The sequence below is a fragment of the Mustela erminea genome, chromosome 13, assembly GCF_009829155.1.
Source record: "Mustela erminea isolate mMusErm1 chromosome 13, mMusErm1.Pri, whole genome shotgun sequence".
Taxonomy (NCBI): domain Eukaryota; kingdom Metazoa; phylum Chordata; class Mammalia; order Carnivora; family Mustelidae; genus Mustela; species Mustela erminea.
Genome location: NC_045626.1, coordinates 62668967 through 62872013, shown reverse-complemented (window position 1 = coordinate 62872013; position 203047 = coordinate 62668967). Strand labels below are relative to the sequence as shown.

Below are 203047 nucleotides of genomic sequence, written 5' to 3'. Positions count from 1 at the left end.
CGCGGATACTCGGGTCCGGTGTACGCGGGAAGATGGACCGAGTCTCTGGCCGCTGCGCTCAGGACAAGTGTGCGCGGACGGGGACTAGGCGTGGGCTGTCCTCAGCAAGTTTCCTGGGGAATAGGGTTTTCAGAAGAGGTGAATCAAGTTCCCGGACTGCCCTTGTCTAGAGGCTTGCATGTGTTGAGGGTAGCGGGCAGTGGGGGAAGTTCTACCTCAAACTCTGGGCAGTTTGAGGGACAAACAAAAGGGACATTCTTTTTCAGTCAGGCACAGATGTGCCAAAACAGTGAAAGGAGTGCGGGAAGTATGTGCGCAGATAAGTGTCTGCACGAGGCTCAGCCCTCGTTCTTGTAGGGAGCATCTTTCCTGGCTCGTGCAATTTGTATAGAGTGTGCTATATCAGAACATCAGGCCGGAGAGCCTGCAAAGATCACATCTAGCAGCAGATGACTAACGAGGGGCCACGGAGGGTCACCTGGATTGACTGTGGTCGCACAATAGTGGGAGCAGTTCCGGAACGAGAGCCCACACCTGCTTTGCCCAGCGGTCAGTTGTTTTCTGAGGCACCATTTGAAGATGTGTTTTGCATGCAGATGGCTCAGCTGCATAAAAGAGGTTTGTCAGGGAAAGGAAAGCCTTTGGCATTCTGTGTAAGCGTTCCCACAGTGTAATCGATACCCTGTATGCTTCCCTTTGCTCACTGGTAATTTTAAGAAATTAATAGTCCACCGTGAATAACACAGTGATTGTGCAGTTATTTGCACAGTAGCTTCACAATCTAGTATCATCCAAAAATATGTTAAAGAAGAAAGGCTGCTCACTTTTCAAATGAAATCACTTTTTCAGTATTAGCCAAGAACCTTTCGCAGAGTGCCCTTTCAACATCTGGGTAGCCTCACCATCTAACAATAGATCTGGCTTCTGCTGTGGGTAGTACCACCCAAATCTCTCCATTTTGGCAGTTATGCCTGTGACTCCCAAGTACACTTCACACCAAACATGTAAATCCTTTCGTATTAATTCTTATCACTCCATAAATTACCATCCCCCCCCAAAGAGGGGCCTTTTGAGGGGTCAAAACTAAAAATTTACATCCTAGAAGAAAGAATTTCAAGAAAATTGTGGTTAAGCAAAATGATAGGATTCTTAATAAGTCCAGACCTCGCTGTGTGTCTGTACTTGTAAAGGAAATGAACGTTTTGATTTGAGAAGGATTCTAGTATTGACCACTGGTCAGTGACCTGCATACATATATTTAAAAATTTATATATTCTATATACTTTTTGTATATGCATTGTGTACCTATTAGCTGGTCAAAAACTTGGATAATGCTGTGGCATAGCGGTGTGAGGAGGACAATTTGGTGATACTTACGCATTTTCTCTTCTGCCTAGGGTATCTACTCTGCAGTTGTTCTTGCAGACCATCCTACAAATAAAATTCCAAGGGAAATTAGCAACTCATGGTAAAAATAGATAGATAGATAGATAGACAGATAGATAGCCAGCCACATGACCACTCAGGGAAACAAGCCACCACAAGAAGCAACCAGGAAGACCAAGAAACAGATACAGACTCACAAAGGTTGAGAAAATGAGATTATTACAAACAACTTCTAGATTACTATATTTAAGAGAGTTAAGCAACAGCTTAAAAATACATGTAGGAAAATACATGCAGGAAACTTGAAACTTTAAAGAATAACCCTAACAGGTTTTTGAAAAAGAACCAAATGGAAATTGTAGAAATGCAAAATGTAATAGAGTACATACAGTAAAGCTTTGGCACAACATTGTAAGTGGGCTCGAAATGATCTAATCATGCCGTGAGGTAAATAAAATGAGAATAGAAGGAGGACAGGGGTGGGAACTATCAGTGAGGAACCAGTCAGGAGACAGACATCGCACTAGTTATTTGAACAAAGGGAATTTAATTTAAAAAAAATAGTTAACATGAAATTACGTTACTAACCAAATAGCTGGAAGGGTAAAACAAGAACCCAAGTTATCATGGAGGTATAAGTGCAGGAATTAGCTACCATTCATAGAGCTCATGGATAAATAGGACCTGAAAATATTCTAGCTTCGAGGAAGGCCTCTGGGGAGAGGGATTGATTGCCCAGCTAGGGCCATGGTCTCTAAGCCTAGAGGAGGGGGTCTACGTAGGACTTGTATGTACACTGCTACGGAGGGGCAGTGGAGCTGGCAGCCAGAGTTCTGAGAAGGAGGTGCTCTTCTGTGGGAAGAATCTGCTGAGCTGAGGTAGTGCTCACAGGAACAAATTCTGTAGTCACTCTCCCGTGTCCTTCGGGGCAGAGTCTAATGGAGAATCTGCCAGCACAGAAATACTTGTTTCCAGAGTCAGCCCTTGCACCACAAGGCAGTTTATATAAGGAGAAGGGAAGATAGAGCTGAAAGACAAAACTTAATAGCTGCTACAGAAAACCTGTTATATCCAAATTAAAATTCCCATGTGGCTTTCAGATAAGTGAAATTAAAAAGCCCATGGAGGATTTCTGTTTCCAGAAAGCATCAGAGAGCTAACAAGGGAATGAATAATGATGAAGCCAATATCCAAGAGAAAAAGGAAATGAGATGTTGGCCTGGCATTCAAGATGCTTTTTCCTGAGAGGCATCTGCCAAGTCCAGAGGAAGGGCTGAGAAGGTAGGACTCTGACATTATTTTTATCACACTCATGCCCTAGGTAGACAAAGTTTAAGTCTGGGAACCACCAAGGAGTTACCCTAATGTATTGTTTGGGTACCACAAATTGTTTGGGATACAATTCAAATCATTTCAGTTCTTGCCAGCAGCAAACATAAATTCTCTAGGGAGAGAGTTAACTTCATGATGGGCCTCACATCGTTTCTACCATTGTTCGTATGCAGTTGTTATGCTCAATCAAACATAGGCATCCAAAGAGAGAAGGTAAATGATTGCAAAACAAGATAAATAACAGAAAAAAAAACACCCCACGTCTATAGAGAATTGAGGTAATGCCGTTTTCCCAAAGACTTTTCAAGGGCTATGCTTAATATGGTTAAGAGAATTAAAGACAAGATTGAGAATTTTATAAGACCTGGGAATTATAAAGAAAGAACCAAGTGGAAATCCTATAACTGAAAAGTATAACAAGTAAAAAATTCGATGGATAGTGTTTGTTAGCAAGTTATATGTAGCTGAAAAGAGGAAACCAATAAAGCTAGAGCTAGGTCAGAGGAATATTTCCAAATTAAAGCACAGACAGAATAGGGTAGAAAACACAGAATATAGATAAATATAGAGGATACAGTACCAAGGCTAACATACATGTAACTGAAATCCTTGAAGTGGAGAGGATGAGGCAGAAGCAATGTCTGAAGAAATAATGGCTTAGAGTTTTTTTTGAAAATTGCTGCAATGGATCAAGCCTCAAGTTCCAGAAGCATTACAGACTTAAATCAGAATTCGTAAAAAGCAAACCACACTTAGGCATGTCAAACTAAAAATGGCTGAAAATTTAAAAAACAAAAAAACCTTAAAACCAGCCAGAGTGAATAGACTTTCTAAGGAGCAGTAATTAAGCTAAGAACTGACTTCTTAAACAGTAGAAACCAGAATACAGAAGAATCATACTTTCAAAGTGTGGGGGAAAAAAAAAAAAAAGCCTGCTAACCTAGTTTTATATTTGGGGGGAGGGGGAATCCCTTAGGAATGTAAGGGAAATTATATTTGCAGACAAATGAGGTCTAGGGAAATTCATTACCAGTAGACCCCAACCAAAAGCAGTACTAGATTGTCTTCAGGAAAAAAGAAATTATCTCAAATGGTGAATCAGAGATAGCGGAAAATTAAAATTCAAGAAAAATACGTTGGTAAATCTAAATGAAAGTTGACTATATAGCACAAAATAATAACACCTTCTGGGATAAAAAAAATATATCAGATTTAAAATGTATGAGAATCATAGTCTGTAACTCAGGAGTGGAGTGAAGGGATTCAAGGTATCTTCAGACCAAGATCCAAGCGTCATCTGAGAAAAGTATAGAGAGAAGTTAGGTTTGTAGTAGATTGAATGGTTGGTCCCATGTCTTAATTCTTTTTTTTTTTTTTTTAGATTTTTAAAAAAAATTATTTATTTGACAGACAGAGATTACAAGTAGTCAGAGAGGCAGGCAGAGAGAGAGAGAGGAGGAAGCAGGCTCCCCGCTGAGCAGAGAGCCCAATGCGGGGCTTGATCCCAGAACCCTGGGACCAGGGCCTGAGCTGAAGGCAGAGGCTTTAACCCACTGAGCCACCCAGGCACCCCTGTCTTAATTCTTTGCAGTAGGATTCATCCACATCCCTGCCGTGGATTTGTCATGAACTAAAGATGCCTCTTCACCCCTTGGTTTCAGACTTGGCTCTGTGACTTTCTTTGGCTGATTGGCCAGCAGAGGTTTAAACATCCTCCGTTGTTACACCTGCAGTCTTATAGTTCTGCTGCAACTAGGAGTATAATACGTCCACAGGAGTCCCAGCCTTTTCAGCTTGAAGATCAGAATGGTGCACGCAGACAAGAGCCAATCCCAATCTGAAGCCTAGATGCAGATTTAGCCCAAATCATCCAAACCCCAACCAACCCACAGACTTAGAGTGAGATGTAATCTAAAAAAAAAAAAAAAAAAGTAGGGGCGCCTGGGTGTGTCAGTCATTAAGCGTCTGCCTTCAGCTCAGGTCATGATCCCAGGGTGCTGAGATTGAGTATCAGTCTCCCTGCTCCACGGAGAGCCTGCTTCTCCCTCTCCTGCTCTGCCTGCTTGTGTTCCCTCTCTCGCTGTCAAATAAATAAAATCTTTTTTTAAATGAAGTCAATGTGGTTATAAGCATAAGTCACAGAGAGGTTGAGGTTGTTACATTATTGTGGCAATGTGGTAATTACATTATTGTGGTAATATTGATGGATACAGAAATTGGTACCTAGAAATGATGTACTTACATAACAAAACCCAGAAATATATGGCATTGCTTTGGTACCAGGTGATAGGGTAGGAACAAACAGCTTAACAAAGCTGAAAAATTGGAGTTCTGTATTATTAACTGACAAAATTGTTTCTGGTAAATGTTATGGGTTAAATTATGTTCCTCCAAAAGTCATGTTGAAGTCCTAAACTCCACTGTCTCAGAATGTGTCTGTATTTGAACACAGGGTCTTGAAAAGAGGTGATTAAGTTAGATGATGTTGTATGGGTGTCCTAATCCAATCTGACTGGTCCCTATGAAAAGAGATTAGAAAAAGACACAGAAATGGCCATCTGAGGACACAAGGAAATGAAGGCCATTTACAAGCCAAGGAGAGTGACCCGAGGAGAAACAACCCTGCTGACAGTGTTTTTGCTTTTTTTTTTTTCCTTAATGTCTGGCCTCCAGAACTTTGAGAAAATAAATTTCTGATGCCTAAGCCTCCCAGTCTTTGGTACTTTGTTATGACAACCTCAGTAAACTTATAAGTAATTTATGGGAAAGAAAGTGTACCAGTTGGGTAGAACGAATAAGGCAAATGTTGAAAACATGGGCTGGTTGCTTCTGTCTTCACTTGATAGGGGTCTACCACACACACAAAAATGCACTCAGAAAATGACCAATTTGTGGGGCACTTGGGTGGCTCAGTCAGTTAAGGGTCTACCTTCGGCTCAGGTCATGGTGTCAGGATCGTGGGATTGAGCCCCACGTCGGGCTCCCTGCTTGGCCAGGAAGCCTCCTTCCCCCATCCTACTGCCCCCTCCCCGCACTGGGGCACACTTGTATACTCACTCTCTCTCTCAAATAAAAAAAAATTTTTTTAAGAAAATTACCAATTTGCAAGTTGAATTTAGAAGCAATGGCAAGAGTGCAAAGGTTGCAGCATTGGAAGATGAGACTGTTCCTAAACCAAATGTGAGACCATTACCCACACAACCTTAGGAAGAAGTCTGTATCTAAAACTTGGCCAGTAAAGATTAACAAGGCAGGAAACAACAAATGTTGGCAAGGATGTGGAGAAAGGGGAACGCTCTTACACTGTTGGTGGGGATGCAAGCTGGTGCAGCCACTTTGGAAAACAGTGTGGAGATTCCTCAAAAAATTAAAAATAGATCTGCCGTATGACCTGGCAATTACACTATTCGGTATTTACCCCAAAGATACAGATGTAGTGAAAAGAAGGGCCATATGTACTCCAATGTTCATAGCAGCAGAGTCCACAATAACCAAACTGTGGAAAGAGCCAAGATGCCCTTCAACAGACGAATGGATAAAGAAGATGTGGGGCATATATGCAATGGATTATTACTCAGCCATCAGAAAGGATGAATACCCAACTTTTTGTATCAACATGGATGGGACTGGAAGAGATTATGCTGAGTGAAATAAGTCAAGCAGAGAAAGCCAATTATCATATGGTTTCACTTACTTGTGGAACATAAGGAATAAAATGGAGGAAAGTAGGAGAAGGAAAGGAAAAGTGAATTGGGGGCAAATTGGAAGTGGAGACAACCATGAGAGACTGTGGACTCTGAGAAACCGACTGAGGGTTTTATTATTTTAAGAGTTTATTTATTTATTTATTTGACAGAAAGAGCACAAGCAGGGAGAGAGGTAGAGGGAGAGGAAGAAGTAGAGCAGGAGAAGCCCCATATGGGGCTCAATCCGGGACTCTGGGATCATGACCTGAGCCAAAGGCAGTGGCTTAACCAACTGAGCCACCCAAGTGCCCCAAAACTGACGGTTTTAGAGGGGAGGGGGTAGGGGAATGGGTGAGCCTAGTGGTGGGTATTAAGGAGGGCATATATTGCATGGGACATTGGGTGCTGTACATAAACAATGAATCTTGGAACACTGCATGAAAAACTAATGGTATATTTTATGGTGACTAACATAACACAACAAAAAATAAAATACAACTTGGCCAGTAAGACATGGACTCAGGGTAAATACCCATTGAAGATGTAGGTGTGACCCACTTTGTTAGGGTGGTACTAGGTAGATCCTTTCAGCTGGATAAGGGTGCTCCTATAAAGGTTAAGAGTATGTTTCTGTAGAAGCCTAATGTGCTCAAAATAAATTCAGAGGCATGTCTTGAAAATAACGTTGGTGTGGTTTTTGGCACATGGAGTTGATTCATGACTTTGGCCCATGGAATCAAATACTTGGAAAGTCCATTGCTAAGCGGTGAATGTTTGTTTCTTCCCCCCGACCCCACAACCAAATTCATATGTTGGAACCTTAATCCCAAGATGATGGTATTCAGAGGTAGTTCTTTGGGGATGATTAGGTCATGAGGGTGGAACATTCATGAATAGTAAGATCAGTGCTCTTATAAAAGAGGCCTGAGAAATCTCCCTTCCCCTTTCTACCTTGTGAGGATGCATGAGAAGCTGGCAGCCTATAACCTGAAAGGGAGCCATCACCAGAACCCAACCATTTTGGATTTCCAGTCTCCAGAATGGTGGGAATAAATTTCTGTTGTTTGTAAGCCACCCAGTCTGTGGTATTCTGTTAGAACAGCCCGAAGGACTAAGACATACACAAAGATTTTGTGAGTGATATTGGTAAAGACATCATCACAATAGACTAAAAGACAGTGACTCTGTTTGAGATAAAAAGACTTCTGGGCACTGAACTTTCTGCAGGTTGAGCATGTTGAGAAACCTATCAATCACCATAAAGGTATCTTCTTTGATGTATTCTTCAGAAGTGGCCAAGGAGATTGATGGAAAAGCAATGATCTCCCAGAGAGTGGAGCCAAGAACAGTGGACAATGGTGAACTGGGGAACATTCACAAGGACAATTTCCTCCCCACAGGCTAGGGATGCCTGGCAACTTGTGCCCAGAACTTTATAATTACTAAGGGCCGGTAATTTCGGTGTGCCTCTCATTTCTCCACTTTACCACTCCCATTCTTTGCCACTGGGAGTATTTATTGTAATTTTCCTGTCCCTTTCCACCACTGTATGTGAGGTGGGGTTGGGACAGGGAGAGGGGGCAAGTAATTTGTATGTTTAGTGTGTACATCTATATCCCAGCTGATACAGATCTTGAAATCTCAGACTTCAAGCCCGATGCTGTGATTAATGGGGGTTTTGAGGCCTCGGGATGGGATGAGAACATTTTTCATGCAGAATTATAACGAGTATTCATGAACAAAATTGTGGGTTGAGATAGTTTGGATTATAATTCAAGTAATACTTACTTTCTACTATTCTACTATTTCCACTATTGAGATGAAGCGTATTTTCCTATGGTACTTTTAGGCTTAACCATATGACTTGTTTGGGCCAATGTAATGTAGATGGAAATGACATGGCATGAGTTCTACATCCCATCCTTTCAAGATGTCAGTTACTCTTCTGAGAGTTTCCTGTCCAGGCATGAGCAAAACATGCCCCAGGTGGTGAATGTGTCTCCTGTCTGAGCCCCCCAAAGAGGTGCATGGACAAAAGACAAAACACAGAGTCTGCTCAAGGAATCTAATAGGAGACCTTCCTCACATACAAGTGGGACCCTAGATGACTCAGCAGCAACCCAGCTCCACTTGGAGGGGACATCAAAGAAAGTTGCTTGGGTGGTTTAACAGAGCAAGGTGGGGAGGCAGACCTCTCTCTAAGATGTAACCATAAGCCAGGCCTTGTACACACTGGCAGGCCAGATTGGTATCTTTTTGTTTGTCCCTAAAACCCCAAGCCATGAATTTAGTCTGTGGTGCTCCTAGCCTGGTAGTGCCACCTAGGGGCCTAGATGAAGCAATTCTAGTGACCTTCAGAAAAAGGTACATTCATCTTACACCTCAAAAGTGTCTGACCAATACTATTCCAAGGAAATTAGTAGTGCACAATCAACTATGATTATAGAAGGAAATAAGATACAGTGGGGTAGAACAAGAAGAAATAAAGACAGCAGAAATAGTCCCACAAATAATTCATGTATTGGAGCGATTGTTCAGATGGGAAAAAAAATTACAGTATCTCAAGTATTAAAAAAGAAAGACTGCATGGTGATCTAGTAATTCTACTTCTGGGTGTATGCCCAGCAAAAATACATAAATATATTCATCAGAAGACATGTGTTAAAACCAAAACATTCCCCACCCCCCACCGCCTGCCTCTCTGCCTACTTGTGATCTCTGTCAAATAAATAAAATAAAATCTTAAAAAAAAAAACCAAACAGAACATTCACTGCAGTACTATTTACAACACCCCCCAAATTGAAACCACCCAAATGCTCACTAATAGCAGAATGGATATGAATAAATTGTAGTGTGATCACACAATGGAATGTTATAAAACAATGAGAGTAGATGATCTAAAACACACACAATGTTATGGCAGAAGCTCGCAGACATAATGTTGAGTAAAAGAAATCAGACACAAAAGAGGACATATTTATGATGTCATTCATTTAAGGAACAAAAATAGTCGAAACTAATTTATGTATAAAAAGTAACTTGGTACTGGGACGCCTGGGTGGCTCAGTTGGTTGAGCGGCTGCCTTCAGCTCAGGTCATGATCCCAGTGTCCTGGGATCGAGTCCTACATTGGGTTCCTTGCTTGGCGGAGAGCGGGCTTCTCCCTCTGCCTCTGCCTGCCACTCTGCCTACTTGTGATCTATCTCTCTCTGTCAAATAAATAAATAAATAGATCTTAACAACAACAAAAAAACTTGGGGGGCGCCTGGGTGGCTCAGTGGGTTGAGCCTCTGCCTTTGGCTCAGGTCATGATCTCAGGGTCCTGGGATCAAGTCCCGCATCCGGCTCTCTGCTCAGCAGGGAGCCTGCTTCCCTCTCTCTCTCTCTGCATGCCTCTCCGTCTACTTGTGATTTCTCTCTGTCAAATAAATAAATAAAATCTTAAAAAAAAAAAAAAACTTGGTACTTCTGGGATTTTGTTGTTGTTGTTTGTAGTTCAGGTGGATTTTGTGACTGGAGAGAGACGGCAGGGTACATCAGGCATGATGTTACTGTTCTGCTTCTTATTCTGAGTGTTGATTATATGAGTGTTTTCCTTTTGTGAAAATTCAATGAGTATTCAATTGTATTTTGTTTGGCTGCATAAAAAATTTCCCCAACTTTGCACTTTAAAACAATAAATATTTATTACCGCATACAATTTTTATAGCAAAATCTGTACAAAAATCTTGAATTTTTTGTAAGAATCTGAGTGAGATTGCCTCAGGATCTCTCATGAAGTTGTAGTCAAGCTGTCAGCAGGAGCTGCAACTGATGTGGAAAACAAAGAAAAAAATTAAACTTCCTTATATCTTACAGCCCATTGACAAGTACTTGGGACAGGCAGGGACTAAACTGCCTTTCTCCAGGAACTCAACTGCCTCAATGTTAATGCTTTGCTAAAGGCAATAAACAACCTTAGGCTTGACATTAGCCTGACCTCCAGGATTCTGTAAGTCTACTTTAACATACGAAAATTCCTTTGGAAATTTCCTTTATCTTTACCCACCTCCCCATCTCCTGACCAAATACATGTTGGCAGTCATCCTCTAAGCATCTGGCCCACTGATATACATCTGAAGGGTCTCATGACTAAAGTTTAACTAGACCTTAAATGACCTCATCCTAACAAGATCTAGCCCCTCAAGGTCTTGGAAACCTTGCTTCCAAATTCCTCAGAGACTTATCCCTAACCCCCACCCAACTTGGAATTATATAATCAGCCACTCATCACAATCCCAGGGCAGCTCTTTCTGCCCATGGGTGGGTCCTGTCCCTGTGCTTTAATTAAACCACACTTTTTGCACCAAAGATGCCTCAAGAATTCTTTCTTGACCGTTTGCTCCTGGACCCCAACATTTTCACATCACAATGATTGGAAGGATCATCAGGAGCCCAAGGTTAATTCACGTGGGTGTTAGCAGGCCTCAGTTCCTCACTGGCTGTTGGCTGGAAGCCTCAGTTTCTCCACATGGGCCCCTCCATAGAGTTTCGGAGTGTCCCCGTGACTTGGTAGCTCTTTTGCCCCAGAGTGAATGATGAGAGGGAGAAGGTGAAGGAGAGGAGGAGGGGGAAGGGAGGGAGGAGAAAAACCCTGAAGTTTTTTTTTCTTAAATTCAATTCGCCAACTTACAGTACATCATTAGTTTAGATGTAGTGTTCAACAGTTTATCAGTTGCATATAATACCCAGTGCTCATCACATCATGTGCCTTTCTTAATGCCCATCACCCGATTACCCCATTCCCCTGCCCACCTCCCCTCCAGCAAACCTCAGTTTGTTTCCTATAGTTAAGAGTGTCTCATGGTTTTTCTCCCTCTCTGATGACTTCTCATTCTGTTCCCTCCCTTCCCCTATGGTCCTCTGCCCTGTTTCTTACATTCCACACATGAGTGAAACCGTATGATAATTATCTTAATCTGATTGACTTATTTTGCTCGGCACAATACTCTCTAGTTCCATCCATGTCAGTGTAAATATTTATCCTTTCTGATAGCTGAGTAATATTCCATCATTATATATATATAGATTTCCACAATAGCCAAACAGTGGAAAGAGCCAAGATGTCCAACAACAGATGAAGGGGTACAGAGGATGTGATATATATATATATACACACATATATATATGTATATATATGCACACACGTATATGCATACATATATATGTATGATGTATATATACACATATGTGCATATATGTACATATGTGTGTGCATACATATATACACATGTATGATATGTGTATATATGCACACACGTATATGCATACATATATGTATGATGTATATACACACATGTGTATATGTACATGTGTGTGCATACATATATACACATGTATGTATGTGTATATGTATGTATATATGCACACACGTATACGCATACATATATATGTATGCTGCATACACACATACACATATGTGCATATATGTACACATGTGTGTGCATACATATATACACATGTATGTATGTGTATATATGTGTGTATGCACACACGTATATGCATACATATATGTATTATGCATATACACACATGTGTATATATGTACATGTGTGTGCATACATATATACACATGTATGTATGTGTGTGTATATGTATATATGCACACGCATATATGCATACATATATATGTATGATGTATATACACATACACACATATGTGTATATATGTACATATGTGTGTGCATACATATATATACATGTATGTATGTGTGTATATATATGTATGTGTATATATATATATATATATATATATATATATATATATATATATCACATCCTCTGTACCCCTTCATCTGTTGTTGGACATCTTGGCTCTTTCCACTGTTTGGCTATTGTGGAAATCACTGCTATGAAGATTGTGGCTAACAGACTGGGTGGCTCAGTCAGTTAAGCCTCTGACTCTTGGTTTCAGGTCAGGTAATGATCACAGGGTTGAGAGATTGAGCCCCACATTGTGCTCAATGAGGAGTCTGCTTGGGATTCTCTCTCTCTCTCTCCCCACCCCTGTGCTTATACACACTCTTCTCTCTCTCTTTCTCTCTCAAGTAACTAAATAAATCTTTAAAAATAATAATAAATTTAGCATAGCGTTTGGAGGTCCATCCATGTTATAGCATATTTCAAAGTTTCATTCCTTTCATTGAATGATATTCTATTGTACCCAATTTAGAGAGAAAGAAAGAAAAGTATCTCTGTAGGCGACATGATCTTGTATGTAGAAAACCCTAAAGATTGGACAAAAACTATTATAACTAATAAATAAATTCATCAAAATAGCAGCATACAAAATCAGTAAACAACTTAATTACATTTCTACCCACTAACACTGAAAAATCTGAAAAAGAACTAAAAAGACCATTTCAGGGATGCCTGGGTGGCTCAGTTGGTTAAGCATCTGATACCTTCTGTTCATGTCATGATCCCAGGTCCTGGGATGGAGTCCCACAGTGGGCTCCTTGCTCTGTGGGGAGCCTGCTTCTCCCTCTGCCTGCCACTCTCCCAGCTTTTGCTGACTCTCTCTCTCTCTGTCTCTAACAAATACATAAATCAAACATTTTTAAAAAAAGAAAGAAAAGAAAAGAAAATAGTTCCAGAGGCAACTGCATGGCTCAGTTGGTCTGTCTCTTGATTTTCAGTTGGGTCATGATCTCAGGGTTGTGGGATCAGGCCCTGCATCAGGCTCCGTGCTTAGTGGTGAGTCTGCTTGAGATTCTCTCCCTCCCTCTCCCTTTGTCCCTCACCCCCATTCTCTCTCTCAAATTAATAAATATTTTTTAAAAAGAGAGAAAATAATTCCACTTACAATAATATCAACAAGAAAAAAAAAAACACTGAAGAATAACAAAGGAGGTAATAGACTGGTGCATTGAATACTATAAGAACATTGCTAAAGGAAATTAAAGAACACATAAATAATTAGGAAAAAAACCCATGTTCATAGATGAAAAATCTTAATATTGTTATGATGTCAATGCTAGTTAAAGTGTTTTTACAGATTCAGCACATTTTGTGTTTTTCAGCATACAAATTTTTCACCTCCTTAATTAGATTTATTCCTAAATATTAATTTGGGGGATGCTATTAGAAATGGTATCTTTTTGGATTGTTTATTCCTGGTGTACTATAAACACAACAGGTTTTTCAGAGTTGGTTTCATGCCCTGCAGCTTTACTAAATTTATTTGCTTTAGTAGCTTTCTTGTGGATTACTTGGTATTTTCTATATATAGGATTATGTCATGTGCAAATATAGTGGTACCATTTCCTTTCAGTTTGGATGTTTTCATTTATTTTTCTTGTTTAATAGCACTGGCTAGAGCGTCCCTAACAGTGGTGGAAGCAGACATCCTGAACTTGTTTCTGATTTAGGGGGGAAATCTTTCCGTTTCCATTGAGTATTACATTAATTATGGGTTTTTAATGAATACCCTGTATCATATTGAGTAATTTTCCCTCTATTCTTAGTTTTCTAAGTTTTTTTTTTTTATCCTAAAAGAGTGTTGGATTTTGTCAAATACATTTCTCTCTGCATCATCTAGGGCTTTTCCCCTTTTTCTATTAAAGTATATATTATATTGATAGATTTTATCTTGACCCACTCTTGCATTCCTTGAATAAATTCCACTTGATCATGCTGCTGGACTTGATTTGGTAATATTTTGTTGAGGGTTCTTGCGTCTATATGAGCAATGAATATTGGTCTGTAATTTTCTTTTCTTGTGATATATTTATTTGGGTATGGTATCAAGGGAAGGCTAGCCTCAAAGACTGAGTTAGGAAGTGGTACTGCTTCTTCCATTTTGGGGGAAATTTTAAAATTAATTAATTAATTTTTAAAAAGATTTTATTTATTTATTTGACAGAGAGCAAGAGCACACAGGTATGGGGAGTGGCAGAGGGAGAGGGAGAAGGAGAAACAGGCTTCTCACTGAGCAGGGAGCTGACAGGGGGCTTGATCCCAGGATCCTGAGACCACGATGCAAGCCAAAGGCAGACCCCCAACTGACTGAGCTACTTGGGCACCCCAATTTTTTGGGAAAATTTTAAAGAAGATTTTTTTTTAAAGATTTTATTTATTTATTTGACACAGAGAGAGGTCACAAGTAGGCAGACAGGCAGGCAGAGAGAGAGAGAGGGAAGCAGGCTCCCTGCTGAGCAGAGAGCCCGATGTGGGACCCTGAGATCATGACCTGAGCCGAAGGCAGCGGCTAAACCCACTGAGCCACCCAGGCGCCCCTAAAGAAGATTTTTTTAAAAGATTTTATTTATATGACACAGAGAGACACAGTGAGAGAAAGAACACAAGCAGGGGGAGGGGAGAGGGAGAAGCAGGATTCCCACTGAGTAGGGAGCCCAGTGTGGGGTCTCAATCCTAGGACCCTAGGATCATGACCTGAGCTGAAGGCAGCTGCTTAACGACTGAGCCTCCCAAGTGCCCCTTAAGATTTTTGTTAATTCTTTGTAAAATGTTTGGTAGAATTCACTAGAAGGCCATCTGGTCCAGTACTTTTCTTTGTTAGGAGGTTTTAAATTACTGTTATTTTTTCTTTTTCAGTTTGAATTTGAATTAGTTAACATAAAATGTAAGTTATTTTCAGGTGTACAATTTAGTGATTCAACACTTACATACAAAACCTGGTGCTCATCACGAGTGCACTCCTTAATTAATCCCTATCACCTATTTAATCCATCTGCCGCTCTGGTAACCATGAGTTTGTTCTCTAGCGTGAAGAGTGTGTTTCTCGGTTTGCCCTTCTCTTTTTTCCCCTATGATGTTGGAGAGGATGCAGAGAAAGGGAAATTCTCTTATACTGTTGGTGGGAATGCAAACTGGTGCAGCCATTCTGGAAAACGGTATGGAGGTTTCTCAAAAAATTAAAAATAGAACTATCTTACAATCCAGCAATTGCAGTATTAAGTATTTACCCAAAGGATACAAAAATACTGACTTGAAGGGATACATGTACCTCAATATTTATAGCAGGATTATCAACAATAGCAAATTATGGAAAGAGCCCAAATGTCCTCAACTAATGAATGGATAAATATGTGGTATATATAAAACTTTTAATTTTATTATAATATATATAAAAGATATATATTTTATGTATTTACTTAGCCATAAAAAAAGAAAGAAACCTTGCCTTTGCAAAGATGTGGCTGGAGCTAGAGAGTATAATGCTAAGCAAAATAAATCAGAGAAAGAAAAATACCACATGATTTCACTCATATGTGAAATTTAAGAAACAAAACAAATGAACATGGGGAGGAAGAGGCAAACCATAAAACAGACTCTTTTTAAAAAGATTTTATTTGTTTATTTGACAGAGAGATCGATCACAGAGAGAGACAGGCAGAGAGAGAGGGGGAAGCAGGCTCCCTGATGAGCAGAGAGCCCAATGCGGGGCTCAATCCCAGGACCCTGAGACCACAACCTGAGCTAAAGGTAGAGGCTCAACACACTGAGCTACCCAGGAGCCCCTGTAAAACAGACTCTTAATTATAGAGAACAAACTGAGGGTTGCTGGAGGGGAGGTGGATGTGGGGATGGGTTAAACAGGTGATGGGTATTAAGGAGAGCACTTTTCATGAGCATTGAGTATATACGTGATGAGTCACTAAATTCTATACCTGAAACTAATTTTACACTATATGTTAACTAATCGAATAGAAATAGAATTTAAATAGAATTTAAATAAAAACTTGAAACTCAGGATGTCTGGGTGGCTCGGTCAGCTGAGCATCTGCCTTTGGCTCAGGTCATGATCCCAGGGTCCTGAGATTGAGTTCAGCATCCAGCTCCTTGCTCAGCAGGGAGCTTGCTTTTCCCTCTGCCTGCTCTGTCTGCGTCTCCCACTGCTTGTGGTATCTCTCTCTCTCTCTCTGACAAATAAATACATAAAAATCTTTACAAAAACCCTTGAAATTTAAAAAAATAAGAAAGAAAAAAGAAAATCTGGAAGCATTGCAATTCCAAACTTTAAGTTATATTACAGAGTTGTAGTGATCAAGTCAGTATGGTACCAGCAAAAAAAGTAGACACACAGATCTATGGAACAGAATAGAAAAAGCCAGCAATGAACCCAAAACTATATCAAGTAGTCTTCGATAAAGAAGAAGAGAATATTCAATGAAAAAAAGACAGCCTCTACAACCAATAGTGTCGGGAAAACTGGACAGCAACAAGCAAAAGAATGAAACTGGGCCACTTTCTCACATCATACAGAAAATAAATTCAAAATGGATTAAACATTTAATTGTGAGACAGGAAACCATTAAAATCCTAGAGAAGAACACAGGCAGTAACCTCTTTGACATCAGCCATAGCAACTTCTTGCTAGATATGTCTCCTGAGGCAAGGGAAACAAAAGCAAATCTAAAGTATTGGAACTTCATCAAAATTAAAAGCTTCTGCACAGTGAAGGAAACAATCAACAAAACTAAAAGGCAACCTACAGAATGGGAGAAGAAAGTTGTAAATGACATACCTGATAAGGACTAGTATCCAAAATATATAAAAAACTTATAAAACTCAACAACTAAAAATCAAATAATTCAATTCAAAAACGGGCAGATGACACGAATAGACATTTTCCCAAAGAAGATGTACAGATGGCCAGCAGACACATGAAAAGATGCTCAACATCGTTCACCACCAGGGAAATACAAGTTAAAACTAGAATGAGATATCACTTCACACCTGTCAGAATGGCTAAAATTAACAAGAGGGGAAACAACAAATGTTGGTGAGAATGCAGAAAAAGGGGAACCCTCTTGCACTGTTGGTGGGAATTCAAACTGGTGTAGTTATTCTGGAAAACAGTATAGAGGTTCCTCAGGGAGTTAAAAATAGATCTGCTGTATGATTCCAGAAATTGTACTGCTAGGTATTTACCCGAAGAATACAAAAATACTAATTTGAAGGGATATATTCACCATGTTGTATATAGCAGCATTAGCTACAATAGCCATATAATGGAAACAGCCCAAGTGTCCATGAACTGATGAATGGATAAGGAAGATACAGTATACATACACAATGGAATATTACCTGCCATAAAAAAAGAATAAAATCTTGTCATTTGCAATGACATGGATGGAGCTAGAGAGTATCACGGTAAACAAAATTAATCAGAGAAAGACAAAAACCATATGATTTCACTCATTGTGGAATTTGGGAGGTTTTAGTATTACTTAAATCTTTACTTATTATAGGTCTATTGAGATTTTCCATTTCTTCTTGAGTCAGGTTATCTAACAGATATATAATCAGATTATATAATCAGATATATAAACAGCTTATATAATCTGTTGGCATACAATTGTTTATAGTTACATACTTATAATTTTTTAAGTCTCTGTAAGGTTGGTAGTAATGTCCCAGTTTAATGACTGGATCTTACCTTCACCCTAAAGTTTTGTCAGTTTTGTTGAACTTTTCGAATAACCACCTTTTGGTTTCATTAGTTTTCTCTATTGTTTTCCTATTCTCTATTTAAAATTCATTCTAATCTTTATTATTTCATTTCTTCTATTAGCTTTGGATTCATCCTTTTTTTTTTAAAGATTTATTTATTAATTTGACAGAGAGAAATCACAAGTAGACGGAGAGGCAGCCAGAGAGAGAGAGAGAGGGAAGCAGGCTCTCCGCTGAGCAGAGAGCCCGATGTGGGACTCGATCCCAGGACTCTGAGATCATGACCTGAGCCGAAGGCAGCAGCTTAACCCACTGAGCCACCCAGGCGCCCGCTTTGGATTCATCTTATGCTGCTTTTACTAATACCTTGAGAAGTTAGGTTATTGATTTGAGATCTTTCTTCCTTTTTGGAGTAGATATTTACAACTACAAATTTCCTTTGAGGACTGCTTTTGTGGCATTTCATATGTTTTGGTATGTTGTTTTTTCTTTTTCAGTTGACTCTAAAAATTTTTTAATTCCCTCATGATTTGTTGTTTAAGAATGTATTGTTTAATTTCCACATATATGTGAACATTTTCTCTTTTTGTCATTGGTTTGTAACTGCATCTTCTTGTAAGTGAAAATACTTAGTATGATATCTCTTTTAAGAGATCTATTGAGATATGTTTTATGATATAATTTATGGTCTATCCTAGAGAATTTCCCATGTGCTCTTGAGAAGAATGTCTGTTAGGTTTAGTTGGTTTCTTGTGTTGTTCAACTGTTTTATTTCCTTATTACAATCTGTCTGGTAGTTCTATGTATTATTGTAAAGTTAGCTATTGAAGTCCCCAACCATGACTGTAGAACTATGTCCCCCTTCAATACTGTCAATTTTGTTTCATGTATTTGAAACAATTTTGTTTCACCCAATTTCATGAGGGTTTGTTATTAGGTTTGTAAATGGTATATCTTCTTTCTATAAACCTTTTATTAACATATAATATCTTTATTATAATTTTTTTAAAAGATTTTATTTATTTATTTGACAGACAGAGATCACAAGTAGGCAGAGAAGCAGGCAGAGAAGCAGGCAGAAAGAGAGGAGGAAGCAGGATCCCTGCTGAGCAGAGAGCCCGATACAGGGCTTGATCCCAGGACCCTGGGATCATGATCTGAGCCGAAGGCAGAGGCTTTAACCCACTGAGCCACCCAGGCACCCCTATTATAATATTTTTAATTTAAAATCTATTTGTCCGATATTAGTATAATCATTGTATTATTTGCATGTAATTTCCTTTTCTGTCCTTTCACTTTCAACCTATTTGAGTTTTTGGATTGAAAGTGAACACTTATAGGAAGCATATAGTTATCATGTGTTTTAATCCATTCTTAATGACTGTCATGTGACTAGTGGGTTTAATTTAGTTACATAAAGTAGTAATAATAAGGAAGGAATTCTACTATTGTGCTATTGCTTTCTTATATTCCTCATAGACTTTTTGTATACCTCATTCTCTCCATTACTGTCTTTTTGTGTTTAGTTAATAATTTCTGTAGTAAAGTTTTTGGTTAGCCCAGTGATGAGTATTGAGGAGGGCACATATTGCATGGAGCACTGGGTGTTATATGCAAACTATGAATCTTGGAATACTACATTAAAAACTAATGATGTACTGTATAGTGACTAACATAACATAATAATAAAAAAGTTTTTATTCCCTTATTTCCTTTTGTGTATGTTGTATATTTTTTGTAATAACCATGAGGATTAAATTTAATATCCTAAAGTTAAAACAATCTAATTTGAATTTATACTAACTTAAACTCAGTGTCATACAAAAACTCTCTTCCTATACAGCTAATTCTCCCTTTTTTCAGTTTCTGATGTCACAAATAACATATTTATATTTTTGGTGCTCAATGCCATAGATTAGTAATTTTTATGCACTTGTCCTTTAAATAATGTGGAAAATGAAGAAATGGAATTACAAGGTAAAATTGAACTAACACATAGAGTTTTGATTTTCTGTATAGCATCCTTTCATTTCAATTTGAAGGATTCCCTTTAGCATTTCTTGTGGAACAGCTCTAGCGGTAAAACAGTCTGTCTGTTTTTGTTTATCTGAGAATGTCTTAATTTCTCCCTTATTTTTGGAGGATAGTTTGGCTGGATATAGAAATCAGAGTGGATTTTTTTTTCCCCTTTTAAACACTTTGAATATATCAGCCCAGTGCATTCTGGCCTCCAAGATTTCTCATGAGAAATCAGTTGATAATCTTATTGAGGATCCCTTTTTGTGAGGAGCTGCTTTTCTGTTGCTGCTTTCAAGATTGTCTTTGGCTTTTCATAGTTTGACTATAATGTGTATTGGTGTGGGTTTCTTGTTGGTTTGTTTATCCTCGTTGGAATTTGTTGAGTTTCTTGGATTTATAGATTTGTATCTTACATCAAATTTGGGGAATTTTCAGCCATTACTTCCTCACATGTTCTTTCTACTCACTATTTTCTACTTATGCGATTCCCACAAGATGTATTCGTGTTGGACTGTTTAATAGTGTCCTACAGGTCATTTAGGTTCTGTTCACTTTTCTCCATTTCTTTTTCTTTTTGTTCCTCAGACTTTATAATGTCAATGGTATTAACTTAAAATTTTCCAGTTCTTTCTTCTGCTTGCCCCAATATGCTTTTAAAGCATTCTAGTGAATTTTTATTTCACTTATTGTACTTTTCAGTTCAAGAATTTCTTTTTGGTTTCTTTAAAAAAATAAATTCTAGGGATGCTGGGGTGGTGCAGTTAGATAAGCATCTGCCTTCAGCTCAGGTCATGATCTCAGGGTCCTGAGATCGAGTCCTGCATCGGGCTCCCTGCTCAGCGTGGGAGGCTGCTTCTCCCTCTCCTCCCTGCTTATCCTCTCTCTTGCTATCTCTGTCTCTGTCTCTTTCTCTCAAATAAATAAAAAAACTTAAAAAAAATTAAATTCTACCTCTTTATTGATATTCTTATTTTGTTCATATATCATTTTCTTGTCTTTTCCCATGCTTTCCTTTAACTCTTTAAGCATCTTTAAGAAAGTTGCTTTTTAATGTTTTATCTAGTAAGTCTGATGTCTGGGGTTCCTCAAGGACAGTTCATTGCAATTTATTTTGTTCCTTTAAATGGGACAAATGTTTGTTTGCTTTTGTATGTTTGTGATATTTTTTGTTGTTCAAAACTGGACATTTAAATTTCATAATGTCGTAACTCTGGAATCAGATTGTTTCCCTTCCCTAGAATCTGCTTTTTTTTTTTCAGTTGTTCAAGGGTGTCTTTGCTTGAGATCAACTTGAGATGAAAACCTGAGATTTTCTCTTGTCTTTTCCGAGACTTTGTTTCCTTGGGCATGCATAGAGGTTTTCTAAATTCCCCTGTACACATGTTAGATTTTGAATGTCATCATCCTTAAATGTCTGACTCTCAAAGGGGGAAAAGTTTTGTAAAAAGAAAAACAGAAAAAATACCCTAAGGGATGTTCCTTTAAATCCGCTGGAAGGAATTTCAACTGGTGCAAGTTAAAGCAATGGTGGTCAGCCTCTGGGGCTGCATCTCAGTGGTCAAAATCAGTCAAAAATCAGAGAAACAAACTGAGGGATTTGGAAAGAAGGGTAGAAGGAGGATGGGTTAGTCTGGTGGTGGGTATTAAGGAAGGCACATATTGCATGGAGCATTGGGTGTGATGCATAAACAATGAATCTTGGAACACTGAAAAAATAAAATAAAATAATTAGAATACCAAATACCAGTATTTGAGGACAAAGTCCTTATTGCTCACAGTGGCAATAACAATCACTAATATTTGGGGACAAGGTCCTTCTTGCCCACGGTGGTTCCAGAACACCACACCAGGAACCAAGATTATGGCTTTCCATAGGCTTGGTGGAAAGAAGATGCGTATCCATTACTGTGCTGAAATGGAAATTAATAAAAATGAACTGCAATTTACCAGCCAAGCTTTCCCTTGGTAGTGGCAATCATTCAAATAAACTTGAATTGAGTATAATTATCAGACAGTTTCTGCCAGTACAATTTTTATCTAGGTGGAAAGATAGGTTCCTGATTCTTCTTACTCTTTATCTTCCTTTACTTCACTCCAATGTTTTAATGTTAATGACATATGTTTTATATTTCTTGTCATATTTCATGCTTTTGTGTTATTGCTAAGAACCCTCAGTTACTCAGATTTCCTCATATGTTTTCTCTTAGAAAATTTATAGTTTTAGCTCTTACATTTAGGTCTTTACTCCATTTTGAGATTAAAAAAAATATATGTTGTATGAACTGAAGTTCATTATTTAAACAAATGGATGTCAAATTTTTCCAGCAACATTTGTTGAAAATATTATTTTTCTTTACTGAGTTATTTTGATGACTTTGTTGAAAATAATTTTTTAAAGATTTTATTTATTTATTTATTTGAGTGGGGGAGAGAGAGAGAGTGCGATTGATAGAGAGAGAGAGAACAAGCAGGCAGTGGGGTGGGCAGACAGGAGAAGCAGACTCACTGTTGAGCACGGAGCCCAATGCAAGTCTTGATCCCAGGACCCTGGGATCATGACCTGAGTTGAAGGCAGATACTTAACCAACTGAGCCAGCCAGGTGTCCCGGGGGAACCCTCTTACACTGTTGGTGGGAATGCAACCTGGTGTAGCCACTCTGGAAAACAGTGTGGAGCTTCCACAAAAAAGTTGAAAATGGAGCTACCCTATGACCCAGCAATTGCACTACTAGGGATTTACTCCAAAGACACTAATGCAATTATCTGAAGGGGCACCTGCACCGTAATATTTCTAGCAGCAATGTCCACAGTAGAAAAACTATGGAAAGAGCCCATATGTCCATTGACAGATGAATGGATAAAGAAGATGTGGTATAGATATACAATGGACTACTACTCAGGCATCAAGAAAAATGAAATCTGGTCCATTTGCAATGATGTGGATGGAACTAAAGGGTATAGGCTAAGTGAAATAAGTCAATCAAAGAAATAGAATTATCATATGTGGAATTTAAGAAACAAAACAGGATCATAGGGAAGGGAGGGAAAAATAAAACAAGATGAATTCAGAGAGGGAGACAAACCATATAAACTCTTAATCATAGGAAATAAAACTGAGGGTTGCTGGAGGGAGGTGGGTGATGGAATGGGGTATCTGGGTGATGGGTATTAAGGAGGACACATAATGTGTCATGAGCACTGTGTAATATCACTGGCGAATCACTGAACTCTATCTCTGAAACTAGTAATACACTACAAGTTAATTAATTGAATTTAAATAAAAATGTCACAGAATGGATAATGTAAAAAATGGATCAAAGTTTTAAATATTAGAGCCAAGGCTATAAAATTCTTAGTAAAAACACAGGGATAAATTTATATAACCTCAGATTTATCAACAGTTTCTTAGGTACGAGATGAGAAGAATAAGCAACAAATGGAACAATAAATTGGACTTCACCAAAACTGAGGACTTCTATGCTTCAAGACACTATCAAGAAAGTAAATGTACAACCTGCAGAATGGGAGGAAATGTTTGTAAATCATATATCCAAGAAGGAACTTGTATTAGAATGTATAAAATACTCTTAAAACTCATTAATAAAGACATAATCCAATTTAAAAATTGGCAAAGGATCTGAAAAGACATTCTCTAAATAAGATATTTAAATGACTGATAAGTACATTAGAAGATGCTCACCATATTTAGTCACTTGGGAAATGCAAGTGGAGATACTTTTTCACACTCAGATGGCTATAATAAAAAAGTTAGATAACAAGAATCATTGGTGAGAATGAGGATAAATCAGAACCCTCATATATTGCTGATAACAAATGTAAAATGTGGGGCACCTGGGTGGCTCAGTAAGTTAAAGCCTCAGCTCAGGTCATGATCTCAGGGTCCTGGGATTGAGCCCTGCATCTGGCTCTCTGCTGAGCAGGGAACATAGTTCCCCCTCCACCTCTGCCTGCCTTTCTGCCTACTTGTGATCTCTGTCTGTCAAATAATTAAATAAAATCTTAAACAAAACAAAATAAAACAAAAAAAAACACAAATGTACAATGATGCACCCATTTGGAAGGTAGTCTAGAAGTTCCTCAAACAATTAATTATAGAGTCACCATATGACCTAGCAATTCTACTCCTATGTATATATTCACGAGAAATGAAAACATGTCCATACAAAAATGTGAACACAAATGTTGATGGCAGCATTATGCATAATCATCAAAAAGGTGAAATCAACCCACATGTCCATTAACAGATGAATAGATAAGCCAAATGTGGTATTCCAAACAATTGAATATTATCTGACCATAAGAAGGAATGAAGTACTAATACACGTTACAACATGGTTGAACCTTCAAAACATTATGCTAAGTGAAATAAAGCAGTCACAAAATACTACATATTCTATGATTCCATTTATATGAAATATCCAGAATAGGCAAATTATAGAGACAGAAAGTAGATTGATAATTGCTTAGGAATGACAGGAATGGATCATAATAAAGGCTGTGGAGTTTGTTTTTGAGGTGATCAGAATGTTCTAATAGTGACTGTGGTGATGGTTGCACATATGTGTAACTCTGAAAAACCACTGAATTGTACACTTTAAATAGGTGAACTGCATGTTATGTGAATTATATTTCAATAACTTTTTCAAAGGGCATCATGAGGCATTCTTGTGTTGATGAAAATATTTTATATCTTTAAAAATAAAACAAAACCAAAAACCTAGGAATGGGTCCTATGGTGTGTATTTTTAACTTTATAAGGCACTGTCAAACTTGATCAAAGTGGCTATTTTGTCTTCCTGCTAGCAATGTATAAAAGTTCCAGTTGTTGCACATTCTTATCAATATTCAGTAGTATATATGGTGTGTGTTATATGCAACTGATGAATCATTGAACACTGCATCAAAAAGTAATGGTGTACTATTATGTTGGTTAATTGAATTTAAATTTTAAAAAAGAAAAAAATAGGATATGGACAAAGGGGAAACTATCTGTATATTAGAGCAGAAAGTTAATAAAGAGAGCTACCTAAATGTGTGGTGAAGTTGATTTCAAAAAATGGAAATTCCAGGAGATAAATAGAAGGAGCTGATCTAAAAAAAATTTAAGTCATTCAAATAGATATGTCTTGTTATATCATTGTGCTTTTATCATTTATCATTTGTATTTTCTGAATGACTAATGATGTTGAACATCTTTTCATGTACTTTAAAAAAATTTTTATTTATTTATTTGACAGACAGAGATCACAAGCAGGCAGAGAGAGAGGAGAAAGCAAGCTCCCCAGTGAGCAGAGAGCCTGATGTGGGGCTCGATCCCAGGACCCTGAGATCATGACCTGAGCCGAAGGCAGAGGCTTAACTCTCATGTACTTATTTTAGTTGCCATCCATGTATCTTTGGTGAAGTGTCCTAAGTTCAAAATAATTAGTTACAAAAGTAATTAAATTTTGATGAAATTTAAGATACAAAAGAACAATAATTAAATTTCACAAAAATTTTAAACTTAAAACCAAAATACCAATAACATTTAAAGGTGAAAAACCATCTAGAGAAACTATTTGCCATGTATATGAAAGGACAGGGATAAGGGCTCTGATATGGGAAGAGGTGATGGGTTTTTGTTCTTTCTCTTGAGTGTACCTATGTGTATATACTTCTCACTGCACCAACCTAATTTGTAAAGGGTTCTGACTCCTTACATGTGATCTGAAGGCTAAAGCTGGGAGATGCCCAAGATGATCAGGTCAGAACTCTGAGAAGCAAGGAGTCCCAGCCCTGGAAGACACAGGCCTCCAGTGTTCTGCTAGCAAGAGGTCAGTGGGCAGAGGTAGTGGGAAGGTGTGGGCATCAGTGGGCAGAGTAGGGAGGTCAGCAGGCATTAGGGTAGGGGTGAGGAGAAAAGGACAGTGGCAGAGGGGTCACCAGCAGAAGCACAAAGAATAAGAGAGGGTCAAGTTTTTGCCATTGTTTCTCCAAACACTTTTTTCTGTCACCTCCTTTTCTCTTCTCCTTTGCCCTTTGAGGATTTCAATTGCTTGTATTTTGCATTACTTGGCAGTGTCCCATGGTGTATGACACTATTTTTTTTTCTTTCCTATTATGAATTTTTTTTTCTGTTTTGGACCATTTTTATTGCTATGGCTTTACACTCACAGATCTTTTCTTCTGCAACGTTTCATCTTTAGAAGTTTGTGATTTTCTTATGGTCTTCTATGTTTGCACTCATTTTTTTTTAACACAATGCAGAGTGTTATAATAACCATTTTACTCCCAACAGCTACGCAGAAATAAAGCTTGCTTCGCTGAAAAAAAAAAAAAAAAGAAAAGAAAAAAGAAAAAAAAATAACCATTTTACTGTCCTTTGCTAATTTTAATATCTGTATAAATTCAGGGTCAGTTTTGATAGATCAGTCAAGATTGACTTTTCTCATTTTGGATCATGTCCCTGCTTCGTGTGCCTGGTAGTCTTTGTTTGGATGCTAGACATTGTAAACTTCACTTTGTTGGATGTTGCATACTTTAGTATTGTTATAAAGCCTGTTTTTTCTTTTTTTAAGATTTTATTTATTTGACAGAGAGAGAGAGAGAGAGAGATATCACAAGCAGACAGAGAGGCAGGCAGTAAGAGGGAGAGGCAGGCTCCCTGCTGAGCAGAGAGCCCAATTTGGGGCTTGATCCCAGGATCCTGAGATCATGACCTGAGCTGAAGGCAGAGGCTTAACCCACTGAGCCACCTAGGCACCCCAAAGTCCATTTTTAAATTTTTTAAAAAGATTTATTTATTTGTCAGAGAGAGAAAACCCAAGTGGGGTTGGGGGCAGCAGGCAGAGCAGGCAGAGCAAGGATCCTCCCCACTGAGCAAGGAGCCTGATGCAGGACTTGATCCTAGGACCCTGGGATGGTGACCTGAGCCAAAGGCAGCAACTTAACTGACTGAGCCACCCAGGTGTCCCTGTTTTAAAGCCTCTTGAAATTTGCTTTGCAATGTAATTAATTAGTTGGAAACCGTTTGATCCTTTTGGGTCTTGCTTTTATTTTTGTTAGATGAATCTGGAGTAGTAATTATTCTTCAATATTTAGGCAATACTTCCTGAGTACTCTAAGCCCGTGAGTTACAAGGTTTTCTAATCTGGTTGGTAGGAATAGGTACTGTTCTTAACCCTAAGTGATACCTAGGCAATTTTCACTCTAATCCTTTCAGGTGGTTGGTTCTCTGCCTACCCTTGGCAGTCTCATTTCCACACCCTGATCAGTGCTCAGTTAAATATGCACTGATAGGGCAGGGCTCCCTCTACTGAGAGTAGGGTTCTCTATGGAGCTTTTCCTTTCTGGTATTGTCCTGTGAGTTCTAGCTGCCTTGGTCTCCCTGGGTTCTTAGCTTTATTCCTTTAATTCAAGTAGTTGTAGGACTCTACCTCAGCTTCTCCTCCCTTTGCTGCAGCCTGGAAACCCTCTGGGTAAGTTGAGACAGTCATGGGGGTTATCTTGTTTGCTTTTTCCCATCTCCCTGGATTATTGTCCTTTGTTTTCTGATATTCAGTGTCTTGAGATCATTGTTTCATGTATGTTGACTGGCTTTTTTGGTTGGTTCAGGTAGGAGGGTCAATTTGGTCCCTGTTAGTCCATCTTGGCTGGAAGTAGAAGTCCCTAACATCTTTCTGCTTATTTTCCTCTCTTCTCCAAATAATAGTGTCAGGTTGCTCAGTTGTTGGTCATCTGACTCTTAATCTTGGCTCAGGTCCTGATCTACGGGTTTTGAGTTCAGGCCTTATGTTGGTTTCTGAGCTGGGCGTGAAGCCAACTTAAAAAACAAACAAACAAAACCCCCACAAATAAAGTTAAAAAATACTGATTGTTAGTTTTCTTCAAGGAGGCATTTGTTAAGCTCCAGGACTTTGCCTGTGTGATTCTGGTTAGTCTTTACAACCATACAGGTTTTCTTAACCTCATCTCCATTTGACAGCTGAAAAGGCGGCCCAGATTTTTGCTGACTTGGACTCTGGACAAGTCTGTCAGTCCCAAGGCCGTGTGATCCTGTGGCTCCACAAAGTTCTCCATGCCTTGCTACAGAATTGCCAGGGAAGCTGCCTGACCTGCATAGCATCCCTGGCTCCTCATTCCTTAAAGAAAAGCTCATACTTGCAGCCTGGCTTTTGAGGTGTTCATACCCACATGCCCTCTGTGCTCTGGCTTTGTCAGGCATGCATGTATGCCTGTGTCTCATCCAGCTACTTGATATGAATGAGAAGGCAGTAAGAAGGTAGGAAAGCATCCAGAGACGGGATATCAGTGGCCAGAGTCACCCATGTCTTCTACTAATTCCAAATCCATGCCTCTTCCACGAGACTCAGGATCCCACACAGCTGGCAGGAAGGCAACCGTGAGATGCTTAACACAGAAGTAAAGGTGCTCCATTCTCACCATGCTTGAAGATTCTGTGATTCTAGCTATTTCCTCTCCTGAACGTCAGCTTCTGGACAACTTTCTAGGAAAATCATAGCTTTCAGATAATTCTTCAGAAAACTCAAGTCTGTATTTACTGATTTCCTTCCATGAAATTGGAAAGCCAGCTATAGCCCTTGGTGCCTAGCACAGCCAGAAGGACCTTGATGACTGGCTTGGAAGGAGACTCATGTGAGGTGGCCTGCTAGCTGCAGTAGCCGCAGATGCTTCATAGTCAAGAAAGTGACCTCTGTGCTGGGAAATGAATTTCTGCATGGAGAAGCTGGGGCCATTAGATGACATCAAAGATTCCTTCCGGTTCCGATGTTTCATAACTACCCATTTCTGGAGAGGGATCAATAGCAGGGGAAGAAGGTGGAAGTTAGAAGGAAAAGGCAGGGGAAACCAGGATGATTTGGTATCCAATGCGTGTTCATTTATTTTACACTTACAAAAGAAATCGCCCACCCCTTCTGCCCATTCCCAAAAAACAGTCTCTTTTTACAAACATTTAAAAATTAAAACCAAATGAAGATAGACAAGTTAATTTCAGTACAATTATTTTTCAATGTAGCTGTCATAATTAGAGTTTAAATTTCCTACAAGTGACCAATGTCCAAGTGACTTATAGGGAAATCCTGATTATTGGCCAAAAGGAAAATTCCGTATTACAAGTTAGCAAATTCTAGTACAAAAATAGTCCGTGTTGGAATAGCCTTTCCTTTTACATAGGTCTCGGGTCAGTCTACTGACTGCATAATACACTAACATTTCAGGGTTCTCTCTTTCACAAATGGCTCATTCGTCATAGCTGAAGCAGCACGATGCCTGCAGTGGCAGGGACTAGTGTCCACCTTGGGACCGTGCTGGAAACGGCAGGCCTGGGAGTGCCTCACTGACCCCAGGGCAGCAGGGCAGGGCCCCAGCCCCAGCTCCGCACAGGGGTCCTGGAGGGAGGGATGAGTGGCGGGCAGAGCTGCCCCCTTCTGAGGGAGCAACAGGCCCAGGATATAGGGGAAGTCCGCCCAGGTAGCTGGGCCAGCGCTGGCACAGGACAGCCCACCTCCTGCCAGTGTCTCCTCGTCCTTCTGTAGTCTGACGAGGTGAGAGGGGGCCCTGTGCATTATCAGCAGCGTGAGGGTGGCCTTGCCCTTGCTGCAGCCAGGGAAGGTGTGGGCAGGCTACTTGTCCCTCAGGATGTCGAGCTGCTCCTGACACTCGGTAAAGAGGCGCTGAAAGCGGAGATTCTGCCCGATGACTGGCAGCAGCTCCTTCAGCAGCTCCCTCTTCCGCAGACCCTGTGGACATGAAGAATGACAATTGAGTGCAAGTGTCAGTGAGGAGACCTGGATGGTGCTAGGTTTCCCTGGCCTGGCAGAGACCCTGTGTCTGCCCATTTGGCCCCCAGACACTCCCTGGAGAAAACAGAGATGGATGAGAACAATTTCTCTACATGTTGGGAAGCTCCAGGCAAGCTAAAAGTCTGAGCTGGAGCATACAAGTGGCAGGGAGCAGGGGAGAGACAGAGTGCAAGGTTACAGCAAAGAATACCAGGGTAGGTTCTGCTCCTCTGTGTCCCCTAAGTCTGCTCGCACAGTCACTGCTGGCCTTCAACTGCACTGATTAGTGGCTATAGTAACTTAGCCTCCAGAGCAGGATGGGAGTAGGATATTAGGGTAAAAGGGCATGTGGATGGCCATCCAGGAGGAGTTGTTCCCTAATGTGAATGCTCTCTGGGGGCCTGAGGTCAAGTCTAGGGGTGAAGAGGCACCTGGGAGGCAGTGGCTGGCCTCTTATAATCCTGGGGCCTCTGCCCTTGGGCCTTGCCCAGGGCTCTTTCATGCCTGGGTGTACTGGTACCATGGTCTGCCTGGGCTCTTTTGCTATAGGCACTGCAAGGAGGGGTCTCCAATGCACAGAACCCTGAGGAGCACAGCCACTGCAAAGAAAAAAACACCAAACGATAACTCTGACCACTGGAAGAGAAGGAAGGTATAGGATGTTAAAATAAGAATGGCAGAAAGACAAGGAATTATAGAAAAGAACCGAGTGTAGATATTAAGCTTGAGAAACACAATGGTTGAAGGGATGGGATCTGCAGAAGAATGGACACTGCTAAAGACCAAGTCAGAGTGGAGTCAGATGGAGGACCAGACCATGCTTGAGAAGGGAGGTACACAGAGAGGAAAATGCAAGAGGAGAAGCCATACAGGGAAAGTTAAGGCAGATAGAGAAGGACGGAAGGGCCCAATACCTATATAATGGGTCCCACAGGAGAGAGAGAAAGAAGAAAGAAGGAAATATTTAAGGAAATAATACAGGTAGATTTCACGCAATTAAAGAAAGTCAAATGGCCTTAGGTTGAAAGCCTCCCTGAGTGCTGATCATGTAAGATATGGAAACAAAATAAAGGCCATATATGAAAAGCCCACAGCTAACATCATACTCAGTGAAAAACTGAGAGCATTTCCTCTAAGATCAGGAATAAGACAGGGGTGCCCACTCTCACTGCTTTTTTTTTTAACACAGTACTGGTAGTCCTAGCCACAGCAGTCAGATAAGAAAAAGAAATAGGAATCTAAATTGGTAAGGAGTAAGTAACATTCACTATTTGCAGATGACATGATACTACTATACCATACTATATAGAAAACCCTAAAGGACTCCAAAAAACTACTAGATAAATGAATAAATGAATTCAGCCAAATAACAGGATACAAAGTTAGTATACAGAAATCTGTTGCATTTCTTCACACTAATAATGAAATAGCAGAAGAGAAATTAAGAAAACAATCCCATTTATAATTGCACCAAGTGTAATAAAATACCTAGGAATAAATCTAACCAAGGAGTTGGAACTGTACTCCAAAAACTATAAAACACTGATGAAAGAAATTAAAGATGACACAAATAAGTGGAAAGATATTCCATGGTCATGGGTTAGAACAGCCAATATTGTGAAAGTATCTGTATCACCCAAGCAATCTACAGACTTAATGCAATCTACTTACCAAAATACCAACAACATTTTTCATAGAACTAGGAAAAAAGGGGCGCCTGGGTGGCTCAGTGGATTAAAGCCTCTGCCTTTGGCTCAGGTCATGATCTCAGGGTCCTGGGAGTGAGCCCCATATTGGGCTCTCTGCTCAGCGGGGTGCCTGCCCCCCCCCCCCCCCGGCCGGGCCTGCCTCTCTGCCTATTTGTGATCTCTGCCTGTAAATAAATAAATAAATAAATCTTAAAAAGAAAAATAAAAGAACTAGGGAAAAAAAAGTAAGATATGGAAAAACAGATATCTAGACATGTAGAATGAAATATATAGAATTTGAGAGTATCAAAGATAGAAAAATTCTGAAAGTTTCTAAAAAAACAGGATCATATCACCTACAAAAAAAGAGAGACCAAGGTACACAATGAAGTAATATTTTTAATATATTAGAAAAAAACCCTCACAACCTAAACTTTTTTACCCAGTTATCCAAACAATAGAGTATAATAAAAAATATTAAAAAAATATTCTTAGGCTTTTAAGACCTCAAAAGGCTTGCTACAATAAAGATCTACCATGAAAATGTTTTAGAGGAAATACTCAAAGTAAGAAGAGATAAATCTAGATAATGCTACAAGAGATATGAAAAGAAATGTGGATAACTCAGGCTAAAGTTTATGTTGGCCTTGAGAAAACCAAGAAAACAAAGAATGTGGATGGTTTGAGCTTGGTGATTTAAAAAAAAAAATCTGTGAGACTGGATAACATAAAAAGTCAGCCATCTGATTTTAGTAAGGAATATATAAACATGGATGAAGAAGGGTTAAAAATTAAAGACAGAAAGATATGTTAGTAAAGAATGAAAAGAGAGCTAGTATTTTTAAATTACCAAAGTAGATTCTGTTACAAAAACATCACTGGGGAAAGAGCCAATCAAAAGAAAGAGACAAAACTACCCTCAGGGAGATTTTAATACACATTCAACTAGTGATGGGTCATGGAAAGGCAAAAATCTGCAGATTAGGTAATCCGAACTGACCAGTTAGTAAACATAACTAAATGGGTATGTATAAAATGAAAACAAACAGTCTTTGGCACATGTGGACATATAAAAAATTGCTCTAAAAGCAAACCTCCACAAAATAGCAGGTATCATGTACACAGCAGACTGGCATAGCCAAATATAGCCTATTATCTATTTTTGTAAATAGTTTTATCAAAATGTAGCCACCCCTGCCTATTTGTTGGTCTATCACGCTACAACAGCAGAGTGGAGTAGAGTAGTTGCAGCATAGACTGTATGGCTTTGCAAAGCCTGAAATATTAACTCTCTTCCCTGAAAGAAAAAGTTTACCAACCCCTGATATAAATCATCTTCTCTAACCAAAATACAATTGAGTAGAACTCATGACTGATTAATCGATTAAGTTAATTAACTTAGTTAACTGATATTTAAAAATGATTTACAAGTAAATGGTAATAAAAACACTAACTGTTGCAAAACTGTTGTAGAAATGCCACAGAAATGGGGCTTTATAAGGATTCTTACAAACATAAAACATCTTCTATTAGAGAACATGAAAGAATGACAACCAATTACCTGAGTCTGACCTAAGGTGGGAAAGAAGGGAGGAAGGGAGGGAGGCAAAGAGGGAGGGAGGGAAGGAAAGAAGAAGATATCAGAAAAAATATATTAAAAATGAGCCTCATAACTGGCTGAGTAGTGAATCCAGTCTGCCAAGACTGGGAAAGGTGGCCATTTTTTCAAATGCCCAATATTCAACAAAAGACCATGGGGCATACAAAAAAACAGAGAAACATGGAAATGATTGGATATGGTATTGGCCCATTCAAAATCACAAAATAAACATCCAGAAAACTGACCCTAAAGAAACATAGGCCTAGAACTTATGTGACAAAGACATTAAAACAATTGCCTTAAATATTCTCAAAGAGAACATGAACAGATGGACATATCAGGAAAATGGTATGTGAACAGAATGAGAGTATCAACAAAGAAGTAGAAATTATAAAAAAAGATCCAAACCAAAATTCTAGAACTTAAAAACATAGTAACTAAATAGAAAAATTCAGTCCAGTGGTTCAACAGTAGACATGAACAGACAAAGAATCAATGAACTTGAAAATGAAGAAAAATGAAAATAGTCTAAGGGACTTATAGGACACCATCAAGCAGACCAATATATGCATTATGCAAGTCCCAAAAGAATAGAAAGAGAAAGGGGAAAAGAGCTTATTTGGAGAAATAATGGCTGAAAAGTTCCCAGGGTTGAGGAAAAACATGAATTTACAAATCCAAGCTCAACAAATACTCTATGTAGGAAAACCCAAAGGAACCCATACCATGATAGATTTTACTTGAACTATGGAACATCAAAGATAAAGAGACAATCTAGAAAGCAGAAACTTGGCTCATTGTGTAAAACGCATACTCAATAAGCATATTTCTCAGCAGGAACACTGAAGGCCAGAGGGCAGTGGAATGACATATTTAAGGTGCTAAAAGAAAAACTAACATCTGAGAATACCACAGTCAGTGAAACTACTCTTGAAAAATAAGGGAAAAACAAACACATTTCCAGATAAATGAAAACTGATGGAATTCATTACTATTAGATCTACCCTACAAGAAATGCTAAACGGAGTCCAAGTTGAAATGAAAGGATACTAGACAATAAAACAGAAAGTTCTCTGGTAAAAGTAAAAGTAAGGACAAATAAAATAATCCATATTTTGTAATTTTATTTGGTAATTCCATTTTTTTATTCTATAAGATTTAAAAGACAAAAGCATAAGAAACTATAAGTCTATGTTAAAGGCTATAGAATATATAAAGATATAATTTGTGATTTCAATAACAAAGTGGGTCGAGTGGAACTGTAAGGGAGTGGGCAATTTTTCTGTATACAATTGAAATTAAACTGTTATTAGTTTAAAATAGATTGTTATAACTTCAGAATGTTTTTGTTATCCCTATAGTTACTAAAAAGAAAATATCTATAGAACATACATAAAAGGAAAAGAAGAGAATCAAAACATGTCTCTAAAAAAATCAACTAAAATGCAAAGTAAAATAGTAAAGGAGGAAATGAGGAACAAAAACTATAAAACATACAGAAAATAAATAACAAAATGGCAATATTAAGTATCTGTCAGTAATTATTTTTTGTCAGTAATTATTATTATTATTATTATTATTTAGAGAGAGAGAGAGGAAAGGCAAAAGGAAAAGGAGAGAAAGAGAATTTTAAGCAGGCTACATGCTTGGTGTGGAGCCTGACATGGGACTCAGTCTCCCAACTCAGATCATGATCTGAGCCAAAATCAAGAGTTGGATGCTTAACCGACTGAGCCACCAGGTACCCCTGGCAATAATTAATTCAAATGTAAATGTATTAAACTCCCCAATTTAAAAAAAAAAAAAAAGAAAGAAAACAACGGGTTAAAAACCAGAATCAAACTATATGCTACCTACAAGGAACTCACTTCAGAGCTGAGAACACATACAGGTTGACTATAAAGGATAAAAAAGAGAGTCCATGGAAATAGTAACCAAAACATAGAAGAGTTGGCTATACTTGTATCATATGAAATAGATGTTATTTCAAAAACTGTTAAAAGAGACAAAGAAGGACATTGTATAATGATAAAAGGGTCAATTCACCAAAGATGATGTAACAATTATAAACATATGCACCAAACATCAGAGCTCCTAAATATATGATGAAAACATTGAGTTGAAAGGAAAAATAATTCTACAATAATTGTAGTAGACTTCAATATCCCATTTTTGATAATGGATAGAACAACCAGAAAGAAGATCAATAAGGAACCAGAAGTCCTGAAAAACAATATAGACCAATTGTACATTATGTACATATATAGGACATTCCACTCAACAACAGCAGAATCCACTTTTCTCAAGTGCACATTAAACACTCTCTAGGAGAGACCACATGTTAGGTCACAAAACAAATCTCAATAGGTTTAAAAAGACTGACATCATAAAACTATCTTTTCCAATCACAATGGGATGAAACCGGAAATCAAAAGCTAAAGGAAAACTGGACAATCCACACGTATGTGGAAATGAAACAACACACTGCCTTTTTTTTTTTTTTTAAGATTTTATTTATTTATTTCACAGAGAGAGAGATTACAAGCAGGCCCCCTGCTGAGTAGAAAGACCTGATGCAGGACTCCGTCCTAGGACCTGAGATCATGACCTGAGCCGAAGGCAGAGGCTTAACCCACTGAGCCACCCAGGCACCCCTAAGTAACACATTGTTAAGCAATGATTCAAGAAGAAATCTCAAGGGAAATTAGAGAATATCCTGAGACAAATGAAAATGAAAACAACATACGAAGAAATATAGGATCCAGTAAATGCACTTGTTAGAAATTTATAGCTGTAAGAATCTACAAAGAAAGACCTCAAATAAATACCATAGCTTTCCATCCTTTGAAACTAGAAAATAAAAGCAAGCTAAACCCAAATCAAACAGATGCTAGAAAATCATTATTTCAGAGAAAATAAAATGGAGAATAGAAAGATCGAGAAAATAAATGAAACCAAAATGTACTACTAGAAAGGATCATCCAAACTGATAAACTCGTAACTAGCTGGACTAAGAAAAACAGAGCGAAGACTGGAATGACAATCAGAAATGACACAGGGACATTACAACTGATGTCACAAAAGTAAAAATTATAAATAATGGGGTTACTATAAGTAATTGTTCACCAACAAATTAGACAACTTAGATAAAATGGACACAATCCTAGAGACATATAGCCTACTAAGACCGAATCATGAAGAAATACGGATCTCTAACTAGTAAGGAGACTGCATCAGTAATCACCAACTTCCTAAAAAAAAGAGCCCATGACTTACCAAATGGCTTCACTGGTGTATTTCACCAATTATTTAAAGAAGAATTAATAACAATCTTCAATTGATGCAAAAAAACTTTTTTGATCAAGTTCAACACTCTTCATTACAAAAACACCCAGCAAACTAGTAATAGAAGTCAACTACCTCAATATGATACAGACCATATATGAAAACATCACACTCAATGTTTAAAAAACTGAAAGCTTTTGCTCTAAGATCAGGAGAAAGGTGAGGATGCCAGCTTTCACACTTCTACTCACCTTAGTACTGGAAGTTCTAGCCAGAGCAAAGAGGCAAGAAAAAAATAAAAGGCATCAATATTGGAAAGGAAGAAGTAAATTTTTTTGTTTGTAGACATCATTTTATATGTAGAAAACCCTAAAGACTCTACAAAAAACTTGGTAGAACAAGTGAATTTAGCAAATTTGCAGAATAGGAAATCAGGTCACCAAAATCAGCTACATTTTTATATACCAACAACAAACATTCTGAAAAGAAAACAGTTCCGTTTACAATAGCTCCTGAAGAATAAAATACTTAGGAATAAAAAACTTAACCAAGGAGGTGAAAGACTAGTACACTGAAAACTACAAAATGTTCCTGAAAGAAATTAAAGAAGACACAACTAAATGGAAAGACAGCCCCTGTTCATGGATTAGAAGACTTAATATTGCTAAGATGTCAATATCATCAAAAACAATCTATAGATTTAATGTACTCCCTATCAAAACCCTAATGGTGTTTTTCTACAGAAATAGAATAATTCATCCTAAAATTCAAATGGAATCTCAAGGGATCCTGAAGAGCCACAAGAATCTTGAAAAAGAAGATGAAAGGTGGAGGCCTGTTTCTGACTTCAAAACTTATTTCTGCTCTTCCCATAAGTGGCCTGAGATGACCTCTGAAAATGGTTCACTATTCACTTGACCCAGAAAGCCCTACAAAATCATGCAAATCAAGAGGTTCAAAGCTTTGTGTTCACTTTATGAATGCACCAAAAGTTTGCATATCTGAGAAGCCACCACGTATCTGAAGGATGTCATTATATAGAAGCAATGTGTGCCATTCTGTTGCTATAATTGTGGAGTTGGTAGGCGTGCTCAGGTCAAACACTGGGGGTGGGCACAGTGTCAGTGACCCGAAAAGGGTGCTGAATTTTTACTGCACATGCTTAAAATTGCATAACAATGACTTAAGGGTTTAGATGTAGATTCTCTGGTTATTGAGGATATCCAGCTGAACAAACCCCCCGAGATGTGGTGAGAACTTACAGAAGGCATGTTTGGATTAACCTGTACATGAGCTCTCCCTGCCACAGAGATGACCCTTTACTGAAAAAGAGCAGATGGTTTCTAAACTGGAAGAGGCGGTTGCAAAGAAGAAAAAGATATCCCCAAGAAAATGAGGAGACAAAAACTTAACAGTCTGGTTGGGGTACCAGGTGGTGGGTATTATAGAGGGCATGGATTGCATGGAGCATTGGGTGTGGTGAAAAAATAATGAATACTGTTATGCTGAAAATAAGTAAAAAATAAACAAAACAAAACAAAACAAAACAAAACAAAACAAAACTTAATGGTCTGAGAATAAATTCTGCATAAAATAAATGTAAGTAGAAAAACACCCAAAACAAAAAACAACCAAAACCAACCCCCCCAAACTTACTTCAAAACTATTATACCTTTTAGTTTTGAACTATGTGACTATATTACCATCCAAAATTAAATTTATTTATTTATTTAAAAATATTTTATTTATTTATTTGACAGAGAGAGACATAGTGAGAAAGGGAACATAAGCAGGGGGAGTGGGAGAGGGAGAATCAGGGAGGTGGGGTTTAATCCCAGGACCCCAGGATCATGACCTGAGCTGAAGGAAAGATGCTTAATGACTGAGCCACCCAGGCGCCCACAAAATAAAATTTAAAATAAAATAAAACTCAAACATTTAATTAAAAAATCAAAGGGGATGAAGTAAACTGTTAGAAACAAAGCAGAATACTCTGTCTGCCTGTGGCAACAGAGGAAAGCTACATGAGGATCCGCCCTCTGACCTGAAGGTTGGTGTCAAAACCAACTGCCACAGAGTACCATCTCCCAAAATGGGCTCTCAGTATGTCTCTCTACTGTTTAAAGCAGCAGCCGGAGACATTGCTCATCACCACATTTTTGGCCATTGTCACAGGTCCTACCGTGAAGACTGGCAGAGGGAGGCTTCCAAAACCAGGATCTGGCTGGGAAGACAATGGCCAGCAAAGAGCTCTGGCGCCTGAAGGATAACTGTTTAGTGACCCAGCCCTTGGTTTTCAGTCTCCCTCCTGTGCAGACTGAGCCATGATCTTTGAGGGTCTCCTGAAGCAAACTGGTAATTCATATCACAAAGAGTAATTTCCCAATATATGAAGAATTCCTATGAACCAATAAAAAAATATAACAATGAAGTATTTCAATAGATAGTTAAAAAAACAAAAGGAAGTGTAAGTGGCTCTTAAATATACTAAATGATGCTTCCTAATACGCCTCTTGGGAGGGCTGTTGAGTCAGCATTGCTGGTTGGTTGTTTTTTGTTTTTTAAAAGCATTGCTGGTTTTTTTTTTTTTTTTAAATTTATTTATTTGACAGACAGAGATCACAAGTAGGCAGAGAGGCAGGCAGAGAGAGAGAGAAGAGGAAGCAGGCTCCCCGCTGAGCAGAGAGCCTGAGTCGGGGCTTGATCCCAGGACCCTGAGATCATGACCTGAGCTGAAGGCAGAGGCTTTAACCCACTGAGCCACCCAGGCACCCCTAAAGCACTGCTGGTTTTAAGTCCATCTTCCATCTACTGATCCTTTTTCCCAGCAACTCTGAGGATCAGTTACATTGGAATGATCCATTCTTACTGTTAAAGTGTTTATGGAGAAACTCAACAAGAGAGCAGAGTGCTCATACTCCACAAACTTGCCCTTAATATCTAGATAAAGAGATAGTAAAAAAGTTTTTGTAAAAAAGGAATAAATTCAGCATAGTGCTGAAGTCAGGAGGAAATGTGGCAGACATCAAGAGTTGGCTGTGTCCATACCTGCTCTAAAACCTCTCCTACATATGCTTTACTGGTCACTTCCCCAGACTCCCTTGCAATGAGGGTGTTCAAGTGACTTGCTGGTTGCCTGTGAGGCACAGACTAGCTTTTGGGAGAGCTTTTCTTTTTCTTTTTCCTTTTTTTAAAAGATTTTATTTATTTGTTTATTTTAGATTTTATTTATTTATTTATTTGACAGAGATCACAAGTAGGCAGAGAGGCAGGGAGAGAGAGATGGGGGAGCAGGCTCCCCGCTGAGCAGAGAGCCCAATGCAGGGCTCTATCGCAGGATTCTGAGACCATGACCTGAGCCAAAGGCAGAGGCTTAACCCACTGAGCCACCCAAGTGCCCTAGCTTTTCTTTTTCTTTTTCTTTTTTTTTTTAAGATTTTATGTATGTATTTGACAGAGAGAGATCACAAGTAAGCAGAGAGGCAGGCAGAGAGAGAGGAAGGGAAGCAGGCTCCCTGCCAAGCAGAGAGTCCGATGCGGGACTCGATCCCAGGACCCTGAGATCATGACCTGAGCCAAAGGCAGCGGCTTAACCCACTGAGCCACCCAGGCGCCCATCTAGCTTTTCTTTTTCTGGTAAGAATTGTAGATGCTGTTGGTACTGGTTTCCCCCCCCTCCGGCTGACTTATTTGGAGGACAGAAAACAACAACAATATTTCAGTCACTTTTGGGAGTACCACTTACCTGCAGCTGAGAGCATTTGTCATAGATACCAGGGACCATGAGCAGACTAGCTGTGTTAGGCAGTTTACAGAAGATGAAAAGCAGATGGGACAGAAAGGGAGTGTCAGGCTCTTCTGGGCAAAGCTCCAATAAGGTGTCCTGCTCAGAGCTGGTAAGAATAAGTGGCAGGAAGGAGAGGGAGAAAAGAGCACATGGCTAATAAATGGTGGCCTGTCTGTGCCTCCTTCCATCTGCACCTTATTGGCCTAGTACCCCTGCCTTCAGTCTGAGACAGAAAGCTGTTATGTAGAGCTCCAGCTCACATCTTGGGCTAATGCTCCCAGAGTGGCAGCTAAATCACAGAATGAGGCTCTACAACCTGGCCAGGGAAGAGGTTGGTCAGGCACATGCTGACCTATCTCCCACTCAAGAAGACATACTGTCAGGGTACCCCAGAGCTGACGTGTGGTAGGGAATTACTGGTAATTTGGAACCACCCTTCCTATTGAGGTACACAAATACCTACACAAGTATCTTGAGGTACACGGAGGTACACAAATAGAAATGGACCTCAGGGAGCTAATGTGCTAATGACCTAGGGTTGAGCTGGGATGTGGGGAAGGTAGAAATTCAGAGAGGGATGCCTTTGCCTTGGGAATGTTTATTGATGAGAAAGAGGCTGAGCGAGCTTCTGTCAGACTTGAGGGCCTAGGGAGACAAAAGCAGGGGACAAAATGAAAAGTGGGGATTCCTGTTAAGTCATTCCTCTTTGTGCTGACACCCCAAAGGGATGTAACCCAGAATAAAGGTAAACCAGAAGTAAATCCGCCCCTGCACAAATGAGTGTCTGGCTTTGAATCATGAGACAGCCCGGAAAACCTCAATCCCAGAACTGGGCTGAGGGGAGTCTGCAGTGCTGCTGGTGCCTCAAGAACTGGCAACAGCAAATAAAAGCACTCTGTAAAAGAAGATAACATCACCTGAGGCCTCAAACCATTTCTACAAATAATTTTTCAAACATGTCCAGCAGATAGAAATGATCAGGCACGTAAGGAAACAAGATAATATAAATGAGACCTGGCAGAGACATTTATAGGCAATTGAAACAGATCCAAGAGGGCTCCCAATAGTAGAACTATCAGACACAACTTTAAAACAACTAAGGTTACTATGCTCAAGCAGATAAAAGACTAAATTGAAAATATGGGGGGAGAACTGCAACCATAAAAAATGATACAGCAGATTTTAAAAAGAGAGGGCATTACATCTCTCTGAAGATGTGGAAAATGGAAGGGAAGATATCACTGAGGAAGAGAACCAAGGCAGATCCACAGAATGAATGAAAGAAACAGACTTTCAGGTTTGTGGAACTTCAAAACAAGAGATGGAGCCAAAAGAACTTACACAGCAATGGAAATCAGATTTGCAGCAGAGATTTTAGCAACAACAGTGGATGTTAAAAGTCTGTGGTTCCACACCTTCAAAGATGTAAGGAAGGGGAACTGGACTTTGAAGTTAGGATTCTAGTAACCAACCAAATTAAGATCTACTGCTACAAAATAAAAATCAAATAAAACACACAGGCCATTCACACACCAAGGCCTGTAGAGCCTGTGAGGTCTGACCCTCCAGCCTTTCTGACTGCAACCCATTTCACCCTCCCACTGCCATTCTGCTTGGCTATTCCTTCCACACGGCAGGCCCTTCCACCTTGGGCCTTTAGACTTGCTGTTCCCGCTGCCTGTATGTTCTTCCCCCAAACATTTGTGGGGCTTTGCCCTTCACCTTTTCTGGTCTCTGCTCAGTTAAGACTTCCTTGATTACTCACTATAAAATAGCATCCTGCCAGTATGCCCCTGGCCACTTGATGTTTGTTCTCAGCACCTACCCCCACCCAACACAATACATGTACTTGCTCAGCTGTTTAGAATCTGCCTCTCTGCACAAGAATGGAGACCTAGGAAGGTGGGGGCTGTTAGCTTTGTTCACTGCTCACTGTCCCGTGCCGAGCCAGAGCAGGTGCTCCATCAGTATTTGCTCAGTGACTGCATGAAGCAGGGGAGCTAACTTATATCCACAACCCCCAATCCCTCACCAACCTGGTCTTTTCAAGGCACTAGCAGGCACACGTGCAAGCCAAAAAATTTGGAGGTGACTATATGCATGTTCATTATTCTCTGTCTCTTAATCTATTCTACCCATCCACCCACTAAGTCTTGTTGGGTCTGCCTCTAAAATACAACTTCAATCTGTCTCCTTTCCCCTCTCCATGGCCCTCACACTGATCCAAGTCACCTTTGTCTATTGCCTGGACCGCTACAAAAACAAGTTCTGACTGCTCTCCTATGTCAGTTCGCATTACCACCCCTGCTAATCGATCTCTTGCCACCAGCTCCTCCAAAAGCTCCAGCTCCTCACAAGATCTCAGTGATCTTCTTTCCTGCTCCTCTGTCTTACCTCATCTCCTACCACCCTGTCCTTTGCCTACTATGCTGCAGCCACAGTGGCCTCCATGTTTGCATTCATTATCACCTCTACCAGGAGACTCCCAGGTCCTGGTAGAGCTGGTGCATTTTCATCCCTGGGTTTCATCCTAAAAGACCCCTCCCTCTCATGTCTTCCCTGGCCATGCATTCCCAGGCCCCCTTGTCTGATTGCTCTGCTTATTTCTGGGCATAGTATAATCCACAGTCTAAAACTATCTTGTTGACTGAATTGCTTCCTTGCTTTTGTCTGCCTTCCTATTAGACTGGGAGCTCCACGAAGGCAGGGAAGGATCTTTCATCTTCTCTACCGAACAAACCCATAACCCCAGCAGGCAACTCTCCTCAGGCTGAGCACTCTCTAGGCCCCTGATGCTGAGGGCCCAGCTGCTGCCTGGCAGTGCAGTGCTGGCATTTCACCCTCCCACTGATCCTGGGGCCTGTGGCAGTGTGCTCAAGAAGACTAATGGGGAAGAATTCCAAAGCACTTTGGCTTATTTTTCATCTCCACTTTCACTTTTCAAGACAGAATTCTTGTGGCAAGAACGAAAGCAGCACCTACCACTACCGTTGACTCCCACTGGCTTCCAGTGGAGTAGTGAACCGGACCCAGTAAGTCCTTGCATATTTCTCGGAGCCGGTATTCAAACCCTAATTACGGAAAAAAACAAAACAAAACAAAACAAAACAACAAAACAGAAATAGGAACACATTACAAAAAGAAACAAAAAAATCAAGAATATGCTAAGTTGTTGTGTATAGCAAACCAGATTGAACAAATGTTTATTTTATTGCCTGCTTAGAGCAAAATGCCTCTTGCATGTCTCTCAGTTTGGGGCACTGAGATTCATAATGACAGACTCTCACTCAGGAACCCACTCCCTTGACAGCATAAAGAGCAGCCCCTCTGTGTGCTGGGCCCATGGGAAAAATAAATGTGGCCAGCTCTGGGAAAAACTCCCCAAGGTGATGGGAAAATGCAGGAATTGTGGAAGGAGGGGAGTGGGCTAGTTAGATTTGCTTCAGAGAAGACATGTTGGTAGTGAGAGGAGATCAGCAGGGTCAGGAGGCAGCCTGCAGGAGATGGCAAGGGTATGAATTTAGGCTGAGGAGGTGGTGACAGAGTGGAGAAGACAGGAGAAGCAGTCACGGGCCTGTCAACTCATGGGTTATGGCACAGGTATGTGGAGTGCCAGAAGTGCTGGTGGCAGGGCCTGTCAGCACTGGCGGCAGCTGAAGCCACAGGGAATGATGAAATCACCCCAAGATGAGGGTAGAGAGTAAGAGGGTGATGCTGGAATCTGAGGAATTTTAGAAGTGAGAGGGGTCTTCCTTTACACTTTGAGTCCTTTTATGGTCAAGGAAGCAAGAGATAGAGTGGAGGTGACTTGTGTATGGACGGAGGAACAGACGTGTGGAAGATGGACAAAGAGAAGCAAGTGGTAGAAGTGATCCCACAACTGGTGCAGGCCCTCGAGGAGGCAGCAACTTCGTACAGGGCATCAGGATGAGTCCTGATCAGTCCCCAGGATGAAGAAAATTAGAGAGCCCAGGGGAGCAGTCTCCCCAGTGGAATGGGGTATGAAGCCCAGATGGGACAGGAGCATCCCAGCAAAGGTATGGGTTTGGGAAGACTGAGTATTCAGAAGAGTCAGTGACCACACAGGCTGGGCAAACACACAGACTGGGCAGGAAGAGAAAAATTAAACTCATGTACGGAGTCTGCTGGGGAGGGGCAAGGGACTTCGAGTTGGTTGGCCATGGCTGTTGTCATCAGAGGTGTATATACACATGTCATCAGAGGCAATGTGGCATGTCTGAGTTCTGGGAATAACATTTTTAGGGGTTTGGCATGTTTTTCTCTTTTTCTGTACTCTAAATTTTAAACAAAATAGGGAGGGTGTCGTCAAAAGCAAAGCAGGAAGGCCAGGAAAGGCTGTGGGGAAGGCTGCTTGCTCTGTGACCAGGCCTGGAGCTGTGCGGTAACACAGGGAGCTTTGGGAGGGCTGGTTCCCAAGCCACAACCCTGGAGGCCAAGCTCAGGGAAGAGGAAGACTGGTAAGAAAAACACCACACATGCCTAGCAAACAGATGAAAGGCTATTTATTGGAGGTCGCCCTGAAAGCAGGATGGCCACCTCTTTCAACAAACCTAGCTTTCTGTTGGCCAAAATGGGCAAGAGGAGGTGGTGGGGAAGATACTGGGGAAGGGAAGTGCTGGCAGGGAAAGCTGGGCTGGAAGGCCATGGGAAGGCACTGGATGGGCTGGCCCTTCCAGGCCAGGAGGGGCTTGGGGGAAGAGAAATACAGGCTCACTGGATGCTGCCAGAAGATGCCCTTCCCTGGTGTGACCGGCTGACCACTGAGGATGCAGGGTGTGAGGGAGGGCAGGAGTATGAGCATCTCATCTGCTCCTTTGGAGAATGTCTATCTGAGCATCCTGTGCCCCCACCCCCTCCTACCTTCAAACCTTCTGGCCCTCAGGGCCTACCTGATTCAGAGCCTCAGAGCCTCTAATGCTGGATGCCTGCTGAGCTGCCTTGATTATAGCTCAGGCTAAGAGATGGGGCGAGGGCTGTCTTTGCCTTGATTCACAGGCTTTCAGGAGGGTCATGTTGGAACAGAAATTGAGTCAGTCCCAGGAAGATGGAAGGGCCGCAAGAAACCTCACCTTCATTCACAAGGTACCGAGCGTAGAGGAGGAGCCAATGGCGGTACTCATGGCTGGACTGCAGGGTGAGTGCCGCCGCAACCTGATTCTCCAGATAGGCCAGGGTGGTCTCCTGCTGCACTACATGAGGCACGGAGAAGAGCCGGGCTGCCTGTCTTCCTGAACTGCAGAGACCGGCAGAGCAAGCATCATGAGGCAGTGGGTACTGCATGGGTCAGGAGGCTGCTACCTCGAGCCCCTGGGCCCCAGTGAGGAGCCAGTAAAGGGGCAGGTGTCCGACACCATGCTGGCTAACCTGTCCCCATGTCCCGCGACAGGCCTCCTGGTCACTCTAGCACCCCAGGTGTATCCCACCTATATCTAGGCCTGAGGTGACAGGTCAGCAGCTCATTTCTCCCCACCCCAAATACTGCCCATCACGGTGTCCATGACTCAGAGCACCTCAGACCGCCATCTATGCCCTGAAGTGACAGGGCTTGTGATCTAGCACCCTGAGATATTACCCAACGTGGGCCCACAACCCTTGGCACCTTGAGCCGACTTGTGCTAAGCAGCAGTTAGGCAGAGGGCTGGGCAGTCAGAGAGCAGGCCTGGGTGGGACTGTGCTTGCATGACCCAGCCACCTCCCCCACACCTGAGTCACCTACGTGGAGGCACGGCCCTGGACTATGGCTAAAGGTCCGGAGCATAGCATGGCATCCTGGGGAGGCAGGCTGCTCCTGAAGTCCGCACACTGGGCCAGGGAGTCCTGCTTGTCAGAAACCAGGTTCCTGGGGAGGCAACAGCAGGAGCAGAGGTCAGAAAAACCAGGAGGTCCACCAGAAAGGCTGGGGGTGAGGCCACCAAGGAGCAGGTACCACATGACTCTCTGCCAGAGTGTCAGCAGAGGCCAAGTAGCACTGCATTCTCCCCACAGGGCCCTCAGGGACAGGTTTCATGAGGCAAAATCAATGACGGTGAAGGTCATCAACAGGGTTCTTGCTGGGACCACCTTAGTACCATAGTCTCAGAACTTGAGGACAGGAACCTGTGTATGAAGTGTACACAGGATGCCCACTTGCTGGGGGCCCATACGGCCTGGTCCTTGGAAGCGTCCAGGAATGCCAGGTGCTAGCCTTCCCGAGCCTCTCTAGCATCCCAAGCAGATAGTTTTCACCTTCTTGGGACCTTTCACATCTTTGTTGAAAACATTCCAGCCACACTTTAAAAACAGTTGGGTGAATTTGTAAAATACCAGGCCAACGTTTCCCTTCTTAAATAAGTTTCCACTTATTTAAGTTTAACTTATAAGTTTCCAGTCTGTTTCCACTATTATAGTAATCACATAAAATACACAAGTTTGCAATTTGGGAGAGCTGGGAATGGGGAGGCTTTTTTTTAAAGATTAAATTTTACTTTTTTTAAATTTTAATTTTGTTTTTAAAGAATTTATTTAATTGAGAGAGAACTCAAGCAGGCAGAGTGGCAGGCAGAGGAGAAGGAGAAGCAGGCTCTCCACTGAGCAGGGAGTCCAATGTGGGACTCAATTCCAGGACCTTGGGATGATGACCTGAGCCGAAGGCAGCCACTTAACTGACTAAGCCACCTGGGCACCCCTTAAGATTTTATTTTTAAGTAATCTCTAGACCCAACATAGTGCTAGAACTTAAAACTGTAAGATCAAGAGTTGCTTACTTTAATGACTGAACCAGCCAGGGGCAGCAGCTCCCCATCCCCCCACCTTTCTTTTTTAAACTCAAGAAAGAAATCTCAGTGGGAGGATAAACTTGTGCCTGGCAACTCTTAACAGAAGAGGGCTGGAAGGCAGCTGGTTTGGGTATGATGGACCAAAGGTGCAGGTAGAAGAAAAGAATTTCTGATTGGCTGGTACACAATGTACACACTTCACAAATCTGGATTAAAATCTTGGAGGAATAAAGATTTTGCAAATACAGAAAAGGCCTCCAAACTCCAAAATGGGCCGAGGAAAGACAGACCATGACACACGGTGAGTGACTATGCAACCTCATTAATTTACAAAGTCATCCAGAAGTACTACTTAGCTCCTGCTAAGCTACAAGAAGTGAGGAATGATGGTGAAGTTGTTATGAAGCCGACTCACTTATGCTGACAATGGCTAAGGAGGTGAGGCTGGAAATGTGTATTGACAACCTTAAGAATTTTCAAATGCCTGTTCCAAACAAAGTGACCTCAGGAAACAATGTAGAAGGAAAGCATCCCTGCCCACAGGGACAGTGGGGCCTGTACTGGCAAGTTTGAACTCTCTCTCTTCTCTAGCAGACAGAGTCCAGCAGGGCTGCCACCATGGCACCCACTCCAGGGCTTGACTGTCAGAAGCCGAGTCAGGCAGGCCTGACTGTTTTTGTTCCAGCTCAGATGGACACTCTCCCAGAAGGGTAGGGCCAGGAGCTGGCTTACTTACCATGTAGAAAGTGATGGATTAAAGCAGTATGCCTTCCCATCAGACAGATTCATCACTGGGATTCCATGCTGTGTCAGCAAGATCTGTGACACTGTCATGTCACTTCCTGGGGAGACAGCACAAGAATGGGTTCTTGGGTGTGTTCTGATCAGCAGGTGCCTGCATACACACCTAAGGAGAAATGCAAAGCACAGCTCCCACAGTCCTAGCAACAGGTGTCTTAACACTTACACATAACTAGTCAGTCACTGCTCTACTCTGCACATGCTGGTCTCGCTGCTATCCATACGCTATTCGTCACCTCTCAGGGACCCATTAAAACATGTCCCTGGAGAGAATGCACTGTCCTACAACGTACTGACATCCCCTACAATACGAAATGCCTCAGGCTGGGCCCAGAGCTTGGCTCTCCATCTAGGCTGAACAGGGTGCTTCCATGTCAGGAACCCAAGCTGCCAAGCCCTCCCCCAACTCCAACGTACAAGGGGAGGTCCACTGCTGAGGTTACCTGCCAAGATGGAGTGTAGAGATTCTTCTTTCACCACAACCACCTGTCTGTGAACATCCCTAGGAGGAAGAAAGGGAACAGCTTACTCTGCAGCAGGGGTAAAAGCATCACAACGTGCCCCAATGATCAGACCCCACTCCATGGTCCCTGGTACATACCCAGCCCTTGCTTCGAGGAGAGGGGCTCTGTACTAGAAGTGGCTTCTACTTCCCATGTGTCACTACACTACCTCTGCACAAGTCTATAGCAGAGGGCCTAGGAAACAGCTGTGGGGCCCGCCACCAACACTATGCCAACTCTGGGAGAAGCGTGGCCATGCTCTGGCAGCCGAGATCCCCTTTCTGGACCCTGGCACATGCAATTAGGCATTGTGATTTGTCGTGAGGTTTCAGGATGCTCTAACGATGGCAGCAGGGCCAGGCAGCTTGCGCCACTTCCATTGCACACTCTTCCTCCCCCAGTGCGGGGTGGCTATCACAAGCAATGTGTGACTGACTGCTCAGGGCTCCTCAGGCATTAAGATGCCCAGGCCAGCAGGGCCCCAAGACATGTCTGCCGAGTAGCCGCCTTTGCTGCCTTCCTTACCCTGCAGTGAGAGGGGACCTGCACAGCCCCCTCCCATCCTGCTTAGAGCCCACCCCATCTTGGGCCTGCCTCTCACCAGACAGATAACGTGGCTGCAGCAGTGAGTGCCATGACGTAGGAGCCCGTGCAGTGCAAAGTGGATATTGGGGATGGCAGGAGGATGGGAGGGAGGAGGCGGCGACCACAGGCGGAGAACACGGACAGCATCCTCTTTTCACAGGCGACACATACCACGTCACTGAAAAGGCAGAGAGGGGACAGGTGTCATGATCATCAGGAGCTGTGGCAGAGGCAGCAGCCCTGAAATGCAGAGCCTTCCCTCGGTCTGTGCGACCTTGTCCAAGGACTGGGGCAGCAGGGCTGATGCAGCCTAGTCTCAATGAAACCTCTGATTAAGAAGAATGTGTTCTCTTTCCTTCAGGGGCTGCTTGAGCTTTACTGAACTCACACTAATGCTAATCCAAGGGGAGCCCACAGCAAGGCCCAGGACACAGGCCCATTTGCCCATTGTGAGTGCCTGGGATCAGGAAGCTCAGTTTGCTTATCTTGGCAAAGAATGAAAAAGAGGTACAGAATTATGGTTCCTTTTAAGTGCAACACCATGCACTCACTCAGGGTCCATGGGAACCTGACCTAAGATCGAAGTTCAAGTACTCACAGACATTCTGAAAGCATTGTACGGGCAGCCTTATGATAACTGACTAAGGGCTTAGTTAAAGTTACTGTATCTAAGCCAATTATCTTTGTAAAATCCTTTTAAGAGTCAAAGACACGGTACTGACTAGAGGCCCTACACCTCAACAGGCACCTGAGGAAAATGCTGGTCCTCTTTCCAGATCAAGCACATGTGAAACAGCGCTAGGGCATCATGGCCTGAAAGTCCATGGGAAGACATTAGGAGACTAACCACTGAGTTAAGGTTCCCCTCAAAGTGCAGAATATGGAGAGGGCTGGGCTACGGACTCACAGGACAATCAGAAATCCATCGTGACTTCTCTAGATGAAAATCTGGGGTCCAGAGGAAGAATCATCCCATGTTAGAGAGAGCCAGGCAGAGCTCAGCCTGGAACCTGAGACTTTAGGAATATGGCCAGATAAGGGAATCAGAACATCTGGGTAGAAATCCTGCCTTGGTTGACCCTCAAAGACAGTTTCCCCACCTATAACATGGTGATAATGATACTGACTGTATTAGGTTTTGTGGGGGATGAGAAGACATGCTTAGCCTAGGGCAAGGCATGGCACAGGCCATTGTGGAAGCTAGCATGTAGGGCAATGCCTCCTGCCTCAGACAGTAACAGGGCCACACAGCATAGCACATGGTGCTTGTCTGACATTAAAAGCTGGTTTGGGTAAAGACCCTCGCCCTTACCAGCTGCCGGCAGCAGTGAGGATCCGGCTGGTGAGTACTGTCTCCCACTCCTTCCCTTCCCGGTTACACTTCAAACGACTTAGCTTCACACCCCCCACGGCAGTCACTTCATTCTCTACTTCAATGTACATGGAGGGATCGGAGCTCACCTGGGTGGAGGAAAGCAAACACAATGTCTTTTCAGGTGATGGTGGGCCCACTGAGACTTGGGTCATGTGACAGGTGAGATGATCAGAGAGCCCAAAGTAGGAGAAAGACAGAGAGGCAGACAGAACTGGCTGGTAAGTAGGAGGGTGGCAGTGTGTGCAGTAACAGGGTGGGACAAGAAGGCTAGATATTTGGATGTGTGGCCCCCTAGGGCAGGGCGAGGGCTGGGAGCTTGCTTGGTCTCATCTCTCATGCCCAAGGAGCTCATGGACTAGATACGCCTATATGGAAAACCCAGGCAGAATGGCTGAATAGTTTGTATTCATGTGGGCACAAAAGTGGGTGACTGGGAAAGACCCGTTTATAGACTCCTGGAAACCAAGAATAGCCCCATGCAGCACTCAGTGGTAAAGGCCCTGGATGGGGGTTGCGGGGGCGGTGGCTAGGGTTTGGAAGGGGGTTTGTGTGCCCTATCTCCATGCACAACAGCAACAGGAACAAACCACGTGGGTCCTTATCCTTAGGCCCAGAAGACCTGTAGTGGGAAGGGCTGACATCAGCTCTCAGGTGTCCCAGGAAGACCAGCATGCATGGGACAGTTGTGCCCAGTGGAAAGTGACCTCCATGTGGGGTCCTAGAAGGTGTTCTGAGGACATGCACCTGAGCTGAGGAATAACAGGCATGAACCTAAGGCATGTCCAAGGTCAGGTGCTAGAAGGAATGAATGGAAGTCTTCTGGGCATAAAGGATTCTTTGTTTTAGAGGTGTGTTTTGAATAAGCACACAGTCATAAGCTTCTACTTCAAGAACTCAAATAGCCCCGATGATGACAGGGACAGGGCCAGCAAGGGAGGATGACGGGGAGGTAGGCCATTACCATGCAGTCCAACCGTACCAAGCCCAAGGCTGCCCAGGGTGGAGTGTGGAGCTCAAGGAGGCTTCCAGAAGAATACCTGAGACAAGTTTTGAAGGAGCTGGCCATCCAGAAGATGGCAGCAGGACTATAAGAGCAAAGCATAGAGGAGAGAAATTCGAGGTGGGGGCAGCAAGGAAGCCCCTGGGGAAGAGGCTAGTTGATCTGGCTCTGATTAACTATAACTTCCCCCAGAAAGTGATGGAGAACCATTGAAAAGCAGCCCTAAGTCAGTGATAATTCAGGTTTTACAGAGGGGGATGGTGGACAGAGTGTGCAGAGGTAGGAAGCCTGCTCACCTGGAGGGTGAATGCTCTCTGGGGGCCTGGCATGGGTAGTTTCAGTGCAGGTGCTGGTACAGACAAACACACGGCGTCCTTCTCTGCATTCAGGGCAGCTGGGGACTGCAAGAGGAGAAATGTCTCTGAGCCCCGCCCCAGCACCGTAGGGCAAAGTCAGGTAAAGGTGAGTCACCCAATGGTGAAGCCAGGCAAGTTCCCCAGGCGTTTCCTCCTACTCTGTGAGGATGAAAGTGCAGATGAATGCTATAAAGACCCCAACTTTCCAGATGAGTAGCTGACCCCAGGGAACTGGTCAAGGACTCTGAGTGGGCTGAGGGCAGATGTGGGGGCCTGCAAGTTTCTGCCGATTGTTCCCACACTGATGAGGCACACAGTGGCATGCACCACCTCTCCTATCCCACTCGGGCACGTGCAGATTCCAGCACTGAGCTCCCAAGGTGGGCTGGGGGAGGCTGCATGGGCCCACTGGCCTCACCTGGACAGACAGAGACACAGGCATGAGCCGAGAGTCCTTCCGAGGCCGCCCTTTTTTCTTCTTTTCCACTGTTTCCACCTCAAGCTCCAGTTTTCGCTTGGACAGCGAGGATGGCTTGGCCACAGGGACCTTTTCGTCGCTGTCACTGCTGCTCTCCAGGAGGTCCCGCGGCCTCAGCTCCTTCACAAGGTTTTGCTCTTTCAACCTGCACAAACACAGACATCCATGGCCTACTCCATATGACTACTAAGTTTATAATAATTAATAAAATCCATACTCATCACCAAAAATTAATAAATAAAAATAGTAAAAAAGGACTTCTTGTTTCTGCCCCAACATGTGAAGAGCTTGGAAGTCATTACTCTCATTCTTTTTATTTTTTTTTTTTAAAGATTTATTTATTTATTTATTTGACAGAAAGAGATCACAAGCAGGCAGACAGGCAGGCAGAGAGACAGGAGGAAGCAGATTCCCTGCTGAGCAGAGAGCCCGATGCAGGGCTCGATCCCAGGACCCTGGGATCATGACCTGAGCCGAAGGCAGAGGCTTTAATCCATTGAGCCACCCAGGTGCCACAATTACTCTCATTCTTAATGAGGAAAGCTGAAAAAGTGAATATCAACAACTTTTCTTGGATTCATCAGAGAAGTAAGATCACAAGGCAAACTACCACCCTGGAAACTGGAGATGCCAGGTGAAGACAGAAAGTCGGAACGCACCTGGAGCTAAGCCCCTGGAGCCCTAACTGGAAGGAAGACTTAAAGTAACTGGTACACTGCTGGAGGCTGAGTGTGGGCTGGCTTGTAAATCAAAACTCTTGGGGGTCTGGTGGCAGGAGGGTCCCCACACTTATGTTGGTTTTACCTCCAGGAGCTCTAACAGGCTTTCACGGGTGAAGATCAGGGATGAAAAAAATCCCCTCTGTGCTTTGGGCTAGTGGAGGGGAAAAAGAACCATTGAAACATAGTCAGAGTTCCCTTCTCCTTAACAAAAGTCTGCCTTCAAGTGAAACTACTTTACTAGACCCCATGTGACTTAGTGGCAGGAAAATTAACCAACTATAGCCTAGCCCCCCCCATCCACACCCCCACCCTACATAGACTACAGAATTCTTCTGAAGGTCATAGCTCAGGGTCACCAGTCCAAAAACAACTGAAAAAGATTTTTCACAGGATAACAGAATGCCTCTCCTCCCCGAAACCTTACCACCAGTTCAACATGGCTCTTGTATAACAGGAGTAGAATAACTAGTTTGAAGTTAGCATAGGGTGGTTCATGAGTTTGAAGGAAAGAAGCTGGTTTCATAACTAAAAGTGCAAGGAGAAGCTTCAAGTGCTAATGCAGAAGGGGCAGGAAGTTGTCGAGAAGATCTAGCTAAGATAATTAGTGAAGGCGGCTACACTAAACAGCAGATTTTCAATATACATGAAACAGCCTTGTTTTAAAAAGTAGAAGCTATCTAGGATTTTCACAGTTGGAGAGAAGTCATGCCTGGCTTCAAAGAACAGGCTAACTCTCTTGTTAGGGGCCAATGCAGCTAGTAACTTTAAGTGGAAGCCAATGCTCATTTACCACCCCCAAATCCTAGGGTCTTAAGAATTATGCTGAATCTACTCTGCCTTACCCTATATGAGTGGAACAACAAAGCCTAGATGAGAGCATATCTGCTTATAGCGTGGTTTACTAAATATTTTAAGTATTTCAAGCTCACTGTTGAGACCTACTGCTTTGAAAAAGATTCCTTTAAAAATATTACTCTTCAGGGGCACCTGGGTGGCTCAGTCAGTTAAGCAGCTGCCTTCAGCTCAGGTCCTGTTCCCAGGGGCCTGCGATTGAGCCCCACATCAGGCTCCCTGCTCAGCAGAGAGCCTGCTTCTCCCTCTGCCTCTGCCTGCTGCTCTGCCTACTTGTGATCTCTATCTCTGTGTCAAATAAGTAAAAACCTTTAAAAAAAATTACTGTTCATTGCCAATACCCCCAGTTACCCAAGAGCTCTGATACAGATATATGAAATTAATGTTGCTTTCATGCCTGCTAACATAACATCTGTTATGCAGGCCATGGATCAAGAGTAGTTTTGACTTTCAATTCTTTTTATTAAAGAAATACATTTTGTAAGGCTATAGCTGCCAATGAGAGTGATTCCTGTGACGGATCTGTACAAAGTAAATGGAAAACTTTCTGAAAAGGATTCATCATCTAGATGTCAATAGGAACATTCAAGATTCACAGGGTCAAAATAGCAACATGAACAGGAGTTTGGAAGAAGTAGATTCCAATTCTCATGGATGACTTTCAGCAGTTCAAGACTTCAGTGGAGGAAGCAACTGCAGATGTGGTAGAAACAGCAAGAGACCTAGAATTAGAAGTGAAGCCTAAAGATGTGCCTGAATTCCTGCAATCTCATGAGAAAACCTGAATGGATGAGAAGTTGCTTCTCATGGAGGAGCAGAGAAAGTTTCTTTAAATGGAATCTACTCCCAGAGAAGATGCTGTAAAGCTTGTTGAAAAGACAATAAAGGATTTAGAATACTACATAACTTAGCTGATAAAACAGTGGCATGTTTTGAGAGGACTGACTTCAATTTTGAAAGAAGTGTTGTGTATAAATGTTGGCAAACGGCATTGCTACAGAGAAATTGTTCATAAAAGGAAGAGTCAACCGATGTAGCAAACTTCATTGTCTTAAAATTGCCACAGCCGCCACAGCCACCCCAACCTCCAGCAACCACCACCCAGAACAGTTAGGAACCATTAGCATTGAGGCAAGACCCTCCATTTGCAAAAATTATGACTTGCTGAAAGCTCAGATGATGGTTAGCATTTTGTAACAATGAAGTATTTTTTCCATTAGGGTATATATATTGTTTTTCTTAGATACAATGCTGTTATTGGACACTTAACAGGCCACAGTAGTTGTCAACAACTTTTACATGTACTGGGAAACGAAAAAATTCATTTGACTTGCTTTATTGCAATATTAAATTTATTGTGGTGGTCTGGAACCAAACTTGCAACTCTCCAGCATATGCCTACATGCCATGCTAACTCTAACTAAAAGAAAATTGGAGTAGCTATATTACTTTCAGACAAAGTGGACACCATAGTAAGGAAAAGTATTAAGAATAAAGAGGAACATTACATAATGATAAAAGGATCAATTTTCCAAGAAGACATAGCAATCCTTAATGTACATGCCTAACAAAAAAGCATCAAAACACATGTGGCAAAGCCTGATAGAACCACAAGGAGAACTCCACAACTCCACAACCATAAGTGGAGATTTCAATTTACCTCTATTAGCAACCGACATATCCAGCTGACCGAAAATCAGTTAACAAATTACTCAAACGAACAGTACTATCATTCATTTGAATTTGGTTGATATTTATAAGATACTTCATATAAGAATAGCAGAATACACATTCTTCTCAAGATCACACAGAATATTCACTAAGACCACATTCTGGGCCATAAAACATACTCTAACAAATTTAAAAGGATAAAAAGCATACAAAGTATGCTTTAAGCCCACAATATTGAATCCTGAATATTTGATAGACAACAATAACAAAAATATACCTGAAAAACTCCCAAACAGAGACTGAAGCACACACTTCTAAACAACATATGGTCAAAGAAAAAGTCACAAGAGACTTACAAAAATATTTAATTAAATTAAAACAAAAATGTAATTTATAAAAATTTGTGGGATGCAGTAGAAACAGTGCTTAGAAGGAAATTTATAGCAGAGAATATATTTTATTTTACTCCTATGATTTTTAAAAAGATTTATTTATTGGGGCACCTGGGTGGCTCAGTTGGTTAAGTGCCTGTGTTCGGCTCAGGTCATGATCCTGGAGTCCCATGACTGAGTCCTGCATTGGGCTCCTGAGCAGATAGTCTGCTTCTCCCTCTCATCTTCTCCCCTCTCGTGCCTCTCCCCATTCAAATAAGTAAATAAAATCTAAAAAGAGATTAATTTGTTTATTTTTTGGGGGGAGGGGCAGAGGGTGAGAGTCTTAAGCAGACTCTGCACTGAAAGTGGAGTCCAAACACAGGGCTTGATCTCAGGATCCTGAGATTCATTACCTGAGTCAAAACCAAGAGTCAGACACTTAACAGACTGCCTCCCAGACACCCCTTTGTTTTTGTTTTTGTTTTTTTAAAAGATTTTACTTATTTGAGAGAGACAGAGCACAAGTAGGCAGAGCAGCAGGCAGAGAAAGAGGGAGAAACAGGCTCCCTGCTGGGGGAGGGCTCTAATGCAGGGCTCGATCCCAAGGCCCTAGGTCATGACCCAAGCCAAAGGCAGGCTCCCAACCAACTGAGCCACCCATGCGCCCCCTCCCTTTGCTTTTTCTTAAATATTTATTTATTTGAGAGAGAGAACAAGAGTGAGGGTGGGGGGAAAGGTAGAGGAATCTTCAAGCAGACTCCCTGATGAGCATGGACCCTGATGTGGGGCTCAATCTCCTGTCCCGGGATCATGATGTGAGCCAAAATCAAGAGTCTGCAGCTTACCCAACTGAGCCACCCAGGTGCCCCAAGAGTGCATATTTTAGAAAAGAAGAAAGACCTGAAATAAAAATCTTAAACTTTACCTTCAGGAACTAGAAAAAGATGAGAAAGCAGATGCAAATAAATAATAAATAGCAATACAATAATATAATAATAAGGCAGTAATAAGTAAAATAATACAAAGCAAGGAGAAGACAATAAATCATAAAAATTAGAGCAGAAATCCATGAAATTTAAAACAGGAAAACAACAGAGAAAAATCAATGAAATAAAAAGCTCGTTCTTTGAAAAGAGCAATAAAATTAATGAACTTGTAGCCAGGCTAATTAAGAAAAGAGAGGACACAAATCACTAATGTCAGAAATGCAAAAGGGGCCTTTACTACTGCTCCCATAGACAATAATAAAAGGAACACAGAGGAATATTATGAATAATTCTAAACCCAAAGATCGGGTAACTTTGAGGAAATGGGCCAGTTCCTGAAAAAAACAAAAAACAATCAACTTAAACTCACACAAGGAAAAATAACTAATCTGAATAGTTGTATTAAAGAAAATGAATCAATTAATAACCTTCTAAGAAAAAAAGTACCAGGCCCAGAGAGTTTTACTGGTCAGTTCTACCAAATATTTAAGGAAGAAATTATAACAATTCTCTACAATATGTTCTACAAAAGAGAAGCAGAGGAAGATAAATTCTAACACCCATGATGCAAGCATTACCCAAATAAAAACCAGATACTGATATTACAAGGAAGAACAACTATAGGCCAGTATCTCTCATGAAGATAGATGTAAAAATCTTCAACAAAATACTGGCAAACTAGATCCAACAATGTATAAGAATTATATACAACAATCAAATGGTATTTACACCAGATACACATACTATTCAACATTCAAAATGATTAATGTAATCCATCACATCTAATAAAGCTAAAGAAGAAAAATATTATTGTCTTATAAACAGATGCAGAAAGGGCATTTGACAAAACCTAACATCCATTCATGATAAAAAACAACAACAAACCCAACCCTCTTAGCAGTAAAAAAACTCTTAACAAACCAAGATTAGAGGAGAATTCCCTCGATTTGATAAAGGATATTCATAAAAACACCTATAGCTAACATCATTTTTAATTGTGAGACACTAAATGAGAAGGCAAGGATGTCCCCTCTCACTGCTTCTATTTAATATAATATGGTACTAGAAATCCTAGCTGATGCAGTAAGATAAGAGAAAGAAATCAAAGGCATTAAGATTAGGAAGGAGAAATAAAATTATCTTTATTTGCAGATGACATAATTCTCTTTGTAGAAAATCTCAAAGAATCAAAGACAACAAAAAATGGAACTAATAAGCAATTATGGCAAGGCTATAGGATATAAAGTTAAGATACAAAAGTCAACTTCTTTTCTACATATCAGTAAGGAACAAGTGGTACTTGAAATTCTAAACACAATACTTTTTACATTAGCATAAAAAATGAAATAATTAGATATAAATCTAACAAAATATGTCTAAATTCCATATGAAGAAAACTACAAGACTCTGATGAAAGAAATCAAAGATCTACATAAATGGAGATATACTACATTTATGGATAAGAATACTCAATATGTATTTTTTAAAAAGTTTTTTTTTTTCTTCAAGATTTTATTTATTTATTTATTTGAGAGAGTGAGTGTGCACACAAGGAGGAGAAGAAGCAGAGGCAGAGGAAGAAGCAGGCTCTGTGCTAAACAGGGAGCCTGAAGTGAGGGTCAATCCCGAGACCCTGAGAATCACGACCTGAATTGAAGGTAGACTCTTAACCAACTGAGCCCCAGATGCCCCAGAAGACTCAATATTGTTAAGAAGTCAATTTTTCATAACTTGATCTAGAGATTAAATGGAATCCCAATAAAAGTCCCAGGAAATTATACTATATATACTGACAAACTGATTCTAAAGTTTATATGGAAAGATAAAAGACCTAGAAATAGATCCATGCAAATATACTCAAGTGATCTGATTAAGGCAAAGGCACAGAAAGGACACTCTTTTCAACAAATGATGCTGAAACAACCGGACAACCTCATGCAAAAATGAGATCTAGACTCATTCCTTACATCTCCCACAAAAATTAACTCAAAATGGATCATAGATCTAAGTGTAAAATGTAAAACTATAAAAGGAGAACTTAGAAGAAAACATGGTAGGAAGTCTAGATGAGTCTGAGTTTTGGCAAATTTATTTATTTTTTACATTACAGTGCTTACCATGGTAAGTGTAGTTACCACCTGTCAGCATACAAAGTTATTACAACATTATTGACTATGTTGGCAATGAGTGTTTGACACAATACTGAAAACATGATTCATCACAGAAAAAATCTGGTTCAGTAGGACTTCATTAACATTAGAAATTTCTGTTAAAAGAAATTTAACTGTTAAATTTCTTTAACAGTTAAGAAAAATATTATTTTTTCTTAAGACACTGTTAAAAGAATGAAAAGACAAGCCAAAGACTGGAAGACAGTATTTGCAAATGACATTATCTGAGTAAGAATTTGTAACCAAAATATACAAAGAATTTGTAGAACTTGACAGTAAGAAAACAAGCAATCTAATCTAAAAAATAAAAAGATCTAAACAGGCACCCCACCAAAGAAGATCCAGATGGCCAATATGCATATGAAAAAATGGTCAACATCAGAAGTGAAAATCAGGGAACTGAAAATAAAAACAATAATAAGGGATCACTCAACACATACTAGAATGGCTAAAATCTAAAAAAAAAATGTATAACAAATGTGGACAAGGACGTAGAGCAAAGGAACTCATTCATTGTTGGTGGAAGTGCAGTCATTGTGAATGACAGGCAGTTACTTACAAAGCTAAACCTAGTCTCATCACACAACCTAGCGACTACACACCTAGGTATTTGCCAAACTGAGCTGAAAACATTTATTCACACAAAAACCTACACATGAATGTTCACAGCAGCCTTCTATAATACTTATACATAACTGCTCCAAAACGGAAGCAATCAAGGTGTCCTTCAATGGGGGAATGGATAAACTGGTAGTACATACAAACTGTGGTACATCCATACAATGGAGTATTATTCGGTAATCAAAAGAAATGAGCTATCAAACCATGAAAATGCACATAAAAACATTACAATGTTAAGTGAAACACACCCATTAGAAAGGGTATATACAGTATGATTCCAATTTTACAACATTCTAGAAAAGGCAAAACTATGGAGGCAGTAAAAAGTTCAGTGATTGTCAGGTGTTCAGGGAAGAAGGGAAGGATTAATAGTAAAGTACAAGGGATATTTAGGGAGGTGAAGTTACTGTGCATGATGCTATAATGCTGGATACAAGACATACATTCGTCAGAACAGATACAACTGTACAACACAAAGAGAAAACTCTAAATGATGGACAGTACTTTATAAATATTTTTTAAAAACATTTTAAAGTGTAGGACTAAATACCTACTGGAGTATGATAATGGAATGTGATTATGTAGGAGAACATCCTTGCTTAGGAAATGACTCACAGCAGGAAGGACAGAAGTGTTTTGTTTCTGTCATGTGTGCTGTAGAGTAAAAGAAAAATAAAAACGGGCAAAAGTGATAAAAACTGCTGAATCCAGGTGAAGGATACAAAGAAAGATGTTTGATGTTGCTGAAGGTATGGAAGTTTTCAAAACAGAAGCCTATCAAAAACTCCACTTAGAAGTCCTAGGTACTGCTGACATAGAAACACGGTATCTCATGCATTTTATTGCACTTCTCCACTGGAATCTGTGTATGTGTACATGTATGTGTGTGTATGTTATGTGTATAATGTGTTTATTTTTGGTAATAGCTTTACTGAGATGTAACCCACACACAATTCATGAATTTAAAGTATACAATCCAATAGTTCTTGCTGTCTTCACAAAGTTGTGCAACAATCACAATAGCAATTTCAGAATATTTTCATCATCTGAAAAAGAAATCCTATACCTCTAGGTTATAACCCCTTCCCTCCCCCAACAAATTCTCCCATTCACCACAGCTTGGGAAGCCACTAATCTACTTTCTATTCCCATAGATGTCCCCATTCTGGACATTTTCTATAAATGGAATCACAGAATAGGAAATATCCAGAATTGGCTTCTTTTACTTAGCATGTTTTCAAGGTTCATTTGTGCTGTAGACTATATTGTATTTTACTTCTTTTTTTATGATTGAATAATATTTCATTGTATGCACAACCACACCTTGCTTATCCATACTTCAGGTAACAGACATTTGGTTGGTTTCAAGCTTTTGGCTATTGAAAAAATGCTGATATGAACATTCATGTATAAGTTATTTGTGTAGGCATGTTTTCATTTTTCTTGGGTGTTTTTACCTAGGACTGAAATTCCTGTGTCAAATGTTAGGTCTACATCTAACTTTTAAAGGAACTGCCGAACTATTTTCCAAAGTGCCTGTAACATTTTATGTAACCATCAGCTGCGTATGAAAGTCTCAATTTCCTCACATTGACGCCAACACTTATTATCTTTTGATTTCCTAGCAGTACAAAGTAGAATCTTGTGGTTTTACTTGTATTTCCCCAATAGCTAATAAGGTTGAATATCATTTCATCTGCTTATTATTTGTATATCATATATATTAAGATTTTATTTATTTGACAAAGAGACAGAGACAGCAAGAGGGGGAAAAAAGGCAGGGGGAGGGAAAGAAGGAGGAGGACAGGCTTCTGGCTGAGCAGGGAGCCAGTGCAGAGCTCGATCCCAGGACCCTGGGATTGTGACCTGAACTGAAGGCAGATGCTTAATGACTGAGCTACCCAGGTGCCCCTATATCATATTTTTTTTAAATTTTTATTTATTTATTTATTTTTTTAAAAGATTTTATTTATTCATTTGACACAGAGAGATCACAAGTAGGCAGAGAGGCAGGCAGAGAGAGAGAGAGGAGGAAGCAGGCTCCCCGCGGAGCAGAGAACCTGATGCGGGACTCGATCCCAGGACCCTGAGATCATGACCTGAGCCAAAGGCAGCGGCTTAACCCACTGAGCCACCCAGGCGCCCCCCTATATCATATTTTTAAAGAAGATTTTTATTTATTTATTTTAGAGAAAGAGAGATTGTGAGCGGCAAGACGGACAGAAGGAAAACGAGAATCCCAAGCAGACTCCCCACTGAGCGTGGAACCTGATGTGGGGTTTAATCCCAGAAACCTGAGATCATGACATGAACTGAAATCAAGAGTCAATGCTCAACTGACTGAGCCACCCAGGCACCCCTCATATACTGTATCTTAAAAATGCCGGGGCGCCTGTGTGGCTCAGTGGGTTAAAGCCTCTCTGCCTTTGGCTCGGGTGATGATCCCAGGGTCCTGGGATCAAGCCCCACACCTGCCTCTCTGCTCAGCGGGGAGCCTGCTCCACCCACACCATTGCCTCTCAGCCTACTTGTGATCTCTGTCTGTCAAATAAATAAATAAACTAAAAAAAAAGATGCCTATTCAAATCCTTGGCCTGCTTAAAAATTGCGTCATTAGTCTACTACTGAGTTGTAAGAATACTTGTATTCTAGACACAAGTCCTTTATTATAGGATTAGTAAATATTTTCTCCAGTTCTACAGTTTTTTCCCCCACCATCATGATGGTCTCCTTTTTTTTTTTTTTTAAAGATTTTATTTATTTATTTGACAGAGAGAGATCACAAGTAAGCAGAGAGAGAGAGAGGAGGAAGCAGGGAAGCAGGCTCCCCGCGGAGCGGAGAGCCAGATGCGGGGCTCGATTCCAGGACCATGGGATCATGATCTGACCCAAAGGCAGAGGCTTTAACCCACTGAGCCACCCAGGTGCCCTGTGATGGTCCCCTTTAAAGCACAAAAGTTTTAGGGGCGTCTGGGTGGCTCAGTGGATTGAGCCTCTGCCTTTCGCTTGGGTCATGATCTTGGGGTCTTGGGACTGAGCCCCGTGTCGGGCTCTCTGCTCAGTGGGGAGCCTGCTTCCCTTTCTCTCTCTGCCTGCTGCTCTGCCTACTTGTGATCTGTCAAATAAATAAATAAAATCTTAAAAAAAAAAAAAGGCACGAAAGTTTTAAATTTTAATGAAACCCACTTTATCTATTTCTTCTTTGATTACTTGTGATTTTGTTGTCACAGATTATCGAAAAATGCATTTAAAATTAAGTTCTTTGATTAATTTTGAGATAATTTTGTATGCAAAGTGAAGTAAGGATCCGACTTTATATTTTTGCATATGTGGATATCCTGCTGTCCCAGTTAACAACTGTTGTTAAGACTCTTCTTTCTTTAACCATTGAATGGTCTTGGCACCCTTGTTGAAAATAAACTGATCGTAGACTTCAGCTTATTTCCGGGATTTCAGTTCTACTCTTTTGATCTACATGTCTATCCTTGTGTTAGTACCACACTGTCTTATTATTGTTCTGTACTAAAGTTTGAACTCAGGAAGTGTGAGTTCTCCAACTTTGCTCTTTTTCTCCAAGACTATTTTGGCTGTTCGGGGGCCCCTGTGTTTCTACATGACCTTTGGGATCAGCTTGTCGATTTCTAAAAGGAAGACAGAATTTTGCAAAGGACTGCACTGAATCTGTAAATCAATTTGGGAGCTACTACCATCTTAACAATATTAAGATAACCAAAGGAATGTCCTTCCATTTATTCAGGTCTTTAGTTTCTTTCAACAATGTGTTGTACTTTCCAAAGTATAATTTTTATGCTATATTTCTATTGCTAAATTTATTCCTAAACAATTTTATTCTTTTATGTGCCATTATAAATAGAACTATTATCTTAAGTTCTTTTTTGGATTGTTCTTTACAAGCGTATAGAAATACAACTGATTTTTGTATACAGATCTTGTATCTTGCAATCTTGAAGTCATTTAGTCTAGAAACTCTAGTACAGTATTGAAAAGAAATGGCAAGAGCTGACATCCTTGTCTTGCTCCTGTTCATTTTCCTTAGGGGGAAAACATCCAGTCTTTCACCATTAAGTATGATCTTAGTTGTGTGGGTTTTTCAAAGATGTCCTTTGATCATGTTGAGGGAGTTTCATTCTCTTCCTAGTTTGTTATTTGTTTAGGTCATGAATGGGTGCTAGATTCAATCAATGGGGTGTCTGTTTTTATTCTATTGATATCGTATATTACATCAGCTGATTTTCATATGTTGAACCAACCTTGTATTTCTGGGATAAATCCCACTTAGTTATTGTGTATGATTAAAGAAAAAAAAATTGTATTTTTGAGGATGTCTTCTGCTGTTCTTCCTACCGGTAGCCCTAGGTTATAGAAAGGTAGACAGGCGCACTAGGGTCTACAAATCCTGAACTCTTTCCAATATGTACCCACAGTTCCCACAGAACTGGGAAACCCAGAAATTCCTAGTTCTCCTCCATGAAACCAGAAAGCCTGCTCCCCATTCTTCTGATGCCCTACAGCAGAGCAAAGCATCCACCTTTGGATGTAACTTGATGGTTTAGACACCCTAAGTTAGTGTTTCCCAAAATCCTTTCAAAAATCCTTTCTAGAATTTGTAGACTTTTGTGTAATTATGGTTTTAGAAAATACAGTAAGAATGTCATAGCAATATCAAACTCATATAAGCTTCTAAATTATCTGATCACTTTCTAAACTCAACACCAGTGCATGAACCTCACTTTGCTTAGCACTGCCCTAGCTCAGGCTGTATCACTCTATGGCTGAGACTTCTTTGAGAGCCCTCAGGAGTTTCTCCACCTTTTACCTCTACCTGACATCCCATTCAGGGCTCTAAGGCTAGGGACCCACTGAAAACTGCACTTCCCAGCCTGTGTGGGCCTGTACCAGAGATCACCCAGTACCCCTAGGAGAACCAAGCTATGGATCTATAGCAGCTGTCTCTTAGATCCAGGTATCTGCTGAGGAAGAGCACAGCTGGTCAGAGATGCCACAATTACAAATGGGCTCCATCCTAGTTCTGCCTGCACAGGCCAACTTGGAACCCTAATCTGTGCCTTTCACTGACACACAGCCCTAAGGCAGGGTGGAGTGGAGGACCCACCCACAGGTTCAACTAGGATGGCCACCCTGCACCTGGGAGGCTAGCATTAGGCTTCCAGACTCATCTAACACTCTTGGCAAAGAAGTACCAGTCAGGTTGCAGAGACAAAATTGCCAAACCACTAGGAGGTATAATGAAGGAGTAACAGCAGGAGACCAGGATCAGGATATGGTTTTACAGGCACTGCCTTCCTCTTCAACCCTCAAGATGGATCTCCTATGAGTTAGGGGTTCCTCAGAGAGCTGTTCTGCCTAGTAAGGAGATGGGCTGAGAAAGACTGTGTGTCTTGCTTAAGATCACCCCACCATAGAGTGGGGAGGTAGGACAACCTCAGAGTGTATGGCTCTGAGTGCTGCTCTTAACTATGCATGACACTGTGACCCCAAAGGAAGACCTCTACTGATGGGTGATTTAAAGGATTACAAGAAACAGCCATATCAAGAAAGCTGCATTTTGGGGCGCCTGTGTGGCTCACGACCTGAGCCGAAGGCAGACGCTTACCTGACTGAACTATCCAGGTACCCCCTCATATCACTTCTCCTCCTTCTTCTTCTTCTTCTTTTTTTTTTTTTCAAGATTTTATTTATTTGACAGGGAGAGACACAGCCAGAGTGAACACAGGCAGGGGGAGTGGAAGAAGAAGAAGCAGGCTTCCTGCCGAGCAGGGACCCAATGCAGGGTTCCATCTCAGGACCCTGGGATCATGACCTGAGGCAAAGGCAGACGCTTAATGACCGATATTATGACTTTTTGAGTACAGCCAGGCTAGTGGTATCTCATTGTGGTTTCCAGTTTGCATTTCCCTAATGACTATTGACAGTAACAGTCTTTTATGTGTTTATTGGTCATTTGTATATTTTTGGAGAAATTTCTATTCAAATCCTTTGTTCATTTTCAAATTGGGTTATTAGTCCTTTTATTGTTGAATTGTAAGTTCTTTATACATTTTGGATCCTAAGTCTTTTAGTTGATTTTAGTTGTTTAGTTCTTTAGTTGCTTGTGCTTTAGGTATTATATCTAAGAAACAGTTTTTTAATCCAGGGTCATATAGATCTACATCTGTTTTCTTAAAACAGTTTTAAAGTTTTAGCTCTTACATTTAGTTCTTTGGCAGATTTTGAGTTAACTTTTTACATGAGATGGCAGATTAGAGTTTCCTCACATTTTATCTTTCATGTCTTCATTTAAGTATATTTATTTTATAGTCTTTATCTGGCAATTCTCTATGATCAAATTTATAAAAAGGTCTAAACCCACTCATTATGTTTCCTGACATTTGTGTGTAATGCACGGTCCCTGCATGTTTTTTGTTACTTCGGATTTTGAGTGTCCCTTTTTGGCAGTGCTTCTCAGTGGGAATGTTGGACTTCTTGGGGTCAGAGAAACATCACTGGGATGGGGCGGGGGTGGGGGGCAGTTTGCGTCAGTTTTGCCAAGTGCCTCTGGGTGTTAATTAGGCCTAAATCTCCTTTTGTGTTCATTTCTTTTCTTGGTTTCCAGATGACGTAGGTAGCATTAAACATCCCCAATCCACAGGAGGGCAGGTCTGTGGCTATATAGTCTGTTTTCCTAACCCGGAGGACTGACTGAGATATTTCAACTTTTTGGCCATCCTGCCCTTCAGGTTTTTTCTATCCTCTCCCTCACTGGTGGTGTACTTTCTCAAGCAGCTTGACTTAATGGTAGTGTCTTAGTTCCAACCCCCTACATGGCTCAGGCCCAAGGCCCTGTCTTGAATCTGTGTGGCCATTAAAACTCAAGGTTACCATGTCAGTAACCCCCAGCCCAACACCCACAGTGTGGTCCTGCCCACTGTTCTGGCTGTCTTATCATCCTTAGATTTCGGCTCCTGGGGCCTTCCCTTACTTTCTCACAAACTGGTTACATGTTTTAGGCATATGTGTTGCAGTTCATCCATCGTTTCAAAGTACTGAGCACCAGGAAGGTTCTCAGATCATCCATACTGCTGGACAGAGGAACTGCTACATAAAGAGATCCCATAGAATATCTTTATATGTAAATAGGCATGATCACAATAGAGAAGAATACAGGTCCCGCGCCAAAGTCATAGACGCAGCTGATGATTTGAAGGGAGAGTCCTCCCATGCTCATTTCCAGAGGCTGTTCTCCAAGAACAAATACTGATCAGACAAGCGATTTTGAGATCATGAGTCCAGTCCTAGGGACAGTGTCCCACAGCTTTAGCTCTAAGACATTACCTACTGCCAACGTCAGATCTTATCACAAATGCTCCCTTCATTAAGTACCTACCTGTTGTGTGGCTACTATGAGTCTATGACCAATGTCCCTGAATTTGGCTGATAGCGGCAAAGGGCTGCTGAGCCCCTATCACCTCAAGGTAGAGTGCAACCCCAAGTCTTTAAGTCCTTTGCCCCTCTGTAGGAAGCTAGCCCAGTCCACCTCTAACCCCCTCAGCCCCAACCGCACTGAGCTCTGTCTCGTGGTGGGTTCATGGTCATGGGGGTGGAGATACGCTCCCTAGGAATCAGAAAAGTTCTGTGCCAACAAACACACCTGCTCTGGTCACCTCAAGAGGACTCCTGTAATTCTAATAAATAGACATCCTAGATGGTTTGGTTGCTGTGTGCTAAGGGAGGTGCAGAGAATGGGCGAGTAGCATAGAGCCTGAAAACGCGCAGAAGCTCATTTCATAAAAACCTCTTATCACTTTTATCTCAAGCTCCCAAATGCCTGGTGTCTAAGCAGGCTATTACTTCCATGGTACAACAGTATCAGAGCCAATCTCCTGCTCCACTTTAGGCAAACTTTGGGCTCTATTCAAATGACAACCTTATCATCAGCATAGTCTCTGCACCGACCAGCCCTGGTGTCATTGTCTTCATTGTCCTTTATGCCTGTTCTGTGCCCCCATGGCTCCCTGCAACCATTTTCCCACTAAAAGAAGATGCTCCTTTCTCTTCCTTCCCAGGTCTCTTGAGGCCCCACACAGCCACCACCTACCTTTCCACGGCTGTTGGAGTCACACTGGTCAAGGAAGGAGCACCTGGCGTGGCTTTGGACCGCTCCGTGAATCGGGAGTCAAATGCTTTCATGGGTTCAATCTTGGACGGGGTTGTTAACATGGAGGGTGATGATACAGCAGGAGTAGAGGTAGCATTCACACTGGGGGTCGAGGGGTAAAAAGGGGAACATGTCAAGCACAATCCATCAAATATCTGGGAGTCCTAGATTTGTGTTACTTGGAGCCAACTAACAGGGGCATGAATATCAAAGTTACATAGACCCAACTTCAAGATGTAATCTAATACTACTGACTATTTCTTCAATAGTTTCATGTGTTAAAATCTGGAAGTCTATCTGAGAAGGTTATGAGCAAATGTACTCGTATTTCCCCACTGCATGTTGACAGCTTCTGGGGGTAGTATGAGGCCTAGAAAGTGGCTCTTATAACCTTTTTTTCTCACCATACAGCCTTATCTCCACAACCTGAATATAGCACCTCCACCCCAAACCAAATCCAAACCCACCAGCTTTTCCTGCTTCAACAAATGGTCTGAGAGAAGTCCCCACCAGCATCCTAAAGCCACTGTCTATACCTGCCCTTCAACCTCAGCCAAAGACTGTGGCCTGGGTGGCCCCTCTCATCTTACCTTGGCAATTATGCATTCTTCATACACTCGTCCAAGTGCACACCCCATAGCCCTTGTGTTCTCCACAGGAGGGGCCCAGGCTTGAGCCTGCAGGTTTTCCCCCATGCCCAAGCAGGTCACATAAGCTGAGTCCCAAAGCCATTGGGCCTCCTATTGACCACATCCACCTGCCTGGATCCCGCACCAGGCATCTGGCTGGTATCTGGGAGCCCCCCTCCTTACCCAAGACCTGTAGGGCCAACTGTTAAAAATGTCTTACAGATCTGGAGCTGTCCTTCCCCAGATACCCTTTCTGAGATGACGGGTATGGCAATGCTCCTGACTGTGCAATGACCTAAGCCACTTCCAGTGTAGAACTGCTGAGAGGTGGGGCTGACTCTGAGGCAGGTGATCTGTCCCTGGCCAGGTCCCACCCTCAGGAACACATCTTGGGACTCCATCTTGTCCAAGGAGGTAAAGTCCTTATGGCCCTGTGCATCAGAGACTCACCTGAACAAGGTCTCCCTCCCAAGCAGGCCCTTATAAACAAACAAACAAAAAAAATCAAGCATCTCTTTCTTTTTTTATTGAAGGAGCCATGAAGTGTCAGTGAAACTGTGTCCAAATCTGAACTTTCCCCAGAGACAGAAGCAAACCTTGGCATGCCCACTCACCTGTCCTTACTGACAGTATCACCAGCCGGCCTGGCGCCAGTTGTAGCCACAGGCTCTGTGGAGGGCTTCGAGGCGCCAAAGGAGTTGGGGGTACTGGAATCCAGTGGCAGTAGCTGTGGATTGCTATGAGAGGAGAGCATGGTGCCCGCCAGGGAGCCTGAGAGTGGGATGCTGTTAAAGAATGCCGTGGAGAAGTCCCTGTTGTCAAGAACAAAAATCAGCCTGGGAAATCAGACACCACATCAAGTATTTTCTGTGTTTGAAGTAATTTTTTTCTGGGTCCATAGATGAAGTATTTTTGTGGAAGAAAATGTGCAAAATTACAGAAAAGTAAAAAGAAAACTAGACTTACGTCATACACTATGTGTAACTGAAGCTAACATGAACTGGTACTTTATGTACCACTAATAAAGAAAAAATTACTACCAAATGTAATTGTTAGATGCCACTGATTATAAAATGTACCCTGATTTCAGAGATAGTAAAATGTGCAAATATGTGTCTCAGAACTCAGGAAATGCAGCATACAGAGCAAAACTCCCTTTCATTATGGGCTGTATGGATATACCATAATTTACCTAACCAGCCTCTAATGAAGAATGCCAGGGCTTTCTCCCAGCTTTTCCTGTAACAGACACTGCTGTAACAGGAGGCAAGGCACTGCAGTGCTAAGGCTAAGGGCCCTGGGCCGATCCAGCCAGGTCTCATTCCTTTGCCATACAGAAGCTCTGGGATCTTAGGCACTTTAACCACTTTGTGCTTCAGGTTCCTATCTGCAAAACGGGAAGTGACAGGGCCCTCCCCATGACTTCAGGACCGTGGTCAGTGTAGCACATACTTAGAACACATAGTAGCTGCTCAAAGTTGCTCCCTATCATAATCATCCTTGCACTAGTTGTTTCACATATTACATAGGATAAATTCCTAGAAGTGGAATTGCAGCAGCAGATGGAATGTTCACTAATGAGTTCTGATTAATAGTTCTAAAGTGCCTTCCGTGGAGGTTTAAATTCCAGCTGCGCATGAGAGTGCTTATTTCCCCAAACCCTCACCAACAGTCTTGCCAAATTTTTTGATACTTGACAATCTGGTAAAAAACAGTAACTTACTATAATTTTAATTTGCAATTATTTTGACGTGAGATTGGAATTTTTAAATATAGAAGCATCTGATTTCCTTTTTTGGTGATCTGTTTATATCCTTTGTATATTGTTCTATCTGGTACTGGTCTTTATTATTGATTATAAGACCTATTTATAGAACTAAAATATTCCTTATATGAAGAATTAGTATTTTCCCTAGGATTTTTTAAAAGATTTTATTTGTAAATAATCTCTACAACCATTGTGGAGCTTGGCTCACAATCCCTAGATTAAGAGCTGTGTGGTCTTTTGACTTAGCCAGCCAGGTGTTCCCAAGATGCTGTGTTTTGACTTTTTATGGTGCAATTTTCCTTGCCCCCAAAATGTTATTTTTGTGTGATCTAAATTTTATGTCATTTAAAAAAATGTCTTTTTTTTTTTTTTTTTTTTAAATCTCTGAGATCCTAAAAATATTCTCTTAGGGAATCTTCTAAAAATTTTAAACAACAAAAAAGCTAAATATTAAAAAAAAAAATCTATGAGCTGTTCAGAAAGTATCTAATTTTAAGTTGTGAGGTAGGGAGGTTGTTTCTAGAGGGTAGGTAGTCCTCTCATTTATTAGATTACCTGATGCTTCATCACTGATGCAAAATGCTACCTTTAAAATTCCCGTAAAGGGCGCCTGGGTGGCTCAGTGGGTTAAGCCGCTGCCTTCGGCTCAGGTCATGATCTCAGGGTCCTTGGATCGAGTCCCGCATCGGGCTCTCTGCTCAGCAGGGAGCCTGCTTCCTCCTCTCTCTCTGCCTGCCTCTCTGCCTACTTGTGTTCTCTGTCAAATAAATAAATAAAATCTTTAAAAAAAAAAAATAAATAAAATTCCCGTAAATATTTGGGCTGACTTGTGGGTTTTCCATTGTATTTCACTGCTCTAGTCATGTGTTAGTATCTATTTTATTATAGTTCATATGTTTTAATTTCTGGTGGAGCTAGTCTTCACCATATTTTTCCATTAATTTAGAATCAGCCTAATTCTGAAAACTGCTGTTAGTTATTTGTATGGGCTTATGTTGAGAGAGATCATCTTATGATGTTGAGTCATCCTACAGAATAAATGGTATGCATTTTCAGTTATTTCTTTGAATTTTCTTTTAGTTCTCTCAGTATTCAATTTTTTTCTTCATAAAGAGCTACATTTCTTGCTACATTCTAGGTACTGCATTTGTGAAAGTGATTTCTCCCTTTATATCTTCTAAAGGTATAGATCTTCTTCATCGGTTGCATCCAGTCATTTTTGGTCCTATTGTACTATCTATGACCGTTTTCCCAGTTGCCTCTTTTGTGCATCAGACCGTCTTTAAATAATGACACATTTTGCCACCTTCTTTCAATTTATTTTCTCCTGATGACAGTATGACCTAGGACCTCCAGAACAATGTTAAAGTATAGTCAACAAGAAAGGACACTTATTTGTTTAGTTTCTGAATTTACTTTAAAATAAGGTAGTTTTTAATCAAATTAAGGAAATATCCATCTATTCATACTTAACTAAATTTTAAATCAGAGCATTAGTAAAAATGTCTCCTATGCATTCGTGGAGATGATCACGTATTTCCTTTGATCTTTTGACATATAGAATCAAATTAAGTTTCCCAAAATTTGAACTGCCTTGCTTCCCTGAAATATAAACCTTACCACGTCATAGTGTATTAGCAATGTAATACACTGTAAGTTTCTGTTACTATTTTCTTTAGCATTTTTGAACTGACATTCAGAAATGAGATTGATCAGGCATTTATTATGTTCTATCTCTGTCATGTTTTTGATGTAAATATTATGTTCATTTAAAAAAGGTTTTGGAAGTTTTCCTTTTTCTGTGCACTGGAGTATTTTAAGAATATTACAATGATCTGTCCCTCTAATCATTAGAATGATTAGAATGAAAACTTTATTAGAATTTCCCTGTGATACCTTCTTAGCCTGGTGGCTTTTGGTAGGTCAGCTCTGTGACAGCATCCTTTATTTCTTCTATAATAGTTTAGCTGTATAGATTTTATTGTTTTTATAATTTTATTTCCTCAAAATCATCTATTCTCAAACTTATTTGCATAGAATTCAGTAAAGAAGTCTTTCAAACTTTTGATTCATTCTTTACCTGTGATTATTTCCATTTAAAATACTTTTCTGGCTTGATTAGCTAAGCTAATCATTATCTATTCTGTTGCTACTTGTTTTAATATGGGAATCAAGAGGGCAACAAAGCCTTCAAAACCAAAAGAATCAAGTTCTGGTGTCAGAAATATACACCCTGTAGCACAGATAGAAAGCCACCTACCACCTTTGTCTCCTCATCAAGTGAGGCCTGAAAGGATCCATAGAAGAAAAGTGCCACCATCACCACCACCTCCAGGACCCTCACTCCCACAAACCCTTCAGTGTTCAAAGCATAGTCACATACCTGTCTGATTTTGTTCTAATAAAAAAGTAAGCATATGGCATTACCCACTAGTAGGTTAACAATGGAAAAAAAGGCTTGATCAAAGGAAAACTACTCTCTGGGAGGAGTCAGGAGACCTGGTACTGGCTCTATCTGGTCAGGTCTCTGTCCTCCAGGGCGTCAGAACCTGCACACCCTTAACATGAGGAAGTCATATCAGCATACCATATGACTGAAGGTCTTTTCAGACTTCAAAGAAGATCTAGGACACCTCACAGACGAACAACTGCAAAGTGCAGAGGACTAGTATATATGTGATGTCCTGAGCAGACTGGTTGAATAGAAAACCAGAATGAATCACCTTAACAGTGGGGGTTTATTTCTTTCATGCAGGACCTTATTATCCTTTCAATCAATATACATTGTTTTGGGGAGAATGACCAATATAAAAGCAAGCCTGACTACAGATGTTGAGACAACAGCAAATGGTGACTGGGTCCACTTCCCCCTTCTTTGCCCCCTCCAGGGAAATGTGCCTTAGAGCCCTATTCTCTGTCCAGCAATTCCACTTCTGGGAAGTATCCTGAGGTGACAGTCACAGGTGTGCTCAAAGATTCATTTATAATCACAAAACACTGGACATAAACTGTTAAGTCCACAGTTAAGGGGCTGGTCAAGTAAATCATGGTGCATTCACAGCCTGGGAACCTGGACAATCAGCAAGCCAATGCTTCAGAGGACTATTTATTAAAAAGGATGCAAGGTCAAGATACAGGAACAAGTGGGGAAAAGAAGACCAGAGGTACAGATGCCAAAATGTTAACAGTGATTATTATCTCAGAAACTGGATATGGGTAATGTTTATGTCCTTCTTTGGGTTTGTTTACTATTCAACAGAGTGTATACAGAAGGCTATAAAAGGGAAAAATGAAACAGAAGAAAATCAGTCCGACTTCTCTCCCTGGTGTCTTCAATGCCCCACCAACGAGGCAGAGCTGCCCATATGGACACACTGGCCCTTCAAAGGCGCCTTTGCCCTCTGACTTATCACGGGCTCCTCCCTGCCCACCTTCTGATGAGTCAAATGTGCCTAAGGGCTCTGGAGGAAGCACAGGGCTTTGAGGCTGGTGGTAAGCTGGGCTCAACTCCCCCATTTCCAGACTGGACCAAGAGCCCGTGAAGACCCTGATTATGAAAGTGTTTAACTGCTGAAAGGAGAGAGGAAGACCTCCCCAGATAAGGCCACAGAAAGCTCGGTGAGTGAACAAGTACCCGGTGTCCAGCTGTGCTATGCAGAGAGGCGTGATTCTTCTGCGGCCATCTGCTGTCCGAGTCTCAACTTGTTTCTTCAAAAGATTCTGGCAAAGGAGAGTGACATATGAATAGAAAAGTTTCTGCTAAGTATCTCCACGTATCAAAAAATAAGACTTCCAAGGAAATGAATTTTAACTTCTCTTTCTATGGCCTTTCTGGTTCAACTAAACTAAGCTGCTGAATCAAAACCAAGCATTTTTGTCAGGTGTGTGTTCAACTTCCTGCACAGTAAATCAGCAAGGACAGAAAAGCTCCCAGTTGAACTGGCTGCAGCACTTTGCTCTTCGTCACCAGCACTGCAGGCTGGCCAGGCTTTCTGGGCAGTGAGCAGGCCCCTTCAGCCCAGCAGCCATGGGGCTCACTGAAGGGATGAAGGAAACCTGCATCTGTAAGCCACTCTTGTCTCTAAGCTGTGATTTGCAGATCTTCTCTCATCAGAGTCATTTCTTCCACTGAAGGCTCATAAAATCAAAGGTTCCCAGTCACACATTGTGTCTCAACTACCTAGGGAGGTTTGTTACCCTGCACAAGCTCATGAAGATGGTTTAAGCTCCCCAAGGGATCCCGACATTTCCTGCTCTGTTCCTGCCCCATGTTCACCCCCACTCCACAGTGAGACATGGGCTTCCAGAGAAAGAAGGAGGGAAACCATAGACATCTCCTCAGGACAGAACCTGAAACCTACCGTTCTCATGATTGAGAATTTCCTAGAAAGCTAAAAGTGAGGTTTTGTCAGTTCCAGCAAGAGATGACCTCCTTTAGAGCTCCTTGGGACAAAGAAGCTTTTGACAAAGTGCCTTAGGCTTCATTACTACCTCATGTAGCTGATGGCAATAGGGCTAAGTAGCCCCAAGCTGGCTAACCCCTAGGTCCTGTTCTAGGCACAGCATACACTTGCCTCCCCACCACCTGCATCTGTGCTCTGTTCAATGGACTGCAAGCGCCCCTTCCCCTGTCCCCGGGTCTGGACCCACGGACCCACGTCATCAGTGCTATGGGGCTGAGACCCCACCTTCCTAATGTCTTCCAGACTTTCCCCGTTGACGACACCAGCAACTGAGGCAGCTGAGCTCGTCTCTCTGGCCGAGGCACTCTTCTGGTCCAGCTGCTGTTGCTGCTGCCTGCGTTGGTATTTGAGCATCTCTGGGTTCTCAATGACGGCTGTGGAGAGCTGGGCCTCAGTCATGATGGCCAAGCTCTTGCCATACGTGGACTGGTGAATACGGCTCTAGGGGAGGCAGAGAGAAGTGCAATAGACTAGTTGTGGGCAGCAAAGTGGTGGCTAGTGCGCACCAGTCGGTGAGCGGCATGTTAGGTCTCCTGATTCTCAGACTGGAAAGGGTCCTGGGCAGTGGTCAAATACCATTTTAGGTATGTCTTTTTTTTGTATCTTTTAGTTCTACCCCCAAAGGGTTTACATCATAGTGGGAGGTCCACATAGTAGCTTATGAGGGAGCCTCTACCAGTAATTAAACTTTGAAGGGGAGAGCCACCCACCTGCTTTGGGCTTTTATAAGGCTTCTTTCAGACAAACGAATACATTTCACTAAGTGTCATCAAAGATCCATATATAGAAATGTCTGTTTTCTAAATCTACGGTCCATTAAGCAGGGCCTGTCCCAAAGTCCCTAAAGAGCACATTGGCCTCCCTGTCCTGGGCAAAGCACAGAGGGAAGAAGGCCTATGGGCATGAGTTACGGTTCTGTTCTCAAATCTTAGGATCATGTGTGGTCTCTGCAAAGAGCCAAACTATTTTCTAAGGCTTAGTTACCTCATTGATAAAATGAGCCCTTCCTTGAAGGTTTTTGTATAATTCATACAAAATAATACATGCAAAATGCATGGCCCAGAGTCTGGAATGCAGTAAGTGCTAAGAAATGACTAATATTACTGTTATAGTTGATACTCCTTGGCAACTAGGTCTCTATAAGACAACAGGGAAAGTGACATGAGCAGGCACCCTTGGGTGTCACTCCTGCTATCTCCCAGGGTGAAAACTTTTCAGTGTGGAGCTAATTATAAGCTCAAGAAAAAATGCCAACTTATTCTTAGTTCTAGAACTGATTTCTGACATGAATAAGTCTCATGTTTAATCTATTCTGTAAAGAAGATAAGCATTATGAACTATAAAAGACAAATACCCAACAATATTTTAAGAAACAATGTGTCTGTGTATATCCTAAGAGGAGGGTCCAACTGAAGGGGCCTCTCAGAGCTATTTCCGTGGCCCGAGAGCAAGTGCAGCACTCAGGCCACTAGCTGAAGGTATAATGTTCTCTTACCTTCTCCTCCTCACTCAAGGGGTCTCCAAGCTCATCCTGGGAGAAATCTAAGAATGCCACAGAGCCGTCCATGGAGCACACCAAGATGCCCAGCCCGTTCAGAGTCCTGAAAGAGATGGCCATTAGCAGCCTGGAGAGCAAGTGCCTATGGGGCTTACCGACACCCCCAAGGGTGGACCGGGAGGATGACACGCAGGACTTTATGCAGATGCCAGAAACCCTTCATTACCTTCTGTGACATTCCCTGGTAGGGTGAGGACAGGAGAGACAATCATGCCCTAGCAGGTTCTAGTATCTTTTAGTTCTTTTTTTGTATCTTTTAGTTCTAATTCTAAGCATATGTGCAAAGTATACTTCTTCTTCTTTTGTAAGAATTTCATTTTTATTTGTTTTTGAAATCACTTAAAAAAAAACATTAAGTATATATCTAGATGAGGTCGTTGAAAAGCAAAAAAATGTCTCCACATTTGTGCTAATCTGGTTCATGCAATGACAAAGTGAAGCAAAACCAGAATCATAGCAATCTCTGTTTTCCAAATACCAGTTTGCCTAAGAAGTATTTTCTACAGGCAAATGCCAACAAAGCAAGGAACACAGCAGCAGACATTCTCCCAATGGCAGGGGCAGGTTGCCCTTTTCTGAATCATATGCAAACAGCACCCCAGGGGTCTGGTCCGGCTCCCACACCTTGGAGGGTTGAGGGGTGGGGAGAGTCCCTGGCTACCTGACCCTAATCACATCCAGAAGCCTCATGTTCCAACATGTGGCTTCTCTTTTCCTAGCCTGTGCATTTTAAAAAGAATCCATCTTACCAGGAAATATCCATGATGGATTTGTCAAATAGTTCATGGATGACAACCAAAGGCCGTTTCAGACATGTGAGCTAGAAAAAAAGGAGGAGGAGAGGTTAATGAAATGAATGAACACTGCTTTCTGTCCACTCAGCTCATCAATAGTCCTAGAAGCCTTGGTCTGAGTTTTTGTTGACATACAGGGCATACTGGACTCTATTCAAACAGCGACCAGCAAGATCCCAAGCCATGGAACCCAAAACTTGCCAAAACAGACATTTCAGTATGGCCCCTGTCTGAAGGGCTCACTGTGGTCTGCCAGGGGAGATGGATTTATACATAGACAACTAAGAATGGAGAAGGTGGTTCTAAAAGGCCATGACCTGTGCAGAGGTCTACAAGCAGGGGTAGATGTCAAGGCCTGGGCTGAAAATGAGGCAGCAAAAGTAGCACCCAGGAGAGGAAAAGAGCCTCGGAGAGAAGCCAGGACATCTCGGCCCAAGGAGTTTGGTATGTATTAATGCAAAGCTCACTGTAACTGGCTACATACATCACATGGGCTCATTCTAAAAACTGTGTGCGGATAGTCCACCAACACCAAAACAGTTTAAGTTGCCTTGAATCCAGACCCACAGTTAACCACTATAACACTTGAGTTATTTTCTCCTGGTCTATCTTGTGCAAATATTTTATTCTTTGGCAGATGACTGTGCTTGCTTTTCATTTAATACATAATTAGTATGTCATCAAACACCGTAAAAACCTCTCTTTGATGACTGCACAACATTCACCACATGCATACTTGTATCTAGTTACTCAAAGGCTGGGCTGTGTGTCATCTCCACATCCCTACAGCTCACATGCTAATGTCTGACCACCCTGCTGACAGGTCTAGGGGCCACAGAGTGGTGGGCTTCTTCTGCATGGCTCCCATGCACCTTCCGCATGGCTCCCATCAGGTGCTGCTTTTGTGGGGGAAGAGCTGCTACAGCTACCCTAGTCCTGAGGAGAGGAAATCTGAGCTACCTGGAATCCACAAGAAGAATCTTGCCCCTTCCCTAATTCCATTTTCAGAAAAAAAATAGCCCTGTCTCTTCTCTCAAAAATGTGCCTACAGACCACTCAGAAATCTGGAACCCATGTGAATACCTGACCTTAGCATTCCAAGAAAATGGGATCAGGAATGTTTTGGTCAAAGCAGGCCAGCAGGACCCCAGGAAGAACATGCCTGGAAGTGCCTATAATAGCACTAAGGTTCAGGTTCTGAAATGTCATGTGAATAAGAACGTCGATAAGAATGTCATGTGAGAAAAGAACCACAGGGTACACAGAAATCCATTTCTGTGTGACAAACAACTGTAATAAAGGCAGCCTGAGGACAACCTTCAGCTCCACAACTATAAGTCCATTCTGCTTATGGGGAAATCAGTTAGGAACAAACTACTGATTGCTAAATCCAACAACAAACACAAATCTCAACAATATTAAATCAAGTGAAAGCAACACAACTGCACAACTCGTTGATGTGCAGACATCACTGGAGTGGTTGCCTTGGCCAAAGGGGGTTGGGAAGTGGGGTCTTGACTGGGGGCAAGTGGGGGCAGGGATGAGGGGTTACAGGTTCGTGGTTAGACTGTATATATGTATGTCATACGTGTATGACAACACAATGAGGTGTATACTTTAGGTGAATACTTTTGCTGTAGGTTATTTTTTAAATTTTAGTTATTTATTTATTTGGCTTTAAGTTTTATATATAGACAGAAAGGTTTTCCAAAAGGAAGCAAACACAACATACCAACTGAGCGTATCCCAGAGTCTGGACACGGAGTTGCTCAGACTGGGGCTCTGGGTAGCCTTTTCTACCTGGGCCCAAGCCTAGTCTTTAGTCCTCCCTTCTTCTTGGGGTAACCAGGGGGCCTGATCCCAGGTGTAGGGTGGAAGCACATACTGAGCACCACTAAAAGTGGCTCTTCCAGGCCTTGGGGCTCCACCTCCTTCAACAGGCCCTTCTCATTCTCCCTGTAAGAGCCACAAAAAGCTCTTAGGCGAGGGTTGGGGGGTTGGGGGGGAGGGAGTCGGGGCTCACCCAGACGGAGAGAGAACGGTCCTTGCTGCCAACAGCACAGCAGCAATACGGGCAGCTGGGCTTTGCAGAACTCCCGTTCTTCTGCTTCTTTTTGAAGATTTTTGGGTTGAATTTCTAAAGCCAAATAACAAATGTTAAAATAATTAAGCATCAAGCATACACCCCATGCCAGGTTCAGAAATATACCACAATACCATCCTGTCTGCGGGAAACCCACAATGACATTCTCCCAGCCCCAGGCACTCAGCATGCTTTACTTCATCTTCATCACTACCCAGAAGGCATTTTGCTGAGGTTGAAATGGAGTTTTAGGGAGGCCAGGAAATGTGGGCCAAGTTACCCAATAAGTAAGTGGTGGGACAAGGATTTGAAGCTGGCTCCACCAAATCTCCATTTCTGGGCCTGTAGCCAGGTTGATGGCATGGGAGCTACTGAAATTGGCTCTGTGAATTCCTCCTGGCCTGAGAAAGGCCAGTTCCAGGACCTGGCTTTAGGTACAAAGTCTTGACAGAGGTCGGTGGGATTGTCAGATATCTACCCCATTAATCCTTTCCCTTCACTGTAGGTGATGCTTACAGTCAAAACTATCTAGCAGATACTGATTAACCCTGAATAATCTTACTTGGCCAGGGATGACAGCTAAGTCATGCTAAAGTCTGTACCGGGGGCTATCCTCAGTGTAACCTCGGTGCTGCTTTTGGCAAGCACACTAAGAGCTCCTGCCACATTCCTGGACTGAAAGGGATAGGAACTCTAGATTCAGAACTGGAGACCCCAAGCCAGGACAACTGAGGAGAAGGGTGGCTCCCTGGAGCCTGGTATCAGCTGGCCTGGCCCATAGGGGATCTAATTCCAGAGGGCAGGCATAAAGACCAGACAACATAGAACCTGGAGGTGTGTACCATGGTCTTGAGTCTTACCCTGAGTTGCCTGAGAGGCATCAATACCATGATCTCACAGAGCCACTCTTACAGTGCCTATGAGGACCACCTGACAGTCATGCGGAAGCATAGTACTATGCTGAAGCAGTGATTTTCAAACATTTTCATAACAAGGACCTGGGCTCAAACAAAGTCCTACATGGGTTCCAATACAAAAAAAATTAAAGCAGCAATATTTTATTAGTATAAAACATATTCTAAGTCACAACATATAATATTTATTATTATTAAAAATTTATTTATTTGAGAGAGAAAAAAAAGAGAGTGAGCCAGTGTGTAGGGGGAAGGGGCAGGGGGAGAGGGAGAGAATCTCCAGCAGACTTCCCATTGATTGCAGAGCCTAATGAGGTGCTGGATCCCACAACCCATGAGATCATGACTTGAACTGAAATCACAAGTCAGATGCTTAACTGACTGAACCACCCAGGCACCACTATAATATTTATTATTAATTTAAACAATTGGAAAGATTAGCCCATTTTAAGTAACACAAAACTGAGATCAGGGTCCTGGCTGATTCTTCACCTTTTCTTTTCTTTTTTTTTAAAAGATTTTATTTATTTATTTGACAGAGAGATACAGCGAGAGAGGGAACACAAGCAGGGGGAGTGGGAGAGGAAGAAGCAGGCTTCCTGCTGAGCAGGGAGCCCGATGTGGGGCTCGATCCCAGGACCCTGGGGTCATGACCTGAGCCAAAGGCAGACACTTAACGACAGAGCCACAGGTGCCCCTGATCCTTCACTTTTTTTTTTTTTTAAATATTTTTATTCTTATTTATTTGACAGACAGAGATCATAAGTAGGCAGACAGGCAGGCAGAGAGATGGGACGGGGAGAAGCAGGCTCCCTCCTGAGCAGAGAGCCTGATTCCGGGCTCGATCCCAAGACCCTGGGATCATGGCCTGAGCCGAAGGCAGAGGCTTAAACCCATTGAGCCATTCAGGCGCCCCTGATCCTTCACTTTTGTCAACCCTAGTCCACCAACCTATTTACTTTGTTTTGGTTGCCCAGTGCTGAGAAAACCCTCACTAAAAGTAGCCCGTATCTTCCGATACCCTTCATCCTCCATATCAAGATTGGGCAGGGCAGCCCCAGACTCAGGTGATCCACAGCATGGCCTCACAGCCACGCCTGGCCATGGCTGGGGTATAGGCACACATGCTTAGCAGGCACATGCTACTGGAGCACTTGTCAGGACCACCATGCTTGAGTACACAGGACCTGACCCAAATATGGAAAAAGGCTAGTGTGGAGCTACAATGTTCCCAATCAAAGATTTTGGTGAAACTCATTAAAATATGTGAGTATGTATTCTGTTTTGTAAAATGTGTTTAAAAATTATGAAACATAAGTAATCAAAATGAAACAAAAATGTGGCATGTGCTGACTCTCAAAGCCCACCACCTAAGCCCCACATGTGACCCAGTCTCGGAGCAAGACAGAACCCAGGTGGAGGCTAAGTACACTCACCACAACAGTCACAGCTTTCCGGTGCCCGACAAAGTCCATGTTGGTCTTCCAGCCCTCTCGTTCAATGATCTGGGCAGTGGGGCCAGAATTGTTCATGGCGTGGGCAGACACCAGGTAGTGCCCATCAGGTGACCAGCTGAGCCGCAACACATGGGTTGTCCCTCCACACTGAAAGAAACATGTGCACTTGGAAGGAGCTCAAGACCAACTGTGTGACCAAAACTCTGTCCTCAAGAATAGAGTTGAATTCTGATTTATAAATGTATGATGGCAGAGCATGTACACCAGCTTTTGGCTATGCTAACAGCTCTAACGCTCCAGTCCCTCCAGGTGTTTGACAAAAAAGGCTGTTAGGTGAGACTGGGAGCTGCAGCACCCTATACTCCCCTATGGGAGCTGAGCACAACATAGTGGCATCTAGACGATCAGTAGCCATCTCTTCTGTCAATTCTGTTTGGGCCAAATCTGTCTGGCCACTGACCTCTTTCTTCTGCCTAGCATGTTAACCTTACCACATGAGATCTGCTGAGCATTCACTTCAGTGGAGAAAGAGCTCTGTGGACCTTCAGGACCCTGTCTCTGTGATGCATTCAGTGACCATGAGCCGCTACATGCTTTCTCCAGCCTGCCTCAGCTGAAGACTGGTGGTGCTACTAACTAGCAAATGAGAAGAGCTTTGTAAAGCCCATATAAACCATTAAATCCATAGCAGAAAGATACTGTTCCCATGATCTGGACTAGGCCTGAAGCAAGGCATCCCTCCACATTATTATTCCTGCAAAGTGAGATGAAATGGGCCAGAAAACAGCCCTCTAAAGCTCAAGGTCAGTCCAGGGCAGCCTGATTGACTTAGGAATTATGATTTTGGCCTCACAACCCTAGAGGAGGGTGGGATGATGCATGGCCTTGAGTGCAGTAACACAGCTGCCTCAAGCCCATGCAGGCCCACCTGAGGCTAAGGAGTCCCACCAGCTCCCAACTGGGATTCCAAACATTCCTGTCTATCTCCATAGCTGCCCCAGGAACCCTGCTAGTGGGATACTGCTGTCTGGTTGCCGGATCCCTGAGGAGGAGCTCCAGAAGGCATTAGGCCCACATCCTCTGTACATGGAGGGCACGTACTCCTAAGGAGGGTAGGACTAAGCAGGGTGAATACCAGTGCTCATGTGGTACTGTTGGTTTGGGGAAAACTGCATTCATGATTTCCACTTTCCTTCTGTAGCCAGCCTTGACTTATGGGCAAATGTCTAGACCTCCTGCAAAACTTTGCTCATAGCCCTTCCTCTGATGCAATCAGTACTCCTTGGCTGTTTCCGTGCATTCTGGACAACTCCATCAACATACTCACAATGAATGTGAAAGTCTATCTTTCCCACCAGGTTCTAAGCTTCAAGGGAGAGACTCTATCTCAGTCCACTTTCATTTCCTTTATCCAGTACTACCCTTCTTACAGCAGGCACTTAAGAAATATCTAACAAATAAGGGAGACCCTGAACTCTGATTCCACATGAAACAAGAACTCAAATAAAAGGTAGGAAAATACTACCCAAGTCACTGCAGTCTGACATCCAGACATTCTGCATGAGGCACTGCTTCACTACCCGAGAGAGAAGTGGGCTGGCCTGCAGAGTACAAGTCAGTGAGTAAAGCCACAGCACAGTCAGGAAGAAATAAAAGAGAAGGCCTCCTCTACCTGTGTTGCACAATGCTATGGAGGCATCACTAAAGTTCTCTTCAGCTTTTTCTCACTTCAAAGTTGGACATTTCATACTGTCTGAGAAGTGAAAGATTTTCATCATCTGACTCTTTGGGCCAAGTGCCCACCCCAGAGAACTTTGTTGGTTCAATCACAATGTATGGACCCCAGCCAGCTTCTCGTCTGTGCATGGAGGCCAGGGAGGCTGCTAGACCAAACTCCCCAAGATGTCTTCTTACCTCATCAAAAGGCTTGGTGATGCTGGTCTCCAACTGCCAGTCCAGCGTTCTCCACACCTTTAGGCTACGGTCATCAGCTTGAGAGGCAATGTATTTACCAACAGGGTCCCAAGTCAACCCCTTTACCAAGCCAGAATGGCCTCTCAGCGTAGCTAGAATTTCTGTGGAGGTAAAGAGGAGATTGGGAAAGCATTAGCTAAGGGAAAATGATGAGTCTATATAGAAACATGAGCTGCAATCCATGGGCTACGGAATGGCTAGCCAAGAGAAGGGATCTCAGGAGTCCACCTTGGCCAGCTCCCATCCCTGGGCACAAGCAAAGAGCCCCCTAATCTGATCCCTATCAAGCCAAAAGCAACCTGAAAGAAGGACTACACCCAGGAGCAGGCATTATGATTTCCCTTTAGCCACAGTTAATACTGAGCCTGCATAAGCCCCCTAAAGGGCAGGCAAGCAGGGATCCAGGTTTGGCCAGAGTCAAATTCTGCCCCTTTGACTTGTCTGTGGTTGGCAGCTCTACCAGTGGTTTCTCCATCTGGAGGCCATGCCCACCTGTGCTTTAACATCAATATTTGTGATTTGAACCTTCCTGGCAGCTAAAAGCAGGCCTAACAGCTCAGGGGATGGAGTACTGTGGTGAAAGTTCTTTGTAAGTCATTACAAAGGACAAAGGGGTATGAGATAGCATGTCCTAGAGATCTGTAATCTAAATGCCACCCCAACTCTCAATCTGGCCCTCTGTGACCACAATGAAAATGCCCCTCCCCCATCCCGCCCACATCTTGGTGGCTTATAGAGAAAATGACTTGGGTCAAGTTCATGGAGGATGCTTTTTAGCCCACAAACAAAACATATTCTAGATACCAAAGAGGAATAAAAGTATCTTACTACTTATCAACTACAGTGATATGCTAGGTTATGCCATCTGTTTTGACTTTACACACATTAATAAGAAATACCAATCTTTTGCAAAACTGGATTTGTCAGCCTATCTCTGTTTAAGAGCTTCAGAGAGGAGATGGCAACTGAGTGGAGGCCAGAGCCCAGTGGGGTGGAGAGGGTAGGGAGGCATGCCCTCAAGAGCATGTGTGTAGTGGGGAATGCCAGGTACCGAGCACATGCAACGCCACCCTATCACCCTCGTGATCTGTGGCACATCCACGCTAGCCCTCAGTTACTATTTTTCTTTAACATAAACCTCTTTTAAAACCTTAAACAAATGTCACTGATGAAGAGAAAAAGAACTGAGTTGCTGACGAGATGCATCAATCCCCATTCACTGCGACATACTTGTCACTGCCAGCCTTAGGAGACAGAGAGCCCACCCTGCTCCAGATGATCAGCCCATTTATGCTGCCACCCAGTCAGAGGTCCAGACCTGGGAACTTCACAGCATTCCAGATGACGACAGTGTTATCCACGCTGCATGAGGCCAGCCACGCGTCATGGGGAGACCATGCTACATCCATCACATCTGGAAGACAGAGGGCTGGCGGTGAGCCTCTTATGTGGTGTGCAGACTCAGTGAGGGGGGCACTCGGCAACACCTGTCTGCCAGGTTGGCCGGCAGCCCCTAGCCTCTCATGTTTGAGGAAACTTGACTTGCAATCATCATAACTAAACTCCTTCTTAAAAACCAGTCTGTAAAACTTCCCCACTAAGGTTTATGAACTGGTCATGACATTTGAGGCATCTGAGTGACCTCCCTCACCCCTCACAAAGGAGATAACTGAGGACATGGCTGACAACTTGAGGCCACGTATAAGAATTCTGGCTCTGACACCTGCTGGGACTGTGGCCTCAGGCTCGCTAAGCTTGCTTCTCTGATCCCAACTGGGCCTTTCTGAGAGCCCTTTGAGCTCTACAGGCACCGCACCTGGCATAATGGCTAGCACAGAGCCAGAGTACAATAGCTGCCCAATAAGTGGGAGGCCATCTTCAGGCCCTTCTCCTCACAAACTGGATCTCATCTCCAAGACCCCACCAGAATATCCCTTCCCTAGAGAACCCCTAAACACAATCACTCATGTTAATTCTTTGTGACTGTTTTCCTATCCATAAAATGCAGATTTAAAAAACAAAAAAAAAAAACCACAACCCTATGCTCAGAGGGTTATTATGAGGATTAAATGTGGGAAATTGCTGTAGCACGGTGCCAGGCACACACCAAGGCATCGATAAAGGTCAGCTGTGACGGTGACGATGACCGGGCCCATCTCGCCGTGCAGGTATGATTTTTCTAACCTCTGTGCCTGGTGCAGTGCTAGGTGTACAGAAGAATGGCTGGTGAGGTGAAGAAACAGAAACACAGCAGCAAGTTAATAGCTATCTAGTCCTCTCCTCATAGGATTTTTAAAAAGGTGTAAGCAAAATACTCAAAACTTCTATTTTTTTTTTCTATTTTTTACAGTCTTCAGGGACAGCTTTACGAATTTTTTCCACAAGGTACTGCAATTTGTATTTCACACTGCATATGCATTAGTGTACTGCATTTAGTATCCTCACAGCCTATGTGATCCTAAGGGCTCCTCTTGTTTAGTTCTACATTCCATGTCTTTGAGAGTATTCACTATCATAAACAGACCTGATTCAACTACTGACTATCAACTAATGAACTATTAACTGAGTCCCAGGTTTCATGCTAATGAGCACATGGGTGTACGCCATTCTCCACACTCTGGTTTATTTCTTGTGCCTGCCAGCCCAAAGTGGACTCTAGGCAGAATGCCTGAAGACTTTCCTAAGTCTGGACTCTCTTAACCCTGTAGACGGCTTTTCAGAAACCTCTATGACTTTACACTTTTATAAGCAGAAATGTCCATTTCAAAATCCTCTTATTATCTTGAGGATTACGATTTTCCCTTCTAACTTATTAAGCAAATTTTTAATAAAAGTATAAAGTTAAAAAACTTTACTAATAAAAGTGAAGATTTTTTCTATCTGTCTAGAGTTGTCTTCTTGGGCTACTTTGCGCCCATCTTCTGTCTGTTGGGAGGCCTTTTATGCAGCAGGTCTAACAAACACCAATGCAATGCCTACAAAAATGAAGAATAAAAACCTCCTCTAAGAGCTTAGAGGCCAAGAGGGCAGACATGTAAACATCAGAATTTCACCGTGGTACCTAAGTCCTAGAGCCGAGAAGTGGTCAGCTGGGAGGGAATTCCGGAAGGGAGATGTGATTTGCCTAGCAATTTCCATGGACTATTGATAATACAGGCATTAGCTGCAAATTCTAACAGTTTATCTTCCTATACTGTAAGAGATTGATATAGTAAAGTCTGATTCTCCTTTGTGATGTCTTTTATTGCCTATTAACCTTAAAAAACATTCCCTCTGGTAGCGGTCTGATGACTATTCAGTTCTGTTTTCTTCTGCTTTAACTATTTAGAATGTTTCTCTCTTTAACATATGGAATTTATTTCAGTACATGCTGTATTTAGGGAGGCTCTACTTTACTCTTTCCTCATCTACAAACCATATAATGGTTATTCTATCACAAGTGGGGAACAATTCTTTCTTCCCATAACTGATAATTGGTGCCTCCTTCACAATAATACACCAAGGTCCTAGGTACATGTAGTCTACTTCAATGTTGTTAGTTTTGCCCCCAAACTCATGACATTTTAATCATTGCAGCTTTGAATGATTTCTTCTGTAACCTTCCTTACTCTTCCAAGTGCCCTTTGGAGTCACTGGTGAGTTACATAATAAAGCCACTTATGGACAAATTTTCCACTAATTTTCTCCCTTAACCCCAGTTTTGGAGCTTCTGTCTTCAGACCATACCATTCCCACTCTTTCTCTTTGCACATCTACATACATCTGAGACTCTCCTGCATTTGAAGTGTTTTCTGGTCACTGTCATTCCGGATACTCTCATCATCATTCTTGGTGATTCTAGGAGGATGATCTGTTTAATACCCAAAGCTCCTGGATCCTTAAACTCTGCTTCCTCCTTCAGTAACCTTGGCTTCTGCTACCTCAGGCATTCATTCCCAGTCATGCCCAGAGATTCTCCCAAACAACACACTGTAATTCCTCCTTGGTTTGAATGCCAACCCTCCCATACTCCTACCATCAACTGGTGCTTCTGGCTCCCTCTCAACTCCAACAGAGTTTCCAGGTGCTATGGGCCTTCTGCTATCTCCCTATTTGGCTTAGAGTCTACCATACCCTCCACTCTTCTGTGTTTTCACAGGTGCCCAAAACCCAGCCTGGTTCAGTCTAGCTCTGTCCTCCCTTGGGTCTTTCTTGAGGACCCTCTATGAGGCTTCCACTGAATTGCACCAGCCTGAACAGCACTAGCCAAGGCCATGGGTGGTCTCCATGTCATCAAGTCCAATGGTCAGTATCCTCAGTTCTCACCTGACCTCAAGACAACATTGGATGCACTGCTGGATTGCTTCTCCTTCAAACGCTCTCTCTATCTTAATTGGCCTCCTCTCCACCTCAGCCACTTTTCACTGACTGGTTCCTTATCACCTCCAAATCACCCCATCACCCCAGCCTCCACCCTTGGCCTCCAGTCCCACATATACTTGTCCCCTATACTCAACTCTCACATATCAAAATGCCTATGCAGCAGGGCTAATTACATCCCTGCTAGGCAATGCAAACTGAACATGCCCCAAAGCCAATTCTTAAACATTTCCCTCAGCAAATATTCTGTCCCACCTACACACCTGCCATCAGGTAATGGCAACTGCATTCCTGACACCCTCCAGACCACAGTCTGGTAAACTGTCCTGATTTCCTTTGCTTATCTCACACCCCATATCCCATCCACCAGGAACTCTCCATCTGACCATCGCTCCTCCTGACCTCCACTGCTAATGACCCAGGTCCACTGAGATTATGCCAGCAGCCTCCTCAGTGATCTCTCCAGTGCTGCCTGTAGTCCATGCAGCTGCCACAGGCCTCCTCACTCCTCTATTCAAAATCCTACTGAGTTTTCCCATTTCACTCAGAGAAGAGCCCCTCACAGTGGCCATGTCCTAGCTATTCCTTTAGCCTGGAAGGCTCTTTGGATGTGTACTCAGTGGTCCCCTCACCTCCACCTGGTCTCCTGCTGGATGTCACCTTCTCAGTGAGGCCTCCTGGAAAACCCATCTCATTTTGCTTCTCGGCACTTATCTTCTAGTTGCTGATGTGACTAGTTGTCTGTCTCTCTTATAAGAATGTAAACTTCCTGAGGGTAGAACAGCACCCAGAACACGGCAGATGCTTAATAAATATTTGTTAAATAAATTTGGGAAAAAAATACTGTCTTTTTTTTTTTTTTTGATCTTTCCACTTATGTTTGTTTATTTATTTTTAAGATTTTATTTATTTATCAGAGAGAGAGAGGGAGAGAGCGAGCACAGGCAGACAGAATGGCAGGCAAAGGCAGAGGCAGAGGGAGAAGCAGGCTCCCTGCCAAGCAAGGAGCCCGATGTGGGACTCGATCCCAGGACGTTGGGATCATGACCTGAGCCGAAGGCAGCTGCTCAACCAACTGAGCCACCCAGGCGTCCCGATGATCTTTCCACTTATGAAGTGGCCATTTTAGCTCTCTCAAAAAAGGTTTGTGTTGTAAGATTTACAGATCTCACACATTTCTTGGTAAAAGTATTCCTGAATATTTACAATTTTTCTTCCTGTTGTTTAAGAGTTCTCTTTGTATCACTGGATATTCTAATCGGCTATTACTAGCGAAAGGTAAATAATTTAAAGTTTTCTTACATGAGACCAACTCAATGACTCATTATTAGCTCAAGGTAATTTCAATGCTTTTTAAGCTCTAAGAGCTGCGTGCTACAATATTTGTCATTGGTTTGAAAAAGACATTTCATGTTAAGGAAATAGCTTCCTATGGCTATTTAAAACATATTTTTATTACAAATTTATGCTAAATTATCTAATATCCCTTTCAGAAAACCTCCTTAGATGACTGTTTTTGTTTTTGTTTCTTAAAGTAGGCTCCATGTTCAACTTGGGGCTTGAACTCAGGACCCTGAGACTGAGTCATATGCTCTACCAACTGAGCCAACCAGGCGCTCCAAGAGTCTTTTCTCATTTAACCTCCCAGTATGTTGTTATAGTGATACACAAAATTCTTCCATTATAAATCATATTTCGTCAAAATGAATTAGTGTTTTCAAAAGTTATCAAATTCACAAGCATTATGTTTCTAATTTTTCTTTTTTTCATATTCGTCTAAGCTTTTGTTTTACTATATTTTTTTTTTTTTAGGTTTTTGGAACCCAGGGTGACAGCTTCCTTTGAATAAATATTTCCAGGGGTGCCTGAGTGGCTTGGTTGTTAGGGGTCTGCCTTCAACTCAGGTCGTGATCTCAGGGTCCTGGGATCGAGTCCTGCATCAGGCTTCCTGTATCAGGGAGCCTGTATTTCCCTCTGCTTCCCACTTCTCCTACTTGTGCTTTCTCTCTCTCCCCCCAACAAATAAATAAAATCTTAAGAAGAATGAAGTACCTAAAAAAATTCTTAAAAAAAAAAAAAAAAAGAATAAATATTTCTACAACCCAGAATAATTTTTCTTAAAAACTTGAAAAAAAAAAAAAAAACCCCGCATCAACAAATCAAAAAATAAATTAGGATCAGGAAGCATTTATGAGGACTCCAATTTTTTCAGTGGTTACTACTTTAAGTTTTCCTAAATTTGTATTTTCTAGAAAATTTTACTTCCCTAGCCCCATTACCTCTAATTTCTTCTAGGTTTTTTTCTTCCTAACCTCACTCCCCAATTAAATATGCCAACGTATATGTTTTTCACACACTGCTTTCAAAGACCCAGTGATTTCTATTTATTTATTTATTTTTGCATTTTCACTGATTTTTCTTCTTTAAGAGTTCTGCCCATAACTGCTATCAGGACCACTGAACAAGAAATGGATGTCCCTGCTGAAAGTGGGCAACCCTACTTCCTGATAAAGGAGAACCCTGGGATGGTGGGTATGGAGAGAAGTTGAAGTTATGGTTCAGCCCAAGTCTCAGGGTAGGGAACCCAACAAAGGCCTCACTGAGGCCCCATCCCACACTTGAACACCTGCATGGACACTTTCTCCAAGTTCCAGAGGAGTCCACTTAGACTCTGCTTTGAGTAACTGTGAGTAAGCAAGGTTAAGTTACACATTTTTATGGTAATCAACAAGCATACAATACTACTCTGCCAGCTTTCAAAAATGTGGACTTAATCTATGGTCACTAAGAGGTGGGTCTGTTCACCTTTAAAGTGTGTGTAGAGTATTTGCAGAGCATATACTGTCAGTGGATTACAGTTGATGCCTTCCAAACCACTCACTCTTGCCCCATCTTCTCCCAGAGCTCCAGGCTCAATTCCAAATCTTGTGACATTCTTCCCTGCCCCCACTCCCCAGACTCAGCACATCTCACACTGAATTGGTGTCCATCCTCATAAGCCCACTATCCATACAGTGTGAGAGAGGACAACACCGGCTATGCAGGCACCAGCTAGGAATCTCCTTCATCCCTCCCCTGCTTTGTCCTAAGAATTTCCCAAGTCAGTCTCCCCCTCCATCCCAATTATCCCAGGCCTGGTTCAGGCCCTTACAGTTTTCATCTGAACCACTGAAACAAGCTCCTTTTCTACACACCTATCAGAATGATCTCCCTCTCACACCTCAAATCTTTTAAAGGCTCCCTATCTCTTCCACAATAAAGGCCACCTTCATTAACAGGGAACACAAACCTTCTATAACCTGGCCCCTGACACTTAGCCAGCTCCACTCTGTACTGCTCCTTACTTTGTATGTAAAGATCTAGCTGTGGTGAAATGCTGCTGACCCACCATGTGCACCAGGCCTTTCTGGCTTCTGCTCTCCCTGTCTGGGAAATGCTTCAGGCCATTCTTGGGCTAGACCACAGGCTTTCCAAGGTATAGTCACTCTAGCATCCTGGCATCTGAATGTACAGCACATGGCTTTTAACTACTCTTGAATGACATTCCTCTTCTTCAGTTCAAATTTGTAAAATGTGTCCCTTTCCATTTCAAGTCCATTAAACACTTTTCAAATATACTCAAGGTCAGGTAAAAAACTTTTCATCGGGCCCCTTTTCATGTGTGCTGGTTTCTGTGGAATAAATAAAGTGTGCTTACAGACTTAGTGATCCATTGATGAAGGTAGTGATTCAGTTCACCAGGATAAACGGCAGAACGTGGGGAGTTCTACATTGAAGATATAAACATATACCCAATGAGGGCAGGAGTGGGGACACTGAATGCAGCTGGAGGCAGGCAGTGGGGACAGTGACTGCACAGACCTTGAGGGACAGGCAGGGTGTGACCGATGGTGATGGGGAGGGATGGCCCAGATGCAAGGCTGCTATAAGGACCGAAACAGTCCACCAGGCCATGGAGGTGCTGCTGCTGACTGCAGACAGCTGCCAGGGCTGCCCATCCCAAAAGGCAGCCCCACTCACCGCCTGAGTGACTCCGGAGGATAGAGACACATCGCCACTGCTCCACATTGGCAAGCTTACCACTGGAGCCGAACACGGTGCTGGGGCCGATGTACCTGTGTGAAAGAGGAGTCAGAAAGGCACTCCAAGCATACTCGAGGCACGGCACAGAGATGTCACTGCAGCATGGCTTATCATGGCAGACAGAACAAAGCAAACCAGACAATGGCTAGAAAGCATCAAATTGTTGAACAAAAGGGACTGATTAGGTAAGTTATTTTCCATGCACTTAATGAAATACTACATAGCCATCACAAATCTTGTGGTAAGAGACTATCCACTGTATGGGGAAATGTTCACCAAATATAATTAAATGAAAGAAGCAGGCCACAGGACATCCTATACAATATGAAGATATCACTATGTAAAGAAAAAAAATACATGTAATATCGATATCATCTATGCATGGAAAATGGATCAGAAAGACACACATGAAAAATACCAAAATATTAATCATGGCTTTTTTGGATGGTGATTTTCACATACTTTTTCAGATTCCCAAATTATCTACTAAATTCATTATTTACATTGACTAAAGCAGCAAAGCCAACAGTCTTTAAAGCTCTCTTGCAAAGCAGTCAAAGCCCGGGTACTAACTGCTTGCCATGCAAGCAGTCAGGTAGGTTCCCATGGAGGTGGTGCTGATACCACTGATGCACAGAGCCTCTGTTAACACACTCTGCTCCCACAGAACTCTTTACCAACTCACAGAAGGAGCTCACTAAGTGGGCCAAAGGAGATAGCACGCCTCTGCTCTTATGGCCACGGCCAAAGGGCCACTCTGGCTAAGCAGTGGGGTAGGGTCTGGTTCCCTAGTCTGACTAGCTCCCAGAGTCACCTGGGGAGCTGGTTATGGAACAGAGTCCCAGGACGCACCCCGAGACACTCTGCCTAGGTTTAAAGAAAAAGTTTTCTATGTGATGGTTAGTTCATTATGGGTACAGAGCAGGCACTTTCAAAGGGGGCTCCTTAGAGTCCCAGGGTGGGGCTGATAGAGAATGAGGTGAGTGGCAAAATGGGCAGGCTCCAGCTACCACCCCTCCATTCCATCAGAGCACTTTGACTTTAACCTATTCTGTATGTTGGGAAATTTCATTTGAAGAGCAAAACAAAGTTACCAATGTCAGCAATGGAAAGGATTAAATATTCCTTTTCAGGTGGAAATGCTGCAGGCCTGGGAGGGGGCGACTGAATAGGTCTCCAGGCAGGTGGGTGGCTTCTCAAAGCCCTAGTCAGGCCCCAGCGGCTCCAGGCCTATGTGTGCTTCCTGCTACTCAGGAAGTTTGGAGCTCTAGGGACTTCAGTGCCAGAATGGGGAAAGGTGACTGTGATTAAGACCAGCAAAGAAGCTTCTAAAAATAAAATGTGAAGAAAGGAAAATGATGCTTACGTAGCCCGCTTCCACACCATAATCAGTTTGTCATCTCCCCCAGAAGCTAAATACATCCCACTGTTTGACCACCGCACACAGTTCACACATGCTGGGAAGAAAAAAAAATAGGGTGATGAAAATCCAATAGTCATGCCCAATTTGCTTTATGCAGAGTCTGGCAAGATGCAAAGGGTTTATAAAACCTATTCTCTCTCAACTATTCAAGGCATCCACTGTGGGTGAGTCCCAGAAGAACAATCCAGATTAAATACTATCCTACTTGTACTGTAATAACAAATGATCAGAACAGAGTTTGGCGAGGGGAAGCCTACATAACCTGAGAAGTGTTAGTGCTGGATGAAACAATCAACAGGAGGTGGATTTCCACGAAAACTTGAAACTAAATCTCTATTTCAAAAGGGCTATCTCATGATGAGATGTGTTCCTGAGCAGGGAGAATTCCTGAAATGAGGGCATGTACTAAAAAGGCTGAGATGCCCTTCACAAAACTTTCAGGGGAGCAGCTTGTTAGAGCATAAAACTCTGACTTCATCCCATCTGTGGCCTTTTTAAATTTGGATTTTCCAAACTTGTCAGCACTGCAGGTTGACTGGTTCTGCACTTATAAATTAAGACCAGGAGAAATGCCTCCTAGGCCCCTGATGGGTGAGAGCGTCTGGGAGCACTCACAGCTCGGCCTTTGGGAACCCTGCAATACAAGGAACACTATCCAAGTTGTAGCCCACACATGGCCTGCGAATGACTTATGCTCCAAGTCAGAGGGCACTGAGGCACGATGGGAGAGCAAGAACACAAAGAGCTAAGGAAGGGGACATAGCTGTTAATGGAGCATCTCAGGGAAGGCAGCTAGGTTGGAAATCAGAGCCAGATACAGTCACCCTGATGCTCAGAAGCAGGAAACTACGGCACTAAATATAGGAAAGGAAACCACAACACTGTCCAACCATCAAAAGGATCCTGGCAGAGGGTCTCAGAGTGACATTGTGGCAATCTGAGACATTTGGTGAGTTGTCTTTAAGATACCCTTCCCCAGAACCCTACTGCTTCCAAGTCGCTGGCCCCAAAGCCCCATGGAATCAGGCAGTAACGACTCATGAGCAGGAAATCACCAGAGGTACCTGCAGACTGTCCAAAGATGGTTCTGTGGGCGGGCCGAGTCTTCTGCCGAATAACTCACCCAGGTGTGCAGCCAACATCTGTGCCTTCAGACAGCAGGCCGAGGGGAGTTACCGCCGCACGGGGCCTTATCTTTCTAATTACAAACACATGTGCTAACCTTGGGCACTCTGCCAACACGCAAAGCCTGCAAAGGGCCACTCTGTAATACCTAAGTGATTGTCCATCTGGCAAAGCATCTTGGGAATATTTTCATCCTTCTCGTCATCCTCCTGGAGGACTGGAGACATATTCCAGATCACAACCTTCCCAGAATCCTGTCCTGGAATGAAGGAGCAGAAAAAATTCAATGTGCAAGAAGTAGAAATTTGATATTAACTCTGAGACACAGTCTTCACTTAGCTTTCATAAATCATAACGGACAAGATTGGAGGAGACTAAATTTGCATCATTAATTTAAGTTACAGAAAAGAAATGAAGAAAGATTAAGTGCTGAAGGGGGTCAAAAAGCATATGGATTTAGTAGTAGCGGGAAGCCAACCTGACTTTGAAAAGAACTCTGGACTAGAAATTAGGAGGGGACTGAGCTCTACTCTGTCCTCTACAACAGATCCCTCAGGAGCCCCTAGAAGGTCCTCATCCCTGCCCACGAACCAGACTTCTCATCTGTAAGCTGAAGAGCTGGAAAAACTGATGTCCCAGGACCCTTTCAGGTTTGTGCATGGGAACCCTAGCAACCAAGGGCAACAGCACATTCCTGCCAGTACTCTGACCCCTTTTCAGGTGCTGCCTGGAGTCAAGGGCCGCTCCTAGAGCTGACTGGATGCTTTGAGACCCACGTCTGAATGAAATGTGCCCTGTATACAGGAAAAAGCCTCATTATCTTCTTATCTGCCCTTTGCTGTCACCTATAGATGGGAGAGCAACCAAAAGAGGGCATTTATGGATCCTGGATCATAAGGTGATATAAAACCCAGCTAAAAAATTTATCTATGGGGGTGCCTGGGTGGTTCAGTGGGTTAAAGCCTCTGCCTTTGGCTCAGTTCATGATCCCAGGGTCCTGGGATTGAGCCCCGCATCGGGCTCTCTGCTCGGCAGGGAGCCTGCTTCCTTTCCTCTCTCTCTGCCTGCCTTTCTGCCTACTTGTGATCTCTGTTTGTCAAATAAATACAACAGAAATCTTTAAAAAAAATTAAAAAAAAATCTATGCATTTTGGCAATGATCTTTTCTTTTCTTTTGCAATGATTTTTCTTTCTAAGCTTTTCACCTACTGATAACTGATGAAAGTCTGGCCCCTCATTTAACTACTACAGAGGAAGAAACACCAGTAAATGCCTACAAATGGACATGTCAGAATTGTCATAAGGCATACCCGAAACTGCCTATTGGCCAGTATATAAAAATATTTCCTAAACAGCTCTTCTTGATACTACATACTGAGAAGGGTAGGAAGGTATGTCTCTTCCTATGGATGAGGAAAAAAACCCTGTCCCCCAGCTTAATGCAGTAGTCATAGATGACATCAGTGGGTACCTTCCAGGTACAGTCCGTAATGTGCTGGAAGGAGATCAAGAGTCCCCTGCATACCCTTGCAGCAGGAAGCTCATAGACAACCCACCCTGTAGCACCTGGCCCAAGGGCCTAGAACTCACAGAAGCACTCTTCAGGTGCTGTCTAGGAAGGCCTTGGCCAGAGGAAGACACTGCTCTACAGTGAAGCTGTCAGGGGCTAAGATCTGTGGGAATGCCACCTTGTTCCACCATATATACATCTTGGTGTCCTGGCCTGAAAAATGACTGTCTTTCCAAGCAGCACTGTTACTGTGACACTGTAACACCGATGAAGCATGCTAATAATACTGTGGGCTGTATTTTCAAATGGCGCAGGCGTTTTTACTTGCCCACAGCATACTTCTTCTCTAACTTAGCTGAATTCCTCTGAGCCCAGAAAAGGCCTCATAACTACATGACTAACTCAGTAGTTTTAGTTTAACCACTTCTTTCCCTTTTTCAGATGAGAAAGTACTGCCAGAACAAAGATGAGGACCCAACCTTGGCCTCAGGGGCTGGGGATCTATCCATGGGACCACCTGCCACTTGCCACCTTCAATAAACTGGGATTTGGGGATTCAAAATGATTTGAATATTAACCCAATAAACAGGAATTAGAAAGATACACCCACTACTGAAATATTTATATGGAGCAAGCACACTAGAGCAAAAAATAAGGGTTTTGAGATAACAGATTATAATTGTACATTTTAAATGGAGTCCTATCTATATCAAAAAAAAGAAAGTATTCTATCTTCAGCTCAGTGGGCAACCAGGAGAAGCAGAGCAAGATGTCAGGACCGTGCGTGCTCCTTCTGTTACTCTGTGAACGTACCTTGTCCTCCAGTTGCGAACTTGGTCCCGTCAGGGTGAATATCAACTGAAAAAATTGGCTTTCCTGGGAACAAAGGGAAAAAAAACACACACAACATCTATCTTGGCTTGTATTCACTGGACAACAGCAGCAAAGTCAAAATTTTTGAAACAGTGGTTATTTGAGTAATATCTCTAATCGCTGCTCCTAGGAAAAAATAATAGGCTGCCGATAAATTCCTTCTAAGAGTGGAATGATCTAACAGTTTTAGTTAAAGTAGAAACTGCTGGAAGACTCTCCAAGTGACATTAAATAGCTGAGTCTCAAAGGGGAACAAAGCGTTCTGTCATTAGAACTGAGTCCAAAGATTGCTTGAGCATTTGCACAGAGGTCCAATAGACAGTAGCTGGCCACATTCTGGGGACACACATTTGTTAAAGCTATGATCTGTTTATGACAGCAGCTCTGACTTACAGAGCTACATCTTCAGCTACCTCTCCATCCCATGGACCTGCACTTGGCTGGCAGCCTAGACACAAGAACCCTGGCATTTCTGCCTTGCTGACAGCTGGGTAGGACCAGTAGCTGACCAAGACCACAGTTATCACTTCCCTCATCCTTGTGCTTCCAAAAGCCCTCCTATATATTTGTGTTGCATCGAAGTCTGTGGAGAGTCAGCTTTCTTGGCCTCTCCTATGGCTGAACTTCCTTCATAGGATGTGCTCTGTTCAACTGGATGCTCAGTCCCTCCAGGGGGAAGAACTGTAGCTACTATCTCCTGGAGTCCCCACAGGGTGCAGACCCACACCAAGGGCCCATGAAGTGGTGTGGCTAGCTTGGTGGACCAGACTGATAAGGCGTCATGACAGCTTGAAACCCAGCAGACTGAAGTGTTGCTGAGGCCTGGTCCCTGTGGCATTTGCCGGGCTAACCAGTCTGCTTCCATGCTAAGAGTGGCATGTCAATTGTTGTCAAGTTTATCACCATATCCTCAGCTTCTAGCAAAGGCCTGATAAGTGGTGGCTCAGTAACATTTATTCAGTGACAAATCAGATGCATGACAATAGACTGAACGTCAGCAATCACTAATACAGACAAGGTGCTGTTGCCAAGGAATCTCTTGGTTGAGGATGCTGTCTCCATTACCTAAGGAGTTGGCATGGACACCAGAAGGAGGGCTACCAGCTCTAGAATCACATGATGGCAAGTGGAGACAGGGCAGGGTGGGGCAGGAGCAGGCGAAGGCGCCTAACAGCTGAATGTCTTGCCAGGGTTACTGTCCAAATACGGAAAATCAAATACTGGTACCCAAAAAGGCAATGGCCAGTGTGGGCCCCAAGGAATAGACAGCTCACTTTATCTTCTTCCACAGAGCCAAACCCCTAACAGGCAAACCGAGCCTGGGCTTCCACAGACAAGGAGAAGTGTGCTCTCCTTCCTGTCATTACACAGTAGGGTGAAACAGCTGTGTAAGGACACTAGCAAGCAGGTGTCCCAAATGCAAGGGCCCTATTTTGTCTCAAAAAACAAGCAGAAACCCAAGCAAAGTTGGAAATTGCATCACATACTATTTCATCTCTATTACTTACTGAAATTCAAAACAACAAAGGCTACTATAGCAGGACCCTGCCATGCTGGCAGCTCTAGCCAGGTTCCCCAGACCCTCAGTCACCTCCAGGTCCACACCTAAGAGCCAGAGCTCTACAGTGACAGATCAAGTTTAGCCAAGCTGCTACTGATTGCCTTCCTGGAGCACAAACATACGGGAAATTCAGCCCTGGTCTGCCCTGAGCATTCACTCCGAGGATTCCCAAGACAAGCCCCAACACAGCTTGGCACTCTATATAGCCTGGAAGGAGCCAGAACCAGCAGTGGAGCACACTTACAAGGACCCGAGGAGAGAGAGCTATTGCTATTCTTCCACAGTCCAGATGGGCAGACCCTAATTAGCCCCATCTTCGCCTTCAAGATAAGAATACAGAAAACTATGTACAGTAGGTAAAAAGAAGGTAGGGACTGAGAATATGGGTAAGAAAGACTGGAAGTGTTAACACTGGTGTTCCTGTGCCTATGCACTCAGACTTACACTGGCACACCATGCCCTTGCTGGGTCAGGTGGTTGTCTCGTGTGTTAAGCCAGAGAGCCTGACACACTGCTGCTGAGAATGTGCCATACTTTCCCAGAGGCTGAGGACCTAGGAGGGAAGCAGTAGTAAGAAAGTGGGTTTCTTGACCATCTGGGGCACAACAAGTGCCTGACAAGGAAGCCTCAAGAAAAAAGAAAGGACAATTAGGGCTATGAGCTGTGCAGACCATGGCGTCTAGTGCTGAGAATGAGTTGGGACAGTCCCCATAGCTGCCAGCCAGCTACTCCTTCCGGGAGAGGCAGAGCCACAGGGGGGTAAGCCCTGTGGAGCTCTCCTTCCCAGTCCATGACACACTCTACTAAGTGTCTGATGTGGCCCCTCAAGCCATGCAGGCAGCACAGTCCCGGGTATTCTCTAAATCTCACACCACCCGGTGAAATGGATGGTTCTGACATCCTGATTTGACAGAGGGGGAAACCGAGGCACAAAACTTAGGGAAGTTGCCCAAGGTCATGGAGCTTGAGGGGGCACACTGGATGCTCAGCTTTAAGTATATAATGTGCTGCCCCTTCAGATGAAGCTGGGAAGGGACATGCCTGGACATGCTGGGAGGCCTTTGATGACACTGCCTGGAGGGAAAAGATTCAAAGCCCACAGGTGAAAGGTGAAGTAGGGAGTCAGAGGAAGAGTGAGAGCTGTGCACACATGTGCAACTTGTCCTGATGACCTGGACATGGCCTTGGACTTGCTATACTGAGCTTCGATCACCCCGGACACCTCAGTCCCAAGGCCTGGGGAGACTGCTGCCTGGCTAGGCTCTGGTGAAACACATCTCTCAGGACTCCTGCCTTTGCAAGCTTCCTTTTCCTTGAATTTGGATTGACTCTGTGATCTGTTTTAACTAAGAGAATGTGACTGAAGTGATGATGCTGCTCCACTTCTGAGATTAAGCCTAAAGAAGGTCCAGCAGTTCAACTTTTGCCCTCTGGAGGAAGCCAGAGCCCTATGGCATTTGTCTGGCTCCAGTGATCAGGTGGTTGCCATGTAAGAAGTCCATGTACCCTGAGGCCACTGTGCTGAGACCCCCCCCCCTCCCCGCCAAGCTGGCCAAAGAATCCAGGGTCAAAGGGTCAAAGAATCCAGACAACAGTGAGAATGAGAGCCCTGAAACAGGACCCAGGGTGAACTGTTCTGGCCCAAAACTATTCCAGCCATCCCAGCAGATACAGTGCAAAACGAAGATGAGCTGTCCCTGCTGAGCCTGGCCAGGTTTCACAATCACAAACAAATAATAAAATAGCTATTGTTTTAAGCCAGCAAGGTTAGGGGTAGTTTGTTATGCTAATTAATTCAGTTTCCTGCCTAGGGTAACTGGAGCTACATATTTGTCATTTTCACCAAAAAGGTTCTAGCTGACTCAGCTAGAGTCTTGAGAAGGCCATCCATCAGTGGGGAGCAGGCACCTGGCCACAGGAGGGCTTTTCAGTTCCGTAAGTCTGTGAGACACTGTATTATATGCCCCTCAAGAAGCACATCGAAATGACTTATATGGAAGTCAGAAACAAACCTGACTCCACAAGAGCACACAGAGCAGAGCCTAGGTAAGCAGAGAAGCATTGCTGCGCAGGAAGCCGTCACAGCCCAAGTCTTCCCCACCACACCCACTCATAGCATCGATGGGATCTTTTCTCATCCATCCACCTTTGTGGTTGTCTATGAGCCTGCTATGGGACTAAGCAGAGGAAAGGTAAAGCCAATAAAGGTTCAGCCCTGCCCTCAGGAAGCTCCCAGGGATGGGTGTCTGCACAGGTGGAAAGCTACCTAACTCACCCTGGGCTTTCTACAAAAATCACAACTGAAGTGAGTCCCAAAGTCTGAGGAAGAGTCAGCCAGAAGAGTAGGGAAGGGAATTTCAGGCAGAGGGGACATGGCATAGAATATAGAATAATTCTGAACAAGCTGCTGCAGAATGTGGGGAGAGGAGGCTTGGAGGATGGGTAGGGCCTAGCAAGACACTGCTGAGGAACACAGACCTTCCTCTACAAGGGAATGCTAAGGTCAGATTCACATTTCAGCACCACATAGCTGCGTGGAGCATGGGCTTTTGGTAAGACCAGAGGGGGCCTCAAGGCTCCAGAAGAAGGCAGAAACAAGGGCAGGGAACAGTCCTGGGTGTGAACAATGAACATGCCTCAGTAGAATTCTTAGCCATGCCACTCAACAACTATGCAGCCTTGAGTAAGTTACTGAATGCCTCCAAATACCAGTTTTCCAATCTGAATGGTGTGGAAGACACAGTCACCCTTACAAGTACCTTCTCAGAGAGATTAAGATGCTGTGCCACATTGCTTCGAAGATGCACATATTTCACATGTGAACATTTCTAAGATCACAATGTGCTTTGGTGAAAGGTGTGACTGGGATAATGTTTCCTTCTGTAGAGATGCGCCACAGAGTTGATGAAATATGGCTACTCAAAGCCACCAGCATGGTATTGACTCCCTACTTCTTTCCAGCACTAGACTCTTCAGTCTAAGGAATATAGCGGTTCACATACCCACAGTAGGAACAGACCTCTTTTTTCTAAAGGGCTCTTTGAGGCAGAGTAGAGGAAAAGGATCTATGGCCTGATTAGTTAGAGAACTTTTCCTGTGGCACAATGTTAAAGATGAATTCCTAAATGCTTCCTGCATTCCACCTTTCTTTGTACAAAAACAAAGACAAGGGTGCCTGGGTGGCTCCAGTCACGATCTCAGGGTCCTGGGATCGAGGCCTGCATCAGGATTCCTGCTCAGTGTGGAGCCTGCTTCTCCTCCCTCTGACCCTTCCTCTGCTTCTGTTGTTTCTCTGTCAAATAAATAAATAAAATCTTAATTTTTGTTTTTTAAAAACAGAGACAAAAGAAAAATTAATCCACTCCCTGGGCCCTAGAGCCACCAGGCAATTTCACATCCTCGAATGAAGTGGCATGTTTTCCCTGCACACCTACCAAAGCCCATTCTCCTTGGGGACCTGCTTTTAGGTGACCCCTCTTGGACACCTTCTTGCACCCCTCCTCAGACCACACAGAGCACCCTCCTGTCACTCTCTCCCCGGAACTGTGATAGCTGGCCATATTTCCTGCCTGGGGGTTGCTGATCTGACAACTGCAGCATGAATGCTCTCTCTGGCAGGAATAAAAATTAAGGTACAGAAGCTGAATTTTGACAGGGCGTGGTCAGACAGCATCCTCCTCCTTGGTATCTGGGTAAAAGACTCCTGGAGGAGGCCCAAATGTGGAACTTAGTCTGAACAGAGAAGACTGGCCAAAGAGAAGCAGGGAGGGCCCAAACAAGAATGGCTAGCACTCTCAGTGGCCTTCAGATCTTTGGTTTGTGCTCCTGTCTTTGAGTCTTTATGCTCTTGAAAGCTCACTGGGCAGATCCAACTGAACATCTGTGAGTACATACTGCTGGAATGGAAGCTCAGGGGAACCTGAGCCCTTTGCCCACTATACATTGTTCCTGGAAGGGCTTATCCTATACAGCCCATTAACACTCACTTTTAACAAATGTTGGTGAACTTGTAACAAAATATGAAACATGGGAAAATGTTTGAAACATTTATTAAGTGAAAAAAATTACAAAAGAATATTAAAATATAAGGTGGGTGCAAAGGACATGATCTTCTATGCAGAAAACCTTAAAGAGTCCAGAGGATAAATTTAGTAAAATTGAATGACACAAAATCAGCAAACATTAGTTGCATTTCTGTACATCAAGTGAAAAATCTAAAAAAGAAACCAAGAAAACAATTCCATTTAAAATAGAATAAAAAAATACTTAGAAATAATAAATGTAACCAAGAAGGCTAAAGACACTGAAGACTAGAAAACAGTGCTGAAAGAAATTAAAGACACAAATAAAAGGAAAAAGTCTTGTCTTCATAAACTGGAAAACTTAATACTGTTAAGATGTCAACAATATCCAAAGCTCTACAGATTTAATGCAATCCCTATCAAAACTACAGTGATTGGATGCTTGGCTGGCTCAGTCAGTACCAAGCGCGCAAATCTTGATCTCAGGGTTCTGAGTTCCAGCACTGTGTTGGGGGTAGAGTTCACTTGAAACAAAACAAAACAAAACAAAAACCAGCAATGGCATTTTCTGCAGAAATAGAAAACCCATCCTATAATTTCTTATGGAATCTCATGGGACACTGAATAGCTCAAAGAATCTTGAAAAGTAACAAAGTTGAAGTCTTACACTTCCTGATCTCAAAATTAACTACAAAACTACAGTAATCAAAACAGTGTGTACTGGCGTAAGACAGACATATAGACCAGCATAGCAGAATAGAGAGCACAGAAACATTTCTCCAAAGAAGATATACAAATGGCCAATAAGCCTGTAAAAAGATGCTCAACATCATTAGCTACCACAAAAATGCAAATCAAAACCAGAATGAGATTATGACCTTACATCTGTTAGGTTGGCTACCATTAGAGAGAGAGAGAGAGAGACAGAGAGAGAGAGAGAGAGAAACAAGTGCTGGTGAGGATGTGGAGAAAATGGAATCTTGTGCACCACTGGTGGGAGGGTAAAATGTCACAGCTGCTATCAAAAACAGTATGGGCATTCCTTAAAAAAAATGAAAAACAGAATTTCCCGTGGTCCAGCAATTCCACTTCCAGGCATATATCCAAAAGAACTGAAAGCAAGGTCTTGAAGAGATATTGTACACCCATGTTATAGCAGCATTAGTCACAACAGCCAAGAGTAGACACAATATAAGTGTCCACTGACGGATGCATGGATAAGCAAACTGTGGTATATATATAATATATACAACAGAATATCATTCAGCCTTGAAAAGGAAAGAGATTCTGATGCATTCTACAACACGGATGAACCCTGAAAATGTTGTAATTAACATAAGCTAGTCACAAATAATACATGGTGCCACTTAAATGAGGTCTGTAGAGCAAATTTATGAAGACAGAAAGTAGAGTGGTGGTTGCCAGGAGCTGGGGGTAGGGAGAATGAAGAGTTGTTGCTTAAGGTGTATATAGTTTAGTTTCACAAAATGACTAAGTTCTGAAGACTGGTTCCACAATAGTGACTTCTCAGTATGCGGATACACTCATAACACTACTGATTTATACACTTGAGAGACGGTTAAAATGGTAAATTTTGTGTATTTGTATATTTTAACATAACTTAAAAAACTTAAAAGAATGCTAACTAAAACCAAACCTAACCAATCTATCTATATATATCTATATAACTCTACTCACCTACCAACCTACCTACCTACCTATCTATAAGGTACAGAGGCGTGGAAGGGTTATAAAAGGATTAATTAGAACTGCTCAGTGTCTTGACTATGGTGGTGGATACATGAACCTATACAAGTGAAAAATTGTATAGAACTAAACACCAGGGGGGCGCCTGTGTGGCTTAGTCAGTTAAGCCACTGACTCTTGATTTTGGCTTAGGTCCCGATCTTAGGATCCTCCAATCAAGCCCTGTGTCAGGCTCCGTGCTCAGCATGAGACCACTGCTCCTTCTCCTGCTCTCCCAAATAAATAAAATCTAAAACCAACCAACCAAACAAAAAACCCAGAAACCCAAACAAACCCTAAACACGAACCCAAACACAAATGAGTATAAATACAAGTGGAGAAGTCTGAGTAAGACAGATGGATTGTTTCAATATCAATGTCAATGTAATATTATGTTGCTGTTTTATAAAATGTTACCAGTGGGAGAAACTGAGAAAAGAGTACAAAGAACCTCTTAGTATTGTTTCATTCCACTATGTGTAATCTACAACTATCTCAATAATAAATAACTACACACATATACATGGTCTAACTATGTCTCTGTATAGTAATATATAATAAAAGCAAATATCAAAACATCAGTGGCTGTCTATAAAACTGACTCCTTATGCAGGTGGTAACATGCAAATCTGCAACTAGCCATCTCTCTGGAGAGATTTGCACCTAAGCACTCTAACCAGCTCACTTCTCTACCCAGCCATGTGTAGACATTTCACCTTCAATTTCTTTACAATGTAACTCCTGATCTTCTGGCCTAAACCTGCTCCACCCATCATCTCCCCATCAGCAAAGATCACACCGGGGACAGGGGAAGCCAAGAGGCCCAACATAAAAGCCCCACTCCCCATGACTTTTCTGGCCTCATTTTCTGCCTCCTCCCCCAAACACTGGCCCCATGCCCTGCCTTCCCTCTGTTCCTAGACTGCACAGGAGTGTTTCTATCCTGTGCCTTGCACTGGTTCCTTCCCAGATACACATTCTTTTCTCACCTCCTTTTAGTCTTTGCTCAAATGTCCCCCTCTCACTGAGGCCTGCCCTAACAACCCTACCTGAAAGTACTACTTCCTCAACTTGGCACAACCAATCCTAATTCTCATCTACTTTTTTCTTAGCAATTTCTTACACACTGTATAATTTCCTTTATTGCATGTCTGTCTACCCCAACCACCAGAATGTAAACTCCAGGAGCTCAGGAATTTTTGCCTGTTTTAGTCACAGTCACCGTGGTACCTAGAGCTGTGGCTTGGCAAACAGTAGGCACTCAATAAATACTTATTATTAATGGCTGGAGAAAGACTGCAGCAGAGACCTAAAATTCAAAACACCTTCATTGTCACTAGGATCCCAATCTTTGAAAGGCAGGCTCCTCATCTCCTGAAGTGAGGACTCAGATATTTCCAAACACCTGCAAGTGGGAGGCATGGCCCTGGCCTGTCACAAAGCCATCTGCTGCTGGTATCTCTACCAATTTCAACCACAAAGACTTCTCCCGTCTCCTTAAGCAAGCCCTACCAGGATGACATCTCATAGATATAAGGTGGCTGAAAGATTCAAAACACAGCACAGGAAGGAAGCTGTAGCAATCATGCAATTATTTTGTTTTGTTTTGTTCTCTCTCTGTGTGTGTGTGTGTGTGTGTGTGTGTGTGTGTGCATGTGTGTGCTGCCACAAACTAAAGTAAAAGAAAGTCACAGGTATATCATTTATGAATCTTAATCACTTCTCTTGCAGCATTTGCCAATATGTAACCTAGAAAGTTTTGGTAACAGTCACTATTTCTTCATACTTTTTTTAAAAAAAAGATTTTATTTATTTATTTGTCAGAGGGAAAGAGAGGGAGAGAGAGAGCACAAGCAGGCAGAGTGTCAGACAGAGGCAGAGAGAGAAGCAGGCTCCCCGTTGAGCAAAGAGCCCAACGTGGGACTTGATCCCAGGACCCTGGGATCATGACCTGAGCTGAGGCAGCAGCTTAAATGACTGAGCCACCCTGGCGTCTCTTCCCCTTTACTTTTAGAGAACAGAGATATTCTTTACAAGTTATCTGCAAAATGGATTTCTCCAAACATCATCATCTCTTCTATACAGCTCCACTCGAAAATTAAGAGCAATTAAAAACATTTCTTTGCGGGCAGGGAATGTTAGTTAGCTATTTAACAATTAAGAAAATAACACTACAGTTAATAACACTGTATCCCATACTTGAAAGTTACTAAGAGAGTAAATTTTAAAAGCTTTCCTCTCAAGAAAAAAAAAACCTGTAACTATGTACAGTGACAGATGTTAATTAGACTTACTATGGTGATTATTTTGTGATACATACAAATATGCAATCATTATGCTATACACCTGAAACATTAATGCTATATATTATACCTCAATTTAAAAAAGGGGGGGTGGTGGAGAAAATAACCTACAGTCTTATTTAAGTAGAAAATACAAAGCAACATTACCCATTTGTTATATGTGCAATGCGAAGTCTGGAGGGAGGCTATACAATAAAACCACTGAATGTGCTACAGTATTAGGGATTTGGCTAAGGTCTTAAAGAACGTAGATACTTTTACATTGTAATATGTACACTAAACAAAATGTGTGTGTGTTTTTAAAAGCACCACGTTATCCATTTATTTTTTTCCAAATGGTCTCAAAGACTATATAAGGAAAGTTTTAGCATTTTCTAATTTTCCCTAAATTGAACAGGTATTCCTATAATATGAGAAATAATTTTAAGTTCCTAATCACAAAATGCTTCATTATGCATATCCACTCATACACCATTAGACAGATGTATCCTAGTATAATTATATATGGCAATGGTCTCTGTCCAAAATGTAGGTGTTTGTCCTATTCCTTAAAAATAGCTCTAGAATGGAGTTCTAGTATTTTCAAAAGGGAGAAGGTGAAGAAGCCATTTATCAAATGGGACCCTGGGGGAAGCCCTGTGTGGTGGCCTCATTTAGGCAACTTCGTCTAATTGAATCCTGGCTCTTCTGCTCCGTCTACTCTATTCTCTTACTGATCTCAGTGGACAACAACCCTGCCCTTCACCCCCATGGGAGCCACCTCATCTTACACCCCACATTCTACCCTGGTGACTCTACCTTCACAGTATGTCTGTAACTCACACTTCCTAGAGAGGTGCGAACGTTTGTATTTTGAGTTGGGAATGAATAAGATGTGTATCTGTTTGCTGAAATTCATTAAATTGTATACAAACTGTGCATTTTGCTATGTAAATTATACTTAAATATGTCTATAATTTACATATTGTATATAATTATAATATACAATTACTGTATAAAATAACATATGTTAAGTTATATCTAAAAAAATAATATGTGTACCCTCACATAGAGTCCAGTCATTTCTCATCAGCACTATTACCTCCATCACTACCCTGGTCCAAACCACAGTCATCTCTTACCTGGATCACTGTGACTGCCTTTTAATGGGTCTCCCTTGCCCCCAAACCCATCCTAGTCCCAGGGCAGAAGTCAGGAAGATCTTTAGCAGTCACATCAGAACACTGTTACTCCTCTGCTCACGTGGCACTAGGAACAGAAGTCCTGCAGCCAAAAGGTCCTCCCAGTCCATCCACAGCTCTCTCCAGCCTCACCTCTTAGTGCTCTTGTCCATCTGCTGCTCCAGCCTCACTCCAATCACAAGATATTGGTACTATTCCTCAAACCCGCCAGGCAAGTTCTGGCTGTTCTCTCTGCCTGTAATGCTCCTCCCTCAGACAGCTGCCTTTCTCACCTCCACCACGCCTGTCATGGATGCTGTGGTACCAGGCCAGGTCCCCTCCCTCCAGGAATGAAGCTCCTGCCCCCAACTGTGGGAGTGTTGGCAGCCTGTGTAAACTTCCAGCTGAGGTCTTCTCCACAGAGGACCTACCCTTAGTGGAAGAACTACTTTGACTAAGATCAGGTCCCCTCCCCAGGACAGCCTGCACCCAATGATTGTAGATGTGCATTAGAAAGCCCTGGTTCTTCACCCCAATTCCGGACAATTCATAAGGACTAGCTGCAGAGCCCCTGACAGGGTGGGCAGCAGCTTCTGTTGCACTGTACTACAGCTCAACTTCTTCCCGTCCAGCCCTGTTTCCAGCACTCCCCGATAATTCTTCCTTCCTCCATCTCCCTGTCCGCTTGGACAGGACACCCCCAGCAGACAGCTCTCCCAGTCTTACTGGCTAGAATGCATCACATGCTGCTCCTCAAAAGATCCTGCTATGCTACTTCATTCACTGCTACATTTCTAGCATTCAGCCCCTGGCACACAATTTGTACTCATTATTTGTTGATTGGATGAATCACTGAGTGCCTCTGTGCAAGACCCTCTATCTGACGGACGATGCAGCAGACCTGGAGTCCGTTCCTATGATGGTCTATTCCTGGCCCTCAAATGAGACTCACTGCCTCTTCTATCTGTCCCTCATTACGGTGGCTCTGACCAGGGCAACGTCCCTGTGACTTGGTCTGTCCTAGGTGGGTTAATATAAAAAACAACAAGTTTTGACCTAAATGGGTTTTCCTTTTGCCAGAGGTGTTCTAAAACACCTGCTGTTTGTTTCATCTACTCCCTTTCCTAAAATGCTCCCAACCCTCCCCAGGCCTTTGCTTCGGACACTTCCACAGTGGCAGCACCTTCTCTACTACCACAATCCACTTCCCATCAAGGCTCAGCCCCAGGGTACACCCACAAACCAGACTTTTGTCCCTACGGCTATACTGGCTCACTTGTGTAGCCCTGGTTTCCACCTGCCCTGTATTCTAGAATGTGGTCTATAGGTCCTCTCCCACCTACACACAAAGGAGTAGCCTTATTTACCTATGATCAGCACAGACCTTCTCTCCAAAAGGGTTCAAAGTTTTGTCCATAAATAGGTGAAAGACCCACATGTGTATTATCTAAGGCAAAATCCCACCCGTTTTCTTCTGAATCTTCAGATGCATTCTGGTTATTTACTTATTTATTTATTTATTTTTTAGACAATCAACCTACTGTCTTCAGGCCTCACTCAGTGAGAGACAGCCTGGAGAGAGCTCAGATTCCCTGAGCCTTCACAGGTAGCAGATGCAGCAGCAGGCATTACTGGCTTCATTTAACAAATCAGGAAATGAGATTAAACAAACAAACAAACAAAAAACAAAAAAAACCCCCTTCTGTAACACATATTTGGTGAGCAGCAGAGGACGGAAATTCAAGAATAAGACTATCTGACTCCCAAATAAACAGCACTAATTCTCGTCCTCAAGAAGTTTATAATCTAGTTGTAACCATGAGACAAATAAATGAAAAAAGGCAAATAACGATAAAGATGTTCTTACATACAGCAGGGTTTCTCAACCTCAACACCACTGGCCTTTTGGGCCAGATGATTCTTTACTGTGAGGGAATGTCCTGTGTGCTCCAGTGTTCAGAAGCAGTCCTGCCCTCTACCTACTAGCTGCCAGTAGTGTCCCCCTTCAGTTGTGAAAACAAAATGTGTTTCCAGACACTGGCCTGTTAGAGAACCCTTGATGTAGACACATTGCAAGGCTTATCTTAATGACCAAAGCAATCATAAAATATCACTATTAGGATCCTCCTAGCCTGTTCTCAGAGACAGGTCTGCAGTGCCCCTTTAGCAGCTGTGCAGGGCCTTTCCACACCGGCTGCTGACTTCATTATTCTACCACCCTGCCTGCATTTCCCCTTCAAGCATACTTATTTATTTTCATCGGTGTATGTCTCAGACGATGTCTTGAAATCCTTTCTGGAAGGACACAGGGTAGGGGGAAATATAATCCAATTACAGGGCAGGAGGAAAAACACAAATCATAAAGCAAATACGATTAACTGACAAATTACCCCAGTACTGAAAATTTGCCAAATGCCTTTATACAACAATGCCATCAAAGTGTGAGCCAGAGGCCAAGGGAGGACAAGAATTCTTTCAGTTCTGTCTCTTTTGGTTAGAATGGGTTTCCCTGAAGAGCTGAGCATGAACATTGCCGAGGAGTGAAGACTTCCAGAAACTCTCAGGAGCAAAGGCCCAGGGATGGGAAGAACCACGAGTCTCAATGAAGTTTTCTAAACATATAAATTACATTTTTCTACAACCCAAAACCTAATCATCCACTTTCCGACCAATATGTGGCTATAACCTAACTTAGAAAAGAACCTCCAAGCCTAAAATAAAATCAAATATATAAGAAATACTGTATCCAAGAACACAGAGTAAAATAGGTGTAGGTGTTAACAGTGGCTGGCACATACTTCCATATACATGATAAATATTATCATGTATCTCTTATTGTATATATTCAGATAGCTTTCTTATATTTGGGTACAGGGTGAAAACACAGGAACAAATCTTTATATTTCCTCAACTTTACCTAGAAGTGGAATCACAAGCCTAAGAATTTACAGCTAATACATGATAGCATCTTGAATCCAGTTTGATTCCATGTTCAAGGCTCATTTCACTGTTATACAACAACTTCAAAATTTGCTAACTTACGGGATCACCTTAGAGCAGTGATTCTCAACTGGGGCTGATTCTGGCCACCGGGGCTCTGCTACATTTGGTTCACTGGTATATTTCCAGCACTCAGCCCCCGGCACACAATCTGTACTCATTATTTGTTGAATGGAAGAATTCACTGAGTGCCCCTCTATGCAGGACCCTTTGATGGATGATGCAGCAGATCTGGAGTCCATTACTATGATGGTCTATTTGATTGTCACAGCTGGGTGTGTGTGTGGGGGTGGTGGTAATGGCATCCCAATGGGTTAAGGCCAAAGATGCTAACATCCTACAACACACAGTATGGTCCCCACAACAATTAGGTGGTTCAAAATGTCAAGAGTGCTAAGGTTGAGAAACCCTACCTTAGAGGAAAGGTCTTACCACTATTATTAGCCAGGAAAATGGAGACCGAAAGTATGCTTACATCCCAACAGATATTTCTTCCTTTGCCTTTAACCTGCTTTATTCTAGCTGTCCTCTCCACCATGGCTGAATGGACACTGCTACCACAGGGAAAATACTAGGCTCTCTGCTCCTTCCCTCTTTGGACTCCCAGACACCAGAAAAAGTATGTTCAAGCCACATAACAAGTCAGGAGATATGAATGCAGAGTCAGGAAGCCAGGAAGTGCAATGATGCACTCTCCACAGCACCATGGTCTTCTGGGTTTGTTAGTCCAAAGTAAGCATGATTTTACTGGCCACCACCCACAACTCTGGTTTCTGGCTAAGCAGCTCCTGCTCCCAGCAGCTCCTACTATTTACCAGTCTTTAAAAGACCACTCAGTAGTGATCTAGATTATTATCATGTCCTTCAGGACAGTGGTAATTAACCCCGACAGTCCTTCTGAACACTTGAAAAGACAGAGACTGATTTCAGGAGATTTTAAAAGAAAGGAAACTCAACTCCTATCCTGCCAGAGTTTCAATTCCTTTTATTACTACCTTTTAGATTTCTAGAGCACTTTATAGCCTGGGGAGCATTTCTGTGTCTACCTATGCAACCAAAGATCACAACTGTACTGTGAAGAAACCAGAGCAAATTATTATCCTATTCCATTCTAGGACCATGGAGAGAGAGACTGCAGCAAGAGGCCAGGGCCCGGTGCTCTGTCCACTCTGCCAGGTTGGAATGTTTGGCTGCTGGCCTGGTTGCAGACTCTCGTTCATTTGTACCTAGATAATCGCTTAAGCATCTTGACACACATAATGCTTACACAGTATAAAACTTGTGTCCTACAAAGGAGTTTATCATAAAGTTAGAAATTATATGGCAAAAAACAGAAGAAAGACTAAAGAAGGGTAGATTATACACAAAAATTGATCTATGGGGTGATCTCGGGGTCCTGGGATCACGCCCCTTCTTGGGCTCTGTGCTCAGCAGGGAGTCTGCTGGAGGATCCTCTCTCCCTCTGGCTGCCCGCCTACCCCAGCTTGGCCTCTCTCACTCCTGCTCTAAAATAAATAAGTAAATCTTTAAAAAAATGATCCAGGGATGCCTGGGTGGCTCAGTGGGTTAAGCCTCTGCCTTCAGCTCAGGTCATGATCTCAGGGTCCTGGGATGGAGCCCTGCATCCGGCTCTCTGCTCAGCAGGGAACCTGCTTCCTCCTCTATCTCTGCCTGCCTCTCTACCAACTTATGATCTCTCTGTCAAATAAACAAATAAATAAAATCTTTTTAAAACAAATAAATAATACAGACAAAGCATTTTAAAACAAAAATTCCTTTAGATCGTCACTTACACAGCAAAATTTTTCCCTTCCTGACTCATGAGCACCATAATTTATAATCACTGAACATCTGCTCAATTCTCCAGGGAAAGATCTACAAACTACACATCAGGGAATGCTCTTGGAGATCAGCACTTGGAAAAACCCAACTAAAGTTCATCACTTTTGCTTTCATGCACAGTAAGTCTAGTTTTGTCTTTGTAAATTATGCAAACCTCAGCTTACCTGTTGCAACCAGTATTTACCATATACCCTTTGTGTGAAGGTACTGTTGAATGTGGTAGGGAATACAGAGGGGACTGTGGCAGTCCCCTGCCCTGAGAGATCACATGGAAAGTACACACACAGGGACTGGGCACATCTAGTGGAATAAAACAGGAAGAATGTCAACAACAACGAATAAGGTAACCTCATCTGGACCCTGAAAAATGAGAGAGATGTCATATAAGAAGACAGAAGGAGAAAATACTTCTGACTGAAAGAACACAGATGTTCAGTTCAGTTGTGGTAGTGTACAGCATCACGGGCTTAAGTTCAAAACTAAAAAGCTCCACATGTATAAAAAAGGGGCCTTACTTGCTCTCAAAGAAAACACTAGCTCCCTCTAGTCGCCTTGCAAAGCAGATATGAGGAACAAGACAGAATCAGGGTGACCCTTTTCCTGTCAGCACAGACAGGCTGGAATCAGGGATACAGGCCCTAGGCTGGAGGAGTGCTCCTTGGGCTTCAGTGCTGTCAGCAAGAGGATGGGGGTCTCTCCCCCCTCAACTCTCCCGGGAACAAAGACCAACTCCTGCAGCACTTGTGCCAACAGAGTACAATTATGACAAACTGCTCTACCAGTTTTGGGGGCTTATCTGCACTCAACCAGAGGACTAGGAGAGTCTGTCCCCCAGGGTGCGCTTTGGGACCACCGCCACGGGGTTAAGGAAGGCCCTATCCCAGATCACCGCTTGCCCTACAGGCTCCAACCCAAGCCACCCTGATGTCTCAGCTCAGCATAAACGTGGTTCGTTCAGCTAGGGGACCTTGGGGACCAAGCCATAGTCCCCCAAATGGGGGCACTGTCACCAGATTCAGGTCTCTGGCAGGAGCAGTAACAGTCCCACCAGCTGGGCAGAAACATGCAGATTGCAGGTGTTCACCCCGCCAGTGAAAAGCCACAGAGGGGACTGGGCCCCAGTTTCACACTCCGGACCATCTGAGCACATCCTGGCTGCTGTAGACGAGTGGCAGGAGCTGGCTGGCGACCAGGGCCGCTCCCCAGAGGCAGGCGCGGCTCCTCCACGGACCACGGGTGGGCGACCGAGGGCTCAGTGCAAGCGCCAGGAGTGAGGGCGGATTCGCTGAGGACAAGCGGAGCACGTGCCCATGCTCGCCGGCTTCCTCGGGCGGAGGACAAAGTCCGCGCCCGCCGACCCTGCAGTTTGGGCACCGGGCACCGGGCGCGTCGGGGGCGAGAAGGGCAGGGCCTGCGCGCGGCTCAGACCCCGCTCCAGACCCCGCCTCGACCCCCGACTCGGCCTTTCGCTAACCCGGCGCGCACTCACCATTGTGGTTGACCCAGGTCGGCTTCAGGAGCTTCATTGTTCGGCCGCCGCCGCCGCCGCCGCCGCCGGGCTGAGGCGAGAGCCGCGTCCCTCAGCGCGCCCGGGCCATGGAGCCACCGCCGCTGCTTCCTCCCGCGCCGCCCTCCGGCCGCTGCCCGCCCCGCGCCCTCAGCGCCGCCGCGCCATTGCCGGCCCGCGCCCCCCTCCGCCGCCACAGCCGCCCCCCGCGCTCGGCCGCCGCCGCCGCCGCCACAGCCGCATCCCCTGCGCCGCTCCTCCTCCGGCGGCTCCCGGGCAACGCCGGAAGTCACGGCGCGCACCTGCCAAATCGCCCCGGCGGGAAACCGCTCCCCACGCGGACGGGGCCGGCCGGGCTTCTTCGCGGGCAGGGGCAGGGCAGTGTGACCCCACTTGGAGCCCGCCTGGGGCGCGGTCGCCGACGAGGAGCTCGACTAGGAGGGCGGCTGGCGAGCTGGGCCTCGAGTTGCAGCCCGGGCCGGCGAAGCCAGGAAGGGTCGGGATGGCGTGAACGGCCCTCTCACCAGCTCTACCTCGCTGGTGCCGAGTCCGACTAATTAGCTAGCTTCCGTCATTCATCAAAACGCGTGTGTTGGGCATCTCGCGAGCGCCAGGCCACGTGCCGGAGCCGGGATGCTGTGGCCGGCAGTGGCCGGGGCCCCGCAGTTCGGACGAATGCCGGGAGGTAGCTAGCCCTGAGGGCTGGGACGGGGGACTGATCGAGGGGGAGACCGAGACGAGTGCGTTTAGGAAGATCGGGACCATTTACAGAGACGTAGGCACTTGTACCCGGAAAGACGCCCTCTCGGTCACTCTGGCTGCACTGCGGGGTCTTAGCCCTCGCAGGGACACAAGCCGACGACCTAGAGCAACCGCTAATGCAGTTGTACTCTCAGCAGGGAAGAGCTCGCAGCCACCCGCAGACACGGAAGGGAGGACGCAGAGGTACGTGCAAGGAGCTCGGGGCGTGCCCGCGCGGCGCCGGGGCGTACGGGGCGGGGCCACGTCAGGGGCGGTCCAGGTTCAGCCCAGCCCTCAGTAGCCGGAACGCGGGAACGCGGAGCGACGGGAAGGCCGGAACTTTGAGAGGGGCACTGCGGGCCGGACCGCCAAGGGGCGCGCGCCCGGAAGCAGCGGGTTGACTGCCAGAGGGGCGATGGCACTCGCGGTGCTAGGGGTTTCTGCTCGCGCTCTGCGCTCACGGAGTTGGTGAGTGCGGACCACAGCAGGGTAGTGGGGTCCCTCGCCTTTGCTCTCTCGCCGACCGCCGTTGACCACTTTATCTCAGGGAGGAGCTAGCTGATCGCGCCTCTTCCTGTAGATGAAAATCCAAGGACCCTGGCGAGCAGGGACTCTGCCCAAGTGCTCTCTGGTGTGAACGGGGGATTTTGGCAAGTCTCCCACGTTGACTTGTCACATCCAGCAGTTACCAGGGCCCCAGGTTTTAAGGGTAGCATATTTTTTTGCTCTTTTCCTGTTTAGTGAGGAGAGTCAGATATTTATATATCCTTTTGTCTTTTTCAGGCTCCTGGGAACTTGGCAGACACAGATTAGAGATACCCACCAGCGAGCTTCTTTATTATCCTTCTGGGAACTAATTCCCATGAGGTAAACTACCCTGGGCCCGACCCTTTGGGGGTGTCTGCAGGAGACTGATGTACATATGAGCAGAACAAGACTACAGGACATTTGGTTTGCAAAATTATTTGCCTGGAAAATATCTTGGTTAAATTTACTATTTTTTAAAGATTTTGTTTATTTGACAGAGAGAGAGACACAGCGAGAGAGGGAACACAAGCAGGGGGAGTGAGAGAGGGAGAGGGGCTTCCTCTGACCAGGGAGCCTAATGCTGGGCTCAATCCCAGGACCCTGGGATCATGACCTGAGCTGAAGGCAGATGCTTAACGACTGAGCCACCTAGGTGCCTCTCTTGGCTAAATATAGGTAGATGCTTTTCTGTTTTTCAGCATTCTGTATGTGGAATACTGCTGCCTGTAATCAGAAAACAAAAATTAAATATAAAAATGGATTAAATAAAAATTAGTTTTAAAGGGATTGTTGTACGTTTTAAAAGACACAGCACAGATATCTGATTTCCCAGAGAGGTCTAGGGAGGCATGAGGATTAGCTTTTCCACCTAGGAGTCTGGATGCTTTCTAGGGACTTGATTCACAAGGCTCAGTCTTGATGCTAGAGGATTTACTTATTTTCTTTCTTAAGATTTTATCTGAGAGAGCGAGTGAGCCCAAACCGGGGGAGGGGCTGAGGAAGAGGGAGAAGCAGACACCCTACTGAGCAGGGAGGGTCCCCTGGCTGGCTGTGAGGCTGGAGCCCAGAACCTGGGGGGATCATGACCTGAGTGGAAGGCAGATGGTTAACCTACTGAACCACCCAGGGGACCCAGAGGATTTACTTATTTTTAATAGTATATTATCCCCATAGGAGATCTGTTCCTGAGTGTACATTGGACTTTTGTGAATGCTTTTAGGATGGGAAATTTGTTAAGAAATCCCAAAAAGTTGAGAGACCTAGCAGTCACTTTTATTACTCAAATGACTTTTACAAATCACAAATTCAGGGGTCCTGGGTGGCTCAGTTGGTCAAGGATCTGTCTTCAGCTCAGGTCAAGGTCCCAGGGTCCTGGGATTGAGCCCTGCATTGCATTGGGCTCCTTGCTGAGAGGAGAGTCTGCTTGTCCTTCTCACTCCCCCTTGCTCATGCTGTCTCTCTCACTCTCTATCTCAAAATCTTTTTTTAAAAAATCACAAATCCATTTAAAATGTGAGTAATGATTTTCTAATTCATCAGTTTGGTGTTTTTAGTTTCCACTGCAATCCCAAGGCACACCTGAACCCAAAATGAAAGATGAGTACTTACTTTTAATTTATACCCTGGTGGCCCATGAAGTTTTTCTAGCCCTTCCTGGGTTGCCAGTGCCCACGCAGTACTGACAAGGATCCTGGGTTGGAGGCCGACCCCTTTCACACTCAGTTCATGAGGTTAGACCCACGTATAGTTCCTTCCCCAGTGGAGAGCACAGTACAAGTTCTGGGCACCTCACCCAGCACCATGTCTCTCAGCAGGTTTGCAAGGCTGAAGAGGAAAATGTCTAATGTTTGCTTTATCCATTAGAGCAGAACCTCTGCGAAAGAAGAAAAAGGTAGATCCTAAAAAAGACCAAGCAGTAAAGGATCGTCTGAAAAAGAGGATCAGACGACTGGAGAAAGCTAGCCAGGAGCTAATTCCCATTGAAGATTTTATTACACCTGTGAGGCTCTTGGATAAAGCAAGGTAAGAGTTCTCTAGGGTCGAGGTTCTCAGGACAGATTTCCATCATCTTCAGGTAGTTGTATTTGCATTTCACACCCGTGAGGTGAGTGGGCATGGGCTGACTAGGTCCCAGTCTGAGTCCTCTTCTCCTTGACTGTGTTTTGTGGGAGGTGGCGAAAGCATTCCTGGGTGGTGCTTCTGAATGGCTGACATGGGAAGGAAATCAGAATAACTGTTTGATAACCCAGTTCATGTTGTTGCTTTTTTGCAAGCTGAGTTTTAGCTGTGACTGATAACTTGAGCCTTGGGTCTGCAGCCCTTGCCTCATCTTGATGGTAGAAACCCCTTAGCCTCTAGCTTTATGGTACAAATATTCACAGTTGTAATGTGATGTGTACAGGTCTGGCAGAGTTGCTGCCTTGTAAAAAGCGTGTACCATTTATAAAGTAACAGTTTGCCATACAGGTGGGACAGAGCAAGTGCTTTTTTGATGTTCTGTGGCTGATCTGGGCTCTGATCTCCTTGGGACTTGGGTGTCCATTTCATGACACCACCTAACATTTCCATACTCACCAAACGTAGTCTCAGCCTGGGGTAAGGGAAGGGCTTCCAGTCTTCTTAGAGCCTCACTGTTTCTTGTATCCATGTAAAGCAGATGGCACTGGCTTCCAGCATCAGTTGCATCCGCTACCACATGACCATTCCGTTATTTATCCCTAACTTCCATGTTTTCCCCCAAGTCCCATCTCTGTCTGGCAGTGGAGACGTTTTGGTCATAGGCAGTCACCCAGCCTACCTCGCCAGTGAGATCGGTGCTTCCCAGCTTTACACCTTTGGATTTGTGTGTTCCCAGACAGCGGCCTCCTGTGGAGCTTCCCTTTGAGGAGAGTGAGAGGAGAGCTCTGCTTCTGAAGAAGTGGTCTCTGTACAAGCATCAAGAGCACGAGAAGGAGAGGGATGCCATCAGGACCATGCTCAAGTCCCAGCAGGAAGCTCTGCAGGAGCTGCAACTCATGTCCCCAGAGCTACATGCAGAGGCCACCAAGCGGGACCTCAGTCTGTTCCCCTTTGAAAGAGAAGGACCAGATTACACACCACCAGTCTCCAACTACCAGCCCCCTGAAGGCAGGTACCATGATATCACCAAGGTATACACACAGGTGGAGTTTAAGAGGTAGAGCTGCAGGCACCTGCCCGCAGAACACTCTGCCCTTTAGAGCCAGGAGGATGAGGGCTCAAGCTTGCTTGTCACAGAACCAGGGATGCTGTGAATAAATATGTTTAATCAAGTGTCTGTCTTATGCGTGAGTCAAAATTAATTGACCTGAAGACTGATAGAGGTGAGAGATGGTGCCCTTGTCTGGTACTGGGAGAGAATGACCAAGACATTTACCGCTGCTCCCCAGTAAAAATGAAGATTCCAGTTGTGTGGGGCAGACACCACCAGCAAGAGGCAGCTATGTACCTCAAGAGCAGAGGAGAAGGATGTGTAGACTGTGTGCTGTGCGTTGTCTGTGTACCTGTGCAGACAGGAGAGGCTGGGCCTTCCCACTGGGGAAATGGAACATGGGACCTTCCCCACATCCCTGGCAGGGCCATCTTTGGGTTTTAAGCTGGGGAGGGAAGTGGAAGAGAGTGGAGCAAGTCTGGCACCCACTACTTAAAGTTGCTATGCTCCCTAGGAGGGGACTCTCGATTCAAGTGTTAGTCTGAGAGAGTCAATGTGTGCCAGGGCTGCAAGAGCACAGTACCACAGACCAGGGGCTTAAATCACAAAAATTTGTTTCTCATAGCTCTTGAGGCCAGAATTCCCAAGATGAAGGTGTTGGCAGGACTGGTTTTTCCTGAAGCTGTTCTCCTTTGCTTGCAGAGAGCCACCTTCTCCCTGGGTCCTCGTAGGGTCCTCCCTCTCTGCCTGTCTCTTGTAATAAGGATACTAGTCAGATTGGATTACGGCCCAGTATTATGACCTCCTTTTAAATTAATTACCTCCTTAAGTACTCTATCTCTAAATAGTCCCATTCAGAGGTACTAGTGGTTAGAGCTTCAACACAGGAATTTGGTGGCAGGGGGTGGGGAACAACACAATTCAGCCAGAAATAGTGAAGGTCCAGTGAGCAAATAGAGCCATTTCTCCCAGTGACTTGCATTGCTACCTCACAAAGTGTTTGGGTTTTTCACCGCCTTAGTGCAGATAAACCAAGAAAACATTTCATTTGAGGAAGAATTCAAATTATTTTCTTCTGGTATGGGGTTCATTTTTGGTTTAAAAACTTACTAAACATTTTTACTGGATAAAAACACTGCCTAAGGATTCTAAGTTTGTTCGTTCTATCTTTGAGACAAACACTGAATATGGCCACTTTTCACAACCTCACTGCTCCCTTAAGGTCCATACCACTGCCACATTTTGTCTATTCCACTGCTGCAGCAGCCAACTGATGCCTCCATGTGGCCACTTCCCCCCCTGCCCTCCCCTAGCCCCCTGTAAGCTGCTCTGCACAACCACCAGAGGGCTCTGTAAAGCACAAGCCAGGGCAGGCATCTGGCTACTCACCACCCATGATCACAACTTACAGACCCCCATCCACCTTCCCCCCCATCAGCACATGGCACCCAGTGTTCCTTGTGGACTGTGGGCTGCTTCCCCCTGTAAGGCTCAGGCCTCTTCATCCTGGTCTCGACTTAGATGCTGAGGCCTTCCCCACCTCCCTGTTGGTTTTGTTTTTAGTTTTATTTATTTACCAGATAGAGCACAAACAGCAGGAGTGGCAAGCAGGCAGAAGCAGGCTCCCTGCTGAGCAAGGAGCCTAATGTAGGACTCAATCCCAGGACCCTGGAATCAGGACCTGAGCTGAAGGCAGATGCTTAACTGAGTGAGACACCCAGGCGCCCCTGCAGGTGCTTTGTTGTAGTGCTTTTCAAACAATAGGTTTCATCCATTAGGTTATATAATCAATTCATGGGGTCAGGGTCAGCAATTATAACTTTTTATTTTGAAGTAGTTACAGATTTACAGGAGGCTGGAAATAAAGATGCAAGGAGAGGCTGTGTGTGGTTCTCCCAGCCTCCCCAAGAGTTAACATCTTACATGCCACATACAGTGTGTAAGAAAGAGACTGACCTAGGCAGAGTCCAGAATGCATTCAGGTTTCCCACTGTGTCTGCACTCACCTGTGTGTATGTCTAGCATTGCACAATTCCATCACACATGCAGCTCTGTAGGAGTCAAGGTTCCATTACCACAGGATCCCCTTATATACCCTAGCCACATCCACACCCTCCTTCCGTCACTAACCCTTGGCACCATTAGCCATTCTCTATCCCTATTATTACATCATCTCACCAATGTTACATAAATGCAACTATGTCATATGCACCCATTTAAGATTTTTTAGCTCGGTATAATTTACTTGAGCTTCACCCAAGTTGCTGCACATACAGCAGTTTCTTTTCAGTGGCACAGAACTGCAAATGTCAGTGTATCACACCTTGTACAGGTAAGGATTGTTTTGTGAGGCTTATTTCAATCATATATGCAGTATATAAAGTATGTACCAGATCACAGAACTTGTTACGGGTTTCATGCAAAAAATTTGAGGGCTGCTCTATCTTCTCCCTGCCCATTTTCTTCACAGCACTTAAGATTATTTTAGACTTATTTTAATTATGCTTAAATGTTTATCTCAGGCCCCTAAACTCAACTGGAGCTCTTTGAAGGCAACTTGCCCATTTCAAGAGTGCAATCCCAAAGCCAAAGGCCCCACCGGGCAGTGTAGTAGGTGCTCAGATGTTGGGAGTTAAAAAGTTAAAACAGGAGCAGACGTAGGAACATTCTGTGCAGCAATGATTATCTATCAGTAAGACTCTGACAGAGAGCGCATTCAGTGACGGGCAGCCTCCAGCCCTAAACAAGCACATAGAGAATGTGGATCCCTTGTGGTGAGCCCTCAGGACTGCTGTGCTGGCTGCCACTGCAGCAACCCCCGCCCCCGCCTGCCCGCCCTGGGAACCCCAAGAGATCATACACAGATTGCAAAATTCCAATGTCCCTTCTTCTGTTTCAGAGTGAAGAGAATGCCTGTAGCTCCCCAGCTTCCCACTCTCCTCCTTGGCTGGAAATGCTCCAGAAAGTAGCCACAGACACAAGACAGATACCCTGGCTGACTCAGATATCAAAACACCCACGCTGAGACAGGCTCTTCTTTATACTCACCCCTCTGCTCCTGGGCTCCTATGAGCACACCCCCCACCCACTCACAGGTACATGCAGTCACAGAGCAAGGCAGCAGCGGGGGTGGGCAAGGTCGGGGGCCTGTGTGCAAACGCCCCTACCACTCAACGGGTACACACACACGCGCGCGCACACACACACACACACACAGAGGGAGAGGCTACTGGGGACCTATGTGTAAACCCCCCCCCACAACACACATACCCTGGTACACAGAGTCACAGGGAAGGATCACTGGGGACTTGTGTGCACACATCCCTTCCGCTCACAGGTACATACATAGGGAGAGGTTATTGGGGCCCTATGTGCAGATCCCCCCAAACTTACAGGTATGTGCAGTCACAGGGACTCTTGGAGTAATACAGGATGACAAGGCAAAATCTAATTTTTAATTTGTGCCTTTCCGAAGTGATGGGATTATTTTGCCCCCAAAAATGAGTTAAAAGATGTCTGACCTACTCACTGCCTGTAGCCAGGCTGGGGCCCAGTCGTCGGGGGGGTGGGGTGGGGGGACTAAAGTGGCAGCTTGGCCAGGCAGAAGCAGAGAGGCTGCGGAGCACACAGCCAACCTCGCCCTTGGCACCATGCCACGGGACCTGCTCTGCAGCCACAAGATGCTAAATCATTTCGTTAGTGATAAAAAGACCTCTTCAAAAACTCAAGTTCTTGTTGGCTCATATGCATATATTTTAAAAACACCTACAGGGGTGTAAGTATATAAAATTCCCATACTCTCTGAGCACAATAATATCAGATGCTAAATTTAACAATCTCAACTATTAAATTGCGGATTTAATTTTCAGTCTGTCTGAAATCACATGTGTAAAATGGCATTTGAGATAATCTACATTTTCTAAAACCAACCAAAGGAAATTTTAAAGGAAGGAGACTAAAATTCCACACACCCTGGGCTTGGGTTTCTTGAGCCAAGAGTCTATGATCCCGTTTAATGCGAGACTGTGTATTCTGTAGCTGTGTTCGTTTCTTAAAAACCAAGAGGCCTATCTCCTACGAAGAGCAATGCCGCAGATGAACTTAGTGAGTGGGCTAATAACTCCGTGTAAGCACCAGGGGCTGGCAATGCACACTGTCACCAAGCCAAGACCAGGAAAGGTATTCCCCACAGCACGACCATTTAGTTACCTCATGTGTCCACTTGGGTCAGGTCTACTGCTCAAGAGTTTACCTGAGAATGCTGTTGTCCGGGAGTGGAGCATGAATTGGCCTGAACTGGCTGCTTACTGGGATCTGCGGTGGTGTTTGGCATCCTGGGAGCTGTGCAGTGGGCAAGATTGTTTGCCAGAGCAAGGCAGCAGCGGGGGTGGGCAAGGAGGGCTGGAGACCCCAGGCTCTGTGTTCTAAGCCAAGTGGAAAATTCAGAGACTCACTAGACTGAGCTGGTCACTGTCCTTAGGGTCCTGCGACAGCCCCACTTGAAACAGATGAGAGGAAGCCGTTCCGGAGTATTCATCACTGGTCTTTCTCCTCCTGTGGTAGAGGGAGGTGCCAGTCTGCAGGAGGGCTCTGCCTCAAGGCCCACACCAGGGTGTGCTTCCGTGTAGCCTGGACTCTTGCACGTTCGCTCTCACAGAGGGACCGCTGTGCAAAGGAGACCCCTGGTCACTTCCAGCTCACGCCGCCCCTGTAACTCCCTTCTCCTCAGGCCCCTTCCGAAAAAGCTGGAAAAATGAAGTGTGAGGCACATACCACTCCAGAACTTGGCTGCTTCTACCTAATAAACCTTGGCGATGATTCCATACTAAAACACAAAGATCTAGATCATTCCTTCTCCTAAGCTACTGTGAAAACTATTGTACAGATCACCATCATTTGAGTAAAGTTTAAAATGTCTTGTTCTGGGCCTCAGGACTTGATGCCTTCAGTTCGACCTAATCAGATTTACCTGCTGAGACCAGCATCAGGCCAAGCTGAGAGGAGCACAAGAGTCTGAAAAAGTGGCCTCAGTGGGGAGGATGAGGTAAGAGACACATGCCCAGGGAGCTCTGGACAGGGGAGGGAATCCAGACAAAAGACAATAGGTACCACTCAACCAGTGGGCTTTTCTCTGCTACTCTCTTCCCAAAATAAACACGGGGCAGTACCTTATAACCATGAAAAGTGCACTTGGTAGGTGCCAAGCACTATGTTGGCCTTTTTACAGATATAATTTCACCTTCTCTATCTCATTGTCTGTCTTTGCTCAAGCTCTACTGTCTTAAACAGAATGTTTTTGTTCTTAACTTATAAAACAATCAGAAATGCAAAGGATATGAAAAACTCCCAGACTTCCATCCTGTGGTGAAACTAACAGCTTCCCCAACACAATTTTAGACTCAAATTTTAGTGCTAATAGTGTTTCCCTAAAGATGGAATAATCTACTGCCTAGTGTACTTCCATGGTTTATCACTAGGTATACTACGGGTACCTTTCCCTGCCCAGATAGATTGCTATCTATTTTTTTTAATGGCTAAGTTGTACCCCACTGTGTGGAGGAAGTTACTTGATTACATGTCTGCTAGCAGCATTTAGGATGCTTTCAGTGTTGGTACTATCATAGTGATGCAGCAGGTATTTTGAACTTTTTAAAAAAAGATTTTATTTATTTGACAGAGAGAGCACACAAGTAGGGGGAGCATCAAGCAGAGGGAGAGGGAGAAGCAGACTTCCTCCTGAGCAGAGAGCCCTACGTGGGGCTTGATCCCACGACCCTGGGATCATGACTTGAGCTAATGGCAGACACTTAACTGACTGAGCTGCCCAGGCACCCCAGGAATTTTGAAGTTTTAAATGCACTGTTACCCAGTTACTTCCCAAGGATGGACTTTCAGAAGTAAAATGAGGAGGTCAAAAGGTATCCTTTTGACAGATAAGATAATCAGAATAAGTCAACACTCCATCAACACTGCACAAGGGCCCCTGACTCTCCAAACCCTTATCAACACTTCTAACATTTCACTGGGCAGAAATCACTTGTCATTTGACCTTGTATACCAGGTCATTTAATTTTCTTTTTGAATGAATTCCTTCTTTGTGCCCTTTGTCCATTTTTAAAAAAAACGTAATTATTTGAGAGAGAGAGGGGGAGAGAGAAAGCAGGAGCTGGGGGAGAGGCAGAGGGAAAATCAGGGAGCCTGCTCAGCAGGGAGCCGGACACAGAGCTCCATCTCAGGACCCTAGGATCATGACCTGAGCTGAAGGCAGATGCTTAACCGATTGAGCCACCCAGGCACCCCCTCTCCCCACTTTTCTATCCTGAAATCATTCCCATTTTTGTGATAAGAAAAGCTCTTACTGAACTCTCCCTTAAAAAGTTATTAATTTCTTGCCATACAGACAAGCTATCTTTCCCAATTTTTTGATTTCCACTTATATTAGACGGTCATCATTTTCTTTTATACAGAAGCATCTGTTTGTCTGTTTCAATAATCATATACATTTAAGCATGCTGAAGCAGCTGCCAGCCCTGCTGAATCTTCTTCCCCCTTCACCATGAGCACTGCACCCTCAAGCTTCTCTTCATGTCCCCATCCAAAATAGTTCCAAGGCACCACTACCTATTCTAGAATGGAATGAAAGTGCCAGAAGGGAAGGGGCTCTGTTCTCATCACTCCTCTATCTTTAAGAGCTCCCAACATGATAAATATTCGCTGAATGAATAGAAAACCAGAACCACCTCCTCACTGGTCTCTTTGGCCCACCATAATACACTCTCCCACCCTGGCAGTCAGACTGATAATATCTATATCTGTCTATATATATATATATATATATATATATATATATATATGTATTTTTTTTTTTTTTTAAGAAAGGGAAGGGGAGGGAGGGGGGACAGGGGAGACAGAGAGAAAGAGAAAGAGAGAGAGAAACCCAAGCACGCTCCCTGACCAGCGTGGAGCCTGATTCCACAATCCAGAGATCACGACCTGAGCGTAAATCAAGAGTCTGTCACCCAACCAACATAGCCACTCAGGAACTCCCTGCCCCCACTCCCCTTTTTAAGTAGGCTCCATGCCTAACCTGATGTTCAGTGCTCCTGACCCGGAGATCAATACCTGAGCTGATGTCAACAGTCAGACGCTTAACCAAGTGAGCTACAGGGCCTTCAGACTGATCTTTTCAAGATATAAATCAGATCATGCTTCCCATGATCTGTAAACCCATCTTTACGCCCCACCAGGTCCCTGGTACTTCCCTAGCCTCATCCTCTACCCCTCTATAGCCCACCGTCCTTAAGCTCCAAGCACCTGATCCTTCTTTGTGCTCCTCAGATGCGCCCCGCCCTGGGCTGGGTGAAGGCTGTTAAGGCTGGTTCCCGGTCTTTCAGGCCTCAGCAATATCAACTCCTCTGCAGGCCTGCTGAGGACACTAACGCTATTAGGGGATCCCTCCTCTCTCTCCAAACCCCTCTACATTCTCTTCCTTTCTTTGTTCTTCAGTGTCTGAAACCCCCGTTGATATACTAATATTTGTTATTTCTCAAAAGGAAGGAAGCACAACCAAAGGGGGACCCAGACTGTACTCCTCTCCAGCGCCCCGGGCCTGGAATGTGGGGAGGGTGTGGTCCGTGCACTCGGACGCCGGGGCAATGCACACCCACGGCCCAGCGCCACCCCCAGCTCCCCAGTGCACCTGGGCCTCCGCGCTCCGGCTCTCCTCCCACTCCCGGCAGCTGGCCAGGTCGCGCCGCCACTGCTCGCAGGCCGGCCGTTCGCCGTGGACGTAGTAGTGGTGCAGGAAGTGTCTGGCGCTGCGGCAGAGCTTCCACTCCGCGCGGTAGACTTCGCAGGGGCGCGGCGGCTGCAGTGAGAAGCACGCCTGAGCCAGAAGCCGCTGCACTACCCGCCTAGGGACCTCCATCCCACCCCTTACTTGGGAGAAGCCTCGGGTAATCCGGTCGTTCGGCCCAAGGAGGTCCCTGCACGTCTAGGACGCCCCTAGCACTCACCCGCCAGCCTCCACCGTCCGCCATGTCCGGGCAACTGCGGAACCCCGCCTCTGAGCTCGCTAGCCAATGAAGATTGAAGACAAGCCGTACCGTGTGATAGACGGATAGGAACCAATGAACTCTGCGCTGTGACGCTGGACTCCTCCCCCGCCTCCTTGACACGCGCCAATAAACAAGACTTCCGGACTGAGCCGCCAATAACAGCCGGGGGGCGGTGACGAGCGGAGGAGGTGCTCAGGATGGCCAAGGGGCGGAGCGGGCGGGGGTTGCCGCGGGGTAGAAAGCTCTGCGGCGCGTGGGGCTCAAGAGCTGACAGTGGCCCTTCCTCAGGTGCCTGGCGGGCCTCCCGGGATGCACAGCCACCTTGTTAGCTATTTCTGAAACTACGGGGTCCACGCCGATTTTCAGCAATTTTATTAAATCTCAAAAGATAGGGTTCGTTTTCATAAGCACATACTGAGCATTGGCTCCCTGTGGCAAAGCTGTCAAGTCTTTGGATGCAGGGGACTCAGTGAGGGTGGCCTGCTGTGACTGTTGGGAGTTGGGGTTCTAGGGCGCCGGATGATCTCCCGAGGAAACGCAGGCTGGTAGTGGAGGTGAGCGAAGGGTGTTCTGAGCACAGTGGTGAGCTGGTCAAAGGCGTGGAGGCTGTGTGTGACACAGAGTAGAGGGGAGAACCTTGCTAAGTGTGGGGCGCCTTGCATGTCTGATTAGGAGTGAAGGCTTTACTCTGAGGCGTGGGAAGACATGGAGCCTTTATAAAAAGGAGGTGACAAGAGACAATAAAAGCAAAGAGGCTCGTGATCTGCGGAGGAGCCCTGCAGTACCTACACAGGGGTTCTCCAACTTCCACAGATTTAATCCTCCGCGGGGGACAACGAAGTTGCTGGGCCCACCCCAGTATCCAGAGTGGGTCAAGACTGCCTGAGGGTGGACCAGAAAGCTGCAATTTAACCAGGGGTCCTGCCAAGCTGGCTCACAGACCAAGCTTGAAGACAGAGAAGGCTGCAGGCCAGGGTGCAGCAGTAATGACCAGGATTTTTGCTCTGGGTGACCTCTCCCCTCTGTTACCAGAAGTTCACCAACAGGATCCACCCCTGGCCCAGGCAGGAAAGTGTGGCTCAAGCAAAGGACCAGGAGTGTTTTCATTGCTTACACAGAAGATGTTGCTTAGGGAAGACAAAAACCCAAGGCCAATCAGCGTCTTACCGTAAAATTCATTATGCATCAAATGACACATTAGCCAATGTGATCCTGCAAATGGCTGCCTACCCACCAGGGGCGCTTCCACCTCGGCTAGTGAAACACAGACCCATTAAGGGGAGGATCAGGGAAGTTACAGCAGTGCTTCATGCCTGTTGAAACCTTGTCCATGTCAGTGGTGACCCTTTGAGCCATAGCCCAGCCCTCATCTTCATGACAATCACCTACGCTCTTGATCTGATGACATGTGGGTGGACCCTGGGCCACCATCCTGAAGGGAACATCCTCTCTTGAGTGTTGTGGGAGTTCTATCCAGAGACAGACCCCTCTACCTTCAAGCAGGAGTCCTCCTACAAAAGGAGACCCTGTTCGGGCTGATGATCCCCAACGCAGGGGTCAGAGAGCCTCATCTCTCCATACATTCTCCAGAAGACTCCCAGAGGAGCTCTTTTCTAATGACAGGATGGAACAAGGGACACCTGCAAGCAAGTCTTCCTCCACCTCCTGGTTGGTGGCCCAACCAACCCATGTTGCTACCTAATTAAACATTTAGAGGCAATCCAGGTTTAATCATTGCCTGTTTTTATTTGAAATTCTTGATGTAAAACTCTTTTCAAGGAACAAAAGAGATTAAATTAGATTAACATGTCAAAAGAGCTCACATTATAGAAAGTGATCCGAGACCAAATTAATGCTAATAAAAAAGGTAGGCCAGCAGAACCTTGGATAATTTAATACATTAAAACCGGGAGTGGGGGGTAGGGAAGGAGAAAGAGGACTGTATCTTTAGCACTTATTTATCCTAATATTCATATTTGTGCTACATCATGAAGCTGTTTTACCTTAGAACAGATTCATTAAGGAGCTAATTATTTCCATATGAAATCAAATTAGAAGATGAAATGTATTCAGATCAGGAATCCGCCTTCTGAAGAATGGTTCTTTGAGGGTGGGGAGAATATCAAGATGTAAAATAAAAATAGAAACACCCTTCCTCATACAATTGCAGCCAGAGTAATGGGATAACCACTATTTATAGAGCTTGTATCTATTTAAGCCACTTTTTTTCTAGGCCAAAGGCAATGCTCTAAGCTACCGACCTGGAAAAACAAGGAATAAGTGAAAAAAAGAGAAACAACACCTCAAGTTAGAGCAGTTCAATCCCCTCCATTGACTTGCATCAGGAATTAGGGAACTCTGCTTTGGCGAAGGCAGTGGGAGCAACCCCTCAAGGGCTGAAAGCAAGAAGGAGCAAGGAGGAGACTGCCTGCCAGACCTCAGAGTGAGGTTTCTTCTTCCCCAAATCATCCACCGAGTCTGACTGTTCCACTTCCAGGTCACACGCAGTAATTCTTAGGTAACTCTAAACAAAACCTAAAGTGACAGAGCATCTTCTGCAACAGTCTCATCCCCATCAGAGCCAGTAACTAAAAGCCATTATGTTGCAATTGATTATTTTATTTTCCAGTCAGCCAAGAGTCCCAACTTATGGCTTTCTTCCCTTTTTACGCAAGGACTGTCCTTCTCCAGAGAAAGCGACGAATCTGCCTCCAGCTTCATCCTGAGTGTGAAGATAAAATACTATTTTCAGAAACTCCTTGGAGGCTTAGAATAAACACTTGATTTTGTTGACTCATGTGCCAGCCACCCGTGTCCCATACTTCCCTGTTATTCATAATACTTTGAATAATGGCTTTGAAATAGAAATCATAATCTACTCAATTAAAAAACGAAACCAGAGAATTATAACTATGCCTCGACCACATCCTTTATTCTCAGGTTGCATGTACATCCTTCTGCAGAAGCACCGCTATTTTCAAGATGTAAAAAATGCAAAACACACCCCCAAAAGAAAAATCATCGATAACTCCACCACTCAAAAATATTTCCGGCCACTTTACTATATATGCTTATGTAAATTATTCCCATACTTTCCCAGTCTCAAGTCGATGAATTTCTTTTCTAGTACGCTCTAAAGGCTACAGAGAATTCCATCATCCGGGAGAGGAAGGCTTTCATCATTGGATATTACTTCCAGGTTGGGGTATTTTAAATTGCTGTGGTGAGTGCTGCTGCCCCTCGGAACAATTTGTTACTTAAACTGTAACCCCCGGAGGATTTTACTAGTTGCCAAGCACATTTAGATATGGCCTTAAGAAAAACATATACTGGAAACGGGTCTTTGAGGAGAAGGACGATATGCCACCGTGAAGCTGGGCAGCTGGGGATGCCCCGCTCGCTCAGGGCGGAAGGCCACCCCTTCACAGAAGCTGGGTAGCCGGGAATGCCCGGCCCACCCAGGGCCGAACGCCGCCTACTTCAGGAAAGCTGAGCACCCGGGAACGCCCGTCAGCTCAAGGTGGAACGAAAACCACCTGCTTCCTTTTTCCGTTATCGCTCCTTTCTCCTCCCAGAAGCGCCCGCTGTTAGATGAGTCCTTTGAATGTGCTTGGTTAACTATAAACTTTATCCTCCTCCTTGCTTGCCTGCAAGACTTGACAAACGTGCGACCTCCATCGATCCTTCTGTTGGCTATTGTTTTCTATCCAATAAAAAGTGAGACAGTGGAGTTGCTCCTGGCAGCAGTCCTTTTCGACTGTTGTCCCCTGCTCCCAATCTCTTGCAGCTGACTTGTTTGTGCCTAATTCTTCTCCTGTTGCCGACTGGAAGCGGCAGTGAGCAGCTTCATGTGTTTGCACACAACTCTGATTTTTTTCTTCGAAGTGTTATTCTACCATAAAAGGCCTGCACAATTAAATTTTTTGTTTCTTTTTTTGGGGGGGGGTGTTGCACGTATTTTTAAGGCTCTCAATAATACGGTCACTAACAGGCCCTCAGAAACATTCTATTAAGCTATTTTCCCACCAACAGCAACAGGGCCTGGTTTTTTGCAACTGAGAACAGCAGGTACCTTTAAGGAGCTTATACTGTTAGTCAGTGAGAGGCATTCTCCATGGAAGGAGAGGATTTTGTACTCCCTGATACACAGCCCTGCACCTGCCCTGTCCCTCCCCCACACAGGAGTGCATCGCTGGCAGGGCCTGCACACGGTTTTATGTGGTGGTGACCATGTACATCTGAGTCATAGCTGTGCCATTCATTCTTCCTTTCCTGCAGAGCCTTCTGTTTGTCCCGCTGTCCCTGTGTCTGATTTCTCTCTTCTGCATACATTTCATCACAGCAGGCATCCTACTGGTTGTGTCTGTTTGAAGGTGTATCTCTGTGGGGACAAAAGGCTGCTCTGCCTGACTGGCCATCCTCTTGGTGCTGCAAACAGCTTCAGGGCTCCCTGTTTCCTGGATCTAGGTCTTTCTTATTTCTACTTTATGCCCTCATTTTAGTAGGGTACATCCTCCAAACACTTCCTGAAAAAGGGTGCTTCAGGAATATCTTTTTGTGAGATCCTACATGGCTGAAGATCGCTTTTTCTCCTCTCAATTTACCTGACAGGTTGACTGGTATTACCATGCTAGGGCTGCCGTAACAGAATACCACAGACTGGGCGGCTGAGACAAGAGACATTTAGTTTTTCATAGTTCTGGAGAATGGAAGCCTAAGATCAAGGTGCTGACAGGGCTGGTTTCTTCTGAGGCCTTGCTCTTTGGCTTGCAGATGGCTGCCTTCTTGTGATGTTCTTGCATGGTCTTTCCGCTGCACATTCAACTTTCTTTTTATAGGAAGAGTCAGACTGGGTTAGGGGCCACTCTACTGGCCTCATTTTAACTTAATTGCCTCTGTAAAGGCCTTATCTCCAAATACAGATCACATACTGAGGTGCTAGGGGTCAGAGCTTCAACAAAGGATTTGGGGGAACACAATCCAGCCTGTAAGAGCTGGGTACAGAATGTTTTGGAAAAGTTTCCTCTCAGAATTTTGGAGAAGCTACTCCATTATCTCCTAGCTTCCTGTATCCTGCGCTAAAATGATGCTGTTCTTAATCAGTGGTATAACCTCTTTTCTCCTTCTGGAAGCTTTAGATCTTTGCCTTGATAGGGGGCTATTTTCATTCATGGGCTGGACACTCAGAAGGTCCTCCTGGCTGCAAACTAATGCCCTTGCATTGGGGAAAATTATTTTCCTGACCCTTTGGTTTCTCTAATCTCTTTTCAGAACTCTTCAGAAAGTAAAAACCTTCTCGGGGCGCCTGGGTGGCTCATTGGGTTAAAACCTCTGCCTTCAGCTCAGGTCGTGATCCCAGGGTCCTGGGATCGAGCCCCGCATCGGGCTCTCTGCTCAGCGGGGAGCCTGCTTCCTCCTCTCTCTCTCTCTCTGCCTGCCTCTCTGCCTACGTGTGATCTCTGTCAGTCGAATAAATAAATAAAAAACCTTTAAAATTAAAAAAAAATGTTGTTCTTAAAAAAAAAGAAAGTAAAAACTTTCTGACTGCAGTCTCCACACTGGGGAAGTTGGCTAGGACATTCCTCGGGGGTTGCCAGACTGTCCAGAGAAAACTCCTCCAACTGCAATGAGCAACCCTGGTAGCCAGCGTGGGAGGCAAGCAAGGGAAGGACACCGAGGGCAACAACAATTCAGGATGCAAACTGTCACTCATTCTTTTAATTCTGTCCTGCTATCCACTGTGTTGATGGCCCCTATCTAGGGACCTACCATAATGCCTTTTCCGGAAGATAAGCCTCCAGCCTTCTCCTGGGGTCAGGCAGGTACAGCCCCACGGTGGGGAGGAGTGCTGCGGTTCTAAGTTCTTTGTGACACACATTCCGTCTTTAGCCCCCCATTTCCAGAGGTACTTTTCAGGCTCTACTATCTAAACCAATCGGCCTTTTGGCTTTCTCCACAGGCAGCTCAGGATGCAGCTTCCATGGCTTGTGGTCTGTTATCTCTTTGTCTTTTTGTTCTGGGGCTTTCAAAGTTTTGTAGCAGTTGTCTCCTCTTCTCATCAATGTCTTTATTACCTTATTACCTTGTGCCACAGCTTTAGTGGGGGTTCAGGATGGGGTAGATCTAAGCGTGTGCCTTCAATCCCATCATCAGCCGTCCATTCCTTCTGGACTGGACTTCTGGATTAAACAGCTCCAGCTATGCCTGCCAGCCTTGGTCTCCCTTCCCCTCATCTCCCACAGTCAGGTCACAAGTCAGCCTGCAGGAAGCCCCTGCTGAGGCCTCTAGGCCTGAGGTAGCAAGCCCCAGCCTGTGGCTGGCAAAGGCCTGGAAAGGCACTCAAGGAGGAATCAGAGGCTGAGGTCTCATTGAGGACCACACTTGTTCCCCTGAGCCTGGACGTTCCCCAATCACCCCCCAGGTAGAGGGGAAGAGTTCAGTGGTCAAGAGGCTGGTGAAGGCCCAGCAGGCAGGGGCTACCCAGTGACTGGTCCTGTTTAGCCGCCCATCCTGAATAGGCTCACAGAACATATGCCCTCTAGCCTACCCTAGATGCCCAAGAGACTGAGCCTTTGAGAAGAGGAACCAGGAGAGTGGTGGATCTAAAGTGTTGGTGTTCTAGAAATACATAGCACAACGGCCATGGCTGCTGGGTGGTGTGGGGCATCTGCAGTAGGGTGTTGTTGGGTTTTCTGAGCTGGTTTCCAACACTCGGAAGAAGTGCCCACAAGTTGGGAACGTACCCTTTGCCAACACCTGCCCCAATCTGCAGCCTTCCCTTCCTGTAACAGGGAATTTCTGGGCCAGGGGAGGCCATGTCTGGAGGGTGGTGGCACAGAAGCGGCCATGTAGTGGTCAGGAGCTTGTCTCTGTGGCCTGGGAGCCCTCACCTCCACATACCATCATGCTCAAATCTGTAAAAATGTGGACAGTCACAGCAGCCACCTCAAGGGATGGTGCTGGGGATTAAACAGTTAAGTACAAAGCACCAGCATGGGGCTTGACACTTGGGTCAGAACTCTGTGAGCTGGTATGATGCTGATCACCACTACCAGGTGTCACCAGAGCTATGGCCTGTGCACACCCCTAACACAGCCTTAACAGGACAATCAGGGTACCAGGGAGAGGGGAGCCCCAGGCATGGGGCTGGGGGGGGGGGCGGCGGATATGAGAGGCCTCATTCAGAATGGGAAGAACTCTCCAGTCATCGCTAACAAACCAAACTTCTTATTACCAGTGAAATAAACTCACCTCTTCAACCTTTTTGACCAGTGGACGTGAATTTCTGATGAAAGTGATCTTACCCAGTTTAAATTCATAATTGGGAATTCCTCTGTGAAGGAAAGGAAGGAAAAAAAATGGAAAAATGTTAGTTGTGGGAGAAAAGAATTGAAGTTCGTTCCTGACCATCGAGAGAAAATCAAGCAGAAAGAGGCAAGTGTTATCCCGGCGACTCACTCTGGGCTATAGCACTGTACCCATTCTGGGCTTGGCCAGCCCTCTGGTGCTTCCCAGCCTTCTTTCTGAAGTAACCAGAAGGCAACTGGGGCAGAGGCCTGTGGACCTGTTGCATGCATGGCCTGCTGTGGAGGCTTGGTGGGCCCTTACCATCTCTGTTCTCTAGTCTCACAGACCCTGCAAGGGCTATATTCCCATTAAACTCTTTATGCTCTCTTAAGAGACTGGGTAAAGGGGCGCCTGGGTGGCTCAGTGGGTTAGGCCGCTGCCTTCGGCTTGGGTCATGATCTCAGGGTCCTGGGATCGAGTCCCGCATCGGGCTCTCTGCTCAGCAGGGAGCCTGCTTCCCTCTCTCTCTCTCTGCCTGCCTCTCCGACTACTTGTGATTTCTCTCTGTCAAATAAATAAATAAAATCTTAAAAAAAAAAAAAAAAAGAGACTGGGTAAAAACCCATACTTCCAGGGGAGCCTCACTGGCTCAGTGAGTCGGGCATCTGCCTTCAGCTCAGGTCACGATCCCAAAGTCCTGGGATCGAGCCCCATGTTGTGCTTTCTGTTCAGCGGGGAGCCTGCTTCTCCCTCTCCACCCAGCTTGTGTTCTCTCTCTCTCAAAATAAACAAATAAAATCTTAAAAAAACAAAACAACACACCAAAAAACCCACACACCCAGCATTCTCCTTCTGCTCTAATACACGAGGTAGACAGGTGACATATGTCATCCCTACCACCTCCATGACAACCGCCAGAGCAGGAAACCTGCTCTGAGAGTCCCTGAGCCAAATGACAAAAAACACATTAAGGCAGCTCTGGCCTCCTGTTCGAGGGAAGTTGACATAATGGGACTTGATCAATTATTGGAAGTCACAAAACAGGAAAATAGAGAGATGGCTAAACAGGAACCAGAAAGACCTGAAACAGCAGGGCAAGCTGATCAGGAACCACTTGGAGGTGGGCGGAGGCTTGGTGGATGAGGCAGGGCACCGATCTCCTCCCCACTGAAACCCCTTGGGGAAACATGGGTTCAGGTGGTCCTCCGGCCCACTGAGGAGAGCAGGCAGGGGCCAGTCGTCCACACCACCAGCCTCCTTGGTCCAGGCTTTGTCTCCGGAGGTTGAGTTAGGCAGCCCCAGCCCAGGAACCTGGCACAGAGTCTCCCTAGAGGATGACAAAAAACCCACCTTTTGATGTCTCCAGGCTTGACTGGGGAGGGGCTGGGTTCTACACCTTTCTTCTTCCCATCCAGTCTATTCCCGGAGCCAGAGAAGGCCTAGATGAGGGAGCAGGAGAGTGCGAAAGAGCTGGTGAGCACACACACAACCTGTGGCCAGAGACTGCTGCCAGGATGTATGGGGGAGGTGTTGCCCAGAACCCTTAGGGACTGAAGCCCTCACTCCCCAGCTGCTGGAGTACGGTAGGCCAAGAACTTTCCACCAGCCGCTCAGGGGACTGCTGTGAGATGAAAGGAGCCTACTGCTCAAACACAGCCACCCTACACGGGCAGCCAGTAGCTTCAACCTGTGGACAGGTTGAAGGTTCTGGCCCTAGCCTCTGCAGGACCACCCAGTTCGGTGCCCTAAGGGTGGGCTAAGGCCTCTGTTGCAGCTGCCACACACAGCTCAGCTCCGCTTTCCAGGCCTGACTCCTCTGCCACCTCCCAATACCCTGGTGCCAGAGCCCTGGTTATCTCCACCTGCTTCCCAGGGAGGCTGGCTGGCCACAGTGCTGGGAGATCAGCTACAACTTCCCTTCAAAGAGTCATGTTCTCAGAGATAAAGCAGAATGTGGTCCCCTCTGGTGAATATAAGAGAAGGGTGTCCTATTTTAACTTTTTGGTAGGTTAGAAATCTTCAAAAAGAAGAAAAATTGGGGCCTGCCTTATAGAATTGTTTGGAGGATTCCAGGACAAAGTGGATGTGAAGGACCATGTCACCGAGAAAGCACCAGATACGTGCGTGCACAAAAACCGCATCCCTGCAGAGGAACCCAGAAGGCACGGCGGAAGCACAGAAAGTGAAACTGTGGCCTGGTACTCACACGGAAGCCCAGCTCTCCGGCATAGCCGCTGTGGTCAGCTTCGCCTTCCTGACAGGGACAGAAAGACGGGTGATGAGCCTCTCACTGCTACTGCTATCCCTGCACCCCCAACAGCTGGGACATGCTGTCTTCTGGGAGCAGGGCACATGGCCGTGTCAGCATCAGCAGAGGCCAATCACGACGTGTCTGTGGCCACAACACGCGCGGGATGCCCTCCCACAGAAGCCCCATCACTGAAGTGGGCAAACAGTGCCAGGGCTGCGGGGGGACGCCGGACAAATGACTTACAGTAGACTCCTCATGCTGGACTTGTCTTTCTGGCTCCTTATAGCCCAGTGGGGCATCGAAGTCCACCTGTGGTCCCAAAGGGAAGAGTACAATTTTGAGATATGGGGGCACTGAGGCTTCCTTAGCATTTGTGTTTTCACTTGAGACAACCATAGGTTCACATGTGGTAGCAATGCGACAGAAAGCTGCCCCTGTATACTTTGCCCAGATTTCCCCAATGGTAACATTTTATAAAATCACAGAGGATCGCTGCCTGGATGGCAATAGTGGCACTGTCCTGCCCTCCCATTCAGATTTCCCACTTAAGTTCTCACAGTTTTATCACAAGTATAGGTCAGTGTCTCCATTGCCACAGTTGAGACACTGGATCGTTCCGACCTCAAAGGGACCCCTCAAGTTGTCCCATTATAACCACACCTGCCTCTCTCCTGGCCTGCTCCTGATGCCTGGCAACCACCACCATGTCTTCCATTTCTAAAGTCCTGCTCATTTCAAGAACGTAGCTAACAAATGGAACCAGAGAGAATATAACCTTTTGAGATTGTCCCCTCCTGCTCGGCAGCGTTCCCTGGAGACCCATTAGGCTACTGTGGGTACCAGTAGCTGCTTCCTACACAGAAGCTGAATAAGCTTCCTTGGCTTTCCAAAATATCCACGCTATGGCATGTCTGCAGTGCCACCTTGGGGTGTGGCCACCTCAGAACTAGCTACAGCTTTGCCACCTCACTTGGCTGCAGGTAGGTCGCCAGGTGTGCAGCCTCCTCTCAGTGTTCTGGTATCACCTTCTTCTGCCTCTGTCACACACACAGTCCCAGGGGCTGCATGACACCCTGGTGGGGCACTGATTGCCCATCTTCCCCTGGCCCAAGCATACTGCAGGCAGCAGAGGTACTCACGTTCATGTCACACTCAATGATAGACACGGCCTTGTCAGGCTTCGTCTCCATCACCCGCAGCTCATAGATCTGTGGGCAAAACACAAAAATCAGGTGCGTGGTTTCGTGGGCTGTTCCCACTCACATTACTGCGGCTCCCTGCCTAGCTCCTGTGGACATGCTGTTCACCTCCATGACACCCTCCCCCAGCTGCCACCTCTTGCTGTGATGAGGGGGCTGGCTGCCTGCTTGGATGCCTTCCCATCACTCAAAAGAGGCTGTTCCCTATAAGTGGTTCAAATCAGGCAGGGTAGTTATGCATCAAATTGCAAAAGATACAACCTTTATCCCAGAAAGTTCACGTCTAGGAATTTGTTCTGAGTAAATAATTAGCTAAACATATCAAGAGAAAATTCTGAGACAGCTCTCTCCATTATGACTAATGATAGTGCATGCTCAAAATACCTACCGATAAATCAGTTAAATGAGTGTTATTTGTTCATATATAAAGAAATTAAGTCAGCAGTGGAATACTATGCAGCCAACAGGAAAAGAAGTTTAAAGACCAGTCACACTGCTGTGTGTCTGAGTCGATCTCAAGTATGTAACAAACATAAAAAAGCCCTGAAGGGCAAGAGTTTCAAGTGGCAGAATCTGCTTTTTCCTGCATTGTTTTTGGTTTTTTAGCTAGGGTATGCCTTGCTTTTCTAAAGAACAGTCTGGAGAGTCCCAGCATTAAAAAAAACCCTAAACATTAATGAAGTGAGAGGGCTTTGTGTCCCCAGCCTGTTTTCTAAAATTTCCTCATGAGGCCCCTGGGTGGTTCAGCCAGTTAAGCATCTGCCTTTGGCTCAGGTCATGATCCTAGGGTCCAGTGATTGAGTCCCAGGTCCGGCTCCTTGCTCGGAGGGGAGACTGCTTCTCCCTCTGCCCCTCCCCTACTGCTTGTGCGTGCTTGATCTCTCTCTGAATAAATAAAACCTTTTTAAAAAATAAAGTGTCCTCATTATTTATTGAAGATAAGCAGCAAGGCATACGTGCCACTGTGTGGATATAACCCAGTTTCTCCACTCAATACCCGGGCTAGGTCCACCGGTTTGGCCATCCCGTCTACACCACCACCAATACTGCCAAGATATCCATCAACGCTGGGACCACAAGTTCTCATTTTGTTACAGTCGTGCTCTCAAACTGAAGGTCACAGCTGATTAGTGGGCCATAAAGCCAACTGTGTCATAACCAGAGCTGGGAAAGAAAAATCTTGCAAGGAGCACAATAGAAACACTAGACTACGTTGCACACAGTAAAGAGAAGTTCTTGTGACTTTTTTTTAGTTTTTTGTGTGGTCATGCTGCCTCTAAAACAGTCATTTTATTATTTATTTATTTATTTATTTTTAAAGATTTTATTTATTTATTTGACAGAGAGAGATCATATGTAGGCAGAGAGGCAGGCAGAGAGAGGAGGAAGCAGGCTCCCCGCCAAGCAGAGAGCCCAATGTGGGGGCTCGATCTCAGGACACTCTAGGATCATAACCTGAGCTGAAGGCAGAGGCTTTAACCCACTGAACCACCCAGGTGCCCTAAAACAGTCACTTGAAACTGTTTTTAAACCTTCAACATGTACAGAGAGCTTCTAATTATTTTTATTGATTGAATATTCTCTTGGAGTGCAAATAGAGAACACTTTCATTCGTCTTTTCCAGTATTTGGGATGTCCTTGTTTCAGGTTCACATGTTAAATATTATTTCTGCTTTATGTGGGATGTTTACCAAATTTACTTCATATTTGCTAGTTTATTTGTTTGCCATTCCTTTTGGCACACTGGTCTTTCCTTCTAGGATACTGCTTACTCCTGAAGCTCATGCTTTTCAAGTTCTACAGGTAAATAAACTCTCTTGGATTTTGTTAATCTGGAATTATTTTGATATTGCTTTCATTCTTTAAAGATGAAGATGACTGGTGACAGTTCCTTTCCATCCTCCTTTGGAGATACAGTTGATCCTTGAACAATGGGTTTGAACTGCACTGGTCCACTTAACCCGGGGAGTTTTCACAGTCCAGTGCCTTAAACCTGTTTTCTCTCACTTGTGACACTTAGTAACATTTTCTTTTCTCTGGCTTACTCTACTACAACAGCCTAGTTTATGACACACAACCCTACACTACGTGTGTTAATTTGCTGTTCCTGTTTATGGTAAGGCTCCCGGTCTACAGTAGGCTATTAGTAGTGAAGTTTTGGGGAGTGTGAAGTTATACACATATTTTTCACTGTGCGGGGCTGGGTGGCCTAACCCCATATTCTGCAAGGGCCAACTGTTTTCTGTTATTTTAGGCTATAATAGCTACCATTCTTTTTAAGTACCTTCTCTCTGCCTACCTCTCCATATCCTATTCGGTGTCTGCAACTCACCCTATGGGATATACACTATACTCCCTGTAAATGTGGGGTGAAGGCCAGCTCTAAAGCAATTTCCCTTACTGCCTCTTCACAACAGCGACACTCCTCCGTCCTCTCCTGCTGGCATTTTCACTGAGTACGTGTGACTTCTCAGGATCCCCAGTACCCTAGTTTCCCCTGCGCTCATGGCTTTGACTCTCTGTGTAGAATTCTAAGGCCTTCATGAATTCTCTATCAGCTGTTATTTAACTCTTTGACTGTTTTTTCAAATGTGCCTAGTTATTTTTGGTAGTCTTTTGCTGATTGCTAAATTTTATGATTCCATTTACCAAAATTTCTTTGAACATTTTATACGTAATTACTTGATGTTTGCATCTGAACATGCCAATACTGGGTCGCCTGAGTGGCTCAGTTGGTTAAGCGTCTGCCTTTGGCTCAGGTCATGATCTCAGGGTCCTGGGATCGAGCCCCGTATCTGGCTCTCTGCTCAGTGGGTTCTCCCTTTCCCTCTGCCCTTTCACCCCTTCCCAGTTCATGATCTCCCTCAGATAAATAAAATCTTCCCAAAAAACTACAAAACCCACAAAAGACAACAAAAAACGAAAATGCCAATACTGATTTCGCTAAGGGTCTATGTCTGCTTTTCTTGTCTCTGCTTGGGAATCTGGTGGTTTTATTATGAACTCCTGTTTGCTTGCTCCATCTACAGTAATCCTGAGGGTTTAACTAGTATCTGGGTTCCTTCTCCTGGGATGAGGACAACATCCATCTCTGGATCTGTTTAAGCCCCTTTAAAGGCCTTACTTTAATGTGAAAGCCTCCAGTTCTGATAGCTCACTGACGCACTGGCATGGCCATCTGCACACAGGACAACACTGAGAGAGATTCTTAAAAACCTCCTATGTTCTAAGCAAGACCAAGAAGACAGTCACAATCTAGACTTTATCTTAAAGTAAATTGGGTTTTATCAGAAAGGCCCTTCCCTACTTCCAAAAGTAGAGGTCCAAACAAGCATTTCATTTCTATGCCACTCACCTTCCCTCTTCCTGCAAAAATTTCAGTATTCTCCTTTATCATCAATTCGGATTATATTTAGCATTACTACCTTCATATTAAGAATGTTTACATTAAAGCGGCCCATAATTAATTATGAAAGCTTCAAGTATTCAGTTAAGGTAGAAAGCACCTAAATTGTTCCCCACTAGCTAAAGGGAACAAGATTATTTTTTAGTTTACGAGAAAACATCAAAGTGTGATTCAAAACCCACAAAACTGAAAAATAAGGATTTTCAGCAACGGATGTCTCAAACAGAAGGAAACTGAGAACACTCTGGATCCCTACATTGACATGGAGGGAGCAAGCAGCTGACCACGGGCACCTGTTCTCGGTTGTGAGAGCCTGAGTCCCTGACGGGACGGGAGAGTGTGTGAAGGGGCAGGGAGCTGGCCCTGGGCAAAGCCTAGCAGGGGCTGTGCTCTCTCTCGAGCACCAGGAGGTCTGCTCTGGCAGCAACTCCACGAGGGTCACCATCCACTGTCACAGCGGGTGAGGGTGTCCACACGGCTGTGCTCCATGCCTGTGGCAAGATGAGGAAGGGGCAGGCTTGCCAACTATGACAGCTCTCCTCCACCTGTTGCCACAGATAATGGGGAAGTGGATAGCGTCTTGAATTTTGTGTCACTTATACAGGATACAAATGAGAAACGGGAGGACGAGAGACAGCATTTTACTTTATGGCGACATTGTCTAGATCTAGAGAGCTAGGAAGCACTGAATCACAGACGAACATATATGGTATTCAGACCCAAAAGATTCATGTCCCAGGGGAGCTTCCAAGGGAAAACCAGAGCTGAAGAAAACAAGAGGAAGAGGACATGTGGTCCCACGAGAAGGAGAGGTGACCTCAGGCGACACTGTCCGTAGGCAGAGCCAGGCTCTGCTTTTCCCGTGCCCCACAGGACCTGGGGCACGTTGTAGGGCCAGCTCCTCAAATCACAAGGACGAGGACCCAGGCTGCTTTGTTTCTGTGTCCTCAGACCAGCAAAGGGATTAGCTCAGATTATGGGTGCAGTGAAGAGCTTCCTAACAGAGACACAATCAACACTGTTGGCATCATGGGACGCAGACATATAACTAATAACGTGAAGCTCAGGCACCTGAAAACGCAATACATCAATTCTCAATCAAATCAATCAAACAGAGCTGATGAATGAATTACTACAGGACTCTAAACATGAACTCATGGGGACTTAAACAAACAAAGAGCAGGCAACCATCATGATAAAAGCCAGGCATACTCTGCTTAAAAAGAACCCCCATTCAAACTCCAGAATGGACACTATTGGTCCTCACCGGCTGTGACCTCTGCTGACTGGGACGCCAGGCCCTGCTGGCCCCATGGTGGAGACACTCACCTTCTCATTGTAGTTGATGGCAATCACGTCCCCCGTGGTCAGACAGGCAAAGTTTCTCAAGGCGTTCTCTAATCTGCAGACACACACTGTCAAGGTAACATGGCAACACGGGTACCTCAAATCTGAAACAAGTTCCGTGAGAGGTTTAGATAATCACCGTCATTAATTTCTACCACACCGACAGTGGGATATGACTCAGTAATAATTATGGAAGGGTAAGCTCCTAGCACGGATGAATCTCGCAAATGCCACTGAGGGAAAGAACCTGCCACAAAGTGTTCCCTCGAGAAAGGCAGCTCTCTGAGGGCCAGGAGGCAGTGGGAAGTTCCCAGGGCTGGAGGTCGGGTGAGGATGGGCAGGCAAGGGCACAGAGGACCTCTTGGAAAGACGGAAACGTTCCAGATATACAAGTGTTCCCATTCGTCAACCCATCAAACTGTGCATTTTATTGTATGTAAACTATACCTGAACAAGTTGATCTTAAAAGAAAAAAAGAGTGTATGATAAACAGGCCCCCTCAAAAATCAAAAATGTTCTCTGACACTTTTGTTGTTTCTATCTTTTGGGTGGTAACCCAACCTTAGGGGTATGTTTAAAGAGGAAAACTAAAAAAATAATAAAAATTAGGAAGGAAAAAGTAACCTATAAACTTTTTTTCTAATAATAATTAATAATAATGTCTTAGAAACTGAATAATCCAAATGCCCAGGCGAGGGAGTAATGCCTATTCACACGGAATATTTTTACCACGTCATCCTCATCAATTCGGAGGATTATTTTAAACAGAATGGTCACACATACACTGTGGTTCCAGAACCCAGCATTGGGACATGGGACAGCATGTGAGGCTCTCAGAGTCTCACAGAGGGTACAAGATTCAGCCTGACTAGAATCCCTACTCTTCCTCTCACCCTGTTTCTTACTCAGACAGCCTTCCAAGATGAGAACAGCTTTGTGTAAAGGGTATTCTGTGCATACTGTCTTTGTCCCCTTGCATAAAATGCCACGCTGTTGGGGTGCCCTGCCCTAACTCCCCCGGTGAGGCGAGAGGCACTGAGCTGTCACAGCCAGCCCTCCGGGCCTCTAGGGGCAGAACTGGCCTCTGCCTCACAGCTCTGTGTGCCCTCGGCCTCTGGGCTGAGTCTGGCTTTTACTATGAGTGTCTTTATCCTGTCAGCCAGCCTAGGGAGCACCACACTGCCTCTCAGCTGACAAAGGGGACACTCTTTCCCTACGGGCTAAAAAAGTCAACCATGAGGCTCTAGAAAGAGCCTCTGAAAACCATGTGGTAAGTCTGTATCGAAACACACATGAAAACCAGAGAAAAACCATAAGGGGCTGCAGTCACGGAGGCAGACACTTCCGGGCCCTGCTAGGCAGGTGAGTACATCCAAGGTGGAACTCTGAGGGACCCGGGCAAGCAGATCTTGCCACAGGATGTCATCCTGCCTGTAAGTCCGGAAGCATTCAACAGTGAGTGCCAGTGAGCACAGCTCCCCAGACCCCCACCATGTCCAGGTCCCTGTCATAGGGGACTTGACAGGCTTGTCACAGACACGGTCAGCAGAAGACAACACAGTGCACCCACATCCAGGACATGGCCAGCAGCAGGCTCGCTCCTGGGTTTGGGCTGGTGATGGGGATGTGCAACCGGGGGGAGACGGTGGAAAGAGACTTTTTTTAAAAAACTGTCTACCTATCTGTATTGTTAAATTGTGTTTTTTTTTTCAAGCCTTTTAAAAACAGGCAACGGAGTGACCGCTCTGTAACATGATGTGAATAAGCCAAGGCGGGGCCTCTAAGCCAGAGGTCTAGACCATAGAGGACTCACAGCATGCTCCTTGCCCACACCGGTTACTCCTTTCATTAGCAACACACATGTCTGGCTTACATTCAGAGACTATACCAAAAACCACTAAAACCTATAATCTTTTCTTTCTTCTTGCTGACAGAAAATGTACTCTGTCAATGTTCCCCACTGGTTTGGAGTGCAAAGTGCTAACCCAGGGTAAAAGGTAAGGCCGAGAAGTGCTCATGGCTGAGGTGGGGCACCGGGGGCCCACTGGGGTAGGGCCTGGAGGGAGAACAGCCAGCCTCCTTCCACCACAGCACAATGAGCTTTGTGCCAGGTACCCTAGTCCACCTGGAGGAAAGGGCTCCATTTTGCCCTCAAAGAAGTGTCTGGAAGAGGCCCGCCCGTAGAGCTCCTGGCACAACTGTCCAGGGCAAGGCCAGGGTGGACATGCTGGCCAAATACCCTTCTTCTCAAACCACAACTTCAATCACAAACGAATTTGTGGTCCTCAAAGCCGGCACATGGTCATCAAAAAGCTCGCTGTTAAAGACTGCCGACACAACCCTCCTTTGTCCAGAAGAACAAAAGGATACACTGCTTTGGGGTTGGTGATGTCCAGGAAGTCAGGGCTCTGAGGCTGGAATTTGGAGTACGTGGCCACTTGAAGGTTGACACTCTCCACCTGAACCAAGCCCCCTTCTTCCAACAGCAAATTCTGCATCATCTGAAGGAAGAAGAAAGCTATATGAGGCTCTTGGAAATGGCCAGCATCAGCGCCATCTAACCACATGTACAGCAGGCCCAAGTCCGACATTCAGACGGCCTCGTTCTTGGGTTGCTGGAAGAGGAGTCTGAGATGAGGACTTGAGGACAGGTAATTTAACCGTAATTTGACATTAGGAAAGAGGACAAAGCAAGCCAGGACACAAGTCAAGGACATGAAAGGAAGGTCTTGGGGTGCTACCAGGAGGCTGCCGCTGGCAGTATGGGTGTCTCTGCCAGCCTCTGAAAAAAGATGGTCCACTGGAAGGGACAGCTACCAGTGTTAGGTCTCTTACAAGCAAAGTGTTTCCCCATGGAAGCTCACCGCCCCTACTCCTTGAGCTATCCCAGACCCAGCTTATAAGGCCTTGCGGTAAACAGCTGCAATGGAGGCAGGACAGTGATGACACCCAGTGGGCTCACCTCACATGGAATGGCCCCCTAGCTAGGGCACAAGGTAGTGACCAGTCCTTAGAGACATCTGCTACAGGGGGTCATATAAAACTGACAAGTCAACCCCACACCTCTATGTAATTGTCCTGTGTGGTGGATTCTGGCTGAGAAACAAGGTAGAGAGAGAAGAACATAGGCCTGTGAGTACCTGATGGGCAGGAAATCAAGACACCACAACCAGGCTGACACTTGGGGGGTCAATGAGGGTAGGCCAGAAATGAGAAACCCTGCATGTCTTGGAATACTTTTTTTGCTTTTCTTATCTTAGAGGGTTTTTTTTCCCCAAGATTTATTTGAGAGAGAGAGAGAACGCGTTTGCACATATGAGTTTGAGCAGGGGTAAGGGCAAGGGGAAAGGGAGAGAGAATCTCAAGCAGGCTGTGTGTGAGCACAGAGCCTGACGTGGGGCTCAATCCTACAACCCTGAGATCATGACCTGAGCTGAAACCAAGAGTTGACCTCCTAACCGACTAAGTCACCCAGGCGCCCCTTAGAGTTTCTTACAGAGAACTTCAAACATATAAAAGCAGAAAATGGGGAGGGTGTCTCGCTTGCTCAGTCAGTAGGGCATGAGACTCTCTGATCCACGGGTTGTAAGTTCGAGCCCCAAAGTGGGTTGTAGATTAAAAATAAATAAATAAAAGAAAATGCAGAACTGCATGAGCCAGCATCTACACACCCACCCCTGGCTTCAACAGTGATCAGGTCAGTTGACCTTGGTTCCTCAGTCACTGCCCCACTTCCCAGCCCCATCCCACACTGGGCTGCCCTGGAGCTGGTCCTGGGCATCATACCCCCTCAAGAACACTTAACACAGATGGCACTGTCAAACAGCACTGCTGACCACAGAGGCTCCACAGAGGTAGTTAGAGGAGAAGACTCTAAAGGTCCAAGGACAAGATGTACATAAGAGGAAGGAAGGCCAGGGCCAAGGTGGGCAGAGGTCATGAGCAAAGCTGGAGAATGAGTAGGGCCCCGCAGACGAGCCTGCTGAGGTTTCCACAAACTCTCGTTGGAAGGGTGCTCACCAGGCTGGAGAGGCAACAGACCTGGTAACTGGGACATTTGGTGACCCTGGAGAGGGACGTTTTCCTGGGAAGTGCTATAAGGACTGGCAGTCATTCTGTTGCAGCCCAAGCTCACAGGGAAATCTGCCACTGAAGACAGAGGTTAACCAAAGGCTGGAGGAAGGACACAGCCATTGGCAGCTTAAGGAGGAAAGGCAGGAGCCTGGGTGCCCTGCTGGTGGTTGAATCAGCAGGCTCAGACAGGACTTTTGCAGGGGGGAAGTAGTTGATGGAAGACCCCGACAGCAGGGAGGAGGCTTGCTCCAGGGCTGGCCTGCTCCTTGTGTGCACAAGCCGCTGGAAGGCACTGGTCACCATGGGGCACAGGCAGTATGACAGGCACCTTGCGGTAGGCATCCATCCACACGTTCCCTGTGTCCTGGGCAGGATCTTGGTCTAGGCTAATAGATGAGGCCTCAGGTGCTAGAAGAAAGTCTGTTCCAGGCTGACTTGCCCTCAAGAAACCTGGGAGCTCCAGGTGGGATGGAGGCCACCAAGCAGCTAACAGAAGGCCCCTGTTCACATACCCACTGAAGGTGGAAAGATCCTCAGGCTAGCTCTGATCCCAGCAGTAGCTGGGAAACCCCAGGCCAACCACCCATGCTGGCCAAGAGCTGGAAGACCAGCCCAGATAGAAGCAGGTCCACGTTATCTAAAGAAGCCTCCCAGGGGATACAAAATTCCTCAACAAAAGTGATCCGACCAGTTTTCTGATCCAAAACGGTCTGAGAACCTGGACAAGGGGCCACCCAAACGCTGTATCTGTATGGTTTTCCCTGGGTTACTGTCTCCTCTTTTACCTCTTCATAAGAGTCACAAAGGGGCTCTGAGGATGGAGAATGACCTGGGGAAGTTGTCAGTGCCCAACACTTCAGCCACCTACAGCACTCTATCTGATGAGTAGGACAAGGTCTCATGCCCATGAGGAGCACCTGTAAACCCACAGGACAATAAGGCAAGGTTTTGAGTGGCAAGTGCTGGGAGAGCAAGTGAACAGGGAAGCAAGTTGAGTCTGGGCTTTAAGGCATGAGTAAGAGCTCCTTGGGGGACTGAGGCTAGGAAAACAACATAGGAGAGGTAAGGCAGCAAGTGAGATGGGAGCGTAGGGTTCCTGGTAGGGAGGGGGCTGGCCAGGCCTGGCACTCAGGAAGAACCCAGGCTCAAGAGAAAGTCTAAAGGCAAAAAAGAGAGGCTTTGTTTCTATGGCAAGGAACTGATGTGCTCTGGAAGGACTCAGTTACAGACAGCATGGAAGCACACGAGCGTGTACATACCCACACGTGACAGAACTGGGGAGAAATTAGTAGAAGTGGGAGCAGATGTATTAAAACGTAGAACTCGGTACTCAGACCACTTCAAAAACACTCCTGCTCTATTATTTTTACAAAAGCCTTACACAGGAAATGGCAGGTAAAGAGCATGGCTAAGGTTTCTGGGCTATCGGCAGATCAACTGTCAAAGAAAAGACCACCCCTCAGCACACAAAGCCTTGCTCTGCATCCCATCCTTGTAGTCCTGACACACACTGAGGGCTGCCCTCCTATGGGGCCCCAATCCTGAGACAGGCCATAGATTCTCAGAGACCAGCACGGCCCACTCACCCAATGCGGGAGGTAGCAGATGCCCTCGTCCGCCACGAACTCCAGCACACCGCAGTGCGTCATGCGGTCGGAGTTCTTGTTGGTCAGTTTGAACAGCATGGGGTAGGTAATGTTGAGTCGGCCTGAAAAGGAGAGAGAGGCTGAGGCACAGCTTCTATGAGGGAGAAGTTCTACTCCCCAAAGGTGCTCCTCTGAAAATCAGCCTCCCTGGGTGCCCCTCATGGCTCCACAGGGCCTAGTTGCCCAGAGCAGGCAGACCCACAAGGCGCTCAGGCCCCTGGGTGCCTGCCCACACTCCTCCCATGCACGTCACCTGGCCCAGAGCGCAGGAAGGTTTGGTCACCTGGGGACACAGTACTGGCTTACGCTTGAGGTTTTCAGAAATCCCAACTTTAAAAAGTAATATGGTAACTCATGTGTTCGTAAATAATTTAATTGCCGATTAATTAATTGTTAATAATTGTCCAACATGTTGGACAAAAACCCCACCTGCAGAGGTTTCTACTTAGAAAGGTGGGTAGGAAAGAAACACGTGCACCGAGATGCTGCAGTGCAGTGGGAAGGGTGGCATGGGGGAGTCAGCACTCCTGCAGTCAGGTCTCCAGGTGAGTCCTGCACAGACCAGCTGGGGAGGGAAGGCCAGAGAGGAAGCAGCCTGAACAAAGGCATGGAAGAAGGGGAGCCCATGCAGTTTGTGAATGGCTGGCCATCAGGTGAGACCGGGGTGAGTGTGGTCAGGAGGAGAGGGAGGTTGGGCCAGGCACTAGGCTGGGTGGGAGCATTCGTCAAAGTGTGCTCTCAGCAAGGTCATGACATAGTATGTGCCCTTGCTCTAGTGGTCCGGAGACCAGGCTGCACGGACAGCCAGAGGCAGGCAAACCCAAGAGGGCAGGAGGGGGAGGCAGTGTGAAGCAGGACACCCAAAAGAGTCAGGGATCTGGGGATGGGTCTGGCACAGACTGATGCAGTGACAAGTAACAAGTGTTTGCTACGTTCCAGGCTCTCGCTTACTCTTTCCAGACCAGTGAGGTATGAATGACCGTTACTCCTTTTATCTATGGGGAACTAACATGCCCAGTCAGCAAGAAGCCCAGGAGCGACAGCACTGGAATTCAACCCAGGCTGCCGGCCCAGGTCTGAGGCTTAACCACCGAAGCTCACTTTAGCCTGTCAGCTTAAGCAGATGTGGCCACAAAAACTCCATTCAGTGGCAGGAGGTATGGCAGACTCCACCTGGGATCTCCCTGAAAATTATGGTGATGCAGATCAAGTAAGAAGCTTGGGCAGGAAGCCAGAGATGGGGGAGAAGAGCCTCCAGAAGCGGCAGCAGTGGGCATGGGTATTCTTGCATCACCAAGGGTGACTTGGAGGCTGGAGTACAGTGGCCAAGAGCCCAGAGGCCAGGGCTTCTGTTCCCAGTGCACCTGTCAGCTGCGGAGTTGTGAAGCAGAACAGTGGTCAGTCAGGGTTGTGAAGCAGATCAGGCTCCAGCGAAGGAGCCAAGATTCTTGTGGTTGGAAGAAACCCCTGTGCTCCTCAGGTTTTTACACCACATTTTCTGATTTAGAGAAGTGCGTTGGGGCTCCTGAGCCCTCTGCCCATCTCACCTCCTCCAAACTGAGCAGTGACCCTTTTATAAATGAAGACTCTCTGTAAGATTTCGTTTGTACAAAATTTCTTCCATGACTTAAGAGATCCCAACGCTGATCTAAGCCCCCTGTCCCAATCCGAGTCTCTTCTCAGACACCTGTACCAAGGGTCACACCTGGCACTCAGTGCCTGGCTCAGCTCAAATGGAAAGGCAGGCTCTCTGGGGGACCTTGTTTCCATTTCTGTGATGGGGCTATGAACCCCATGGGTCTGTTAACCCCTTGGCTGTGCAGAGGCCAGAATTACAGGCCTCCGCCGGGTGTGGCCACTGCCGCTGCCAGCACTGATTTAGCTCTGCCGGCTAAAGGCGACCTCCAGCCTTGACTGGTGTCACATGGGCTTGGGCTATTTACACACCTCCCACTGGGCACCCTCTTGGGAGGAGGAACTCTTGCCATACAGAAGCTTTGACAGGTGGCTGCTGTGTGTCCCTGTTTAAAGATGAGAATACTGAAGTTCAGAGGCCAAGTCACTAGTCTATAGGCCAGGTGCAAAGCCCAAGCTGGAATGCACCAGACCCACACCCCTTCTCAATGGTGCTGCCCCCCCAACCACTATACCAGACACTGAGTGTGGACCTGCCCTCTGGTGGCCTCCACCGTCTCCTGCCTCAGATAAGAGAAATTCACACCAAAAACACCACTGAATCTCAAAAGGAACTGACTGCGCCCATGGCTGGGGGGCTTGAGGTCTCCATGGGTTGTTCTCACAAGATGAAGGGTTGAGGAAAGAGGAAGTATAGCCGCTCTCACACCCATGGGACTTTCTCACTCCTGCTATGAGAGAAAGGACCGGATGAGAGTGGCAGCAGACAAAAGTTCAGTTTTTTATGTGCTTTTCAATGCAAAGGAGCAGACAGGGCTAGGAATTCGGGCCTGGAGCTGGGGGAGAGATGAGAAGTCTGCTGCACAGCACCCTCCTGGGAGCCCACTGCCTCCTTTAGGAAAAAACCTAGTGAACCCAGCCAGCAGCATCAGGATGATGCCTCAGCAGGGTGGGAAAAAAGCACTGGTGCTCAAACTTTCCTTTAGTCCTGATGGGATCCGAATAAGGTGTATATGTGTGTTGTGGGGGGAGTGGAGTATTTCACAAGAGTAGAACCCCCTTCACAGGGGAGGGACCTAGAATTGAGTACTTGCTGGCCCTTGCACAGCTGGCCACCGCCTTGCCAGGGCATCTGCAGGCCCAGCTCTCTGGTCCAGCGTGCGCCCTCCACGGACAATTCCCAACCAGAAATGACGAAGGTCGCCTATGTCCGGACATACTGAAGAGCATGTGCCAAGTTTCTGATGTACACACTTAAACAACCTCGATTCCCCAGCCATGGAGAAAATACTTACTGAGTTGATCGAGAGCTGAGGGCGGCATAATTACTGTGGAAAGAATATTTTAAAAACATTAAGAAAATAAAATTAAAAAGGCAGAACAAAAGCCAAAATTTAGTTTCTCTCATATCTTTAAAACATACTATATGATACTTGTGAGGTAGCCAGCATTTCATCATGGTCTTTCATGAAGAATTTTACTCGCTGTAATTCATGGTGGGGAACCCAATAGCTATTAGCCATAAATCTAATCATAATTAGGACTCTCCCTCCCACCCTAGGCCCCCTTAGCAAGTCTAGGGCAAGTAAGAGTATCGCTGTAACTAGCTTCTGGTTACACATGCAAAACAAGGGCTACTGAAGACTATAAGCACTGCAGGTTGAGGGCAGGAAAGGTTACTATTCAAAATAAAAACGAGCACATACTCTTCCCTCCTTTCTCCACATCTGACCTGTCATTAGGCCCTGCAAGCATGGACACGGAGAAGCAGCGGTACTGTGTGGAGAAGCGGTTCTGGAAGACCCGGGGAATCGGGTGGTCAAACATGTTGAAGGAGAACTACAAGGAAGGAAAGAGACGTTGCAGTTAGAACAGAACAAAGGTACATTTCTTCATGTCAAAAGCCCAAACAAGTCAGGGCAGTTAATACCGCCGAATGTTCTAGAAGAACAAGATGCACCAAAATCCTGATGGAGCACAGAAGTCTGCTGGAAGCACTTACTTCCCCGGAAGATGGGAATCTCAGATCTGTTTCTACACATTCAGCCCTGCCCAATCTCATCCCTCCCGTCTCGATTCCACTGCTTTTATAAGGTTCAATCTTATTAAAATATACAATTGGCCACGTCAGGCCTGTCATTAACCTTTCTCAGTCTCTCGCCCCTCACCCAAGGATCCAGGCCAGCCCTCACATGTACCTCAGGGACTCGTTACTATGGTCCACAATCTCCTACACCTGCCACACCTGGTTCCTCCAACTGGAACACTTTCCCTCCTCAACAATTAAAAAAAAAAATCTATTTTTTAAAATTTGAGTGCCCACTATCTGCTAGGCTCTAATCTAATCACTAGCAGAACATCAGTCTAGGCTGTTTGCTCATTGACAAAACAGGTACAACATCCACCCTGTAGGAGCTGGCATTTAAGACAAAGGAAACAAGAGAAAATGCCTGCTGTGTCTGGTGCTGATCAATGCTCTGAGGGCAAGACGGGGTAAGGGACAGAGAGCTCCTGGGAATGCTATTTTTTTTTTTTTAAGATTTTATTTATTTCTTTGAGAGAGTGAGGGAGAGAGCAGAGCACTAGCTGGAGGGAGGAAAGAGGGAGGGAGGAGCAGACTGCCCATGGAGCAGGGAGCCCAACATGGGACTCAGACCTGAAGGTGGATGCTTAACCGAATGAGCCACCCAGGTGCTTGGGAATGCTATTTTTTTAAAAAAATATTTTATTTATTTATTTGAGAGAGATAGAGAGAGCAAGCATGAGAGGGGAGGAGATCAGAGGGAGAAGCAGACTCCCCATGGAGCTTGGAGCCCGATGTGGGACTCGATCCCGGGACCTTGGGATCATGACCTGAGCCAAAGGCAGTGGCTCAACGGACTGAGCCACCCAGGCGCCCCTGGGAATGCTATTTTAAGTGGGTGGTCAGGAAGGGACTCTGCAGAGACTTGAATGCCAGGAGGGAGCCAGGCAAAAACAAACAAAAACAAAAACAAAAACAGGAAACAGCATTCCAGACAAGAGGAAGAACAGGCATGAGGTGTTTGCACTCCTTCCCCTGGCTTCCATGACCATCCTTTCCTTGCTCCAGGAACCTTCCCTGCTTTGCCCAGGGTTTGGTCTGGTGCCCCTTCAAGGTGCTCTCATGTTGTAACACTGTGGTACACCGTCATGTTAATAAGTAAACTCAAGGCATAGCGCCACCAAAAAGGTACTATCCCAGGTCTTAACATGTGGATTAAGGTGAGGTTTAGAAAACGTGTTATACAGCAATCTGGAGTCTTCTCAAAGTATTGCCATTACCATGATGTCCCTCCTCCCAACCCCCACTAATGTAAAATTACACAACAGGGTACATATCCAAAACAACTGAAAGCAGGCTCTTGAAAAGATATTTATCTCATGTTCAAATATTCATAGCAACACTATTACTAGTAGCTAAGAGGTGGAAACAATCCAAGTGCCCATCAACAGATGAAAGGCTAAAAAAATGTGGTCTAGGGGCACCTGGACCCTGCCTTTGGCTCAGGTCATGATCTCAGGGTCCTGGGATCGAGTCCTGCATCGGGATCTCTGCTCAGTGGGGAGCCTGCTTCCTCCTCTCTGCCTACTTGTGATCTCTCTCTGTCAAATAAATAAATTCTTAAAAAAAAAAAAAGTGGTCTACCCACACACAATGGAATATTATTCAGCCTTTAAAAGGGAGGAAAATCTTATCACATATTACAACATGGATGAAACTTGAGGACATTATGCTCAGTGAAAAAAACCAGTCACAAAAAGACAAATACTATTTGATTTCATTTATATGAGATCCCTAGAGTTGTCAAATTTATAGAGACAAAAAGTAAAATGTTGGTTGCCAGGGAACAGGTGAGGGGAAAATGTGGGAATTGTTGTTTAATGGGTACAGAGTTTCGGTTTTACAGGATTAAAAAATTCTGGACATCCAATATACACAACAATGTGAATATACTTAACATTACAGAATCTATGCTTAAAAATAGTTGATGGTAAACTTACGTGTTTTTTACAAGTTTTAAAAAACATCTCATAATGAACAACTATTTCCCTTTTTTAAAAAAATATTTTATTTATTTATTTGAGAGAGATCACAAGTAGTTAGAGAAGCAGGCAGAGAGAGAGGGGGAAGCAGGCCCCCTGCTGAGCAGGGATTCCCGATGTGGGGCTTCATCCCAGGACCCTGAGATCATGACCTGAGCTGAAGGCAGAGGCTTTAACCCACTAAGCCGAGGCACCCCTGAACAACTATTTCTTGACTGGATTCCAAATACATATTAAATAGAGGGAAAGCCATCTACTGATAAGGTCTATTACTAGCAATTCCAAAATTAGCAAGATGAATCTGTGATCTTCCTGAAATACAAACACGGTATTCCTGCTTAGAATTTCAAATGGCTCTTCAATCCCTGGGAGCTTTAGCATAGTAGTTTTCAAGGGTTTATCTCTTCTTTTAAGCACAACTCTGTTCCACAGTCTTGGCCAGAAGTGTAACAAATGTGAAGGCAGACCAGACCAGTGGGGGATTCCCGTAGCCTTTCACTACACCACCCCATCTAAGCCATTTTTTCTCTTTGCTTTCATTCCTTCTTAAATTAGAAAAGCCCCACAAAGTATTTAACACCCCTAACAACTTGCCTTCAATCCACCCATGAACCTGACCTTCTGCCCCTCCCTGCTGCTCCCAACCTCAAGTCCTACTTTCCTTTAGGACTTTCCTTTATAATCCCAATACCTAGCATATGGCCTAGACCTCTCAGGTATTCAACGTGTTTAAGTGGATGAACTTGAGAATGGAAGCATGATTCAACAATGACATACTTCGGATAAAACCTAATAACCATTACTTCTTTTCGCTAAAATAAACAAGTGACATTGAGGCAATGCCATACGATGGCAACAAGACTAATCTTGCGGCCAGACACACTTGGCTTCAAATTTCCACTCCCACTTCCCTGATCTAAACTACTTTTTTAAACCTTGGGTGTTTTCACGGTTAAAATGATGATAATCATCCTTACCTCCAAAGGCACTGTAGGGATTAAATGGGATGAGGAGTAATAAGGGACTGTGGGTGTTAAAAACTGTAAAAGAAAGAGCGCCAGCAAAAACTAGCTACTACAGTTATCTTTACTGAATCGCTTAAATAGCCAAAGGCGTCATTATAACCGAGGCATGACCCAGAAGTACCGCGCTGGAGGAGAACTGGGGCAAGGGCTGAGTGTTCCCGCCCATGGAAATGGCCCCCAAGCATTCTCCCTGGGGGGTCCCCCGACTCGGCTCCTCACCCCCAGCAACTTTTCCATTAATTTGGTGTTATGGAAACCTGTTACATGCCTAGCACTTGTGAGACCCATGGGTGGACCCAAACGTAGAAAATTCCTTTTCATCCTAAAAGAGTTTAAGCCCAACTGAGAGGAAATTCGAACTGTGCCCGGGACCAACGAAGATGAGCCAAGGCCGTTCGTGGTCAAGGGTCCGGCTCTTGCCCGGCCGGGGTGACTCGGCATCTCCGCGGCCGTCCTGTCAGCCCTGCGGGACTCTGCCTCGGCCCCTGGCTCCAGTCCAGCCCCAGCTCCCAGCCCCCGCCAGGCCGCGCTCACCATGATGGACACCCCTGCCTCGAAGATGCCGCTTCGCCCAGAGAACGTTATGATGAGAGCCCGCCGACCCTCTCTGCTCGCAGCAGCCACTGCCGCCGCTTCCGCTCGGACGCCCTGGGAGGCCCACCGGAAGTGCCGGACCTGAGACCCGGGGGGAGATGAGGAGGACAGGGGTCGGCTGCAAATGAAAAGATGCCGGGCAAAGGCTCTAGGGTCTAAAACTTCTCTGGAGTATATACTAAAATACAAATTCCTATTTTTTGTCGCTCTAAGGTAATTTTTATCATTATTTTAAATTACATTTTAATAGTACTCCCCTCTAGACGAATTTAGTGAGGTCCGCTCGCCTTCTTCGACTACACTACCCAGAATGCACGTAGACTTCCCGGCTTTTGCTGCAGCCATCGAGGATGCTGGCGGAAGTAAGCTACACATCAGTTTTCAAACTACGCCGAGAGCTTTTTGAAGTCGTAAACTGAGGACTCCGTTCGATGTATAAGTGAATTTATTTTATGGCGAGGTTTCTTTTTCCTGGAGTTCCCAGTGGGAGACAATAAGCTTCTCTTCCCAAACTAAAGATGTCCACCACTGGTCAGATTTGTGGGTAAATGGGAGTCAGGATTGAAGTGGGCAACCGTGCTTGCGTCCTGCCTGTGGATGACGCTCCTTTAGGAGCCGGCCTGACTTTTCCAGCCTGAATGGCGGAGTGCTAGTGCCCGCCTCCAATATGACCCAATGACAAAGAGGGAAAGGCAGGGAACTAAGTAGCGATTGGTTGGATCCTGGGCCAATCGGACGAGTCCTGATTTGGCGGGAGTCTTGACCACCCCGGCAACTCTCAGGAGTTTCTGCACTAACTCTTGGTGTCCGGCCGCCGTGGCCATGTTCGTGTCCGATTTCCGCAAGGAGTTCTACGAGGTGGTCCAGAGCCAGGTGACCCCTTTTCTTGAACTTCGTGGCCTTGTCGGGGGGAAGGGATGAGAGGGAGCGGTCGCGGGAGGGCACCAGGGGCCAATGTTCGGGTCTCTGCGTTCAACTGCGCTCTTCTACCGACAGAGGGTCCTTCTCTTCGTGGCTTCGGACGTGGACGCTTTGTGCGCTTGCAAGATCCTCCAGGTAAGCCTTGCGTACTTTGGAAGGGAAGGGCCAGGGCGAAAGGTGAGGATGCAGGCGGGGTCCCAGGAGGAGTTTGGTGCCGGGTGGGCTGGAAGTCGGGGCTGGAGGTGAGGAGCAGAGTAGGGAACCTCTCTTCACCCCTGCCCCCTTGATGAGAGCTCAGGCTTCCAGAGGGGCTGGAGCAAAGGAAACCTAGGGAGGGGCACTCCTCGCTGGCAGGAATATTGCGTGGGTTAGGGAAGGATTCTGCAAAAAGCAGGAATACTAGTTAGTATTTTGCAATAACGTGGGACAAAAAAATGGTTGCATTGGAGAGACCCTTAGACCCCGCGTGTCTTCGCGAATGTGGGGTTTCAGACCGAGGACTCTGTGATAACTGAGGGCACCGTGGTTTCATACACAATACCAGAAATTCAGATTCCTTCGTCTATTAGGGAAGATCATTGGTTCTGTTTTGAATATGATCCAATGTTTACATGACCTTTGCTCAGGCCCTTGGGTGAGGCACTGCTTCTCAGAAGAGCTAGAAATAAGATCAACTTTCCCCCCCAATGTTTTCCTTTCTTAATTTTCAAAAATTAGGCAAAGTTGATAGAGTGATACAGTGAACAGTCATATCCCCATAACCTAGTTTTCCCCATTAACATTTTACCATTCTTACTTTATCACATGTCATTCATTTCTCAATCCATCTTTTTTTTTTAAGTGGTTTTCAAAGTTAATTGTAGATGTCCTAAATTTGATAGGTTTGAAATTAATATCTCTCAGGCCCTGTTCCAGTGCGATCACGTGCAGTACACCCTGGTTCCAGTTTCTGGGTGGCAAGAACTTGAAACTGCATTTCTTGAGCATAAAGAACAGGTATGGAAGAAGTATTTTGGAATAATTAGTCTTATTTTACTCATTTGCAATTTCGTACTACATAGCATTCTTTCTATGTCCACAATAGATTGTATGTATATTTAACTATCAGCTATATTAGACAACACGGAAGGAAAAAATGAGCTATACAGGGTGACTTACCCTCAAGTTGTAGAGACAAAATTGACAACCAAAAAAAAAAAAAGATAGTAACGGCAGACACCCTCTGCCTTTGAATTTGTGTTGCAGACATTTTCATTGTAAGCTGCTTAGAGTTTAGCAGTTAGTTTTTGATATGGCCTAGTTAAAATTATGTTCCACTACACCACTAGTTTACATTCTCTCTCCAAGAAGTATCCCAGCTTCCAAATATTAATCCAGGAATATGTCTTCTCACTTTGCAATTTAAACAGTAGAGGCCAGGACTCCTGGTACCTCTGCATGGGGCTATACTGAAAGATGGAACATTTTAGATCCCACAGGGTAGAGCTGTGGTAGGGAAGAGGATCTTTGGGGTCTGTGGCCGCATTTTGGACTGTCTAGCAGAGATAAATCCTTGCCTGGAGCTCCTGTCATCACGGAAGGAGCATACTGGTGCCAACTTGCTGTTTATAAGGAAGGGATTCTCTATAGTGATAGGACGTAATAAGACTTAATTTAATATTATGTGCCCATTGAGTATGGGCTGCCCAAGACTTGCTACAAATTTAGACCTGTGTGACGTTGTTAGTACAGAGAGGCAGCACAGTCCGTTAGGGTGGCTGAGATCTGCAGAGGCTCTGTTATGCCTTTAAAGTCTTGGTCTGTTGCTCGTCAACTTCTTGGTCCTGTGCATCAAACTGGGTCATGCTGAGCCTCCACGTGCTGCTCTGCGAAGCAGAGACAGTCACAGGGCTAGCCATGGGGCCTGTTTCATGGTGTCATCATGGAAATGAAATAGCATGTGGAGTATGTTAAAGCACTAACACAGACCAGCGCTTGCCATTTTTAGTCCAGGACCAGCGCTTGCCATTTTTGGTCCAGGTCCAGGCCTTGACCAGTGCCAGGGGCTTGATGTGTCTCAGAAGAAGGACTTAGGGGCCTAGTAGGCTGAAGTGAAGAACCTCCTCAAGGCACTTACTTCACAACGTCCTCTCCTCTCTCCCCTTTCCAGTTCCATTATTTTATCCTCATAAACTGTGGCGCTAACATAGACCTGTTGGATATCCTCCAGCCTGACGAAGATGCCATATTTTTTGTGTGTGACACCCACAGACCAGTCAACGTCGTGAATGTGTACAATGATGCCCAGGTAACTCGACCTTTGGGGCACATGTCTTCCCTGAGTTCTCCTGTCCGTCTTTCTGTACCTCTTATATTATGGACAACATCGCATCTGGTGATCTAAGCAAGGCACGTATCCACCTCTGCTATAGGAGTTGGAACAGCCTGAGGGGCAAGAACCTGGTTTTGCTTTTCTCTGGTGAGAAACATGGCGCCTAAGCCTTGGAGGCGCTCAGAATGCATTTTGGAATTCACTTCACCTTTGAAGTGTAGGGATCAGAAGTTTGCACTGAGCCTGCCCTCCGAGCTCAGGCCCAGCTGACCTCACTGAATAAAAGTATCTAGAGGCATTAGCCCTACAAGTGGGGCTAGCACTTTCTCTGTCCAGCCAAAGGGTGGTGTGAGGACCAGAAGACGATAACGTAAGAGGCCACTATTAGCCTAAAATGGCCATGCTGTGCTTCCTCTTTGAGCCCCAGCAACAAGCATGGAGCCTGGCACAGGGTGGCCACCTAACCATTCTCTGAGTTGACCCTCCCCAATCCCCAGCCTTGTTATCAAACGGTTGGCCCTGAAGTTCTCTCTCGAAGCAAAATCAGCTTGGCCCTGCTTCTAGAGGGAGCAGTTGTATGCACCGAAGTGTCACACATCTTCAGGTTTTCCATCAGAGTCCAAGTTGGAGGATATTCATTTTGTTTGCTTAGTGTGTGGCGTAAGAGGGAGCTTTTTTCTCAGACTTCAATGACTGGGGATAGTTTTAAATCTTTGGAATTTTCTCTTATTGTGTGGTACAACTCCAGTGCCTTGGGGAGTGGAAATGAAAACAGGAAAATGCTTGAGAAGTCGGAAATTCTTCTCTCAAACAGGGGACTCTTTGTGCAGAAAACTGAACGAGTCAGCTCATTGGGAAATAAGATTCTCCAGGAGAAAAACATGTGATGGAGAATTTTCTGTCAATGAGAGAGGAGAGCCTTGATTGCTTTTTGTTTTAACCTTAGATCAAACTACTCATTAAACAAGATGATGACCTTGAAGTTCCTGCCTATGATGATATCTTTAGGGATGAAGAAGAGGATGAAGAACATTCAGGAAGTGAAAGTGACAATGGGTCAGAGCCTTCTGAGAAGCGCACACGGTTGGAAGAGGTGAGTTTGGAACTTCCCATAGTTTTGAGGAACTTGTTATTCCCATAGGTCAGAGGTCAGACTGGAGCCTGTGGGGCCCAAAGTTATCTGGGACTCAGCAGGCATGGGTCTTGACCCTGAGCTCTGCCATCCCCTGTCTATGTGGCCTCAGGCAGGTTACTGAACTTCTCTGACCTTTGACATCCTTGTCCTTACAGTAGAATTTCATCAGTGAGATGAAACTTAGAATGGCTCAGCTCTTCACTTAGAGAACATACTTTTTTTTTTTTTAAAGATTTATTTATTTATTTGACAGAGAGAGATTACAAGTAGGCAGAGAGGCAGGCAGAGAGAGAGAGGAGGAAGCAGGCTCCCTGCTGAGCAAAGAGCCCGATGCGGGACTCGATCCCAGGACCCTGAGATCATGACCTGAGCCGAAGGCAGCGGCTTAACCCACTGAGCCACCCAGGCGCCCAGAGAACATACTTTTTAAAAAAGTGATACAGAGGGGTGGCTTGGTGGCTCAGCCAGTTAAGCGCTCTACTCTTGGTTTTGGCTCAGGTCATGACCTCAGGGTCTTGAGGTCAAGACCCATGTCGGGCTCCACATGCAATGCAGAGTCTGCTCAAGATTCTCTCTCCCTCTCCTTCCACTCTGCTCCTCCCCTTGCTTTCTCTCTCAATAAAAAATAAAATCTACCAAAAAAGTGATAAAGAAAAACAATAAATAGCATAAACATCAACTCCCTCATTTTCTCAAGACTTGCTCTCTGCAGTCACCATGAAGAACAGCATGGGTCTGTAGCTCTCAGCTAGGTTCAGTCCCCAGTGGTCACTCCAGGGTAAGCCTCTTGCATGCAAAGATAAGAGTAGTTTGAGCCTCATGACTTTTGGGTCCGGGGTGCTTACCTGATCTGGGGCCTGGCCAACAGAAGTCGCCTACCCAATATGGTGGCTTCTGCTACCTGGGAAATTAAAGATGGCAGGTGATTATTCCTTTAACAGGAATGTTTTCCTTTAACAGCCATGTTTTATTTTATTTTTTTTAAAGATATTATTTTTTTATTTTTTCTTAAAGATTTTATTTATTTATTTGACAGAGAGAGATCACAGTAGACAGAAAGGCAGGCAGGCAGAGAGAGAGAGAGGGAAGCAGGCTCCCTGCTGAGCAGAGAGCCCGATGCGGGACTTGATCCCAGGACCCTGAGATCATGACCTGAGCACCTGACCACCCAGGTGCCCCAAAGATATTATTTATTTATTTGACAGAGAGAGAGAGAGAGAGATCACAAGTAGGCAGAGCAGCAGGCAGAGTGGGGGCGGGGGAGGGAGGCAGGCTCCCTGCTGAGCCTAGAGCCTGATGTGGGGCTCGATGCCAGGACATTGAGATCATGACCTGAGCCGAAGGCAGAGGCTTTAACCCACTGAGCCACCCAGGTGCCTTGGGCCATGTTTTATTCTAGTTTTCAAGTGTTATGGAAGAAGCTGAGGCCTTTTGGCTCCCAATCCTTGGTGTGCATGCTGAAACTTGCGTCTGAAATGTTTTGGGCTCTTCCCTTCATCCTTGGCCTGACACTTCCTAATAAGGTGCTTGAGCAGAGCTCTTTTGAGCCATTTTGGGGACATTCAGGACATTCTGTCCATCTAGGGGGCATGTTCTGCAAAGGTAGGAATGTTTTCTCCTTGCCTTCCCCGCCTTTGACCAGTCCCTTCTGTAGAGTTTTGGGTGGTCTGATCAGGGACCTCAGGCACATTCTGATTCTCTTTCCTCTTGATCAACTCTTTTTCTGTTTCACTCTCTGGCCAACTTATGGTCTTCATCTTCTAGGCTTTGATTTCTAAGAGCTCTTCTTTTGTGATCTGATGCTCCTTTATTTATAGCATTCTTTTCTCTGTTAATGAGTTGCTTTCCATCGGGCCCCACTTATCAGTATCTGGTGGGATTGTTCCCTGGGAACATTCACGTTCTGCAGATTAAAATCTTGGAATTCTACATCCTGACTAACAAGTATATCAACACCTAATATGTGCCAGATATCGGTTAGGCTCTAGGGTCCCTGGGGAGAACAAATTCCTGTCTTCACAAAGCTTCCTTTGTAGTGGGGGAGACATATGGAATGTATAAATGAACATAGTTCAAGGATGGTTTCCAGGGGAGAGCTGTGTTGCTTGAGGAAAACTAAAATAAGATAAGGGGCTGGACAGGGAATGGGCAGCTTTCATGAAGGTGGACATGGACACTTGACCTGAATGAGGAAGGAAGGAGCCAGGGAAATCCCTAGGATCTTCCAGCATTAGTGTAGCATGTCCACAGATACAAGGGCTCTGTGGGGGGGATAGGCAAGCAGAACTGACCAGTGGCTTTGGCGTTAAAGAGAGTGTCGATGGTTCCTAATGTCAGAACCCATCAGAACTTCCATTAACTTTCTTAGGGCATCTATTTGGAATCTGAGTTTGTGAATGCTTTCTATGATACTCATAATTATATACATAATTTTCCACTGGCTTTTTTATTTCTTTTAGAAGTTTTATAATTTTAGTGTTTTTTTAATTCTTTATTTAAATTCAATTTAGTGAACATATACTGTATTATTAGTTTCAGGGGTAGAATTTAGTGATTCATCATTTGCATATAACACCCAGTGTTCATTGCTTCAAGTGCCCTCCTTAATGCCCATCACCCAGTTACCCAGCCCCCACCCACCTCCCCTCCAGCAAACCTCAGTTTATTTCCTAGATATCCATGTCTCTTATGGTTTGTTTTCCACTCTACTTTCATCTTATTTTATTTTTTCTTTCTTTCTCCTATGTTCATCTGTTTTATTTCTTAAATTCCACATATGAATGAACTTGTATGGCATTTGTCTTTCACTCATTTCGCTTAGCATTATGCCCTCTAGTTCCATCCATGTCATTGCAAAATGGCAAGATTTCATTTTTGAATAATAATTCCATTGTGTATTTTATATATATATATATATATATCACATCATCTTTATCCATTTATCTGTTGATGGACATCTGGGCTCTTTGCACATTATGGCTGCTGTAGACATTGCTGCTGTAAGCATTGGGGTGCACATGCACCTTTGAATCACTGTGTCTGTATCCTTTGAATAAATACCCAGTAGAGCAGTTCCTGGGTCGTAGGGTGGCTCTATTTTTAACTTTTGAGGAACCTCCATACTGTTTTCCAAAGTTTTTGTTTTGATATTTTTCTAATGTGTACAACAGTTAAAAAGATAGTACAATGAATACCCATATACCTTTCATCTGGATTCAGCAATTTTTCACATTTTCCTTTTTTTCCAGTTTGCCGCCTTTCTACATATGCTTTTTCCCCCCCCAGTTCATTTGAGAATGAGTTGTGGACACCATGATGTTCCCTGACAAATACTTCCATATTCATCTCCTAAGAACATTCTCTTCTATAAACACAGTACCATCATCATACATAAGAAATTAGTAATGTCATCTATTCAACCCATATTCCAATTTCTTTAATTGCCCCCAAAGTAGATTTTTTTTTTTAAAGATTTTATTTATTGATTGATTTGACAGATCACAAGTAGGCAGAGAGACAGGCAGAGAGAGAGGAGGAAGCAGGCTCCCCACCTAGCAGAGAGCCCGATGTGGGGCTCGATCCCAGGACCCTGGGATCATGACCTGAGCTGAAGGCAGAGGCTTAACCCACTGAGCCACCCAGGCGCCCCTCCAAAAGTAGATTTTATAGCTGTTTTTGTGTCTGAATCATCCAGCCAGAGTTGACACAGTTGTAACTAACTATTCTCTTTAATCATCTTTTAACCTAAACTGGGATCCCATCTCTTTTTTTTTGTTTTATTTTGAATGACATTGGAAACCAGTCCAATTTTCTATATTTATCACTTGTTCATGGAGTATTTTTCTTGCTGCTCTAAATTTGTATTTGCTCTCTTTCAAGTTTAGGCCTACGTACCTGATTTTAATAAAAATTAACACTTTTTTTAAAGGATTTTTTAAATTTATTTGAGAGAGAGAGAGAGCAAAGGGAGAGTGAGAGGGGGAAGCAGTCTCCTCACAGAGAAGAGAGCCCAGTGTGGGGCTCCATCCCAGGACCCTGAGATCATGACCTGAGCCTAAGGCAGATGCTTAACCAACTGAGCCACCCAGGCACCCAAACACTTTTGAGAATACTTCAAATGTAATTAAATCCTCATGATTTGTAAATACACTTATATCCAAGATATATTCTCAGAAGTATTTTTATTTATAAAGGTGCATACTCAAAGAGATTTAGAGAAAACAGGCTATAAATGTAGAAATCTTAGATTTCTTTGCTTCCCTTACTTTCCTCTATTTATAATGTAAGTTTCTAAAAAAAAACAGCCTCTGTGTACATTTAGATCCACATGGGCTGTCCCAGTGGGATAAATTTTGCTTCAGCGACAGAGCATGATTATAAAACTCAAGTGGATAAGGGAAGCCTATTGTATTTATCTAGTTTCTACTCAGCATGTTCTTTCTTCCATCCTGACATCCCAGGGTTTTTTCTTTTCTCATTTTCTTCTGTTTATAGAAACGCCCTTAACCATATATTTTTTTCTTTTTTTTTTTAGAGGCAATCTGCTGGCAGTAAATTCTCTTAGTTTTCCTTTTTCTGAGACTTTCTTAATTTTTTTCTCTTCGTTCCTGAAAGATATTTTCACTCTGTGTGGGATTCGGGGTTAGCAGTTCTTTTCTGTCAGCACTTGAAAGTTATGCTCCTTCTTCCAGCCTCCGTGGTTTCTGGTGAGAAATCTGCTGCCATTCAAACTGTTTTATCCTATAGGTAAAATGTCACTTTCCTTTTGTTGTTTGTGAGATTTAAAAAAAAAAAAATTGGGGGCTCTAATGGTCAGAAGTTTAATTACAATGGGTCTTGGTGTGGATTTCTTTGGGTTTAACCTATCGGGACTCAGTCAGCTTCTTAAATCTGTAGGTTTATGTCTCTTGCCAAATTTTGAGCCATATTTCTTCATTTTTCAGCCATTATTTCTTCAAGTGGGTTTTCAGCCAATCCTTTTTCTCCTCTCCTTCCAGGACACCAATGACATGAAGGATAGGTCTTTTGTTGTAGGTTCCCATGTTAGTGAGGTTCTGTTGGTTTGTTCTTCCAGTCTGTTTTCCTCTCTTGATCAGACGGGATAATTTTTATCATTGTACCCGCTGGTTCTTTCCTCTGTTTCTCCATTCTGCTCTTGAGCCCAACCACTGAGTTTCTATTTCAGTTATTATACTTTGCAGTTATAAATTTCTCTTTGATTCTTCTCTATTTTTCTACTTATTCGTAAAAGCTTCCTGGGTTGTTTTTTTTTTTTTTTTCATGCGTTTCAACTATGTTTCTAATTGCCCATTAAAGAAGTTTTGTGGTGGCTGCTTTAAAATCTTTGTCAGATACTTCTAACATCTTTGTCATTTTGGTGTTGGCATTTATGGGTTTCTTTTTTCGTGTGCTCAGTTTGAGATATTCCTGGTTCCTAGTGTGATGAGTGCTTTTCACATGAAACCTGGATGTTTTTATATTACATTTTGAGATTCTGGGTCTTATTTAAGCGTTCCATTTTATCTGCTTTCTCTGACAGCACACTGGCAAAGCAGGGGGCGGGCAGCATGATCCCTTTATAGCCAGGTGGAGGTAGAATTTCAAGGTTTCCCACTTAACCTCTATTAGCCATGAGAGGAGTTGCTCTTTGTTACCACTGGGTAAGGAAGGTCCAGGCTCACTATTTGGCCTCCTCTGATACCACTGCAGTGAGCATGTTGGGAGGTGTTGCAAGTGAAAGGTGGAGGTGTTACAGGTGGGAGATGTTTATCAGGGTGGCAGTCTAGGCTCCCACTTGATCTTTGCTGGCTGGATAAGGGTGGGGCCACAGTGTTTTTGGTGTGGTGGCTTGAGTGGGCTGGTTATTATCTCAAAGCCTTCTGTCTTTAGAGGCTGCTCCTCTGATTCCTTGGCTTTTGTTGGGACTTTTTCCTCTGTGCCTGTTGGTGTTTCCAGATTGCCGGCTTCTTCAGCTTCAAGTCTAGGATATATAAGCCCATACGAAAACCTGGGGAACTCATCTGTACCTCACTCCTCAGGTCCTAGGACCCCCAGCTTATTGGCCTTCCTCTCCACCTTTCAGAGTCTTTTGTTTGCTTTCTATGTATATTGACAGGGTTTTCAGATATATTTACATTTCAGATATATAGGGAAAATTAGATGGAAAATTTCCATCTTTCTGGAAGCAGGAGCCTTGGGACCATAGATTTATAAACCTGCCACGCTACCTCATGCCTTTGCTGTAGGAACTGAAGGGGTCACGTCTATCAAATTAGAAGAGTGGCTGGCACGTGGAAGGATATAGGAAACATTAGTGCTTATTAATCTGGTGGGGAAGCCAGTATGAACTGGCGATGTACTTATCCTGGATCACACAGTGGTGGGGAGAATTGAAGGCTGGAATGGACCGACGGAGCGCATGGCCAGTGTAGCAGGACCAGGCACTGGAGAAGCATCTGCTCCTGTCCACAATCTGGTATCCTCAGTGCCAGTGGGCCAGAGGAGTCCTGGCTATTCCCCATCTCAGTTTCTCTCTCCTCCAGGACCAGCCTGAACTCAGGACATGGGAATGAATGACCCATGTTTTCCCTCTGGGGGATGGGGGCCCATGCCTGGTGGCTTGTGCCTCATCAGAACCTTCTTGGGCTACAGGGATAAATTCCTGGCTTCTTTGTTCAGCCCTTTGTTCTCTTTGTCCCCGCATCAGGAGATAGTGGCACGAACCATGAAGAGGAGGCAGCGAAGAGAGTGGGAGGCCCAGAGGTGAGTATACATTTGAAGCAGTATGCTGTGCCACGGAACCCGTAATCTCTGTGGAATACTTGTGTTTTCCATGGGGCCTGGATACATTTTTTTTTTCCCACTTGAGAGCAGTTCATTTAATTTAGAAATTCTGGGTCGGTGGCTCCAGGAGTGAGCATGTGGCCCCTGCATTGGAGAAGAGCTCTGGGTCTCCTCCATATCACCCTGTAGTCTCACGAGTGGCAGGACTGGGCCCAGAGGTCTCTCAGATACATGCTGTTAGGGGCAACAGCCCCTTGTCTTTTATTTTTGTAGTTTTCCAGATGTACTTTTATTTGTTAAGTTCTTTCTAAACAAGATAGATGCTAATTGTGTAAAGGTTTCCATAGAATAAAAGGGTGTGCAAAGGAAACAGAATTATTTCTAATTCCTCTCCATATTATCAATTTTAAAAAGTGAAGGGCTCTAGGGACACAGGGGCAGCTCAGTCAGTTCAGCAGCCATCTCTTGGTTTCAGCTCAGGTCATGATCTCGCAGTCATGGATCAAGCGCCATATTGGGCTCTGCACTCGGTGTGGAGTCTGCTTCAGATTCTCTCTGCCTCTCCCTCCTGCTCACTCTTTTTCAAATGAATAAATAAAATCTTGAAAAAAAAAAAAAGTGAAATGCTCTAAAAAAAAAACAAAACAAAACAAAACCTGGAAAGGTGTGTATAGCTCGAGGTGACTGTGTAGGCGTGCTGTTGAGCTGAGAATTCTTTGCTAGACCCAATCCTTGATTTGTAAACAAGTATTGTTCTCAGCCACCCCCTCGTGGAAGGACATTGAAAAACCATTGTGGAAAAACCATAAGGAAAGAAGAATGAATAGAATCCTATTCACTGATCGGAAGAGTTTCTGACTTTGGGTCAATCTTCCATACTTGTGCATATTTTATATGATCATAATATGCACACCATTTTGCATTTTTTCACTTAATATAACCAGTTTCGATAGTTCCAAGCAGCTTTTATAACATGGACTGTACTTAACTTGGCCAGTCCCCTTCTTTTTTGAACCGGAGGTTACTTCCAGTATTTTGCCACAACAAGTAGGGAGACGATGAACAGCCTTGGGCACACGGTGCTGTTTGCTTGTTCCTTTGAACTGTTGTGTGAGGGTAATTTCTTAGAAGTGGGATTCTGGGACTAGTCTATGCCATTTTACATTTTTTGTTGCCACAAGCCTTTTCTGTCAACGTCACTCCCTTCCCTGTCCTGTACATGTATACCCTGTGAAAGGGTCCGTAAGTGGCTGACTTAATCAGTGTTTCTCCGAATACTGTCAAGTTTCAGCATTTTCCAAGTGTTGGTCTTCCTTGCACTGCTTCCTGCTGAGGGCCTGCATTTTATGTCGTTACAGAAGAGATATCCTCTTTGACTACGAACAGTATGAATATCATGGGACGTCGGTATGTATGGATGGGTGTACTTCAGCATAGAGTTCTGATTCTAGGGCTCAGTGTCCTAAAACATGAGGATGAATGAGCATAGGCTTTAAAGCCACAAAAGCCTGGTTTGAACCTGGGGCAGCCCCTCTGAGGCTTAAGCTTCTTCTCCATAAAAGGAAGAGTACTGCCTTCATTTCTGAGGCAGTTCTTAGGTTGGTCCTGCACACTAATAGGTGCCCCTAGGACAGCTGCTTTTATTTGTGTTCATCATCAAAAATACAGAACAAGTCTGTTTCAGTCTCTAAGAAGAGAAACCTTGAGAATTTCAGAGGCCTCAAGAATTTCAGAGAATTGCATATTATGGTGTATGTTACGGAACAGAATTTCACGTGGAAAACATACTGTGTTGACTCTGGAAGTGTAGAGCAGAGCCCAGGGCTTTAAGGAGCCCTCGAAAATAAGTTTCCAGTAAAATATCTTGTGTTCAGTTTTAGCATATGGCCCTGAGACCTTGAACTCTGAACACCATATTTCTAGTATCCCTTTTCCTGTCAAGGACCCATTGTCCTTTGAAGGATCATCTTTTGTCCTTTTGGCTCTGCCCAAAGACATGGAAAATTCTAAGCAGTGAGTGAGGTGGGTTGGGAGGCAGAGGGCTGGCTCCTTTCACATGTGTGAACCATTCCCTTGGAAATTCTGGTGGGCAGCCCAGTGTCACAGCTAATGGGACTTCAAAGTCTTCTGGTTGGACACTGATGCCTCTTGTTGTCTCCCAACAAAACCCAGACTCTGCTCACAGGGAGCAGATGCTTCTGTCTGCAGACAGCCCTGTTAGAAAGAGCTCCCCACAGAGGTCCTGAGGCACCCTCCCTCTTTAACGTCCAAGTAACGGTAACAAAGGCCCTGCCTCACCCAGCCTTCCTGGTAGTGTGTGTGTGTGTGTTTAAGGCCGCCAGCTTTCCGGGAAGAGCATGTGGACATGGGCCCCAACCCATGGGGGCTTCAGTGCCTCCCTGGGTATCACCAAGGCACCAGTGAGATGTGTAGAGGCCCAGCACGAAGCTGTACCCAGATCTTTTCCTTTGCATGACAAAGTGTGCACCGCAGGAATGGTGAATTAACAGAGGACCCCCCGTAATAAGTCACTTGAGTTACTGTCTTCTTCCCTCAGTTTGACCAAGAATCCACCCACGCTTCCTTCCCTAGCTGGGAAGACCTTCAATCTTCAGGGGCTTGGCTGGGACCCTAGATAGCTCAGGTCTGGCCCAGGTGTGCAGCCCAGCCCCAATGTGTACCCTTCTTTTGAGCACAGCTGCCTTAGATCTCAGCCTTCTTTTTTTCTTGCAGTCAGCCATGGTGATGTTCGACTTGGCGTGGATGATGTCCAAAGACTTGAACGATATGCTGTGGTAGGTAGGCCCCACCAAGATCAGTGCTGTGTGGGGCTTCCTTCTCTCCAAGCAGCTGTCCTCCCACAGTGAGAACAGGGTCTGGAGGAAGACATCTCTGTGGGATTTCCCACCAGGAATATCAGACACAGCCCCTTTCCGGGAATTTTCATAGACCTGCTTTTCTTCCTGAGACTCTTGCCTGCCTATAAAATTCTGGGGGAAATGGAGGGGACACTGTTGGATGCAGAGAGTCGAGGGTGGGGCCTGACTACAGCTCTGCCTTTCCCAACCTATCATTCAGCTTTGATGCCTGGTCAATTTGTAACAGAAGGAGCATGGAATTTGAACAAAACACGCCTTGCTAGACATGTTTGCATCCCTAATGTGCAGTGGAATCCAGCACAGGAATACCGATTAGCCCACCTCTGAGTTTGCGACGCAGGCCATAAGCATGAGTGCTCAACACAACTTAGGCTGGTTTAGAAACTAAACCCAGAGTCTGAGCAAAGAAAGTCTGGATCTGGTCTGCTCCACCCCCCTCAGCCCTCTGCTCGGGTCCTGGTTTTCTCCTCCATGAGATGAAGGGGGGAGGCCCTTCCTGGCCCTGAGCCCATAGTGGGGACTATAATGGTCTTTGCTGAATCAGGGTTTTAGGACAGCCAAGGGCTGGGGCAGGACCAAGGCACTGGCCACACTGAAGCCCAGAGTTGCTGTGTCAGCACCCTGAGCTGGTGACCAGCTGTAATCCACAGACACATTGCTCAGTTCTCTTTGCCTCAGGTCCTCGTCCATGGTGTGGCCTGACAATCCCATACCTTGGCACAGGGGCCAGCTTGTAAATCAAGAGATCCTGCAGCAAGGTCAGGTGGGAGCCCTCCACCTTGCCTTGTAGCCACAGTGTGTGACTGCCATGTCAATACTGTGGAGCCTTTGTTGAGCACCTGCTGTATACTCAGAAGTACCCTTGACAGCCCACTCAGGACAAGCATCCCAGCGGAGCACTGATGTCAGAATGTGGCCCTGTGAAATGCCTTCAGAAAACTCCAGAAACAGCACAAGGACAATGAAATGCATGTGTGGAACGGTTGGAAGGAGGAAGGGTAGATCAGGGAAGACATAGCAGGGTGGCCTTTTTTTGAAGAAGACCTTCTGAAGAGATGCTTGCTGTACTGAGATAGGGTGCTCAAATACCCTCCCCCCAGGTGAACCTTCCAGGGCGTCCTCTGCCTTACCTATACCCAGCATCTCTGGCTATTCTCGGCTCTCACCCCAGAGGAGGGTGTTGAAGGATGCAGCCTGGAGACTGACCGAGGGTACACACCTGAGGTCCTTGTCCCTCTTGCCAGGGGCTGGGCACAACCCTGGGGAGGTCAGGCCAACTGGGTCTCCGTGATCATCTCATCCACAAAAGATGAGCTAAGAGACAGGACTTTGGAAGGCTCCTAAGAGGCCTAAATGCTATTGCTCCATGTCCCACCGTTTTAAGACAGGGAGACATGGGCGTGTTGAGGGTCTGCTATCCTACAGGGTATATTGCATAGGGGGCGGGTGGCACAAGGGGCTAGGAGGGGGAACGATGCTCCAGGATCCACTAGCACCTGAATGCGGTGTCTGCTGTAGTCCCACTCCAGCAGGATGAGAGTAGAGAGTGGTGGGGTCAGCCAGGACACAGAGACAGTGTCAGGCCTGCCATCCTTGCCCTGGGAGATCTTTCTCCTGGGTCCCCAAAGTTCCCACGGCAGTTACACTGGGCCAGGAGCTCTGAGTTGGCCCCATAACCTTTCTACCCTGCAGCGGAGATACTGCCTGTCTGATGGTGGACCCGGGCCAGGCCATGTTGGCAGGACGCTTCTGTGAGCTTTGTTGCCCTCTTCTCTTCCAGGTGGGCCATCGTTGGACTAACAGACCAGTGGGTACAAGACAAGATCACCCAGTAAGGATGTGCTCCCTCAGACTGTCTGAGGTTGGCCTGTGCTGTGGCCTTGGGCCTGGCCTGGTTGCAGCCCCATGTGGCAGTGGGAAGTTGGGTGGCAGAGCCCTATGGAGGAGGGAGTGGGCCTTGGGCCTGGATCCTCCTCACTGAAGAAGGGCTTAGGACTAGGACCTGTGGTGGAGTGGTGTGTGACCTGGTGTGGATGCTCTGTCCACCCTTGGGGAGCCCAGCAGATGGAGCCAGAGGTGAGGGAGGGAGCTCAGTCTCCCTGCTCTCCACATGTCCTTGTAGTGGGGAGCTGGGAGGAGGAGGTGAGGGCCCCAAGAATCCTGCCAGGAAGGGTGGATGTGATCTCAAAGACATGGAGAAGGCTGGCAAGGACTGCCAGGAGGACTGGCATGGAGCCGAGTCCTCTTTTGCCTCTCGGTGGGCAAGCTTTGGTGCTCCCCATCCCTCCTGATGGAGAGCTAAAGGGCTACCCCAGAATGTAGACACCAGGGAGGCATGGGGTACTGGCACCCACTCTCATCCCCATTCTGGTGGCCATCAAATGGGAGCTCCAAGGGAATCAACAGAGTCCCATACCCTAACCTTGTCCAAGGGCACCCTTGCCTATCAGGTGGCACAGCTTTTGTGCATACTGGACCCCTTATGCATTTTGCAGAGATCCCTGTGCCCCCTTTTCCTGCCTCCCACCCCACTCTGCCCACCAGAGTCCTGCAGTATAGCCCAGGGACCAGGAGGGTTCTGAGTCTCATAAGCCTGGACACCTTGCTGGGCCTTGCTCCCTCTTTTTTGTGTTCAGGATGGCATGGGGCATGTGCACTTCCAGGTACTGTCCCTTACCTGTGGCAGCCCCTCTGGTGAGGCTCTGCTGTCAGTGTCCTGCTCAGTGGCCACCAGCAGAGGGACCTGGACTGGGGTCTGCCCTCCCCTGCTGTGCTCAGGAGCACTTCCTGTGTGGGATCCACACCCTCTGCTGGGATTACTGACACTATGTGTCCGTCCACTTGACTGTGGTTGGTGGATGGGATTGTGGCCTCTCACCGTGCCCACCCTCAGGAGGTCTCAAAAAAGAAAGGGCCGGACAGCCGCCACCCAGAGGAGAGTGGAAGGGGGACAGGGGCCCAGCCAGAGCACACCTCCTCTCCCAGCCTCCTCACAGCCACGGCCGCCAGGCCCTGGTGCTGGAGCCACACTTGGCTTCTCCGCAGTGGTGGCGGAGCTCCATCAGTGCTGGCTGGAACAGCCCGTGTGGTGGGCCAGCGCCTGAGCCTGGGGCGGGGGGGTGCTTCCCGAGGGAAGAAGGAAGAAGGGAAGCCGCGTGGCCTGGCCGTGTGTGAGAGGAAGGCGCCCACCCAGGCGGCTGGCGGGGCTTTCTTTCCAGGATGAAGTACGTGACCGACGTCGGCGTCCTGCAGCGCCACGTGTCCCGGCACAACCACCGGAATGAGGACGAGGAGAACGCCCTTTCTGTGGACTGTACACGGATCTCCTTCGAGTATGAGTATCCTTGCAGCTCAGGCTCGTTCAGCTCCACACCGCTGGTTGTGTCACATCTGTGGGCCCAGCCTGTGGGTGGTGTGGTTGGGGCTGCGGAGTGGCAAGTGTGGATTGTGCTGCCAGGAGAGAGGGGCCCTAGTGTGCTCTCCAGGCCAGGCAGAGCACCAGGGACAGGGGAGAGGACACTGTCCTCGTGCTTCTGGGTAACTTTGGCTCTGAAATGCCAGCCAGTACTGTGTTTGGCAGCATCATCTATTTCTTTAGGGTTTATTGTTGGCCTGGTGTGTGTGGACAGGTGCCTTGCAGGGCCCACCTGTGCAGCATGGGTGGTTTAGCAATGAGCACAGACTCTTGCCAAGCCATACTCCATGGGATGGAGGATAACCTGGACCAGGGCTGTGGCCATGCAAAGACCCTGAGGTGAGCCTGAGGAAGGGGCTGGAAAGATGGGTGGGGTCTGAAGGTCAGAGGGCCTAGGGCAGTGGGAGTTTGAGGGGCTTGGGGAGTTCAGTTCTTTGTGCTTCAGAGGTCCCTGGGCTGCTGGTTGTGGAGAGACAGACTGTGGCAGCCACAGGTACAAGGTGTGGCTGGGAGCCTAGCTGCTTCGGTGGTGGGTGATGATGGCAGGAATGATGCTGCCCTGTGCCTACTGCAATGGATGGGGACCAATAAACATGGGTCTAGACAGGTCAAGTAGGAGGTGGTCAGAACATGTCTAGGAAGAGGGGCCAGATGTGAGGCAGCAGAGATCCCAGGAAGGGGAGCCCTCCAGGACCTGACATATGACGTCTGGGGATCAGGGCCCAGCCATCAGGAGGGGCAGCACAGGGGACAGAGCCCACCACATGCCCACAGAGGCCAGGCCTCTAGGGACATGTGCGTTGGCATACGTCAGAGCGTCAACATGACTGGCATCCTGCTGAGGCCCTTGGAGGAGGGTACGAGAGGTGTGCGGGCAGATAGGATCGTCCTTACACACACTCTCACAGCCCCACCAGCAGTAAAGAGCATGTGTAAGAAGAAGGGTGAGAATGGGGGTCCCAGCAGAGAGACAGGTGTGGGGGAGGCCCGAGCTAGGTGTAGCACAGGGAGCAGATGGGATGACAGCCTGGATGCCCTGTGTGGCCACAAGGACTCTCTCTGTCACCACAGGACACAGACTGTCAGAAGCCCCATGCCTCAGTTTCCCTGTCAGTTCAAGGGTGATAATGGTGTGTGCCCACCCCCTTACACACCCTCTGTATGGGTCAGGCTAAGCCAAGAAGTTCAAAGAGCGCCAAGTTGCCCATGTAGCAACAGGCTGTGCGGACAGGCTCTCCCAGGATGGGTGGGGCCATGTGCAGCCAAAGCCACAGCCTCCTTGACTGCCCCAGCCTCCGCCTGGCGCTCTACCAGCACTGGTCCCTTCATGACAGCCTGTGTAACACGTGCTACACCGCAGCCAGGTTCAAGCTCTGGTCTGTGCACGGGCAGAAGCGGCTCCAGGAGTTCCTCGCTGACGTGGGGTGAGTGACCAGCTTGGCCCAGAGGCCCCCTTCCCTCAGCCCTCAAGGGAAAGTTCTCTCCCTTTCATTGTGACCAACATCCAGAGCCTGCCTGTTTCTACCGGAAGCACCTCACCTGGATATCATCCGAATATCATCCCTTGTTTGCACGTTCTGGGACTCCTCACAGGGTGCTTTCTGTCCTCTGATGTCTAATGATCTCCCGTCTGAAGCCAAGTCACTTATATGACCAATGTTCATCATCTTTCCAGCCTCCCCTTGAAACAGGTGAAGCAGAAGTTCCAATCCATGGACATCTCCTTGAAGGAGAATTTGCGGGAGATGATCGAAGAGTCTGCAAATAAATTTGGGTAAACACATGTTTTTCTGTATTAACTTTCCTTCAGGCTTCAACTGTAACCACATTCCTAAGATAATGCAAAAGCACGATGGCACAATATGAGTGTGACCTGTTTAGCCTTTCCCAGAGTTTTGAGTTCTCTTTGGGTTAAAAGTAGGTCCAGAGCTAGAGAAGTCCAGGTCCTTAAATCCTGGGGCCAAGGTACAGAGCTCTAGTTTGACCTGGTCTAGCCCTCACTGAACACAGGAAATAGCCCTGGGAAGGGCCCACTGGGGCCAAGTTCAGGCAAGCTCTGCCTAGAGAGTTCTGTGGCTACTCCTAGCAACCTTGGATGTAGGAGGGGGCCACACACATCCGGGCTCTGCCCCCCAACCAGTGAAATAGCTTTGGACAAGGCACTCAGCGCCCTGGGTTACAGGACTGGGACATCAGGTCTTCTGACCCCCTGCATTCCAGGACCAGAATGGTCTTGCCATGAGCATTAGCAGAGGCCAGGGAGGGTCAGTAGTACATCTGCTGGCCTGGCCTGGCAGTGAGAGCTCACCCACAACTCAGTACTCCCGCACGCACACAGGGATGACAGCCGTGTTGCTTTCTCCCACTGCAGGATGAAGGACATGCGCGTGCAGACTTTCAGCATTCACTTTGGCTTCAAGCATAAGTTCCTGGCCAGTGATGTGGTCTTTGCCACCATGTCGCTGATGGAGAGCCCCGAGAAGGACAGCTCGGGGACAGATAACTTCATCCAGGCTCTGGACAGTCTCTCCAGGTAGTGGGTGTGACTGTGGGGCACTGTCCCCCCTCCACTCTCCCTACAGGCCACCTCTGGCCCTCAACCTAACACTCTTCAGGGAGGCAGGTCACAGGGACCCCAGGGTGTGGTGGTGACTATGTTCTGCAGAAACTGAATCACAGTCTACCAGAACTAGGAGTGCATGTGATACATTTCCCATCTACAATATGTGTCATTTCCTCTTGAATCCTTTTAATCTCCTTCCTTTTGATTTAAAAAAAAATTTTGTTTTCACCTTCTTTTCCCTCTTCAGACATTATTTGTGGTATTTATTCAATCTTGTGATTTTTTTTTTAAAGATTTTATTTATTTATTTGACAGACAGAGATCACAAGTAGGCAGAGAAGCAGGCAGAGGGAGAGAAGGGGGAGGAAGCAGGCTCCCTGCTGAGCAGAGAGCCGGATGCGGGTCTCCATCCCAGGACCCTGAGATCATGACCTGAGCCAAAGGCAGAGGCTTAACCCACTGAGCCACCCAGGCACCCCCAATCTTGTGATTTTTATGATTTTCATTCATCAGTTATTTTCCTTTTATTTCTGATTTTCTCTTATCTCATTTCCTGAGATGTCTTATTTTATTTTTTTTTAACATCTCTTAGCTTGCTTTGAAAAATACAATATTGACCTTTTGGGAGCATATCTTTCTAGAGCACTTTCATTGTCGATAGGGATGCTGTTCTGCTCCTTTTTTCTGATAGTAACTTTGAGAGGATTTGACCTCGGTCCTTGTCTGTTGCTCGTTTTATTGTGTGAATTTCACTTCCTTGACTTTTTCAGAAGAGGCATGATTCAGACAGCTTTTCTAACATGAGAGAACTGCCACTTCTGTTGCTTTTGTGCAGTGTTAAAAAAATGTAAGGGTCTGCTTTCTGAGGTTTCCTGGCCCTGTTATCTAACATACTTTTTAAAAGCAGCTTTACTGAGCTATAATTCATGCACTATATAATTCGCCCATTTAAAGTGTTCAGTTCAATGGCTTTTAGTATGTTTACAGAGTTGTGAAATACCACCACTACCTAACTTTAGAACATTTTCATTGTCTCAGAAAAAAACCCTGTTCCCCTTAGCCGTCTCCTCCTAAATCCTCCATCTCTCCCAGCCCCAGGCAACCACATATCAACTTTCTGTCTTAACAGATTTCCTATTTTGGATATTTCATATAAATGGAATATAAATGGACAATACATGGTCCTTTATAATCATAAATTTGAGGCTCCTTTCCCTCAGACTAATGTTCTCAAGGTTCATCCATGTTATAATATGAAGGAATTTCTTTCCTTTTTACTGCAAATAAGACTCTTATCCGGATATACCATATTTCATTCATCATTTGATCAGTTGACAGACATCTGATAATTTCTACCTTTTGACTGTTAAGAATACTGCTGCCAGAAATACACATAGATACATTGTGTGGACATTTATTTTCACTGCTCTTGGGCATATGCTTAATTGCTGGGTCATATCATGAGTCTGTTTAAGCTTTTGAATAATAGCGAGACTGTTTTCCAAAGTAACTGCATCATTTTACATTCCCTTCAACGGTGTATGAGAGTTTGAATTTCTCCAGATCCTTGACAACACTTGTTATTGTCATTTTTTTTTCACTGATAGCCATCCTGGTGTGAAGTGGTATGAAGTGCTGTAAAGTGAGATCTTGTGGTTTTCATCTGTGTTTCCCTCATGGCTAATGATGTTAAGTAGCTTTTCAGGTACTTATTGGCCATTTGTAGGACTCATTTGGAGAATTGTCTTTTCAAGCCCTTTGTCCGTTTTTAAATTGAGTTGTCTTTTTATTACTGAGTTATAAGAATTGCTTCACATATTCTAAATACAAATCCCTTTTTGAACCTATGATTTGCAAATAGTTCCTCCCATCCTGTGGGTTATCTTTTCAACTTTGTTGATGCTGTTCTTCGAAGCCCACGCTTTTAATCTTAATCATGTTCAAGTTATGTTTATTCTTTTGTTTCTTACGATTTTGAGGTCATATCTAAGAAACCATTTAAGAGTTTTATAATTTGGGCCTTTACATTAGATATGATTCAGTTGAGGTATATTTTTGTGACGGGTGCAAGGAACGGATTCAACTTAATTCTTTCGCATGTGGCCATCCAAATTGTTCTAACACCATTTGTTGAAAAGACTTCTTTCCGCCATGGAATCATTTTGGCACCATGTTGAAAATTGTAAGTGTGGGAATTTATTTCCAGACTCTCAATTCTGTGCCATCAATCAGTATATCTACCCTTGTGGTAATACCACACTGTTTTGATTACTATCACTTTATAGTAAGTTTTGATTAATCTGTGTTCCTTGAATTTCCATATGCATTTTAGGATCAGCTTGTTAATTTCTGCAAAGAAGTCAGATTGCATTGAAACTATAGATAAATTTGAGGAGTACTGCTATATTAACAATATTAAGTCTTCTAGTCCATGAACATGGAATATTTTCCCATTAACTCAGATCCTTGTTAATTTCTCTCAACGATGTTTTGTAGTTTTCAGAGAATGAATTCTTCTTGTACTTCTGTGTTAAATTTATTCTTAAATATTTTATTCTTTTTGATGCTATTGTAAACGAACTTGCTGTCTTAATTTTTGCCTGGTCATTTCTATTACATAGAAATACAGTTGATCTTTGCAGATTGATCTCGTACCCTGCAACGTTATTGAATTTGTGTAATAGCTCTAATGGTGTTTTAGTGTATTCCTTAGGATTTCATATATACAAGATTTTGTTATCTGCACAAAATCTGCACAAAATGGTTTACTTCCTCCTTTCCAATCTAGCTCCTCGAACTTCCATTTCTATCCCTGTGCATTTTTATCTATACCTCCTTTTTCTCTTTTTATATTGTCTCTGTCTTACTCAATTTTGATTCCATTCTCAGCACTTTCTCCTCATGTGGAAAGCAGCTCTGACTCCGGAGCTAGCTCACTCTGGCCCCCCTAGTCTCTACCATAGCCCATTGAACTTCACCACAGCTCCTTGCACTCACCTGTTCTTGGACAGGGCAAAACTCTTGCTTTGGCCTGCTATTCCCCAGTTGCCTGGAATTTTCATTATTCTTAGGTCCTGCCACTTCCCTGCTCCCTCCCACACTGACTCCAGCAATACAACAGTCTTGTGGCCAGTTAATGGTCTATTCCCCCTGCTTATATTTATTTTGAGATCTGTAGTGTTCCTTTATCCTCTTGTTTTGTTGTGAGAGTCCTAGATTTTTAGTTTACAGAGTGGTTGCTCTACCTATGTTTATCTAGAAATTTGAGGAAATGCCATAACCGTAGTATAAACTGTTACTGTCCTCATCCCAGAGTTGATGGAGCATTTTTAGACATTGTCTACTGACTTCTTGCTATGAGAGGACATTTATTCCTCTTTTGCGCTCCTTTCCCCTCCTGTGGGTACAGTTATGCCACTATTTGTAGCTCCTTTGTAACTGTAACACGCCTACATCTTGTTCTATCACCATTGTCTCTTGTCTCCCTACTTTGTAAGAAGAGGATATTAGCATTCTTACTTTTCTCTTTCCCCATAACTTTCGCTTTGTAAAATTTATACTTTTACATTTTCAGGGTTAATAACACTTAATCTTGGGTTACAGAATAGAATGCAAGTTATCTCACCCTTGGCTATAGGTAGATTCTAGACGATGAAAATCAACAGTATTACTTCATTGTGCTAATAAAATATAACAGAGTCCCTCATGCAGTGATTATAGTACTTTCTGGTACTGCTCTTTGTTTTTCCTGGAGATTTTAATTGCTTTCTTTTCTATATCCCGTTTCCCCCAGCTCTCCTTCCAGGAGATATTCCCTGAATCCTTTTTGTCCAGGAAGGCCTGGGGTTCTGTCTTCTGATATCAGCCTGGACCTGCAGCTCTCTAGGCCTGCTGTTTGCTGCCACTACTGTTGGCCCTTGACCGTGCTGTGGGTTAGAGCCAGTGTTTCTTAGGATCCTTATCTTTGGTTTTTTCACTCTTTCATTTGAGAACACAATTCTCAAGTAACTTTTTAAAGACAGCACATGTGCAGTAAGCGTTCTAGTTCTTGCATATCTGACAATATCTTCATTCTTCCCTCCTCTGGTACCTGGTGTAGCTTATTTACAATTCAATGCTGAAGGTAATTTCCAGGTGAATGTGAATTCCATTGCTCCCTTCCTTCTAGCAGGAAGTATTGCTAATTGAAATCTGAACCATCTTGGTTCTTGTTTCTTTGTAAATGCATTCCCATCCCACCAAAAGAAGCTTGAGGGATTTTTTTCTTTTCTTTTCAGTGTTCTGTGATTTCATCATGACGTGCCTAAGATGGATCTTGCTTCATGGATTGTACTGGGTTCTCAGGCGAGCCCTTTCCATCCAAAGTCCTGGATCTTTCAGCTTAGGAATGTTTTTGTACTATTTCTTTACTACTCCTCCCACACATACATACATCACATACATTTAATTCGTTCTTTCCTGGCTTCCTGGAACAATGCTCTGCCTCTCACTTGTGCCTTATGTTTTCCATGTCTGTCTTGTTATCAATGTGAAGGAAGCTTCTTGACTGTATTCTCTAGTCTTTGAGTGAATTTTTAATTTTTTTTGCAGTCATTTTACTTTCCACAAATACTTCCAGTTTCTGATTGCTCCTTTTTCATGGCATCCTGTTAGTGATTTTTGAATTTATTTGTTGCCCAGTCTCTTTGAAGATATTAATTAGAGTTCGTTTTAAGTTTTCTTTTGTTTTCCAAATTATGTGTTTCATCTAGAGTCATTTATTTAGGGCACAGACATTTCTGAAATATCTGTTGGTCCTCACTTTCAAGAGGGTGGGTGTAGAAGCCTGGTGAGGCCCCTGGTCTTTGGCATAGCCTGCTGGCTACAAGGCATTGCTTCATCTTGGTGGGTAGGGTGTCATTATGACACTTTGGGGCTCTTAACTTCTGGATACACTTCTCCACAGAGAGTTCATTTTAATGTATTTAGAGAAGAACCCTCCTTTCTGGGAAAGATAAAAATCCACCCATCAGGTGGTGGGGCACTGGTCCTCCATTTAGCCCTTACCCTAGCCCCACCTCTGTCAAAGTCTTCCGGGCTTTCCAGAACCTCCTGAACAGTGTCTTCCCTCTGTTGGCTTTCAGTTTCCTGTCTTCTGATGCCAAGAACCCCTTCCCACCTTTTATATTGGTCACTGTGGGTTTATACATGTTTTAATCCTTCTTTCCTTCCTTCCTTCCTTCCTTTTTCTTTCTTTCTAGAGAGAGAACATGAGTGGGGCTGGGGGGGGTGGTTGGGCAGAGGGAGAAGCAGAGAAAATCTTCAGCAGGCTTCATGCCCAGCATGGAGCCCAGTGTGGGGCTCAGTCTCACAACCAAAACCAAGAGTCAGATACTAAGCCATCCAGGCACCCCTAATCCTTCCTTTCATATGCTAGGGAAGGCAGGAGGAAAAGAGTGAAATTCATCCCCACCCACACTCTTAGGAACCAAGTGTTCTGTTTGTGACTCTGTGCCTAAGTTGTGTGTCTGCCCTGTTATAGGAGTAACCTGGACAAGCTCTACCATGGCCTGGAACTTGCCAAGAAGCAGCTGCAAGCCACGCAGCAGACCATTGCCAGCTGCCTTTGCACCAATCTTGTCATCTCCCAGGGGCCTTTCCTCTACTGCTCCCTCATGGAGGTCAGGCTTCCCAAGGACAGATGGGTCCCAGCACATGCCTACCAACAGCCCACTCTGACTGTCTCTGTGTCCTCCCCGTGCAGGGCACTCCGAACATTGCGCTGTTTTCCAAACCGGCATCCCTGACCCTGCTCAGCAGACACCTGCTCAAGTCCTTCGTGTTTTCGGTGAGGAGCTGGGTGGATGGATGCCAGAAGGTAGAGACTCAGAGCTCTTGACCTCCCTGTCCCCGGGACAAGTACAAAGGGACCTCGCGGAGGGTGTGGGGCTAGGGCTATGTTCAGCTCTGCCAGATCAAGGAAAGATGAAGTTGGCAGTAGCACAGACTCACTTCCCAGCAAAAGTTTGTTTTCTGGCCTGGCTTTCCCTTTCCCATGTGCGGTTCCATCTTCTGTATGGCCTAACATCCTTCCTTTCTTGGCCAGGGACACCCCTCTCCCCCGGCCCAGCTAACATCAGAGCCTCACTCCGCTTCCTGGGTGAGGGTTTATGCTGGGGGCTACTTTAAACAAAATGTTTAATAGGAGGTTGACATCTCCTATGGCTGAACTGACCTCTAAAACAATTAGCTGATGATTATGTGAAGACAATCAAATGATGACAAAAGATGGACTAGGGACAAAACACGAGCTCGAGAGTCCTCTAGGCTCTGTTCAAATCTCAGCCTCCTCCTTTACCAGTTGGGTGACACGAGGTCAGTTATTTGATCTCTGAGCCTCAGTTTCCTCATCTGGAAAATGGACGAATTTTCCCACAGGACGCATCACTTATCAAACTTTTTTTTTAAGGTGTTATTTATTTCTTTATTTGAGAGAGAGAGCATGAGCGGCAGGGAGGAGCTGAGGTAGAAGCAGACTGCATGCTGAGCAGGGAGCCAGACACAGGGCTGATTCCAGGACTCCGGGATCATGACCTGAGCTAAAGGCAGATGCTTAACCCCACCCTGCCACCCCTCAGACATTTCTTGAGCAACCCCCACCACCCAGGCTCTGATGTCATAGGATGACCAACTATCCTGGTTCATGCCCTGGGATGCCTCTTCAGTCCTGCACAGACCAGGATAACGGGTCACCTTTGTTGTAGCATGTGAGTGCAGTGGGTATAGCAGTGAAGGAAACACTTGAGTCTCCGTGTCAAGGGAGTATACATGCCAGCAGAGGGGACAAATGAGGAAAGATTTTGTGCAGTGTCAGATGGTGGCACACACCATAGACAAGCTGAAGCAGGATGAGAGGGAGGTTGGTTGGGGAAGGCCTCTGGGAGGAGGTGACAACTGGGTCAGGACCTAAAGGAGATGAGGGAGGGAACCGCCAAGGGGTGTTGTCACAGAAGAATGCAGGGAACAGGGTGTCAAAGCCTGGAGGTGGCTGCATGGGAACTTGAGACTCTCTGATGAGAGAAAGCCCCTGGAGGCTTTTGGGGAGCGTGTGGCTGACCCTGTTAGGGCTCCTAGGTGCTGAGTGGAGTGATCGCTCTGTGAGGCCGTGATTAAGGGTGCACTTTGCCTCCACAGACAAAGAACCGGCGTTGCAAGCTGCTGCCCTTGGTGATGGCTGCACCCCTAAGTGTGGAGCAGGGCACTGTGACTGTGGTGGGCATCCCCCCAGAGACCGACGGCTCTGACAGAAAGAAGTGAGCTGGGTTTTGCATCTCTTGGGCATTGGGAGCCCCAGGGGTGTCACTGGCCTGTGGGCTCTGTGGAGTTTGGGGATCTTTGCCCTCAATGCCAAAGTGAGGACAGCCTCTTCCATCATGTGGCAGGACTTGGGGGTTTAGCTATGTGGGCTGCAGAGTTAGCCATTGAACTTCTACCTTACCCCTTGACTGGACTTTGGAATGCTTCTAGTTTGTTCAAGGCCTCCCTCCTAGGCAGCGGTGTCTGGCTCCCGGAGGAGGACCAACGTCAGACCACCCCCAGGAGAGGCTACACACCTACAGTGAGGTGTGATTAGGTGTCCCAGCTCTGTGTGGATGTGGGTAGGAACCCCAACCCTCTCTGGTCCTCAACCCTTTTCTCTGAGGAGCAGCTTATACTGAAAATCTGAGAGGTTTTCAGTAATTAGGCTAGAAATTAGGCTACACGGGCAAAGTTCCTCGAGAACAGCTCTGTGCAACGCCTTCAAAACCCTCATGAATGATCATTCACCAAGAGTGTTGTTTGGGCCTCACACTAACCCTTGAGGAGAGCTGGGCAGTGTCTCCCATCCCTAGCCCCACCACCTGGGTGAGTCAGATTCATTGCTCAGTGAATCCCAAATCCAGGCATTTGCTGAACACATTTTTAAAAAAATTTTTTATTTTTTAAAGATTCTATTTATTTATTTGAGACACAGAGTGAGTGAGTGTGAGAGAGAGAGAGACAGTACAAACTGGAGGAGGCATATAGGGAGTGGGAGAAGCAGGCTCCCCGCTGAGCAGGGAGCCTGATGTGGGACTCAATCCCAGGACCCTGGGGTCATGACCTGAGCCGAAGGCAGACACTCAACTGACAGAGGCACCCAGGCATCCCTGCCAAACACATTTAAAAGTTCAGTTATAAGAGCTGGAATACGAGAAACTGTTTAGTGGTGTGTGGGGGATGTGCACCCCCAGACGACCTGCCTGCCAGAGTTTGCTACCCCGCTGGAAGCTGAGTCACTTGTGCCCCCCGATGGTTTGGGTGGCGGGTAGAGGGTCCAGCTCCAGCCCCAGCAGAAGCTAACACAACAGCTTAGTCACTCAGACCGTGGGGTTGTGGCTGCTTGTCCTCCCTCAGCCTTTTCTTTATTTAGCATCTAGGAAACATTTTGGATTTCCGTCAGTGGTGTAGTTCTGTTTTGTTTTCTCGCCAAGCATCAGCCCTCTGTGCACATTTTTACAAAAGTGATTTCTAACCATAGGAAGCCTGTTAAGTGGATGACAGTTTACATGTCATCGCCTATTGGACGTTCAGGCTATTTCCGACTTTTTGTTATAGACAACATACCGGTGGGTTTGTGAATGCGTAGGCTCATCTTCTTGCGCTTTTGAGAAGCTTTTCTCACTGTCTTCTCAATGTTTCCCCTACATCTGCTGGCCTAGGTTCTTTGCATCCTTCTGTAGCAAGGTCAGGTTTTCTCCTGCCCCCCTCTTATCCACACCTGGTTTTGACCTACAGGCTGGACCCTGGGGGTTCCCTGGTTTTCCCTGCGGCTCCCTTCATGCTCTGTGGCCTTGTGACTTATCCCAGGGGCTAATGTCACCATCCTTGGGGGTCTTTGTGTCCCTGGCAGAGTCAGTACCCCAGGCCTGGTGCTCCCCAGCACATCCCAAGAGGTGACCTTGGTAAGATACTGACAGCTGGCAGCAAGACACCCCCATCCAGCTCCCTGGAGCGGTGGCTTGGGCAGCCAAGGACCACTCAGTGTCCTGTGCCTCTCAGTTTTCCCAGTTAGCTCTTCCTGGCCTCTGCTGTGGAAGACACTGATCTTGGATCCGGATCAGCCCTAGCCCTGCTCTTGTGAGCTTTGACCTCCTTCTGTGTCTGCAAAGGCCATTTAGTAGCAAGTTGGGAGAGACAATGGACTTTTTTAAGATAAGTACTTGCATGTTGCTGGGCTGCTTTCCAAAGCCATGCCGTGGGTCTTGGATTCATAGTCACACCAGGCGGAGCTGGCCAGGGGCTCTTGGGCTGGGTTCTCAAGGCAGCCAGCAAGCCCTTCCCCCACGGGCCACCATGGCCACCTGCGTCCTCTATCTAGCCATCGATTTGTTGCTCTACGTGGCTGTGCCAGTCAGTGGTTAGCTCTGCCTGCTGTGCCCAGTCCCATGTAAGGGCTACTGTGGGGACTGTGGGGGCTGGGAGCCCATGCCCCTCCTCTGCCCATCCTCCCTGACCACAGCCAGCGCAAGAGTCCTTTCCCCATGATGCTCTTCCTCCATGGCCAGCCCTTACTGCCTGCACAGGCCTGAGCACCCCCTGGGTGGGTGTGTGCTCCTGGCCGGCTCCCTGCCCCACACCTTTGCACTCAGCAGCCCAACAGGCAGAACTGGTGGCCAGGGAGGAGTCTGGGCCAACTTCTGTTGTCTGTCCCAGCAATTTAGGAAGGTTCCTCACAGTGGGAGGGCCCCCAACATCCCTCTTATGTGTCTACAGCTTTTTTGGGCGGGCGTTTGAGAAGGCAGCAGAGAGCACCAACTCCCGGACGCTACACAACCATTTCGACCTCTCAGGTAAGAGTCTGGGGAACTGGGGCCCTTACAAGGTCAGTGCTGGCCTTGAATCAGGGAAGCTGGCATTGACAGAAATACCATGTCAGCACCACTCTCGCTTTCCTGGAGGCAGCCCTGGGCCTGGCTGCTTCAGGCGGCTCAGGGAGCTCTGGGATGCGCAGGGCCCTGTGCCTCCTCTCTGGGCCCTGATAGGCAGCCAGGGGGAACAGGTAGAGCCGTGGCCTGGTTTTGACCTTATAGTCTAGCCCTTGAGAACACTTCCTGGAGGAGTCTGGAGGACTGTCACTAGAGCCCTCTGGGCCAGCCTCACGCGTCAGGGTCACCATTCCCTCCAAGGATGTGCTGGTCGCCACTGCAGGCCAGCAGCTCCTGTCTGTGTGGTCGTGAAGGGTCCAGCATCAGGCTGCCATGTGGTCCTGTGTGACCATCTGGGCACTGGCCCTGACCTAATGTTGCATGAGTCCAGGGAATGGAAGAGCCCAGTCCAGGTGGTGGCTGTGCAGGCTGGCCAGTGCTCCCCACGACACCCCACAGCTTCTCCATAGCCCATTGTGGAACATGGGTTATACGGGGCCACATATGCTTTTTCTTCTAGCTGATAGATATTTTTTAAAAGATTTTGTTTATTTCACAGAGAGAGACACAGAGGAGAGGGAACACAAGCAGAGGGAGTGGGAGAGGGAGAGGCAGGCTTCCTGCCCAGCAGAGAGCCCAATGCAGGGCTCTATCCTAGGACCCTGGGATCATGACAGGAGCCCAAGGCAGACACTTAACGACTTAGCTACCGAGGTGCCCCAGCTGATAGATTTTTAAGACCCATCACCACTTTGTATCGGTGTGCTTGGGCTGCCCTAACAACATACCAATAGATTAGGGGGTTTAAACAATAGAAATCTCTTTCTCACCATCTGGAGGCTTGAAGTCCGAGATCAAGGTGTATACAGTGGCTGATTCTTCTGAGGCCTGAGGCCTCTCCTTAGCTTATAGATGGCCATCTTCTGGCTGTGTTTTCCCATGGTTGTCCCTCTGTGTCTGTGTCCTAATCTCTTCTTATAAGAACCCCAGTCAGGGGCGCCTGGGTGGCTCAGTGGGTTAAGCCTCTGCCTTCAGCTCAGGTCATGATCTCAGGGTTCTGGGATTGAGTCCCACATCGGGCTCTCTGCTCGGCAGGGAGCCTGCTTCCTCCTCTCTCTCTCTCTGCCTGCCTCTCTACCTATTTGTGATCTCTGTCTGTCAAATAAAAAAAAAAAAAAAAAAAATCTTATTTAAAAAAAAAAAAAGAACCCCAGTCAGATTGGATTAGGGCACATCCCTATGATTTTGTTTAAAGATCTTCAAAAGCCTCATCTCCAAATCCAGCATGTACTGCCTGAGGTGCTGGGGGTTAGGCCTTCTACACATGAATTTCAGGAGAATATACCTCGGCCCATAATCCCCACCTGTCAGAAAGGACAGTTTCTTACGTCACATCGACCGATCTGTTACAGTGAGCCCCTGGCGTCAGAGACCCCATGTTCATCCCAGCTGCCTCGGCACCTAGAGCTGCTCCTTCATGCCAGGTCCACTCAGGCTGCAGCTTTGTGTTGGGTGGGTTCACCCCTGCGGCAACACCTCCATTCCTACTTCATGCCCGAGATGTGGGAGAAGCTGGTGCTGGCTGACCTGGAGGATGTCCCAGCTTTTCACAGGGAGAATTTGTGGGCTGGCAGTCGCTTGGTTTCCCGTGGGGGAGGAGAGCTGGGGAAGAGGGGACTGCATAGCAGAGGGCAGGCAAGCACCCTCCTGGGAGGGCTGGGCCTAGGTTTGTTGGAGCCATGGCCTGTGACACAAGTGGCTCATAGGACCAGGCTGGCCTGGTTTTGCGCTATTCGAGAGGGCCCCCAGAAATGGGGGCAGTTCGTGTCGTGTTTCCCTTCTACAGAAGAGGATACTGAAGCAGAGAGACTGACCAGAGCAAAGCTGCAGGCTAGCCTCCTGCCGGACCTCAGGGCCTCCTGCAGCGCACAATGGGGCAGGGAATTGTGTCCAGCAGGGCGGGAAGGCCTGTCTCTGCCTGGACCTGTTCTAAACCATCACATCCCTGTGTCTCCATTGACTGTCACTGCTGGTCCGCTAGCACCCTGGAGGGCCCTCCCCACAGACTATAACCCCAGCCAGCCTCACCAACTGGGCAACCAGCCATTTCTGAGGACTAAATACAGAGGACAGAGAAATACAACCTCTGAGCTCAGAATATTCCAGGCCACTAAGGGACTGAGTACATTTTGGAATGCACCAGAGGGTGGTTCCCATCTTCGATAACCGGAAAGAGGGAGTTAATATACCCTGCCTTGTTTTTCCTACAGCACCTCACTCTCAGCCCTACTCCTCCCCCTCACGAGCTGTTTTTCTTTCATTACTTCAGTAATTGAACTGAAAGCTGAAGATCGGAGCAAGTTTCTGGATGCGCTTGTTTCCCTCCTGTCCTGAGGGTGAGATGTGGGGGAGGGGTGGGATGCTGGAGGGTTCTGGTGGAGGGGAGTCCTGCTGCACAGCTGGCCTTGTTAAAGTGTAAAGAGAGCCCCCCACTCCCTCCTTTTTCCTTCCTCAAGCCAAGGCTTCTTCTTGTGTTTCAGACCCAAGCAGGGTTTCTGAGGAGATAATGGGGGCAACACCTTTTTCCCAAGGATGTCTGTCCCTGGGCTGGTGGCAGTGTCACAGTGGGATATTACTAAGGGAGCTAATTTCATTAAGCTCCTTGGACCCCTTCAGCAAGAGCTGGCATTTACCCTCTCCTGACTGCACCATGGTCTGGGCATCAGTGAGGGACATGAAGGCCTCCTGGCACTGCTGGGGGAGAAGGTGACCCTTAGGGGTGGGGAGTCTCCTGGAACTTGACGCCCTTGGCAGCCTTAGATCAGGCCCTGGGCTAGGGCCCACAGAGGCTTCTACCCAGGCTCTTGCGTGCTCGACTTGGGTGAAAACAAAGCTGTTGGCAGCCACACGGCTGATAACTAGGAAATGTTGTCTCTGTGGGCCTTGCATGAGCGTGAGGCTGTCACTAGGCAGTCCATGACGATGCTCCCCAGCCAGGGCTCTTCCCAGTGCCACACATGCCAGCTCTTTCTTGAAGAACTTCTTAGCAAATGGGCCAGGCAACTGCTCCGTCCCTAGGGCCCACTTCTCAGCCCAGGGCCCCCCACACTGCGGATGCCCACACCCAGCCCTGCCTCTCCCTGAAGCCCCGGGCTGGACTCCCCGCTGAGGCAGACGGGCCTGTCAAGGCCCTGATGTAGAGGGTCCCCTCCCGCTCCCCCACCATCCCCTGTGAGCTGGAAGCTGTGGGGGGCAGATACCCTTCTCCTGCTGGGGCATCATTTGGCTCTGCTGAGGATGGTAGAGGGGACCTCAGGGACCCACAGTCCCTCTTTCAGGGTCTGCAAGGGTGTATAGGGCTTCGGGTGGGGCTTTGGGCTCAGACCCATTGGGTCTTTAGCAAGGTGTGCTGGGTACCTAAATGAGCTCTGGCTGCTTCCTCAACTGAAAGGGGGCCAACACCCCATGGACAATGAGAACCAAGCCTTAGGATGGGGGCAGGGAGTAAGTTTATGACCCACATCAAAGGTTACTGGCAGGGGCTCTCAGGGAGGCGGCTGGTGCCTGTGGCTTCGCCCTTCCCTGTAGGCTGCTTAGTGATGACACTAGCACTGCTGTGTCTCCTGTCACTAAGACTGGGTGCAGCATGGGCCAGCCGGGCAGGGGGAGAAGGCTTGTGAGGGCCCCCTGGGGCTGAAGCAGGGTCTGCAAGGATGATAGGGTGGTGAAGGGCCATAAGGCCCTGAGGGTTCTCAAGCACGTGACAGCCTGGACCCAGCTGAAGGGGTGACATGAGGCCAGTGGGCACCTCTGTGGCTCTAGGGTGGCTCTCCTCCCAGGGTCACCATCTTTCTCCCCTGTGAGTGGTGGAGGCTACCCAGAAGCAAGCCCATCAGGACAGAGGGAAGGCCTGGGCCATTTGTTTAATTCATAGGGCCATCAGAATTGTTGAAAATATACTTATTTTTTCTTTTTTTCTTCTCTAGAGTTTGATCTCTGCAGACACGACTTCCTCCTTATTTATATTAACTGGATTTTATTTAGACTCTAAGTTATGGACATAGTTTTAGATGCAGGGACAGCTGGTTTTTAATGGAATAAAGTGTTCATTTTAGTTTTGGTACCTCAGTCTGGGCTGTGGTCATAGGGCCAACACTTGTTTTTGTCCTGAGGTTTCTGTGGGTACAGAGGAGCCTTTTCCTGTGCCTGGGAGACCTCGAGGCCCAGCAGTAAATCAGCATGGGGGATGGCCTCCAGGCTCCCTGGAAAGCAGCAAATGAAGGCCGGGCAGCTCAACACCGAAGCTCCACACGGTTCCTACACCAGCCACTGCCCAGCCATGCCAGCCAGAGCCTGGCTCTGCCCTCCCACCACCTTTTTCTGTCCTCCTGGCCCTGGCAGCAGCTCAGGCCCACCCTCCTAACTGTGCCTGCTTCCCAGGCCCTACTTCACGGCCATCATCTCACCCTTCCGCATCTCCTGTCCCAGTACCCCACCCCCATCATCCCCACAGGTACATGCCCCCCCCAGCCCAGGCTAATAGGACAGTTGGGCAGATAACAAGTGCAAGGTCCCCACCCTTCCTGGCTGAGGGGCTCCGGACAGAGATAACTTCACCACATCCTGATCATAGAAAGTTCAAACTGGACAGAACCACGGCAACTTCCAGAGTCTTCAGAATAGCAAGAGTTCTCAGGGGAGCTGTGCCATCAGCTGGATCCACTCTCTGACACGTCCCCAGAGCCCCTGCGAGAGTGGAGGGGGTCTGGAGACAAAGAGGATGCCATTCCTGCCCTTTGGGGAGGAGGGAGCTGTTCACATAAGTGGCAGAGGCCATCTGGCTACATTGCCTGGGAGAAGGATGCTGGCGAAGCAGGCAGGCTGGAGCGACATGGCCACCTGGGTGTGGCACCTGGGGCCTTAGGCAGGAGGAGGCAGAATGGTTTGGGTAGGCTTTAAGCTGGTAAAAATCCCAGAAATAGTGGCCTGGAACTGAGGTGACAGATTGGTGGAGACAGGTCACAGGGTGGCCCTTGGGAAGGGGTAGTGGGCACAGAGGGATTGGCTGCACTGGAGACCAGCTCCTCTTGCCTGACCTCTTGCAAATGTAATGTGCTCCTGGCCTTCCTGACATGAGTCAGGCAGCATCAGCTGAACTCCCCGGGCCCTTAAGCTGCCCACCTTGAGCATTTGCATCATTGGGACTGTACAGCTTCCCTTCGGAATCCTGCTGATTCCTGGGGCCTGAAGGAATTGGAGACCTCTGGGCTTGTGTGGGATGCAGCCTTGGGTCTGTGCTCCTGTCCAAACACTAGCCTGGCTGGCCCCAGGGTCTTTGTTCCAGCAGCCCCACCAAGGCCCCAGGATCACACTTTTGCACTTGAGGACTGTTTGTGGGCCTTGTTGCACAGGCACAAGGGGGGCTGCCATGGGGGGCAGCTGAGGGCCTCTGGACAGTGAGACCCATCCTGCTGCAGCTCATCCCACTGCAAGGAGCTCAGGCTACCAGATAGTTCGGCCTCCCTTGAAGTCCAGCTCCCTGGCTCTGCAGCAACTTCTGGGATTCAGGGCAGCATTTGGGCTCTTCCCCTTCCTCACAGTGGGGAACCTGGCCAGCCCTGGGTGACTCCTTGCCACTGGATTTGGCCCAAGCATTTCTGGACAGAGCCCCCAAGGCCAGGTTTGGGGGCAGATGCCAAGCCCTGCTGGCTGGGCTTGGAGCTCCTCCCTACAGGCCCAGGCCAGCACCGGCTCCCTGGGGTCGCCACTCACAGGAGAAAGGTTACGCAGGGCACTTCCAGCAGGGGCTGGCACAGAAGAGGTGCTAATGGTCAGCACAAGTCTGGGCTGGCTGCCAGGCCAGCAGAATGAGCACAGGCCCCGCACAGAGCTGTGCTGAGACTGGCAGAAGAGCCAGGACCAAGGGGCTGGAACCCTGCCCGGGCACTCTAAGCAACCTGCACAAGTGCCTCCTTCCCATAGCAACGTGCTTGCAGTCTTGCCGCTAGCTCCGGTGGAGCCCAACACACATCCTGGATTCGCCCCTGTTCCTGCTGCACTGTTGGCCGGAAGGGCCCAGTCAGTGCTTTACAGCTGTCTGGCCATTTGGTGCGATCCACAGATTGGCAAGCCCTGAGAGGGCAGTGGGAAAACACCCAACCTGTGGGGCATGGAGCCAGCCTCTTAAAACCAGCAGCCTGGCAGCCCACCCTCGACTCTTCCTGCATCCAAAGACCCCACACTGGCTGGAGGGTGGAGAGTGGATTTCCAAGCTGCATCCTCTCCCGGGGTCTGCATCGTCCTCTCCCCAGGCTCTTCTGACTACAGATCTCCCCTTCCTGGGTTGCCGAAGACTGTCGCTGTGCTTCCCACCCAGTAGAAAGGTGCCTGGGTGGCAGGGAGGGATGGGTCAGGCCATGGATCTTCTGAAACACGGGCAGTGCTGGGAGGTCTCAGAAAAGGCCTTTCAGGGAGCAGTTGGTGGGCGGGTGGATGAAGGGGGCTGCTGGGCATGAGTAGTGACTGGAAAGAGAACAGGACACAGGTGGGAGGGTATTCAAACCATTTACTAAGCAAATTCTTACCCTCCCCACAAGCTGCAAAGGAGGGTAGGGCCCCAGCTACACACTCAGGATCTGGTGCCCATAAGCATCTCCTGGGGAGCTGCCGGGGTGAGGCAGGGAGGTCCAAGCCAAGTCTTTTAGTCCCCCTGGGTTCAGGCCCCCACTGTTGGGGGAGAGGCGAGTTGTATACATCCCTCCGGCAGCCCAGGCTGGGGTCCCTGCGCTCTCGGTCTGCCCTCCTGGAATCCGCAGGAGCTGCTGGTAAGGATGACGGCATCCAAGACCCTGAGGGTCTGGGAGGGAACTGGCATTTCAGTCCATTGTCCACTCAAAGGGACCCGCGCCCCACCCACATCGGAGTAAGCTCTGCGCACAGAAAAAGAAACCGAGCAAGTCCTCTCAAGTGTGTGGCTCCTGTTCAGAGCAGGGCGCGGCCCAGGACCCGGCTAGTTGGTATTGGAGAGAACGGGCTGCGGGCGGGAGCAGGGTCTCGGTCGGTCGGTGTGCCACGTCCAGGCGCAGAACCGGCCATTCCGCGGAGACCGCGCGGGGCGGCCTCGCCTCGGATGCCGTCCATGCGGGGCTCCCCTAGCCAGTTGTCCGGCTCGTGCGAGGGGCCCCGCCGAGTCCGGCGCCCTCAGACGTAGTTCTTCTTGTCATAGTCGCCGGTGGCCGTGGGCCGCCGCGACGCGGAGTACTTGACCGGGAAGCTGAAGTCGGGGCGACCGGCGCAGACCCATGCACCGCAGCACACGAGGCCGCCGCCACACATGAGCAGCGCGGAAGCCGCCCAGCCGATGTACAGCGCCGCGCCCAACTCGTACTTCTGCGACATGGGCACCGCCGGGTCGTAGAACTCGCGGACCACGATGTTGGCGAACCAGCAGAGCGGCACGAGCGCCAGTAGCCCGCAGAGCGCGTAGAGCGCGCCGCCCGTGAGGGCCATCCGCGCCTTGGCCGGCCCGGGGGCCACGCAGGTGGTGCACTGCGCGCCCGCCAGGGTCACGAAGAGCGCGACAAGCGCCAGCAGCACCGCGCCCACGGTGAGTGCCCGCGCCGCCTGCACCTCGGTGTTCAGTGCCAGCACCGAGTCGTACACCTTGCACTGCATGTGCCCGGTGCTCTGCACCACGCACGACATCCACAGCCCCTTCCAGGTGGTCTGCGCCGTCACGATGTTGTGGTCCAGGAAGGCAGTCACCTGCCACATGGGGAGCCCGCACGCCAGGATCAGGCCCACCCAGCCCACCAGGCACAGCACCAGGCCGAGGATCTCCAGCGCCGCCGACCCCATGGCTGGAGGCGAGACGGGCGCCCGACGGCCCCCGGGCCTCCGGGCAGGGCGCAGCGGTTCCTCGGTGGAGCGGCCTGGCGCCCTGAACCGGCTCTGGTGCCTTTGCGCCCGGGCGCTCGGCTCACCGCCTCCTATCCACGATCCGGGAGAGTCTGCCGCACAGCCTCGGATCTGCGGATGCTTGTGGGGGGCTTCCCATTTGAAGGTTCGGGGGCGGACTCTGCCCCGCGGCCCGGCCCCTGGACCCGAGCAGCCAATCCGCGCGCCGGCCGTCGGCCCTTAACCAATCACAGGCGCCCCCGGCAGCTAGAGTTAGGGAAACCATTGCCCTTGGTGGGTAACGGAGCGCGCCGGGGCAGCTCCCTGCCCGGCCGCCGCCCGCGAACCCTTCACCCGCTGTTGTCCAGAGCTCGTTCCAGACTGACTTGGGGTTGCTAAGCGCGCGCTCCCCGGGCCACCTTCCTGTGTCCCAACCTCTCCATTTCAGGAGCCTCATGACTGTACCAGCTTCCCCCGCTACCTCCCGGAGTGAGTGAAGGTCTCTACCGCCCAGGCCAGCTCCCCCTTGCCTGGCCAAGGTCTGCGGGAGGCTCCACCATCACCGTCGCGCAGAGGTTTGCGTGAGGGACTCTTGGGCCCCTTCTCCTGGGTCAGCCAAGCGCAGCTCGGCCTGTTACTACAGGAATCTCGCCCTGGGGTCCAATCCCATCTCTTACCCTTTCACCACGCCCTTACTGCGCGGTTTCCCCCTCAGTCCTGGCATTGTGTCTCGCAGAGACCAAGGGGCCGGCTGTTTGGGTCAGGCTGGAATCTCCAGCTCTAGGTCCTGACCAGCGCTAGTGCCCAGCGGGTCGCCGCCTAGCTGGGGCCCGAGGCCCCAACAGGAAGCAGGTGGAACAGGGATCTTACCACCAACTCCGGAGACCCTCACTCTGCCCCTGCCGCCGGGATTTCCCAGACCTCTCAACCTCTGCACTGGTCGCTCCTCTTCCTGAGATGCTTCCCATCCCCCATCCTTTGAGGCCCAGCTCAGGCGACACCCCTTCGGGAAGTCCCCAGTGTTCTCCAGTCACTCTACAAGCAGGCTGTCCTCCTAGGAGCAGCCCGTGGCCCCAGGCTACCCGCGCCCTCAGAGAGGAGAAACCCAAAGGGACACAGAGGTCCTGTGCTCTGCCCTCCCACTGGTGGAGGTGCCCTGGCACCCCAGGCCCCAGGCCACCCTCCGGAAGGCAACTTGGAGTTTCCTGGCCAGGAGGAAGAGCCCCCATCCTCGCTAGAGGCGGGAGGCTCGGGATTTCCGGGCATTCTTCTGCACAATGGCCCAGCCGTTTCTCGAAAGGCCCGCTGGGATGGACATTGGGCCCCCCTGAGACTCAGGTGGGGGCACCAGACCCTGCAGCCCAGAACCCCATGGGGGCACCAGCCCTGTCTGGCAGCTCCCTCCCCACTCCCCATCAGCCATTTTGTTTCCAGCAAAGTCTGTACTTGGTCTTGGACTGAGGTGGCTGGGACCCTGGTTCTTTCTTCTGGTCCAGGCTGCTTGGCTCACTCAGCTGGACAGGGCCCTCCACAGAGAAAGCCTAGACATCGAGGTCAGCCACAGCCTAGGAGTTTGCTAAATCTGGCCCTCCTGGGGCCTGATTCCTTCTCCCTCTGCATATAGCTCTGAGATAAGGCCAATACCCTGTTCATCCCGCATGGGGAAGTACCCAAGGCAAGTCTGCAGGTCCGTGAGTGTGAAGGTCAGGGGAGGGAGGAAGTTTTACCGCTTTCCTCACCCTCCAGCCTCCTTGGTCCCTGCATGGGTTACCGCTCTGTGGGCCCCTGGCTCTTCCCAGCCATCCCCTCACTGCTTCCCTCCTGCTGCAAACTCCTCGGCCAGTCTCCCTCCACATTCCCGATTTCACCTCCTCCTGTCCTCTCCAGGGAGCTCAGTTGTACCACGCACCCCACCCTCCCAATACTACTCCCTCCTGGCCCAAGTCCAGGGACCTTGCCCAAGGTCTCCATTAAACTCCACCCTGCTCTCTTCCTGGGTTGACTCCTATAGCCTCCTCAGACCAGCTGGGCCCCATCCTTGCCCACTCAGGCTGTTCTCCTCAAGGCAGGGAGGCCATGCTGGCAGGCCCCTCTCCTGAGGCCCTTCTGCCCGAAACCCACATCATGGCTCACATTGCCCATGGACAAAGTGCTGGGTCCTGGGAGCTGCTCAGGGTGACGTCCACCTGCCTGCCTGCCTGTCTGCCTTGGGCCTGACCAGTCCAAGAGCACACTCTCTGTGCTCTATCTAGACTTGCCTTTCTTTGGGCCCTCAGGCTGGTCTGGCTCTCACCATGGCCTCTTAGGCCTGCAGTGTGTCCCTCAGGTAGAGGCTGCTCTTGTAAGTTGTGCTGCTGAGATCAGTTGCTCTTGGAAGCCTTTCTGCCCCTGTCTCCCAGCCTTGCTTCCTGAGGCCCAAGTTGGAAGTGTCCATCCACTTAGTGGATTTCCCCATCACTACCCAGGATTGAGCTTCCTTACAGGGGCCCTCTTTATGCATCTCTCTCTGGTGAGGGGCTTCCTGTGATTCATGGCCGACCTCTGGCCATGCCACCCCTTCTAGTCAGCTTGGAGCTGCAGCCAGCACAAGGATCTCCCCCTTTGCCTGCCTACCTGCCCCTCCCTCTCCACCACCTTGGGCCTGTCCTAGGGCTCACCCCCAGCCTGGCACCCCAGGGTTTGCAGACAGCTTCACAGTATCTTGGGGACTTGATGGAAAGGCCTCCGTTTCCACTTATCCCCATCAGATTTCTGTCCCAACACAATTGTATTGGTTGTGACCAGGCCTGCCATGGAACCAGAGTCCCCTCAGAGAGACCCAGCCCAGACCTAGGAAGGGCATGAGATGTGCCTGCCCTCCCTTCTATTCATGGTGGTCTCCTGACCACCTGCTTCACACTGAGCTCTGTCTCTGGGTGGAGGACACACCCAGCAAGCTCCTGCCTTCAACCTGTAATTGGGTAGGGCCCTTTCAGGTGTGTCCATGGCCATGGGCTAGAGAGATGGCAGTGTCATGCAGAGGGATAGAGTCCTCTCTAAGGAGTTAAGAGTTCAGCCAAGATCTAGGAAAGAAGTTCCATTCGAGAATCCAGAGGTGGGAAGGGGCACGGTGATTGGGGGGCCCATGAAGCTCCATGAGACAAGGACAAAAAAGTGGGCAAGGGTCTGCCGGTGAGGTCAGAGGGGTCTAGGACTAGGCAGGGTCATGACTCCTTGATCTCTGGAGAGGGGCTCCCAGGCCAGCAAGCCAGCCAAGGCCACCTGCTCATCTGCCGCTATTGTTCTGCTTTCCCAGGGGAAGTGCAGCAGGATCTCATTAATTGTGTGAGGGAAAGGCCTGAATCAGCAGAAAAGCCAAGTTTATCTTGAGCAGCTGCCGACTGACCCTGTGCCAGGGTGATCCAGTGACCTTCCAAGGACAATCTAAATTTAGGCTCCAGATTCCTGGGGATTGGGGTTAGGGAAGCTCCTAGTAGCCAATTTCAATTCAGAGGAAGTGAAAAACAACGTTTCTTCTATCTTTTGGCTTCAAAACAGTTAAGGATGTTTTCCTCCAGTGGAGCAGAAGTCTGTGGAGTCTCTGATCACACAACTCCCCCACCAGTGCCCTTTCTTGGTAGCTGCCCGGAGGCAGCATGAATCCTCAGATCACTTGGCCCTGCTCTGGGGGCCTAGAAGGGGAACAGGGGCTTGCGATGATGTGCAAAACACCTTTTGACAAACAGCCAGTGAATTCACAATTCAGACTAGTGAATTGATCTCTCCTTGCCTTAGTTTCCGCATTGGTAACAAAGCCCTCCACAATGGAGGCTGCAAGTTTGGAGTGGGGGCCATCACCCGTCCCTGGCCCTCTGCTGCCATTCCTGAGCACACTATGGGGTCCTGAGATGTTCTCTCTGACTCCCTTGACCTTTGCAGCTCATCTGACTTCAACCCTCAGAGCAGGTGCCACTGGTTGTTTGTCCAAATTGGAAGACATTGTGCCTTAAACTTCTCCAGTGGGTAGAGGAGTGAGGGGCATGGAGCTCTGGTTGACAGAGACCTAGGGTCTTGTAGGTCCCTCATACCTTCAAGGACTATAACAGATGGTAGTCTCTGCATAATCCAGGACACCTTTGGGAGTCTGGAGGAGATCAGCCAATGGCAATAGTGTCCTCAGGGGCAAAAAGTGGCCCTCCACCCCACTCCCACTCCTCACCCCTCATATCTGCCTTGGTTCCATGGCCTCTCTGTCTACCTTCTCTCTCTAAACCCCTTCTTTCTCTGATTATTTCCTTCTTTGCATGCTGCACTTTACAAAAATTTTAGATTCTTTCCACTTAAAACCATAAAGTGATTCTAGATTCTCTTTTTTCATTTAGCATCATATTATAAACATGTCTCCTCTTGTTAAAAACACTCTCATGGGGACACCTGGGCAACTCAGTAATTTGAGCCTTTGACTCTTGATCTCAGCTCAGGTTTAGATCTCAAGGTGGTGGGTTTGAGCCCCTCATTGGACTCCACGCTGAACATGGAGCCTACTTAAACAAAACAAAACACCCTCATAATTACTATTGTTTCTAATTGCCTGGAAGATGGCCTCAGGGGTTGGATGGAGGTAAAATGGAATCTACCGCCACCATTCACAGGGGTGGGATGTGACTAGGGCAATGTATTCTGAGATTCTGTAAAATGGGGATGATAATGGACTTAACACCAAAGGGTTGTCAAGGAACTTAGTAGATAGCATTCTCTGGCTCAAGGTGAATGATGAATTAACATTAATGATGATGATTAATTATACAACCATCCTTCAAGACATACTTTGATGAAAGATGATTTTTCTGTTATCAATAACACTGCTACCAAAGTAAGCCTTGGTATTTTGGATGATTTCCTCAGGAAAAATTCCTTAAAGAATTTCAGCTCACATCCAGAAGGTTATATCACAGAGACCTCTTATCTGAGTATGTGTTTTCATTGCCTGTCACCAGCATTGGATAGTCACAGTTTTAAAACTATACTTTTTGAGTAGGGAGAAAATAGTATCTTTGACTCTCATTTCTCTGAACAGTAATGTGGTTAAAATTGTTTTCAACTTATATTGTCTAATTTTATTTCCTCTTTGGTGAATTGTCTGTGTACCTGCATAAATATAGAGCATTGATGTTTTTCTCACTTTATATGTTAGAAACATATGGAATGTGGAAAAATTAAAAAAGAAAAGAAAAGAACAAAACCTTGGGGAAATGTTATATGATAACTGAAGATTTAACATCCATGTTATTGTAGTCCCAAAAGGAAAAGAAAGAGGGCAGGGATTAAAAAAAGCATTCAAAGAATTAAAAACTGAAAATTTCCTAAATTTAGCAGACAAAGCAAAAACCAAAAATCCTGCAGATTCAAGATGTTGCCTGAATCCCAAATAGGATAAATCCAAAGAAACTGACACCAAGACCCATCATAATTAATTTTCTGAAAACTAAAGTCAAAGAAAAATATTGTGAAGAAGCAGAGAAAAACGACACCTCACCTCTAGGGGAAAAACAAGTCAAATGACAAAATTTCTCATCAGAACCATGGAAAACAGAGGAAGTAGCACTTCTTTTTTTAAGCGTTGGAAGAAAAAAAAGTCAATGCAAAATTCTATATCTGAATAGATTCTTCAAGAATACAAGGAAAATAAATATATTCTCAGATGAGGGAAAACTAAGAAATTTATCACCAGCAGATGTACCCTAAAAGAATGACTAAAGGATGTTCTTTAGGCAGAAAGGAAATGATAAAAGGAGGAGTCTTGAAATAGCAAGAAAGAAGAACATGGTAAACAAAATCCTGATGAATATAACAGATTCCCTCTCCTCTTGAGTTTGCTAAGTGATATTTGATGCTTGAAGCAAAAATTATTGCACTCCCTAAAATGGTTCTCAGTCTATGTAGAGGACATATCTAAGATAATTATACTATAACTGGGGAAGGGTAAAGTGACCTAAAGTGAGGTAGGTTTCTACACTTCATTCTAACTGGTAAATATTGACACTAGTAGACTTTGATGAGTTATGTGTAGTTAATGTAATCCTAGATCAACCATTAAAAAGCTATACAAAAAGATACACTCAAAACTACTAAGGTAATTCAAAATGGAATTAAAAAAGATGTTTAAGTAAACCACAGGAAGGCAGGAAAAAATAAACAGAGAAACAAAGAGAGAGTGCAAACTGGAACAAAAATCAAGTGGCAGACTTAAGCTTTACCATATCAATGATTACATTATTTTAGATGTATGTGGTCTAATAACAAACAACAGATAATGGTAGAGTAGACAAAAATATATAATCTATGATACTTAAAACTAGATCACTTTAAATACAATGCCATGCATAGGTTGAAAAAGATGCACTGAGTATTAAGATGTACTAATTAGAGTGGCTATATTAGTGTCACATAAAGTAGACTTCCTAGGAAAATTACTAGGAACAGAAGAAAACATTATTTAGTCATAAAAAGGGTCAATCCGTCACGAAGACATAGCAATCACAAATGCATATACACTAAACAAAAGAGCTGGAAAGTAATGTGAAACGATAAAACTGAGTGGAGAATTACACAAATTGACAATTATAGTTGAAGCTTCAATACTCCTCCCTCAACAATTGATAGAACAACTGAACAGAGAATCAGGAAGATAGAAGAACACTCATATAGCACTACCCAACGAAGCAGAATACACATTCTTTTCAAGGCCCAGAGAACCTACTCCAAGACAGACCATATCCTGGGCCATAAAAAAGAAACAAGCAAACAAAAAACCTCAAAATTAAGTGAAAACAAAAGGTGATTCTTTGAAGTTAATAAAATTAACAAAACTTTACTCAAATTGACCTAAAAAGGGGGAGAAGACTCAAATTACTAAAATCAGGAAAGAAAGGTGAGATACCACTAATGAAGGACCTTACAGAAATAGAAACTGATTATAAGGGAGCACTATGAACAATTGTCTGCCAAGAAAGTAGATAACTAAGTGAAACGGACGATTTCTAGAAACACAAACTACCAAACCTGACTCAAGAAGAAATAGGAAATCTGAATAAATCTGTAACAAGAGGTTGAGTTAGTAAAAAACAAACCAAAAACTGCCAACAATGAGAAGTACTGAACCAGATGGACTCACTAGTAAATTCCACCAAATATTTATTTATTTATAAGATTTTATTTATTTATTTAACAGAAAGAGAGAGATCCCAAGTAGGCAGAGAGGCAAGCAGAGAGAGAGGGGGGACGCAGGCTTTCTGCTGAGCAGAGAGCCTGATGTGGGGCTCAATCCCAGGACCCTGGGATCATGACCTGAGCTGAAGGCAGAGGCTTTAACCCACTGAGCCATCCAGGTGCCTCTCTTCCAAATATTTAAAGAATTAATGCCAAACAATCTCAAACTTTGCCAAAAAGCAGAAGAGGTGGGAAAACTTCCTAAGTCACTCTGTGAGACCAGCATTGCCCTGCTCCAAAGCCAAAACTAAACCCAGTAACATGTGTGTGTGTATATATGTATGTGTACATATATATTATATGTATATATAATATTATATATATTATATGTGTGTGTGTATACACACACACACACACACACACACACATCACACATACATACTATACAACATTACCAAATTCAAGTGGGATTTATTCCAGGAATGTAAAATTGGTTTAATGTCTGAAAATCAATTAATGTAGTACACCATATCAGTAGAATCAAGACAATAATATGATCATCTCAATAGACACATAAAAAGCTTTTAACAAACTAATATACTTTCTTCATAAAAACATAGCAAGCTAGGAATGAAAGGGCTACTCCTCTCTCTGATAAAGGGCATCTGTGAAAAACCCACAGCTAATATCATATTAATGATGAAAGAATGAATACTTTCCCCTCTGGGATCAGGAATAAAACAAAGATGTTTATCCTCACAACTTCTATTTAATATTGTATAGGAGATTTCAAACTAGGCAATGAGGCAAGTAAAAATTAGAAGGCCAAGACTGGAAAGGAAGAAGTAAAACTATCACTATTTGTAGATGACATGGTATTGTATATAGGAAATCCTAAAGAAGTCACTAAAAAATTATTAGAATTAGCAAACAAGTTTATCAAGGATACAGGGTACAAAATCAAAATACAAAAATAACCATATTTCTATACCCTAGCAATGAACAATCTGGAAGTTTAAAAAATGATTCAATTTGCAATGGTGTAGAAAAGAATAAAATACTTAAATAAAATAATTACGAATTTAACAAAAGAAGTGATGAACTTACACTCTGAAAACTACAAACATTGTTGGAAGAAATTAAAGAAGACCTAGATAAAAAGAAAGGTGTTTTATGTTCATAGATGACAACACTTACAATTTTAAGATGCCAACACTCCCTAAATTGATCTACAGATTCAACGAAACCCCTATCAACATCCCAGATGGTAGAATTGACAAGCTGGCCCCAAAATTCATAGTGAAATGCAAATCATCCAAAATAGCCAGAATGATCTTGAAAAAAGAACAAAGTTGAAGGACTCCAAACTGATTTCAAAACTTACTACAAAGACAAGACAATGCAAGAACTCTGCTTTCACCACTCTTATTGAATATAGTGCTGGAAGAAAATAGAAGAGATACACATCAGAAAAGAACTAAAATTGTCCCTATCCAGTTGCAAGCTAAATAGGTTTTAGGGATGTATTGTACAACACGGTGACTAAGATTAAGAAGTCTTTTTTTGTGTATTTGTAAGTTTCTAAGAGAGAATGTCTTAAAAGTTCTCATCACACACAAAAAAATTGTAACTATGTGAGGCATGGATGTGTTAAGGCAATTTATTGTGGTAATCATTTTGCAATGTATGTATCAAATCATTATGTTATACACCTTAAAATTCTATATACAGTGTTATATATCAATTATATCTCAATAAAGCTGGGGGAAAAACTGTCCCTTTTTGCTCTTGATGTAATTGTCAATATAGTAATTTCATGGAATCTTTTTTATTTATTTAGAACAACAATGAGTGTTTATTAATTCATATAGTTTCTTTGTGTTCAGAATTTGGGGGTAGTTTAGTTGGGTGGGATTTTTAAAATTAATATATAATGTATTATTTGCCCCAGGGGTACAGGTCTGTGAATCGTCAAGCTTACACATTCCACAGCACTTACCATAACCCATACCCTCCCCAATGTCCACAACCCAACCTCCCTCTCCCTACCCTTCCACCCCATAGCAACCCTCGGTTTGTTTCATGACATTAAGAGTCTCTTATGGTTTGACTCCCTTCAGATCCCATCGTGTCTCATTTTTCCCTTCCCTACCCCCCACGACCCCCTGCCCTGCCTCTCAGATTCCTCATGTCAGAGAGATCATATGATAATTGTCTTTCTCTGATTGACTTATTTTGCTCAGCATAACATCCTCTAGTTCCATCCACATCGTCGCAAATGACAAGATTTCGTTTCTTTTGATGGCTACATAGTATTCCATTGTGTATGTATATGTGTATGAATATGTGTGTGTATGTGTGTATGTATAGACATATATATATATATACATGTGCATATATATATGTCTCTCTCTCTCTCTCTCTCTCTCTATATATATATATATATATATATATATATATATATATATCTCACATCATCTTTATCATGGAATCTTTTTTAAAAGGCCTTAGAACTAATTAATGAATTCAGCAAGATCCAAAGATTTAAGATCAAGGTACAAAAAATCAATTTCCATATCTATATACTAGCAATGAAGCTGTGAAAACCAAAATTAAAAATACAACATCATTTGCTCTCAAAAACAGAATACCTAGATGTAAATCCAATAAAATATGTACAAAATCTTTATGCTGGAAACTGCAAAGCACAGATGAAAAGAATCAAAGGTCTAAATAAATGGAGAGGCATTCTGTGTTCATGGATGGGAAGGCTCTATGTGGTAAAGATGTTTATAGTGCAATTCCCTTCAAAATCTCAGCAAGATTTCTTATGGCTATAGACAAGATTCTTCTAAAACCTGAAAGGAAAAGAAATTAAAATAGCTTTAAAAATCTGAAAAATAAGAATAAAGTGAGAAAAATCACACTATTTCATTTCAAGACTTACTATATAGATGTTAATGTATTGCTTATTAGAGGACAGAGACATTGTTCAATGGAACAGAATAGAGAACCCAGAAATAGCCTCACACAAGTACAGTCAACTGATTTTTGACAAGCATGCAAAAGTAATGGCCCAAAAGAATTGAAAGCAGAGCCTTGAACAGATATTTGTACACTAATACTCATAACAGCATTATTCACAACAGCCAAAAGGTGGAGACAACCCAAATGTCCACTAATCGATGAATGGATAAACAAATGAAAGTCATTTATCCATAAAATGGAGTATTATTTTTAAATAATATAGTATAGTTTTTTAAATGGAAGAAAATTCTGACACATGCCACAACATGGATGGACCTTGAGGTTATTATGCTAAGTGAACCAAGCTAGACATGCAAGGAAGAATATTGTATGA

At 45.2% G+C, this 203047-nt stretch overlaps 6 protein-coding genes across 16 annotated transcripts; 2 read left to right on the top strand and 4 right to left on the bottom strand.

The window, feature by feature from the left end:
• Positions 1-28755: 28755 nt before the first annotated feature.
• LOC116572230 (protein HIRA) lies at positions 28756-113927 on the bottom strand. 9 transcript variants are annotated; one of them, XM_032311070.1, is made up of 25 exons: positions 113628-113926; positions 96445-96507; positions 94270-94380; positions 92940-93030; positions 91511-91605; positions 84450-84545; positions 83072-83232; positions 81137-81304; positions 78727-78840; positions 76659-76729; positions 75847-75952; positions 74577-74792; positions 73523-73608; positions 68735-68932; positions 67432-67593; positions 51859-52063; positions 51381-51485; positions 50022-50170; positions 48726-48887; positions 48065-48123; positions 47557-47662; positions 45782-45904; positions 45135-45298; positions 43027-43115; positions 29413-29642 (listed from the first exon to the last, which is right to left on the bottom strand). In XM_032311070.1, the coding sequence occupies exons 1-25, from the start codon at positions 113662-113664 to the stop codon at positions 29526-29528; spliced, it is 3054 nt and encodes a 1017-aa protein (XP_032166961.1). In that variant the 5' UTR covers positions 113665-113926; the 3' UTR covers positions 29413-29525. The 9 variants fall into 9 exon arrangements, with proteins under 9 accessions (XP_032166958.1, XP_032166962.1, XP_032166960.1 ...); XM_032311067.1 differs by lacking the exon at positions 43027-43115 and having other exon boundaries at positions 28756-29642; positions 113628-113927; XM_032311071.1 differs by lacking the exons at positions 43027-43115; positions 94270-94380; positions 96445-96507; positions 113628-113926 and adding exons at positions 85239-85354; positions 94061-94263 and having other exon boundaries at positions 28756-29642.
• A 99-nt stretch (positions 113928-114026) lies between these two features.
• On the top strand, positions 114027-118207 carry MRPL40 (mitochondrial ribosomal protein L40). Its single transcript, XM_032311081.1, has 4 exons — positions 114027-114854; positions 115170-115253; positions 116778-116936; positions 117769-118207. Exons 1-4 carry the CDS (start codon positions 114802-114804, stop codon positions 118091-118093), a joined length of 621 nt encoding a protein of 206 aa, XP_032166972.1. The 5' UTR covers positions 114027-114801; the 3' UTR covers positions 118094-118207.
• On the bottom strand, positions 116885-126203 carry C13H22orf39 (chromosome 13 C22orf39 homolog). Of its 2 annotated transcripts, XM_032311083.1 has the most exons (5): positions 126099-126203; positions 125783-125950; positions 122538-122748; positions 117712-117838; positions 116885-117121 (listed from the first exon to the last, which is right to left on the bottom strand). In XM_032311083.1, exons 1-3 carry the CDS (start codon positions 126120-126122, stop codon positions 122620-122622), a joined length of 321 nt encoding a protein of 106 aa, XP_032166974.1. In that variant the 5' UTR covers positions 126123-126203; the 3' UTR covers positions 116885-117121; positions 117712-117838; positions 122538-122619. The 2 variants fall into 2 exon arrangements, with proteins under 2 accessions (XP_032166974.1, XP_032166973.1); XM_032311082.1 differs by lacking the exons at positions 116885-117121; positions 117712-117838 and having other exon boundaries at positions 122729-122828; positions 126099-126178.
• Positions 126204-128738: 2535 nt separating this feature from the next.
• Positions 128739-154745, bottom strand: UFD1 (ubiquitin recognition factor in ER associated degradation 1). The gene is made up of 12 exons (XM_032311079.1): positions 154610-154745; positions 150692-150824; positions 150281-150313; positions 147291-147412; positions 144001-144131; positions 141613-141685; positions 136818-136886; positions 135922-135987; positions 135634-135681; positions 134778-134866; positions 133392-133473; positions 128739-128862 (listed from the first exon to the last, which is right to left on the bottom strand). Exons 1-12 carry the CDS (start codon positions 154610-154612, stop codon positions 128788-128790), a joined length of 924 nt encoding a protein of 307 aa, XP_032166970.1. The 5' UTR covers positions 154613-154745; the 3' UTR covers positions 128739-128787.
• A 324-nt stretch (positions 154746-155069) lies between these two features.
• On the top strand, positions 155070-188716 carry CDC45 (cell division cycle 45). Of its 2 annotated transcripts, XM_032311077.1 has the most exons (19): positions 155071-155542; positions 155666-155725; positions 156494-156586; positions 157740-157877; positions 158848-158994; positions 165743-165798; positions 167178-167226; positions 168553-168614; positions 170479-170529; positions 171917-172036; positions 173406-173537; positions 173789-173887; positions 174485-174646; positions 180198-180336; positions 180420-180503; positions 181850-181968; positions 184451-184527; positions 186932-186998; positions 188589-188716. In XM_032311077.1, exons 1-18 carry the CDS (start codon positions 155492-155494, stop codon positions 186994-186996), a joined length of 1704 nt encoding a protein of 567 aa, XP_032166968.1. In that variant the 5' UTR covers positions 155071-155491; the 3' UTR covers positions 186997-186998; positions 188589-188716. The 2 variants fall into 2 exon arrangements, with proteins under 2 accessions (XP_032166969.1, XP_032166968.1); XM_032311078.1 differs by lacking the exon at positions 188589-188716 and having other exon boundaries at positions 155070-155542; positions 186873-186960.
• Positions 188717-191149: 2433 nt separating this feature from the next.
• Positions 191150-193649, bottom strand: CLDN5 (claudin 5). The gene has a single exon (XM_032311080.1). It carries the CDS (start codon positions 192457-192459, stop codon positions 191803-191805), a length of 657 nt encoding a protein of 218 aa, XP_032166971.1. The 5' UTR covers positions 192460-193649; the 3' UTR covers positions 191150-191802.
• Positions 193650-203047: the final 9398 nt, after the last annotated feature.

Excerpts from the sequence above, each read along its gene's own strand:
- LOC116572230 (XM_032311067.1), bottom strand. The coding sequence starts at position 113,664 with ATGAAGCTCCTGAAGCCGACCTGGGTCAACCACAATG. Across the intron at positions 76,730-78,726 it reads ACCGTTCTCTCTCCGTCTGG|CTCACATGTCTGAAACGGCC; the intron begins GTGAGCCCCGAC and ends CTTTTTTTCTAG. Across the intron at positions 68,933-73,522 it reads ATAGCACAGCTGGACACCGG|GGACTTCTCCACGGCATTCT; the intron begins GTACTTGTTCAC and ends TCTTGACAACAG.
- MRPL40 (XM_032311081.1), top strand. The coding sequence starts at position 114,802 with ATGGCACTCGCGGTGCTAGGGGTTTCTGCTCGCGCTCTGCGCTCACGG. Across the intron at positions 114,855-115,169 it reads GCTCTGCGCTCACGGAGTTG|GCTCCTGGGAACTTGGCAGA; the intron begins GTGAGTGCGGAC and ends TGTCTTTTTCAG. Across the intron at positions 115,254-116,777 it reads TGGGAACTAATTCCCATGAG|AGCAGAACCTCTGCGAAAGA; the intron begins GTAAACTACCCT and ends TTTATCCATTAG.
- C13H22orf39 (XM_032311083.1), bottom strand. The coding sequence starts at position 126,122 with ATGGCGGACGGTGGAGGCTGGCGG. Across the intron at positions 125,951-126,098 it reads CGGACGGTGGAGGCTGGCGG|CCGCCGCGCCCCTGCGAAGT; the intron begins GTGAGTGCTAGG and ends TTCTCACTGCAG. Across the intron at positions 122,749-125,782 it reads GCCGGAGCGCGGAGGCCCAG|CGGTCCCTCTGTGAGAGCGA; the intron begins GTGCACTGGGGA and ends TCCTTTGCACAG.
- UFD1 (XM_032311079.1), bottom strand. Across the intron at positions 150,314-150,691 it reads TGTGGAGAAAGGAGGGAAGA|TAATTATGCCGCCCTCAGCT; the intron begins GTATGTGCTCGT and ends TTCTTTCCACAG. Across the intron at positions 134,867-135,633 it reads CCGGAGAGCTGGGCTTCCGT|GCCTTCTCTGGCTCCGGGAA; the intron begins GTGAGTACCAGG and ends TCCCTCATCTAG.
- CDC45 (XM_032311077.1), top strand. The coding sequence starts at position 155,492 with ATGTTCGTGTCCGATTTCCGCAAGGAGTTCTACGAGGTGGTCCAGAGC. Across the intron at positions 155,726-156,493 it reads GCGCTTGCAAGATCCTCCAG|GCCCTGTTCCAGTGCGATCA; the intron begins GTAAGCCTTGCG and ends AATATCTCTCAG. Across the intron at positions 156,587-157,739 it reads TTCTTGAGCATAAAGAACAG|TTCCATTATTTTATCCTCAT; the intron begins GTATGGAAGAAG and ends TCCCCTTTCCAG.
- CLDN5 (XM_032311080.1), bottom strand. The coding sequence starts at position 192,459 with ATGGGGTCGGCGGCGCTGGAGATCCTCGGCCTGGTGCTGTGCCTGGTG.